At 44.5% G+C, this 287,079-nt stretch overlaps 9 protein-coding genes across 15 annotated transcripts; 4 read left to right on the top strand and 5 right to left on the bottom strand.

Annotated features, from left to right (window-relative positions):
- Positions 1-44,760: 44,760 nt before the first annotated feature.
- On the top strand, positions 44,761-56,642 carry STC2 (stanniocalcin 2). Of its 2 annotated transcripts, none has more exons than XM_074915779.1 (4): positions 44,761-45,132; positions 47,306-47,448; positions 49,960-50,171; positions 53,825-56,642. In XM_074915779.1, exons 1-4 carry the CDS (start codon positions 44,982-44,984, stop codon positions 54,216-54,218), a joined length of 900 nt encoding a protein of 299 aa, XP_074771880.1. In that variant the 5' UTR covers positions 44,761-44,981; the 3' UTR covers positions 54,219-56,642. The 2 variants fall into 2 exon arrangements, with proteins under 2 accessions (XP_074771880.1, XP_074771881.1); XM_074915780.1 differs by lacking the exon at positions 44,761-45,132 and adding an exon at positions 45,851-46,114.
- Positions 56,643-80,709: 24,067 nt separating this feature from the next.
- Positions 80,710-82,998, top strand: LOC141965232 (uncharacterized). The gene is made up of 3 exons (XM_074916482.1): positions 80,710-80,939; positions 81,142-81,448; positions 81,783-82,998. The coding sequence occupies exons 1-3, from the start codon at positions 80,710-80,712 to the stop codon at positions 82,530-82,532; spliced, it is 1,287 nt and encodes a 428-aa protein (XP_074772583.1). The 3' UTR covers positions 82,533-82,998.
- A 4,589-nt stretch (positions 82,999-87,587) lies between these two features.
- On the top strand, positions 87,588-90,229 carry NKX2-5 (NK2 homeobox 5). 2 transcript variants are annotated; one of them, XM_074916019.1, is made up of 3 exons: positions 87,588-88,087; positions 88,672-88,674; positions 88,830-90,229. In XM_074916019.1, exons 1-3 carry the CDS (start codon positions 87,793-87,795, stop codon positions 89,435-89,437), a joined length of 906 nt encoding a protein of 301 aa, XP_074772120.1. In that variant the 5' UTR covers positions 87,588-87,792; the 3' UTR covers positions 89,438-90,229. The 2 variants fall into 2 exon arrangements, with proteins under 2 accessions (XP_074772120.1, XP_074772119.1); XM_074916018.1 differs by lacking the exon at positions 88,672-88,674 and having other exon boundaries at positions 87,598-88,087.
- Positions 90,230-111,647: 21,418 nt separating this feature from the next.
- Positions 111,648-116,832, bottom strand: BNIP1 (BCL2 interacting protein 1). Of its 2 annotated transcripts, XM_074916257.1 has the most exons (6): positions 116,730-116,832; positions 116,509-116,601; positions 116,176-116,267; positions 115,608-115,709; positions 114,758-114,876; positions 111,648-112,688 (listed from the first exon to the last, which is right to left on the bottom strand). In XM_074916257.1, the coding sequence occupies exons 1-6, from the start codon at positions 116,811-116,813 to the stop codon at positions 112,492-112,494; spliced, it is 687 nt and encodes a 228-aa protein (XP_074772358.1). In that variant the 5' UTR covers positions 116,814-116,832; the 3' UTR covers positions 111,648-112,491. The 2 variants fall into 2 exon arrangements, with proteins under 2 accessions (XP_074772358.1, XP_074772359.1); XM_074916258.1 differs by lacking the exon at positions 115,608-115,709.
- A 916-nt stretch (positions 116,833-117,748) lies between these two features.
- CREBRF (CREB3 regulatory factor) lies at positions 117,749-143,869 on the bottom strand. Of its 2 annotated transcripts, XM_074915814.1 has the most exons (11): positions 136,177-136,614; positions 134,562-134,739; positions 133,459-133,584; positions 131,509-132,592; positions 131,114-131,116; positions 130,884-130,982; positions 127,044-127,238; positions 124,930-125,119; positions 124,409-124,482; positions 123,905-124,027; positions 117,749-123,675 (listed from the first exon to the last, which is right to left on the bottom strand). In XM_074915814.1, exons 2-11 carry the CDS (start codon positions 134,568-134,570, stop codon positions 123,560-123,562), a joined length of 2,019 nt encoding a protein of 672 aa, XP_074771915.1. In that variant the 5' UTR covers positions 134,571-134,739; positions 136,177-136,614; the 3' UTR covers positions 117,749-123,559. The 2 variants fall into 2 exon arrangements, with proteins under 2 accessions (XP_074771915.1, XP_074771916.1); XM_074915815.1 differs by lacking the exons at positions 130,884-130,982; positions 131,114-131,116; positions 136,177-136,614 and adding an exon at positions 143,772-143,869.
- Positions 143,870-145,082: 1,213 nt separating this feature from the next.
- ATP6V0E1 (ATPase H+ transporting V0 subunit e1) lies at positions 145,083-157,653 on the bottom strand. Its single transcript, XM_074915838.1, has 4 exons — positions 157,466-157,653; positions 155,211-155,258; positions 149,824-149,951; positions 145,083-147,042 (listed from the first exon to the last, which is right to left on the bottom strand). The coding sequence occupies exons 1-3, from the start codon at positions 157,567-157,569 to the stop codon at positions 149,858-149,860; spliced, it is 246 nt and encodes an 81-aa protein (XP_074771939.1). The 5' UTR covers positions 157,570-157,653; the 3' UTR covers positions 145,083-147,042; positions 149,824-149,857.
- A 1,254-nt stretch (positions 157,654-158,907) lies between these two features.
- On the bottom strand, positions 158,908-163,184 carry RPL26L1 (ribosomal protein L26 like 1). The gene is made up of 4 exons (XM_074916421.1): positions 163,059-163,184; positions 161,845-162,017; positions 160,987-161,127; positions 158,908-159,079 (listed from the first exon to the last, which is right to left on the bottom strand). The coding sequence occupies exons 2-4, from the start codon at positions 162,010-162,012 to the stop codon at positions 158,951-158,953; spliced, it is 438 nt and encodes a 145-aa protein (XP_074772522.1). The 5' UTR covers positions 162,013-162,017; positions 163,059-163,184; the 3' UTR covers positions 158,908-158,950.
- A 1,133-nt stretch (positions 163,185-164,317) lies between these two features.
- ERGIC1 (endoplasmic reticulum-golgi intermediate compartment 1) lies at positions 164,318-224,284 on the bottom strand. Of its 3 annotated transcripts, none has more exons than XM_074916420.1 (10): positions 223,921-224,055; positions 202,717-202,778; positions 195,865-195,937; positions 186,009-186,103; positions 185,232-185,356; positions 182,623-182,727; positions 178,482-178,542; positions 177,196-177,296; positions 173,967-174,089; positions 164,318-168,175 (listed from the first exon to the last, which is right to left on the bottom strand). In XM_074916420.1, exons 1-10 carry the CDS (start codon positions 223,938-223,940, stop codon positions 168,068-168,070), a joined length of 873 nt encoding a protein of 290 aa, XP_074772521.1. In that variant the 5' UTR covers positions 223,941-224,055; the 3' UTR covers positions 164,318-168,067. The 3 variants fall into 3 exon arrangements, with proteins under 3 accessions (XP_074772521.1, XP_074772520.1, XP_074772519.1); XM_074916419.1 differs by lacking the exon at positions 223,921-224,055 and adding an exon at positions 204,056-204,132; XM_074916418.1 differs by lacking the exon at positions 202,717-202,778 and having other exon boundaries at positions 223,921-224,284.
- Positions 224,285-252,790: 28,506 nt separating this feature from the next.
- DUSP1 (dual specificity phosphatase 1) lies at positions 252,791-255,486 on the top strand. The gene is made up of 4 exons (XM_074916256.1): positions 252,791-253,269; positions 253,416-253,564; positions 253,717-253,936; positions 254,445-255,486. The coding sequence occupies exons 1-4, from the start codon at positions 252,900-252,902 to the stop codon at positions 254,813-254,815; spliced, it is 1,110 nt and encodes a 369-aa protein (XP_074772357.1). The 5' UTR covers positions 252,791-252,899; the 3' UTR covers positions 254,816-255,486.
- Positions 255,487-287,079: the final 31,593 nt, after the last annotated feature.

Raw genomic sequence — 287,079 nt, 5'->3', positions numbered from 1 at the left:
TTCATGAAAATTGGGTAAACAGTTCCCCAGGCTGCTACACACTACAAGGATTTTAGGTTGTTTCCAAAACTTTTACCTATCTGTACCTTTGCCTTAAGCTTTAATAAATAAAACTTCCCTTTGCTTTGCAATGAAACCTGTCTAGGGTCATGGGACCAGACTCTTCACAATGGAAAAGCTCATCTAGCTAATTAATTACAGCTCCTGTCTCCCTCAGCATCAGAGAACGAATCCAGGTCTTTGGCTCCAGCTACATGAACTAATAGGAAGGCACTTTTAATTACAGCTAGGGACTGCATCCTCTCTAGTTTGCAGTCATCAAGCTTGGTCCACAGCACAGAATTTTCCCTGTTGTAGCTTGTGGAAAATCAATGGGAGACACAAGCACGGGCCAGGCTGTGGGAAATCTGGACTCCAGAATCGATTCTGAATCTTGCCGAAGGTGGTAAACACACATACCTGCTGCCAGCTAAGTCTGCCTAACACCACGTTTGATACTGTCTGCTGCTGGATTTTTATTTGCTTGCCTATTTCAGGGGGAAAAGGGGTGAGAGAGGAAGGGGGAGGTGAGGGTGGTAGCAGGATTACCACATATAGTCATTATAATCATTAACCACAGCACACTAAATGAATCATTAGGCATCACAACAGATCCACACATGCTTTGCTTCTTAAAGCTTACTGACTTGAATCTCTGTTTTCTGTACAAATGCCCAGCGATTGTTTCAAGCAACCAAGCACATTTCCAATGTTACTGCTGCAACTCCTTCCAAAAAAATGACTAAACAGATGAAGCTCTGCTGAAGGAACAGATCTGTTTATAGAACATACTTTTCTTTCACTAGACCAAATATATTCAGCCCTCTCAAATAAATATGTACCTTAAAAACTTCATAACTGGCTAAATCAGAAAAAGAAAGAAATAGCAAATGGGAAATTATGTAATGAAGAGCAACTTCAAAAAGAATGTGAATTTTAAAATACTTTGTGCATGCTCTTTTGAGGCTAAATCTAAGTGTAATTTTTTAAAATTCAAATATCTAAGACTGAATAAATCATTCCATTAGAGACAGAGCAGAACAAAAATGTGAAGGAAAGGGATTATTTTTTTTTTAATAAATAAATCTTCAATCTACAGTATTGCAACCTAAATGTTGTCTTACCCTGGAATATAAGAATCTGAAAGTGAATCTAACTAGGCAAATAAAGCAATACTGACTTTTTTGGTTTTATTATCCAAGCTAAATTTTTTTTTAAAATAAATAATTTTTTTTTTTTTCAAATTCTATTGTTCTTATTACTCAAGCAGCTATTTCCACAGTCATATGCTTTCAACAGTACCTGGCAGCAGTTTCGATAAATTATCTGAGTATTATGAAACGGCTTTACAACAGCAGACAAAACCGCTCCATTCAACCCTCCTAAACTGATCCCCTTTTGGCTTCCATTCCAAACTAGCCCCTCTGGAACAGCCCTCCCCATATCACAAGGCTGCTGAGATCACACCAACTGAAACAAAACCCCAGGAAATCACAATAGGATTAAAAAATCCCGAGGACAGAAGCCAATCAGCAGTTTTTCCATTGGCATTAATAAAAGCAGGACTGGGCCATAAACACAACACTATAATCTCCCAACCTTTACTCAGGTGTAGAGCTCTGACTGTGGCTTCATGTATGTTTGCACAGTACTTAGGAGGTTGAAAGAAGCAAGTAATGATAATTATGCAAGTAACAGTAGGCTTCATTGATTCAGCTCCGTTGAATAAAGGTTGCAGGAGCAGACTCAAGACTATATCATATCTTTCTAATCCTTCAGTTTATCCTCATTTAATAGAGAGGATGTGTGCAACATTCATCAGCAGAGCCCTGAGTACACAGGTAAGCCAGCAATAATCACCACAGCAATATCTGTCCAGATAGTCTTATCTATCAGCTGTCTCCACAGTTTATATGAGCTGCTTATCTCAAAAAACTATTAGATCTGAACTTTAGTTCAGCCTTTTGTTTGATCTTGTTTTCTCCTGCATTCATTTGAAGATCCACATGTCATGCTTTTAATTTCACATTGAAACGCATCAGGGCCTTTAATTTTATTCCTGCTACTGATGCAATATGGCCTTAGCAACAATGAGAACAGTAAGCAAGTCATGAAAATAATAAACCATGCTAGGTCTGGAGGCTATGAAATCAGTTCAAACATACTGCGGGGAGCTGTACTGCCTGCACTGAGACACATGGCTTTCCATGGGCACCAGCCCATTTATGAGTCATGAAACATAATGGAGTATTGTTGAAAGCTTTGGGACCATGAGAAATTATCTACTGCCCGGCATGGGGAATGGTATAAACTGGCAAGGAACTGGAGTTACATTCTTTTACAGAAATGAAATCAGACAGCCTTGGCCTGCTTTCCAGTATACAAAACCACAAATCATGAGGACAACTCCTTAATTAGGACTAATTTTTTTTTTTTTTTTTTAAAGACTTGCCACTGTACTAACCAACCAGGGAAGCCAACATTTTGCCTGTCCCTAGCCTAGTTATAATAAGCAGAGAACACGGGGAAGACAAAAAGGAGGAGGGGTAAATAAGACTAGTGTCTCAGCATGAGCTACAAAAGCAAATGCACCTTTCTCTCTCCTGCACCAGGTGATGTTCCCTCATGCCAAGGATTTGGTACACATGGGCAAATAGAACAAAAGCTATTTGCTTAATATTATGGTGTGATATCAACACAGTGCAATGTGTGCGTATCTCCATGCAGAGGAGAGCTGTCAGTGTGGGAGGCAGTGCATTCTGCAGGGAAGAGCACAGAGAAATCCAGGAAACTCCATGTAAACACATTTAAAAAGTTGCTTTACTGTAAGGATGGTTTGAACAATGGAACAAGTTGCCCTGAGAAGTTGTGGAGTCCCCATCTTTGGAGACATTCAACATGGCCCTGAGGAACCTGCTTTAGCCATCCTTGCTTGCGGAGGTAGAACTGGACTAGATGATCTTCAGAGGTCCCTGCCAAACTTGCCAATGTTGTGACTGCAGGAGATACTCCTTCCATTCAGTGTTCCCAGGAAAGCATGCTATAACTGGAAATGCAGCACTTAGTGGGATGACCCACTGTGTCACTACGACTTGCCCAAGTCAGCTGTCTCCATGAAAGCATGTAAGGGTAAAGCCAGACTACAATGGGCATCTAAACCAGAGCTTTTGCACAGACTAAATGCCTTCCCAATCAAAAGAAATGCAGAAACCCAGGAGAGCTAAATGAAGAGTTAACAACATTAGTATTCATTTGAATATTTATATAGATTTGCTCCTTCTATGCTCGCACATCTTTTGTGCTAGCTTGCCATGAGCTTTGGAAAGATCAGATTTTACTGGCAGAAATGCTCATGGAAAGCACATTTGCATTTACTTTGGAAAAGCTTACATACGCATCCAGTCAAGGAGACAATATTATGTGTATTCTCTAACAAATTTCAGCTAACTGATGTAATCTGGATATTGAGTTTTTATTATGTATTCCGTGAGCCCAGAAAGGTGAATAAAATCCCAAAGATTAACAACAAATCAGTTGCTAACCTGGAATTAAAATATGCTAGAGGAAATTATGATCTGTGTACTGGTGACAAATGAGCAGGAAAGGACAAAACTGCATGGGTATTCAACCAGGAATCATTCAGTCTAAAAATGCAACCTCATTTTCCATTGTGTAGCAGTTGCATCATGTTACACACAGGCAATAATAAATCAGGACCCCACTTCCCTCCCTCTGCTATGGATTATCTGAGATGGGACCAGGAATGGATGGGCTCCATTTTCTTCCCTTCCCCAAGGAAATCTCAAATTGATCAAAGCATAAATGCTGCCTGAAGCATGTGATTACATTTGACATTGATGACATTTTTTCCAAGTTCAAGAAGGTATCAGAGACCACAGTTCGGCTTCAAATTTGTAAATCCCCATGAGCAGTATAGGCACAGTGTGTCTAATGGGCTTCAAAATAGAGCGTGTGGTTTGCAGAGGGAGTGGGTAGGTGCAACTCTGGAAGCTGAGGACAGACATCACTTCTGAAAGTGGCACTCCTTAATATGACAAAATATAAATGGATGCATCTCACTTCTGGTGCCCAGGTTTCAGCAGAATGTTGTTCTGGAAGATCATGAAGTCCTCTACCTTCCTCTAGCAGTGGGAAGGAAACAACAGCAAGCAGACCACTTCATTGGCATTCAGAAAACATGGACTCAACCCCAGCTCAACCCCCAGCTGCCTGAGCAAATTGTTTCAGCCACCCTGGTTTTCAGTTCACCCTGTAAAACAGAGACTGCAAGCTCTGTGCCAAAAAGTATCATAAAATAGATAAACAGAACAACCAAAAATAGTAAGGCATTCAGAGGTCATGGTCCCAGGTAAGTGGACAGGAGGTGAGATATGATCTAGTGCAACACCTGAAAAGAATCTAAAGATGGAAGGGAAAGCCCTATGAAAGGCTTCAGCTTAAAGCTGAGGCAGTGGCCTTTCACCTGAATCGACAAAAAATACCTCTCTGGGAGGACAAGTACAATCTTTGGGGAAGGGGCCATGCATTCTCCATACTTGCCTATTACTCGAAGCAGTATGGCTTTGATCCTAGCTGCAGGAACTTCTGAAGATGCATTTACAGTACAATTCAAAGTACTAGCACCAGTCTTTTAGACATCCCCAAGGTAGTGTTATTGATACCTGATCTAGTTAGCATAGAAGTATGGCTGACAGCAGTGGGAGTTTCAGCTCAGGCTCAGTATGCTTGCCTGAGACTTTGCAAATATATTTGGCAACTAAGCATCTGCCAGTGCCGTTACGCCACTATTGGTATGGGTAGATGAGGTGGAGCAATCACACCTTCAGTTGGATGGCAGACATACTCTGCGAGACAGAATAAATGCTGGAGACCCAGCGATCAGGCAGCTATGAAAGACATAAAGGGAGAGTGTGAGTTTGGGGAGGTCTTAGGCAACTCTTTGGACTGGTGAATGTCTGAGTTTCACTCCAAAAGTGAGATATCTTTCCTTTTATTGGAAACCATCACTACATAAAATTTTATATTCTCCCCATACACATACCTAATGAGAACTGAGAACTCTTGCACATTACTGTTGTTCCTGGATAACCAAAATGTCACCTTCATACCTACTTGTGGGTTGCAGTTCTACCTCATACTCTCTAAAAGTGCAGCTGGTCCATTAAAAAAATTAAAACCCTCAATGTTTGTGACAATCACATCTACCTTAATGTCTTCCAGGTTCTTGGCTGGGATGTTGCATCCCAATAACGCAGCAAAAGAAAATGCCCTCTTTCATACAAAGTAGACTTTTGTTTTCCACAAAGCTTTTCCAAGTCCTGGACACACGGTCATAGTAGATTCAACCTCTCTGACTTTACCTCTCTGATCCAGCAATAATTGGGAGGCTAGATTGTACCAGAGTTTAAAACCACGTCACCACCAACCATCTTTGGAGAAAGACTGAGGATCCAGAAAAGATCTGATCTCTAACCTACCAAGCAGGGTTACAGAAATAAAGTCTGTAGTCCTAGAACTTTGTGAATTTGAATAAGTAGTGAGCTTTAGCCAAGGAAAGCAACGAAGGTGAAAGCAGGACTTCAAAACAAATATTTTCCTGCATTCCTAAAAGGCCTTTAGTTTAAAAAAAGCATTTGTAATAAAACCTAAAACAAGTTTTAAAAACTTCAGAAGCCAAGGGCACAAACAAGTTCCAAGACAGTCAGAAGAGCTGTATCATTGCATAAATTGTGGGAAGAAAAAAACCCATTAACTTAATGACGTTGGTCAGAAAGTAAAGTATGAAATCAGAGTGGGGTTTGTTTGTTTATTTGTTTTTAAAGGGACACACACATTCTAAAGCGGTTTGGGGTTTTTTCTGAGGGGGGTCCTCTCTTTTTTAATGTCTGACTTCTTTTCCTCTAGCTATTTTGTGCCACTGATTATTCTGGAACAAAAATCTCACCTCACTGAATTATAGCACTTTCATAAGTTATGCAACATAGGAAGTAATAGCTCAGTAATTGTCAAATATTCAGCCCATCTTGTGGGAAACCAAAGAAAATTATAAAAATGAGAGGCAATTTATGAAAAGAATGTCCGTTGCATCAGCCAGTCCATCTGTGAAGTTTTGTTCATTATGTAGATTATACCACTGACATATGGAAGAGACATTTCACTGTTGTAGTCTAGATGAAAGAAGTTAAAAGTGTTGTATTTCTCAACTGGAAAATCATATGGAGAACCTCACAAGTTTACAGAGACTCCTAATATGTTTTGCTTTTGTCCTTTTGTATACCCTTCTTTTTTCCCTCAATATGTAGACTAATTGGAGTGATAAAACAACTCATATAAGATGTGACTCACACAGCCTTTAAGAGAACAATACAGTACTACTCTCAGACAGGGAAACAGCCCAGCTCACAACAGGCAATAACTTCAGACCTGGGGATTATTCCCACGAATGCTTAGATATCAAGCTTAATTGCAAGGTCAGGTTAAGTAAGTCTAATTTTAGACTGATTTCCTACCCACGTGTCCAGGTCCAAGCCTTTGTACTTGGAAAGTGCAAATAAAAATGGCTAGATTTGTGTTTTGCATTTGCATGTGCAGCATTGGAAAAAATCAACCCCTGGTGTTTTTGAGAAAATTCTGGCCTTGGGTGTGGCTACCCGATGCCTTCTGCATGAAATTTGTGCAGAGATATCAACCAGACAGATGCAATTCATTCAGTTCTTAGAAGAGGAACACGAACTATAAGTGCATTGCATACGATTAATAAGATACAGCAACCTGACCTTGTCGAAATGAAGATCAAAACCAGCTAACAACTTAATGAGTGATAAAATCCAACTGCAAGCATTAACAGCAATACTAAGAAGGTCTCGAGTCTGCTTATCCAAGCCATGCTCCTGTCATGTCATGGCAGGATGACTGTTCCAGTGCATTAAGCCATCTCCCACTTCAGGACCATGCTGGACCAGCCACTGCTGAGCCTTGTGATCATTTCCCATGACGACTGAGGAAGGGAGTGTACAAGTCCCTCAGACCTTGACATACTCCTTTTGTGTGCATCCAGCTTCCCACCTTTTGGCTGCTACTCCAGCACTAGTGTTGCAGCCCACTCATTTGTGTGTGATGTGCCAGGTGCACCTGCTGATTGATTTTCTTGATGATAAATCCATAGGGAAGTCTCTCTTTGTGTATGATTGTGAAAGGAAAAGCATGCAATTGTTCTGGGGAATAGAAGAACAAAAAGTGCGTTTACATAAGCTCAATATACTACAAAGCAAAGCATGCTAAATTACAGACAGTATTCCAAAGCCTCTCATTCCCTTTGCTATAACCATCAGATGACAGACAGCTCCCTGCCATTCCCTTCAATTCCCTTCCCAGCTGTTGAACCACCCACTTGCTGTCCTTATGTTCTGTGACATGCAGAGCAGATGCCAATGGCCCCACATCATAAAAGACTTCAACCTATGCAGGGCCTGAGCCTTCCCTGCTCAGCTGTCACAGCCATAGTTCATTGTGAGACAAACTATAGATTTCTTTTCAGAAATGCTGTATTTCACCCAGTTTCTGAAAGAGCATTCATCACTCTCACAGGAAGAAGCAACTGGGTTAAGATGACAAACGCAACTTCTCTGCGCATGTGTTTACCTAACTAATGAGAAATGAAAAATGAGGAATGTCTGACTGTATGCAAAGTCAAATTCCTCCAGAGATCAAGTATGCTTAGATCTGGCCATGAGAGTAACTAATAATATGCAAGTGTTATGAACTATTTACAGGCTTAACCCAGCTGCAGCGAAGTCAATGGTTTAACTCTCCCTGCCTTCAAAGGGAAAGGGATCTGGGCCTCAGCACATACTTGCAGCACAGCTCACTGCTAGGCTGGCTCACCTCCCTGCAATGAGTTTAGTAGCTGTAGCCTGTACAGGATAAATCCTCAAATTATACCTACTTCCTGCTACAGCAAATTCTGATGATTCTATGCCTTCCCCCTCTTTAAATGCCTTTATTTGAACGAGAGGTACTAAATTATATAACCAGATACACATACACACTTCAGGATGAACAGAAGGACTGAAAATCATGAATCCTTTCTGGACCAACAGATGGAGGTTCTGTCTCAATCATATTGCTAACCAAGCAGAAGTCATCTAAAGCACCCTGTGAGCTCCTGCTCTCTCGAGATGTTTCTGTAAAGAACAGCAAGCAAGAAATACCACTGCAGCACTGTACTCTGAGAAGACGCAATTAAAATGCCTTTGCACCTCTACTGCGTGCTTACCAGCATGAGCTCTTTCTATACGAGAACGAATTCAATTCAGCGGTCGGAAGACAGGAATGGCATCCAGAGCTCCTGAGCCTTGCCAGCCATTTGTCCCATTTGTTCAACCATCTTGCACAAGCCACTTAATCCAATTTTATTTTTTTCAAGCTGGTTACCTGAAATAGGGCCTGATCCAATCCCCAAAAAGGCAAATGGGAAATTTCCAGTCCACTTCAATGGTACCCATGGGCTCATAGGACTCTACATCTATATTTAGACACTTAAAAATAGTAGTCTGGGCTTCAGAGATTACTGAGTGCCCACAGCTGCCACTGATCTCAGAGAGGGGAAAGGAAGAACAAATCTCAGTTCAAAAAGTTTCTCAGTTGCAGACTACTGCAGGCTAGGAAGGTCTCATCAAGGGAAGTATCATTGTATTCTTGCTGTTATAGATTTCTCCTTACACAGCTGCTATGATCCAAATCAGATGCAAGCTAGAGGACTACCTGGGATGACACAGTACAGCTCTTTCTCTGTTCCTTCCCACAGACTCAAGTACTAAAGACTGCAAGTCATTGCAAAAACACTTCTTAAATTCTCTAATCTATGGTCACACTGTCATTGTGAAGGTTTAGAAAACTTCACATAGACAAGCCAAGCAAATTCTCAGAGAAATTAAAGAAACCCCATTCTCCAAAGATCATCCAGTCCAGTTCTGTCCAGTTAGCCTGATATTCTGCACAATGTTCCCATTTTTGCAAAGCTGCAGAAATCCCCTGAACTGATACTCCACAATAGCCAAAGCACATCCCCAGCGTCAGGACCTTAAGCAGGCAGAGTTAGAGGGAAAAGTGATGGGCACATGGCTGGAATCACTCCATTGCCAACAGAACCAGCACAACAGAACAGAAATAGGCAGATGTAAGGCAAGTTGATTTATTTGTCCTATTCTTTAAGGCAGAAATAACATGACTCCTTTGCATGTGTCCTTTCATTTATGACATTGGTAATTTCACTATAAATGGTTTCAGTTATGGAAATATAACTTACCCTAGCTTCCATATGGGTTGGAATTCACCTACTGTTTCTGCCTTGGATGGGGTCTAAACATTAAAAAGAAAAAAAAAAAAATCATCAGAGAAAGCTTGTGTTGCTTCTTACTATCTTCCTATGAAGTTTCCATTTGGGTTCATCACAGTCTTCAAGTTCACATTCAGACTTCTTCCTCATTTCTGAACCTACTACCCAACTTCAGCAGCAAAGGTGAATCCTGAATGTCTGGTAGCCTTCAAAAGCTACTTGTCAGACAGTTTAACTACCATGAATCTCTCCTTGAATCCTCATGCTTATATTTTCAGATATACATTTACAAGAGTTTACAGGCATCATACCTGAAGGGGACCATCGAATTGTGATTATGGCAGGTAAAAATCACTAGTAAGATATGCAAGTTCTCACAGAGCATACAATCACAAAACTTGACACAGAATCAGATGCACAAATAATGCTGGAATAAATCTACAAAACCCCGGTTACAATTTACTCCTGTATTTAGTCTCCTTCAGCTGCGTGCCTCAAGTTTAGTCAAAGGACACTCTGGTTTCAGTACACTACAAATGAGGCACCAACAACACAGAACACATATCAACTGAAATCTATTTCAAATAGGAATAGGCCGCATTTTGCAAATAATACATGAAATACAAATATGGTGTAGTAGTAATAATGATGTCAATTTGTAAAACTGTATTTGTCCTATGTACAGTGTAATTCTGTAGACACTTCTATGTGTCTAGGTATGTCTCTCTTCAGGAGGACTGTGGACACAGCAAATTCTCTTTCCAACTGTGTAACATAACACATTTTACTTCTGCCATTTTGAAGACAACAAAAATCTTAGAAAGAAAATAGCAACACATTCCCTCCTGAAAGGGAATTTGGAACTTGACAGACCTGGAAATCTGAAATTTGATAGTTTTTTTATAAACTGTCTCTGTTCTACCATGTCCATGGCCATTGCATGTACAACAGCTAAATCACAGCAGTCCATGGGATATCACATGACTTCTGGAGAGAGCTTCAAGGGGCTGAGAAACCTAAAGCAGCTCCTGTCTGTGTCTAATGGAAACTGGCAGAGCATGACAGTAGGTGCCTTTGACTGACCACATTAAAAAGGCAGGAGGCAAACTGCCTCCTGACTGGGTTCACAACATAACCGAGCCATCCCATTTTCTGCTAGTAGGGGCAAAGCCTGCAAATCTGCTCCCTGGCTCGAGAGCAGAGGATGCTGCCACAGGGAAGGGAGGGCAGGGAGGCAAATCAAACCACATGCCCATCTGGAACATGACCTCTGGGTAGTGGTGGATAGACTTCAGCAATTTCACCTTGTCTGATGTAACCCTGCCTCACAGCAGTGATGAAAGGAGTGGCCTTGTGATAGGATTGCCTTTGATGGGCAAATTAGGTTTCATGCCAACACAGTTCTACTGGGGCAGGGGAAAAAAATAATCATGAATGAACAGTGATTGATGTTCCCTCTTTATTATACAAGAACCTTTATTGTCAGCTGATCTGTCCTTTGGTTAAACATACCTTGGACATTAGGCCAAGGTGAGCATCTGATTTTTTCATTCACAAATAATGACAAATTATCCTATGTATCAAGAACCTTCAGCTCTTCTTGTGCATTTCTCCCTCCCACAAAAGCCAGGCTAGGGAGAGACATACATAAACAAAATCCTGAGAAAAAATCCTAGCAGCTCTCAAGGGCAGAGTGAAAGTCTGGACTTGTAAAAATACTTGGGCAACAGTCCAAGCAAAAGGCCCAATCTTTAGAACAACTAAACCAAGGAGAACAGGATCTTGTCCCACATCAGTCTTTAGAGGACAGTGAGAATATGCGGAACTGTGGTCCCAAAGCATTCAACATCAGAGTGTGTGAAGAATGGCCGCCTCCAAGAAATTCAGGAGTACTGCCCAGGAACCCACTGCCAACTTAAAGGAGATGGAAGAAGAAAGGTAACCCAGATACAGACCCATGAATATCGACTTATTTTTAAACCTGCTCTGCAATAACTGAAAGCTGAAACACACCAAGCAGGAATGGGTGGAACTGGGGCTTGTGTCACTTGGCTGTGATGGTCTTAGTGCATTGTTTCATTCCCTCAGACAAGCTACAAGATACTTTCTCAGCAAAAAGGCTGAGATTAAGTCAGGCATAATCAGTACAACCCACCAAATCCAACCTAAACTCAACCACTTTTTAGTGAAGGGATAAAGGCATATTGTATCACTCCACAAAAACCCCACTGGCCATGACTGACAGATGTTCTAAACCCTGAACTGCACAACAGAGAAAAGGGTCATACACAGCCACCTCTGTTAAATCCTCATTTGCTGGTAACCTGTGTGCTCAAAATACTGAGCCATTCACTTCCTTAGGAGTTTATTTTTCCCTCAGGAGAATTATTTGTTTCTGTGAATTCTATTGATTTTCCATTCAGGTTCCAGATTGTGCAACTTCCCTTACACACCTCCTTTTATAAACTAGAAAGGACCAAAATTACTAGCAAAAGTACAGACATGGGTTTCCTCAACTGCCCCTCTGTGATCTCTTCAGTTGTTGCTGATGTCAAGCTCTTATGACTGATTTAATTGATGCTCTTTCCCAATTGTTTTTATACAACCAAATCAAGATAGATCTGTAAAATGTTCGTAAGCAGATGACAGGACTGTTAGTGCTGCAGAGCCAGCTGCAGCCAAGCACTAGAGAATGTCTGAACTTAACCACCACCTCGAATCTTTCTTCACTTCTTCACCTCCTCTCTAATCCCTCTGGTACTACCAATGGGTGCAGAGGTCTCAGTGGCCATTCTAAATGGCATGTCAATGCAAAGACTCAGTTTGAAAGGATTTGGTGTTCTTGAAGCATAGGCAGCGCTCAGTTGCCCTGCACCATAAGCTCTCAGGATCCTGGCCAGTCTCAAGGTTTTTCCCACCCACCCACCTTCAGCAGCAGGCAATTTTCTCCCCCAGGAGAAGTATGTAGAGTTAAGTTGTCCCTTGCAGTGTGTCTAACACCTTGGGTGAAGGTCCTGGGAAGGTCCTTTTCACCCACTCTGACCTACATCCAGCCAATTGACACACAGTCTTTCCTGACAAAAAGGGGGGGGTGGGGGGGGGTGTTGGGGAATTACAATAAAAAAAAAAAAAAAAAAGAGCGGAGAACTTCTTCAGGGAAGAGTGGGTTTTGTGAGCAGAGGGTCTCCATGAGGCAAGCAGAAAGTTACTGGGAGCCTTTTCTGTCCCAACATTATGCCACAGTGCAGGACTGCAATGTCCCAAGAAGATTTAGATCTGACCCTACACTGGTGCCACTGATGTCAGAACTGGGCTGACATGTACAAATAAATACGAAGTATTTTGTTGCTATGTCACAATGGCAGCAGCCTCTTTTCCGTATTTATGCCTGCAAAATGTTGCTCCACAGGATCAGAGAGGACTTCTGTGCAATCCAGGCACCAGTGACAAGCCTCCTTTAATTGCACTCAGAAATATATTTTTAGGAATAAGACCAAGAAGTCAACGCAGCTTCTTCCTTGTTAAAAACTAAAATAAAAATGTAAAAAAGTCTGATGGACTGGGAGTGAAGAAAAATGAAAGTGTTGATCAGCTCAACAGCTGGAAAAATGACTACTGGTACAAATAAAATTTTAAAAACCCTGTTAATATTTTAAAGACTGTGTGGCTGGAAAAAAAAGTAATTTTTTTTTTTGTTACTGTTAGGGATTTACAGCTGCTGGAGAATCAGGTTTCCAGAAAAACCTATCTACTGTTTAGTGCCATTAAAAGCCTGGAAAATTAACTTCTTAAATATTTAACATTTATAGATACGTACTCACTGCAAACCCAACAAACCTATAAAGGAGATGTGATAGGTACAGTGGGGATTTTATTAATTTCAACATCAAGGGGAATGTGAGGCAGGTTGAAGGGAACAACTTGTTCTCTTTTTAAAGAGAAAACCACTCTTGTCCTTGACCTTAGATAACCTTCTGTTCCTATCATCTACCAACAGGGAAGAGCAGGCAACAAAATAATGTATAGGAGACCTGGGTAAACTGGGTTATTGCAGTTCTTTCAGCTCTGACTGCCCTTATAACATGAGCAAGCATGTCAGACAGGGTGCTTAAATGTGTCTCCTTGTTCTGAATGTCCAACCTAAGGGACAAAGCAGGCCTGGTTTTCGCAGGCAGCCACCTTTCTTTTCCAGCTAAAACCAAGGGAAGGTGCAGATGCTCTCAGTCTCAGCTCAAGTACTTCATTCAGGTCAAGCATGTAAGAGGGGAGGTCCACAAAATCAGAGGCCACTTCTGAAAAGGACTTCTATTCCCCTGCAGGTTCACACAGAAGCATATAAGATTTCCAGAGCATTTGTTTATAGAATTTTAAGTCAATATAAGCAAAGCTAAATGTCAGTTTTAATAATTACAAAACCTCCTCTTGATTCCAGTGCCAGCAGTCAGAAAAACTGTGAAGCAAAACTGCTATTGCCAGCACAACTCATCCTTCATTTCTTCAGATCAATGCAGCAAATTTCGAACTTTACTATTAAAAACAGTTTTGTCTGCTTGCTTTAGAAATGATAAACAGCTAATCCATTTGTCTCAAAGTCAATAATAGTAAAAAAAAAAAAAAATCATAAACACAGCCTAGTGATGTTGAAGTCACACTTTCTTCATTTCTTGAAGAAACTAGAGAGAATTATCACAGGCAAATAACACATTCTCTCTCAAATACCTCAACATCCAACTGAGTGCTATCTACTACTTTTCCTGGCTAGCATTTTACTCCAGTCAGAGAATCCAAGCATGAGCCATCAGAAGATAACACAGGCATTTTTTTCTGTGCCATTTGTGCATGATTTATATTGATGATGATCATGCTAAAGCGAGAAACAAGGCAGACTGACTTTCAGATGCCACAAATGGTTGCAGCAATGGTGTTTATAAAAATCACTTTTCTTCACTTTTGAACTGAGCAAATTTACTCTAGGCACCACATTGCAAAAATGAATGAAAAAAGATGGAAGGATGATGCCAACTTCACATGGATCATTTCCAGATTCCAGCCTCCATTTAACATTGCTTTGTCTTTGATCCTCACGTAAGTTCAAAAGTACACGTTTACATCAAGGTCATTACAGCTGACTCAATAATCCAGCAAGACAAAATGTTTGAAATAAAATAAGTGGTTAAAGTAACTACTGAGGGGGTTTTTATCAGTATACATCATGCCATAAAGCAGAAAATGACCTTAAATATTGAAGAAAAAGACATGCATGAGAGATAAACCATAGGCAGCCAAAAGCACTGGGATTGTGGATAACAATTTACAGCAGCAAATACTCTTGAACTATTTAACTTTTACATGGTTTCAGAGCAGGAGAAAGTCTAACTCTGCAGCAGGCAGATGTTAACCCTAGAAAAAACTGTTCAAAACCAAGAGGCTCTTTCATCATCCCTCACTTGATTTTTTTTTTCCCCTAGTTCTTTTCTGTGTGAATTATGAAAAGTTTGAGGCTTGCTTTTTCCACTCCCCTTCACTTGAACTTTACAGGCTCTCTCATGAGCATAGATCTTCCAGTTTTGCTTGAAAATGAGTTAACAGGTAAAAATGGCAAATGTTCTGTAACAGCTTCCTTTCCACAGTGTTATTACACTCCATGAGCTACAATAGACACATGTAAATTGTCTCCACTCCCACTGAGGTTTAAGTGACCTGCACTTGAAGGCATTAAACCCTAACAAGGAACAGTGACTGTTTCTAACTCATATTTGGTGACAGATCTTCTCTGTATCCCTTGCATGAAAACGACAGGGATAGCAATAGCAAGGGTAATTAAGCGTACATTGTCCTGGAGGAGGGAAACAGGCTAACACACCCTCTGCACAAGCACTGTAGGGCTGCAGGGTGTTGATAGCTTGATACGCCATGGCCAGAAACATAAAGCAACCAGAGCTCAGATTGCCACAGCTCCATCATCCCTGCAGCTCAGACATCAAGGTCCTGGTAGGAAGGACCTTAGAGGCATCTTGTCCCCTTGTGACATCAGGTGCACAGTCTTCAGGCAAGAGCAAATGGATGCATGATGGTAGCAGTCCTTTTGCCAGGTAACTTCAATGGAACATCACAAACAGGAATGAAGATCTGCATTTATCCAGTTTCAAAGTATTTTACAGTTCTGAAGGCTAAAGAGATGAGGTCTCTTCTGTAACAGGGGTCCCCTGTGGGACACTTGCTTCTTCAGCTATGTGGGGAAAATGACTCTCATTTCAGTAAAATGCAGCCCTGTGCTTGCATCGCACTGGCAGTCTGTGTGGTGTGACCAGTGTGCACGTATGCTTCTCTGTCATTGGAAGAAAAGAATGCAAAATCCCTCTGTTTCAAATCTGATCAGATTTCCAAAAGCTGGGGAAAAGGAAAATAGGGTGCAGGTTTGAGACCTGACAGAACAGTGATTCGTCAGAAATGACACAGGTGCCACAAGAAAGTTTTCTCCAGTTGGAATGTTTTCCCAAAAACCCAGATGTGTACTAGAAAATCTCTCCAGTCCTAGGTTTAACCCAGGCTTATCAACCCACCATGGTGCCATCTAACCTTCTCCCCATCCTCCAAGGCATATCCCTTCCACAGTCCCCATCTCTCCACTGGTTTTAACATTACCCTGAGCCAGAGATTTTAACATTTCCCTACAGCCAGACTTAGCCCCATGCTCCATACCTGGATCTAGCCCCAAATGTCTCCCCAGTACAGTGGATGACTTGGTCCTACTAATGCTCTGAGCTGAGTCTCACAGCCTTGGATGAGATCCTTCCTCCTGCTATAGCCCCTGATTGAACCAGCTTTAACCTCTAGAGATCCACCACGCAGATGTCCTCCCTCTTTCACCATGTAGTTGTCACCAAAAGAATGGCATTTTCATGGTGAAATTACCCCTCTGGCTTTGGAGCTTTCTAGAATTGATAAAATGACTCATTGACTGCATCAAACTCCTAATGAACTCCTGTTTTGTATATCACAGTACTTAAATACAACAGGGAACCAGCAACTACAACTACCAAAACCCCTTTATATCAAGTCTTGAAAAGCTGCTGAGAAAAGCTACACTACCTTAAAAAGGTAAAAGTTGTATTACCTTAGGTCACGCTCACCTCCCATCTCAATTAGAGTCACATTTAGCCACCTGTTTACTGTCAACTCCCCCCTGCTGATACCTATTCATCTGTTCGATAGACAGGTTCCAACATACATAATTGTATATAAAACAAAATATTACCTCCATCTAGTTCTATTAAACCCACTGACTGGCACACTCCATTGGACAGGGGTTTATCTCCTCAAGTGACTTTGTAGGTCAGACTCCTGAGGTTCACCCCCATCTCTGCATCCAGGCAAAAGCCAGTGCTCTGACAGGGAACAGCAATTACCAGAATATGTGAGATGTGCCACAAGGTAGGGGAGCTGCTTGCAAAGAGAGTGGCCACCCTGACAGCACCTACAGAAACTCCTATTAGGTGGAGATTTAAAGTCAGCCAGGTCTTGTGTCATCTTTCACCAGTCTTCTTGGCTTTCCCTCTCTGTGAGCAAATGATGAATATGACCTTCTTTGTTTGAGTTCTTGCGATGAAGCACTGTTTGCATAAGACTCTTTTTTTTTAAATTTTTTTTTTTTCCTGCGGCTTGTTGACTTTTATAAGACATTCATAAATTTGTTCTGAGTGCCAGTGAGATGCTTAATGGTGCTAGAGGGAAGGTATTAAGGATAGTCGACTCATGTTAGAACAAGCCACTTGAAAGTAGCTATAAATATTTGTCTGGATTTCATTTTGCTAACAAACAGCTTCTTTTCTTTTTCTCCTCCATCACCCCCCTTAAAGAGTTGATTTCATAAACAACAGACGAATTTTCACATTAATATAAAAGTGCATGTCTGGGTTTGGTTTTTTTAATAGAAACTTTCCTATTGGGGACATTCGAATCCTTGTATTCTGTCTGCATGAAATCGGCTCCCTTTTCAGGAAAACCTTGGCAGCTTAAGACCTCCAGGGTGAGCTCATGTTCTTTTGCGCTCCCTCAAACTCATCTCTGCTCTTTCATTGCTCTGGCAATGAGTTTAGACTAGACTTAGGGACTGCAGCGTCCTAGAACGAAGCCAGTAGCTACACATTCCTCCTCATTTTGCTCATAGGTACACTGGAGGTTTTTTGATTCCTTCAAGACTGTAGCCACTGGCCACACAATCTGGAAACTCCACCCTCTGGTCCTACTGCTCTAAGGTCACGTTGACACAGACAGAAGCAGAATATTATGATCTTATTGTCTTTGGTACCAAAGCCCCTTGCAGATCCCAATCAGCCCCAGGGCAGCAGAGACAGCTTTCTGCACAAGAACAGTCGAAAGCTACTTCTTGGAATCAGCAGGCGTCAACGAGGAGGACTTGTCTCTGCCTCTGGCTTTGGATAGACAGAGCCCCTTCCTTCCCAGAATAGTCTCTGCATGCATTTCAGCCCTGAAAGACCCAAAATTGTGTTGGGATGCAGTGTTCTGAGAACCTCCAAATAGCTACTGCTGGGACAGATGAGCAGATAGCTCAGTGCTCAGCCAACAGGAGAGGAAAGGACAAGGGGGTGCCCAGAGGAGCCAGGTGGGGAAAGGCAGAAACCCCCCTCTTAGAACAGGAATTAGGGGACAAAAACTAATGAGAGAGCACAGTTTAGGAGGGTCTCTTTCTTTTTTTTTTTTTTTTTTAAACTATGTGGCAAGAATGAGTTGTCAATGGTTGGGTGTTTTTTTGATTCATTTTCTTGGTGCTTTCACCAACCATAGCTCATTCCAGCTGTTCAGAAAGTACCAGCAAGGAAATCTTGAATACTCATCTCAGATAACTCTTACGAGAGTTTTACCCCAGGAAGGACTGTCAGCTTTGGTCCAAGCTAGCAAACTGACTAACACTTTCAGCTTAAAGTCACTTCTAAAAATACTCAAAACTAACATCCCTCAGAGAGCTTCCCCAGACAGCAGTGGAAACATAGAGGAAAATAAACTTTCTAATACAGATCTCTAAACTGTCTCCATTGTTTTTTCTGGATACTTTGGGATTTTCTGGATATGTGCACAGCTACATCCCAGTACTCTCTGTTACAACGCACCATTATGACACAAGCAAACCCCATGCCTCCAGCACAGTAAAGGCAAAGACCTGGCAGATGGTCCAGATCAGCCGAGATAAGAGTAAACTACCACACAGCTAAGGTACCTGCCCGGGGGAGGGATGCAGTTACCTGCCAACACGCAGCTCACTGCTTCTGTTGTTCTCCCTCCTCCCTTTTTTTGAAAATGCACGTATATCTTTCAACCAGGTTTTCCAGTCCATGCAAATGCTAATTGCCATGGTTTGAAACATTTTGTACCCCACTAGAATTAAATGGCAAACCAGCAGTTCTGATGATATCATGGTGAATGATTTATCCAGTGGTATACTACATTCCTGCAGTGTGCTTAAGCAATAAGGCACGCTGGGGAGAACATTTGAGTGATTAGTTTGCTTCTAGTGTGGGCTACAGCCAAAGGTTAATGACCTTGAGCACCCAAGAAGTTCAATTAATGCCTTGAAATGGACTGCCTAGAAGGCCTGACAGCTATTATTAAATGGAACATTAACACAAGGAACACTATTTCATGCCCTTGCAAGGCTTTGTAAACATGGGTAGAGCACTTCTCACATCCAAAGCACTCTACCCATGTTTCTAAATTAGCAATCACCTGAAGAACTATTTGTTGAGAGATGGGCCCCAACTGCATTATGGACGCACACTTCCATCACCACTACAAGTCTGGGCTGTTTAGAGAGCAGTTTGTGGGTCAAAAGACTTAGAAGAAGCTGTGGTTTCTGGTGCTATCATGATGCAGGCAATGTGCAGTTTTATACCACATCCTCTATTTCTTCAGCCTCCACTCCCACCAAAATGCCCAAAAGCCTGAAGCAAGCAGAGTAAAGAGGAGCATATCCTTCAGAGTCTTCCTAGGGAAGGCACAGGAGTGTTGGCACTCCTTGAAGTAACTTGCCAATTTCAGCATTACTAATGACTACAGCGACAGACCCGTCCCACCCACCACAAAGATTCTGCCACATGGACTCACTGCTCTGCTGCATCCTTGTCACACTGTTTGTGAGGGGAAGAGATGTACACTGGCAAGAACCAAGAACTAGTTCAGCAGATGATTTATTAAAACAGTCCCTAGAAAGGCTCTCCTATAAATCCATCCAAGCAACCCATCAATACTTCCAACTGATGCCACCAACAGTCATTCTCCTCCACGCCCTCAGTGCAGAGAGAAGTAGCCAGCTTATTCGGGAGCCAGAAGAAGCCCTCTTAGAGACAGCACCAGTAAGAGTGGAGCTACGAAGAAACCTGGAAGGACAATGACTTGCACAGGAACCACCCACTCCTTCAGTGTCCTTGAACACATGTTGCTCTGCCTCTAATTGCCCAGTCCTAGCTTCTTCCTCTGCTGAAGACTGATCCAAGACCCTTTCTCTACAGGCTATACATCCATTTTTAGTCCATTTAAAGACCTTAACCTACACCACCTTTTCAGCCAGGGCCAAACCAGTTGTGATGAAACAAGACAGGAGTGTGATACAGTATAGCCAGCCCAGGTTTGCTTTTCTGAGGCTACCCATCCCAGCTATAAAATCTCCTGCCAAAACAAATTGGATTAAGCTCAGGTCAGATTATGTGAGAGATGGGCTACAGGGACTTTTCACTCTAGCCTTTCCTCAGTAAAAAGAACTCCACAGGCTCAGCACGACAACAAGAGACAAAAGAAAGGAGAGAGACTGAAGCAGAGAAGAGAGAACTGGACTCCTGGGGAGAGGAGAACAAAGAGAGATAAGATGCGAGGTAAATAAAAAGGCACAAGGCCTTAGTCGTGATTCCAGAGAGAGAAAGTGGGGGGCATGGGGTCAAACTTTACACTAATTAACCTTTCATCAGCAAACCCTGAAAGTCTGCAACCGCCCCAATGACTGTGGAACGGGCAGTCAAGTCTGGCCCATCTTCATCTTTTAAACTAAGGATGAAGAAAGTGACAAAAAAGTGACAGTTCCACCTTCAGATCCCAGGCAGTTTGCAATGCTACAGGTCTGACCTGGAAATGGGAGTTTGCTCTGGAATCTCCCTACAGCGACATTTTAACTTTGTAAGAAACAGCATTGTGAAAATGTGCACCTGCTCCCTGACCCACCAAAGCACAGAATGAGCTAGCCTTTAAATACAGGAGCCTCTGTTAACCAAGTGTGACTATTCAAAATATGAAATTATTAAGCATTTACTTAAATACTTTCCTGGATCAGGAAAAGTACTGTCATGGGTGTCCTCTAGCTGCACAATTAATTGAAGCAATACCGGATTCTGTCAGTGCTATTGACAGAATAGTAAAAACCATGCAGCAAATAACACAAATATAGAAACTATGAAGACTAATACATAAAATAAATTGAAGGTCCATGTCTTATATAGTGTATATATAGCATACAGAAAGAGTCATTTATATCTCTGTCCTCAATGGCTAGTAGAAAAATAGTAATCCTGGTTTGGGTGTTCTGGCAAGTATAAAGATAGCATGATTGCCATTTAATGCATTTACTTGTTGGCTTGGAAAGATAATTCAAACTCTTGGTGTATTAACACTGAAAAAGCATCAAAGAAAAAGGTGTTTTATTCAAACACCGAACAACCAGTTTATTCTGATAAAGAAAACTGATTTCCACAGCACAAGTCTCTCTTCCTTACTGCATCCCTCTAGGGCAGGGGAACCCCAAAACCACCGAGAGATCCACTCAGAGCTCCTGCATGCAGCCTACAGAGATTTTTTTTAATTATTGGTGTAGTACTGCATTACAATCACATATACCTAGAGTTACTGCAATACAAATTACCTTCGTTATACAGTTACCAGAAAGATCTGCTGCACTGAACAATCCCATGAACAAAACTGTGGGGACCTGTCCTTTTCAAGCTTCTGTCTAGAAATTTGTACACCTTTTTCCTCCTGCTAAAGAATTTAAATACACATTTTACAGGATTTGGGGAAGGCAAGGTCAGCTCTGCCCAGCCCCTAGCACACAACAAATTAATCAATAATCACAGCAGAAAAAAGAACACAGCTTCATTCCCGTTCTCTCAGTATGAGAGATCAGTGATTGAGAACTCCTGCCTCCCAAAAAGTCTCTTTTGCTTCCCAGTCCAGTTTGTATTTGTTTAAGCCTGAGGCAGACAAACACGACACAAGCCCCCAGGAATCCATAACCACCCTGATGCTTCTGGGTTGCAAAGCATCTCCACCACCATCTGTTTTCAGTCACTCCAAAATGAGTTCTGAAGAGTCAATTGTTTTCTTCTAGGAAAAATAAACATGCAAGCTGCTATTCTCCCGATTTCCAGCAATTTTCTGCTGTGGGTAAACGTAGCTTCAGATTTTAGAACTAAGTCTCATTCTCATCCAAAGAATTTTGCAATATAATTACCTCATTTTTACTGACTTGGATAACTGCTGCCCTTTAAAAAAAAAAAGTGTGTAAAGTCTGCAAGACTAATTCCTCCTCCTGCCCCTTTGTTATAAAATCTTGGAACAATTGATAGTGATTAATCTCACTTGATATTTCTTTGGTTCTCTATTTGTTAATTTAAAGGCATTTTATGACTGATTGTTTTCAGTTGCTTGGACAGCTGTCAGATCTGTACTGTGGTTTGATTTGGCTTCCAGGGAGTAAAATTATTATTTTTCTTATTTTTACAGCTCTAACGCATAGTGGATGACGGAGGTAGCCCTTCTAAAACCATGTATATGAAACCAAAACTACCTCCAGATTGGGAGAAGATTGCCTAGAGATTCTGTGGGCAAATTACACAAGCAAGATGTAGAAGTCTTTTTTTAATTTATTTTATTACTAGTTTTTAAGATGCCCCATTTGCACACTGAATGCACACACACTCAAGCACAGTGGCAAAATCCATCCCTAGGTGTAACATCAGCAGCTTTACAGCAGTGACTTTGGCCTTTGGAGTAGTACTGGCAGAGCTGGGCGGGGGGGCCTGCACTTTTTGCTTGTTTGGGGGCTGGAGTGCTCCAGCCCAAGCAGCATCCCCATCCCTGCATGCCTGGGAAAGTCTGGGCTCAGTGAAAGGGGGTCCAAGACTTCAGACCACAAAATGAGGACAAAATGAGACATAACAGAGTTAGCAGAACTCAAGAAATAAGCGTGTGAATGCTTAACTGCCCAATATCCATCAGCTTCACCTCCCATCTTCAACCTCCTGACTGTCTCTAACAGTGACCTACACTCTTTGACTCTGAACCTTACTTAGCCTCAATTTTAGCCTATTTTCATCTCTGCATCCTCCTTTTACCTGCATCTCACAGCTGTGTCCCCCATATGTCCACCCTCTCCTTCCTGGCTCTTCACTTTACTCATAGTCCATCTACAAACATGACCAACACCACTTCTATGTCATCCCTGGCTCACCTTCATGTCTCCTTCTGATTCCATCCTAAAATCTCACCAGCCACTATCTCAAACAAACTATGGAGGAAAACCAATCATCTGTCAAAGTTCCTCCTCCAAAATATGTAAAATAAAGTTTCACTAAAGAGAAATCTTTGATATTAGACAGTGCTTTCATTGCTTTTACATACAATACTCACAAGTTTTACTCATTTTCAGAAAGTATATAAAAATCAGGTTTTGTTCTGGCACTTCAGGGCTCTGCATGATCACAACTGCTTTTCTCTATGGCCTGCTGTGCTCATTTACCCACAATATCAGTGTTAACAACTTGCCCTGAAGCAGAACTTACGTGTGAGCTTAAGTGTATTGAGAGAGTAACTGACTGCTATTGACTACAGTTTTCTAAAAATTAAGCACTTTTGCACAAAAGAAAGAATGCTCTTACTATGGTGTCTTACTGGACAGATTATATGATCTGCCTAACATATCTTCATGTTTGTCCCTGTCCAGTTAATAAACACTAGGAGGAGACAACTTTAAGCCAAGCACTAGATGATGGTGGCTTAGGGACACAGTCACAACACAGGGGCTACACTTAATTCCTCCTCTTTTGTAATTTGTTGCTTCCACTGCCTGAAGGTAGCAGCACGTAAAAACAGAACAAGTGCTCAGAAATATGGTGAAATGAGAGAGGGAGTCATTATTTCACATGCCCCCACTGCCTACAAAGGAAGGTGCTTCCAGTTCTCTAGACCACTCTGAGACATCCTCCTTCTAGTGCCCACTTCCTAGTCTGCCTCCACTACCATTCCTATTGGCTGCATTACTCCCAGCTCTCAAGAAAACAAAAAAAACAAAACAAAACAAACAAAAAAAAAAAAACACAAAAAAAAAACCCACCACCAAAACCCCCCACAACTCTTCTTCAGTTGCCATATCATTATTCATTCACCCTTTCAGCCCATTCTGAAGCAGCTTAAATTATTTAGATGAGATGCCTCTTTGGTTCTCTTCTTGAGCCTACAGCCCTGCTACTCTTTTCAAGCCTCACAGTTATATTTTTCTTGGATTTTTACTTTTCCTCTCCTAGTCCCCTCCTCCACAACACACTGCAAGCAAGCCCCATATTATGCTCTGACAGACCATTTATAACAATAGAGTTGAGCTTGGTTTTACTAAATCACTCATACTGACATCTTCGCATCTTTGCTTTCTAAACCATGGCCATAAATTGTCGGGAAAACAGCACAACAGTTTTATCTTCACGTCTATGCCCTCATCAACTTCTCTAATATACTGCAAATATAAAATCCACCAGGCCACATTCAATCATTCACAACACAGAGGTCTAGCACTACAGACTGTGGGTGAAGCTCCCCCCACCCTTGCTCACGTTGAAAGATCTGGGAATTCCTTCCCCAGCTCCACAAATCCCAGTGTGGTCCTTTCCCCTCCATCCTGGGTCATCTTCTTAGGGCACCATTTTCTGCAGACTTGTGTGTCACTGCAGCAGCAGTGCTGTCTTCTTCCAAGCCACTTGGATGCAGGATGGAGTGAGACCATCCTTGAACAAATCACCGTAGTGTTCCCATCTCTTTTGCTTTCCACCACTCTGGTCTCATTTCTATCATTTGATTCCTCTTTATCCACATTGCCTGTTCTCATACCCATTCACGTCACACATTTAAGAAGGTGACAAAGAATGTCAAATGTTTTTATAATCCAGCTGAACCACATTTGCTGCTTCAACCACCAGCTTAGTTCACTGTTCTCCTTTTAAACAAACACAAACAACTCCAGAAGATCTAGTAACAACGGAAACAGGCGGGCAGCAGAACAGTACACGCTGAAACTCAGCATGGTCCCCCATTAGGGGGAAAATTTCAAGCGCTTTAATCATGACAAACGGCACCACAATGAGTCAGTGGATATGACGGGTCAGCCTCTTGGCTGGTGCAGTGCCAACAGCTTCCACAGGGGTTCATCAGGCATGAATTGGCCCCATATGTGAAAACCCGCTACAATTTGTCCAGTTTCTCCCATCCCCGTGAAGCAAAGTCTCCATATGCAAGATCCCACAGAGCTGTCAGCCAATGTCACATTTCAATAACAGCAAAAACAACCAGGGCTGCATAAACCAGCAAAGCAATCCCATTGCTCATAAACTGGCAAGTGACCTAGGTTGGCAATGTTTTTGTTGATCACAACCCTTTCTATGGAACAAAACATAGGAACTATCACGCCAGAACAGACTCAGTGATCCATCTTCTCCTCGTCTCCTGTCTCCAGCAGAGGCCAACACTGATGCTTCAACAGAAGATTAAAAATGGATATATAAAAAGCCTGCAAGGCACCTGGGTCAGTTGTGCAATATTTTGCCCTTCACCCAGGGCAAAACTCCACTACTCTTATATACAACTGTGCAATATTATACTATGCTATCCCAGATATGAAAGACTGTCAGGTGCTGTCATAAAGCAATATATGTCAAAGAGGATTTCTTCTTCTCTCTTCCTTTTCATTTTAGCATGATTAATATAACTGCAAATCCTCTTCTTAAGATCAAATCTTTGACTTCTCAATAAACTGGACCTTACAAATTAATTCAACTTTGTGTCAAAAAGCTATATTACCATTCTTACTTATGTTAATGTCTTCTCTTACTGAAGAAGTAGTTTAATAAGATTCTTTCTTGAACCTCTCCCTGTTTCCCAGAGTTCTAATCCCTTTCCTTGCCTTATTTAACACCAAATTAATGTTGGTCTATTTGATCTCTTTTTAGATTCTCTCACCCCAAATTTTATAAACTTTTATTCTTTTCTACCTTTGTACACCTTGTCTTGAACAAGCTTTATATAGTTCAGCTACAAAAATATTTAGCTCTACCCTAAGCAAAGATTGCATTTTCAGTTCCCACCACACAAACCAATAGATCAGGTGAAAAATAAAACATAAAAAACCTGAAACAATATCTTCTGGCCTGTTGTATCTGAAATAGAGCTTAGGGAAGTTGGCTGCGATGATACATGCAATGATGGCTATACAATGAATAATATTCTTTCTAAACCGCTGATATTTATTTTAAGCACAAACTGTGCTTCACCTCCAAAATGGAGATTGTGATCAGGGGATTGCTTTATTTGTGTGTCTTTTTGTCACAAAATGAATGATCTTGCAAATATTAAATCAAAAGAAAATACCATTTTTCTGTCTCTGAAACAAGTACTTTTAAAATGCTGTGGCTGTAAGCTTGGTAGAGCATGGCAACATGTAGAACTTCTAAATCTTTTTTTTTTTTTTAAAGTATAGGCACTTTTGCTTTAAGCTGCTAAAAATAAAATATTAATAATATATAAATTAAGTGAGCCAAATATTTTATAGCATCTTCTGATTATGAAGCCTGAATTGTAGAGGGAAAACACTTGCATCCATCCCCAAGTTAAATATTTTCTGAAGTACCAACTGCCAATTCTGGCAGCCTTGCCACCCTTGTTAGCTGATAAATTAATGCTTGCACTCCCATTGTGTGCCTTGCCAAGCCAGGCAGAGCTCAGCCTGCCAAAGCCTCGCTTTGTCCAAACTGCACCCACCCTCTAGTGGGATGAGGAAAAAGTGCTGCTCCGGGCTGCTTTTACAGCCCCACTCCCACAGGCTGCAATTCTCTCCTATATGTGCTTTACCCTGCAGCACAGGGCAGTTTGCTGTAATATTGAAAGAACATTAATACAAAATAAGCATGCTAAGGTTTTTCTTTCTTTGCTTCTCTCTACCCTCCACACATCTGCTAGATACACATTAATAAGGCATGTAGCTCTAAAAGATCATTACAGCCCTGATGAGTTTCACCAAGAAACTTTAAGGGCAATTTCTTCTTTCCAGCTTTGCCTTGCACTCTTCAGGTGCCATTTTAACTACAGTTTTATAGGTGACTAAGCAGTAATTAGTCAAGTGAATTAGTGGCTGTAACTTTTATACCCTTCTGTTGCTACACAGAAAAAACAAACATGCAAACAAAAATGCTTAGGAAAAAAAAAATCTAGCCCATTTTCCTCTATGTATTAGATAGACCAAAACAACTGAGTAAAAAGTAGAACAGTGGAATATTGTTGCTAAACGATGAGCACTGCAGTTGTAGTACAATCTGTGAAAAAGCCGCAGAGCCGTAAACAGGTTTCGAACCCCGACCTAGGTCAGCTGTACAAAATATAACAAGCGAGCAATCCTTAGGGCAAACCATTCTTGAAAGTGTTTGCAACAACTGAAGGCCAGATCATGCTTCCCACAGCCAGGGAAGAGACAGAGCAGGATACTTTGCAAGGGACGGGCAAGCAGGACCAAGGATGAGAACCATCACCAGATAGAAATACAGCCCCCCCCAGTACCTGGGCAAGAGCTGAGTGGGTCCAGTGGCCATAACCAGGGTCAGCCACATCCAGAGTCCCAGGCAAGTCCAAACCAAGCCAGAAGGTCAATGCACAAGGTTAAGCACAACAGCCCCACAATACCAGGAGCTGAGTCTAAATGCAGCTCAGGACCAGCAGGCACAGGGTGCATGGGTGGGGGCACAGGTAGAGCTAGCTGCTCAGGGCAGGCAGCGCCTGCTGACACCCTCTGAGCTCTGGCAAACCTCTTTATAAACCCAGACTAACATTCCCCAGTGAATGCAGGTGAGTCAAATTAGGTCCAAAAAAAAGAAAATTAAAGATTTACAACAAAGATGCAAAGTGAAAAACTACTAAGAAGTAAATTCTGTTCTCAAATATGAAGATGGAGCTTGCAAATAAATCCACTGTCTTTAGCAGTAAACCTTGGTGAAAGCTGGAGATAAAGAATTTACAAACAGTGATGCCTTTTACTAGCCTGATTATTTTGTTCACTGCATTCATGACAGCAAGGTGAAAGACAGAAATAAAGCAGCAAAGGCCATTAAAAGCAAAATGAGACCTGAAACAATTGAACAGGACTGAAGAATGTATGATCCCTTCCTCGACATGATGCAATCAGCAGTGTCCAGCAGCCTGCTAGGCAGACTCAGGTCTAGAATGAAAACAGTGTGAAGTGAAGGAGGGGGGGGGGGTGTTTATAAAAATAAAGCTATCTTTCATAGATCACATGGTCCCATCAGGAAATACGGAAACCTCTGACTTGTCTGGCACTCTGTCTCTCCCTCCCTATGGGTCTTCTGCAGAAAGCATAGCCTCCGTGCCCAGGAGGTGATGAAATCCCTAATGCTGTATGGCACATGGGGAATTTGGGGGATTGCAAAACAGGATGTTTCTTGGAGGAAATACAGTCTCAGCAAGCAAAAGGTTCAAGTACGGTACATCTCACAATGATGTAAGAGCTTGATTATGCATCTCGCTTAAAGCCCAGCTTAGGGTTTTAGTTCTAGTAGAACTAATGGGCAACACCTGCTGCGATGAAAACAATTTCCGTCCCTGAACTCTAGCAGAAGTGTTTATCTTTTGAGTTAGAAAATGTTTCTCTAATGTCTGAACAAGACTCCAGGGACAGGAACATATGCCCAGAACTGACGTTTCTGCACATTAGATAGCTTATAAAAATGAGAATTAGAAAAACCTGGTATCATCAGACATCTCGTCCAATAAAGTCATTAAATGGAAAGTACAGAAAGGTTCCTCTAACGTTTCCTCTCCCTGCCACTGTAGTCCTAGTTGCTCTTTCTAAAACAGAAACAAAGGCTACTGAAAAAGCTTGCTGGGGTAAATTCTGAGTTCAAAATTCAGGGCTTTTCCAGACCTGTTCCTGGCAAAACTACCATTGGTTTCAATGGAAACTTTACCCAAATATGGGCCTCAGGACTTGGGCCTCTTGGTTTTAGTTACTAATTTTATTATTAAAGGTTAAACAGAGCTGTTGACAGTACAAACGATTTTCTTACGTAAGCAGTGAAAGGGAGAGTGTCAGATATACAAGATAAAACAATACTGCCAAGTCAAGGCAATATAGGTTATGGGTGAATGTCCTTTCACAGAACATACTGCACCAAATCCCAAGTTTCACCCTCTTCCTCGAGCACAACTGCCATTTAAATCAACTGAAGCTCAGTGTGATCAAGAGGCAAAGTCAAGCCTAAGAAAGGACCTCATTGTTCAGTCAAGGTCGCTATAAGGGCTTTAAGAGACTGTAGCTGTTGAAAACACAAAAGCTCTAACTTTACAGAATAAAACCCGTCAGCAGGTTCATCAAAAAACACATGCTTTAATTTGCACAGGTCCCAGGCTTGATCAACAAAGCCGAAGGATGGAGCATTGCTTCATTTTGAACTTAGGGGGACTGTTTGTCCTAATAACATCCTAGAATAAGACAGACCTGACCTGCTGATGTAACTGCTGTACAGATTCATTATTTAACACCCATTAAATACTACAACTGCAAATTAAGTGCTTCAGCTATTCAGTTATACACATGCAACCCTTAACAATAAACCCCTTGATGACAGGAATGTGAAGGAGGGCATGTAGGTCTTGCCTCCCATAGTTTCTGCTATGATATTCTTTATCTAAAGCTTGGACACAAATCAGAGACTTGTTTTTAATTCCTGACCAAAAATAACAACAGCAAATGATGTGATGCTTAAAAATAATAACTATTCAGTCAAAGACAAACTGTTTTCAGTTCAGTCTAACAACACTTCATTGGTTTGGTGATTAAGCGGCAATCCAAAAGTTAACTTCCTGGAAAATCTACTGTTGTTATAATGAAATTGCACTGTCAGAGCCATATGATAGTTCTGTCTTTAATAATGCAACAGACACTGAGGGAAATTCCTGTGGTCGTCTGTCCTATTCAGATACAGTTATCATCCAGTAGATCATTAGCTGTACAATAGTCAATGGTGTCGCAAAGTTTTTGACACAGTTAACACATTAACACGTTAGACAAATGTGGGATTTGAGCCAATTCTCACCAAAGCCAATGGAAAAACTCCAAAAAGAGCTGTACTGGGCACAGGGATGGTGTCACACATATTGTCAATCACGTAGGAAACAAGACAATCCACAGCAGCTCTCTTCTGACATCACTGTCTGCCTCTACTTGAGGCTTTGGCAGAGCCTCATGAAGGACTGGCTCTCTTTCTCCTGCTTCTTTTAAACAGCCTGAGAATCACTGGAGTTTGTTTTTTTGGCATAGGGCACTCTAAAGGATATTGTCAAGGTTCACAGAATTGAAATCTAAATAATTTTTGTCTTTTCTTCTTAAATATCATATACTTTTTAGTGTGATTTGATTTTTACCCTTATGCTTTACCCAATGCTTTTTCAAATAAAGAAGCAACAAATCCTTGCTTTACAATCAAACCCACTATCATAAATCACAGGCCAGCTCTGACTGTGTGGTCATATCAGTAAACATGCCAGTATATCTAACCACGGAATGTATTTTCTGAGCAAATGTTTAGTAAAACTCACATCATTTGCTGAGTAAGAGTTCATTGGGATTGATCTGCTCAGGAAAGGAACATCATGGATGAAAACATACTGTTCCTTTACAGTCACAATACTAACACAGCAATAAACACTATCTCAACTGACAAATCAAGCTTAAACCAACAAAATCCTTGTGCAAATGCTGCACAGAAATACCAAAATTCCCCTTTCAAAATAAAAAGCTAAAATATCATTAAAGAGAGAGAATGACTGTATATTAATCATTATGTCACTGATTCCTGATGGGTTGAAGATCCAAATGAATGACTGGGCAAGAGAACCTGATCCTGGAAGTATGCTCACAGAGACATAAGTAGGAGTCTAAGTCCAAAATAATTTTCCCTTTTTGTAAAATCAGGGCTTCAATAGCAGAAGGAAACCTGTATATTTTCCTATTAATATGAACAAATATTAGCCCAAGGCTGAAGAGGTAAAGACAGCACAGCTAATGGGTGCCAATAAGGTCTGAATGAAGTCTCTCCCTCCCTTGTCTCTATTCTTCCCCATCCCTAACCCCATCCAAATATGCTGCTGTACATGATTTCATATTTCAGCACATCTGCAGCAGCCTCTGCTGCAGGGACGAGGCTGCTACGTGGGCACCCCAGCAGAGAGCCTCCCGCTCTCCATCCCCACACCCGAGAGCTGGGCAGAGGCAGGAGCTGTGCAGGTGGAGCAGCAGGTCAGCAGCTGAGTTTGTGTTTCCCACTGCTGTGCTGCTCTCGCAGATGCTGCACCAGAACCAGCTCCGCTCCCAGGGAGGCTGTGGCACGTCCTCTTTCCTCTGGTTGGACATGAGGGAACCGTCCTAGCAGCAGGTGTAGTAAGCAGGACCATGCTTCCTCTCTCCAGTACTTTTCTCAGCAGATGCTTGCTGTGTTGCATCTGTTTCTGAGGGAGACCTTAGCTTAAGGCAGGACTTCAACAGCACTTGATTAAACTGCCCGGAGAACACAGCCTGTGGAAGTGCTAACTAAAGGAGGCTTCCGGTCTCCTGTCTCAGAGCCTTCAAAGGAAAATGGTTGAAAAAGATGATAAGCAGGTAAACGGCTACTTAGCTGGTGATGACCCATCAGGATCAGCCACATAATACCAGCCCAACATAATACCCTTATACCCAAATTTAACTACAGAAACAATATCTTTTAATAAGGTGGAAATGTGTTGTGAGGGACTTCTCCTTTCACTGCAAAGAACACAACATATTTTTTTAGCTGAAATTCACAGAAGACTGCCTGGTTTACATGGAGAAATGGGGAATCAACATTTACTGCAGTGTGCCTGCAGAGGGAAAGAAATTACTCCTCAGAAAGGGCCAAGTTCAGGATTTCAGCCTGCACTTTAAGCAGGGGCTAAGAGTAAAGTCCTGCCTGCTGGAATTGTGAAATCTCTGTAAGCAAGTTTATAAGCAAGTATTAGCACAGCTGGCAAAGGCTTTCAGCTAGGAAAAAGCTATTGTACTGGTGAAGACGTGCAGGAGGGTGCAGATGAACTGAAGTCTGCAAAAGCATATCAGATGGGGGGGCTGTGTGGACTGGAGGGCTGCTGAGAAGCCACTTCAGTATTCATGATGGATTTTAGGTCCTTATACCAAAATGCTTTAGCAATAGCTTTTAGTAAAATATTTTTTTTCTCTGTTCCCTGCATGGACTCTAGTTTTGCAGACAGGTGTGATAAAAACCTTTTGAAATGCCAGACGGAGGGAGGAGATGGACCCGGCACATAACATGCAATAAGGGGACTGGTTTGGTAGGTCCTGATGGAGCACTTCAGACCAGTGATGGATTTGGGAAGCAGCTTTGTACTGAGCTGAACACAAAACTCATAATGGGAAAAGATGCCTATTCTTTCAAGAGCGCCATTAAAAAGCTTTTGTGAAAATTCAGGTCATAAACAACTGAATGAAGGAACTTCAGAATCTACATTGGTGAAGAAAAAGAAGGTACGGAATGAACCTAAGTTAGACAGATTCCCCCAGGGAAGCAGTAACAGGGGTCGTCTTAAATCACCAGCTGTTAATTCCCATCTGTATGTAATTTCCATTCCTATCATCTGTGTAGAATAAAGCCCTTCCAAAAAGGATTGTTAGTGAACTGGTTAAAAGCTGGACGAGGCCCAAGTACAACCTTGTGGTAGGTGTCCCACAGCTCGGAGGAGTCCATCTGGTTCCCACGTGGGTTTGAGGCCAGATGACATTTCTAGGCAGTATAGAGGCAAAGGTTGCCAGTGACAGAATTGCCCAAGTGTAGGGAAACCACATCAGGGAAAACTAGAAGTTGCTGAAGCAGCAGAGTCACCATCAGCAACTCTTCCCAAGGCACAGGCAAAACACTCGCCACTCAACTGCCATTGAAGGTATGGCACTGACAGCCTGACAGCCAAATTGCTAATCAGAAATAACTCAGACCCATGGAAAAGGTACATGCCTGAAGTACATGAGAACTGCAAGAAGTAAATAAACTATAATTAACAGCTACATCAGGAGAAATCCAGCTTTTAGGGAAGATATGTTTATGTAAGTGGTAGACTTTTAATAAAATGATCACTATCTCTAGTGCTGTGGTGTTTTGAGTGACCTCCACTCAGCTACCTGTTGTTTTACCACTGTGAACTGTAGCTAAATTAACTAAGTAGGGTGCTGTTTTGGAGTGAGTTCATCTGTCTGTTAACTGTGCTAACATTTTCTTCTGGACGTTTTCAGACATTTCCGGTGGATGGGAATAAGAGCAAGTGCTGACTCTGCGAGCAGCTCGTGGTTTCCCCACCATTCCTCCAGGGTAACAGATCTGCTCCCCATGTGGACTCTGAGTAAAATTGTGGTGAGGCCTCTTCATGAAACCCATTCATGACACAAATGATTCTCCATGCGCTGATGCCATTTCTACCGACTGGTGAGAATCAGCTGTTCACTGCTGGACCAGTTCATGCTGGACCAAAGACCATATTCTGCAGGAGAATGACATGACCAAGTAGCAGATGCATCTGGTGGAAAGTCACGTCACAGGGACAGAGTTCAGTGTACCTAGTATCACAAGAAAAGAGATTGGCTCTGAAATAGCTCTGAGTTAAAGGCTGGCAGACGTGACAGCAGAAGAGAAAGCATGTAATGAGAAGAGCAGCTCTCATGAAACGCTAGTCTCTTTTTCCAGAAATGAAGAATTTAGGACCTAGCCCTCATCCAAAATCAGACTGTGGTTAAACCAGAGAGAGCTCTCCAGAAGCTCTGTCATCATCGAACTGGTCAGATGGCAATGAAAGAGAAACAAAATCACATCGTGGAGCACAGCCAGAAGCAACTACCTAAATTGCCATCAGCAGACCAACTGCAGCAGTAAGAAATGCCAAGAGATACTTAGACATATGCATTGACTATTGAAACCTTCATTTACAAACAAATCTACTGTTATTCCCATGAGCAGACACCCAGGATAAAACAACAAGAGTGAAATGTGTTCGTAGTTTAGTTATGGAGCTGTCAGACTAAAACAGTACCCAAATACCAAGGCAAAACTGTGAACCCTAGTCTACTGAATGTCATTCAAACCCATAAATGTTCAAGAGAGACATCAGAGAATGACACAAAATCCAACCTGAGATTTGAGAAGTGAAAATATCTTCGTTTAGATTATGTAGTTTGTGTCCTTAAAACACAGAGGGTAATTTTGGTAGGAGAATAACAGACTCCAAATCATTTTAATAAGATAAAGTTTAAATTTGCAAGGACTAGACATCAATTTGAGAGAAATCGCATTCGCCTGGTGGGATGTTTAATCATCTGATTATTTCAGAAGACATGCTTTGGCACACTAAGGTGATGGAGCTGTTTGTAGGCTCCAGGAAGTTGTACAGGTTTGCTCAAAATTTCACAGTAGAAGCACAGAACTATTATGTCAGCCAGTTAATAGATATTTTTGACTGGGAAAAGGAATACTCAATGCATTTTAGACAGTTAAAATTGCCTAAAATCAATCTCTTTTCATTTATCTGAATTCAGAGGACTTCAAAACCAAGCTGATTTCAAATCACCATCTCATCTCCCCCCAAATACCCTCAAGATGCTGTTGAGCTGCATTTGAACCAGTTGAGATGATTGATAGGCAGTGATTGTATCACCTGAGGAATCTATGACGGTTTTGAGAGCAAAATCAGTATTCCACTGTTAAACTGCAAGATGTTACATGTGAAGACCAGGAGTAAGTTTGGAGTTCCCTTGGATGTGCTATATTCCTTCTATTCCCCCAGTTTTTTGGAGGGTGGATCACACGCACAAACTCAGCTGCATTGAGCCTCCCGAGTCTTGGCTCTCTTTTGTTAGGTCTGTTGATGCACAAAATACAACTCCCTGACTTGTTCTTGCATAACACTGTCACAAGACCAGTTTGAATCTATTCTCCCTGCTCTTTAGCCAGCTGAGGACATCTGCACTGAACGCTGCTTTCCAGGCACATGGTGAGGAATGTGTACACACACGGTACATATAGACATGTATACCCAAACACCTCCAAGGGTGCCCTGGATTGTACTATGTATGGAGTGCTGTGGCGAGGGTACACTGTGGTTTCCATACCTAACAAATTTTACCTAACAATGAAGGAACTGAACAGCCTATTTTTTGCAATGCAAACCCAAAGATTTTGGCCTGGTTAGTACATCAAGACTGCCACACACATTCATTGAAAGAAAGGCAAATGCTGAGGGAACTCCATAACCCTACCACACAGATGCAGAAAAGAATTTGGAAATACCCCAGTGTTTTCCGGCAGCCTATAATGGGGGACTGGCTATGGAAGAAGAATTGCTGGTATGATCTCAGGACTCAACCCACTGTAGTCAGACAGTCTGCCCACAATGACGGGCCCGGCCAAGACAATACAAGCTCTATACTCACTGATAATCTAGACCCAAATACAAACATTTGCATCCCCGTGCCTGACTACACTACTCAAGTGGGCAGATGAACCTGGAAATGCGATGTAGATAGCAGGCTACCTGGTCTCCTAGTTTCAATACCAGTGAAATTTCTTTGTTGCTTTCAAATACTCCTGATGGAGCCAGTTGAAATGATGAATGTAAACAGCTCCTCTGGCCACAGGCAGTGCTGAATATTCCTAAGTGCTAAGCTCCTGTGTGTATTACACGGCTGCTTCTATTCAGGAGGCTAAAAAGAAGTTCAGTCCTGCTTGTATATGCTGGAATCATTACATACAGTGTTCCCATAAATCATATAAATGAGTATTACTATGTCACTAGTTAGGACGGTTGCTGTTATTATTGAAAAACCTTCTGGCAATCCAATCCTAGTGCCATCCAAGCTGAGGTTGGCCTCAGTGTAATTCACACCAGTCTCAAGTCTGTTGCCCTGCAGTTTCCCAAAAAGACTCTGGCAGCTAGACAGTCAGTGTTAAGGCTGCTGTGTCCATTCTCCATCATATTTCCCAATCCAAGGGTGAGACAGGTTGACACAGAGCCGTGTTACCAGGCACACAGTGCTCTGCACCCCCAGAGCAGGGTCATGGCCACTACACGTCCAAGCCAGAGACAGCCTCTTTTCCACTTGGGATGAAACTATGTCACAGGAGACTGGGGACCACCAACCCCAACCTTCTTCCTGGGAACATACACACAGATGAATCTCAGCAGACACTCTCAGAGCACCCAGCAAGGCCGCTGGTGAAAGAAGCCACAACAGCATAGGCAGCATTTACCTCAGCCAGTATGCCATCAATCATCAGAATAGCAACTTGACTAAACACAGAGATTGGAAAAGGCAGAGAGGAGAGGAGTCCCGCGAGGCAGCAGAAGACCATGGACGCCCTGCCTGTGGTCTCATTCTGCACATTCCACCCTCCAGTCAGCTCTGTCTGAACTGCTTACCCAGAGTCCAATTTATTCCTGTGGATTTTCAAGAAATATGAATCCTAAAACAAGATGTACTGAAAGTTCAGTACATAATATTGAAGCTAGTATCTGTCATGTCAATTCTGTCTCTCCAATTTATTCATTCTGCTTGTTATTATCATCTGACTATAATCTACTCATAAACAATACCATTAGGATTTTTTTCCATGCCTATTTATTTCTTCAGTCACTGACTTGGCTTCCTGAGGCTATCAAAAAACAATATATAAATATTTATATAAACACATCTCTATTTTGAAATGGTCCCTAACTACTTATAAATGCAATATGACATCAACCAAAAATCAAAGCATATTTGGCACATGGGACCCACTATTGGCTATGAAAATGCATGTAGCTGAAATAGCCCCAGGAAAGGACCCACCCAACCCTACACAGAATGCATTTAAATAAATATAGGGTCCAGTCTTGGCCCATAGATGGGCAAAATTCTTCAGCAGGTGGGAGAGGAGCCACCTGAGTAACAGCACAGGGGAAACATCTGTGCACCAGCCAGACTTGCAGATACAGTTGTATGGTACTGCAGCACCACATCTTATTTACAGTTGAACAGGTGAGAGTGTCCATTCCATCCATGGACACATTTCCAGAATAAAATCTGATTACACTTGAACAGAGAAGACAGCAAATATTACCTCTGAGGGTTTTTCTCACAGAAAACAGCCTCCAACAATTCTTCCATTTTGGGTTATAGATTTAAAGTAATTTAGAATAAGGAGAAAAAAAACCTTCTGAAATAATCCCTTTGCAGACATGAGAAACTACCATGTACAGTCCCATGTTGATGAGCCCAGCTATAATCCAGTCTTTGCTTTCTGCTGACTAGCTGAGCTCTCGTGGTTTATTATGTCAGTGGAACCCCTCAAAAGAATTATAGCCTTTTATTCAGCTCTGAACCATGTATTATTATGAATACAAAACTGGTTCAAATAGTCTATTGGTCCTGCTGTAACATTAGACAAAGTCTTAAGTAATTACCTATCTCTTCAAAGAATGTGTTTTCATTGGCGTCAGATCCTACTGAAAGCAGGGGTGCATGCTTGTGGATACGCTGTGCACGACGTCCCCAGAGCAAGCACATGGCAATATATAAACAACAGGACAGAGCTCCTGCCACCACAGCACTGCAAAATAAAAGGCTTCCACAGCAAACAAAAATCTAATCTTAATTAATCGACTAAAAAGACATTAAATAATGCTCAGAAGAAATACAGACACGAGTAATTCAGGCAACACGCACATCATAGTAGCAAACCTCAAGTTAGTGATAAATAATAATTAAAGGTATTAATAAAGTTAATTTGAAAATAGATGTTAGCATCAGCCCTGCAAAAGAGGTGCTCGGACAGGTTCCTGCATCCAAGTGGTCCCAGTGGAATCAGCAGATGCCGTGACAGCAGCAGGACTTTAATCTGTATTTTAAAAATTGCCTGTTCCAGCATTGGTGACGGCTCATTTAACACCTGCAAAGCAGCAGGACTGCAGCTCCCTAACTCCACTCACTACATTGAGCCTTGGTTTTTCTACCCACTCTCTGCAAGTCTTGCTCATAACTGATAAGATTTGGGGAATCTTTTTAGTCTCAACTGTCTGGGCTTGACAATTACTATTCACTGAAAAGCTTTTTTTAAAATGTGAATTTCAATTCACAGTACTCATCATTCCACAGGAATAATACAAACCCATAAACTGTGTCATGTAAGTCATAAATACAAGTATCTCTAAGCCAACATGGTTTACAGGCTATGCTGTGTGTCAGAGCATCTGCCTAGATCCCGTACGAGTGAAATGAGAGGCCCCACCAAGCAACTGTAGTTAGGCCATGGGAACTGTTAGACCTATGGATTAGTTCTTGTTTGATCTGCCCTGAGAAGTCCCAAAGAACTGGGAAGACCATCTACAGGTACAAAGTGAAATGTGGTTGTGAAAAGTCAATGAGAGCCCAAGACGGGACCATCTTGGGCTTTTCACCTCATTACTCTTGCCCACTTTGCAGAATTGCATCAAATTTGTTGGGTCCAACATGAAAACAAAAACTGACCCTTAATTTCAGCATCAGCTGTTGGCTGAACTGAATGAGTGGAAAAAAGCATAGGAGAGGGAAGCAACCCATCCATTCACTTTGTGTTTGCTGGCATCTACATGGCCATTCACGGGAGAGGCAGATTCACTTTCAATCTGAGGTCAATCCAACTGAGAGCCAGCACCGGCAGGTAGGGAAATTTATGAGCATTATATTGTTTGGACTCTGATTCTGAAATCATTGTACTGTGCAGCAAGTCGTACTTTGTGGGTGGTGACTACGGTGCTATAATTACCACTATAATTACATTGGCATGTTTCCTTCTTGGCGAGTCCCATGGAATTACAGTCCCGTTACCTGACCTGGGTTTCTGATAGTCCTAGCACAAGAGGCAAGAGCATTTTTTTTTTGGCCTGCAAAAAAGCTGGTAGGGTTAGTATGAATTGGAAGGCCAAAAAAGCCAAGATGATTGTTTCTTCCAGAGCAAAAAAAACCATTGGCAATGTCTGCTTTGACTGCAACTACCACTTGTGGCTCCTTCAGGAGGTGAGGTAGAGAGGGAACCAAGGAACCAGAACATCCAGAGAATCTGGCACTGCAAAGGAGGACTGCCTGGGACTCACCCATCTCACCCATCTTTAACTTCTGCCTCACATAACTGCATCATAAATACACATAAGCTGGGTGTGTCCAATAAATATGTCAACCGTGACAATTAAATTATTTGCATTGGGCTTTGGCGTTAATATCGTAGTGGTAATTCTCATCTCTCCTACAGCTATTGCTCAGGATTTGGTGGGTTCAAAACCACAAAACCATCTTGTGTTGCAGGTGCAACCCAGTTCCTCTCTCAGTTTTGATGCTGCCTATAACAAAGTATGTGTTAACCTTGAATCACATAAAACAAAGAGGACATTTTATATACCCGGTGGTCTTCTGATGAGGGACCCAGATAATCTTTTTTGCTTTATATGAAAGCGTGTTTTTCCCAAAATCAAATAGGATTTCTGCAGAAGAACTGTGATGAGTTTCCATGCTCCTCCGAGCAGGATCTGACGCTGCAGCCCTTGGTCAGGAGATGGAGCTCACTGTGCCCCAGCAGGCCTTTGTCTGGATGAAACCAGAGACTCCACTGCAAATTTTTAGCAGATTCTTCTTTTCTTTATAACACTCAGGGGGATTCGGTTTTGGTGACTTCGCTGAACAATTCTCTGAATCAAAGCTTCTTCTCGAAACTCTCTTCTCCAGTTTCTGATGTATTTTTCTCCCTGCTGATTTGGAGTCCGACCTGGGAATATGGGTTTTACAGGATGTTCAACACTTCTCTGCGTCAAGCCACAGCTGACTGAGGTAGCTACTTCACTCAAGGAAATTATTTGAGGTTTTCTAAGAGCCTCTTGACAGTAGGTAAAGATTGTTTCAGCTTGTGAGAGTGCCAGCTAGAACCCTTTATAACCTGAATGACATGTAATGTCATAAAAACTCCTGCTAAAACTCACTCTGTCCTTTCAGGATGACAATTTTGATGTCAGTGTCTGTCTTTTCAACCATCAGATAGCAGCTCATCTGGATAAGAACCAGCAAGTTGAAGACTGCCTACAAGTACCTCCTAACAAGAGTCCCTTCCATGTATTATTTTAGTTAAGAATGTAACTCAGCATGTCTTGCAGATCTATTCCCCATTCTCTCAGGGGGAAAAAAAAAAGAAAAAAAAAAAAAAAGTACCACTGTGAGAAAAGGGGAGAAATAGATGGTTTTGGCCAATGCTCTTATCTGGTGACTAAGCAGACTACAGTCTGATATGTCTCAATCTAAACACCCATATTTTGATGACCCTTTTGCACATAATTACCAACAGAGCTTCCATTTTTCTTTAGCTAGTGCAGTAGTCACAGAAATCATGACTGTTTGGCATTATCTGCCTTATATTAGTTGTAATCACATCACATTTTTGTTTATATCCACAAATAATAAAAACCATGCATATCTTTAGTTTGACTTAAAGAATAAAGTAAATACATAATTCTGGCAAATTGTTTGGAATTATAGTTTAACGGCATCTGGTTCAGATATTCTGTAGTAAATTGTTGGCACTGACATTGCCACTTCTTTTTTTTTGAACCAAAATGTTCTCAGAAACATGTGTTTTTCGTCCAACTTCCATGTAATCCATTTTATGAAGGCCGCAAAACTTACGAAGTTTGAAACTTAAACTACCTGGGCAGAAGGGATTGTTTCTGGACACTCATTACACAGCTGATTAACTGAGGAATAAACAATTCTGGCATGCAACCTAGCGTGTCTGTTGTTTTGGCTTTTTGTCTCAAGGAGTTGTCTTTCTCGAAATACCTCCCCAGGTACAATGTGTACATTCCACCCTGTTTTGCTCACAAATTACATACCTCTCTTTTATGTCAAGTCCAATATAGCTGCACCGGGTTTTCTTATTCCACATAAAAAGTAACCAATTACTTGAGTAAATACCTGTTTTAAAAATATCACAGAGTGGTTTCCTGCTGCTCTAAATACTAAAACGTTCAGCAGGATTTGTGACGCTTATAAATCTTTCAAATAGTTCATATTTTATCAAAGCCAGACCATCTTTAAACCTGATGTATAACTCATTGAGACCATTTCTCAAATACCTGATTTTTATACAAGCAATCAGGAAAAAAATGGCTGTATAATTTTTAATATAATTAGCTCTGACTTTTCTTGCATTTCATTCTCTGTGGCTTTATCATCAACTTCTGCTCATTCATCATGAGAACTACAGTTACCAGAGATTCAAAAATACTAAATCGATGATGATGGGGGAAAAGTGGCTTAAAATACAACCCTTTGAAGCTTCCCAACAGACCTACATTTACTGAACCTAACAGGTTCTCCAGTGTCAAATCCCATTTCAGTCACTGTCAGCAGCTTTATTCGCACCATCTGAGAACCAGCTTGTGGGAATTAAATCAACACGTTTCCAGAGCAGGTCCCACACCAGGTGGAACCAAGTCCAAGAGGCAGCTTCCTCTGCTCTCCCGACCGCTTTCCCAGCAATGCTTTGCAGCTCTGGGCTGGCTTCGTAATGATGTGTCATTTGCAAGTCAGCACCTTGCACTAAGCCCCGAGGTGGGGAAATTACCCAGGAGAAGAGGCAACAATAAATTCCCCTGTCTTGCTTATTTTCTCAAGTCTGATGAAATGCCATCAGCTGCTGGGGCCGCACAGCACAGCTTACTCTAACTTTACTGTGAAATGTGTTTAGTCACAGATAAAAAACCCAGAATCCAGACCTCGGCACACCTTCCCCACAGCATCCTCTTCCGTTTTGAAGTCATCGGCCTTTCCATCCTTCATAACTGGGTGTGCTTGCTCTCTCCCTGTGCGCTGGAGCCTCCTGCACAGCATTCCTCAGCCTTCACCTGCTTGCAATGGCCTTGCAGAGACACAGCCCTGTTAATCATCTCCCTTAAAACCCCAAACAAATTAAATGCTTCCCGTTTAAAGGTAGTTGCAATATGCTCGTGCTACTGCTTGATCATATAAAGTTTTAATCAAATTATGAAGCACTCTGAAAAAGTTAAAACCTATGTATGTTAGCCAAAGGGAACTCAAAAGCACGTTCCTAAAAGCCAACAGTCGTTCAAAACTGCTGGAAGTAGTTGTGATCCTCTCCAAAGTGTTACTCCTCAAACACGTCATCAAACGCCTCGCAACCGGACGCCATCCTGCAAGCAGGCGCCTGCGTCCACGCAAGCTCCTGCCGCTGGAGCAAAGCTGCAGGCTCCGTGCCTCAGTGCCTCGGGATTCAGGCATCCCAAGCCTCCTGGAAACCAGCCTCTAAATCACTGGAATTGGTAACTATTCTATAAAATTACATGGCACTCAAACTGGCAGTCGATCGTGCTGCCAGGGAGGGAGTTACACTGCACTCCAGAAGATGCCAAATTTGCTAGAGCATGACTTCTGTCTCGTGTTTTCCTGACAGCGCTCACCTTTAAAATGCAGGCACAGCTTCCTGCCCTGCTAAGGGCGGGCTGAGCGGGGCCAGACCCTCTAATCCCAGGAGCACCCCGAGGAGTGAGTGACCTCGAGAGAGAAAAGCAGGGAAAAATCCTCCAGCTCTGAGTGCCACCCGCCGCCCAGCAATGTCTGCTGAGCAGGAAGAGATGGGAAATGCTCAACGTGCTGACAGCCGGCAGATTTCTTCACCAAATAGTGACACGAGGGGGTGCTATTTTAGGCACGGTTTTGGTAAGGAAAAGCTGTGAAAATAACCTTGGATGGAGCAATTAGTGCAAGATGGGCTGAAGGGGAGGATAAGCCGTACTAGAGCAGCCAGGGCTGCGTGGTTCAAAGGACATGCTCTGAGAAATGATGAGACCTGACTAGAGAAGTCAACCAGAGGGTCTGGCGTGTGGAGGATGCACGGAATTCCTTTAAGTCAAAAGGGCAAAACCCATCCAAAAATTCTAACTGTAAAAAGAGGCAGAAAGATTGATGAGGAATAGCTGCAGGAGGGCAACCAGACCTACAGCAGCAGGGAAAAGGCTTTAGGAGGAAGCACAATTTGTGAAGCGCAAGAAAAAAAAAAAATCTGTCATACGTATAATACAAACTTGCTGTTTAGGAGCAGTACATTGGTTGTTACCTCCTCCTTCAGAGAAAAACTGCTGTCCCTTAAATTCTCCTGCCTGTACTCCCTCTGTGCTGCTCCAGAGTTCATTCAGCCCCTGGTCTTCTTTGAACGCTGGAGATGAGAATTGTTAAAGTCAAGCTATCTAGACCTAGCAAAGGCAATTAAGTAGCAAAACTCCTCAGCAGTATAAATAGTAAGAGAACAAGGACAAAAGAAGGGCCACCAGGCCTTCAGGGTGAGGTAAAAATGAAGAAGGAAAACCTATTCCTTTAATAGCCCTGTTGTCAAAAAGGGCAGAGCCCATCCCAGGGGCACAGGGGCTTTGCAGACATCCGCACTGGCACAGCCAGTTCCTTGGAGGAAAGCTGCAAGTTGCAGTTTACGAGGCAGCAGCGTATTGATAAAAGGGAATTTCCACATGAGCTTGGCACCGCAGTTAAGAATGTCAATCTCAGAAAGATGTTTCGAAGTCAAACCCTAAAGAATGATAAACAAACCGCATCGCCCAGACCCAGCAAACGAACCGCCTGGCCTGGGACAAAACCAGGGAAGGAAGGAAGGCCCAGGCGAGGGGAGCCGGGGGGGCGGGAGGACGGACGTCGCGGGGGCTGCAAGGGGGGTGTCAAAACGTGCCTGCTGGTGCATAGCCATGGAGCCATGGTTCTGCGGCGCGGTGTCACGTCCCGCCGAGGAGACCCTTGCTCGGGGAGGTGTGAGTGGATTTCCTCAAGTGCATTTTGACAGCTGTGAGGAAGCGGGCGGCAGCAGCAGCTGGAGACATTCCTGGCTGCGCCCCCCCCCCCCCCGGCGGGACCCCCGCCCCCCGCACGGCGCAGCGCGGTGCCGGGGGCTGGGGGGCTGCTGGGGGAGGCAGGAGCCGCGTGGGGCCTGCGGGGTCTGATGAAACATCTGATGTGCATTACGGCAGGGCAAAGGGAAGCACACCCGCCCCCTCCCCGGCCAGCGCCGCACTTCTCATCACCTGCTAAGGATTTTCCTGCGCCCCCCGCCCCCCCTCCAGCTACCGTAGAAAAGGGAGCAGCCAGAGCTGGCTACGGGGTGTTCCGGGGGGAGTGGGGGGGTGCGGGCGGCGGCTTGTAAGGGTGATGCTTCCCCCACCCCCGGTGTCGGGGGGGGGGGGGGCCGGGGGTGTCAGGGAAGGCAGCGCCCGGCCCTGCTCACCCGGCCGGGTCCACATGAAGGTACCGCGTTCCCCCCTCCCGCCCCCCCTAGGTGAGGAGGGATTTAGCCCAAATCCCCTCGGAGCTCGCAGGGTACAAAATCCCACGGAATACAAAAAAGGAGAAGGGAGTGGAGAATTTCCAAGAAAGTCGGTGCGATAGCTGCTTCGGAGAGAGATTTTTTTTTTTTTTTTTTTCTTTTCAATCAAGTCTCCCAACGAGGCGTCATGCCGCAGGACGGCCGGCGCGGGCAGCCGGCTCCGGGCCCGGGCACCCCCGCTGCTCCCCCGCGCAAGGGCAGCGGCGGCTGGAGGAGCGGCCCGAAGTTGCCTTCCTGGCCCCGGCGCCGCGGCTGCGGGGGGAACCGGCCGCTCGGTGCTGCCTCCCTCCCTCCAAAGCAGCGCGCTTGTCAAAATCCCGCTTTTTCACCTTTTTTTTTTTTTTTTCTCTTCCCCCGCCCATACCGCCGCGGGAGGGGGGGGGGCACCTTCACACCCCCCTCGCCTCCGGGGGAAGGGGATGGGGGGGTGCAGTCGCTGCCCCCCACACGCCCATCCCCCGCGGCACGGGGAGGGGGGGCCGGGGGAGGCGGGAGGCTGCAACCTGCCGGCGGGGCAGGGCCGGCCCCCGGCGGGCGGTCGGAGCGGGGCGGCGGCTGCCATTGGCCGCGGCGCGGAGCGACACCTGCTCGGCTCCCTCATGCGAGTGACACCGGGGCTCGGCGGGGATATTTGAGGCACCCTCCGGCGCCGCCGCCGCCACTCCGCGCTCGCCGCCGCGCCGGGCACATGCGGTTCGCGGGGCCGCGGCGAGGAGCGCGCTGGGCCCGGGTGCGGCACCCCGCGGGGGAGGACGCGGCGGCGGCGGCGGGGGGAAGGCGCGACCATGTGCGCGGAGCTCCGCGGCAAGCTGCTGGCCCTGGCCCTGCTGCTCGCCAGCGCCCGGGCGGCGGCGGGCACTGAGGCCACCCACCCGCCGGAGGGGCCACCGGACAGGACCCCGCAGCAGAAGGGGCGCCTGTCCCTGCAGAACACAGGTACGACGGGGCGGGGGGGGGCGCGGTGCCTCCCTTGCTGTTTCTGGAGCGCCGGGGAAATAGCCGCGCTGAGTTCTGACAGGCGTTTTATTTCGGTGTCCGACTGTCAGGCATAAATCACCAGAGGAAATAAGAGCTCGCTCCTCATTACCTTTAAAGCCCGGCTTTGCCAAGCACGTGTTGCCCTTGCAACAGCCGCGGCAGCGCTCCGGGCGCAGCGGCTCCGCCGGTGCGGAGCGGGGCCGGGGGGGGCCCGGCGGAGATGCTGGGCTCGGGAGGAGAAAGTTTCTCGGCGCAGCGTTTGAAACCGGGTCGAGGAGTGGGGGGACGGACGCGGGAGGGAAGGGGAAGCGGCTGGAAATGACTGGTGCTTTGCCTCCTCCGTAGGGAGTCGTGCAATGATGCAACGGACCGGGGGTTTCTCTCCTCCTCTCCCGCCCCCTGCGCTCCCTCCCCCGGGTATTATCTGCCTAGAAAGAGAGAGCTGAGGCGTGCACTTCGCTGGATCGCTTCCCAGCCGTGCAAAGAGAGAGCGCGGGATCCAGACGCTTCCCTTCCCCCCCCCCCCAACTCCTATCCCCCCCTTTCTTCTCCCCCCCCCCTTTTTTTTTTTTTTAACACTCTCAGTGCTGCGAGACGTGTTTAAACACACACGAGCAGGAATGCACGAATGCCCATTAGGGACTGCCACATGTGAATCACGGCACTGTGCAGTTCTCAGCACGCTGGAGCCAGGACATGTGATCCGGCAAAGGGTTTGCATCCGGATGCCAACACAAGCACTACAGCTGAGCTCCCGGCCCCAAAAAAGCCCAGCTCCGCGCTCTGCAGCGCTCCACAAAGAGCTCCATTTTTCCACACCCCACACCCACCCCACCCCCCCCCGGTGCGTGTTTGCGCAGCTTTTCGCGTGTGGCCGAGACAATCCCAGGAGCTGGCCCCGGGGCTCCCGTGTCCCACCCCCAGATGCACTTCGGGGCAGGTAGAAGGCGGGGAGGGGGGGGGGGGGGGCGGGGAGAAGCGGGGAAAAAAAAAAAGGGGGGGGGGGAAGTGGCGGCAGTGATTTGGTTTTGAGCTGGGGGGGGGGGGGGGGGTGTTGGTGCGTGTGAACTCCGTATCCGCGGCTCCTCTCGTTGCCTTGCAGCGGGTTGAAATTAGACCGAAAGTTGCTGTAAAGACTTGCAAATGGACCGCATGGCAAAGGGGGAGGCTGGGGATGTCTGAAACATGCTGCGGTTCAGAGGGGGATTAGGCTGGCTCCCAAGGGCGAGCTTTAATTAAAGGTACCACTAGGGCACAGAGTACAGGAATTCTTAGCATCCTCAGTTCTGGTCTAAAAGCTGCCCCTGTTTAACTTTATCCTCAGGCTTTTTCAGCAACCACCTTCCCTCTGGCAGTATTACTACATCCTTTTTTTTTTTTTTTTTTTAAAGGACCAGAAGCTGTCTTGTTAAGAATTAGATTTTGGGGGGGTTTTTTGGTGAGTATTAGACAGCATTTTTTCACAGTATTACATAACCTCTGAAAGGGAAGAATAAACATAGATGTAATGGCTAGCTCAGGTAGATCTATTTTATGTACTACATCTATAAATACATATATATTCAGTTGATTTCTGCATAGGTGAGGACATAGTTGCAGCTTTATGCAACACTCAGTGCGAAGGACTCTATCAGTGGGAGCTCTGCCATTAACTTTGTAGGCATCATGACAGAGGAAACCCAGCGGACTGTAAAAAACATTGTGCTAATAGCCAGAAACTAGCTCAAAGTACCAGAAATGAGAAATTTTAGCTGCCAGGGTCCTGCACTTCTCATTTTGGCACCTCAGTTTGATTGCGAGCTTTGTACAAGTCGGACAGCAAAAATCATGCCTGTCCTTTGCTCCTGAGGAATGCAAAAGCGTTAGACAGTTCTCAAGTGAAATAGCTTGACGTAAGCATAGTGGATTTGGCATTTACTTCTTGGATATCACTTTCATAACATAATACACCCAAGCTTTGGCCTAATTTCTGCAAAAAGTGGGCATGCTGTGGGTACAATAACCGTCGTCATGTGTTTTTTCTTTCGAACTGATGATGATAGCAAAATAACTCTTTCCCTCCCCCCCCCCAACCCACCACCAGATTCTATGAACAGTTCTTCAAATTAACTGTAATCAATGCTCATTTTAGCTGAAATCCAGCACTGCCTGGTTAATGCTGGCGATGTGGGATGTGGAGTGTTTGAATGCTTTGAAAACAATTCTTGCGAGATCCGAGGCTTACATGAGATCTGCATGACATTCCTGCACAACGCTGGAAAATTCGATGCCCAGGTAACATGGTGAAATGTCCCACGTATCTGCTTGCTTCTAATATACACTTGACATGTATTTTAGTTCCTTAACACATCTTTGCAAAAAGTTGCCGTTACAGACCAAATTTACTTTTGCACATGACCAGCTTTACTAAGAACTTTTCTGTTGAAGGGTCCAGAATTGGGACCCCAAAATAATAATCAAGCAGCAGTGTGCTGCGAGTCCCAGGAGACAGGCTGTCTCTAGCTACAGCTCCCTGTGATCACATCCTCCGCCTGTACTCGGGATAACTAAATCAGAACACTAACGTAATGTAACGGAACATGGCTTTCGGAAACACTAAGCAGCTTACGCTGCTACACCATGTTTGTTCAGAGCTGATTCTAAAATGCAGCTTGGGCACCCAGTTCATTTAGACGTATCAAAGTATTTCCCAATGTGTAGTTATTAAAAGTTTGTTCTCAAAACTTGCACACAACCAGTACAGGCAACCTCCTAAAGCTTATATGTTCAAATAAGTCTTTGGTTCAATCACTGACGTTAAAATGCATTACTTATATGGTATGCAGTATTAAGTTTGTCTCCTTCATTTTCTCCCCAGACCATTTATGCATCATTGAGACATCCTGTTATTATGTCTTGTAAACCTACTCTTCCATTTCAATGTGGAGGGAAGAGAACATTACGACGGGCCAGTGGCATTTGGCTGGACCATGCAGTTTACAGCATAACTACTAAAAGCACTAGCTACATGGCACTGTTAAAAGCATGGTATAAAGTAGAGCTGCCTTCAGGACTCAGCCTGTTCCATGAAGGATGGTGGGACCACCCAGTAGGAAATGCTTTTGAAATGCTGGAGTTTCAGGCTCTTAATTCTCAAGGATGTGCAAAGGGTCTGGCTAGCCATTAAAATGGAAATTATTTCTTCTGTGGGTATCTGAAAACCTTCAGCTTAATTTCCAAGTGGCTTCCAGAAAACGCTTGTTTATTTTTGCACAATATTCTGTCAGTGAACAAAATTGACCAAAGAAGTAAGTCCTGTTGGGAAGGGGGGGAAACATGCCTGCAAAGGTTGAGTGTAGCCATTGATGCATATTCCCCAGGATCCCCAGATATTGCTAATCAAATATAGCCTGTTTCACGTCCAAGCTGTCTCCATTGCAGTGCAGAAGTATTAAACCCCTGGAGCTTTATTTAATATGGAGGTGACTTTAGCCTCTATTATGACATGGCTTTTCATGGCTCATCTCTTATTATCTACAGTTATTTCAGGCTGCATTAAATGACAAGACTAACACTGGCCACTTTCTGCTTTATGCTCTCCTTCCCTCTGTCTGAAACCTGAGAATTGCAGTTAGGTTTGGTTTATATGAGAATTTTCTTTTTTATCCTTATTTGCCTACTGTGCTGCGTGTGTTTGTTACTGAAGGGAAGGGTAAGTAAGTGCCTTTGGTATGGGGAATAGAAATGGATGATGACTGAAGCAGTTCTTTGATCAGCAAGAAACATTTCTGGCTTAAAACAATTTGAGGACAACATCTGCTTGCAGGTCTGGGTGAATCTTAGTTAAAGCCAGTGGAACTGTGCCAGTGTACTCTTTGGATCAAGGATAACAAGAATTTGGTCTTGGATTTGTGTAAAATAGTCTGAAGCTAATGAAGAGATAGGGGCAGTGCATGAGATTTCCACACACCTATTGCTCAGCAATGTAAAGGGAGTCTGAGCAGAGCTTTCAGACTGCGACACATGCACCATGTATGGCAACTATAGTATCAGACAGTAAAGAGACAAGGAAGGGGTGGCTTTGAACCCAGTAAGCAACTGAATGAAGGAACTGCAAACAGGGGTTAAAGAGATGCTGCTAAAGCAGCTTCCCTGCAGCATTTTTTTACTTTCTCAATTTGATTTTCTTTTTTAGTCTCTCAATTTCTTGGAGCAAACAGATGTCAAGACCCTGTAGGATTATTATTAGTGTTGATTTGAGTCCCTTTTTCAAGAAGTGGTAGTAAAGACTGACAGCTGGGGAATGGGGCAGGTGCTTATCAGATCGTGCATACGTGTCTGAGTTTGCAAACTAATTTTAAAATTAAAAACTAAATTGCAGTTACTGAATGGGTATCTGCTCGTGGCCTTGGGGACCTCAGCCATGGCAGGACGCCCTTTCCTTCGTGTGAACCTGCTGTGCTGCCACCCCAGAAGCAAAGTCAGTAACTTGAGCACTGAATTACTTCAAGGTGCTTACTTTTGCCCTTTCCCTTGTTGGGCATTCAGCTGTTGCGGCAGAGAAAGCCTCAGAATACCAGTGAGGAAGCCCTGTGTGTTCAGCTCCACTGGGACAGCAAAGCTGGGTAACTTGGCATGGTCCTTAAGGGCAGAGAAACAAAGACAAGAGGGGGGGAAAGCCATTGATACCCTTAATCTAACAACCCTTGACATTCTTCCTACAGAGGAGCAGCTAGCTGGGCATAAATCAGCTTGCTGTGCTTAATGGACAAAAATACAGACCTACTCCGTTTCTTTTCTTCTCAGGGAAAATCCTTCATTAAAGACGCTCTGAAGTGTAAGGCTCATGCCTTGAGGCATAAATTCAGCTGCATCAGCCGTAAGTGCCCTGCCATTAAAGAGATGGTGTTCCAGTTACAGCGGGAGTGCTACCTGAAGCATGACCTCTGCTCCGCTGCCAAGGAGAACGTCCAGGTCATTGTGGAGATGATTCACTTCAAAGACCTGCTGCAGCATGAGTAAGTGCCTCCGCACTAGTGCAGTCAGGGGCGTGGGAGCTCCTTCCAGGAGCACGGTGATGCCAATGGGCTGTGCATCTGCCCAAGAGCTGTTTCACCTCCTCCTGGCCTTAAGCATGTCTTGTTTTCCCATCTACCAGACCAAGGCAATACCTCTTCACAGGGGCCCTTGAAGACTAGTTTGTATACAAAGGGTTAGATGTGACTGTGGAAGGAGGTGAAATGGGTTGAAGTTGGATCTGGCTGTCTCTTTGGTCGTTTAGCAAATACAGTGTTGATCTCTGTTTCGAGAGGCATCTCACAATGTCTCTGTGCTTTCTGAGCTCAAAGGCACCATTCCTGACCTCAGTATCTTGTTAAAGATGACAGCTAGAGGAGAAGGGGGAAGAAGGTCTATGCAAAGTTGTCAGTAAGATGATAATTTCTTCTTTAAATACATACTTTCAATTGTCTTGTACTTAATTGTCCCTGAAAGAGCTGCAGTCCCCCAGGTAATCTCCCATTCATCTTATTCCTTATTAATCTCAGATGCTTTTTAATAAAACATGGAGGTATGCAAAATGAAGGCACAAGTCAGATTTTGAGGAGTTCATCCCTCTGACTGGGAACACAGCTGCCCTCCGAGGAATGGCAGTCACAAATCCTGTTTGGAATTGATCAAAGCTGCCCCATGACAGCAACAAACCAGGCTCAAGCTGTTTGTACCAACTCTTTGTGCACAGATGTAAAAATTGGAGCCTGTTTTTCTTGCAGGTGAGCATCTCACCTCCCAAACAAGAAGGCTGAGCAACAGCCTGGCAGCAGAATTAACCTTAAAGCATCTTCCCACCATGCCTCTATGCCTTCTTATCCCTAGTGGGTATTAGTACAGAAACCCCAAATCCCAGCAGTCATGACAGATACTTTTTTTTACAGAATCATTTCTTCTGGACTTTTAGCCTTGCATTTTTATTGGTCTCCAAAGGAGCTGTGCCCCGATTCTCTTACTTTCTGTTGAAAACCACCCCCTAATACTTAAGCTGTAGTTGCAGAGACACACTTTTCCAGTTTACTCTCAAATGCAGAGTCGTTTGCTGTGGTATGCATGAGCTGAACATGGTGGCCTGAAAGCAAGGCCCTTTCCATGAACATTCCTGAGGCTGGGATCAAAGGCATGGCTGGTGGCTGTGCCCAGGAGGAAGGGCAGCATCCCGCCGCCTGCAGGAGAGGCGCCTCGTCCTGCACAGCAGCACCTCTCTGTGGGCACTGCTCAGATGTGTTAGTAGGCTATAAATTGGGTTCTTGGTATCAGTTAACACACACACACCACCCCACCCCCACCCCCCCCAGTCATTTGGAGATGAGAAGAACTATGAAAGTCAAAGGCCTGTCCAAGGAGAAAGTTATCCTTGTTTTACAAACAGGCTAAAGCAGGAATGCTGAAATGCAGCCGCTTATTTCTGGGGAGCTTAACTGGGGGGTTCTCAGTTTGAGAAGAGACGGATCACTCCGCTGAACACCTAGAATTTGCATGATCTCATTTAGTGCTTCCTACACTTCATTTCCATCATCTTGGAGTCGGAGTTTAGCTTTCCTATGCAGGACTCCCCAAATAGAAGTCAGCCAACCTCCTCCCCTCCCCTAAATTTAGAGACCATCTCTGAAGTTTTTGAACTCAGGAACTTGTTCAAGATCAATAGGCAAGTGTGGCAGAGCTGGAAATAAAATCACGTCTGCTGACTTGCAGCCTTGTGCTCAGTTCAGGTACTATGGTCAGGCCAGCTGAAAGGCAGAAGTAAAACAGTGAAGGAGAAATGGGCCAGTATTAATCCGCAGGGCTCTGGCAGACTCTGAATACCTGAAATATTTGGCAGCTGAGCCACTTTTTAGTCATACCAGCAACCTTTTTCTTCCAAAGATTTTTGTAAAGGTTATGCCCAATTTCAACAACTGATTGCTCTCTTTATTTTTTCCTTCTTCTGGATCACTTTATATGTGATGTGCTCAGTTGTCTCTCATCTTTCATTTTATGTTAAAAACTAGGAGCAGAGAAGCAAGTGGCAGCTCTCAGACTTGTTCTCTGACTATTTATTCTGACTGTTTTCTCCCGATGAGTGTTGAGGAACGCGATTGGGGTGGTGAAGTCTCCTCCTGAGTCAGCTGTGGTGGGGTGGGGGTCAGGCCGATTTGCTATGGTGGAAGTGGTGACAGGCCCTGGCAGATTGGTCACTGCTGCATTCCAAGTAACTTTTTTTTAACGGCAGAAACAATCCAAACATGGGAAATATTTTGAGATAGGGGAATAGATGGCTCTCCAAGATTAGTCATTTAAAATGAGTTTAAGCAGTTGGGCAAAGTAAGATCAGGATAGTATCAGACACTGATCATAATCCATTGATTTTCTTCATCTCTTCTGACTTAGTTCATGGGAAGAGATTTAGTCTTGTCCACAGCCATCAGAGCTGGTGGAGGGTGTGCCCAGAAGGTGCACCCCCTCCATACAACCACAACTGCTGACCCCAGGCAGTTCTCCACTTGCACTGTGGATGGTTCCTGCTGTGGAAGACTTTTAAGCACGTCCTTCTGGGCCTGCTAGCAGCTGAGCGGTTGTGTCAATAGACAACATCAATATTGACCCACAAAACTTGTGACCGCAACTATTTTAAAATTGCTGCACTCGGTGACCTGTGGCTGAGGAAGCCAAAATGCCTGCGCTTGGGCTGCCTTGTGCCGTGGGGGCACAGAGGGACGGGTGGGAAGCAGAAACAGTATTTTAAGTACATGGCTCATTTGGAGTCCTTGTTTGGCTGGGAAAAGGTATGTACTGAAAGCTGTACTCTACTCTGTCAGGAAATGCAGAAAAAAAACCTGTGTGTGGGAAGAAACAGTGCCACCAGAGTGGATTTCCATGTGTCTGAGCTCTGTGCAGTCAGATCCTGAGTCCAGACAGGATCTTGCTTGTGGTGGAGATCAACACTTGGTGCTTCAAGAAAAGCTAAATATGATAAGAAAAGCTAGAGAACCTCTAGTTGAGTATCTTTTGCTCTTTGGGGAGGTGAGGAAATGACTCCTCTTGCACACTGGTGATTGGTGTATGCTCTGTACCAGCTGTTCACCTGCAAATAGCAAGCTGTTTGATAAAGCTGATGGGCTCTGGACATGAGAAGGTTTCTTTTGTCATGTATCCTGACTAATAAAGATGAAGGGGCATGGAGAGAGAAAGAGGCAGAAGGTGTGAGGTAGCTGTTCTTGCATTTGAGAGCCCCCTTTGCCAAGAGTGCAGATGTGATATATTCCTCTGGACATTACAGTTCTCCCAGAGCATCTTTGGTGGGGAAGCAATCAAAGGCAGATCCAGCACTTGAGTGAAGCTTCATTTGACAGGATGCCATCATCTGCATTTCTAACAGTGATATAGCTAATTTGAATATAATATATTGTATAATAAACATATAGAATCATAGAATCGTTTAGGTTGGAAAAGACCTTTAAGATCATCAAGTCCACATGGTTCACAATTGCTCTACGAGGCTGCCAAGTCAGTGGGTAGCAGCGGGCTAACACTACTCAACTGTGCTGTGAACAAGGAGGGTAAGGCAGAGAGGCCATTACGCTTGTTTACTGATAAATAACCCTTAAATTTTTTGACTCTGTTCTGCTTCCTTTACCTCTAGGCCGTATGTTGACCTAGTGAATATCCTGCTCACCTGTGGCGAGGAGGTGAAAAAGGCAATAACAAGAAGCGTCCAGGCCCAGTGTGAACAGAACTGGGGAAGTCTCTGCTCCATCCTGAGCTTCTGCACCTCGGCTGTGCATGGTGATGCCATCCTGGGTCCTGAGAAGAAGCCGAGTGAAGCCAGCAAAGCCGCCGCTGGCCGCGGGGACATGCTAGCCCATCCCGACTCCGACCACAGGGAGAGCTCACGAGCATCTAAGGGAGAGAGAGGTACTAAGGGCCACTTGAACGCCCATGCCCGGGTGAAAGCTGGGGGCCACGGTCCCAAAGGGGCACATGGGATCACGGACCGGGCAGATGAACTGTCCGACTTCTCTGACATCCGGAGGTGAAAAAAGGCACCAACTCCCCATCCCCCCCATCCTTCCCCTCCACTGGAAACCTCCTCCGTTGAGTCCCATCTTCCCGTCTATGGACATTCCAAAGCATTTCCCATTCAGAGGTCAAGCACAGGGCATTGCAAGTTATATATGGACCTCAGCAACAAGTGTATATAGTAGCAAAGGGAGAGCAGTGGCAATAGGTTATTGATCCAGCAAACTCGACACTTGAGCAGCCACCAAATGTGGCAAAATGTCTCCGACTAAATTCTTTTCCCCTTTTCTTTGAAATGGATGTGAGCTGAAATTTAGGATCTTGTTTGGGGGTTGTTGGGTTGTTCTGGGGGTTTGTTTTGTTTTTGTTTTTTTCTTGGTCCCCTTGGCTGGGGAGCAGGTTCCAAGAGGGCTCTGCCAGATTGCATGTGGCTGCTTGTGGCTTAGCACCTCCGAAGGTTTAGGGCGCAGCCTTACAGCAGATGGCTGAATTCCAGGGGGATTTGGTTTCTGCCTGTGGCTGAGAATGCAAGAGCTCAAGGCTCTCTATGTGACACTCTCTAATGAAATAGTTACCCCATCTCTTGCACAGGGACCATGCGGTCTGGAGCTCCACCGCTTTCTCTTAACTAACTTCTGAGCCATTGTTCCCATCCTGGTGATGCTGCCTGGTTTAAGTGCCCCCCTGTTTGTTTTTTAACCACTGCATAACTTGACACTTGCTAATCCAGTCACTCCAGCATATTGAAGGCAAGTAGTCAGCTTCCAGACAAGGCAATGTGACTGTTAAGACTTGCACAGTATGGAGGACCCCCAAGAGTGTGCTTGTGGACCTCTGAAAACCCTGTGCATATTCTTTACTTACACCTCCCCACTCAGTGATAAAGGTCCTCCACCCCTATGGACAGCCCAAGGTTGAAGGATGGGCGTAGGCTCAGACAGCGAAGGACCCCAATACTTAGTTCTTCTGTAGGGCTGTGTTGAAGGCCCAGCAGAAATCTGTCTCTCCTCAGCAGGAGCATGGTGTGCTTTGCTGGGGTGTGGAGCCCCACTCTAACCTGCCTATCAGCTGTGGTTTATCCAAATGCCAAAGATAAGGAGAGGGGGTTGACTTGGTATTTTTTTTAATTGCCATGCAGATAATGACCACCAATCTCTGCAGAGTGAGTTACTAAACATGAAGAGTGTCAAGAGCTTATTGTCTCTAAGCAGTTTTAAGTGTGAATGAGGTGTTTGGACACATCTCTCCTACCCCCTATGCAATTGTAATTCTCAGGTTGCAGATCTGCAATCCTATATCCCCAGATATTGTACTGGAAATGGAGGTTACAGCATCCACAGGGACAGAAGGGTGAAGTCCTCAGCTTCCTCTATAGAAAAAGTGAGTTTTCTTAGAAATTGGGAATTGCACCAGGGATTCGAGTCTTCTCATTTAGAAAGCTTGGGAGGAAAGCTGTGGGGGCAGGAAGGCAGTTCAGTAGAGACAGAACGTACCCACTGAACTAACGTACGTCTTGTCGCCTGGTGGGAAGGAGCTGTATAAACAGTAGAGGGTGTTGGGATTTGGCTACAATTTCCAACTCAGATTTTAGTTACTGCTAAATGAACACAGCTCCTAATAGCTATATTCAGGGTTTAATGCATGTATCCACCCGCAGAAGTTATAGGCATTGCTTTTAATAGAAGTCACGTAGGAAGGAAGAGGGGACCGTTAAGTTGAAAAGGTGTGGCTCTATGTGATTGCCAGGTATTTGTTTAAAGACGTGACCTTGATCTTGCCTGATTTTAGTTAAGTTCTGTGACAAAATTTTCATTCAACTTAACTGGGAAGAGGTGGGATCAGGCCAGGTACTGTAGTGGCAAAGACCATGCTGACCTGAGGAGCAGAGCTCCTGGCAGCGGGAGCGCCAGCTGCCCCGTTGGGTTGTAGTACAGCTGTCCCACAGATGGGGCACCCAGGCTGTCCCATGGAGGAGCTTGCCAAGGCTGGTCCGGGCCTGCCTCTGATGGCCAACTCCTCAGCTTCAAAAACGTAAGTAGCTGTTGGTGGTACCATAAGGTTTCTAGTGTGCCTCCATGGGTTTCCTGTGAGCGTCCTCTCCCCCCTTTGGTGGCATACAGTCACCATGAAGAACAAGCTCAAACCAAAAAGACAATCCAAGCGTTTTAACAAGAAGAACAACAAAAAACCCACACCAAAAAAAAAAAACAAAAAACACCAAAAAAAAAAGCAAAACAGAAACAACAATGTAATGTTCTTGCATTGAACTAAAATAAGATCCCTCTCTCATTAGAGGTCTGATTCATCAATGGGAACCAAACATATAGATCTACATCCTTGAATGTCTCAGTCAACATATCACCTCAGCATGCATACAGTTTTATTTGTATTCATTCGTTCTGTGGGGGAACTTGTATATTCCCCTTGTTTAGTCAATGACAGTTGGGGGGGGGGGGGGGGAACAAGCTGTGGGTGGGAAGAATTTTTGTATAAGGCATAACTTTTTTTTCCTCTGTGTGTGAAGATTTTATGTGTTCATCTACTGATTCCACATATACTATTATTGTAAATATTTAACATTTCTATTTATTATAATGTCTCCATTTAAAAAAGAACACTGCTGGCTATGATAATTTAAACGTACGTCATGACCTGTGTTGTATATATTCATGCCACTAGTATGTTTTTTTATGTTTAAAGCTGCGTAAATATAGTTTTATACAGTTCCATAATGTTATTGACAGCATAAATCATTTATTTATTGTTAAACCTTCTTTCATATCTAACAAATAGGGTGCGTTTTACCTGAGATTATTTTATTGTGACATCTACATAGCCTTAATTCTTTATAAAAAAAGAAAAAAAATTGTCCATTTAAATACTGTATGATGCTTTAATTAACATTCTTTATGAACTTGCTGTTCATGAAGGAGGTTTAGCTTAAAAGCCAAGGTATGAATGTTTCCTTTACGCTTTGCATCTGGAATGAGCCTTGTTCTGGAATGAAAATACTGGGAGAAGCAAAATGCCTACTGGAAAAAGATAGCAGTAAACCCTGGAAAATGCTGTCCTAACTTAAAGTACTGAACTAAAAGAAAAAAAAATACAAACTGTCCTTAATTCCAAATCTCTGGGAGAAAAACATACTAGTTTTATCTCATGTAGAATTTGCAGCCAAATAAGCTTGTAAAAGAAAAAAGAAAATGCATATGGCTTTAGACAAAGCTCTGTACCTTTCACACTATTATTTTCCTTAAACACTAATAAATGTTTTGAATAAGTCTGTGGCTTGGTTTTGTTTAGCTGGAATTTCAGATGCTGCAATAAGGCGTAAGAAAAGCCCTCTGAAGTTGGGCCAGCAGCTTCAGCCAAGGGGGGCAGAGGTAATCTGTCTGCTCGTCCCCCCAGAGCCTGGCCCTGGTCCCAGCCAGGCAGCGGCAGAAGTGCCCTGGCTGGGGCAGGACATGGGGACAGAACCAGCCCTTCCTCTCTGTATGCCAGGGAGAGCTGACACAGGGGCAGAGACCTCGTCACTGGTGTGTCATTCCCTCAGGGGAGGGAGACCTTGCTGGCCTCTGGGACCTGGTTTGAGGGCAGAAAGGGAGATGCTGAACAAACTAGAGGATGAAAAACACAGGGAGCAGAAACTCATGCTCTTCTTGGGCTTGGACAAAGCCCCTCCTTGTTTTGGGAGGTTTTTGCTGTAGCAGGAGCCATGGATTGGGTTCACTGCAGCCTATCAGAGCCACCACATCTGCTTTAAATTAGTCTGTATTCAGGTTAGGGAGGGCGTAGGGGGATGCAGGTGCTCATGGGTTTCTTCTCACTGCCCTGACGGTCTTGGAGTACAAAATCCCCTTGGGAGGTTGGCAGTGGCACCATGCTGTGCTCAGCCAGGTTGGCTATAGGTGCAACTAGCTGGGCAGGGGGTCTTGGCTGACCACAGCACCTGCCCACAGGCAAGGTGTTGGCAGTCCTCAGCATGGGACCAAAGCCCTGTGCACTGGATTTCAGCCAGACCCATTAAGAAACACAACGGCAATGTTTTCTAAAAGCTGTAATAGCTGATAAGATTTGTACTGCAATTATAAAAGACCCAGACAGTTCATGCAATGGTAAGGGTTACACCTTCAAGACTTTAATTAAAAATGGAGAACACTCATTTGGCTCTCCCCTGTCAGCTATTAATAATCTATCAATAAGTACCAGCCAGTGGCTTTGTACAGGGCTGTAACAGGCACGTACAGTAGCTGTAATTCCCTCTCAGATCACTCCATCACCATCCCAGCAATGATCAGATACCAAAATCTTAAATGCTTACTGGAGTTTCAGCAAAGGAGAAAAGCAAAATCCTAAGATTTACAAAAAGCAAGCTGCAGAAACAGCACTTTGTGTTGTCTCCAAAGTCATTTTCATACAGCGTCGGGGTGTAGGCAGCAAGGGGATGGGGAAATTATGAGAAAGCACCTCAGAACATAAAGCACGGATTTTTTTTTAAGGCTGCTTGCATGAAAAAGCACATTTTTAACACTCCTTCTGTGGGGTTTAAAAATAACTAATCCAGTTGAAGCCTTTGGATAAGATGGGCTTCACAAGCCTAAATGTGATTTGCAGCAATCTAGGACCTGTAGCATTTCTTTGCCTTTAGGTGCAACAGCTCTTTATAATCCTGCAATGGACTGCCATCAAACACCAACGGGAAAGTACATCTTGCCAGCAGAGGTGTGGCAGAGTTTGGTGGGATGTGATCAGCCAAGGAACAGCTTGTGCTGGTGTTGGACCACTCCATGGCATTAACCCATTGCATTTTTTTGCAGGAGCTGGTCCACACCGTGGCTGTGATGCAGCTAAGGTAATTGCATTCTGCCCTCTACTATCCTCCTTGCAATTTCAACTAGAAAAGTTATTTTTCATCTCCTGATGTGTAAAGTGGTGAGACTGCATTCTGCTCCAAAAAGTGGCTAGATGTAAGTGATGGAGAAGTGACCCTTACCTTCCCTTAGGGCATCACATCTCACAAAACAGCACAGTAAGTAACAAGAGTGCTGACATTAAAAAGTACAGAAGCACAGAGAGAAAAAGAAGCCCTAAAAGAGACTGCAGAGCAGGGACTCTGCATTGCACAACCCTGAGAAATGTATAACTTAAAATATGTTTAATACCAGCATACAAGTCTGCTTCAAGATTGGCGTGATCTTAGTTCGATTTGGTCTGAGTCACTTTACAAGTGAGGTAAGGAAAACCAAATCAAGGCAATTCAAATTGCAAATGCACGTCCATACACAGGTCTCATCCAACGGAACAAATCCCACCAAGATTCATACATGTGGTCCATTTGGATTTATTCTTCTACAGGCTCCCTGTCTAGCCTCCCAAAAGAACAAAATTATTTCCAGATATTGGCTTGCTTAGGCATACCAAAACATTTACAAATGTATATGGCAATTTACATATGTCAGCCCACATAGTGAGCTGAGTCAAACCTACTGCCAGTGCTTCTGCGTTCGTCTTTGCTGGCTCCTAGGTACTGCCCTTCGCTCTCCCCTGAGCCCACGCCTGGAGATGCCAGGAGAGCCGAGGCAGCTCTCTGCTGCGTCACGCCTGATGAATTCATCAGAGCGATCTTCCCAGGTGAGGGAATAGTTAAAGCTTGCTGGGAAGCCTCTCAGCAGTGCATTTTTAAAGCTATTTCCTGACACCTCACCAGAAACACAAATCCCACTCAGTTTTCGCTGCTAGTTATGTTCATGTTTCCATGCTCTCCTCGCAGACTCTCGCAGGAAAGGCTTCTCTCACACCTGCTGAAGTCAGAAATTGCTGCATGCTTCCCCAGTGACAAACACAGCAGATCTCGAGCCTTGGGCAACGCCAGGGCAGCCTGCATCACCCAGACTCATCACAGACACCAGCCCTGTGACCAACCAAAATTGAATCACGGAGGGGACATGCAAGGGGGTGCAGCTGGACCTTCCTGGAGGCAGAAGCTCCACCAGTGCCTCACAAGGTCCCTCACAGGTCTGTTCCTGTGGTCCCAGCACTAACAGGTCCTGGCACAGGGCTGGGGCTAAGCATAACCATATAATTAGTGAAATCCTAACAATTTTTGTTTCTGTACATTTTCTTTAGGGAAAATCATCCCAGCCAGTGGAGCATTTAATTTTGAAATCAAAACCTCATGTCTTTCTTGATTGGGAATGTAAAATGGGGACTTGAGGGTTTAAAAACATGACAAATTATGGGAAGCTGCAGGGGCTAAGAATTCCTATCTCCAAGGATGCCGACTGTTATAGCCTTGACCTTTTCTGTAAATACCATCCTCCCTTATAAAAATGTGGCTTGGAGTTTATTTAGAAATTCTTTTAAAATAAGAAGAAGTCATCTTTGGAGAGTCTGTGAGGTTCTCCACGTAGATGGGGGTATAGCTTTTTTTAAGGGTATTCCTCCACTGGTGGAAAGCAGTGCCCTAGGGGCAGTGCCACTGCAGTAAGTGTGCTGGATACACTGCCATGCACCTCAGTGGCTCTGATGACACCACAGAGGTCAGCTCTGACACATGGTTCTGCAAGAGGAACCTCAACAGGGTTGAAATCAAGCCTGGATCAGCTTACATGGTGCAAGAAGAAAATGCCCCCATGGCACAGACAGCATCAGCTTCCCCAGTGTCATTGGAAACAGCAGCTTATGGAAAGGCTAAAACCAGGCTGCATTTTAACACAGCACAGGATCAGCCCTCCGGTATCTAAGACATTATGGCACATAATCCCCTCTATAAGCCCCGCTTCCATTTCTCAAATTTTCTGCAGTTTGTATCTGCTTTTCTCTATCCCACAATCACACCGGGCTACATTTGTCACCCATGAATAATCCTACTTACATTGCAGAGTCTCTTCCTACCCTGGAGAAAAATGCAGTGGGAGGTGTGGGGAAGCTCAGTGAAAGCTGACAGCCAGGAGAGACTGGGAAAGGCCTACAGAGCGCCTTATTTAGATGTCCTATTTTAAGATAAAATGAAGAGGAACTATGCACATTCAGCATTTTGTTAAACTGACATGAAATCAAGCCACTACGAAATCAGTTTGCAGAGGGGTGCGGTGCACATGCTTGAAGCCTTCTTGAAAATATTATTATTATTTATAATTGTGGTAGCTCCTGGCTGTCAGCAAGTCCCAACCTTGGGGCTACTGATCCATATATCACAGAAGAGAGTCCTGGCCAAAAAGTGATGGAAAATTTCTGCAACTACTGATGATGATGGAAACACTGTTCTTCGCCTCCGCATGCTGGAAACAAAGTAGTGTCTACCTGGGCACTCAGCATTAACTCACTGTACAAGATCCTTCTGAACAGGAATCGCAGGAATTACGTGTTTTTCTCTCAGATCTACCACCTACACTTGCTGGTCCAAAAGCTAACACTAACTGATGATGAGTCTGCAGAAGCCCATTAAAAGCATTTTGACCTGTACAGAAAGAGGGAGTTAAAGCAGCCAGGCTGCCTTGGAGGGGGCAGAGGATGCCTGGGGAGGCTGAAACTGCTCTGCAGCGAGGAAGGGCTCCTGAGGGTCCGGGCAGCCCATGGCAGAGCTGGCTGACTCTGCAGATTCCTGGGAGAGATGTATTTTGTGGCTATCTGCATTACATGAACTAGTGAAAGCTGGCCACAGCTGACAATCCAGGACCGGGGAATGAATCTTGGATAATAATTAAAGGCCCAATCTTGGGTTCACCAAAGCCTCTGGTAAAACATCTTATTGATAATGGTAGGACATTAGGATTAGGCTCCTGCTGGAGCTGGGAATCATTGAAGCTTTCCTGACTACACAGGCTTATCAGGAATAGTCTTAACAAAATCAGAAAATAGATGAGGCTGAAAATAATATGTTCTCAAACATCCCACATTCAGAAATGGCTGGATCTGAGGCACAGGGTTTTTTTGCAGCACTCCCTAAGCATAGACCATTTGCAAACTGTGGAAGAGCAGGCAACCCATAATGTCTTTCAACAGCATCCAGGATGGTACAACACTTTAAATACGACAAAGATAAGACTTGAATGCTGCTTTTAAAAACCTGAAATAAATTTTACTAGGCGTTATGACATTATATATCATATTGCTTGAATCCTGGCCATCCTACACATAATGGCCTCTCCCTTCTGTTTCAGTACAGCCTGGAAAAAGTGGTCAGGCCCCCTCTTTAAAGGAGAAAAGACCAGCTATGCCCTCACAATGCAGATGGTAGCAGTATGACACCATTTATTTGGGAAAATACAGCAATTATTCTGAGCAATAGCACAGAAGTCAAAAACTTGAAAGGGTGGAGTAAAAAGGACCAGGAGATACTACTGAGAATGTGTGATGATGCCATTTAAGCACATAAACTCATTTAGGACCTTGCTTGGAACAAGCTGTTCTTACAGTATTGCCAGACTGACCAGAAACAAGAAGAGCATTAAGGTCCATCTGACAAATAAGTTGGTCAAACCCTCTCTCATGAGACTGCCAGCCAAATTAGTAAACACTGAAGGTCAGATAAACATACAAATGTTGCAACCTATTGGATTCACATTCCTCTGGCGATTCACCTATGTTTTCTTCTGTCAGGATTAAGGGTTTGAGTGGATGGTGGGCAGCTAACAGGAGGATCGTGTTCTCTACCAGGCACAGGCAGGACGGAGAGGGCAGAGGCTGCAATGGAAAGCCTAAGATTCATAGGAAAAAGAAACCCTGGTCCCCAGAGCAACACCCATCCTTATCTTTGAAAGAAAACCATGAATATTTTTCCATCTTTGCAATTCTCTCAAGGATGAGAAATTGAGTGAACTTATCCTTCAGCAGCCATAAAACCTGCCAAGCCGTTACAAAGCAGGTACTACCACTGAGGGGTTGCTTTAGAGCAACGACAGGAGGGAGGGAGGGAATGTGCTGATATGTGTCTCATCTGCAACAGGCAGGGCATGGGCCCAGCAGTCTGAAAGCAAGAGAGTGAGGCACGGTGTTGCTGGATGTACAGCTAGATAAAAGGCACACACTAGTTTAATTCAGCAGCCTCCCCCAAGCCCTCGTCCCCGCGTGCAGACCGCATGTGGCACGTTTGTTGCAGTGAGCACGCTCTGTCCTTAGGGCTGTGACCGGCAGAAGCCACATGTTCTCCAGCTGCTGCGGGATCCAAGGTTGTCCCCTGGCTGCGACTGCAGTGCCACAGGTGTAGCTGCACCATGGTACACTCGTAGTAACGCTTACACAACCCTGGCTCTAATACTCTGAATGACACACCCCCCTATAAACACAGCTTACTCCTCTGGCTTAAATAGAGCAGGGCTAGGCTTAGGGACCCTCCCAGGGGACTGGCAACTCTGCAGCTGTGTGACACAAGGGCTGGTGCCCCCAATATGGTATCTGGTATTGGATAAATCAAAAATAATTCTGACTGCAATCTCACAACCCATCAAAATTACTGCAGAAGCATAAAGCTATCTCCAAACTGTATGCTTCTACTGACCAAAATAAAAGTATGTTGATGTGGTTCATCTCAACTGGATGCATGTTACTGAGCAAGCTGGTTGCGCACAGAGTCAGCAGGGTCTGTGATATCTGTGGCATCAGCTCACAGGTTACAGTAACAGTGCAATAGGACCCTTGTCCTAAATTCATATGAAAATGGCAAAAAAGGATTTAGAGTCCGACAAGATCAGGGATAAAGGTGGAGAATAAAAAATAAAGACATAGAAACATCAGATGTTATCCATAGGACCATGCTGATTCCCACTCAGTACTGTCTGCAAATGGTGCAAATCTGGAAGCAAAACAAGAGAGAGAAGGAGAGAGAGAGAGAATACATCACTAGTTATCCCTGCACCTGCCCTGAAGGCTGGCTTTATTAAATGGTCAGTGAGGAACCAGTTCCCTGCAAGTCTAGTTTTTTTCTTCTGATTATGACCAATTGACATTATTTTCATTTCAGTATCTCTATACCTTATATCTGACTGCAACCTGACATATCTAACAATGGCAACTATGTCTCTAGGGTATTGAAAAGCAAGAGAGAAAGAAGATACGCAAGGAAGAAGGTCATCTCTGCTATGTGTGGCCCTGCTGCTAAGCTTGTCTTGCAATTCAGATGCTTTCAAGCTACAGAAAAGTAAGGAAATAGGATTTATTCCTGTTACAGAACTGTATTTATAAGGCAAATAGAAAGAAAGAAAGATACCAGAAAGGGGGGGCTGCCAAGCAGGGACTGGATTAGCTGCCTTTAACTGTTTTGGTCTGTTTTTATCAGATACATGGAACTGCCACCAAAATAAAGGCCAGGAAGAACAACCCCGCTGTCTCCAGACTCAAGAAACAGTTGCTAAAGCCCATCCATGGTGGGAAAAAAAAAAAGCTGTGGGAGCATTTGCCAACATCTTCACATCACTAGTCAGGAACTGCGCAATCAGCCAGGAGAAGGTGGGTGGATCAGCCCAACATTAACAAGCCCAGCTGGCTCTGCCTTGCACCCTTCTCAATAGTTTCCAAAGACAGGGCAACGTTTTACCATAAAGAGGCCCTGGGGTACTGACGCGTTATTTTATTTCTGGCTTTGAACTTCAGAAACATCCAGGATTCATGGACGTGAGCCGTTGCTCACACCAGGTGAATTTACCCAGGGTCTCTATTCCAGCCATACAACCGTTGGAAAGCTTCAGTGCCTGCTTTCCATCTGACAGCAGCACAGCTGAACAAGAGAGATGCAAAACTAATCGTATGGAGAAGGGAGCCAAAAAGGGATTCCAGCAACATGAAAACCAGAGGGAAATGCCAGAGTCATGCTATCTGGGATCAGTATCTGTGACCCTTCATTTTCCAAGAAGTAGCAACGATAAGGCAGCTCTGTCCAGGTGAAAGATATCAGCAGGGCTAATTGTAGCTGAGCAGACCGATTCTCATGGCAATGCTGTTATCTCCCTGGATTCCAGCTCCCAGCGGCTGCTGTCACTGCTCATAATATCCAGCAGCAAGAGAGAAAAGAGCAGCAAGAAAGGAAGAGAAAAGGGGAGAAAGGAGAGAGGAAAAATTAAGAAGAAAGAAACGGAGGGAAATAACAAACAGAAGGGAAAGAGTAAGAATAGTCAAAAAGAAAGGGAAGGAACAGAGAAGGTATGGAACAAAGCAAAGGCAAATGAGAACCCTTAGCTGCTCCACAATTTCCTCTTAAAGGAATTTCAAGAAAGTAGAGCTGATGGCAGAAATTGCTCACTGTGGGTGGATGGCGAGAGAAAAACTCAACTCGTCCCTTCCCTGAGGAGGTACATCTGCAAGGAGAAACCAGGCATATGTGGAAGACAGAGTAAAGAAATTACTTGAGACAGTACCCCTCTGCTGACTCTGCTGGCTGCCTGCTGCATATAGAAGGCTCAAGAAGTTTAAAAAAATGTTATAAAAAAGGGAAGAATACTACTAATGAGCTGCTAATGAGGCTTAGCCTGTGCATACAGCATAGAACAGAAGGGAGGCTGCTCTGGTCCCTCAAAACTCTGCCCAAGAGCAAAGGGATGTGCTTGTCCAGAAAGAAGGGATGGGAAGAGAAGGGAAGAGACAAGCCAAAATATTGATAACTTTGTGTCCACTGCCACCACATCCCCTGCTATTCCTGCACCCATACACCAATTTTCTGGTCTCCCCTGCCCATCCCTTATAGTGCCCTACTCAATTTCCAGAGTTTGGACAGCCCCAGCTTCAAACAGACATGAGTTCTGGGCAAGCTGCCCCCGCCTGGTCCCCAAGCTGTGCCCTGCGCACACCGGGAGTCTGCTGTGCCCATGCTCAGCCAGCTGGACCTGTCAAACCTGCTGAGGTTGCCAGGTGGGTCTGGGTCACATAATTACTACTCATCCTATTCCTCCTCAGATCCTGGTAAATACATGGTACAAGAGTCCATGGACCAAGGAGGTGACACTCAAAACAGCCACAGCAATGGATGAAAGGAGCAGTGAGGAGTCTTTCTCAAGAACATGCAGTAGAACAACAGCAATGTCTAGTGCAAGATGGAAGGGAGTTTTGCCAAAATATAGGTGTCAGGAGCCAGTGGAGATGTGCTAATTATCCAAGACATCCACCCAGGGCTGGCAGGTATGACCCAGGACCTCCTGGAGCAGCAGTTGGAGGCCAAGTAGGAAAACTAAGTTTGCAAAATTGACTACAGGCTTATTCTAAGAGCAGTGCCTGGTGCCCCAGGCCAGACTGCCTCTCCACACAAGGATTCAACTCTCTGCGCTGGGGAAACACCTCCAGCTGGTATTTGGAAGCAAAGTCATTTGGGTTCTGAGGAAAAAGGTTCAAACCCCTCACAACTCTCAGGGCCATGTGCTTTAGGAGTAAAGGTCATGAGGCTGAGAATACAAAATAAGACATTGTACCCAGTCAAGCCCAATGCCATCAACAAAACCAGTGTCAGCCTAAAAGCAACCTGCTGGGTTATATATAGTCAGCCAGTGAGTGCTCTCAATGTAGATAAACATTAACATTAAATTTTATTTTTTCATTTCACCTACATACATTTTAAATGACACTAGAAATAGAATCAAACTTAGACAATAATCTGTTGAAATCCTTTGCACTATAGAGAAAAATTGCACAAATCATACATGATGACAGTATTTTAAAGGAAAGTCAGACTGCTGAAATGGTGGAAGCCACAGACTGTGTCAAAAAGCTCAACAAGCTCTTCATGAAAATAACTTTTACTGCAAATATGGAAAAAACAATCAAAACTGTTCATTCCAATTTATTCAATCAGTTTGATTGAGGTACTTCATCATTCAGATGTTAATTCATGACTTGAAAAGCAGGAAAATTTATTTTCCTCTTCTAGTCATGAAAAAGTATTTCAGAATGCATTCTGCTAGTACGAAAACCTTGAAGACCCTGACCAAGAAACATACCTCATTTAACTCACTACTTAAAAATAACATTAATACATCAGCTTTACATGCAGAACAGGCCTCTATATACTTATTTGGGTTTTCATATGTATTTGATACATTAGACAGTTTCATTTAGATAATAATTCTTTTTCATTATTTCTTTTCTGCATTCCCATTTCAATCCTGATTAATTTTAACATAAATCACAAAAGAAAACCAAGTCTGGCCAAAAAAAAAGAGAAAGAAAAAAAAAGAAATCCCCCCCAAAAGATGATATGCATCATTTTCCTACATAATAAAGTCTCCTCCTGAGAATCTGAAAATGTATGATAAGCTGTATAGCTGTGTAAGTAAATGTGTACAGGTATGGCAGACACCAGAACAAACGTAATGCAAGGCTGTATTTAGGGCTCTGACCTACATCCTCTGGTCAACCACAGCAGACCAGTTTAAGATGCCCAGAGGATTTTGCTGTGGGTTGCGGATGGTCACCACTCCTGAAGCAAAACTGGCATCATGGGACACACACCTCCATTTCAGGAATTCCAGAAAGGAGTTTGTCACATCAGTTTAAGCCATCAACAAAGGTCAGTTTGCTCCCCAAAAAAAAGCTATTGGGCTGGAGAACTGGAAGGGCAGTTCGTCCTGTCTAAGAACACAAGATGGGGAACTGGGGGCAGTAATATCTTAAACTGCTGCCACTAGATTCATCGGAACAGATTAGTCAGAAAGTCTAACTGCAAACAGTCCCAACAGTGTGAACCAGGATCTCTGCAAGGAAATAACTGCAGCCTACATCAGTCTGGGACAGGACTGGGCTTCACGACGTGAACACCTTGATTTAAAGCATGACAATGTGAGTGATCTTAATCACTCAGGTATATACCAACCCACTATGCTCAAGCCAAAGCCGCCCTTCTCCTCCTGTGCGTGAAGCAGAAAAAGGCACAACAGTACAGCATAGGCAGGCAAGGAATTTCCACCCGTATTGCCCTGACAGCCCCGTATCTGTGGAGCAGGCAGGACATAGAGGGGTCACCAGTCAGTCGGTTTTCCCTGGGCAGGAAGGATCGGTGCAGGTTAGCTGCAACCCACAGCCCAGGCCAGCGGTGTGGGGGCTCACCAGCCCTCCTTCACTCTGCCCCACCAGGTCCCCCCATGCTGCCACCAGCTCCTGCGCTCGCTCACAGCTGTAAGCACAGACTTTGCAGGGAAGACCCTGTTCTCCAGCAGCAATGCCTACTGCACACTGGCGCTGAGACCCAGCAGCTCTTGCAGAGCCACATTTCCCTATTCTGCAGCACCATCTTGCAGCAAGAGGGAGGAAAGCACCTTCGCAGACAACAGCACATGGAGGTGGACCTGAAGGACACCAGCAGTCTGGCCTGCAGTTGTAACCAGGAGCAAACCAGACAATAGGTGAAAGATTTTGATTAGGGATGGAGAGTTATGGCCTCTAGCAGCCCAGACAAACCCCAGCATCAGTGCTGGGGTTCAGCTGAACTTTGGAATAGTTTGCAGGATTCACTATTTTATCGTTAAACGCTTCTGCCCTCACAGCCCCTTTTCTGCCTACCTCCCTTGCTGGCTGCTTTTCACCAAACTAAACCAAGGTATATGCTAAATTCTCTGCTTGAACCTCCCAGTGAGCATTGCTCCCAGCACAGTCCTCCAGCAGCCACCAACCTCCCCCGTACTGCCACAGCCACAGCCATGACAGAAAGGCAACAAGTGTGATTTGTTCACAGAAAGGCAGCAGCAAGAATCTAAAAGTGTAATATGTCCCCATAACCCCTAAAATATTGTGTCCCAGTCCCAGATTTTCCACACTGTCTCCCACGCAGTTTTAGAGCATTGGGGAGAGCAAAAGATGTGACTGAAACCGTAGCAGCAACAGCAAAAAGACCCTTTATACTCTTTTGCCTCCCACTGCTTCAGCAATATCAGACGTGACGAAAATGGGAGAGGACACAGAGCGTGTGGAGGTGTTTGCTTTAGATTTTCAATTTGTTTGATAACACTCTTAGTTAGGTCTCCTCACTTCTGGAGACAAACTCAGCTTTCTCCTGTCAGTATCTAGATTTCTCAGATAACTCTGAGAATAAGAGCAGAGGAAGTGCAAGTACTTAAAATAGGAAAAATATTAATTTAGAACCATCAAAAAATGGCCAATGGGCTCTGAAACAGTGGAAACTTGATATTAACTTTAACTAAGATTTAAGTGATTATTTCAAGAGTCTTTTTAGTAAAAGAAATTAAAATTTAAGAAGGCTATTTCCAGGAAAGTTACATTTAGACCATTTGTGACATTACTTCTGAAGCTAGTTGCATTTTTTAATGAGAAAAATAATCCAAATGGACCAAAATTACTTATCACCAAGACATCAGATTTTTCAATTCTGCAGTAAAAAAAGAGTGGAGTGGCATGCAGCTGGCTCATCCTCCTGCACACTGCAGGGTGCATTTTTCCCTTTGTGTCAGTCAGTGTGAGTGTACATGAAAACTTAATTCTATTGCAGAAAAAAACTGAGATCTTAACCAGAGGAGGGCTGAGAACAGCCACCACGTTGTGAGTTGACTCTGGACGGCGAAGCTTCCCCTGCTTTTGGCAGCACCAACTTTTCCCACAAAGCCACGGCTTGGATTTGTACACAGCAGTGGGAAAGGAGTATAAACTGCTTCTAAACTCAGTGGGTTGTACAGGCCACAGATTATGGTCAGGATTACCAAAATTATGTACATTTTCTCAAATTATTGGGTTTTAGGGTTTTTTTGTTCCTGTGTCTTTTTTATTCGCAGAGTCTCTTGTGCTCTGAACTCTGCCTGTCCCGGCTCTCGCTGGGAGCGCGGCTCCCAAATCTGCTTCAGTCTTTCCCGATATCCACAGTCCTCATCCTCCCCTCCCTGCAGTACCTTTCTGTTCTCACTTGAAGGCAACCTTGCGCCGCACACGTCCACAAAATCCACCGGCCTGGGAGAGCACCGGAGCTGCCTCACCGAACAGACACCCCCCCTCGCAGGTGGAAAGAGGCTGAGCTCCAGCCGCAGAGAAACAGCTTAATTGTTCTTAAAAGGTTTGTTTCATCAACATTTGCACACTGCTGACTTTTTATTTAAGATTCTCTAAATATGATTTCACCACTCTCCGGTCACAGTCTTGTAGAGTGCAGGGAAGAGACGAGCTGCAGCTGCGCGGGGTGCACGCACGTCCCTGGGTGATGCCTCAGCGCTCGCGGCCTGGTTTGGCTCTTCTCTTCACCAAAAGCATCAACGGTGGTCACAGTTAATAACAGGGACAGAGTGGGAGTTCAGTTTTAAGCAGGGACAGAACAAGATGGAAAGTATGTAGATAAGAGTGATATTTCCTAATCGGTTGTCCCCGAGGAATTTTATCCTCGGATTCTCGGGCAGCCAGTTATCTCAGCCATTAGTGAACTTGTGAGGGACAGGTGAGATACCAGCAGACGGGCAAAGGGCAAAGGTAGCGTCTCTCTTCAAAAGCAGGGGATGGGAGGAACCAGCCAGTTACAGACCTGTCTGCCTAACTGTGATGCAGGAAGAATACTGGGAGAAATAAGTACCTGAAAAAACCCAAGATGAATAGCAGGACTTACAGACTGGTCAGTAATGAGTGGTACAACATGGGAATGTGTTTTATGCAGAGAAAAAGAATGCAAGGAGATGCAATATAGAAAAAAATTAAGAGTCTGGGGCTTTAAACATGTCTTTTTCATTCATTTCAGGGAACAGACACATTGATAAATGATATATATCCATCTCTTGACACTACTTTGGAAAGAAGCACCAATAACATTGCTGTGCATTAAGCTGCATTTATGAAACCACTCTTCAAAGCAGAGCAGTATTTAACATTTTCTTCTTTTCCTTCTGCTCAAAATGACCATCTGGCAACAGATTTTCTGGAACGGAGCCTTCTCTCTGGTTTCTGTTTGGGGACAAATCTGTGCCAACTTCCAGCAGTTCATGTGATTTAGGGATGCAGAATATAGTTCTCCTCTGAAACGTACGTGGGCTTGAAGTCAAAATCAGATACTGAAAAGATCTGGTGTGAAGCAAGCTGTGGGTTACAATAAAGTTTTCTCTATGTGCATGCAATATGTCAAACTAGAAAGATTTGCATCCCTTTCCACACAGTCTCAGGCTAAGTGGTAAATTCTGTATATTATCCACAGTTACTTTACTTGCCCTAAACTTACCCCATCAAACCTGTCTGAATTTTCATTGAAAACTTCTAGGAACTTTCATTTGAAACCATAGGATGCAAGATCCTCCTCAGATATAGCGGGCACAATTATGGTCAATTAACTTTTCTTTAAAAAACAAAACAAACAAATCCAAATTCAAACTGCAAGAAGCTGAGAGGTCTCAGGGGCAAAACTTCCTATTTCAGGGAGTCTGGGAAGACAGTGTAGACTATCTCTAAAGGAAAAACAATTCTCCCTGTGCATCAGACTCTGCTGGTTTTAGAAGTGACATCTGAAACTTTTAAGAACTTGAGTGTAGTGCACATGCTCAGCCATCACTGCATACACAGGGTCTTGGAGACACTGACAGAAAAAAAAAAAAATGGTCTCATCTAATGACCTGCACTCTAATGACCTGCACTGCCTCTGTAACTATCTGGTCCCAATTCCGCCTGGTCTATGGGCAGAAAATAGTAGGAAATGAAATCTAAGACCCTGCTTGGAAACTTCAGGCCAGGGTTCTGATCTTTTTTCCAAATGTCCCAGCACACTGGTGACAGAGCTCTGAAACCTGGCCGTGTCCATCTGGGGCACGGGAGCAGGCAAGGAGCTGTACAGCCAACGCTGGGAGAGAGCATCAGCACAAGGAGGGAGCTGGGCTCTCCAGGGTGAGGGTCATCAAAGGATTAAGCAGAGGATGGGCATGTGGCTCCCTGGGGCATCAGCCTCCCCTTATTTCTCAGGAAAGTCTCCAGGAAACTCTCACTGAATAAACCTTTCTTTCTTAAAGGTCTAGTCTTTCTGGGTCTAAAATCTGGGAGGACCTATGTTAGAGTATGTTATAAATGGATTAAAAAGACGACCTTTACTTTTACTTCTTGGAGATAAAATGTGGTTAAACAGTATTTTCAAGGAAAGAGGTTAGTGTCTAAGTAGAGGAATAGAGAGAGGCAGTCTCTTTGCAAACAGAATGAAATATAAAACTAAACATCAAAACCCAGGAGAAATTAATTACTTTAAAAAATTCCTTTCAGCTATAACAGTCCCAGATTTTATTTCCATTTATTAGATCTACTAAAGTAGGAGGCCCAAGGAAAAATTTTAAAATAATCAGATCATGTTGCTTCTTTTCCAACAGCCCAGAAAGCAGCCCACAATTTTCACTGAAGTTTTTACCTGTGTTTCATCTTTCTTTTTAGGAAATGAGCACCTCATAGGCCAGCCTAAAATAAAAAATAAATGTCTGCCAATAAGCTTGAAAATAATGTTGCAAAGTATTTCCACTGGTATTTTGTGGGAGTTTTTTAATAAAAGCTGTTGCAGTGGGTTACAGCTCAGTCCAGATCATGCTGGTGTGCAAGTGCTGCACAAACATATGCTAAAAGACAGATCATGCTCCAGAGACCTCCCCATCAACAGCAAGGAGATTGACGGGTCTTATCACCGTTTTGCAGGTGAAGTGCTTATCTGGTACAATTAGGAAGGCTCTAAGTTCAGGAGAGGCACTGGGAGCACCGCCCCAGAGCTGTGCCATGGAAAACCAGCCCCATTGCCTAAATCAGACCCCTCGATGGGCTGTCGGTAGAGAGCCTGGGCCAAGCCTGCAGAAGACCAAGGACCAGAACTAAATATTCTGAGAGCTGTTCCAGGGTTTAAAATATTAAGGTGCGATTTCCTTGTAATGACAGAGGGGAAAACTTCTTGTAATTTTTAGTAACTCTGTAGGATTTTTTGCAATGGCTCTTGATATGTGGTAAGGCAACACTTACACCTTGCATATCCTCCCGTTTGTGGTAGGTCTGTCAGGGCTTTGTATTTTTAGCAGCCAACTGTGCAAGCTGCATCCAGCGGATAGGTGTGTTTCCCAGTGTAGGAGTGTTATACTATGAGAATAGAGTATCTCTACTGAGATAACAGCAGCATCGGCAGCACATGGCTCTCAAATATGGGACAGCCACTCAATCTACTCTGACCAGCTGATGTTACCAGCAAAGTGGAACAAGTATACAGTCTCCTGACCAACTCACCTTCAAAGGATTGTATATTTTCATGGTGAATCTTTCTCCCCGATTTCCATTTTTCCTTCTGGGAAAGTCGTTAAAGTTTTAAATATCTCCATTCACAGAAGACCCACCTAAATTCCTGCATACGTATGTGTGCGTGGCTCCTAGACCATGGAGGAAATAAGGTGCTGAGTTGGCTTTTTGACCACTTCTCAAATGCCTGCTGCTGCCTATGCTTGCAGACATGACTGCCTTCTACCAAATAGTTAATAAAGGTTACTCCCCACTCTGAAATTAGTAGCAGCTTGTTTTGCCTCCCTGCCAGACAGGCTGTAATCTAATTGCACACCCTGGGGCTTTACCCAGGAATCGCTCTTTCTGTTCTACCATCGCATCGCATCGGGGATTCCTCAGCACCCACCACAGGTACATCGGGCTGGGACTTGCTCTGCAGCACATCCTGAGGCAGCCTTCCTTATGCACATCTACAGAGGCCAAAATAAGAGGAGGATGTGTGCTAGGGGTGCTGGGTCACAAACATTAACACAGGGTTACCCAACTGCGAAGCCAAGGGATGCTATTTGTCAGGAAACCTTGATACGCGGTTTTCGTTCCTCCCAAGACAGCAATGGCTCTAGCCCAGCGGCAGCTGTTGAACAGGAGCACGTGGGTATTTGGCTGTTCACAGTCTACAGATGTCTCCACTGTGGGCGCACACTGCTTATAGGAACTTCTGCTGATAAAACTCACAGCTATTTTTAACATATACAAAAGCTAAATGGTAGAGGTGAGAAACTACAGCAAGGCATTCATATCAAACAGATAGGGAAAGACTGACTGAATAGGAAGGTTCAAGCTGAAAAGAAAGGAAATAAGACAAAAGAGAGCAGCAGAGAAGAGATGGACCTGGAGCTTGTGGAAAGGTCAGCTAGCTGTGCTATTTTGGTTCAATTTGTTTGGAAGAAGACAACAACTAATACAATTAGCTTATCCAGCTGACAAGGTGGAAGGGAGTCCAGGACAAACATCCAGGTGTAGGCCAGCGCATGTTTGTAGGTGTCCCTGATGTCACATGAGCTGCATCACTTCTCCAGGAGATGTAGAAGCAGCCAGCCTGGCATTGCTAAGTATCCAGATCAGGATCTCAGATAAGCAGGCACACTCCTAGACTTGGACATGTGGGCACACGGGCATGAGGGACTTAACCAGTGCCAAGGTCGGCTCCTTAAAGTGCTGTGACAGAGGAATGGGGCAGGCACAGTTGGAGGTTACTCCTCTCAGGACCTTCACAGTCTTACCATTTCCTCAAAAGCAGTACCTGTTCCTCTGACTCCCCCTAAACCAGGCTGCTGGGAATATTCTCCAAGCACTGGTGCCCTCCACAGAAACCAGTTCACCAACCTTTCCTCTGACATCCTGACCCCAAAAGTCATTGCATCCCCATCTCCCTGTGGATCTTACCCAGCACTAACATTTTGCCCTTCTGCTCAGACCACCTGTCTAATCAGCTCTGTTCTGACATCACTGTTAACATTTCAGATCCACTAAATCCAAAGCAATGTGTTGGAGAAGCCAAAAAGAGAAATTAATGAATCTCACTTCCTTGGAGAAAACCCTGCCCAAGACTATGTCTCACCTGATTAAAACAGGGTAAGTCCCACTTCCATGTACACAGACACAGAAAACAGAGCACATTACCTGCTGAAATTAGGAAGCAACACAAGATGCTGCTTTGCATTAAAAGAGGAAATAAGCTCTGAGTTTGCCCTACAGACAGCTGTCAGCTCCTTGGACTTGCCAGCTGTGCTCTGGCCACAGCCAGACTACAGTCTAGTGGCCATGTCAAATGTCCCATTTCCCCAGGTCTGCAGAGCTCAGAGAAAAGAGGATCCAGACAGTGCTTTATCTTGGTGACAACTTTCTTTTCTGAAATCAGCTGGGAAAAACTTGTTCAGCTATTGCCAAAAAAGATCACCAACAGCTATTGGCATCATCAGCCCTCGGTTACGTAGTTTCCTAAGTGGCACAAGGGATGACAGATTCATATTAATTCCAGTCAGCAAATGGATTATAAATACTCTCCCAGCCAGTTGCCACCTGATAGGACTGTCTTTAAGTCCTCCAACTGTGGAAGGGAGTTGTCAACTCTAAATTTACCCACCAGCATGTATTGTATAAAACATACTACTCTGTGATCCTTGGTAGACACTTGTGCTGTAGCCCAGCATGGATTAGACCAGAAACTGCTAGTTCCATCAACCAGACAGACATCTCACTGTTGCTTATCTCAAGACTTCAGTGGCAGAAAGGAGAGAGGGATGGGTTTGACAGGATGCGTTGGTGTATTGGTCATGCAATTGCCACAGCAGTCCCATCAAGTCTGAGTTAATAAAGTGATCAAAAGCTAGGCCCACTTTCTGATGAGGCAACAGCTTCTGTTCCTAAGGATAGCCTTTCCCATCAGAAAAATGTACCACCTCGACAGATATAAGTAAACCCACTCCAAGGATGGGGTGTCCAAAACCAGATAGAGCTAATAGAAAGCAGACCGAGATAGTACTCCCTGTAAAAAGCAGTAGGCAGGATGCTAAAATTTTGTACAAATGGACACTTGAAGAACCATAATTAGACAGATTTAACTTTTACAAAATGTAAAGTAAACAAAAAGAAAATAAGCAAGGAGCTCCACTTTTTTTCTAGCTTTAAAACAGTCCTAATGTCTGCAAGTTGGGCAGATGCACATGCTAGCAGCACCCGTCAGCAGTAGACTTTCTCACTCAAAAAAAAAAAAAAAAGTTCTGAGTGGGAGGACAGTTTGTAAATTATCAGTTCAGGGCACTTACCTAAAGTAAGCCCATTTTTTTGGCTGTTGCTTCTTCACACACAAAAGCTTTCTAAGTTCATCAGCTGGAGGCAGCATCTCATCCCTCTCCCTCATGGCCACAGATAAAATCTGTCCTCAGTTAGAAAAAGACATGGATGGGAGTTACATGGCTGTTGGGGGCCACATGACATTTTGTCCCATTGTGGGCTTTTTCTGATTTCATGCCCCAGGTTATTCTCTAGTGGTGCTGCTCCTCAGCGCTCCTGAGGACACCCAGCCTCTCAGGCAGCAGCAAGAGCCTTCTGCTCGCCATCAGCCCACACAGCCTGGGTACCCCCCTGCAGGCCCTGGGGGCTCCCAGGCAGGGCTGCAGGTCCCACAAGATGGCACTCGGCCACAGAGTGAGGGACAGCAGCCCAGCAACCCAGTATCTGCTTCTGGACAGAGCAAGCTCTCACACCTAACGGAGACTTGACTCGTATTTCCAGTATTTTCACCTGCTGAGCACTTTTTAGCAGTTGAGTCAAAATGGTACCTGTCCACTTTCTGGAAAACCTCAGGGAGAGCACAGCTGGAAAACCAGGCATCACAGAAATCCTGGGGATCGTTGCTCTGAGGAACTGTAGGACATGTCTGCATTTAGGAAAAAACCTGACCTTGTGCCTTTGTACCAGGAACAAGCATTTTTGTCACCTACATGAGAATCACCCTGAATGTAACCAGATTATACACCCTGTTAAACAGCAGTCTCTCTGTGCTTTCTGCATTTTTTTTGAAGACTGTAGCATCTTTTAACATCAAAAATACTTTTAACTCACACTGCACCTATCTCACACGGGGTACCCCAAATCAATGGATTCTTTTAACTTAAATTCTTTAGGGAATAGGGATAAAGCTCCTCGATTATTTCCCCACATGTGAGATAGACAAAGGTGGAATGACTTGTACCTTCAAAGCACTTGGACAGCCCTGAAATGAAAGAGAAACTAAAAAGCTCCATCTCTGTGGTTTAGCAGCTTGCTGTGGAATGAGGCCTGGACCTCAACGGGAGGGATAAAACTAAACATTGAATGGCTGCTTGTTACATAAGCACTGTGTGTCCTGTGCACTTTGTGAGACAGAGGCTTTAGGAAAAAAGCAAAGCTGAGATAAAACCAAAAGCACGATGGGGAATGTACACAACAGAGAGTCACAGCCTGAGTGCCAAGCGCCTGACTTTGCAGCTTGCACAGTGTCCCTTTTGCCTCGTTTTTCTCACGTGTGATACATATAAAAAGTAGTTCAGAGTGACTCCAGTCATACAACAGGCTTTTTCAAAAATGTGTATTTCCTCCAGGGCTGCTGAAGCTTATCATAAAAAAGTACACAGGGCCAACATCATTTACTCACATCAAAACAGAGTAGAAATCTGTATTGCAGGACACTTTATCCTACTGGAACTTTAATCCAGCTAATGCTAACAAGTCGTTCAGAATAACTTGGGGGGGAATGAGAACAGGAGAGGGAGTCAACTAACCAAATGGATCTACTCTATTTCCATGAGATCTCCACCATGGAATCACATCAGCAGTGATGAGTCCATTGCCTTCTCCTGCACAACACCTAAAGTCTCAGCATTAACACAGCCAAGGACCAGGCTAGCAGAGGTTTCACATCTCTGATGAAATTTAAGTTCCCAAGACAGGAGATACATGATCATTTTCCACTCCATTTTGCCACAACTTCCATCACCTTAAGTGCAGAGCGCTGCCTGATCATGAACTACTGGATCGGGTTCATATTTTGTAAATATTATTGTTATTTTATGAACTTTGGCACCAATGAAAGCAAAGCTAGAGAGGCTGGAATATGACACAATGGTTTTTTGCTTGGCTGTTATTTGTCCATTTTTTAAAAAGTGGGAAGGGAGAAGTAAAAGGATAGTTTAGAATTGTGGTTAAACACATTTTTTTCTCTAGAGGCATTTAGGTTTTTGCCTTTGCTTTGTTTATTCTTCTTCGGGACTAAGTAAAGTCATATTTTTAAACATCGAACATCACCCCCTTTCTTTTTTAAATACTGAAATTCTAGGAGTTTCCCTAGACAGGGCTCAGGCTGCTCTGACTGCTTGGAGCCAAATGCATCCTTCAGAGTGTTTTCTTGTGGCCTAAGAAAGTATTTATTTTTTCAGTCATTCCACTCAGATGTACCTTTCTTCACTTTCCAGGAGCAGTTCAGTTTCATGACTTTTTTATTTTGAATCATGGTACGTAATAGAGTTCCTAGTTTGGGCCTCAGTTCTGTTATGATACTTCAAGCACATGAGTGATCATTGTAATTCAGATATTTAAAATTTGACCAGCACTTTAGGATCTTACTGAATCAGTGCTTACATATCTGCTTGTTTCTCTTTTGGGAGTTTACTATCGTTTTACTTTTCTTAAAAGTGGATGCACAATCCAGCTCTGGTACAGACAAAACCAAGGGCACATTTTTGCCAAAGCATGTTTTGACAGCATGAGTGGTGAAGATTCAGGGCCCTGGCTGAAAGCATGGGTGTACCCCTCCTCTCTGGGATGGACTCTGCCAAACAGGAAGGCTGGAAGCCATAAAGCAGTTAATCCTGAACTACACATATAGGGGTAGAACAACTTCTGCTGGGCACAAATGAAGAGAAAAAGCCTTAGAAAATACTTTGGCATAGAGATTTTCACCTCCCCAGGCTGGCTGTGCCTAAAATGTTTCCACCCTCAGCGAGGACCCTGGAGGTTTCAGTCCCCCTGTGCAGACACAGTGTCGAGTATCTCTCAGCTGGAGCTGGAGGTCGGGAGTGCATCGCCCAAGCGAGTGCCCTGGGCACAGAGGGGCTGCACTGGGGCGGACGGAGGGTTGGATTGGAGAAGGCATCTGGGAAGAAGCAGTGTGGAGCCTGACAGCTCAGAGATGGCCAGATGTTTTCATCATTATGGAAAAAATCTGTTGGTGCCTCTTTGCCTAGAGAAACAGCGGAGGAGGAAATATCCTCTTAAGCTCTGATCAGGGCTGGATATTAAAACTGCAATGGGCCAGGGTCAAAAAAACAAAAACCAAACCAACAAACCACAACCAAACCCAGAAATGGGAGGAAGGGATCTTTTCTGACTGCGGCTCTAATATTCTCTGTGAAGGTGCCCAAAAAGCTGCACTGCCTCCCCAGGGATCTTTTCCCACATCACTGCCTCAGAGAGCCAGAGAGACAGGGCCTCAAAGATGGGCCCAAGTGATGTTTCTCCAGCACCCCCAGTGCTCCCTCGTCCCCCCGGCTGCAGCAGGTGCTGCCCCAGGGATGTGCAGCCCCGGGGACGGTAACCCTGGAGCTGTGCAGCTCTGGAGAGACGCAGCCCTGGGGTTGCAGGGAGTCTGAGCACAGCAGTAATGCAACCAGGGGCTGGGCATCCCTGTCCTGCCTTACATCAGCACTGAAGGAAGCCCGCTGCCCTCCTGGCCCCAGACACCCCTGTCCACCCCAAGCTCCTGGCTTAGTCCTATAACCAAGACCAGGAGACACCCGAGAGCGAGAGCCAGGGCCGGGTTTTTCAGCCGCACGGGATACCAGCTTCCACGTTTTCCTTTCTCTCCCGTGCAGGCTCCGGTGCCCAAGCATCCCAACGGGCTGCAGGACGCCGGGATCCGGCCAGCCCCTTCTCTCGGGCTGCCCCGGGGGTCCCCCCGGGCAGCTTCTCGGGATTCATCCCTCCCCCCGGATCCTCCCTTGCCGAAAGCAGCGCGCCCCCGTCCCCCGCCGACTCCTGTCACTAATTTTAGCTTTCAGGCACGAAAGATACGGTGCAATTAAAACCCAAAAGTAACTCCCGAGGACTGCCCGGGAGAAAGGCGTGCAAAACCGTAAGAAAACGCCAACAGCCAAACCCAAATCCCTCCAATTTCTATAAGAAATAAACCCTATCCGCGAAATAAAAGGGCGTTTAACGTTTCATGCATTTCACTTGGAATTTTTTTGTTCTTTAATTGACAAACAGAAAAGGCGGGCGGCGTCTGGGCTTGGGAACGGACGGCAAATCGCGCAGACCTGGCAGGGAGGAAGGCAGACACCGCGGGGAACTCTCCCTCCTTCCCTCCTTTCTTCTTTTAACAGTACTACTGAACCTCCCAGAATAAAAAGGCTGCCGTTCAAATGCTGCTTTTCCCTCTACCGCTGAAAATCGGGCTGATAATTAATGCAGGAATTGGGGGGGGGGGGGGGGGGGAATGCAGATCTGGCTTTATTTATGTGACCTTCTTTTGAAACTTAAGAAGAGACTTGAGAAGACAACCGAAGCTTGGAAATTTTACCCCGAGAGGGGGTAAAAAAAAAGAACAACTTTTACAAGGTTTTCGTTTCTTTCCACCCTTTTCTTCTTGACACACATGTGAAATACATCGTATTTTGTGTTCGGTGAATTGTATATTCATCAGGCTGATGAAAACACTTTCACGAGCGTGTATTTGACAGTTTGTCTCTCTCGTACGTTTTAATTTTGCACGGATTTCTTCCAAACCGTTTGGGGTTTTTGTTGTTGTTGTTTTGTTTTGTTTTGTTTTTTCCTCTACAAAACATGCCGCGGGAGCACTCGGAGTGTTACTTTTGTGGAGAGGCTGCAGAAATGGGACCCTTCGGAGAAACCGACCCCATTCCCCGTCAGACCGCCAGAAAACCGAACAACAAATCATTTCTTCGCTTCGAGAACAAGAACGACTCAAAGGCCGGAGCCCCGTGGGGGCGGGCAGCACCCCGGCCGCCACCCAGAGACCGTATTTCCGACGCCTCCGATTGTAGAATTCAAGGGTGGGAAAGAAGGGACCGGCTCCACCAAACCCGCGCGTCTTGGGGAAAAATTAAAGTGGGTCCAAGCGTTGCCGGATAGAGAGGGTTATTTCCTTTTTTTTTGTTTTTTTTTTTTTTTTTTGTTTTTTTGGTTGGTTGATTTTTTTTTCTGGTTCGTTGGTTTTTGTTGAGTTTGGGTTTTTTTTGGTTGTTGAGGGTTTAGAATTTATTTATTATTACCTGAAAGCCTCTCGGCAGTCCCGCCAGGACTGCCGCCACCCCGGGGGCGGGTGGGGATTTTGGAGGACAGGGGTGAGACCCGGCCCGGGGCAGCCCAGCCGCACCGCGGCAAGTGCGAGAAAAGAAACGGGGCCGTCTCGGGGAGCCGCCACCCCCGTGCGGGGGGACAAGGAGGAAAGGCAGAGCCACCCACCCCCCAAAGGCCCCGCGGGGGCGCCAGGGGCAGCTCGGCGGGGCTGGGAACCCCCGCGGCTTGCCCTTGGGGCAGCCGATTTCATGCCTCTCTGGTGGTGAGTCACAGGCGGGGGGACATCGCCGGGAGAGGCGGGGGCAAAACGGGGGGTCGGGGCTGTGTAACTCTACTCGACCGGGTTTATCCTCCGGCCCGTCTCGGGAAGGGGCTCTCCCAGAGGGTCCCGGCTGGGTCCTGCTCCAGGGGAGCCCCGGGGCGAAACCTCCGGCAGCCCGGCAGGGCCCAGACCCCCGGGTAGCGTGGTGGCTGGCAACGCTGCCGGTCCCTCATCTCCGCGGGGTGGGGGGTCACTTTTATGACAAATAAAACCCACAGTCTCATGTTAAATACAGCTTCTCCCGACCTGTGCCCCCCTTCTCTGCGCTACGCAGCCAAGGGCAGACCCGGATCCTGGAGCAGGGGGTGTCGGAGGAGAACCCCGCTGCCCCAGCCCTGCCCGCTGCCCTGCCCGCTGCCCCAGCCCTGCCTGCTGCCCTGCCCGCTGCCCCAGCCCTGCCCGCTGCCCCAGCCCTGCCTGCTGCCCTGCCCGCTGCCCCAGCCCTGCCCGCTGCCCCAGCCCTGCCCGCTGCCCCAGCCCTGCCCGCTGCCCTGCCCGCTGCCCCAGCCCTGCCCGCTGCCCCAGCCCTGCCCGCTGCCCCAGCCCTGCCTGCTGCCCTGCCCACTGCCCCAGCCCTGCCCGCTGCCCCAGCCCTGCCTGCTGCCCCAGCCCTGCCCGCTGCCCCAGCCCTGCCCGCTGCCCTGCCCACTGCCCCAGCCCTGCCCGCTGCCCCAGCCCTGCCTGCTGCCCCAGCCCTGCCCGCTGCCCCAGCCCTGCCCGCTGCCCCAGCCCTGCCGCCCCGGGCTCCCAGGAAGCGCAAAGCGCTCATGGTGACATCGCAAGACGGATCGGATTTGCACGGCCAGCAGGAAGTATCCGAGAAGTCAGACCTTTATCTCCTCTGGAAAACATCCTGCGGACAGACAAGCTGCAAACGCCCCGAAATCCCCGCGGCGGTTCCGGGCTCCCCGGCCGAGCGCTGCTCCCACTCCCGCTGGACCCGGTGGGACCCTGCTCGCCCAGGGGAGGTCAGACCGGGCCAAAGCTCCGAGGGAGAGGGCAAGGTAGCCCCGCCGCAGTTTAGAGCTTTGTCCTTCGAAACAGCCCACGCCTCACAGTGCCTGGAAGGTATTCCGTTTTAAAAACAGCTTTCTTGGCCATCGCTAGACACCGGTGCGTGCCGGCTACTGGACGTGTTTCAAACCGTTGTCGCATTTACTAAACGTGAAAGTCTCTTCGGTCGTTTAATTTTCCCGTCCCTAAAATAGCCATATTGCTTCTGCCCTTTGTGCGTTCCCCTTAGAAACGTAACGAACAAGCGCTTTTGTCATTAACTGGCTGCGTTAAAAAGCTTTTACCCGAGCACACAAAAACTGAGGGTCCGGAGCCGCGTTCATACCGCGATCGCGGAGCCATCCGGGTGCTGGGAGAGGGACAGTGAGAAAGACGACGAAATCCCCGATCGTGCTCTCTTCCTCAGCGAACCCAGCACAGTTACAGGCAGAAAAAAAGTTACAGGCAGGGTAAAATTAAATTTTTGATTTATCTGACCGGCTCCCAGCTTTCACTTCAGCCGGAAAGGGGGGGGAGGGAACACCTCCAGCACCGGAGGTGCAAGAGCCAGTTTAATTGTCAGATTCCAGGCACGGAGCCCAGGGCAGACGGGGAAAATCCACGGTGGCATTTGCCATCCAAGGCCCCCTTGCCCAGGTCACCCCGCCTGAGCCACCTCCGGGGCGCGCCTCCGTGCTGCCCGCGGCCTGCCCGAAAAGTGGCGCTGGGGGCTGTACCAAAACCGAAACAACACGGGACAGTTTTATCCCGGGCTTTGCATAAATCGTTCCGAAATGAAGACACTTCGGCTCTTTCTGACAGCTGCATTCGCCTGCTGTGCTCTGGCATCCGCCTGCCCGGCTGCATCGGCTCTCTCCGGCCGGTTGGGGGGGGCGGGGGGGGGGGGCGATGCTCTCCCAAGGGTCGGGGGAGATGAGCCGGGGTCCGACAGCAGCGGGCAGGAGCCCCGGAGCCCGAGCGGCGGCGGCGGGGATGGCGGCGGAGCAGCCGGCGGGTAGCGGGGCTGTCCCGGAGGAGCCCCCCGGCTCCGGGCGCAGCGGTCCCGACCCGCGGGCAGAGGCGAGGCCCCTCGCCCAGGCCGCCTTCACGTCAAGGGCAAAACTCGCTTTTTCTTGCGCGATGCCCGAGGCCGGGGCTGTTCACCCCACCAGCAGCCCCGGCGCTGGGAGCAGAGCGGGACGGCGGGGAAAGGCGGATTTCGTTAGAGCTTGAAAGGACCGAGGCGGGGAAGAAAATAATAAAATAAACAAATAAAAATAAATAAAAAGGGACGGGGAGGGGGAAGAAAAAATAAAGGTAGGAAGAAAAGGAGAAGGTTTTAGCCGCAGCAGAGTGGAGCGCCTGGACAGCTCCAAAGCCGATTTCCTCTGCAGAAATCCGGAGGGGTGAAAGCAAATTCTTTCCCGGCCGCAGCCTCCTCCAGCAGCCGGGGCACTACGTCCCCCCCCACCAGCGCCCAGGCCCCCTCCGTGACCCCCGGTGGGACCCCGTCACGGCGGACACGCACAGCAGACGAGCTATCACGCCGGAAGGATTTATTCAACCGGGGCTCGCCGTTTGTGTAGCATCCCTTTCCAGTCTTTTAACCGGCCAAAAGCCCTTGGGGAGACCTCGGGCACCCGCAGAGATGCCCAGTGCCAGCGGCTCCCGCCGCCCACGATGGGAACCGGGAGATTGGCACAAGTCCTCGCAAGGAAACCCTAATAGGCTATTTCTGGACTACTAGCTCTTAACAAATCTATAGCACCTGAAGTGTTAGCACTCAATTAGTGACAAGGTTTCAAACCCTGGCGTTTACTGGTGAGGTATAAACAGAGTCCTCGGGAGATAGCCGGGAATTAGAGCGGGAGGGGGCCCTGGACATCTTAACCGACTGGGATTAAGAGGAAAACTTTTTTAAAAGGCCCCATCTCTCTCTCTCTAAACAGTCCGAGGTGTCGAAAGCTGAGGAGGAGAGAGGATGTGCTCTCCGGAGCTAATTGCGGGGTTGGGTTATTTTTTTTTGTTTGTTTTCAGCAAGAAGATTTAAAAAAAAAAAAAAAAAAAAAAAAGGCAAACGAGTCACATTTAGTAATCCGGGAGAGAAGCAACGAGCGGCTGTGGAAGAGAATCTTCACCTGCGAGGGACTTTTTTTGGGCGTGGGGGTCCAGGCTCAGTCCCGAGGGAGCAGCGAGAGCAACGGGCAAACGGCGTGAAGGAGGCGGGAGGGAGCAGGGCACCCCCAGCGCTCCCCTTGCAACCAGGAAAACAGCAACGGCTTTGCTGACCCCGTCTCCCCCACACGCACACCCACGGGGCCTGGATCCCGGCTGGAGAAGGTGTTTCAGGGTGCTCCTCCGGGGTCCTGTCTCCCTTTATTCCTTTTTGCGTGTTATTTAAAAGCCATTCTAACTTCTCACCCACTGCCCTGCAATCAAAAGCGGCCCCACAGAAGATAAAATCAGCGTGGGAGAGCTCGAGGTGCGGGGGATGCCTCCCCCCTCCCCGGGGGCTCCGCCGGGGCACCCAGGCAGGTCACCCTGGGCTTGGCAGGACGGGGACCGAGCCTGGGGGCTGCGAGGAGGGTCCGGAGCTGGGCGAACCGGCCACCTTTGTGCCCTTTGCTCGGCTGCCCCTCGGCCGAGGCGCCGTTTGCAGTCGGAGCCTGGCTTCGGGGGACTGCTGGAGAGCACCGGCAAAGGGAGAGAGCGTTGGGGGCGAGGGGGGGCGGGGGAGCGGAATGGGTGCTGAGCCCCGACCCGGAAAGTCCGTGAGCTGCTGTATGTCAGTAACTTATTCATCAATCAGCCGGACACAGAGCAGACCTGGCCTCTCTTTGCGGAGTGTTTGCTTTTTCACCAATTATTGCGGCCCTGCAGCTCTTTTTGTTGATACAGTAGTTCTAAAAAGTGCTAATGTTCATTTATCAGGGGGCCGAGCCCGGGACTCCCACTAGTTGCGATTCTTCCAAAAATATAAACACGAAGAGAAGGGCTAAGGCTAAAGCCCCCATTTGTTTCTAAACTGCAGTATTAAAAGTGATGCATTGTTGAAGATAAAGCGGAGATAACGCTGTCTGTCTCCAATGAATGTCTCCCCGACGCATTAATGACATTCCAAATGATAGCTCCGGCTTATCGTTCAATTAATCACTTCCACCCTCTGCAGCCGGGCCCACATCGATCGGGAGCCGCCGTGTGATCGGGGCTCCGGGGGAAGCCGCTCCGTCCTCCCTTCCCAGCTCTGCTCCCCCGGAGCCCCACCGGCTCGGGGCCTCTTTCCCCTCCGTTTTCACCGGGCGAAGGGAGACCTCCGCGATGGACCCGGGAGGGGCGGAGGGGCCCAGGCTGGAGGAGGGGAGTGCCGGACCCTGTTTCTCCCGTCCCGAGGGAGGTGGGTGCCACCCGGGAGGAGAACCTGCGGCCGCGGGGCTGGATTGGGAGCGGGGGGGAGGATCGGGGTCACTCCATTGTTTTAGGATTTATCTAACCTCTCCCGATTAGCTTGTAATAAAATGGAGGCAACGAGGTTAGAAAGACCGCCGGGCGGGGCAGGGGCCAAGTCCGGCCGTAGGCCCCTCTCCTGAGCCCGGCTGCCACCACCTTCCCCGGGCACTTCACCCCCTCTCCTGCAACCGAGGGAAATCCCCCCCCGAGCCGCTTCCCAGGGAAGGCCGCAGGAAGCGCAGCTGCGAAGAGCGAGATGGCTGCTTGCCTCCTCCCCGGTAAATATCAGTATTTCAGCCTCCCCGCGCACACGAACCGCTCCAACCGTCATCGCAAGATCCGGGTCTGGTTCGCGAACAAACCGCTCCCGGGACATCAGAGGCTGCGAGAGACGGGGCTGCTGCTGCACCGGCCACGTCCCCGGAGAGTGGGACGAAAGTCACAGCATCGCCCGCAAAAAATTCCCCAGAAGGGAGCCCGAGGGTGCCGAGACGCAGAATCCCGGGGGGGTTGGGAGGGGGGACAGCAGCAGGTACGTTCAGGAAGGAGCAGCCCGGAGAGGGCAGGTGCCCGCGGTTCCACTCGCCCCGGAGGGTTTCCTCCGTCTGCGGGAGGAGGAAGGGTTTACGAAATTCACCCTGAGACCCCGCGGCTTCCCCCGGCCGAGGGACCCCCCCAACTCACCTCACCCCCCGGCCTGCCTCATCTCCCGCCGCGCCGGGGCTCCGAGGGGGCGGCCGAGCCCCGCGCCTCCCGGAGCCGGCCGGGCCGCACCCAGGAAGGCGCTAGAGGAGATCCTTTTTATTTATTTTTTTTTTTCCCCTCGCCCCCCGAAGCCAGAAAACGCCGTAACGCCCCTCCTCAACCTACGACTTTCCCGCCAAGTTTTATTTTAGCGACTCCAAGCGCGTTAAATTCATGAGCTCCCACTTCTGCCCCGTGTCCGGGGGTCTGTGGGGACCCGCCGGCACCGGGGGTCGCCCCCGGCTCCCAGTCGCAGCCCTGCGGCCGGTTGCTTTGACTTGCTCCTCTCTGGCCCCAGGACCCCCGTATATTTTGCAGCCCGCGGGGTTGGTTTGGTTTTGTTTTCAGACAGTGCTGGGTTTTTGCCTGAAAACTTTACAAACAGGCTGGGGGAAAGCCCAACCGGCAGATTTCCCCCTCCAAAGCCAAGCAGGGGAGAGTCCCGAAAGAGTTCCTATCAGCTGGATTTTGCGGGCGTTGTGCTGCTTCAGAATAGCCGAATAAATATTGAGAGCGCTTCACACAACACTGAAATCCCGTTTTCTAGTTCCCGTGATCGGATATTGCAGAATATTAAAAACGAAACCTCCGTTCCCTTGCTTAAAAAAAAAAAAAAAAAATTAAAAAATCAGCACATATTTGGTTGATGGTTTCCTCACGGCCTGTTTATTTAATCTGACCGTATGATAGATGGCATCAGATAGTGGCTTTGTACACATTAGGCCATTCTGGATTTTTTTTTTTTTTTAATGGATCAACAAACTCAGCGGCGAAAAGCTGGATAAATACAGTGCCGCCCCTTTAAATGAGTGGGGATGTTTTTGAGATGTATTACTATATTAGGTGACATGGAACTTTGCATCTCTCATACCATCACTGCAATGTTGGCCAATAGAAAGCTAAAGTCACCCAAAAACTGTCTAGTCCCTCCTTCCCTTCCCTTATGGTCTGGTCCTACCTGCCTCCAGTGCACAAGTCAAGGCTACCCGCGGGAATGCTATGTGCCCCCTCCGTGAGCTCCACCACTGCTCCGCGTTGGCTGCTCCTCACCCACTTTTCCATGACCCTGGGCTCCGGCCGCTGCCCCGCTCTCCTCCGCAATGTTTCCTAGCCCTGTGACAACGACACCCTTCTCGGTCAAGGATATTTTGAACCTGGAACAGCATCAGGGCGGCCTGGCCTCCATGGAGCTCTCCTCGCTGTCCTCCCCCTCCTGCATGCTGGCCACCTTCAAGCAGGAGGTGTACAGCGCCGAGCCCCCGGCGCTGCCCGACCTGCGGCAGGAGCTGCCCGAGGCGCACCCGCCCAAACCCGCCGCCGCCTTCCCCGGCTCCTACTACGTTAAAAGCTACGTGGAGATGGACTCGGCCAAGGAGGCCAAGGCCGACAAGAAAGGTAAAGGCAGAGAGTGACGAGGGTGCCGGCCGGGGCTCGCCGGTGGCCTCCTAGCCGAGAAGACGGGAGGGCAGGGGGAAGGTGACCCCCAGCCTCGGGCTGGGCGCTCGGCCGAGGGCGCTTTGGGCTCCCGCGGGGCGGCGGGCGGGAGGCACCGCGCCCGACCTCGGGGCCCGGGGACGGGGGGAAGAGCATCTTCATCCTCTGCCAGGCCCCGGTGCGGTGCGGGCGCGGGACAGACCCACGCGGGGAGCGTCCCACTGAGCCCGGCCCCAAACCCCCGCGGCTCCCCCGCACGGGGCCGGGGCCGCCCCAGCGGGACGGTACACGAGGTCTCGAGCTCGTCCAGAAATGAGGCGACAAATCTAATTTCTAATTCGCTCGACTGAGTGTGAGCCCATGGGGTGGGGGTGGGATTCAGTACAAGAGCTACACGCGAGAAATCCAGGCTGCGGCACAGGCCGTCGCTGCTCAAATCAGTGCACGGAGCATCGTCGTTTTCAAACAAACAAAAAGAGACCGACGCAAAATTGCTAAAGCCGCACTTAAAGAGCGGGGCAGGGCCAGTCCCGCAGCCGCAGGAGCGGGTCGCCGCGGCAGCCTGCGGGGCCGAGGCACAGCGAGGCCGGGGAAGGGCCGGGACTCTCTCACAGTGCACGCGGTTCATTGAAGAATCCTTTATGGGTTTTTTGCACATATGTTTTCCTCCCCCTTTTTCCTTTGCCCGTTTATTTTGCTGCAGAACTGTGTTCCCTGCACAAGAGCCTGGAGCAGGAGAAAAGAGACCTGGAAGATCCCGAGCGCCCTAGACAGAGGAAAAGGAGGAAACCTCGCGTCCTCTTTTCTCAAGCCCAAGTCTACGAACTCGAAAGAAGGTTCAAGCAGCAGAAATACCTCTCCGCTCCCGAGAGAGATCATCTAGCCAACGTCCTAAAGCTCACCTCCACCCAGGTGAAAATTTGGTTCCAGAATCGAAGGTATAAATGCAAAAGGCAGAGACAGGATCAGACCCTGGAAATGGTGGGCATCCCTCCCCCCCGGCGGATAGCGGTGCCGGTGCTGGTGCGCGATGGGAAGCCCTGCCTGGGGGAGTCTTCTCCCTACAGTTCGCCGTACAATGTCAGCATTAACCCCTATAGCTACAACGCCTACCCCGCGTACACTAACTACAACAGCCCCGCCTGCAACGCCAACTACAACTGCAACTACCCGTCCATGCAGACGGTGCAGCCCTCGGCGGCCGGCAACAACTTCATGAACTTCAGCGTGGGGGACTTAAATTCAGTGCAGACGCCCATCCCGCAGGGGAACGCGGGGATCTCCACCTTGCACGGGATCCGAGCCTGGTAGAGCAGCCCTCGGCCCCCAGCCTGTTCCCCGCCATGGACCGCGGCCACCGGCGAGACCCCGGGGCCGGAGGGGCTGCGGCCGCACCTGCGAGCCGGTCTCGGGACATTTCCAGACTGCGGGGAGAGGAGGGGGGGATGAGGACAGTTCAGTGTAGCATCCCGAAGGAGTTCTCACTAGCGTGGCGGCCACTTCCAGCGGGGAGGTCTTCGGTATTGCGTGCGGGGCCAGGCGGGCACCGCGCAGGGAGGCTCGGCGCTGCCCGCAGCTCCCGGCCCCTCCCGCTCCCTCTTCCAGCGGGGTCTTTGCCCCGGTAATTCCGCTCCTTCCTTCCTACGAAGCAGCCGGTCATTTTGCTTGACTCGTTTCCAACAACAGCTAGCCAAACCCTGTAACTCTCGTTTCGGTTTGGTGAGGGTTTGGTTTGTTTTCTTTTTGTTTTGATTTTTTACTCTATAGTAATTATTATTGAGATCCACAATTAATTTTTGCACTTCCCGTACGGTCTCCGCTGTCCGGCCAGTTCAGCATCTGGCCAGCCCCCACGCCTCCCCCATTCCGAGGCTGCTAACGGCGGCCTCGGCTGCGGCGCTCAGCAGCGCACGGATGAGGACAGACCCCCGACCCCGGCCGAGGAATACCGACACTCCGACCTGCCAGGTCCCCGTAGGGTTATGCACTAAAACGTGAGTTAGTATTGAAATGCACTGCCCGCCCCTCGCCCCGCCGTACGTGTTTCCCTTTGCTGTACAGCTGATGGAGGTCAGCGAGTTGTCATTAAAGAGAGTGGCTTCACCCTGCGCGTCCTTGGCGTTCCTTGCGCGGCCCGGGCCCCCCGGCAAGCCCCGGCCACGGCAGCCCACGCCGCTCCGGGAGCTTTTCCCTGCCGGTCCCCGTCCCCCCTGTCCCCCCACCCCGGCTTTGTGTACCCCTCCCGTGATTTCAGCAATTCCCGTGCGGACGCCTGCAAAACGGGGGCTTGTATTTGTCACGTCCTGCTCAGATAAGAGAGACAAGTGACTCAAAAATAATTTAAAAGCCGCTTTTTGAGCCCACAGCCCGGGCAGACCGCTATGCACCGGCCGTGGCCTGTCCGTCCCCCCGGGGCTGGGGTCGGGGCCGGCCCCGTTGCTCCGAGTCTCCGGGAGCGGGGGGTGAGCGGCTGGGGTCATCCCTGCACGGGGGGTTACCAACACCCCAAGCCATGAACCAAGGGGGAGTGGGCTTTGCCGGAGGGGAACTGCCCCCAGCGCATTCGCGGGAGGTTTCCGCAGCCCCTCCGCACCCTGTCCCCACGGGGAAGAGGGGCAAAGGACCCTCCGCCTGACCCCAAACTGCCCAAGAGCAGCGAGCGGGGCTCCCCACGGCCCGGCTCCCTCCTCTCCTCTGCCTCAGCCCCAGCTTCTCGGCCGCTTTTACAGTAGTCACTATCAAATGTCAATTATTGGGAGTGAGAAACAACAAACATTGTAATTCAGTGCAGTCAAAACATCCTCCGAGTGTCTGAGATTGTCCGGCCGGTGACAAGGCGATTAGGAGAACCTGCAACCTCTCCTGCCTCGGCCGTATCGGCCCCATCAGTAAACAGGGATGGAGACAGGGTGGCTGTGGCCCTGGGACAGAGGATGAAAGGCTGCCCGTGAATGGAAGCTGCCTGCAGCCTCTCTCCCTCCTTCCCAAGGGGACCAACCTCACACCACCCCCGAGGTAGGATTGCAGAGATAAGGAGCTCCGACCTCCTTCCTATCTCTGCAAATGGAAGAGGAGCCCTGGGTGCTGCTCACAAAGCCTCTAATGCAGCATGGGGAGCAGACACCTGTCTGGGGCGCAGGGCTGGGCAGAGGGTGGCCTTCTGCCACTCCCCAGGACAGTCTGTCTGCCTCGGGGGCACTTACCCCAGAGAGGCAGAGGGACACTGGTTCTGTTCCAGCAAAGGGCACCAGAGCCTGCCAGCCTGAAGCTGCCTGCCCCTAAGTGCACAGGAGATGGGGCCAGCCCCACGGATGTGCAGCCCAGAAAGAAGCAAAGGCTACTTCTCCTCATTTGAAACCTCTACAATTCTGGCATCACTGGCTGCATGATGACTTTTGCCTTCTTCCCACACAGGCTTTGCACTGGAAGGACACACAGACTGCAGCAGATGGCAGAGAGGCGGCAAGTTTGCCAGAAAATACTCTGCTCTAAGAGGGCCAAGGGTGTCTACCTTCCTGAGAGCCCCCGGCAAAGAGCATGGGAGGGGGCAGGAGAAAGCTAGGTTTAAACTCTGCCACTGTTGGATACTGTGGGGAAGTTGTAGTTTGGTGCCTCAGTTTGCCTGATCAGTAAAATGGGCACAATGCTGCCATCCCACTCTGTGACTCTGGTATCACTGGCAGTTGGATCCTGCCACTGCAGAGCCTGGCCAGGATTAAAGCTCACAGGGAACCCTCAGGAGACAGGACAAGATCTAACATGAGGGAAAGCAGTGAGAGTTAGCTAAAACTTGAACCCCTGCCTTCAGAAGCCGGACCTGAGTAGGGCCCTTTATTAAGTGGTCTGCCAAGATGGATTGCACTGAGAGTCCAGGAAAAGCCACAGGAAAAAGTAACTCCACACATCAACACAGCACCACTCTCCACATACTCCGAACATCCTTTCCCTTCCTCAGGTCCCTTAATTTCTTCAAATCTGTTTATTTTCCTCCCATAATATCTCAGAGCTACAGCCATCAGGGAATCTGACTGCCCAGTGGGACTTAGCCTGCTGTTGCTCTGCAGAGGCTGTTCAGGGCACCAGCTTTGGGTCTGATTTCCAGGACTGCACTGTGCTCATTCTCAGTAGGGATGGATGTACTACAGCCCCTGCCCACACCGCTGCTCACACGCTCCCCCACTCCTGCGGGAATTGCATCACGAGCAGATGCATGGCAGGATAAGACAGGAGCCTGGAACAGCAGCCGGAGCCTTGGAGCCAGTTCAGAAAGTGATTTAGGCAGAGGCCACAGCCACAGCTGGCCAAGGCCGAGCACAGTGCGGCAGCCCGGCTCTGGCAGAGGCACCAGCAGCCGCAGAGTGAGGCACGGTTAGAGACCTTTCATTAGCTGGATTAAGAGGAAGTGCAAGAGAGATATACAGTAGGAATTAACCCCCAGCACACTGATTTTGGCCAAGGGGGGCTTCACTGTCTTCAAATGCACAGACACCCCACAGCTACCAGTCCTGCACTTCCAGGTCTGCCTCACCTCTGGCTGCAGCTCCACACAGGAACAGCCTCCGCAGCCAGTACAGCCACAGGGTCAGGTGGCAGTAAAAGGTCTCCCCAGGACTTCCAAAGGCACCCAGGCTGTCGGCACACACTACAGCAAGGTGATGTGCTCTCTCCAGTCCAGTCTTCTCAAAGACTTAGAAAAACAGAATGCATCAAACCTGGCTTATTTCTCTGCCTAAGTCTGCAGTGTTTCACATCTAGAGAGCAATATGAAAAGCCTGTGTTTAGAAAACGTTCCGGAGGAAAGTGAAGGATACTGGCGTTTCCACAGGGAACCTGAAATCAGACAGTTTGGGGACATGCTAAAGGGTGTAGGAAAGAGGGTTTTATAAGATTTACACTTGGATTTGATCTCACTGTCTTTTCCTCAGCCTTTTTTTTTTTTTTTTTTTTTTTTTTATTACGCAGTCTGGCACTGGCATTGATTTCTCCTTTTTAGAAAGAATTCTGTGCCCCAGCTCCACCTGAAGGTAACAGGGCAAGTGCAGCTCAGCACCACTTGTCTTCTTGAGACAAACTGCATATGGTAGGTTTATACAAACTGTTTGGAATTCACACAATTTGTACAGGAAAAAGTTGTCAGCTGTAAGGGACTGATACCAAATCCCTCGCCTTTAGCAGTTTTGTAGGAACTTAAGTAATTGTTTTTCTCAAACAATACCCCTGCAGTTCCTAAATTGTATCTGTGGCCAGAATTTATTCCTTAAGTTCAAGGAGTTTTCACATAGAAAGTTATTCTCTGGAGTCAGAAAACAAGGAGATACTGTCTTGGCAGGAATTAGCTAAATGTTTCAATGTTCCTGAGAAGCCCAGCAGGAAAACAACAGATCAACAACCCTCTCTCCCAAGCCCCCTGCTCCTAATTCATCTCACTGACACCAGTTTAGATCCGTATCAGCAGTAAGTGATTTCTTGTTAGTGGGGATTATTAAGAAGAATCAACACCTTTAAAATGCTAGTCCACGTTGTCTCCAAAGTGAGGAAGGGATAGGCTTTCAGGCTGGAGTCTGAGTTTTCATTCCTGGCTGGTTAGTTATTGACTACAACACAAACTTAATGCTACATTTTGGTGCAGAAGGAGAGGGAAGTGGAGATTTCTCCTAATCGGAAATCAAGCACTGGCAATATATATTTTTGAAAGTTAATCAATCAAGGATTAGCAAAGTGACATGGAATAAGTTACTTGAAAATCATAACCTGTCTCCTGCAGTCATTTTAAACCCTGCTACTCCAGAGCATCATTCACTCAGAAAGCCTCATCCTCGGAGCAGTCAGTCAGCCACAGGCCTTTCCTAACCTCTCCCTAGTTCACTTCCGCACCCAAGGGAATTCCAGTGGGCTTTTCCCACCAGCTTTTCCTCTCTCAAAACATCTTGCTTGATTATTTTAGTACAAGCCCCAATCCAGCCTCAACAGAGGTGTCATCCTTCCTGCTTCCTCCATTTCATGGGTAGTGCACGGATCCACACAGATTTTTCCTTCTATGTACCAATATGGGATCTTAAAGGATCTCAAACTCCCAGCTTTTCACCTCTCACTGCAGTCCCCAGAAAACACTGAGCAAAAGCACCAGCTGAACTAGATTATTGCTGCTGCTTCTAGCTACAGTGAAGGTTGGTACTGCTGTGCCTTAGCTAATCGACCAGTTTTAAAGCATCTCTACCATTTCTATCATAATACTGCACAGACTTGCCCCAGACTGTTGCTTGGAATCGTTACCAGAGCCAATGGGCTTCCTGAGATGCATAAAAATAGGTGAGTTTCTCCATCTTTGCATAAAGGAGTTACTGGAACTGCAAATCACATACAAATCATGTTAATAGAGTCTGGATGAATACGCTAAGAGGCAGGATAAGACAGAAAATAAACTGTTTCCCAGAAACTGAGCAGGAGGAGAAGCTGACAGAAGCCCAGGAAGAGAGGCAAAAATTCAGAAAAGCAAAGCAGGGCATTTTTAAACCAGGTCTGTGTGCTGACCAATTGATGCACTGACTCCACCGAGACTATAACGTATCTGTTAAGTCACCCCTGCTTAAAATAACATTTTTTCCGTGTCAGCAAAGAAGCATGGGCAAATGGCTAAACCACAGGTCGAAGTCAGGACATGGGCACTGGGCACTTTTTCCAGCTCCATTAGGGAGGGGCATCATGTTTGCAACTGGGTCAGCATGGGCAGACCCTCATTCCTACACAACTGTAAGCAAGGGCCATGCAAGTGCAGGCGTTCACCAATACAATTTTCAGAGATCACTCAATACTTGCTTAGTTTGATGTGCTGGAAAAATTAGTCATCCAAAAGAAAAACTAACTTGCAAAGGGGCAGAATAACTTACTGGCCAAAATAATTTTATTTCTTAGGATTGGATAAAATCAATCGGTGTTTTTGGAGACATCCTGGAGCTAAATTACTATTTGTGGAGATGGGTAGACTGAAGGAGAAACAAGCATGAATGACTCTACTGTACAATGGGCAAGGTCAGGAGGAGTTAACACGCTCAAATAGGAGAAGAAAAGCAAGTTTGTCAGGGATTTCAAATTCTGTGAATTGCTCTAACTACTACTTAATAAGAAACATAACAAACGTAAGTTAGAAAGGCATTTTAAAGTTTTAGTCCTAGAACCAACAAATCTGGTTGTTATTAACTTCCACAGTAAAAAACACCTACCCTCAGAAACATTTTCTAGGTGTTCTGAGTATTTGGAATAGGATTTGTTTCATTCTGCTGCAGTAAGAATATACCATAGTTTATTTTAGCACAGCAGACATTTCCTAAATAGATTGCATTGTCCTCCAGCATAAGCTTTGAATAAGTCACAGTACTGACTCCTAGAAATTGCTCCCAAATCCCATCTTCCTGACCATGATTTTTTTTGTACTCTTTACTATCAGTGAAAAATAAAAGCTGCTTTCAGAGCAGTCGCCGCAGTCAGTGGAGGTGCAGCGTACAGACATGTGCACAGTACTGGCTGGCTGTCATCAAGAGAAGCCGTTAAAAAACAGGTCACAAAAAAAATATTCAAACTCATTTCAATCAAATAAGTAAGTTTCTTGTATTTTTAAGTACCAAAAAATTAGAATGAACTCCTACTGCCTGGCTTCAGAAAGCCAGTCCTAGTGATATCAAGGAGATGATTTATGCTATTTCAGGGAAGGAAAATATAAATCTTGGTTACTCAGTGTTTCATGTTCTGCTTTATGCATTGTGCATTGTCAGCTGCTGCTTTCCTCTCCGCTGCATACCCACAGAGACGGGTACAGATCCATCCTGCAATTACACACACTTCACTTTACGGACGTGGTTAATCCCACTGAAGATTCTCATACCGACACGGACAGTGTACGAGAGCTCAGAGTGGAAGTAGACAAACATGCTGACACCCAGCTACATTTCTGGCATCCTCCCATGCTGAGGCTCTAGTATCCTTCTGCCATTTATTTCTGGTTATGAGGGTTAGAGGAGTTTTTATACTTGTTCTTGGTTATGGGGTATATCCAAGTTTTTCTTTCCAATTACATGCCCAGAAAGCAACCCATACCCTGTACATCAGGGGTATTGTGAGAGTCCCATCCTACAGCCACTAAACATACAGAGTCGTCACACATAAAGCCACACTTAGAATGCAGGTTCCTCACTGGCATCTTTATAGACAGCCCTTTACAGCAATGCCAAAAAAATGGCTTTACTTAACCCTAGTTCTAAAGACATGAAAGTGGAATTGCTGCTATAAAAAGAGATGTTCTGCCATATCTCTCATCCAACACTCACAGGCATCCAAGTGTGCCCGTCTGGGACCTTGGGCTAATTTCTCCTTTTAGATGCACACAGAAAAACCCCCAAACAAACCAGTGAGAGCTGCTTGTCATCGGCACCTCTGAGAGCCAGGCCTGAGATGACTACATTTGTCTGGTTAGACACTAATTTAGGGCCCACCAGTATTTCACCTTGAGAACTTAAATTTAAATGATTTCTTGCACAATGAGGCATTAGAACTGGAAACCAAATTTCCCTATTCAGTCCTTGGCAGCAACATTATCTATAGCATTTCATTTTCATACACACAAGGATTATTTCCCATGTAACAAGATGAAAGTAAATAGTTGATATTTTACCCCACTAAAAAAAAAAAAAAAAAGAGCACAAAAGAGAATCACCCCTGGTGCAGCACACTGGAACGACAGGGACAGTTGTAGGTTAATTTCCAAATATCCTCTTTGCTTTTCTTTTTTTCCTAACCACATTTCTAGTCCTATTGGTCTCAATATTCTAGTTGTGAAAACACCGTGCTCTGCCCCTTTGATCAGCTAGTGACAAGCCCTTTCATGTCTTGCTGTCTTCATTACCTTACATTTTAATTGCTGGCCTTGCATGAGACAGACAGGTGGTACAAGGTCACAACAGGAGATGACGGATGGCTTTTGACAGAGCACATCCAGATTACACACACTGAAATCAACCTGTGCGGCAGTAACCCGTCCTGCGCTGGGGGATCAGCAGGGCATGCACAACACCTCATGACTACAGCCACCAAATACCTACTTTGGGTCCTATTAGAGAATAATAATGAACTACACTTCTTTGGTTCTTTCAGATTAGCATTTCAAAGCACCACAAGGTTACTTATCTGAGCACCACCATCCCATGCCCTAAAAACAGGGATTTTACTCAAGTTACTTAGAAGATCAGGGAGTGTTAGAGGTGAAACCCCAGAACTTCATGTCAAAGCTCCTGCACCAGTGACTGAGCCCTGGTGAAGACTTCTGAATAAAATAATCCATTTCAGATGCAATCTTATTTTAAATCCCATAAAAATCACTGGGCAAATGGAAATGGTTTTCTTTTTACACACACATTTTTCTCTAGAAGATGACAACTCAGTGCTTTGGACCCCCGGTGTACAGGAACTTCAGTTTTACCCTGACTCCATCTACTTACACTGTGCAAATGCATACACCCATCATCATTACCATGATACAGAAGGTTTCTTCTCCAGTGCATTTGACAGGCTAACTTCTTGGTCACAGCAAGAGTTACACAAGGTTTGTTGCAAGGATAGCTATATTGGATAGCAGGTACCATACTGCTATTTTATCAAACAGCGAAGAGGTAAGAAATCATAAGAAGGAAGACACATCATAGAAGATATCAGGCCAGACCATCTTATTTATCCATTTTGGCCTTAAAAACCTTTAAATGGAACAAGTGGGTTCCCAAAGCAAACGCTGGATACAAATATGCTTCTAAATATGTAATGTTATGTAATTCAGACCCAAACTTGAGTTCAAGGCCCTTCATAGCACAGAGAAGCCATGATCTCAGTTCTGGTGACATAGGATGCTTTTCTGGTGAAAGTCAATACCACTATGCTAAACTTGTCTTGTGTAGGAAGGTATTTTGGGGGTAGATCTATTCAAACCTCAGTGTATACCAAAACAGAATAGAGAGGGTATTTTGCCAAAGTCAGACATTTATTTGCTCCCAGTAGTAAACACTCTTCTCCAGGAAAGCCAAGTTGGCCCTCCAAGATTTGTCTTGAAAGACAGAGATTCTGATTAATTGCACAGCAGAAGGAAATGTCTCCCGACTATTTTCTCCTCCTCACTCTGCCTCCCAATGGCCATTCCTTTCATTTTCCAGGCAGGTTCCTTCCCTTCACACAGCTGTTTCCAACTGCAGCTGGAATTAAGACATTGGGACTCATTAGCTCTACTTGGTCCTTTCATCCAGAAGTAAATGTGACATGCTCAGGGATCATAAATGACAGAAGTCAAATTTAGACTGAGATACAGGTGTCTGGGACTGGAGAGGACATTCAAGCAATTAGTTCCCACTTGCACGCTCTTGGGTTTTGTTTTGTTTTTTTTTTTAGGTGAAATAACATCACACAAATTTTGCAGATTTTGATGTGTGCCAGTTGAAGAGTATCATCCTCTTCAAAATGCATTAGCGACATGCTTTCAAATCAAAAGTCTCCTTTGAGACCATTCCTGTTTTATCAGCAAGGATAGCAGCATCCCACCCACCTTCTGAGGGAAAATGAAAATATTTAGAGGAGGTTCAGAATCAGTTGAGAAAAACAGTGTGGGCCACAGGCCTTCATTCTGTATTTTATTTTTTCTTAAAAACAGAACTGATGACTTGGGAATTTTTGAGTCACTGACATTTCATGGAAAACTTTTAGGGGAAAAAAAATAACTCTGTGAAAATACAGCCTTGCTGTAATCACTGTTCTGCAGGCTGCTCTTCACCTATGCTTATTATTGCAGCAGCACACACGGCTTGTTGCTTTGCTTTGATCAGTAAGCTCAGAGTTGGTGAGATCTTGAAATTGGGAAGACCCTATTTTAATTGTAACTCTGACATTCATTTGATGCAGAATCTCGAGACTGTCATTTAAGCTCATGTGTTGCATTATAGAGGCAGAGAATTCAGGTGAGGAACAAGGGTCCTCCATCATCCACTGAAGGCAGGCAGGCTGCAAAGGCACAGATGGAAATCCCTGCTTCAGCGTGCTTGGATGGATAAATGGATGGGGCAGGGAGTGAGTGCAGGAAAGCCTTTGCACACAGAGGAACTGACTTTTCAAAAGAGAAAACGCTTTCTGATGACCTGAGCTAAAGATAGGATGAGCACGACCAGCAGCTTTTTAAAGCAGCAGATCTCGTCTTATCAGAAGTCCCCGAGGAGGGGAACAGCGCTTTCACCGAATACGGTGTTTTACAGAGCTCTTCCCCAGACATCGGGATCACCCACAGGGCCAGCATCTTGGCGAGTCAGCCGTCCTGCTGGGGACCTGGCTGTACCCCAAAAGCCTGGAGTGACCTTTGCCTGAACTGCTCCCCCATTATCCCAGCACTCCACCCGGGTACTGCAGGCTGGTGCTTCCTTTATCATTTTGACTTTTGACCTTGAGACGGATGGGGCTCTACCCTGCCACCATCACTGTTTCCGTCCAGCCCAAACCCCCTCTGCTCCCCACAAAAGGGTTGCTCTAAAAAAAAAGGCATTGTGGTGATAGATTTGTCAAGACCAAGGGTCAAGTTTATGTTGATCTACAGGTGTCAGAAGCGTATTGATCCAATGATTAAGGTCCCTGAGAGGTCACCATAAATCCTCAGAGGGATGAAAATACCACATAACTTGCTTGCAGATGTTGCAGAAGTAACCAGATAAGGTAAAGCAACCGCTCAGCAAGTGTTAACAGACGCCGTTAGAGCAACAGGTGATGCCACAATGTTATTTTGCTGTAAGCCAGGGTGGCCAAACCTATAAAAAGGTGAAAACATCAAGCAATTCAGGCCCTTGCCAGGGCAAAATAACGACATTTGTTTCAGTTTAAACTGGGGAGTCTTTGGCTTACATGAGACAAGACAGACTTTAGTATACTTTGTCCTTTTTGGTCAGCACTTTCCATGCATTTCCCTGATAGTTGTGAATTATAACCAACTCAAAAAATGTTTTCGTGAACATAATTATTTTAGAATAGAATAGTTCAGTTGGAAGGGACCTACACCAGTCAGCCCAATCAGTCCTATTGCCTGATTTCACAGGTAGAAAAACCATTACATTAGGTACAGCCATAGCAGATACGTAAAAGTAATCTCCTTGTCCTAATTTCCAGCTCCTCAGCTGACACTGATGCTGAAGTTCTCCAAGCCCTTTGACCATGACCAGCATGCACACGGTGATCCCTGAAGCCAGGGACCATGCAGACTTCTCTGGCAGCTCAAGGTTTCTGTAACTTGAGCGTTTAAGCCCAGCAGTTATTGCATAGTGTGATGCTCAATCCCTTTATCATGTCTCCTCTCCCTGCGGCAGCCAGAGCGAGGGCTAATTTTAAAAAGCAGTGATATGGTGCTGCTGTGGTCACACACGCTACAGTTAGCTGCTGGGTATTTAAATATAAACGTGCATAAGCTGCTCTACAGTTAGGCTAGTATACAGTTGACTACACGAAGTCAAGATAAAACGCAGAAAATTAACTTACTAACTTGTTGAAGCTTCAAAGTTAAAATAGAGGACTTGCCAATTTTATTTTTAGAGTAATTTTGGGATTAAAAATCCAAAGTATTTCTCTGATCTAACTAAAGTAATTTTAATAAAACCAAGTTAATAATCAAACCTCAATTTTTAGCTGACCATTCCTTTGGAAGAATAACCCTTAACATTAAATGAAAACACCACATTTTCCTTTGTGGTATATTTCAATGAAAATTAGAAATTGAACGGATCTCATAGGAATTAATAAATCCTATCAAGATAGAAGAAACTCAAGAGTTTAACCAAAAATAATTTTGAGTGTCAAACTGAAAATTAATATATTTGACTGTGTTCATAATTTCTCTATAAAAATTAGAAAATTATATTCCAATAAAGAGACTTTTCATAAGAGCAGAATGAGAATAACGTGCAATAAATCTGAGTACAGTACATCTTGGCTATCACATGCAGCTGTCGCCGTCAAAGCACAAAGATTCATTTTAGAAAAGTTTGTAGCATCTGTGTTGCAGAGTTTTGGTGCTAGCAGTCACTTGTAAGCAGAACAAAACATAACACTTATTTGTGCTTCCAAATGGGAGCTTTTATCTGTGTGAGTCTGGTCTGCTTCATCAGCACAAGCAGGCAGCTCACACACCGAGGGTAGGTACATGCTGGAGTATTTTGCTGAATAACGCTCAAAACATCTAAGAGCATGTATAGTGATATGTGTATCATGGCTGGTTTCTATCACGTGTGACTGTGGAACTGTACTGAAGAAAGTTTTAAAACCACCCTTGGATATCTTTACCCACACTGAGCCCATGTGCTGGAATTTGCATCGTCTTTGTTCTGCGGAGGCCAGCTGGGGAGGGAAGCGGTGCATGGTGCGGGGCTCGGCAGAACTTTATTTCACAGTGCTACCTAGTGGTTTCTGAAATAAACGATCGGTTTGTCAAAACGCATTCTTCATCCAGAACCTCAACTTGAAGTAAATACAAGAGTGTATAAAATCTAATCTTTCACCACTGCCTGAGATGGGTAGGAACTACATATTTATACTGCAGGGGGGGAAAAAAAAGAAGGAAAAAATGCAAAAGAACACGTGCAAACTAATCCCAAGCGTTTTCGGCTGGATATTCATCCACACATGCACATCAACAACCCCATCCCAACCTCCTGCAGCTGTATCGGATGCCAGGACAGGCAGCACCTTTATTCAACAACCAGGACTTTGCCTCCCTCACCTTTGCCAGTGATTAGCACAGAAACATGGAGCTAGTGGCATTCACAGCTCTTCAGAGACTGTCCCTCCCCTTTCATCCTCATGGCATCGAGGTATTAATGCCAGACTCAGTGATCAAGTTTTTCCAGATTTCCTGTCAGCACAAGGACACTCATCAGAAAGAGCTGTAAAGCCGCCTTCTCTCCAAAAACCTTTCCTCACTCCTCTCAAAACTTCCCTTTGCTCTGCAACAGTTCAGCAACTGCTGCCACTGTCTCCTGCACAGCCCAGTATCACCTCTTCCCTGCCTCGCATCTATCAGTCTATATTGATCTAAAAATCAATCTGCCCATTTTCCAGCATTGCAGGTACCTCAGCGAAGGAGCATCGCTGCTGCCCCGTGTGTGCCCACACAGAAGACAGCACGGCCAGGGTGCCAGGTTTATGTGCTATGGCAGCACAAATAAATGAAGTCCTGTTAAAAAACAAGAGGGCAGATCAAGAGCCAAGCCTGGCAGGGTTCAGAGGAAGATGTTAAACCCAAGTATGAGATGCAGCTGCTGGATGTGACAGTTTTCCCATATTTAGAAAGGGGAGAATGGTACTTGCTTCCCTGGGCAATGCCTTATGATCACCAGATGAAAGGACTCATGTAAGTATTAAGTAGTATTAATAGTCTCAGGCGTAATATATATATATATGAGAATAATATAGTCAAACAATACTTAACAGTTATTTCCAATAGCAACATTTGTATAATGCCATTGACACTCAGCTGCTGATAAGTTGGACACACTTAAGGAATTTTAATAAGCCTTTGAAAAGGTTTAACCGATGTGAATTAAGCCCTGAGATAATTTAGACACAGGGCTATCATTCTTCAGTTAAAAATAATTGATCTTGAATGTAAACGTCACATCTTACACCCTAGTGTACACAGGGAAAGAAAATGTCATTTGTCACCAGCAGCGTCTGGGGCTGATGAACACGTTTCTCGAGCAGCTGCAGCACCTCTGAGCTGTGCCTGGACCGCATGAGGGACCCGCCGCTCTGCTCACCCAGAGGAATTTTTTCTCCTATGGGGTCATGGACAAGGTACCTCACAGGAATAAGATTCAGATATGTTAATTAACAATACATGTGTGGTTATTATTACACCACCACTAAATCCAGTGACCTAGGCATTGAGGGTGAGTGCAGAAAGGACTGCCAATATCTTTTGGCTTTAATCCACAAAAATAGCTCTGCTGCCGCTCCCCTCTTGCAGAGGTAGAAGCAAAGTCTTCATCTAGAGTTTAGCACTGAACAGAAAGTGTTTTCTTTTGGAGAGGAGTATTCTATATTTAATGCTTGTTGTTCTAGGTGTTATGCTTTCCTAACTGTCACTTTCTCTCCCAAAGCTCGCTATCTTTTCTGGAGTCCTCTAACAGACACGTAATGTAATGCCTTTTTGACAAGATGATCAGATCAGAAGCTCTTGTTGAAATCTTCAAACCTAAACATCCATCCACTTATCCACATCTTTATAGAAATTAATTAACTTGCAGTAATGAGAATGTTCATTCCTACATGCTGTCTTTCAGTATGAATATTACCCATTGTCTACAAATTTATTTACTATTAAGTCTGTGAAAGATCAGGAACTAAGTTTGGGTCAAAGTCTGCAATTACCAAAGATGCTGGTGCAAAGACAAAACTATTTTAAACCAATCTGAAGATAAAGAGAATTATGTTGGAGGTTTTTTTTATTTTTTCCTCTCCTTTTTTTGGTTGGTTGGTTTTGAATAAGCAGAGAGATTACTGGCACAAACCCATCAGTGAAAGCTGGGAGTCGCTGGCATTAAGTGACTTGCATTTCTGCTTCAGCTATTTTCAAATATCATCTCTGACATTTAAACAAATGGGAATAACATTATGATCTTTAGCAGCATTTGCAATTTTATATCCAAATGAAAAGAAGCAAAAGCAGAATGCTCCTAAGAACACAGCTCAGAAAGGAATTCTTCATGGCTTATTCCAAAATGTACAGCATTGACATACATATAATAGATCATTTATATATATATATACACACAATATATAACAATATACAGAACAGGGGAAGGATTGCTTCTCTTGGAAACATCAAGTATTAGCTATTATCAGACACAGGACAGGAGGCCAACTGGATCAATAGACTTAATATAGAAAAATCTTATCTTAATTTTGGACTAGCTAGCCATAATGTCAGCACCTAGATGCCACTGACAGAGTTATCTCCCATCAGCAGCAGCAATAACTGTTTGGTAGTTGGGTGACATCTACATAAAGCCAGTAACTTAAACAGAAAAATTTTGTCCCACTGTCCATTTTGAAGATAAAGGGAAAGCAGCCCACCCTTCCCAGTCTTTGTGCGTTTATCAGGACTATGAAATAACGCTTTTCAGCCCGTGTGGGGTTCAGTTTCAAATCTCCATTCCTGTTGGGACGATGCAAACCAAAGAACTTGTGCATACAACGAGACCAGACCCCTGGAGGGGTCAGGTCCGAAAGCGTCCCTGGATGTGATACTTAGCCATCATGCTGTTGAAAAGAAGAAAGCAAAAAGCTTTCATGTTGTTCTATATATATGTGGTTCTATCTATAGGGCCTGGTGTGCGCTGATCCCCAAGGAGACGTTCTCCCTGCCTGCCCTTTGGGCGCTTATCGCGGGACCAGAGGGACACACGCAGCATTATCACCAGGCCAGGCTCAGAGCAGCCGAGTGGCATTTTCCTTTCATGCAGGCACCGACACCAAATGCAGGGCAAAGCGCTCCGCGGTGCTGCAGCACAACCCGCCACCCCGCCTGGCAGCCTCTAAAAGCGGGAGATAAGTGGGATACGCGAGTCAGCTCTGATGTTGCAGTAGGAGACAAAGGTCAGGAGTGATAACATCTGATCAGTCTCACATTGCGAGGTTAAAAATAAAAGAAAGCCCAATTGGAAGCTAGAGACTGTGGTGGTCTAAGGTATGGCGAGATGTCACAGATCTGTCTTCACCAGATTTGCTTCTCACAACTTCTACCAAATTATTTTTAATGACTTTGCATGGCTTCACGAGCCTCATGATTCATCCAGCATTTTAGCACCCAAGATATCACTTTGAGGCAGATGCACGACCATGATTTCCACTGCTCTCGCTTTAGAGCAGCACCCAAGGACCATGCTGGAACTGTGTCATTTTCCTCAACAGCACACAAGCCCAGGCTGGGCCCTTCCTGCTCACATGCACCAAGTGAGAATAGCCAGTGGGCGAGGAAGCAGCTAGGCAAAGAGAAATTGCAATTGCAAATGCTCCAAGGGTATGATTTAGGCACTCAACACTTACATGATAGGCTTAAAATTATGACATTAAAAGCAAACCCCAAACCAGAGGCAAATAAAATTAAGAACTGCTCTTTTTATTAAGTATTTCGTAGGGTTCATATTTAACATGTTTGTTCGCTACTGTGAAGATCTGCTTGTGTAGAATTTGATATATGATCACATAGTGGCAGAAGCTGGGAGTCACACATACTGCTCATGCTGGTGGGACATGCAGCCCCAGCCCATAGCACAGAGGAGGGACCTGACCATGGGAAATCACTGCTGGCTTCACTGCCCTTAACCAAGTGCATTTATATGGAGACATACAGACACAACTAGGTAACATTTTCCAGTGACTTTGCAGAAGTGTAAATAATTACAGACAGTAAAGGACTTAAATATTAACCACACATGCTGTGTCTCTGCTAACGTGAGTGGAGATCTCAGTGTACAGCTCGTGAAAGGTCAGGTCCAATTAAGTCAGTAAAGATTCCCAGTCCCTTCCTCAGACTGTAGCTTTATATGGAAGATCAGATTTTTAAGGCACAGTTACAGTGCAACGGCACATCCAGAGCATCTCTCTTGATGCATCACCTGACAAAATTGACACAAAACTCTTCCATGGCATGTTCCTGTGAGAAAACTAAAACCTCAGCTCAGTGGGACTGTCATTTGCCTTGTTACACAGAGCAGCTCAGACCCTGTTTGTACCATTTTATGTAAGCAAGCAGAAAATAATAAAGTTTAGTTTATTCAGTACAACAGTCTCAGCCTGAACAAGTCGACAGTCAGCTGCAGGGACAGACACCTGCATTAAGCCAGTCCACAAACAGCTTTAGATAGTGGCAGGATGATGCAAAAGCCCCTGGATGCATTTTATACAGCCGAAAACTCGACAGCACAATGGGACAGATGCAGAGATAGCAGACAGGGTAATAATTGGTTATGTGACTCCCAAGTTGCAACTAGTCCATGCGTCAAAGATCCCAGCACAACCTGCAACCAGAACACCAGTCTTCAGGAAATGGGTCATTCCCGCTGGCTGGCAGCTTGGGAAGTGTTTATTCAGCAAATATTTGATGCAAGCATGGACATTCACAGTACACTGGGCAACTGGAAAGACAAAGAGGATACTGCTCCAGATACCACTAGCTAGTTATACTACCTACACAATGTGAATTTAAATGGTGTGATTTGAGATTTGTTTTCAGGAGGCACCAGGATTGAAATTATTTTTTCCTACCAATCTTTGAGCAATACAGTATGCAGCAGAGGGAGATGAGGTCTGACTTCTCTACCTGTGAACATTTTAGGTTCAATTAACCTTATTTCTTTATAGATAAACGACAAATCCTGCAGCCATCAAACCCTGGAAAGATTACATCATCAGCAGCTGGTCCCATTATTCCCTAACAGGCATATATTAAGATGTACATGATTGAGAAATATTCAATGATATCATCAACTGCTGCATCAGTAGATAGAACCAAATGTTGTACTAAAATTTAAAGTAGGAATACAAGCTCTTTCCACTTCTTTTAAGCTGAAATTATTTCTCAACTAATGTAAAAGTACAAATAAGTACTGAATGGGGGCTAAGAGAGCTGGTGCTGTTCAGCCCAGAGAAGAGAAAGGAGATCTTATCCATCTATATAAATACCTGAGGGGAGGGAGCACAGAGGAGGGAGCCAGGTTCCTTCCAGTGGTGCCCAGTGACAGGACCAGAAGCCATGGACACAAACTGAACGAGGAGGTTCAGAGGTTCCTGTTCTCACCAACTGTCCTCAGAGAAAGAATTGCATTGCTCTTGTAGCAACTAGAAAAAATTCAGTGGGATACTTGGCGTTTATACTGCAGAGCATCAAGACTGGCCCATAGCATGGCTGCTGCTCTGCTCTGGCAGCACTGAGTGCATTTGGTTGTGGCACAGTGCACCTGCTGCCTATTTGGAGAACACTTATCTCACCTTTAAGGGACAGAAATGCGGCAAGCACTCAAGCACCAATTACATGAAGGGCTTGGTGCACTTTGCAGCAACACATAATCACAAAGACACCACATCTTGCTAAAATATTTGCTTAAGATTTCTCTTCTGGTGGAATCACACCATTACAAATAGGGAGGCGAAGCAATGGTAAGCTGATTTCCAACCCCATTTCCAAAGATGAGCTCCACATATTTGCAGACAAGTATGCACATGCTCCCTGGATATTCTCAGTCCCCAAAGATTCCAGCCCGACTTGCCTGGCTTGCTTTGGACCACTTGGCATGTGATAGCAGCCGTGCACATTTGGCAGAGACATTTTTAGAAACTTCCAAGCTATGAATTCACCCTTCCATTTTGGTAAAGCCAGTTATGTGGAAAGCATTTCAAAAGCAGAACTTCAAATACAGACTTAATTTTCCCTCAATTCTTATAAGAGGGGGAAAAAAATACTACATTCAATTTATTTTCCCACAGTTATCCCATAATATTTCTGTATTTGCTGACACTATAACCCATAATAATTACAAGTCATATCAAATCAGTCTTTTCAGCACAGCTATGCCATATGTTAAAACTATTCCCAGTTCTTTCCCTCGGATCCATTTGTTGTTGCAATTGCTAAAAGGTGACTTTCCTTGAAAACATACATTTAACTAAATACTTAGGAAGTGGATGCTGCACACTTCAGGGACGTACTGGGGAGATGCCCATGACCCCAGCTACAGTAACAGAGATACCCAGCAGGCACCTGCTCCTGCCCACGGCCTTTCCACTGTGGCTATGTAGGAATGGAGACTGGGATCACATCTACATCCAAAACCAGCTAACCACATGTTGGTAACACAGATAAATATCTGACAGCACTGTCGGGCTCCTGACACACCAAGGGTCAACTTCCAGACATTGTCCCCTTTTCTACAGGTGTTCAGAAGAAGCAAACTGATCTCAGCTGGGTGGACTCCATAGCCAGAACCTGACATGGACTCTCACAGACCAGCACACTAAGCCTCTAAATCCACCAAGGCAACAGAACTACCCCCTTCTCCTCCCCAAGTGGCTCCAGCTGCAGAGCAAAACATCCATCCTCTAAATGGCTTCAGCCCCCTTTGCCGGCAGGACACAGGTAGTTAACCACCACTCAGCTGATGAGCAGGAGTTCATTAACTCACAGCTGCTTGATTGCTACCAGCTGCCTGTCTCAGCCCCCGAACTACAAGGCAAGGACATTTCAGGCCCTTTTTAAGCTCACAGTAGTTCCTTGCTCCTTGTTTTAAAGGAGTGTTACTTTTCAAGGGAAAAAGATTTTCACTACAACTGTTTTGCAACAGTGAATCCCACTATCAGCTTGTAGTGACCACATCTGATACCTGCTGCCTGGGGGAGAGGGAGGAATGGTCCAGGTAGCAACAGGAGCACTCCTGGTTGCTTTCGCTTGTGTATGAACCCTCCTCCATAGCTTGCTTTCTTGCTCCTTGAGGCTCCCCAGACGCTGTCTGCAGTCCTGGAGCTTCTGGCCTCAGGAGGGCTCCAACCCTTGGTCCCCAAGTCACGCCCAAGCCCAAAAGTGCAGAGGGAACAGAGGCCATCCTCTTCTCACCATTCCTGATTCGTCTGCTGCACTTGCCGGGGCAAACTGGAGGTGTTAAGCACCTAAGAAAAGACTACTCCCTTTCAAATAAGTTGGTGTGATGCCAGTTTTTACCCTTCACAACAGAAGCTCAGGCATGCAGCAAAAGCAAGACCCTGAGACACACCATCCTGTGTGATTCAAACCCCATCTTCATATTCAGAGGTGGCCCAAAAGGCAGAAGATGCAAATGCAAATCCCTCTGTAGACACAGAACTGCACAGGCCCAACTTTTCACACTCCCTGGATAAACATTGTGAGTATCAGACAACAAACAGCCAGGCACAGCCGCCTCCTCTTCCCAGGGTACCAGTCCTGCTCACTTATTCAAAAGAACAGATCTAGAGACCTACCTTCATGGCAGGAACAAGGTCCGTAGGTGAGGAGCAAGCCAGATACCCTGCTGCAGCCTGGAGGGATAGCGTTTGAGCACACCCGCTCGGCTGCCCCCAGCTGTAGGCAGTATGTGCTGATTGAGGCATCCCTCCGTGCCTAGAAGGGACCCAGGGCACCTGCCACCAGCTCCGGCTCTGCCCCAGCACCCAACCACCGAGCCAGGGTGCCTGCTGCAGCACCACTTGGGGTGACTGGCCCCACGCGTTAGAGATGGTGCTTCACCAAATCACCCTTCTTGCTCCAAAGAGGAAATAACATTTATCTCGCTGTCTCCATAGGCACATCAGCAGCCTGGATGCTTTCTGGCTGCCTATGGAAAGGCATGGTTCAAGCACCAGGTGCTGCAGATCGACCAGTTGTGTCCTGGGGAGGATTTCTACTCTTCCTCTCTCCCAAAAGGTCCAGTCGTCCTTGATCTTTTTTCACTTATTTCCCTTGTCTCTAAGGACTGTAAATTGACAGTTTATACAGAGCAGGTACATATGTTTACAAAAGGACTACATGATTTTTAAAATGAAATCCAGATACAACAGAAAGCAAATGTCATAAGCAAGGTCCTTAAAAGTTAGTTTTTGCCTTTAGTGTTCCAGCAGGTCAAGGTCTGAAAATGAAATTTTCAGTAACAAGATGAGAACAGAGCAAAAACCAAGACATTCAGCAACAGGCCTTTTATTTTCTTCCAAACTGCTACTTTACAATCCTCATCCAAAAAGATCAACGCTTTAAAAAAAAACTTCACTGAAATTCTCAGCACTGTGAGAAAGCTGCTGCCTTTTTTAAGGCTGATCTATGTTCTGACAGGAGCATGTTGAAAAGATAAACCCAGTGAAACTTCCTGCAGACAGTCGCGCTGCATTACTGCTCACAGCAGAGCTCTCTCCTCTGCTTAGCATCCCAGTATCTGAGAGATTAGCAACAACCTATTTTTATATTGCATCCAGATGAAGGAGGAAATACTGAGGCAGCTGGTGTCTGACCACCTGCAGGTACTGTGTTTCAGAAAGACGAGAGTGTTTTCAAGCTGGTTGAAAAAAATAAAGGCGTACTGCTACATCTGGCCTAGGAGCTGTAAATAGTCCATAAAACGAGAATTTTATTGACTGCTCTGAAGTTGCATAAAAAGGCACTGCACTGCTGATTCGGAAAATAGGAACTGCTGCTTAGCAGTTAATTTGAAATGTATTTATAACCTAAATACACTTCATGTCTTAAGTATTACTTGTATTTAAAGCCCTACTTTCCAAGACTGGGAGACAGGTGGACACACTTTTATCACCCCCTGTGTTTGTACACGCCTGTGCAGAAGGTTACAGGGAGGAGCAGGCTCCAGAGAGGGCAGGAGCCTGAGGCTAGAGGTGATGCATGTGAAATGCAACAGCCAGCATCAGCCGTCTGGATGAAACCCGCTCCACCGCAGCCCCAACTTGCAGATTACACAGCGCTCTCCTTGGTTAGCAGCCTGCTCACCAGAAGACTTCTTCCAAAGCAAGGCTTTTATTATTATTAAAAAGCACATATGCACAGGCTTTGTACAATGTATCTTTAAGCTGCGTAATTTCTCTTATTCAAACCCACAACATGCACATTGTCAATTTATTTCAACCTTTGTGTAATTCTGTATCTCAGGAGAGGCTGTTAGGAAAGCTGCACTGAAATATGATGAGTAAATGATATGGAAAAAGCCACATCCATTCTGTCCAGTCCACGTATTGCTTCCAGGGCAAGAAAAGGCTCTCGCCTCCAGGCAGGGGTGCCCTCTGCGGGAGGTACCGAGCCTAGTGCAGGGCTTTCCAAAGCTACTCCCCCGGGGAGAAAGGCAGGCTCAGATACCAACTCTTCAGGCAGAGCCCTTGAGTTTGAACTCAAATGCAAATTCCAACTTTTCTTGTTTATGCACACAGCCACACAATCACCAATTCAACTGTCCCGCACTTCGGTTTGGATCACTATAACCTGCTGCCACTTCCAGATTTAACCAAGCTTGCAGCAGCTGCCAGCAAAAGGGTGAGCTGTCATTGCAAGATTCATTCACTAAACAGTAGGCACCAGATAATCGACTGGTCAGCTCTAAACATACTATTGAAAACTAACCTCAAAGGCAACCTAGCCTCAACTCTCATATAAACATACGCTGCAACTTGCTTGACACCCTGTTTCTTAGGATATATGTAGCACTGCCTTTTATAACTATTTAAATTAAGGCAGTATTTAACTGTTCTGTGTGAATTTCCTAAACAGAATGTCAACTTTACAAGCCAGCTCTGAAGAAGCAATGAAACAATTTCCAAAGGGGAAGGTAACATCAGTTTTAAGAACATTGCAGCGCAGTTTTTGGCACTTCAAGGTATGACATGGAGTATGGCTGGTTGTATTTATGCTGCGAAAGCAAATCAACTTCCATTACTAACATGCAAGAGATAGGGAAGGTAATCATTGTAAAAGATTTTACTGAGAAAAGATCAACTATACGAGCAAGAGAAAAACTTTCAAACATACAACTTGACAGTATTTCGCAAATATAAAGTGGCATTTTATAAAGAATCAACAGACTGGCAATGTAATTCTCAAATATATGGTGCAAATTAACAGTAACAAACGGGGCTCCCATTTTTGCTTTGGTCAGAGCACTCTGAAGGCCAGAGGAACAGAGCCAGACCACACGTGTGCTATGCTCCCAGAAAAAACAATCCATACGCAACCACTGCAACAGCGTGTTTGCATTGGTTTAAGCAGAGTATTAAGTATTAAACAGAATTTTCACACTGGAAATTATTCAGGCTCTTTCAATCCATTAGACTTCATTTTTAAACACAACTCAGTTTACACAGATACAATAAATAGTTTATTAACGGAACGTACGTGAGTTTCTCTCTTCCATCCTTCGTCTTACTCCCAGCACCTTACAGAGTCAAAGCAGCTTCCAGTCCAACCCAAGGACAAAAGTTAATTTCAAGGCAAAACGAAGAGAGGTTGAAAGTTAAGACTGGCATCTTTGAGTGCCTAGCTCTTCAAGTGTTTTTCTGGTTCCCCAAACCTACAGGCAAATTGGTGTTTCTCCTTTCCACGCCTTGATCTACCTGCTTCTTCCCGACTTGTGCTCGTTTGAGCTCTTCTTAGGCAGGTCACACGCTCCACAGGGACAGTATAAAGTCATGCCTGCTCTAACACTCTTTCAGCTATTGCAATATCCCTTTATTGTTTTATTTAAAAGCCCTACCATTATTATGTCATCTCTTTTTGATCTTTTGCAATAGTTCAGTTTAGTTTTGAAATTTTACAAAAATGGAAAGAGTCTTTTTTTCAAAATATAGAGCACTGTGGCCAGAAATAAGGCAAGAGCAAGAAAGATGAGCATTTTGTCCGTCAGCTCCCTGCGATTGTACTTTGTTATTAGCTTTCGCCCCAGCTGAATTGTCCCAGACATGGACTTAAATTCTTCATTTGCTTCCAGAATGGTTCGTGAAGAATTGGCTGAAATTAAGGGGGAAAAAAAAAAATCAGCTGATTGTGCTTCAAAAACACATGACAAAGGATAAAAGCATGTCATATTTGGCAATACAGAAAGTGCTTGTGAGATCCTTGTGGGTCAGACTGATTTATGGGCAAGACAAATGCAGACTCTGTTCTTGCAGAAGCTTTCACAACTCAGTAATCCTGATGTGCTAAGGAAAAATGCAAAGCAAAGTAAGAGTACTGAATGGCTTAAAGGCCCCTGCATTCTGTTCCTGAATTTTTAATTTTTAGGTTATCAGATCAAATCAAGTTCACATTTTTTATGAACCAAGTCAATGCTACCTGAGAGCTTGCTGGAAGCAGAGTGAAATAAGAATGGTGCTAGAACCACCAGTTTAAGAGAGAGAAATCACCATCACTATCAGCATCGGTTCTAGCAGCAACAGGACAGGTCAATATTTGAAAATATGAATTGCACAATGGAAACTGTTCCCCCAAGCCAGAGCAGTAAATCCGTATGATTCAGATGGGGTTGCAGAAAGTAAAAAAGCAGCTTGCAGCAGTAAGAGATCCTTAATTATTCAGCTCAAACAATTTAAATAATTTTTAACAGTAATTTCTGACAAACTTTTTTTTTTTTTTCTAATAAAAGAGAAAATCAACTAGAGGAAAAGTGTGTTGACTGATCTCAACTGAAGACAGAATTTGAGAATACGCCAAAACAGCAAGATCGAACACTGGTCCCTTTCAACTTCTCTTTCCCTGTAAGAAAACAAACAAGCAAACACCCCAAACTCCTCAGTCTTCCTCCTTTCAAATTGCTAAATGAAAGCAAAAGCTCAGGCGTCCCCCTTTTCTTATATTACAGAACACATACCCTGTACGACAGTGAATGCTGGTATAACATCCTATACTGAACTGATCGATTAAAGAAAGGTCAAACTCCAAGCATGTCGTCTGGTTCAGAAAACCAAGAATAATAGAAATACGTCTGTTATATTTTGCAAATCATTATGCCCCATCTTAAAGAGGCATTTTGATCCAAGTAAAAAGAGAAAAACTGTTTCGCATCATTAATGGCAAAGCAGAGCTTTCCTGCTTCACAGCCACATATATTCACTGCACAGTAGGAAAGGACTTGCTCAGAAAAAAGGAAATTCTAACTACTGATTTGGAATTTGCAGCTGGGTTTTGTTAATGACCTTTGATAGTTTTTCCCGTGATGAACTCCAAGAGCTGTTCAGTCAGAAATAGAGTGAAAAAGTGACTGCCAAACTGTCTTTTTAATGGGAGAAGAAACATGCTACTTTTGCTGAGCAAACTGTGCCCAGCTGCCATGTTCAGACAGAGGCAGAAAACAAGGAGGGCAAAAGTTGTGTTATTTATCCTTGTCTTTAAACTGTTCTCTCTTCTGCGCAAAAGCACAGCTAGTAAGAGGCCCAGGCAACACAGATCCAACTTCTAAATGCTTCATGAATCATCTGTTCTGACAGGTCACTTGATTTATTGTCTTAGGAGTCGAAGCCAAAGAACTGGGTGAAATCTTGGTTTCACAGTCCCTGATGCACTGCTGACAGAGCAAGTGACCTCGGGTTCAAGTCACTTGATCTCCTTGTCTCTTAGTCATCCCAGCTGGAGACTGGGTGAAAACAGTCTTCCGGCCATACTAAGTTTCCTCTGTGTATGGACTTGTTCCTACGCTTTTATTTGCTCTGCTATCACCAAATGCATGCTAGGACAGTAACACCAAACATGCTCTTAGCACCATGTGAACTTACATTGCTTTTACAATTGCTTTTACGTGAAACTAAAGCAAAAGCTCCTTATCTTGCCCCTTTTCCTTTTTGTAATCATGAGACAGAAACTTCAACAAACAGCTCCATGCAATGTATATTATTTTCTGTTTATGTCCAACTGTTAGAGGAGTTCTGCCGGACAGTTCTTTAATTATCATCGTAGTGGGTTTTCCTACAGCAATTCCACTGTGCTCCACATCACATCAGTTTGCCTCTTCCTATCCTAACTTAACTGGCAAAAGTTGCTTCAATAATCCAATCCATACCCAAACACCCAAATAACATCTGTACCTAGGGTTTGCACAGTCTCCTCGCTCTGCTGGACTTGCTGTGACATCATCCTGCTAATGCCCATCAGACTCTCTGTGATGTTACTTGCACTCTCTGCCAGACTTTCTTTTGTAGTCTTCCTGAAAGGGAAAAAGTAAAGCAGGAAAGGATAAAATTATGCCTTTGGGTACAGTGGGGAAAATGCTGCTGCCAGGGATCAGAACTGAGCTTGGCACCAAACACCTCTGCCAGTGTACAAAAGACACAACTAGTTTTTACTGCATAAAAAATACAGATTATCTTCACTAAACAATCAAAAAGCAAATCATAGAGTATTAAAGTCATGAGACAAAACTGCTAGTAGCTCAGAATCTCACAGGGGCCCACATTTCACCACTTACTCATCCATGACTGTACAACTTCATGAGCTGGTGTGGAAGTGCTGATACAAACCACCACTTTATTATCCTGGGTATCCCATTTGTCACTTCATGATACTAAATACAAATTTAATATTTAGATACAACTTTTCAATACAGAAATTATATAAGCTCACATCCCATTCTGCACATAAAACCAGCTTGTATAATGATCCATTACTTGTTTATAATCCTGACTGGGATTAACGTAAAAAATGGTCAGAAAAATATGAAGGCTAACTTATGCCCTTTTCCACTTAAGACATGCCACGCATGAAATTAAGTGAAATTATCACAGTCTTTAACAGTTTAAAACTCCGCAAAAGGTAAATGCACTCATAAAAGAAAAGCTGTATTCCAGATACAATTAAATAACTTATAAAAATTATATATAAAATTAAAACTAGTGAATATGGCATACACTGTTTAAATCTTAGATTGTAATCTAATACCTTTGCCTTAAGGAGTCTCTTCCCTGCAGCAGTTGATCCTTCTCAGAGTTGTCGATAGCAATTTTGCAAGCTAGATTTGCCTTTCTCCAAGCTGCTTGATTGCTGAAATCACAAGGGTACAATGTTGTAACACGATGGTAACACCTTGCAAGCAAAAACAATTTTCACAATTCAAACACCACTGTAGCTGAGCACCCCAGATACGTGCATGGCCTTTCTCTATATTACACCGCAGAATAACGATATATCGTCCTGTCACTTCTTCTCCTAAGTGTACTGTTTATGGAGCAAGGGAAGAAGAAAACTGTACCAGCTGTCAAATGACAGTCTCTCAAGTCATCTACTTACATGCTCAACCACTCAGAGGGACAGACCATGGTTAGGGACCCAGGACATGACAGAGAAAAGGAGAAAGGAGTCTTGCCCTTTCCATCCTCTCTTGGTCTTGGGCAAAACGGCATCATGTCGGCAACTGTATTTGCAAAACAGGATCCGAAAGACGCTGTACAGAAGTCAGATTATCTCTGGTTACAGGGGACGTGTGAACAGCACCAGCTGCCCGACCCACCTGAGCATTTGTTTCATATGGTTTTCCACTTCCCGCAGTAAGGCTTGTTTCTCTGACTCTTTATCTTGCTCCTTCGCCATCTGTTCGAGCTCCTTTGGCAGAAAGCAGAAACACAAAAATCTGATCCAACAACTGCTCCACCTGCAACTCGCACACCCCAACCCCAGGCAGGGGGGTGAGTTAACAGCAGATTGATCCGATAAATTAACACCCCACAGCCAGGACTTCCCACCACCCTCACCTCAGGCCGGCCGCCGCCCGGCAGCCCGAGGCCAGGCCGCGGGCCTGGAGCGAAGGCGGGTCACCGGAGCGGCCCCGGCCCGCGAGTCTCACCTGAATGCGGCCGCGGAGGTGGCGGAACTTCTCCTTCACGGCGGCGTTGAGCTCCGTGAGGGCGCTGAGCGGCCCCGGGCAGTCCCGGATGTCCTGGGAAGACAACGGCCCGGTCAGCGCGGCCCGAGGCGGGCACGGCCCTACCGGGGCTCCCCGCGCAAGGCGGCGGCCGCCCCGCAGCCTGCTCAGGGGGGACCCGCCGCGGGGGCGGGCGGCGGTACCTGCACGGCCGCCTTGATCTCCAGGTCGAACTTGACGATCTCCTGGTGACAGACGCGCACCGGCACGCAGGCACCCGCCGCCATCTTGGGAGGGGGAGGCCGAGCCCCGCCGCCGGCCCGCGGGCGCCCCCTGCGGGTCCCGGGCAGCGCTGAGGCGGCGGCCGCCGGCCCGGGCCTTCTCCCGCCCGCTGCGAGGGTCCGCGGGCGCCGAACCGCCGCGCCAGGGCGAGCGGCAGGCGGCCGATCCGCGCGGAACAACGCGCGGCGTGTGTCCCGAGTGCCGCCGGTATTACAGAATGGTTCCGTTCTTCGGGTAGGCGAACGCCCCTTGGTGCCGCGGGTGGAAGCACAGAGGCGGTTTGTCGGCTGAGGTGGGTCCCTCGCGAGCTGGCAAAGGCCGAAAGCAGCCCCTGCCACACCACCCGGGAGAAGCACCGGGGCTGCACGGGCTCGGAACCTGCACGGTTTTATACCCGGCAGACCTCCCACGGTTTCTGGGGAGACAGGCCTGGAGAGGCGAGGTCCCTGACCCTCAGCAGCAGGGAGGATGGCCCGTGTCCGTGCGAGGAAGCCGGGGAACACGAGGCACCTTCTGTACCCCTGAAAGGAGGAAAGGGGAGGCGATGCAACGGCCCTTTTGCTTTTTCCACTAACTCCTCCCCTGGTGCCGTATCTTCCCCGCCAGCTCTCAGACCGTGATGTGTGACAGACCAGCTCTGGACTAAGCTAGCAGGTGTTGAAGATGGAGACCACTTCCATGGCCACTGCAGAAACCAGTCAAGGACCTGCTGGGCTGCAGTCCAGGTCGTCCGGATGGTCCCACCATGCTGACCCAGCAGCCTCGCAAGGCTGCAGTTATTATGAGTGCTCACCCGGGGCAGGGCAAAACAAGTTCTTTCCTTACCTAGCTAGGATCCTTTCCAAGGGAATGTTGGCTGACAATACCAGGAGACCGAGAGCATTTACTTCAAGGTAGCACATGCCCTTTGCTATCATTCCACAAATACAATGATTCAAGATAATATTTCCTCCACAATTTTTATTTTAAATTACAAAGGATGTTGCATACATTGATGAATTTGTATCTGAATAGAAGTGCTAGGGATCAAGGGTGACAGAGTAAACAAAGTCAATAGTTCAATTGTGCCTCTTTTCAAAAAAATAAAAACTGCACAACTATTAACCAACATTAAACATTGCAACTCTTAACAGATCATGCTTTTAACAAGGTAAATTTATTTTCTAACAGAGACAAGACTTTCAGTAAGTTTTTCCGAGCTCCAGTTGGAAGTTGATTATAGAATATCAAGGACAGCATTACAATCATGACCCCAAGCATATGCAGAACAGGATGCCATGTTTTGTTTAAAATGCTTTTTTTTTTTGCCTGTCAACCACCCATGTCCGCATGTGCCATCAGCCTTGAGAGTTCACTCAACCACAAATACTGAGCAGTAAGTTTTACTTGGACATAATCTAGGAGGATAGATGATTCAAACCAGAATGTATGAATATCCATCATTATAAGAAAGATTAATAAAATTAAGTGCTACTACTATGTTCTGTTTCTTAATCGGAAGATTTTGATAGAGTGTGCTTTTGCCAATACCAAATCCAATCCAGAAGTTTTCTTTACAGTAGCTAGTTAACTCACCCAAATCTGACTTACACAGATACTTTACAAAATATTTTTTAACTCAAGAAAACCTCTGAATGCTGATATTAACTAAAAAGTTTGGAGTTTTATTTTTTTAATGGAAAAAAAAAAAAGTGTGGTTTAAAATAGCTCCATCTCCACTTTTAACTCCACAGCTCATTAGAAAGACAATAAGTGCATAGTCAGTATTTGCTCTTGTGGAAGTTCATGAATGTCTAAGAGGCTGAGGATTATAATTCAGTGCGCACACACACCTTCTTATCATGCTAGAAGCATTGGGGGAAAAAACATGGCATATTGTGAAATGTAAATTGTAGAAAGATACGAGACATTTTTGTATGCTGCAAAGAAGATATAACCTAAAAGTGCCATCTTTCATTAATGACATTTAAGAATCCCAATTTATATTGGGAGATATTCAAGAGTGGTGTTTTCTCAACATACTAATGCCCTTAATATAGTTACAAGAAGAATCAGTCACTGAAGCAGTAACTGTTTGAAATGTACTTCACACGATCCCTGGGGTAAACAAAATAAACCTCAGCTGTGTGCAAGGCTGTGTCAATAAGCCAAGACCACATCTAGCAGCACACTTAACTGGATAATTCCAACTGAAGCCTCCAACTTAAAGAGAAAATAAAATCATGATTAGGTGCATTCTTGAATTTCGGGTCTCAAGGCCAAATACAGATCCTAACATTCATGGTACATAATCGGGCTATGCCTCAACAGAATTTCAGGAAGACTAGCAAGCACGTTTGAGGAACAGAATTGCATTTGCTATTTCTGCTGAAGGCAACTTGTATACAACCCTTTGAAGTTCTGATAAAACCTTTTAGAGCTTTAAAAAACCTGCTACGTTTAAGTGATTTATGGAAAATAAAAGCACATCCAGTCTTCATATTTTGTGAATAAGCTAACTGTTTTATTAATGAAGGCAAATATCAGATAAATATTAGGGGGGGCATCTTTTTAAGATAAAATCAAAACTGACACCACAGTTTTTCAGAAGTGTCTGGTTGCTTTTAGGTTAGTTGAAAGACCCTTCATCCATTTTAGTTTTTAGTTTGCATTTTTTAAAAAGACCTTTTTCCTGGCCCTTTTAATATGGAAAAATGTCTATAAAGAAATAGGAACTGAACACAGCTGAGCCTGACTCTCACATCAGCTTTATAGCAATGCAACTTCATTAAATCGCAATGATTTCAACTGGTATGATAAGAAAATCCAGCCCATCCACACATAAACATAGCTTTAGTAGTAAGTCTCTCTCATCCAAAAAAAAAAAGTACTCACCAAGTATCAGTAAATGTGTTCAATAAACCATAAAAGGAAGCGTTAGCAAAAGGGGTTTAGGGCTAAAAAACACCCTTCATGAGCACCCCCACATTTTGCAAGGCCATTCAAAAACTGGTCTTCCATATTAAATACAAAAGGACTACTACTGAGAGAAACTAAAATCAGATCTATCCAGACTTTCTTTAGGATGCTTTTATCAGTTCTGATTCAATTTCAGAAGGATTAGGTTTGAAGAGTTCAGAGGGAATGAAAAACATTTAGTTCTAGATGTACAAGTAAGGCACAATATAAAGCCACATCATCATCTGTCATGAAGGAAGTAGGAAAGGACAAGAATCATACATGGTACAGTAGAACAAGCAGTCCATCAATTCAAAGTGTGGCACCTAAGTTCAGACTGACGAGATCTCAACAAGAGCAGTTATGACAGCATGCTTTTAATATGGAAACAAATTCTAGAGAATCCAGTGTATCAGAAAAAGGAAGAGCTTTTGTCTGTATTAAATCAAAAATGTGTAATTGTTTTTGGATATAGGATTAAAAGTGAATATTCACAATGCCTACACTCAAAAACAAACAAAAAAATCCAGGACTTCATTAAGATCCACATACCATGTATGAACACTGAAAATCTTTAGAAAATGGTCTTCTCTAAAGATCATCCAAAAATGCATGCCACAATTGCAAAAAACAGAACATGTACATTTGTTGGGTTTTATACCCTTATAAGATTTTTGTTTGTGATAAGTATACACTAAATGTATATATTTTAATGACACTAGAGGAAGCAGATTGTTACTGGCATTAAAGTACAACCATTTCTAGACGGTTTAAATGCCACAGAGTCCCCTGGTTAAAATGTAAAGCTGCACAGCTTGCCTATGTCACCTTTATGATAAAGTTAAACCAGCAAAAGGTCTTATCTTTACTCTACATTTTACTGCCAGGTTTTATTTATATCAAGTATCGCTGCAGCATTCTGACCAGCCCAGAGTTAGCAGCAAGTGGCAGGAATCATATAAAACGCAGTTTCTTTTTTTTTTTTTTAAACAAAGTGCTTTTCTAAGATATACATACATATAAATAGGTACAAAATAAAGTGTCAACATTAAAAAGCTCAACTATTTAAAAGCTTTAACTTAAAATAATACATAGAAAACACTGAAATGCAAGGGTATGGAATTCACTAAAGATTCAAAGTCTACTTTGAAATGCTAGACCAAAATCATATTCTGGTTTTCAGACAAAAATAAAAAGCTATAAAGTTGTATTTGCCCAGTATTTCTGAGCAGTAAAAAAGGGGCTTTTTAATACCTCGTCAGTTTAATTTGTCACAGAAGTTTTTATCCAATTGCAAAACTGCTCTCAATGTTAAGAAATGCTGCCTTGTCTACACAGTTCGGATATAGTGTAAGAACCTCTCGTATCTGAGCAGTGTGTTAACACCATTCATGAGAAAGGAACAACGGTATTCAAAAATCTCGGTACAGACATGGCCTTAACTTCACAAGAGACATTCTTTGTCGGGATTTTACGGGCCGTATGCATCTCCGGAATAACTGCAACACTGGCAATAATTACAATAGGAATACATCTGACCCACTGTGGAAAGCAGCAGCCAACCCTCACCTCACCCTAACAACAGCAACAAAAACACCTGAAACAAAAACACCCACATTCCACTCAGATTTTGCAAGTCTTAAGTGGATTTACAAAGTTTTGCCTAAATTGCCCTGGGTATTTGTTCAGTCTCTTGTAGGAAAGACTTTCTGTACAGCTCAGTAGTGGTATTTTGGCCTCTTCCTCCCTTTGAGTCTTCCAAAATATTAAGATAAAAAGTAAGTTGTGTGCACACTCACATGTATGTGGCAGGACTGCCACCTTCATCGGCCACTCTTACTGCACTATTACCAATTCACTTTTTTTTTTTTTTTTATAGTACAAGCTTGGATATAAAAATAATCTACTTATAAACAAAAAGGAATCACAGTACAAACAAACTTAGACAAACTAGAAATGAAGTGGAGAAATTCCCCAAAGGGAGTGGGGAGAAAGCCTTCATGGACTTTTGCATTTCTTTTCAGCAGCTACATTTGAAAATATTTGGTATTTCTATTTTCAGTAAACAGTGTTTTGTCATCTTTAAATAGGGAGAGAAAGAACAGGGAGGAAAAGGGGGGGTCCATGAAACCAGAGAATGATCTTGCCTTGAGATAAAGGACTTTCTCATCAAAGGCTAAAGCTTTTAATCTGTACGTTAACACTGACTACAAAGCCAACTCTTATTAGCAGAAGAGCAAATAAGAACTGTGTGTTAATATTCCTCAATCATAGAAACTACTGAATTAACAAGAATAAGTCACATATAAGTTTGAAGAAGCTAGTTTTGAAATACCTGTACAAAAATATAAAAGTCTATAAATTTTTTTTGTTTGTTTTGTTTGAAGCCTGTGTTGATCCTTGGAAACATCACATGCATAATAATACATCAACTGGAAAAGTGGCAACTAAGGAATTAGATATTTGTAGCTCTTTTTTCTCTTTACATATATACACATTACAATAAAAATAATTTTATTTTGGTTGTTTGGTGGAAGTATACTACAACAAGCTAAATATTTTTTTTTAAATTCTCAAAGTTGAAAACTATTTTACCAATAGCTTACTAAAATCCAAATATATTAAAATCTCCTACAGTAAGTGCAGAGAAAAAAGATTTAAAGACTCCGAGACGGCCACCAACTTATCTACCATGGAAGCGAACTACAAGAACAGCAAAATAATATTGTTATGTATGAATGCTCCTTCTGTAGATAATTGGACCCAAACAAAAAAATTCACAGTTCAGTAAGATCCCTAACCCTGACCTTTAATTTTTTTTCTTTTTTTTCATTTGTTTTTACATTCAGTACAGTATCATATAAGCTGTGCAAAACTTTACTTAGACTGGCAGTTCGCCATATCAGTTGCATTTGTCTTTGGTACAAAAATAAACAATCGCATTAATGTGCAAGTATTTGTTTTCTTCCGGCCAAAGTACCGAAATTGAGTTTTCTAGAGCCATCTTTTATACAATACATAGACTCTGTGGCATATATCTACATTTTCAACATATTCCTATATACATTCAAAAATTTTAAGAGCTGGAACAAATACATTAAAACCTATAATCTTACCATCTATACATCTTGGTTTTTCCCCTCAGGGTTTTCTTCATACAAAACTTTACCAGCTTATACTGATAGCTCTCCCCCCAAAATACAAGGCACAAAGAATATACTTTTTTTTTTTTCTCTTGCTTGCACAGACATTTAAATACTATATTAAGCTCAGAAAATTAAAGTCTTATATGGCACACTAGCTCTAATGCCACGTGTGCTATGTACAAGTTAATGGTTGCGAAGAAAGCTTACTAGTTTTTAAGAACAAAAGAAAATCCAATTACAAAAAACCAAAAAACTCCCTAAACTGACAACTTTACCAAAAAAACGCTTCCTCTTATTTTACTTGGAGCATAGACCTGTCACAATGTCTGGCATATGCTACAAATTTTTACCAGCAAAAACATAGTTTTGCTTCTAAAACAAAAGTGATATATTCTGGTCCTAGATAACTTAATTTTAAAAAGAATCCTCATTTCCATATTTAAGCTTAAAGCAGCTTTGAAACTATCTGGTTTATGGTCCAAAAATGCTATTAAGCATTTTATATCATGCTTTGATTTGTTTTACTACATTGTTATTTAAAAACAATGGAACCCAATTGTAAGTGTTTACATAATGCTAAATTGACATGCAGACCAGAATGTAATTTACAATGAAGTACTTGACAACACAGGTAAAATCTGACCAATGAGAACGGCTGAAGTCACGTCTTAAACTTTTGACATTGGTATTCGTAGCCCTACAAGGCCACCGGTGGGGTCTCCTTCTGCAGTCTTCTCTAAAACTTGATTCACAAATTCTGATGTCTGTCCAGCTACAGGTAGTCCTAAAAAGGGAGGGTAAGAAAACATGCTGTAAGGTTACTATTCACTGCACGTATCTGTACATTCTTATCAGTAATACAAAGCCAATGAACACTTTAGTTAGTATTCCACCAAAAGGCACAGACAACTGAAATTAGGAGGTGCTCCTTTCTCTTCTCTACTCCAGTAATTGTTTGCAATCTAACATATGTCTCTTTGCATAAATGCAAATAGGTTAAGTTTACTGCTTACCAAGAGTGTCTTTAATAAGCACGTTCAACTTCTGTTCCATGTTGACTCCTCTATCATCTTTAGGTACCTGCACCCGACTAACTATTTCTTGTTTAATGGAGTTGATCACAAACAGTAAGTTATCTGCAGAGAAAAAAAAATATTTACAGTACATTCCCCCAGAGCAAAAGAGATCCACAGCTGTCCACACACAGTTATCACAGGAGTCACATCACACTTACTGCAAAATTAAGATGTAATAGTTTATTACATGTAAAAATATTAAAAAAAAATAATTAAACTACATGCATACATTTATGTAATTTACATCTATAAAGTAGCTCAACACTGCAGATAACCTAATTTACATACACTTTATGGAGTGGACTGCTTTTGTACCACCAAAATTGTTGGGTTTGTACTAACCCTCTATAAACTGCCAGATGTGACCCAGGTTACATGATGGTGCAAAACACAGACTTGTCTGAACAAAAGGAAAATTAAGATGTGAAGAGTTGTATTTACCATATTCCGTGTTGAGACCCCAGAGTTTTACTTTATTGGCTTCATACTGGGCTTTCTTTTTTAGTCTACAAGCCCTATAGTAAGAAGAGGGGAAGAATTAGAACACTAACAAAAATTCCAAAATACTAAGAGCATCTGTTTGTTTGCCACACGAACTTATCAACCAATACTCCCAGAGCTGTGATGTAAAAAAAAATCATCTATCTAGTAACCCACCTTCACTGAAAGCACTCTGCTACTGATATTTGCTTACATTTCACACTTGCAGATTTTATCACTGTATCAATCATTTGCCCTGCAGCTAAGTAAGCCAGCTTCTGCTGCAAATACATCATTATCTAGGGAACAAACTACATCTCCAAAATGCCAGCTGCCCTGCTTTTTGATAAACTGGTAATTAGCCTATTGCAGGAACTGCCATGATGAAGCAGGATCTCTTGAAGCAAAAATCAGTTAGACCTTAATCATACAGTTGTAGCAATACAAATTTAGTCATCCATGTAGTGTTATCTAATATATACCTGGAAGCCAGCTTGTTCTTTTCTTTTCTTGACCTTGGTCTGGCAGTTAAGGGAAGTTCACTGACTGGCGTCAGGTCACTGATCACTTTATTCAGCTTCCTCAGCTCATTACCAATCTGTAGAAGTTTTCTGGGGTTGGGAGTCAGGTCTTCTACATCAGTCCTCCGTGACTTCTTTGCTGCATATTTTCCTGTTTTAAATATGCAGAAAACTGGGTTAGGAAGTGACAATACATACACAAACCCGCAAAAAATTTTCTTAAATATGTATTTTTTTGGGTGCAGTTTAAGTTCCTTTGTTCATTACAAGAGAATGGACTAGAATCATGTGATCCCTATGGCCTTTCACAATAGAAAGAGGATTTCCAGACAAACTGCTTTGTACAATTCATATTATATCCAGATCAGATAAGAGCAAATACTGCTGGCCAGGCTACTGGATGTGATAGACAGTATACACACAACCAACTGTGATGAAAAATGTATGTCAAGGTCAAACCCAGTTGTTTTGCCCCAACTGTAACTTGCTAACTCATGTGTTCAGCCAATATATCCTCTCACACACTCAAGTTGACTATACATTCCTAAATAATCCTGCTGCTGAAGTTCTGTATTAAGAAGGAGTGTTGAGGCCTGGTACTGAACAATCTTCAGTGATATGGAGCTTAAATAATGTACACAAAGGCTAGTTGACCCCTTGATATGTATTTGAAGCTAATTCAAGGCCTGGTTTTCCTGAGGAAATACACATACTCAAGACAATTTTATTCCTTAAAATTCTCTGCCACTCCCATGTCTTTTTCTAGATTTCTATTAAAAATTCTGGTTGTTACAGAGACTTGCATGAAAATGTTAATAAAACTAACAAGATCTGCTCCAGAAATATTTATTAGAAGAGTTAATAATTTAGCATGATTTATCTGAGGTAGTAGATGACCTTGGTACATGTCTGTATATGAAAATTATAAAATCCTACACGTGTTATATTCTGTAGCTTCTGGAAATTAAACAGTGTTTGAACTTACGAATCCCTTGCATATACACCTGACTTGTTCCTCCAAGTGTCTGGTGGGACTGAGTCCTCAAGACATGTTTGGTTATTTGGTGTTTAATAAGAAGTACAGATATAAGCCTTCACAAGAAGGAACTGGCAGGCACTTTAGGTATTGATTATTTCACTAAAAAATAAATAAGCATATAGAAACTAAGGAGATTTAAAAAAACAAGTTTTCTTCCCTGAATAAATTTACAAGTAACAACAATTAAAAAATTATTTTGGTTTAATAATGGAAGATAAACCACCATGATAAAGATAGTAATTTTCAACCGTAAAGGAATGTTAACATTATAACCAGGGAAGCTGCTTTCATTTTGTCCTTCAAAGCCAAAATCAAATGGAGCAGCCTACCAAAGAGGTCCTGTGACAAGAAAACAAACATTACTCCTAAGAGTGGTCTGTTCTGGGTGATGTTAGTCTATGTGCAGTACAGCAAATTGCTAATCAAAAAGTTACGGCAATAAAACACGGTTATTAAACCAATTGGTTTAAGTTTCTAAGAGGGTATTTTAAACAAAAAGTTTATTCACAGAAGAGTAACTGCTTGACTGTGCTGCATTCACATAGGTGGGAGAAACAAGTAGGGAGGAGCAAACAGAGACAGTTACGCCTTATTGCTTGACCTTTAGTTCATACTGCAGTTAATGTGAACTTTGCATCTCAGATCACTTCCAGATTACTTCTAACGCAAGCAAGACTGAAACTAACATCTACAAGGTGCAAATACCAGTTAAGAGACCCATCCAACATGTTTACAGTATTGCACTGAGAAAATTTTGAACTCTTGGGGTTTCCACTGGAAGCCCTTGGAGGTTACAATTCTCAATTCATCCACCTTCCTCTGGAAGAAACCACAGTGAAAGTTACTACTGTATGTTCACTGTGCCTTCATTGGACACTGTGCAGAACTCTGCTAACTAAGCAACAGACCTACAGTGTTTTAAGGATTTATTTTCATGGTCAAAACACAACTTCTCAGCACTTGCAAGGATGGAAGTTTGGCTACTGAAGGCGTCAGAACGACAGACATTCATTTGTAGCTAGGACTCTATTCTTACCATGATGGAGACCATTCTTCTGATACATGTTACTTGGTAACGTATCTCGATTCCACTCAGATGGCCTCAGCATTCTTTCTTGTTGCGACGGTGTTAGTTGCTCGCTGTACTCCCAGAAATATCTTCGCTTGCCTCTTTTCCGAGAGGATATTGCAGTCATTTCTTTTAAATCCTCCACAGAATCATTTTCATACCCTAAAAGGATGCATTGCGTTGTTTATATAATTTTGACAAAACTGTTTCTAGCCCTTTAATGGTGAACTGAGTATTTAAGTTAGGATCAAAACCACAGATGAGGCCTGTTTTACATGATCTAATAGACTTGGTTTTCAGCAATCAACTACCACTGGGTGCGTGCCTTAAATTCCGGGATAGACACTGAGCTGTTGATGGTGCTTCATTGGTTGAGAAGAGAGAAATTATTTATGCATTGAAAGCCCCTTTATGTTCTCTGACCCCTTAAGCTCTATTACTCTTCTCCCCCACAATCCTAGCACTGCAGAGTACAGATGACAGCTGTTGAAGAGTGTTCTTCCATCCTTACAATTTTCTCCAAGAATTTACAGGAACATAATCCTAACTCACCTCCACATTTTAACTAATCTCTAATCAAAAAGCACTGAAAGAAAAGCAGATAATAAAGACAGATTATCAAAAGACTAATAAGGAAATAAAAATTATTAAATCCTGGAATATTCTGAGTTGGAAGGGACCTACTATGATCAGAGTCCAACTTCTGCTCTTCCTTAAGTTTGAATACCTTTGGGAAGTAAGCCAAACCACCCATCTCTATTAGCCTAGAGGAAGGGGGGTCTGTTATGAAGACAATGACCATAAGAAAAGACCATCTAAATTGAGGGGATATGGATACAAGCTGTTCAATCTCTTCTTTACCTCTTTAGTGGGATGAAATGATCCACAGTAAAGGTACTCAGTATTTAGAGGTACATTATGATGGACTTGATATGATGAAGTTTGTGAAGTATTATACATGGAAGCTGCAATGCAACTATTCACATTGCATAAATATTTATACCATAATTATGTACAGTTTTAAAACCCCATGTATGCTTTAGAAAATAAAAACAACCTATACTAAGGTTAAAAAAAACCAAACCACTGCATCACCTTTTATACTAAAATGCTATACAATAGTTTACATTTACTAAAAAAGAATGCGTTTCAAAACATTGCATGTACAGATGAAGCTTAAAGAAAAGCCAACCACTGGACAGACTATATGTTTAAGAAGCCTTGACCCCATCTGCTTGAGCTCTGCTTCTATCTTTTAACAGTAGCACAAAGAACACTTTCTTCTTTTTAAAACAGTCCTTTCAATTAGTCTGTTTGCACTTGAAAAAACAGTTGAAAGAGGAAAAATAAACTCTTGCTTTGGTCTGACTCTCACCTCATAACCCAAAGTATGAATAAAAGTTAGGTGCATAGAAGGATGAAATTAGTTCTGAAATTCTGTTTCTAATAATTTCATAATTTACTTTAAAAAGTAAATTTACATGTACTTATTAAAAATACAGTATATTTTAAAGGCAAATCAAACAATGAAATGTGCTTTATAAAAAAAATTTCTTCTATACCCCAAAATTACAACAATTTACATTATAGTTTCAAATACCACATTTTTAACTGTACTTCCATTTTACCCAAATGCTGTTTGACATAAGTATCAAAATACTTTTAAAAAACCCACTTTCCACTTGAAAAAAACATGTCAAGCTACGTAACTCATTATACAGATATGTATAAATTTAGCCCATCTTCATGATAACACAGAATTAAGCCAACTGATGAAAACAAATCTCTTTAAGAGCTGATGTGTACAAATGTACAAGGTTAAAATCAAGACTTCCTGTTTGCTTATTTAAACTATAATTAAGTTAGCAACTTAAATTATGTTGACTTAATGCATCCTGCCTTGCAACTCTTGCATTGACCTGCTATCATTTTAAAGTTACATAGAATAATCTAGTGCACTATGTCCTAACCTCGTCCGTAACATACAGGAGTGCAACAAATCTGTTTAGCTTTTGTGCACTGTATTCATCTTCCTTGAATTTTCCTCTTAGGAAAGATCACAGAGCAGTCTCACTTTCTTTGGTGGGCTTCTAAGAAATCTGAAAAGGTTATTCTATTTACCTTTCAAGCCCTGCACAAGTTCCTCCTAAAAATCTTTGTTCACATCCCTTACTATGGTTTTAGGTTTAAATTCACCAGGGTTAAATTAAGTAAAACAGAGAACAGGATAGATGTGGCTTCTGCATCTTCCCAAATTAAAAGCCCCACCAAAACAAACACAGAAAACCCCTTTTCTTTACCATTTAATCATACTGACTCCTGTCAAACCATCTGTGAGTCTTTCCCCCCCCCAGCTGAGGGTCCAGGTGCTCAGAACAGATGCAATGCAACATCTTTAAACAATCTCCATGTCTCTACAAGCGCTTTCCCCTATCAGCTAGTTCTCCTGCGCTACTGAAAACTGAATCACATGCTGCATCTCCCATTTCTGAAATCTCTTCAATACTTGATAGGAGCAGCAGTCATTTGCAAATATTTCTATTAAATGAGATACATAAAATATACTAGTAATGCCAAAATAGTTTAAATGCTAAAAAAAGCCGGGACTGATAATTCCCATAATAAATTTCCTTTGGAGGTGATCGAAATGGCTAAATCTGTATCATGGTGATAATAACAACATTGTTGCCCAACAGCCAGTCACATTTTTTGTTAGTTCTCTTGAGTTCCCAAAGTTCACTATATCTAAGTATTTCCTCAGACAACACTAGTGCTTTAAGAAAGCATTTCATGCACTCCAAAAACATACACAGAGAAGAATAAACAAAAGCAAACTGTGTATAAAATACATCAGAGGGTTAGCAATAACTAAGTCTTTATCCTTTCCATAAATTACATCTTCACTCTAAATTTATCAACTGATTTTGGCTGTACTACGGAAGGTTAAATCTTCCCATGCCTTGCCTATTTTTAGAAACTTTATCCAGAGTATTTACTTTTACTCTAAAGGTAAAAAGTAACACAAAGTACAAGAGTGACATTACTAAAGTACACGGAGACATTACTTTCTAATATAAGCAAAACGTATGGTGAAACTCCTAGTATCACCATACTCAAGGTGAATGGCTTCATTCACTTAAAAGTTCTAGCAAGCTTGTATAAGCTTGTTCCTCAGATACTGTACTGCACGATGTATTTAGAAGGCAAAAACAATTGCTTGTCAGTAAAATTTGAACAAACAGCAAATAGTTAATGTAATTCCATCAACCAAAATCCCAGTATTTTAATACAACATCTCTTTTTCAAGGTTATCAGGCTTTCTGTGCAACATGCCTCCGTGGGCTGCAAAGCACCGTGCAGTACAGCAATCATTACAGAGCTGTAATAGCTACTCAAAAGCCCCAGAAAGTAGAGGGAGTTCAATTCAGAAGAAGGGAGGAAGAGGTTTTAAAATGCTAATAAAAATGTGTTATGTATATGTAAAAGTAACATAAAGGGCATAATGCTCGGTAAATTTAATGCCAACTCAGGAAATCGACTTAGAAAATAATTTAATCTGAGAGTTCATTATGACAAACTGACAAGCTTTATGGAAGCTGCTGTTTTTAAAAAGGCAAAATTTCAGCTGCTTTCCCCCCCGAAGTTACATTTTGCTAAATGTCTGAATACCTTAACTCTTGTACTCCACTACAAAGCATTTATAAAATGTGAATATTACAATACTTTCTACAATGAAACTAATACTTGTTTACAGTTCTGTCCCTTTCCCTTCAGATTTTATTTTTACATAAGTTATCGCTTTGTTACCTTCTAGGTGAAGGTTAGTTCTTATATCTGTTGTTAAGGCTCCATTTCTACATGCAGAAGAGAGGAATTCAGTATCCTTTGAAGACTCACTAAGTGTTACTGTTGAAAACCACCAAGAAATGATTCTATTAGTTTCAGTGCTAGGTATTCTTTGGATTCTGTGGAAAATTGTACCTACAGTAGGGCTTAGGTAATTATGAAACTATTTCACTCAGGCTATGGTTTCATACCAGCTATCAACAGATACAACTCTGGATAAATTCAAAGCAGCAACCTACTGAAGCACTAGAAAGCTCCACACATCCTATCAAGTCACAAAAAAATAAGACAACAATTGCAGGCAGTTGCTTTATAAGCTTAGGCTACAAGATAGGTTTCCTGTATTCTCTATGATTTTGTTGCATGACCACAGTTTATGCAGTTTTTCTCGAAACAGTGCAATAGAGACCTTGTATAGTTTTCATTAACTACATTTTGCAAAGCACTTAAATTATAAACTTTCATCCCATATTTTCTAAGACCAGTGTTGCTCATCTGTAACTATGAAGCATTCTAAAGTGTTCTTTCCCACTTGGCAGACAAATCCATTAACCTCTATGTTAACAAAGCCCAACTTTGCTGGTACCTGGTTCTGAGAAAGTATCGCTGATGTCATCATCTTTATCATCCTCATAATCTTCTTCCTCATCATCGTTTTCAGACAGCTCATGCTCACTGCCGAATCCTTCATCATGGTCTTCATCTTCAACATCATCCTCATCATCCTCATCTTCCTCAGGGTCTCCTTTGGCTGACTGTTCACCCAAACTGTCTGTTACAAAAAGAGAATAGTTGTGCTCTTCTTTCTTCTGTGAAGAATCTGATACTGATGTGCTGGCAGAAAGACTGCTCTCCCCCACAACTAGCCCTGGGGTTTCCTGGGGTGGACTGAGGAGCAGCTCTTGAGTCTCTTTGAAAGGCAAAATAGGAGGCGTACTGTGACTATGCGGGGACTCTATTCCTTTTCTTTCTTGTCTCTTTGCCACAGCACCACAATAGCAGGTGTTTTCTTTTGCTGCATCAGCATGTGTCTGGCTCAGCACTGGTCTGCTCTGTGGTAAAGGGTTGATCTTTACTTTTGCCTTTTTAACGTAGTCTTTACATTCAACATGAATGTTCACCTTCTCGTTATTGTACACATTGGTCTTCACCATGATTTGTGTACTGGAAGCAGGTTGCGTTGCAGGTTTGCTTGCCTTCTGAACACAGTCTGACAAAGGTGCCTCAGCCTGAACGTTCTTGGAGGAACAGACTGGGGCTGCTGCTCTGGTTGCAATTTTTTTGCCAGGTAACAAAGAATTTAAAGGGGTTTGTTTTACACTAAAGAGCAAATCAGGGTAATAGAGTGAATCAGAAACAGGTTGAGAGTCCTCACTGTTAAGCTGAGCCAGTGTTGGTGTTTTGCTTATCACCTCTTCATCTTGGTATGGGCTTGAAAAGTCATCAAGGCCCAAGTAATCTACCTCTTTTGTTCCCCAGATGTCACAGCTGGTTAATTTAGTGTATTTAGTTAAGTCTTCACAGTAGGTGTCCCACTGCTCCCACTTTGAGGTGAGAGCAGCTTCTTTGTCCAGGATATCCGTAAAAGACTCCAAATTCTCAAGGTCTTTGCAGTCCTCCATTGAAAGTAAGTTGTCTCTGGAACTTTGCTGATAGTCCATTTCTCTGTCCTGTGCATAAGACAAGTTAAAAATTAATACCAAGAAAAGTATCAATCATCTCTGTCCTCTACTTCAATCTAGTACGGGGAGCTTAATTCCAGTGAAGTGTAAGAGAGTGATAACATATGAAGATACCTCAACTTCCAACTAAAAGCTGCTTTTGAGGTTCAGAATGAAGTCCAGCTTCTTGTGCTTCAGCAGCAGATCCTTCTGAAGAGATTGCTAAAGATACAAGTCAAATGCTGCTGGATTCTTTTTCTGCTATTGCAAATTCATCTGGTCATCAGCAACTAGACTAGTATCAATATCCATGTATTTAAAATACGACAGACATCACAAGCAAGCTGTTCTAGTCTTTTTTAACCTAGATCAATCTTTGTTGTGTGCTTAACATAATATGCTTAAATTTACCAGTCCCTAGAAAACCTAATTCTAACATGATCAATTAATGACCATGAGCTGCCTTTCTTCCTTGATGCAGAGAAAAAAAAAAAAAAAAAAAGCTAGTATAAGTAGCTCATGAGTCAACTTTTATTTTGCTTCCCCTGCATTCACAGCTTGGGTGAAACAGCATATAGCTGCTCTTGCAGAAAAGACTGTAAGGAACAGTCTCAAGCACCATTACATAATGTCAACACAGCTCTATTTGAGACTTGTGTATCAAACCTCTCCTGATGGCCAGCTTTAGCAAGCGTCTATTGAGGAAGCATCACATTTGCTGGACAAGCAGTTAAGGCTCTTCCCTAATCAGTAGCTAGCAGTAATGAATAATCTTTTAGCATTCTTGAACAAATACCCCTTTATTACTACATGAACTCAGGGTATTAGTCTCTATTAGAGAGGAAGTTATGTACACATAGAGAAAGCTGACCTACCAGTTCATACATGAAGTCTGGATCTGAACTGCTTGCCAAGAGATCCGTGCTCATCAGAGTCTGCTCTGAAAACACATGGCTCCGAAAGGCGTCCCCAAAAGGAGGGTCCATTCCACTCACACTGGGCTACAACAAAATTGATACTGAGATTTGAAGCATACTATAAAAAGGCATATTCTTTTCTTCAACAAAACATAATGACTATTGCCATTTCATCCAAGTCTCTGAACTTGTGCTATAGTTGCATCTGGAAGGCATTTACCTCCACAGACAAGCATGTCATTTCTCAGAGAGAGAGAATGCTTTAAGAGCAGCTAACAACATGCAGCTCTTTAATCAAAGGACACATTTGTATTCATCATATAGCTGCAAGAGCATTGCTCATTCATTCTTTTTTGTTGGTTTGAAATTCTCATGCGTTTGCCAAGTTTAGGGATATGTTAGCATTTGTAGAAGAGAGCGAGTACTGGCAAGATCTGTGAGTATCAATAGGCACTACACACTTGCAGGGCCTTCACCCTAATACAAACCATTTTGTACTAAAGCAGTGTTGGCTGTTTTTAGAACCATTAGAACTCATAAAACTTCCACCTGAGATTGTAACAAAAGTAAGATTTATTACAATTAAATCAAGAGTGTTATATCTCTCGAGAACAATGTAGAACTTTCAAAAAAAAAAATATACAGTGTGACTGGGCATGCGGGGAATGGGCAGCAAGGCTTTCTGCTACATTTAATTCCAGACCTCTATTTCTCTTCTAGACACACTCGCCCTGAGGGTTGGGAAGGCAGAAACACTGTACTGCTAAAAGTCATTCAGTGTGCTGATGTGTGAATCACTGCAGTAATAAAAGGCTGCTCTCCATTGCATCCACCCTCATGAAGACAACTCTGCTGAATCTTGCTGTGTGAACAAATACCAAGAGCAGCAACAGATTCCTTCATAGACACTACTGGGACCCTAAAAAATATACACTGTTTATTCTCTTACAAATTCTCCCTGCTAATGTCAGTCAAATTTGCTTTTAAACCTTTTTTTTTTTTTTTTTTAACAAAGAAGCAGATTTGTTTACAGAAGCAAATAAAATCATTAACTGACTTACCTGAGGCATTTCCAAGCCCAGATTCCCTAAATCCAATTCCAAACTTCTTGTTTTATTCACTTGTAGATTCCTTTCCAGCTTTACTTCAGTCTCAGTGAGTTTACACAATCCATGCAATGAAATTTTTCTTTAGGATAACTTCAGTTCCCCCTGATGGAGCTCTTCTATTTGTTGACTTCTGTGTAGAATAAACACAGTAAACCCCCAAGGAGGTAAGTAATCCTTCACCAAAAAGGTATTGCTTAAAAAACAGCCAAAGTAAAGGAAAGACAAAAATTTTCCTCAAAAAGTGATTATTCCTCATGCTGGAATATGTAGCAATTTTCTTCCTCTGCCATCTTTCATCAAACAAAAAGCCACAGATGCTACAGAACAGAGTTCCTGCAAAAACCTTTTTTGGCTCAGTTACATTTTGTTGCCTTTTTTCCTCGCTACCAAGACCACAAGCTCTATAGACATATGAAAAGAAAAGCCTGCCTAATTGGAAATAATGACTAGCATACTGCTGTGTATACAAGAGAGAAACAATCTTTATGACTAATATAACAGAGCCAATAAATTCTAAAAATGTCTCAGGCAAGCATCTCTAAATACTAATTTCAGAATAGGCAGTAATACTTTTTCAGTGATACTTCCTCCTTTTCTTAAGAGATTAATCCATCCAGCATCAGATAAGATTATATCAATCACTCATATAGCAGCATCTAGTGGTAGAGGGATTACAGCAAGCATGCTCACCGTCCAGCAGCAGAGGAAGGGAACAGACAGGCTTCCCCAAATAAACAAAGTAAAAATTGTGCCAAATTCAGAGTTGCCTAATAAAAATATCTTCTCTATTAATTTCAAGTAAGGCACATGTTGAAATCGGTCCAATTTATCTACTGGTAATTTCATCAGTTTAGTAGTTTCTATAGACACATCGTTACTTCAGATGTATATTTAAAGGCTTTTCCAAGCCTCATATCCTGCTTAATCCTGCATTTTTTAACAACGTAAGGAAAAACTGAACTGTAGAAAAGCAAGCAGCTCAACACAAACATCAGTAACTATACACTGAAAGTATAACAAAAGATTCACAAAATAAGCAACAGGAAGTAAAAAAGAACAATGTTATATCAAAAATGATTAAAAAATAATCCATGGTATTGAACCTTAGTATCTAATGTAACTACATTGTCTTCAGGGATGCTGCTTTCTTACTGTCTTGCTTGCCTGCAAGCTCCCTACCCTTACATAAAAAGTCTAACAAAAAAGCAGCATTAGAGGAACATAATTTAAAAACTGAACCATCATACGTGTACAGTTTTTCAGCATTATTAGTTACAATATATTTGTTTCTTTGAGCAGAATTCTTCACTCAGCATCATTCCTAAATCAGACTTTGGCGCAATCTAGTCAGGCTATGTTTATTTTCTCATTTTGAAAAACAAATAGTGAAGTTAAAGTGTTCGTCTAGAGCGGAGCTAAGCTCAGAACCCTCCTCCCACCAGCACATGACAGCATCCCCGTGATTATTCCTACTTTCAGATAGTATCTCAGCTATTTTGTTATATTCAGCATATATACCATCAGACTGTGGTAAGAACAGACACTACGCAAAAAAGTCTTTACTTACCAGAACATACTGCTTTTTAAATAGCGGCTAGAATATAAAGACCAACAATTACAAGTCCAGCTACACGCAAGTTCTCAGTGAAACCATGCTACCACTGCCAAAGCAGGCCATTCCTTGTAGGGTCCTGTGTCGAATAAGAGCCAGTTCCTTCTGAGAAAATTTTCTTTCTGCTCCAAAACTTCCAGGGAACTCTTTTTCTTATCTTAAAGTGACAAAAGTTAAGTTTGTGTCCAGGGCAACATGCCTCAACAAACCCCATCTCCCTTCACCCAGTAAAGGCCACACTGCAGCAGAACTAGTCCTTCCGATGCTGTTAAACGTGTCATGAACAACTAGTTTGCTTTTCATCTTGGCCTGATCTAGGAGAAAGGGCCTGTTCTTTAAAACAAATAAGCCATATTCTCATATACAAAGAAAGAGGCGAGAAGGATATAATCTTTAATAGCAATCTACACCTGAATGTATCTTTATTTCTTTCCATACAGAGTGGCAGAGATTGATGCCTTTTTCCACGGAACATCAGATTAATACTTTGACGTCAACACCAGACCACCACCACCAGCAGCCGCATTCACATGGGAGATTGGCAAAGTTCTGCCACTGCATGATATAAATGGGAAAGAAAGGAGGTATTTGCTGATTCTTTCCAGTTTTTTCTGTTATGTTTTTGATAGAACAGGTACCTCAAGCCATCCCCTGTGTTTCATACACAACTAGAAAAGGGAGGGTGAAACTTAATCTGTACTGACGCTGACTTCAGTAACAACTGACCAACATTTCCAAGTGTGGGGACCAGGGAGCTTCTGGATCATTTAAAAATCCTCAAAACAAAGGATTAAACGTTCAAAATGCTTTTACCATCTCAAAGACTGGTGTGATCTTTCAGCTATAAACTTACAGCCCCATTTAAGCATGACAGTGTATGTCCTCCTAGGTCAAAGCAGTATATCAGCTAATCTGATTGTTCCTGTAATTATCTTTATATTTAATTTTTGACATTTTATAATACTAATATTTAAATGTGATTTGAATCCTATTAGGATCTAGTCAAGTATTCTACAATGTAAGATTTTTCTTGGTAGCTCTGTGGAGGGGGGGAAACATGATGAGACCATAAAAAGAAAGACACTGCCTCAAGGAGCTGCACAATCTAGACGTGCTTCACGCTCCCAACACAGCAGACCTACTTCCAACTGTTTTCTAAATTTCCCAGAATCGTCAAGATCCTCATTAAAAGATTCCCAGTGTTCACACTTAACTACCAGTATTTTTTCATAAACTGGTAAATAAAGACGTATAGTAGAAGTCAGCGACACATATGGAAGCACAGATGTAAAATCTGAACTCGCGGTGAAGCAAAGTAACTTTGTAGACTGCAGCTGAAGCCCCATTCTTACAGAATTTATCACTATTGGCACTCTCAGCCCAAGACTGAGTTAGAAGAGTACAGTTGTTATGTTACCTATAATGAATACAGATTTGAATGAACTGAAAGATCTATGGCAGAACTCAAGATCAGCAGTATAAGAATTACCGAATATAAATACAGCAGGAATTTCTACTTCAGGACAATTTTCACTAACGCCTTACATCAGCCCTTCTCAAACGCAGAGATACAGAGGTGAAATCCTGTAGTTGCTTCACAGCAACTGAATCACAGGTGGAATACACAGCCCGAGGCACCGGGCAGGGTGCCTCCACTCCTTTTGGCAGCAGCCTGCAGTTAGATCAGATTAAGGTGATTAAGGAGCCAGTCCCTGACTTGGTTCTGTGTCTGCAGATTCCTGAGTCACATCAGCACGGAGCTGCGCCCCTGCTCCTGGGAGAAGACTCACTCCCTCACTTGGTCATGAGGAAGGGCAAGACATCTCAGGAACTGCTGTGTCCATCTAACATTTAAGGATCTGGCGTACTGATGGAGGCATGCATATATACATTGGTTAAAATCCCCATCAGTCATCAATAAGTAACCAAAACCTGTTCTATAGAGTTAATAATTCATAAATCTAATTACAAAACCTAATAAAAATCCTCTGCATTTATATTTACTTCTTGAAAATGCACATTTATGATAGTTTAATAGTGGTCCCAAGACACCCGGGAAGACTGAACTTCAAACAAATGGCAGGCTCATTACATGACATTACTAATGCAGCAGCACATTTAAATTGGCAGACAGCTGGACCTAAACTCAAAACATGCAGCATTAAGGAGAGGCATGGCAGTTACCACGCACATGACACTTCCCTAGGCTAGTAAAAGACCCTTCTGCGACAATAGATTATCTCCAAAGAAGCTCCTATAAGAGAAAAACCTAAACTGCCAGCCTTCAGCTTGACAACTCTGAAAGTCTTCCTCAGTCACCTGTATGAATCATTTGTACTGTAGCTATAACTAAAGTTGCTATTTCTGTCTCAATTCAGATGTGTATTTTGTACAATTTGAAAAGCACACAGAGCGTCGCTATACCATTTTGTTGATTGTACAGTGCTTATTATCACAGCAGCTAAATGCCTGTTATAAATACATCACATGAACAATTACACTTTTCACGATGGCAACTGCATCATACAGCATGGTTTGTCAGTTACATTTTTGATGCAGATAGAAAACCAACATCTCACGAGAGCCTGTCAATACTAAACCTACAAACTCAGGCTAAAACATTCAAAATGCCAAACTAAATTTCAGAGAACGCACAAAAACTATACCACATATTTTAAATGAACCATTATGTACTATGCAGCGTTTGCTGTATCTGGACATTTTATGAAGTATTACAGTTAGAGACGCAAGAAGTTCTCCTACGCTTCCCTTAAAACTTTTTTCCTTTCACAGTTTGTGCCAATTTGTTTCCTATTAAAGAACATACTCTGCTCAGTGCGGTCTTCAATTAGAGAATGTATTTTTCTTAGTTTTGTTTCTGTGTGCAATGTTCTTCTTGTGTTTTGGTTGTTTGTTTTTGGTTTTAATTTTTTTCTTCTTTCTACATGATGCTTTAATTATTAGCCCATTTACTTGTTTATTTTTCTCTGCCACTACAAAGACACTAAGTTTTCTTTTGTGGGGTTTGGGGTTTTTTTTGGTAGCAGGTCAGCAAAGACACACTTGTAAAAGGTGTTCCTCTGCTTCCACCCACCATAGCCTCATTCACCTGCTCATCCAAAGAAGCCAAGTCCCTCTGCCTTCTCAGTGATGTATTTGTGTTAAAATGCCAGCATAAGCATCTAAGACATTATGCCCTTTGCTTTCTCTATCCCAGAGAGTAAACAACATCTGTTTAAAACACCCAGATCCTAAGTTTGATGGAGCACTGCCACGTAAAAGAACTGAAGATAGTAAGACTGTTTCACTTCTTTTAAGCCTCTGCCCTTCAGGAGAGGGAAACTACTACTTCACTGTCTTTGTTCCTTTTCCTCCGCTGACCTTCCCTCCCCATACCCCCCCACCTTATTTTTCTAATCCTTCTTGCCCACAGCAGGCAGACTTCAAGATCTGGAAGTGATACCACTAAACAGAAGCTCTGGTTTCCAATCACACACGCAACACCTCAGGTTAAAGAGCTGATGAATTACGAAAAAAAAAAATACAGCACTACATTCTTTGTTTGAATGAATATCCCTACACATCAATGCCAGCTACCCAGCTTTGGAGGGGTATTCCACTTCAGCACGACTGCAAAAGCAAACAGGCAGATGCCAGTAACTGATCGTCATGCAAGAGGCAGAAGTGATTTTTTTTTTAAACAAACAACGGTTTGCATCTGCATATTTTATAACTATACTCAGAATAATATATTCCTACTAGAAGTGCTAGCTTTTCTGTATATCCTGGAAAAAACCCTAAGATTTTATTATTATTTTAGTGCCAAGAGTGGGATGTGCAGCATGTTAAACTGTTTAGAACTCTACTAACACACTTCAATTAATTTAAAAAACTTTTTATAGTTAAAATATGAATTGCATAAACCTTTATTAAAATACCACAGTAGAGTATGAGAGTTGTTTGCACAAGAGAATTAGCAGTAAGACTAACATTCAGTTTTTTTTTCGAGCCGGAGATTTCCCCTGAAGCAGAGTGTGGCCAAAGCAAAGACAAGAAACAAAAGCAAAACCAGACAACAATTTAGCTTGCGATCTCCAGCAATATTCTACATTCCTACATGATGGTTGTTTCTAGACTTTCTGACGGTACAAAGTCTTTCAGGGTAAGAAAAAAAAATATTCTATAGTTCCCAGAAAAAAAAACTCTTATGATGAACGGAATAATACAATCTAGTCTGCTCTTCATATTGTAAAATTAAATCAGAAAAATGCATCAGTCAAGAGTAAAAAAAAAAAAAAGCTTGATTTTAAAAACAGAAGGAAGATTTTTTTTTTTTAATATAATAATATAACCAGGGAAATTATTATAGCAAGGTCTAAACCTTAAAATCTACGATTTTCAGAAAACTATTGGCTTGACTTTCAAGCCAATGGCAACTTTCAAACACGTCTTATGAAATACCAAATATCCTTATCAAACTTACTTTAAACCATCATTTAAATAGGCTTCACAACCACACTGCATGAGCATGCAAGTTATAAGAATCTAAAGCAGTGCGTTCCCTTATTTATACCACACTATCAGTCTATTAGTCGGACAGAAGCTTCTATTTATTCATTCCTAATTAATTCCCGCTAACACTGAAGAGACTTCAAACCTCTGTCCTTCAAAAAGCTCTTTTGCCACTCTCATTATTTAAAAAAAAACTCGGTAAGGACGTTCAATGGCTTGATGCCTCTGCTGCAGATTCCTCTGAACAGTTAACACTTCCATCAAACACCGAACAATTCTTTCTTTGCTCTGGTAAACTACTGGCTACAAAGCACTGTAGGAGGTCTCCGAGTTATTATTCACACCTCTAAAAAGTACTATCACTCAGCATTGATATTTCTACAAGGAACCTTTCCTGCTAAAACAATCACCCAGTATTTCCCACAGAAATTGTGACTTCACGTTTAAGTAAAAATCGACCAAGTTTCTAAAGCCCCTGGGTCTGCCCCTCTATAACTCTTACTATGAAAACATAAGTGTAATAATAGTTACCCCCCCCCCAGGATGCTTAGAAGCACTTGGTGAAGCGACCTTAGGCCAAAAGTCTTTAAATCATCATGTTTAAAGCATTTTAAAGTGTCTGAAAGACAGTATCAGAATCTGATCCTGTTTTGCAGGTCACGTATTGCATGATTTTAACAAGTTACCCTTAAGTGGCAACAACATAAAGACTACGCTTCTTCTAAACGCGAAGTTAACGCTTCAGCTGGCATAGCTGAATGACTGAAGCCGTTCAGCCTGTTGCACAGAGAAGCCTGAAAAAGAGCATGTGTTTTGTGCTGGAGCGTGACACAGTGAATTCTGGTCATTAAATTATCTTTGATATCTGATCAGTTACGTTAGATGATGCCCTGAGCAGCAGTGTGGGGGCTGGCCCTGCCATGCCGCGCCGTTGGTCAAACCGCTGCCAACTCCCAGGGATGAGATTAGGGCACAGCGGTAATACCGCGGGCATCGTTACGTAAAAACCGCCCAAGCTGTGGACCGTCAGGACGAAGGGGAAATAAAGTTCAGCCTTCGGACCTTGGTGCCACGAGGGTCTTTCTGCAAGCTGCCCCAGCCTCAAAGCCTGCGTGAACTTAATCCAGACCTGGAAAGGTGTCGAATGCCCGTGCCGGGGATACCGAAAGCCAGAGACACACCCGGGGGCAGCTCCTAAGGCGGCCCGGGGAAGTCATCGGTGTTTCCTAAGTGAAGTGTGGGGGGAATGGCTCACAGCAGGAGGCGGGAACGCTCCCAGTCCTCCTCTCGGAGCGGGACCACCTGTGTACGGGCACCGCCTACCCCCGCGGGCCGGGCACCGGCTGCTGATCGGTTTCAGCCGCGCCGGCGGACCCCGGTGGCCCGACCCCTAGAAGCGACGGACTCCCTAAGGCAAAGCGCTCCGGAAGGACGGGGCCGCGGGCACCCTCCGCAGCCAGCGGCACCGCTCCGGCCCCCGTCCCTCCCGCGGGCAGCTCTCGCCCGGCCCGGGCGGCCCCGGCCCACACCGCGCCCCCGCCCCTGACCCACTAACACACCTCCCAGCCAACATGGCCGCCCCGCCAGCCAGCGCGGAGCGCAGCCTAGCCCGGCCGCCGCCACCCCGCCCCGCCCTCCCCGCCCGCTCAGTGGCTCGCTCCTCAGCCACGCGCGCTACCATTCGTCGCCGCCCACGCCGCTCACCTGCCCAGCGGCCCTTTCAAGCTAGGGTGAGGCGACATGTAAACAAACCCCCTTCCGCCGCTCCGGAGGGGACCGGCCGCGGCCCCGGACCCCCCCGAGCAGCAGCAGCCGAGCCGCACCCACCCGCGGGGCATTGGCAGCCCGCGCCGGCCTTTCCCACCCCCGTCCCGGCGTGGCGGGAAGGGCGCGGAGGGTTCCCCGGGCCCGCGGGAGGCAGCCCCCGCCCTGCGGCCCCCGCGGCCTCCCCCGGGTGCACCCCCCGCTGCCCGGGGGAAGCTTCTTCGCAAGTGGCCGGGGCTGCCGCTCACCGTTCGCCGGTGAATCTCCATACCCCCCCGCCCCGGCCCAGTCAGTTACATAAAACCCCGTGCCTGAGCAGGGACGGTCCCTCCCGCCGCCTGCCCCACCACTCGCGCACCGTCCGTCGGCCCGGGACCCCTCCTCGCCTCCTCTGGCCCCTCCATGGACTGGAGGCGCCCCGCTGCACGCCCCAGGCAGAGAACCCCCCCACACCCAGGGGTCATCCCCTGGCCGTCCTGAGCATTCAAACAGGTCGAAAGCAGAGGAAACGACTACGAGCCTGCAAAGCAACAGAGCGCTGGGACCGGCCCCAAGCGCGGCAGCGCCGACGGCACCGGCGCCTCGTAGCAGGGCAGGCGAGCAGCCCCTTCACCCGCACAACCAGCACGACCGGTCTCCCCCAGCAGGACGGCGCTTTCGTTTCCCTGGCGCTAGCTGTGAGACTCGCTTTCCTTGTAAAGGCACGGGCCGCGCCTGTCGGATGGAAGGGACGCCGACAACTCCCCGCTAAGCTCGCGCTCCGTCCCCTGCCCAGCCTGCCGCGTCCCTCCGCAGCCCCTCTCGCCGCGCCCTCAAGCCCCGTGGGTGCTGCCCCCAGCCATCGGGCCCGAAACCTCAGCTCTGGGAGCCAGACACCCCCCGCACAGCTGCTCTCCCGCAGCACCGGCAGCCACACCCCCCAGCGGAGCGAGGGGAGCGGAGGGCTACCGCCACTTCGCTCCCCTCCTGCCCGCTGGGTACCATTCCCGTCCTCTGCGCCTCGGCGTCCGGGAGCCGGGCAGACACACCCCTTCCCGCGCCCCGCAGCCCCCTGCACGGCACACACACACGAACATCGCCTCCTCCCCGCCGGGACGTCCTCCGCCCGCCACCGCCCCTCCAGCGGGGCGGCGGGCCGGCAGCCACGGCCCCGCGGGCGGCCCCGGGGCGCCCCCGCAGCCCCCCGCGCTGCCCTCCCGCCTCCCCGGGGCGCAGCCGCCGGCCGGGGCCACTGCCAGGCTCTGCCGCCGCCGCCCCCCGCGGCCCGCACTCACCGGGCGGCCGGGGCTCAGCAGGGGGCGCCGCCCCGCGCGCTCCGGCCCGGACCCTCCATGCGGCTTCGGGGTTTGTTTTGTTTATGTCCCTTCCTGACGGGTTCCCGGAAATCGCGTGACTCGCCCCCCTCACGTGGGGAGGGCGGGCGGCGGGAAAGGGAGGGGGGTGGGGGGGAAGGGCCGCGCCAGCCAATCGCCGGCCACCGCCCCGCCGGCCAATGGAGCGCCGCCCCGGCGGGCCTCCCCCGTCACGTGACGGCGGAGGCGAGCGCGGGCGATATTTAAGGCCGGCCGGCGGCCCCGCCCTGCCGAGGGCGGCCCTCGTCCCCTCTCCGAGCCGCGGCTCCACTGTCGCTCCGCCCACGGCCACCCTCCAGCGACGGGGGCTGGCCTCCATCGCTTAAGACAACTGGAGAAATTACTTAAGAAAATTAAAAAAACACCCAGCCGTTCTTATCTTACTATTTGTAAAGATGATTATTTCTTCTATCGTTTAGATGACTTTTCGCATTTCACTCCTCCGTGGTAACAAAACTTCTTTCCATTGGACCTAAACCCTATCATGCCCCACAATACAAACAAAAAACCTTTTTTTTTGTCCCAGAGACTTTGTAACATATGATTCCGGAAACAAGGGACCAGCCACCCACCTCCAACAACTAACTTAAAGCCCTTCACATGAGGAAAATGCTTCCATGATTTCCAGGGGAGGAGAAGTAAACTTCCATAAACTCTTCAGAACAATTTCCTTGGAGGGGCATAGATGCAGATATTTGAATTTCCTAAACAATGCGAACAGAAGAAGTTAGAAGCATCTGAAACAACCCCGACCCAAACACTTGCTCTACATGCCGCCATGTTTATGACTTAAAAATCTTCAAGACCTGACTATGGAGTCAGTTTCCTTAATCTTCTTCACTTGTTACTTTACCCCAAAACATCCATACACAGAGAGCAGACCCAGGCCACCTCTCTATTTCAAGGACCAGCAAACCTCCTTCATATAGACTTCAACATTTTGTGTCCTCTTCTGTTGTTACAAAACAAAAGAGGAAACTAAGGCTTTGATACCTGCATTGTTTGTTAAAGACCAGGGGCTGAAACTGTCTGCTCTAATTTCCTGCAGTCATGCAAAAAAATAAATTATCTGAAGCAGTGTTAATTCCTGGCACACATGGAGCAGGCCATTCCATAATCACGATGCAGACAGTAGGTCACACAACATTCAGCAGAACAGAACCAAAACATTTTTTCAACTTCTTCAATCATGCTACCTGGCATCTGTTTCAGAGAAAATACTAACCATTTGGATAGGAGAAAAATTTCTTTATCTGTAAAGCACCTAAATAAAAATTGAACTATGGCTTGTTTGCCCAGGCTTTGAATAGCTCTTTACATTCAATTCACCAACAGTGAAACACGTCACGTGAACTCTGTTTTACTTCTCTGCTACAATGAGTGATAGCTTAGAATCTAAAATAGAAAGCTTGTTAAAGAAAGTGGTAATACCAATATACCGGTATTGCTGTTTGTCACTGGGTGTCTTCTTTTTTGATGTCTCACTTTAGGGTAAATATGTCAGGCAGATCAATGTATTTTAAAAACTGCTACATATTCAGAATTGCCAATGATGTCTTGAAGCATTCCTTCTTGTCTTGACATCTTCTCAATGTCAACATATATTATCCTCCACACACTTTAAAAAAAACCCAATCAAACAACAACCTAAGCTTTTATAAGATTATTTGGTTTCTCACTTTCTTAAGAATTATTTGCCACAAATTATATGGTGTACAGCTTCTTGCATGTTAAAATACAGCTCCCAGTAGTAGGTGAAAAAAATCCACTATTCCAGTCCCAACAGTCACCATGCTTATTTGTAATAATGGACATGTTATTTCTTTTGCAATTCATGCCGTCTGGTTTTTAATCACTGCAAGTTACACCATTTTGACAGGATCTCACAGTTCCTGTATAGCAATGAGTACTATCTGACTGAACAAGTTAACAGTGCTATCCAAAAGGAACAAGGAAGAAAATTAACCACTCCATTATGTCCTTGTGCATAAACACAATAAACAGTAACAATAAAACACAGTAAGGAATAATCACAATTTATCTGGACATGATGTAAGCAAGTAAGAAAGTATACAGGAAGACTCCTGTGCACCCAGCAGTATTTATATCCTCTGAAGTTACTCCTCAGCAAATGACTTACTAGATTCATTTCCAACCCCACAGACTCAGCTGACATTGAGAAGCCTCAGCAATCTTTCATCTCTGGCCTACACTGTTAAGTGTTTTATCAGCTCTGCAAGTATCAAAAGTCAGTATAAAACAACCACTACACTTCCTGTTGAATTCAAATTGATTGTTACTATATGTATCCTCCAAAAAGGCCACAGAGTAAACCCATCTCCTACCAAAATTACTATTTATGCTTAATTCAGACTAGCCATGTTATCTCAGCTACTGAGTCCCCCTAGTATCAGAGAACAGAGAGCTCACCAAGAAGAGGCTCTCAAGCTAAGCATTCACTTTTTTCTGCAGACCTTTCAGTAATTTCAGACTGCAAACTTACTCCTATTTTAGAACTACCTGAGAGGTCTTCACACACAATATGACTTTATTACAGTTTATCCACGTCATCTATGTTTCCTCAGCTCAACTCCTCTGGCCAACCGTTGTCCGATTAAAATTACAGAAAGGCATGTCATAACAGTTAAATATGGCATGAGAGCATTTTGTATAAAGCAGAGGATACGTTTTATTTCCAGGCATGAGAAATTTAAGACCAAATTTCCCTAGATTACAAGTAATCTTAAAAAATAAATGCCACCAACATGTGGCACCACGTTTTTTCATCTCCTCATACAGTTTCATTGCACACATTTTTCTTTCAAGTGCAGTCAAACAGAACAGGGGTGAACAGCACAGCAACAGACAACCTAAGACCTGTAATATATATACAGTGTTTCTACAGAGTGAGTAACATGAACAGGAAAACTGACTCTATGACCCATAAAAACTTCAGAAATTTTCATCACATCTGAAGTTAACAGACAAAAATTTACAGTACTGAAGAAGATTATAAACTGCATTAGGCACACTGTTGAATGGTGTAGTAGGAAAAAATACAGGGCTTCGAACAAGCCATTTGAAGCACAATAGAAAGGTTAAGGCATTAATGCAGGCTTGGTATCCAACCGACTACGTTAAGGGCATCTTTGGGTCAGTGGAGTTTTTCATCTGAAGGAAATCTCTTCTTTACCTGCAAAGCAAGAGGCAACTTAATTATTCCTTTAATTAAAAACAATTACTAATGGAAGACCTGGTTGTTAACCACAACTATTTCCATACCAGAAATGCATTGAGAAATGATCAGAAACTACAGATAATTAATCTATATGCAGCTTCAAGAATAAATCCTTGCTTTCTTAGCAGTTCAATTTCTGAAGTTACTGCAAGTAGTTTTAGTTACATTGTAAGCTGGTAGAAAAACTATTTTACTGGATAGTTTTCAATGATGTGACATCATCCAGTCATCTGGATTCTTGCACTTGCACGAAGATAAATTGACAAATTTAAAGAGGTGGCATTAGATCACATCGCTTAAAAGAAGCTACAGCCCATATTTACCACAGCTACAGAAGTCTGCATGTTCTTACATACCGTCATCCATGCCATTAACTTGATTATATAGACAAGTCATCTGATACATCATCATCATCACTTGAACTGGAGGGATACTGACCCAAAAGACAGACCAAACTTCTGTAATTTGCACAGATCAATCAAGTCAGCATCTGTAGAAGCTCCTCACTAGAATGCAATAACCTTTGGTGTGCATTTTCAGCCTGCTCCATTAATCAAGTAAAATGAGTTTGCTTAGACTATCCTCATTTTTAAATAATATCTCTCCACTCTGGGAATACATCATTCTCTTTGCTTTAACTCTGCGCTGTCTGTACTAATCCATCCAAACCTCAACTGAAAGAGGAATAGGAGAAAAAAAGTATAGTACATGCACCTTGAATGCTGAAAAAGCACAAAGAAGAAATGGTAGCTGTACCTATGGGATTCTGTGCAGTGTCAGAGATATATCCCAACTCTTTCACATGGAATCTAATTCACAGCTCCTGTCTAGTGAGAAACTCAACAGGAGGCTCTCAGTGCAGAGACACATGACAGCAAAAGCCAGGACACTGCAGCCAGATCAAGGTAGCCATTTCCTTGTCATTCACCTCACTCAACACTACAATTCAAACAAAATCATGGAGAATAGTAAGTCCTGTAATAGCACATTTCCAGCAAGAAAGAACATAATATTTAACTATGATATTCGAGATTATAGGCTTTCACTTTTTTAAAGCATTCTTTTTCAAAGACAAGAACCTTAATTCTATTCCAAAACTAAGTCAATGAAATCGAATATATCAAAGGTTAAAATAAACTGCTTCATATAACACAACAGCATACACTACATGGGTCTTAAATTCTCCATTAAGAAGTTTAAAATGACAGCTCATCATAAATTTTCTGGCCATCCTAGAACATACTAGTTCCCTCTCTTCCTTGGTACAAGGTTACCTCCAGTTCTCTAGAAAATCCTTTACTGAAAGGGAGGTGGAAAGCCCTCATTCTTTTAGCAAGTGCCTAGAGTCCAAGAGTTTTATCTCATCTCCGGTTTGTCCTCGCTGGTTGCAACAGAGACCATTTAGCAGTCAGAAGAAAGCCCCATTTTTATATCAAAGCCATCAACTTGTCCAGATAACTACATTTCAATTTCAGATCTCAGGCAAGTGAATCATCCTGTGGGATTCAGGGATCTGTATGGCCATTACCAGAACACACTGGTGTGTTTTAGCTAACTAATTATGTGTTAATGCATGAACAGTGAAAATGTGCGTAGAAAATTCAGCTTGACTGACTTAGCTAATTACAGGCTTCTACTTGAAGCAGGGCCAAATCTACCTTTCGCTTCTGCTTGCTGCTTAAAAAGAGAAGATACAGACACATACACACACCACAGTGACAACACCACAGTTCAGATGAAGCCTACTTTGAAGCAGTGGAGTTTTGCTTCAGGGTAAATGTTCAGGGTGCTTTACAGACAGCATTTAACTGAGCAATAACATCAACTGTCATCTGTCTGCTGCTATTGGACTTGTGTAAACACAAGTTAAAGGTAATAACAGCAAGGGGGTAGGCAGTTAAACCTAAAAGAACAAAGAACCCGGGTGAAAAAAATAAGCCGTGTCTAATTATTCAGTTACCAGCATAAAAACTAAAGTCATGGATACTTCTTTCCACAGCTATCCTTCACTTGAACCTTCAACTCCAGACGCTGCCATTCTAGAGAAACCTGAAGTCATTGTAAGTACAAAGTCTTGTACTGAAATTAAGTTGTATGTGGTTGTATCAGAAAGCACATCCTAGAACTGCAACAACAGCATTCCAATAGCACTACCCAGATAGTAACCACCAAGCTCATCTATGATTACAGCTGCACACAGGCTATCATTAAGAAAAAAATAAAACATTCACCTGTAAGCTCAGTGTTAGTGCTATACATTGACAGGAGATAAAGAACCATTTCAATTGCAGTTCTCACTCCAGATGAACAAGGGCAAATGTACATTGCCTTGGAAATCAGGACACGTCTTGGATAAATGGTAGCAGGCTTGAAGAGAGGTTTAACAATTGTTAAAGATTAGGAAATCCACTTATCCCAGCTATTAAAAGGCAGACCAGCCTGATTTTTTTTTTTTGTAGGAGGAAGAAATGTACTGTTCTCCTTACAAACCTCGGCTTACTGAACACAGCACCACATGACATGAAGCAGAGAAAAAGAACTGTACAAGAACTCAGTCCAAGCTTTTCATGGTATCCAGTCAAGATTAACATCCAAAATATGTTTTGTTGCAGCCTATAGAAAGATAGATTTCTCCTGCAGAACAGCTAGCAATTCTGAACACACTGCTTTACACTGTTTCAATTACTCCTGAAACTTTAACATAACAAATATATTAATAAATCTGATCATACTCACCTAGTCAATAAATTGCAGCAGAGGACAGATATCCTTAAGGCCAGTGATATTTAAGATACCAGATTGTTTCATTGCTTAACTGCGGCCCAAAGAGAGGGTTGAGTTGAGCCAGAATCGCAATCAGCCAACTGCAAGACAACCCCCCCAACCCAAAAGAGAGAACATCAGCCAAATTACAAAGCTTATGATAATGGAAAGTCTTGTCCAAAGGACTATCAGAGAAGAAAAGATGATTTTCAGGAAGGTCTAGTATCAAATCAAAATTTTACTCAAGATCATACACAAAGACCAGGTATCAGCAATGAAGATCTGGTACCGAATCATTCTGCAACTGAAACAATTAATTGTCCTGTTCAATTTAAAGCAACACAAAACCACCAAAACAGCCTTTCTTTCATACTTTTCCTTTGACAGGAAAGTGTTTTGAGACATATGAAACTCAGGCATTTGTGGGCTCAGAAGATAGAAACATGAGACAGACCTTTTCTTAGTGCCTTTGAAGCATCCTTTAAACAAAAGCCTCTGAGAAACATACCCTGTCACATTTGGTCTGATGTTCAGAGTATGACGACCTACCCTTGAAGACATGGTATATTTTTCATCAGAGATTGAACATAAGTGAATTTAAACCTGTCACAGAGATCAACAGGAACCTGAAGCACAAGGGTACCATGCTACAGGAACACACACACAAATTTAAAAACCCACAACAACAAAACCAGTATGACCACAAACTTCAGATCATCAGCAACAGCAGCCTTGTCATCAGAGCAGTTCACAAACTAACACTGCTGAAGCCATAGCCAGAACTAAGAACAAGAGGAATGTAGTTTGTGGAAAATATCCAGGAAAACTAAACAGAAATAAATATTCCGCTGTTAAAAAGATATATTTGCGTTACAAATATTACAAGATTCAGAAAAAGTGAGGGATGCTTCCATGGATTTAAGTCTATGTTAAATACTAACTATATAAACACATTTAGTGAACACACTGGCTCATCTGTCTGCTATTTCTAGAATGCTTTGTAAGGAGGAGAAAAAGCAGAGCAGCTTTGTAATGGGAGCTGCCACAAATGTATCAGAGTGCTTAGGCAGTCATGGAAAATTCCACACAAACCTTGATGCTTGGACCAGCGAACGAAGTGCAGGGCAGCTGTAAAATGGCTAGAACAGCCAGGGGCAAAAGATGTGGGCCAGACTTGAAGAAAACACATCAATCCTCTTAAAATTTACAAATATTTATTTTCAATGCCACTTTCAGTTTTGCACAAAATGGGACTCTAGCTAAAACGACATGCTGAGCCTGGAGCAGTCTATCAGTCATGCACGCCTTGAAATAGGTAGCAGGCTCTACAAAGCAATTAAAACATCAGCAAGACACCACTGAGAAGAGCCAATAACCTTCAGGCTGACATGTCTCTACTTTGCCATCCAAAGTGATGACAAGAATGTATTCTGAAACCATGTTAATTGTTACATTACATTTACTTAAGGGAAAAGCAAATTAGCCCTTAAAAATACCATGGAATTTTATTTTGCAAGGGTTAATTTTCAGATACAAAAGACAGATCGAAGGGGTGCCAGAGCACTGTACCATCTGCCTTCAGCATCCTGAACTAACAGAAGTGGGAGGAGGGTAGGAACACTAAAAGTCTGTTAAAGCACATAATTCTTTCTCACTGTACAGAAGGAAGGAACTCTATGCACAAATATCTCACCTCTCTGTGCTTCCTGAGTTCAGACCCAGCATGGCTGTGAATTAAATGAGCTGGAAGCACATTCAAAATATCGACGTGTCCCAGCTGTATAACCATGCTTTAGGTAAGCACTGTGCAGTTTTCAAAAGCTGTTTGTTGGGACCATGCTGGATATCCAAGCTCCAAGCCACAGTGGCACTGCAGGTCAATAGTATATTCCTCCTCCCTGCTCTGCTAGGGCCTAATAATTTAAAGCAGTAGTTAGGCACTGAACTCTGTGACTCCCTTGCATTCATCCTAAGTCATGCAAAAGCTTTCCCCATGTTGCTTAAGCGATGGTGCTTTATACAATAACCTATCATGACACCGCAAAACAAAACGCGGCATTTGAAGTAAAACAAAGCTTCTGTATCTAACATGTAATGTTCTAGAGTTGCTAAAATCAGGTATTGCATTCAAGCCACCCACAGGTCCTTAAATTCTACCAGATACCACTTACAACAGTTAGTGTTAATTACCCGGCTCAGACAAGGAAATTAAAGTCCCTTATGTTCTACTAGAAAGATTTTTTTAAAAGGTCCTTCTACCATAACTGCCATCTGTCTATGCTGCATATTACAAATTAAGGTCCTGCTATCTCTGTTTAAATGTCAATTTGGGCAACCATATTTTAATCCTTTTAGAATCCGTAGCAAATACTACCATTTTCCAAGCACCCTGTCCTCTGTTAGTAGAATATCAAGGTGCTGTTTTCAGGATCTGCTTTGTAAGCAGCAAAATACATTTAGATTTTGACAGTACATTACAAGATGGGGTAACCTATAATTTCTGCAGCACTAACTCCTTATACTTTGCCTTATATTTTATCAGGTTCCTGAGGCTCACGTGTTGTCCTTCAAAAGGCTGCTGGGTACATTACCTGTACACAAGTTATGCACTTACCCATGCAGAAATTTTCCATTGAACAACCAAATTAACACCATGTTATGAATATGGTTATTCAAAATGATCACTGTTAAATCTAAACAGCTTTAAATTGAAATGTGATCAACTTCAAATTTAGTTAGCACAAATTCAGTGTCATGCAAATCAATTTGTCAATCAAGTGGTGTTTAATGAAGTCAGGAAGTTGTTTTTTCCCCTATTTTCAGCTGGAAAAGTAACTCAGAGTGTGAAAGTAGGTCTAGCAGAGTTCTAAACAACTCTACAAAGAAGTAGGTAACTGCGCCAGCCACCTACTAAGGACACACAAATACAGAAGACCATACCTGGGACAACACGAGCTATTTTACTTCTAACATATCCAACAAAGAATCCTCTGAAACCATTCTTTCAGGCTTCCTTCAAGACTGGTATAAAAAATTAGTCTGTCTTTACACACTGAAATTAAGGTCTGAAATTTTTTCAGTGCTTCCCCCAAAAAGGAAAAGGATATGGAAAGAATGAACTTACGTATGTTTGAATAAAACAGAGGAAAGAAAATTTGGACTACATGATCTTTCAAGGTGCTTTCCAACCATCTGCTCTATGATTTTACACAGAATTCAAGGGGGGAAAAAACCAGAGACTGTGTGATGAGGCAAGTTCTATCTTGGAACATGAGAAGAAAATCTGCTTTTTGTTGTATTCTGGCAAACTGACACTATATATGTAATTTATGTGGTTGGGTAAAACTACTGATGGTTTATAGTGTAGAGAGATTTTGCTGCTTCTCTTTTTTTCAAGGCGTAATTGGAGAAAGCCAAAGGAAATACAGAAAACAAGTTAAAGCCCACAAGATTATGAAAGAGCCCCCTCACTGGACATGCAAGAACAGATTATAAATCATGTTAATGACACTGGATTTATAATAGGTCTGTTTTGGCACAAAAATCACTGAACGTACAAGTGAAATAGCACTGTACATTTGAAGAGTTCACAGCATTCAGTCAAAGTTAAGACATTCTACAACAAATACACTCCACATCATAATCTTGAGGATTCTGTAGATACCACACGGCCTCAACTTAAAGGAAACTGTCCTTCTTCAAACAATAAAGAAAACAAACCCTAAGCTTCAAGGATTTTAGAAGAGTAGGACATTATTTCTGTTAAAATACAGAATAGGAAGAAATTGAGAACTTTAAACTTAAACAAAACCAAAACAAAACCCAATCCCTCCCAAAGTTATTGTAACATAAACGCAGTAACCTAGTAAAAACGAGCATCCAGCTGCTCTTTCTTAGCCAAGCACTGGGGACTTATCACAAGATTGGGCTGCTACGTACTTTATGTGCAGGCAAGGAGGCCTTCATAGTACTGAGATTCCCAAATTTCAATCCCAAATTCAAGTTGCTGGCCCTACAAAGCTCTTCAAGTTTCTACATCTGCTCACCAAACTTTACAAAACTGTCACAGATACAAAACACAGAAGCAAGTTTGTAGAGTATAGCAAACAACTGTCCAGAAGAACGATTTCTTAAGACATTACGTGTCAAATACTCTGAATAAAAAAAAAAAAAAAAAAAAAAAAGAGGCTTCACTTGCATAAAATATGAATATCACATTATTAAACTAAATTAAACCTGCATAAGCCTGTGCCACAGGCCAACCCAGCGTGGAACCAAAGAGGCCTCTTCTGGGACATGCTGACACTGATAATCTGGCTTTTGGCTGCCCATTCTTAAGAACGAGTCTTAAGATTGGAGATACATGTCTCTATTCATATTAAGCTCCTTAGAGTAGCATAAATAATGCCTAAATACTTCAGAAAAGTATAAATACTGCTCAGATTCAGGTGGAACTCTGAGTAATTACTTTATTACAAGTTAACGCTAAAGATCTAACCAGACTTTTACCAACTTACACTCCATAAAAAATTATTTCAAAGTTATTTCTGCATAGCACTTTTTTTTACAAGATCAGCCTCTACAGTCTTAAAAAAACATAAAAAAGAGAGAACAAAGAAAACAATAAGCATGTTTTCTCTTGCAGACTCCAGCTACAGCTGGCTTACCTCTTGACAAAACACAAACATGAGGAGTTTCTCAACAAATCATTCTGTTATTTCTACTAATTCTCTTACAGAAAGGAGGTAGCCTCAAAATATACTGTGCATTTTAACAGAAAGCCTTAATATATCAAAGCATCACAAGTCTGTCACAAAAATTATCTGTCATATATAAACCCCCCCCACATATAAGTTTTTCAACCCACTCCTCTAACAGATTTCAGGAATATATTAAACCAAACTATGTAAAGCAAAATTCATCAGTAGGCTTAATTTAGTATCACATTAGAAATAAACGTAAAGAATGAGAAGGCAAAAAAGTCATTGCTCTACTGTGAATCAGAAAAATTCTAGAATTGACAGACTGCCATTATACTTCTGAGAGAGTAACACAGAGAACTGGAAAGGAGTAATGTCATGTCATCACAGAGCGCTATTTCACAGTTATGTGTCAGAGGACAACAAAAGGAATTCAGTTTTGTTTTAATTCAGTATCTTCCAAGTGGAAAAATATTTTCTTCAGCTTGTTGAAAGTCTTAAGAACTAAGAATTTTAAGAGCTGTCAAAAAGTACCGTGTGTCTAAACCCGTGACACACTTAAAAAGCTACTTCTTGAATGTTTCGAGGATATAAAAAAGGAACTTTTGGTTACATCAGAATTGTGCCTTGATTAAGAGGCAAGACATTATTTATACTTACAACAGGTAGCAGCAAACAGCACATGTCACCAGCATTGTGTTGATAACACTGCAAAAAAGGAGGAAACAGCTGATTAGGTGTCATGTTATGACTGACCACAAGGTACACTGGAAAAAAAAACCCAACAAAGAACAAGTTCAACTTTGATCATATGGAAGGTGACTCAACATGACTGTTCTAACTTCTTCCAGCTGAGTAAGTTGCAGAGGCACAGCTAACACTCTGCAAAAGAACTGACACAGATCTGGCAAACCAAAGTACACCAGCTGTATTTAACAAAAACCACTCAGAAGAGGAGCAAAATCTTATGCAGCCAGTGTCCTTGCTCCATTTCACAGTCACTTCTACCAGCAAGTTAGTAAACTACTGAAGTTAGATGATCTAATGCTAGCAGTAAACAAAACCCCTTTTCTCCATTTACAAAATTCTGCTTACAGAAAACTTCAGTATCAAAATATATAATTTTATATAATGAATGAGGGTTTTGCAAATTGAGTACAAAATAAAGTCTCAGAGCCACATGAAATTATCTGTAGGATAAGATTTTCCTTTCTTGCTGAAAGAGAACCGTGTCACAAACCACAGTTAAGCTGAAAAGAAGCAAGAACCAAGCAGCTCTTGAAATTGAAAATGCTAAAACTGCAGCTATACACCCATTTTTTTAACAGTAAGAGATCTATACAGCTCATGGAATTCAGTAGCAAAGTGGAGAATTTTTTTTCTTTTTAAATTATAAAAAGGGATTTCCCTCTATGTATCTCCCCCCCAAACCAAGTAACAAAAACTCACGCTAGGTCAGTAACTTCCATCCCTTTTGTGACACAATTAACATTCAGTATTTTTCATCTATCAATACACAGCCATCATCTCAACTTTCAAAGGAAAACTAACATAGCCTGGATTAAGCTTCAGGAACCCCTCCTTTCCAGGGAGTCCCAGAGTCATTGTTTGGGAGTTTTAACCTGTGCAACGTGAATTCTTAGGTCAGTTAAAGTTTGTGTTGACTTTTTGATAGAAAAATAACAATCCTATTGAGAAACAGGCTTTGGGTAGAGTTTTAAATTTTTTTTTTAAGAAGATGAGATATTAAGAGACTACACGCTGTTCTATAGACATGCTGTTGAATCAGAACAAAGTAGTGCTCTATTAATATTTGTTAAACAATCACATTTTGGAATAACAACAGAACATCGGTTGGTAACCCACATAATTTAAGAACAGGCCTGGAAGACGTATTTCCAAGGTGTTTCTTTGGACAGGCAAGTTTTCAGGCACAAAACATACTTTGGTTTGAAACTGAGGCAGTAAATACAAGAGCTAAATGGAACTTGAAGAAAGATAAACAACTAAGAGAAAAGACAATTGGTACCTGTTGGGTAGAGGGGATGTCAGAGAGAGGAAGAGAGATTAAGAAGTCATTATCTCCTAGGGAAAAGAGAAAGACAAAAACTTGTCTACTTTTTAATCTGAGCAGCTACGACCACTGCAGGAAAAAATACCATTGTTTAGATGCCGGCTTTGTCCTCTAGGCCACCACAGCTACAAGACCACTAGGATACACGTAAGCACAGATCTACTACAGCAACTTTTTCAGACTCATCCAGTGTGAAACTGAAGGATGGTGGAATAAATTAGAAGAGATCAAGTAAGAAAAGAAAGAGGAAGTTATTGCTCAAACACCATCTAACCTCACAATAGACCTCCCTGCCACAGGACGCCGCGTATGCATAAATTTACAGGGCTGGTGGGGAGAACTCAAACCCGTGACGGGTTATTAAGGCACGGAGACACCGCTCCTGGCTCCGGCCCCACGCTCGAGGTGCCGCACGGGCGCTGGCTCCGGCCTTCCGCCGCTGGCTGGATCTCGGCTGGCACAGGCGCCTGGGCCCGCCCGCCCTCCGCGCTGCGCCAGTACGGCGACGGGGAGCCCGCAGGGCTACTGCGGCAGGAGACGGCGGCTCCGGGCCTGGCGGAGCGGCGAGCTCGGCGGATACGGCGCTGCAGGGCCTCGATGGTGGGGGAAAGGGGAACTCGAGGGAGCCGGGGCCGCAAGGCCGCTGTTGCCCGGCAGGCCCGCAAGGGCACGGCGCGCCTCCGCCAGGCCGCCGCCGCCTCGGGGTACCGGTCCCGCTTCCGCCGGGGGCCTCCTCACAAACTACCCCCGCCCGCCCATGCCTGAGGGGGAAGGGAAGCGAAAGCGCCCGCCGCCCCCCTCAGAGCGGCCCCGGCCTCCGGCCACCCCCCCGGTCACTCACCCGCGGTTGGGCCCCTTGGGTACGAGCCACGGCAGGACGCCGCCGACCACCCCCCAGAAAACGCTCATGACGATGATGGGCACCGCCAGGCCACCGTACGCCATGGCCGGGGCGGCGGCGGAGGGAAGCGGCTCGGTCCGACCCGGCGCGGCGCCTCCCCTCCCCTTCCCAACGGCCGGCCGCAGCGCCCCGCCCCGCCCCGCCGCGTCCGCCAATCAGCGCCCGCACGTCCCCGGAGCCCGGCGGGCGGTGCCGGACCTGGCGGCGCGATCGCGCGGCCCCGGCGCCGCGGGGGGAGAAGCAGCAGGAGGGATGTGGCGGCAAGGGGGCGGCTCCCTCGGGACAGGGGCCGGCGTGGAGCGCACCGAGGAACCGGGAGGGTGGCGACGGCCCCCGCTGGACAGCGGCGCTGCTCACGGTCAGCTCAGCGGTGGGCCCCCGGGCAACGGTGGAAGCGAAGCCCAGGCCTTGCTCAGGGCGTCCACTCAAGGTGAAGGAAAATCTTATTAAGCAGCGTACGTGCAGGCACAGCGAGGGATAAAACCTCTGAACCTACATCAGTCATTCGAAACCTGCCTTCTAAAGGAGCAGTTGTATTAATGCCCGTAAACGCCACTTCCCTCGATTCTCACCCTCCGGTTTTTCAGACTGCAGTCTTGTTCGGGCAGGAGCAGAATTTCTTTCCTTCTGTATCAGCAATTAGAGGGCCATTCACCGAACCGGTAATTTCATTTAATTGCAGGGCTGCTTTCAACATGCAGCTGCTCTCAATTATATACATATAAAGCACTAAAGACCAAATTTCCTTTTACGGAAAAGTTCATCCAAAGTACTGTTACCAACAGCCCTGAGATGCCTGCACTCCTACCCTGTTCAACCTCAGGTCTCCCTCACCAGCACTGGTGGGGTAAGCACCCTGTCCTCAAGCTCCAGCATTCATGTAAGGCCCTAAGACATCACACAGCAAATTCAGTGCTGTGTTTGGCCACAACACACCTGGAGAACCTCTGAAATGTCATCCTTTACTGTCAAATACATAAAATAGTTGAAAAAGCCATCATTTAAGAGGATTACAGAGATTTGTGGCCAGAAATAGCTTATTTCAAATGTCTGATCAAATAAATATATACAGTTCACAGAATTAAGATGTTCATTTAAAACCAAGAACACATTTAAGTAAGTGTTAAAGATCAGTGGAAAAGACAGAAGTACAATGGTCATTAGCTGCATGTGTTCAGGACTGCACTACTCTAACATTGGTTGAAACATTTCTTTTATAGGGAAAAGCAGCCTTTAATTTTCTTAAAAGTAAAAAAAAAAAGTATAAAAAGCTTTTTAAATTAGTGTGTTTTTTACATAGTCAACATCAAAACACGAGAGTATTTAAATGCTAGCCAGACACACGGCATCAAGACTTTTTAAAGGAGAAGACACAACAAGGGTTTAATTTTAGCAGTTCTTTAATGGTGTCAGATGGGAAAACATCTATTCTTGCATCTTTTCGATTGTTTCTTCCTTGTATTTGCCCTTCTCCTTGCCAACCTGCCGAGATTTTGCTTTACGCTCCAAGATCTTTTTACGATCTTTGTCCAGTTTTAGCCTAGTGATCACCACCTAGAGAAAGGACAAAGAGTTTAGTGTCTCTTCAATGTTAAAATACATCAACCTGACAGAACTGTGGTAACACAGCACAGCCCAGGAAGATCACTGCTGACAGGCAGCACCAAATCACCCAAGTTTTATCTACACAGACTATCTAATTTGCTTTGAGTGGAACAGAGGTACTGAATTGCCTTCTGTATTTCAAAACACTGAGCTATATTAATTTTTCTGGGTACATTCAGGGATTAGAACATATGGACAGTTTTTTCAATGCACAGCCACAACATCTGGACAAAGTGAAGAGCAGCCCAATTTCTATCCTTCTACAGAATAATTACTTTGAAGTAAATCTAACTTCCATTATGCTGCTCAAACGTGATGGCTACTACAGCTACCTAAAACACAGCATATACAGCTGAGTCTTCTTCCCACCACCACAAAGGGAAGTAATGGATGATTATTTTAATTTTTCCACGCTATCCAATGCTTTTCCAATGCTACCCAAATTTCAGAACACTGGAAAAACCATGCTTGCCACTGGCCGTTATCACTGCTGTACTGTTTGGAACAGCTAATGCATCTGGCTAAACTATAGGCAACAATAAAAGTTCAGGCACCATAATGACTCATATAAAAACACTTTAAAGAACACACATGCTATTGGGCAGTTCTGTCAGGCAATTATCAAGTATTACTAACATGGACACATAAAAGGTAAATTACACTGGGCATTTGCTGCCATTTGCTTCTAACAAAGCAGCAGCAAACTGAAGCTCTGATTTTCAGCCCATAAGCAGCCTTCAGTGCTCTTTGTGCCCCCTCAAACTGGCAAAGAAATAAACGTGTCTGTATTACTGAAATGAGTACTTTAAAAATACAACTGACAATCAAATCCTAACTAGAAAAAACATAAGATTGCAGCAGGGCTGCACATTTCTCCTCAGTTTCACTGTGCATTGAGGTCTCTCTTATTTTTAATTAATTCCCACCTCTTTACCTAGGAGAGGTAGAAACTGTTCATCCACCCCCTGCCAGTTTGCAACAAGCAAAACATTCTTCTGTTCCTTTTGCATTAATAACCAGAAAGCTTTTATCAAGGTCCAATTCCCAATTGCAGAAAACTTCCACAGAAATAAAGGACCAGCACAAAATTCAATTTCCTTCACTGCTGTTTACCACACAAGTAGTATGTACACTGCCTCCGCCACAATGTCACCTTGTCCATCAAGTGTTATTACTGCACACAAGTCATTATGTTGTTTTGGAATAATTCTGCTCTCCCTCTGCTGAACATACCATTTAGACCAGAAAACCTGTTACAACTGGATTTCTTCCACCAACACTTCAATATGCATGCCCACATGGCAAAGCTGAAGCCGACTAATTTCATCTGCTTCAAACCAGGTTTTGGCTAGTTGTTCTGTTTAGTTTGAAATGTTTTCCTATTATTATCTAAACAGGCTTTGCCTGGTTTTCACGAAGTTTAAACATTGTTAATTATTTCAGGCTAAAACCAGATTCAGAAGCTCACAATAGCCCAAAAGAACAAATCCCAATTCTGAGCATCTAAATATTTCTAACACCTCCTTAACGAGTGCAAATGCCACAATAGCAAAGATAAAGGATTGTTGTGAACTATTTTGTGCTTCAAGTATTTTAGCAACACTGTAAAGTCTGTCTCTAGCAGCTTCTCTACCAAATAAGCCCTAGAAACAATGAGGAGTTGTTGGTTTCAATTGTCACTTCTCTACTATCATGACACCATAACATTTCCTTGCTTACGCCCCCCCGCCCCCCCCATGCTGTAGTATTTTGATCCATTATTCCATGTACCATAACAAGGTTCCACGCATGCCAGCAGCAAATGCCACTTGCCAGCAAGGTCTCATACATTTCAGATCTCACTTCATGCACTGTACCTTGCTGGGATGGATCCCCACGTGGACAGTTGTGCCATTAGCCTTCTCACGCTGAACACGTTCAATGTAGATGACATATTTTTTTCTGTACACCTGGACCACCTTGCCAATCTGCTGTCCTTTGTAGTGTCCCCGGACCACCTAAACACAAACATAAGGAGCACATTGTCCTATACTTCAAAACAACCCCTTAATTACCAGATCTTAAGAAACACTAATTATCCCAACAGAAAGCCAGAACTGCAGGGGTTGAAATCTCAACTCTGCTCTTTGTATACGCATGCCACAAAGACATCAATTACTGGACAATTTCAGCAATCACAAAAATGGAAAATGTAACAGATCAGAACTGTATTTGTCTTTAATTTCCCTTCATTGGAGTTTACTGCAGGAACTCTGTATCTTTTCAAGGATAATGGTCAACTGGAAGTTTTTCACCTATCACTGCATTTTAAATAAAAAAAGGCCACTTGGATTAATTTCTAAACTGATCTTTCAAGTATCACAGGTAGCAAAGAACCTATTAAAAAAGAAATAATCTTTTGTTTTGTGCTTCATTGTTAAAAGCCTTTAATGCAGCATGATAATCAACACACGTAACTAAAGAGCAGTAAAGCTGCCAGCAGGCTTTTGTTCCTTGTATTTTCCTTCTCACTAATGCAACCTCAAGAAACACTCAACGGACTGAGTCTGTGACTACATTACCCTCTGTTATTTCTGCAAGGCTCACAGCAAAGCTCCAGCATCAGTATGAATTTGTCTAGCCCTTCCCTTTTGCACAGATAGTACGTGAAAACCAAAACACACATGGAAGTTCTGGTGTGACAGTACAACTTAAACCACAGACAGTGCAGCTACCTGGACTTCATCATCCTTTCGAATGGGCATAGAGCGGACGTTGTATTTCTGCCGCAACTCCTTGGAGAGCGGGGAGGACATTATTTTTCTTCTAATGTGAGAAGGTGCATTGAAGTGTCGTTTGCGGTTCTTGCTGCGGTCTGAGGTCACAAACGGATTGAACTTCATTTTGGCTGCATAAAGAAAAAAAGTAGTTTGAGAGATGCTTGTAACTCACAATCACTACTCTTTATCATCTACGCACAAAAAGTATGCTATGACATAAAAAAGAAGTTTTAACTATTTTTAATTCCACTCTCAATTCATATACACTTACAAACTAGACTTTAAACAAGCCTTAAACTTCCTCCCTGATTGACAATGACCCTGTGATGGCCAGATCTGCTACAGACATGCACATCAGATCATTCTTCCTAATCCAAAGCTCGTAGTTCTCAGGCGTCAGGACACGTCACTGACTAGTCTTAATTCTGCACTGTAGAATACACCACCTTCATTTATAAAGCAAACGCGTATTTCGTACTCGCAGAGAGAAATTACACCACTTAGGTACCTCCAAAACCGCCAGACTGCCGCATATAACAGATCTGCAAACTTTCTGGCCTTCCCCAAAACCTAACAGCTGCACTCCAAGATTGCCGTCACGGCACAATCCATGCTGGTAAAGGCGTGCCCACTCAGTGGCGCTTCTGCTCAACTCCCAACTCTCAGGTACTACGCACCGCCACCTCCTGCGCACACAGGCCCGGGCACGCTGCGAACCACATGCGCTGCCTGAGGTCTATTAACCGAACAATCCCCTCTCTAAGAGCAGAGCAATGGAGCGGGAGCCCTCTCCGGAGTGCGAGCTCCCAGCTGCGAACGGCCGGCGGCTCCGGGGCAGGCCTGCCCCGCCAGGCCCCCCGCTGCCAGCCTGCCGGGCCCCCACACCAGCTGGCCCCCCGCCTCTGCGCGACACAGCCCGCCTCGGGGCCGGCGAGCCCGGGCCGACCCCGCTCCCCTCCCCAGGCAGCGAGCAGCCCCAGAGCTCCGGTTGCGGCGGCGCCAGCAGGGCCCGAGGCGACCGAGCCCCTTCCCGCCCCCCTCCCTCGCCCGCGGACAGGCCCCGCCGGGTGCGCCCGCGGGGTCCCGGCCCCGCCGCAGTCAGCGGAGGCCAGCGCGGGGCCGCCCCGCGCGGGATGGCGGCGGATGGGGCCGGGCCGCGCCGCCCTTACCCCGCTGCCGCCGCCGCCGCCGCCACGGGTCGCCCGGAAAGAGGAAAGGGCCGCGCTTCCGCCGGCACAAGCGGCCGCCGGGATCGCGCGAGACCGCGCGCGGAGCCGGGCCCGCCTGCGCCCCCTGGCGGGCGGGGGCACAGCCGCAGGGGCCGGGCCGCGCCGCGCCCGCCGCCCGTTACCGCCCGCGGCCGCTGCCCTCCAAATCCAGCCCCTCCCGCGGGAGGATGGAAGCAGAGGAACCTCCGACTCGCTGCCCCCGCTCCAGGCCGGCGCAGCCGCAGGTGGGAGCCGCTTCCTGGGGCTTCTGCCGCGGTGAAACCCCTCAGCCCCGCCCCTGGCGCGGGGGCTGCGGGCCCTGTCACTGCACCCTCGCAGCTGCAAACTTAACTTACCTGCACAGACTGCTTGGTTTCAGGTACACTGCGTGCTGTTACATCTTTTCTGGACAGAAGCTAATATATTCTCAAGGAAAATTATCTATGGCAGAAGGGGGGTTGCTGGTAGAAGTGAACCAGTCAGTCGGGTGAGCAGCACAGACACTTGGTTGGGTTTTGCTTTATAAAGATAGGATGGAAAAGTTTCTGGACTAGTGAGTTGCAGCAGGGTGAAAACTGGACAAACAGCTTTCCCAGTGCCTTTACTCATCTTTTACATAGAGTAAGGAACCTTCAGCACCATCCTGTCACTTCTAGAAATCTGTGTTCCAGTTTGTACTCGAGGTTCAGTGGAAGCAGTAGGATCTATTCCTGCCTGAAGATGATGTACAGCAGACACCAACGTTAAGTAAGCAATACCAGAACTTAAAACAAATTTGTTTCGTAATATAGTGCCTAGATTCACTGTGTGGTAACTCTTTACTATTTAATCTTTAATAATTGCCTCAGACACTTATTTTCAAATAGTTGGTGAAGCAAGGCTGAAAGGAAATTAAAGGAAGGGGAGAACAAAAATCGGATTATTTTATATACCAAGTGGCACAGTGACTAAAGCCAAACCCAGCAAGTTCCAAGCACAGTCCACTCACCTCTCATTAAAAAAGGGGAGGTTAGGACACTTCGTACTATTCAAACCCAAGCACTGAATGTCCAGACATGACTCAGTGCTGATTACAAAAGAACCTCGTGTTAACTTTCTACACAGTGACCTGGCTTACAGTGATTTCATTGTGTGATAACACTTAGTTCACCGAAATAATAATTAAAAACAAAAGAAAAACGCCCCTTTAGATTGATTTTGCAATAGTAGTGCAACAAGAAGCTAATCAAAACATGACTTTTATTTTTAATTATAGAACTAAAAAGGCTAATATTTTATTAACATAAGGTTGCAAATTTAAAAGAGAAATGTCAGAACTCTTTAAAAATCTCCACTGTAAAAATGCAGAAGACCAGTGCTTTAAACATCGCCATAACATACTACAGGATAGGTCCTCCCTCCCCTGCCCCTCCGTCCCTTCTTCCAAGGATTATCGAGAAACACCTCATTGACATATTTCATCTGAAACTTCAAATGACCATTCTAAAGCAGATACTTATCACAGTAATTTTCAGCCCAGTTTGTGTATCACACAAATAAAAAGCAACTTTAAATGAGAAATATTCAGAAATTAACTATGGATATTACCATCTACTCCGCAGATTTCATTTTTTGCAGAGCAGTAGCTGAATGCAAGTATCTGATAAATCAGATCATTCACAAATGCATGCCTTCCAGGTTTTCTTCTTACCCCATTTCATTTTTTTTCTTAAAAAATAATCTTCAGCAGTCCATCTAATGCCAAGAATATACCTAAGCACAGCTTTCCCTAGAACTAAAAATGTTAACTTTACCAAAGCAAAGCATCCTATGTCACAAGTTCTCACCATATGATGGAGCGTACCTTTAGTGACTTATTTAAACTGGAATATATACAAGTTCTAAATATTTGACTTCATACAGGGATGTCTTTCTTGGAAAACCACAAATATTTCTGTCAAAATGCTGACTTGAAGAGCAAAGTCAGGAATATGGATGAACACCTATGATCAATGATTTTCCTTCCACTATAGCTCGGAAGTATTTTTGTTTCCATTGATGTTTAAAAGAATAACTAAGCTCGTTTTGTCTCTAGAAAGTGTTTGAAAATAAAAGTGAAATCTAACAAGACATGTATGCATGGGGCAGAACTGCTGTAACAGTTAACTACCTCACTTTCACATTTGGAGAGATGAAGAGCAGATTCGTCTGTAAACACATGATGCAGCATCATTACATGACCCAAGCCAGCCATGTCTGAAGGACAAACTCACCACAACTTAGAAAAGACTCGGAAGGTAGCCTTAGCTCAGCAGTACTCAAAAGCTAAGACCTGGTTTAGAGAACTAAGGTGTGGACTGTTTCCTTAGCAGTTTTGCCAGAACTTGAGTACAATTTGGTTTCCACATCCAGTAAAAAAAAAAAAAAAAAAAGTGATTTATTAGGTTATTGCAGTGGACATTTTGGCACAGAAAGCAGGCATACTGAAGTATGCATCTGTTATTTCCAAAAAAAGACAAACAATTTCACTGGTCTGGTTTAGAGAACTGGCCTGGACTGCACAGAAGGCAGCATTTAATTCAGACAGAGGATGGGGAGAAGGAGAAGGGCAGAAATAATACACCAGGGACAAAAAGGAATCTGCAACCAGCTTTGCTTGTTTGTGTCGAAGGAACTGTACGAGAAAATAAACTTCAGAAAACTAACAGTACAATCCACTGCGCTACAAAGATCTCTTGCACAGCTTGGAAGAAGGACGCACTGCTAAGATATTAAAAATCACATCCTTGTAATCCACTGAGTTCACAAGCTGTGAGCTAAGACACAACAAATTCAAGAGAAAAAACTAGGACATTTTTTTGCTGTAAGCTTCAGCTGGTCACAGTGGATTAGAGGAAATCCTTCAGCCAGCAAGAGAAGCAATTGCAATGGAAAATCCCAGCTCCCACTGGGCAGCCGCTACCATCCTGCGGGTGCTGTTCAGGGGCACACGGACGCGCACACTGAAATGAAGACAAGCATCTCATTTTCAAGTTGATTTTTGTAAATGAAAAAAAAATTTGTATAAAATCTATCCATACATTAACAGATACAGGAAATTACACAATCCAGTTTACACCTAAAGTAATAGCAATCAATTCATAATAAGAACAGGGAAAAATTCCAATGCCGTAATTTGTCCAAAGTCACTACAGGGCAGAGGACGGCAGGGGGAGGGTGGTTGGCTTCTTTTTTTTGGTGTGGATAAAACTGGCTACCTTCCCTACTTCCAAAGCAATGAGACAATTTCAACAGACATGTATTTGGAATACTTTTGAAATGCATCTGACTCTAGCATTAACACTGAATATTCAAAGATTCATATTATTACAGCATGTTTGGATACTTTTGCCTCCAGGAAAGGGCAGTGGGCACTGCCCAAGAGAAAGAGAAAACCTGCCCAAATCCAAGAGAAAACCTGCACCTGTCTTAGAATTTACAGCATTGATTGAGTTAAAGATTTTATTTTACGATTTTTATCCATCCTGGAACACTTATAAATTTGTGTATCCTCATCTCAGACACTTACAAAGCATGCAGAGACTGTTACTACTCAAGGAACATTTAGGAGGCTATGGAAAATGCGCTGGTGGGTACTGGTCTAATTTTAGTGAACTCATGTCTACCATTACGTGCAAGACACACCTGGCAGTAGTTTTCCCCTCATGCCTCCATTTACTGGAGGCCCCAGAAGACAAGGCTTGAATGAACGGGCACGGAAGCTCAGGTACCATTTTAAAGAATAAAATGAAAAAACTACCAGCAGGGGCCAGCTTGTGGGAATGCCTGCCCTGCTACTGGTGTACCTGTGGGTGAACAGTGTCAGCCTAGGGCTCAGAAAAGATGCCTGACTGAATTTTAAAGGAAAAGGGAGGCACCTTAAACCCTGAAAAGACACACTTCCTGTGTTTGACAGGTGTATTCAATACACGCACACAAAGCAAGACAGTAAGCTGTGCTCATCCACCCAGAAGACTGCACCATTTTTCTGAACACATACAATATACAACCCCTTTTCAAAATAACAACAACAACAACAATAATAATAATAATAAAGCAGAAGTGCAGAATCTAGACTGTTGGGTGGTCTGTGTTTAAAAAACATAAGAAAGAATAAAAGCTAATGCTGTAAAGACAACTATTCCCTTTCAAAGCAAAGGCCACATAAAACTGTGTTGCTCAGTTTGGTTTTTACTTCATGCCACCTGTAAACACAAGACTGGATATTCAGTTTCTGGGAAGAAATGAAACCACTTTTACATCCAGAGTAAAAGAAGGGCCCTCCACTGCCTAGATCACAGATTACCCAGGAAAAAGTAGCTGGGGGAAGGCTGCTTCTTCTTGTTTGCTCATTTCATTAGAAAGGTCATATCTGAACAAAAGAGCTTTCAATAAAAGCACAAAACATTTCTTGATGTTATTTCTGCCCTCTGTCTCTAAAGTTTGCTACGGGGACTAACATTTTCCATTCCTCACCAACATATACATCACCTTTTTGGCACCATGGGTGGAATTTCTTCCTAATGTATAATTTTACCTTATACAAAAGTCGATTGTCTAATCATGCAAATCCAACAGAATTCCAAAAAGTGCCACAAGACAGCTCAACTCTTTGCAATCTACTACCTAGTTTGTACACTGCCATAGGAACCTCCCAGAGAACAGACTGTCATCCTTACTTAGATCTGACAGTGTATTTCATACATGGCATTTCAACCTCTCTTTCGGGGGGGAGAGAATCGAAATCCACGCCCTGATTCCATTGATTTTTCACTTTCAGAGCTCTGAAATGCATGGAGATTTCTTTGATTTGTTGAAGATGTCTTCACTGAACAGCCTGATTAGAGAAAAACTTACTGATTCAATCAAATAGAAAATAAAGACAAAAACAGGTAGTGGTAGATTTCTCAATCTTAGCTCCTGTCCTTGGAGACTAGGGTAGAGTTTCACCACTACTGCATTTTCCCCAGCTGGATCTTCTTCCAGGCCTCTGATGCTGTGAAAATGCAGGAGTCGAGGATTCCAGCTACAGTAAATGTTCCTCCAATGATGGCACATATCTGGAATGTACAGAGAAACAGGTTTGTCAGTGATGAGGGAAACTTTTACATAGCTTGAAACTGGGGGGGAGAAGATATTATTGCCTACTGCTAGTGTATTTTCTGGAATTATAGTAAGAACTGGGTAACAGTACTGGGGACATAATTACATGACAATAACTCAGGAAAACCATTCCCTACAGTGGAATAACTTACTGCTATCCTGAACTCATCATAGCTTGAGTCAATCATAAATCCCAGCTTCTAGGAACCTACAGCAGGAATGCTGTTCCTTTCTAGGCTAAACTCCACCTAACAAAGCTTTCTAGAACATCTATGTTGCTCATATATTCCTACTACTGTTTTCTATTATAAATACCACGGCTTTGTAGTCTTCCCTGTTTCACAAGATACAGCATTTGCAAACAGGCAAAAGACAAATAGCATGTGAAGGACAGTGACTAACAGAGAAACCTAGCTACCAGTGACACCTACAGCTAAGTCTGTCTAACACTTTCCATTACGAGGGCTGCTTACAAAGGCACTGCCAACTTAACTCTCTGTGGGCCAAAGTTTTCCATGCAAGATGTCTCAGATTGCGTTATTTAAACACCAGTAAAAACATATTTTCAAGAATAGTGTTAGGGAAAAAATTAATGTCCTGATTAGTGTAACAGTCTACTTCAGTTCTCAAGTGCTAGAAAAATGCAAAAGTATTCTGACATGTCAAACTGAAGGTACTTTGGCTTGAAACACCCAAAATCAGGGGGCACCTGTTACAGAGTCTGAATCATGTTGCTTCTATTCCCTTATCTATGAAGAGGGGACAATGCTAAACTTGCCTCCCAGGGAAACTGCAAAGGAGAACACATTTGAAGGGTTCAATACCAGGACAATAGCTGTCTCAGAGTCCTCGTGGAAACACAGGACTTGTACTCAGGACTGTGTTAATACAGACCTCCTGCTAGTAACAAGGCAGCAATCAAATACCATAGGGTGGGAAGAAATGCTGCTGAGAGGGTGTCACCCCAGCCGGGGCACTGCACAAGGCAGGGTTCACATGGGAAGTATGGTACACCATAAGGCAACCTAATAACATTTAACAACCAAGTTATAATTACACAGGACCTGGAATTTCCTAACTCCCACATTTTTTACCTCAAAACTGCGATGTTCTTTTTACATTGTGTAGGATTAGGTGGCTCTGAGAATAAGAGACACCAGGTCTGTGAGAAGGGGACAAGATACAGAGCTTATCTCCTGAGAAGGGCCTGCCTGGGAAAACGGGGATTTTGCTGTGAGCTAGAAGCCGAGAGAGAGAAGGGAACCTAAAATCACTAAGCCGATGTAGCAGGGTATCAGGAAAATGCAATACAACTGACACAGAGGGGAACCGGTGCAACACTAGACCTACTGTGCCATGTCTCTTCTCCCACACAGCACTACACCCCATGGGCAAAGTTACAGACAAAAGAGTAACAATAACAGCAGAGCGTTCAGCTTGGCAAGCAGTTAGCAGTGGCAACAGAACAAACAATTCATTAATGGTGAGCAAAGGCACCAAGAAGTAAAGGACTCATTTACATGTGTATTTATAACCAGGATATACATGCGTTTAGTGAGCTGGGTGAAATGAGGAGCTGCAGTAAATGTGGCTTTTGCAGGACAGTTGGCATTCCAGCAGATAAAGACGTCAAGAACCCAAGTACCTGCCTGAGGCAATGTTTGTATTTTTAGGGGTGGCCAAGTCTAGTTCCTTCCCCCTGTGCCCCCCTCTTCGTTATCCCTTGGAGCATGACGCAGGGTGACTTTTCAGGGAAAATGACCGCAATGGAGTTGGGTTATTTCAGTCCACAGCACCTCAGCTGACAGGAGATGTTACACCGCAAATAACAGAAAACCCATCCAACACTAAGATTTTGCATCATATGGTAGGAAAATCTGATTTCAGTGCAGCAGTGCAAGGGGGTGGGGAACAGAAAAAAATATAAATTCATCTGCACAGCTCTGTACTGCTGAGTGTTTATGAGTCACACACACCTGGCATTCGCTTGGAGCCTGCATCCCAGCACGCACACAGCCCTCTTGTTTCACTGTGACAAAAAAAGGGCAGCACCAGGGTTGGGCTCTGGGTCAGCACAGAAGCTGCACCACTGTGTTTCTTTATTATCACAGTTCTAATAGGTATGGAGCGTTGCTCCTTAGCAGCACAGGCATCATGCACTTTTTTGTATTTAATAGAGTTCTATACTGGGAATGATCTGCATTTGGCTCCATGAGGTTACAGTTTGACTCGGGAAAAAACACTGAAGGAGGAAGGAAAAGAAATACGGAAGTGTAGTAATTACAGCAGTGAGAGACCATGCAATGTGGGGTATGAACAAGGGGTTTGAACAGAATATGATTATAGGATAGCAGCTGGGATGCAGAATCACAGAATCATCTAGGTTGGAAAAGACCTTGAAAATCATCTAGTCCAACCATTAACCTAACTCTAACCATTCTCAACTGCACCATATCCCTAAGCACTAAAACAAGTGGATATGTAAGAGGAGGCAAAGCTACAAGCAAGATGACAGAAAGGGAAGTATCAGACACGTGACTGTGGACCTCTGGGATGTCTTAAAATCTGAAAATTACTTTTAAGGACAGAAGGGACCAGTAGGATCCTCGGGTAACTCCTAGTAAAGTAATCCCACCCAGAGATTTTTCTGACCTGAAGTACATCTTGTAGAACAACACTGCGTTGGTTCTAAAAATGCCACGGGACTGAGTCTATGATACTCATCAGTAACAGGTCCCATGGCTGAAATATTCCCTGCCCCCCCCAACTATTCTCAATTATTTCCAGTTCAATTTTTTTCACACCTAGAGGGCAGATTAATCCTCTCATATCAGGAAAAAAAATTCTTTTCTTTGGATTTTGAATGCTTCAGCAGAACTTTGGCTTGTTTTCTGCCTGCTCTCCCCTCCCAGCCACTAGACTGACCTCATGATAAAACCTTCTTTCAGTCTGGCCACTTAAAGGAACTCATAAATTTTCAGCAGTGAAACTCTACCCCTTGCTCCATAACCTCAAACATGAGGCCATGAATGGTTTCTCTTTATGGGGAGATGCCTTGATTTTAAGCAGTATAGTTTAACAGGTAAAACCTACTATTTTAACAGGCAAAAACACTATGCCAAGTGTCTGTGGTTAACCTCAGGATCCACGGCAAATTCACAGCACAATGACAGTGGCAGCACTGACCCACAAGCAATACAGAATCTTATTTAGTACTGAATTTTTTGAAGCGTGACATGTAAAAATCTATGCTAAACCAATTCCTGCACAGGAAGCACCTCTCGCATGATATAGAAAATTAGGATAATTCTTCAAATCACAAAAACCCAAGGAGCAGGCACGAGTTAGAGTGGGTCTGGTGGGAACATAGAAGACCTAGGGACTCTGCTACGGTGCTATAATGCTGCTCTTGGCAGTGCTGAAGTTTTTTGGGGGGCAAATTCATTACTAACAAAGAGCATCAGATAACCTCCTACCAGCAAAATGTGATTCCTCTGGCTCTCTACTAACAGCCAACACGCCTCTATCATCTGATCCCTCCACATTGGATTGCTCCTCCACAGTGTATCCTTCCCTCCAACATTGACACTGTTTCCCCCCTAAAGTCTCTTTCAAGCCCACAGGATCCTCCCACATCGCCAGAAAACATTCAAATTTACTGAAAGTCACATGGGTGCCCTAGTAAACAATCTGCTCACTGAAAAGTCACAGGTGATCCCTCCCTACCCCAGAGCCCCTCTTGCGGTTTTTTAATTAAGCAACTGCTGCTCAGAAAAAGCAGCTACTTTCAGGGCCAGCCCCATTCGGCAATGACTCCAGATGCCCCAGCACAATCTCTGTCTGGACTTCAGCCCAGTGCTAATCATCACTAACTGGTCTCCAGAGCAACTGTGATGCAAAAGGCCAAGCTGGAGATACAGGAAGGGCTAAAGCAGTGGAAAGGACAATGGAACAGATCATATAATCAAAACAGGGCAAGGAAACCTAGGACAAAAGCTGTTTTGATCCTCTGCAGCACTGCTCCCTCCCCCCAATCTTTTCAATGCCACCTTGAATGCTGTAAAGGTTTAAGTGTAGCACATGCACAGCCAAGGCTACCTTACTGTGAAACATTCCCAGCCTAAATGAGGGCAAGAGCAGGTCATCTGTACCAGGGCCAGATGGCCCAGACTGATAGCCACAAAATAGCATCTGTAACAAGGATCTGCCTCTAAGTCAGCCACGTCCGACAGGGGTCTGGCACACCTGTCTGACGTAGTGCAGAACAGCTACTGCAGATACCAGCGTCACCCACATCTCCCCATAGGAAGGACGTTCAATTGGAATGGCCCCAACTGAGCTGCTTGATACTATAGCCATTTATAAGACCAAACAAAGTAGACAAAATCAACTGTAAAATTCTTCTTCACCAGTCCAGCAGCCAGCACGTGCCTGGTTAACTTCACAGATAGGAAGGGACTGGGGCCATCTCAAATCATTGTGGCAACCAGTGAGGAAAGCCTCTCCTGTGGACTCCTTATGTAAACTCTGCAGCATGGTATCAAATTCAACAAAGATGCTATTTATATGCATACAACAGCATATCAGCAGTAAATCAATGCTAGCAACGGACGTGACAAAGAATAATGCCAGCTATCAATCGTTTCCAAACACCTCCACACCCTCACCCCCAACAAGATGCATAAGAAACCTATGAGAGCATATTGTTAGGGAAAGAAGTAGAGGCAGTATGAGATGCCAAGTCATAAAATATTGAAGTTTGACCTTTTTCAGAATTCTGTCTTGAAACCAAACAGACTTGTTAAGAAGGGAATGTCTTAAATCACAACATTTAGATTTTGCTTCAAATTCCTTTTTCTTGGTATTTGTGTGTCCTAGAGATCACACACATTTCTAAAGTTAAGTGAAGGGAACTTGGTGTTTATCAGAAGCTGCAAAATCATGATCTTTAAGTGCAACACAGCCACACTGTTTATGTTACTTCCAATTAAAATATCCAAACAGTTCAAAAATCGAAATCTGAGGTCTTCATTCCAGCCAATTTATCAATTACTTTACATTCTACCATGCCTCACTGGCACAGCAGACTGCAGCTTAAATTTTAAGCCAACTCACTCAGGACATGTTTTTTAAAGTTCTGGAAGATCTTTAAATAGCTCTTTGCCCAACTAGCAGTTTGGACGGTACAGCTTTGTTATAGATGCTGAGATCAGTACTGCAGGATGTTATCTGGATAAATCAAAACACAGCTCGTCAGGAAAACACCTCTGGAATTTGATAATGCAGCTCTTCTCCAATTCTACCCAGGAGTAAATGCCTGGGACTGGCAAACCCATATTAAGACAAGCAGCAGCACTGAGTAAAACAACTGCCCTGCATTCTCTGCAAGTTGGATCTCACCATTAGAGATGGTTTATTGCAGCATGCTTTACTGCATGTCACATTAGCTTTACTTCTAAGTTTCTGATATGCTGCAATAGTGCCCATCCTGCCTAGACAGAGTTTGGCATTTCTGGAATAGGATAATTTTTTTTCTTCGTGTGTTTAGCTGTTAAATCAAATTGTCAAGCATTGAGCTTACCAGCTACCTTACTTACACTTCAGCACAATTGCGGTGATGTACTGCTTTATCTCAATCATGTCACAATGCTCTGAAGCAGAAATTCAATTCTTCTAGACAGCAAAGGCTCAGAAGAGAAATGAAAGGCAGGCAGGAGAAGGGAGAATTATTGGTTTAGGGTAACTCACCGATGTGATAAACCTGTACAAAGGCTGTCGCCTCTCTGTGTATTTCACTGTGATGGGGCTCAAATCATAACGAAACCAGATAGCTGGGATAATGCGGCCAGTGTGACTGTAGGCTACGTACTCCTAGAAAAGAAAGTGGGAGGAAAATGGCAGAAAATGTGAGCAATCTCATTCCAGATAAAGTGTCTGCAATAAAACTGTTTCTGTGGATCTGGCCCTTACTTTACTGGTTTTTATAGTAATGATCATACTGAAAGAAGCAAACAGTTAATTCCTGTATGACTGCCCAGCCCAATCCTTATCAAATAGGAAAATAAGTTTCTTACAGTCTGATAATGATACAGCTGGGAACAGAGAGTGATGCTGCTTACTCTCACCTTCCTTCAAAGTTACAGAAGTGTTGTGACATATCTGAAATGCCACAAGGGGCTGGGATATTATAATGTAGCTTTTTACATGTATCCAATAGATTTGTGAGTAGTATGCATGCTTATTGTAGAGTGCTTATATAAGGTGTGATTTCTTTCAATAAAGTTGAAGCTTGCTCTATCATTCAGATTGAATCGGCTGCTTGCTTCCTCCGCCCGCCGCACAGAAGTAAATAAAAAGGCTGTCATTGATTTCTCTAGCTTAGATCTGCTCTATTTAAATACAAGCAGTCTCTAAGTGGTTGCAGGTGAAGTTTCTGTGCTGTCAGTATGTAAATTGTATACTGGGATATTCATCAAAGAAATGGAATTTAGTTCCTGAAAATTAGAACCTGAAAATCCCTTCTTGTCCATCCACTCAGAATAGCAAGCAGCAGCTTCCATCTGTAAGGCCCCCCCTTGCATTGGGAGCGACAATGCGAATGCTTTGCTCACTCAGTATGAATCACATAAAGCCATGTTTAAACCATGTTTAAAAATCACGCTGAAAACCAAAATGAAACTGTATACAGAAAATACTGGCAAAGATTCAGAAAATATTTCAAGCTGGAGAGACATCTTCAGACTGCCAGTGATAATCTCCTTTAACCCGTTTCTTTAGTAACAGGTACAGGGCAATCAATCAGCCACAACACCCCAACAAGACATACTGCACAGTACCAGTGTAGAACAGATACTAACTTAGTATCAAAAGTCACATCTTTTTAAGATAGTATTTTGTCTGTGCTCTCAGTGGAAATATATATCAATTTTCAAGGATCAGGACCTTTATCTTTGCAGATTGAAGAAAACTCAAAGAAAAGGAGGTCGAGGACTCCGCAGTCCAAAGAAAGCCATCAGCACTGACATGGCACATGCTGCCTCTTGACCCAGCTGCTCCTCCCTTCCTCAGCCCTATGACATGCCTGCCAGCTGAGATGACCTCTTCTGTTTTAATTCTCCTTCACACAGAGACAAAGATAACCCCAAATGCTTCAGAAAGAAAGGACATGCAATAGGGCAGCCATGAGCATGATATAAAAAATATAATTTTATTCTATGAGCTCAGAGGGAGCTAGTCAAACAGCATCTATCTCCTTCATTAATCTCATATAAATTCCAAATTTCCCTCTACTTAGGTTTTTTTCCATGGATGACAACAGAAGCAAAATGCAGCTGAAGTCCCTAGTCATAATATTTTCAGGGCTCTTACTGCAGAAGTTCTGCAGCATATCTCAGGACAGTAGCTATCTGGGGAAATGAGGAAACAGAGGGTCTAGGAGGTAAAAGGGGAAGGAGACAGACAGTCCACACTTAAGACTATCCATCTCTTCATACTAGTCAATCTGTGCCAGATTGTTCCAATGGCTTCCAGTTTCTGTTTCCCACTGATCAGTAAGACAGACAAGGACAAAAGTACCAATAAGAGAATTTTTATTTTTAATGAGGAGAAAGTGCAGAGGCAGCACTGTTTCCCTGCACTTCAGTTGTGATAGAACTGACCTCATTCTTTCCCTCCTCTCCCCTTCTCTCCACCAGCAATCCTGCCCTAATGAGTCAGTCTTGGCCAAACGCCCCAATCTGCAACCATGTTCACAGAAGTGTCAAAAGCTCCTGCTGTCTATTTTCCAAATTACTTTCAGAACTTGCGTCGCAAGAGTCTTATCAGAACAACAGTTGTGACATTAAGCAGAACAAATACATTGTAATCTGAATAGAGGGAGACATCCAAATCATTGAGACACACTGTGCAAGCAAGCCCAAAAGTCACTAGACAGGAACGTTAATCTGAGAACTAGTCCATGAAGAGTACATGCTTGATTCTCAGTTATGGCAAACTAGCAGTAATTAGATATTATAAACAGATTCTGGACTTGCATTTAGAACTTGACTGGCAAATAATTTTAAATTGAATGAGGCTTTTTACCTTAAAAAGTAAATAGGGTCTTTTTTAAAAAAAAGTTCAATATATTGTATTATTAAAATACAAATATATTCACATTTAATGTAAATTAATTTAATAATTATGAAGTTACAATAACTATCATAATCTATTATAATAAAGTAGGCATTGTGAAATAATCAAGTAGTACATATCTGCTGCTGCAGGTTCAGTGGTTTAATATCTGAAATTAACCTTTGTTAAAAAGCTAAAAACTCTGTGAACTTCCTTGTTTGATACATCCATCACACTTGAGACTGTTTTATTAATAAAACGACATGTAAGTGCTTTTTTGTATGTTCAGCTGGATTGCAGTTTCCATCCAGATGCATACTGACACAAATCACACACATCACACACATCAATCACACACATCACACACATCACACACATCACACACATCACACACATCACACACATCACACACATCACACATACTGACACATACTGACACATACTGACACATACTGACACATACATACAAATCACACATACACATACACACATACTGACACAAAGTTCCTACAGGTGGTAAAAACTTTCTATATAATTTGTAAAAATCTAGATCAGTTAAACTGACATATGAAAAAGTCAGGAGTAAGAACACCTTTCTTTAGCATTAAAACAATACCACTACCTGCTCTGACAAGCCCTCACAATCCCAACCCTGGTAAAACGCCACACCAGGAGCAACAGGAAGCCCCACACTGAAGAGCTTCAGTTCCTCCTTCTCCCAGCAGAGGCTACTGCTCGCCTACAAACAAATGTACGTGGCTGCAGAGCAGAGGAGCAAGAGGGAGGAGGGATGATGACTGAAGATCCTCCATGCATCCACTGGGCTGCAACGAGGAGCTTCTGTGAGAACTACCTGCTTCTTTACCTTATTTGCTACAGTATATTGGTATGAGTATCTCTGCTTGCCGCTCATGTCTTCGTACACCGTCGGGACTATCTTCAATATGTAATCGTGAGATGCAAGAGCTGTGGTCAGGAAAGGAAAGGGAAGTACACATTAACATTCAGAGAAAGGAATCACAGCCTACACAATGTTTCAAGGTAAATGTGCAAAATCAACTAAAAATACCCCAAGTAAGTCACAGAAAAGGTATCGCCCTCCTCCTTATCTCAGGATCTGTGACAAAGTGACACTTTCATAACCTACATTTATGTCCTTTGTACAAAACTTTGTAAGGTAGTTGGATGACATCAAACCTGCCCACCATTCTAAGACTTCTGTAATACCACAACTCACGGAGATGAGTTTAGGCCACTTGAACCTTCCTAACTGCTTGCAACTATAAATGTAAGATTTGTCAGTACCACAAAAAAGCTGTCCTGGTTAAATCAAGAACCAGCTCAGGTTAGAGCTACAGCTCATTGAGCTTCTTTTGACAAGCAGCTGAGGCATCACAACCTGTTTAGTCCCATTTCTTGTGCACCATCTTTCTTTCTCTTCTTTTTCCTACAGCTGCTTAACAATTATTAATTTTTTTGTCAATTATTTAAATGGCTTGTGCCATTTTTTGCATCTGTTGAAACAGTCCTAAAGCTGAGTTCTAAATTATTTCTCTGCAGGATCCTTTGGCCAACTGTAACACAATGACATTTGGCTCCTGGAGGAAAAAAAAAACAAAACCCACTATTGTCTTGCTTCAGGAACACTGATAGAAATTTTGTTCCAAGAAGTGGACAAGACTGATACCATGCAGGAGCCTGAATGCTTGAAGGAGAAAAACTACGCTGAATTGTAGCAAGCACTGGAAATTTGTTTTTGTATTGCTGATCACAAAGAAAGGCAATGAAAATGTCTATCCTTCCAGCCACAGGGTAAAACTCAAGGTAAGAGCTAACTTGCAACACAGAACAAGGAGAAGTTCTGGTGGTGGTTACAGCAACAAAGGGAAACTACAGGAATAGGATATGGATAAAAAACTCAGTAATTCTGAGTCAGCCATACAGAGCTGGAGACAAGGCTGCAAAGGACCAAAGGATCTTTTGGGCTAAGCCTTCTCTATGGAGAAAAGGGAAATGTCAGTCAGCAATGTCTGGATCATTTTGGTTAAAGAGGCAAACTAAAGACTTCTGGATACACCAGTGTTGCATGAATGGCCCTGTTTTCCCTCTTGCAGAGAGTGGCTAAGACCTGTAACCACCAAGAATACATACGATTTGAGCTGAGTTTGTCTGCTCCCTCCAAGGCATTGAATGCTCCATGAACGTTATGGACCTGGAAAGCAAAAAGTTATATGAAGAAACTATGCTCTGACTTGGTACTCTTGATCTTTGCTTTCCTATCCTATCCTGTAACAAGGAGATCAACCTGTTTCAACCTTTCCAAAAACAAAGCCTCAACCCAGTAAAAGATGAATTGAAACATCTTTCAGTGACCATCATCACAGAGGTTGGTTCCAAGTAAAAAAGTTGATTTCACAATGTCTTACAAGATGAAACTCCAAAACCACTCCAAAGTTTAAGGAACTGCAGTTGGAAGAGGCCTGTTAGGAAATATCTCACAATTAAATTTCACAAGAGCTTTGCATAGTTAACTGAAATTAATTTATCATGCTGAAAGGGAAATAAATGGGAGTCATATTCAGGTTAAAACTCAAGAGTTCTGTAAAGGTAGCTCATGTCAGAACAGTTGGGCTTGTACAGCTTTAACGTATTAGCCCAGCTTTCACGCCATGCACACTATGCCCTTGGAGATGGGAAGGACACATGCCAACACTGCCATCCATTCAACTTTTCCTGCAGCTGGTCCCAGGCATGCAAGTATCTGTTTGCCCAGAATAACAGGATTTCCATCCCATGCCTTCCACATACTATGATCTGGAGCCTGATGTCCACCAACAGAACCATCAATTTGTGAACTCTCTAGACAGGGAAAACCCCACAGCAACAGCTGTAGATTAGAGGTTGCATCATTCACATAATGTACAGTAAGCTATACAGAAAGGACAAATAACTCCACAACCTAGAAAATCCTGACCTTAAGCTAGACAACAGGAAGAAGAGTTTGGAAGAAGTATTTGGTCATGGGTGTGACAGTTTCACCTCACCAAGAGGGCAATGCAATCTCCTTCCCAGACCCTCTCAACAATTGATATGTATGTGGATGTATTTGTCACATCCTAATGGCTTTTTCCCTGTTCTGAATGCTACAGAGTGGATGATGCTTTGGAGGGAGCAGCAACTGAACCCGTTTCTCTCCCAAGAAAGGAAATTTTAGAGAGACAAAATCATCAGCAAGTTCAACTGGCAAGGTGCTGGTAACAAGCACAGAGCAAAAGCAACAGCTGAACCTGCTATAGTGCCTTTCAGTCTGCTGGCATTTGAAATATTTTACACAACACCAACCATTTCCGAACTACACATGCAGACTGTACATATTATTTACTCCTTGTAAAAAGCATATGAAGAAAGAGAAGCCCCTAGTCTGGGCTACAGTATTAAGTTGCATTCTTGATACAGCTGAGAAGTCTCTTAGAGCATATGTAGGCCAGAGACTTTAAGGTCTACTTCAAACACTAACAGTAAATATTTGAGTGGTTACTCAGCAAACAACTGTATCTCTCCTGTGAGTTGCCTGTATATTTGGATCTACATTCTTGTCCTTGGCTCCCCAGCATCCACACTTCTGTTTATACGTAAAAGTTGTCGGCTCTGCATGTCTATAGACAGTGAGTTTGCAAAGCTGTGAGTTACAGAGCTTCCACACAGACAAAGCAGAATCACAGAATCATTCAGGTTGGAAAAGACCCTTGGGATCATCGAGTCCAACCATCAGCCCTACTCTACAAGTTCTCCCCTATACCATATCCCCCACATCTCATCCAAGAAAAAATCCAGAGCCCCCAGACATCTCCACATCTGCCTGTTCCTGTGCCATCAGATCCTTTGGTGCATCTGCCTCTCTCATCTTTGCAACATGGATGGCATTTGCAACTACCAGTCTGTTTTACCATGAGTTTCCTTGTGGAATATTCTGGACTCCCATTACAATACTTGCTGTCCACAGATTGTTAATTAATCTGCTCTACAAAGTGCACAGGTGTGTTCCTTGGGGGAACATACTTGTTTGTACCTCATTAAGTACCTGGAGGGACTTCATCAAGGACTAAGCTTTTGGCCACAGTAACAAAATTGCTTTGCAACAGAGCACTTAAGCAAGCCTGTTTAGCCAGACATTCTCAGGACTGTCCTGTGGTACCAAGGCCAAATCTAGTGCTTGAAGTAGTAGCACAGGAGGCTAGTCAGTGGTTTAACAGTGCCAATACTTTATTCTCCTGCAACACGGACCTCAAAAAGATGCTTGCCAAGGCCTTGGAACACCCTAGGTTTTAACCTCTACAAACACATACAAAGACATATACCTGGACATGTAACTCAGGCAAACTCAAACAGCAAGCTAAAATAACTTCCAACCAACTATTAAGGGAAGACAAGACCTCTCACAAGGTTAAAACTAGCATTATTCAACACCATGATCTAGCACTCAAGAGAATTCTATGATTAAAGACGTATAGTCTCCGACTTTCCATATCTCTGCTGGATTACTGAACATGCAAGAACCTCACTGGTTTGAATTTTGGTCTTATCTACACGAGGGAAAAAAAAAATCTACAAAGAATCTGCCACTGTTGTGCATGAACTACCGTTGAAGAACTGAAGCTCATTCAGTGCCAGATGAGATTTAAATCTCTATTACAAACCAGACTGTTTTTTCTGGAGAACACAGCAGGTACCTTAGTAGATCACTCTGACAGAGCTGTTAACAACCTAAAAAGAACTAACCCCAGCACATGACAAATGAATGAGAAGCTCCTCACTCTCTTGAAGAAATGCGAGCATAAATTACATCAAAGCAGGTGGAGACAACCTAAAATATTCAAAGGTGTATCTTGATAGGTTTAAAGTTCTCCGTACTTGCTGTCTCTCTACACTGCTTGCTGAGTCTTGGTAGCACCTGTTTAGTGAACATATCCTTCTTTAATTTGTGCTGTTGAACTCATGTTTGACAACAGGATCAGCAGCACCTACATGCTCCATTCTTGTGTATGGAGATGATGATTAGTTATTTTGAACTTTGAAAACACTAATCAGAACTTGTCCAAATCAGGAGCCAACTACATGTTTGCTAGACAGGTTTCTCACCACCAGAACTGAAGACGCTTGCTCTTTTGCCCCCAACTGTCCAGGCTTCTCATCTCATTCATGCTGATTCGCACTTCAGTTCCATTACTCAAAGACTCCATGATAAAACAATGGGAACGCTACCTTAAAGCGCCGATTTCCCACGCAAACTGTAGAACTCCCTATTAGCACTTACCTAATATTTTTCATAATCTCAGTGTGCTTTACAGACATTAAGCCAAGCTTATTTATATGCTAATATTTCAGCGTTCCCACACAAGATATTTCCTAAAAGAAGCCGGGAGCAGAATCAGAAGACTACAAAGCAATGCTTAGACTTGTTAGCATGAAAAAGGGTTTTGGAAGTGGGTGTACAAGAAGCAGACTAATGAGACGTCTGTGCTGAGGAAAGAAGATTACAGAGAGACTGTGGGTAAGCAATGTTTAGGGTGAGTCGCAAACTGGGTGTGCACATATATAACTCCCACCTATGATGCTAGCTCCTTGGAAGTAGGCTAGAGAAGTGCTGTAATCTGTCCTTATTGAGAAATCAGGAATTATTACATAACTTGCAGCACCTGGTGAAACTCTATCCACTGGGCAAGTGCACACATTCAGCTTCTTCCCAGTAGGGAACTGGCAGTTCTAAGTCTAGTGTTTCATAGAACAAATTTGACTAATAGGTGTCTACTATACAAGTACAGTGAAGTGAATTAAAAAGAACTTGACTGGTGCCATGGTAAAGACAGTAGCGAGCACACATCTTCCCTTAGTACATCACTGCCCCTCTGCAAAGGCAGTCAAGATTCGTTTGCTGTATTAATACTGAAAATAGTACCGTACAGGATATTGCAAAGCCACAAATCCTCATTTCTACTCTCTGCAGAAAGACAGCCACATAGTTTTCCAAAAGTACTTTCAGTTTCAGATGAAAACAGCAAAGTTACTCTATGACTAAACACTGCTCCTTTTGAAGTGTTGGCATGTAAGCAGTCTGCAAAGTCTTCCTTGCATGAATGCAAGGGATGGACTTGCTTATCCAGGCAGTCCTTTTTTATGTCCTCCCCACACTGTACATGGCCCTTACATAAAACCAAAGTGTCTAATATTAAAGTCACTTTCATTGCATTCATTCCCCTAGAGCCAGGGAATTTTCAGGGAAGAGAAAACTCACCTGTAACTTGTCCCCAAATGAGAGCTTGTGGATGATGTGAGTCATGTCAGGATTCTGAGGCTGTGCAGTGGCACTGTGTGTTGACACGTGAAAGTTACCAGGGACCTAAAATTAGTCAAGACAAGGAAGACAGGATTTCACATTTTATCCCTCAAGGCATTGCTAGGCTCTGTGATACGAAACAGAAATGCCTGGATCCATCCAGCCTGACCGGCTGTATCTACTTAGCAGTGGACAACTTCTAGCATGTCAGGGAAACGCTCTAAGATACCTTTCTGCACTTGACCAACACCACCACACTGCACAGAGCAGAGATTGGTAACATCCCGCAGCCCCAGAGTCTGGCACTCTTACATTGCTACTGCTGCTGACTAGGAGGTGATGAGTGGATCACTCCCAACTTTAGGGATTCCTAACACTTAAGGCTATGTCTTTCATCCCTATTAAAATAAGATTCATGTCTCTTGACAGGCAACAAACTGTTGCTTAACATTTTACTCCCACATCTCGCATTTGTAAATGGGCCCACTGCTGCAGAACAATCCAAGAAAGCTGTGGATATATTCTTATTGTAGTACTGGTCATGAGCAACCTCACATTTGAGAAGTTTGTGTGTAATAGTGAGTTTTATATAAAAAGAGAAAAAAACCCACCAAAACCCATGGGGCTCTCCTTACAAACTGACCTAGATCTTTGGCTTCTAGCCCTGGCAAGAGCCCTCCCAAGTACAGGATTTTCTTTTTTTAAACAGAGGAAAATACAAAGTTCTGAAAAATACAGATGTCACCTAAGGACTCAGTTCCAAGACAGAAAATGAGCACTGGTGTCATTCTGATGGGATCACTCTAGCATGCACACACTTTTTAGGTCACTAGCTCTACTCTATGAAGTCTTTCAGCAGATTCAGCTCAATCACTGTTACAGAGGGTGCAAGATTTTTTTCCTATCGAGAAAAGGTTGGAAAATTAAGCAACACTGAGGAGCAATCTCAAATGGCCTAAGACAAGAGTGGGAGGATGGTTATACAACTGGTGCCCATTGTGCTCTCTGCAGCAACACCTCACCAGCAGGGCCATGGGAGGCCACATGCTGGTTCCATGTGCTTTCAGGAAAGCTAATTTAAATGACTTGAGGAACAGCAGTGCACTCCTGGGAACACTTTCAGGTGTGGACACAAGCTGTGTCATGCACCAGCTCAGTAAACAGGGTGGCAGACTGCAGTAAGTAGTACACACAATCATCTCACTGATACCTTGTCCTCCCTCTTCAGGTTTGAGAATAACACGCAAGTGCAACCCTTAGTCAAGTTTCAAAGCCTGGCCACGTCCCATTCCAGATATCAGCTCATACAGAAGCCCGTACAATTTCTGCCCAGGGACTGAAGACTTCCAGCTCATACATGAGAGGTTCAGGTTTTCAGAGCTCTAAGTCCTGGGTCTGCCTCTGACAGCAGTCCCCACCATTATATGAGACAATACAACTAGTGGCCTTTCATAGATTAAGCTGAAAAGGGAGATCCTCACTGCCACATACAGCAACCTCCTCTTGAGTTGCTTTGGTGAGCAGAACACACAACATCTGGCAGACAAAACCCCAAGTATTTCAGCTCTGTGCTTTGGGAATCAACAGAACAAGAACTACCTTTCAAGAAGCCCTTTCTCAGTTTTGTGGACTATCAGCTGCCAATAATCTTGGTGGCTTAGAGGCAAGGAAAGAAACAGCCTCTTTTTAAGTCCCTAATCCTTTCCATGCCATAGAATCAGTAAGAGGTTCTGTCTGTTATTTTTAGATGCGATTTAACATGACCTGGGAGGAAAAGAAGGAAGTAGGATTTTGTAGCCTGTGGTACATGAGGAGGCGTGAATAAAGGGTGTGCCCTTCTTAGGACATCAGTGGGCCCCACCACTGCCTCCCCCACCCCAGCTAGTCATCTCCAGCATTACATAGCAAGATTATTCAATTCTGAACACACCCATCCCAGAGAGGAGCCTCCTCCAGGCCTGGATTTTCATTCTTTGAGACAGAAGCGGAGCATCCCAACAAAGCATGCGCAGAGGCCGCGTGCATGTATTCCAAGCATCTCAGCACGGAGCCACTTCTGTTATGCTGGCAGCCTCTAGTAGGGAACATTCCTGTCATTCTGCGGCTCTCGGAACAAAAGAGCACTTGGATAGAGACATTGCCAAAGACCTCTGCACAGTGAGTCACATTTTGGAGGTGCAAAAGTCATGACAAGTAAACACAGAAGCCATTCAGCATTTGCAGGGAGTTCATACATCCCCTGAACATTAGGCTGCTGCACTGAAAGAGACAGCACTGGCCACAACAGAGCCACTCTCTGCTGTTAAGCAATGCTATCTCAATTACCTGTTTTGGAGAATGAAGAAAAAGCCTGATCTAACACATTCTCTGTGGGTCTAACTACACAGCCACCTCTGCCCACCCTGTTCTGCAGCACTGAGAGACTTAACCTTACCCCTGATTAGGGACATGAACGTACATGCTACAGAAGAGACACTGACACACAGATTTTCAGGAGCATTTTACAAATGGATCTTGCTAGCATTTCCCCAGCCAGCACACACTCACCCACTGTCATTCCTACTCACCTTATTGATGCTGAAATGGCCCTCAAACCTGCAGCCATCCCCATTATTGAGAGGTATCTTCATCGAGTTGTCAATATGACCCACTTCATGCCTTCCCATTTCATCTTGGATGTCTAGTCCAACTACTGCATGGGTGGGAGGGGAGGAAACAAAAGTCAAAACAAAAGAAGTGACAGGACGGCTGCATTGGAAAAGCATGCACTGCTTTTACTGGGAAAATAATCCACATCTTTTTGCCTGACATTTGACTAAACTGTACTAGTAACGTCATTTGTCAAATATTAATTGTTATACCAGCTCTTCAGAAAGAACCTCATAACCTAATTTTTCAGACTGCCTATCTGACATAAATATATCTCCCATACCCTGACAGATGACTGCAATCTCAGTTACAAAAATAGAAAAAATTCAGGTGGACAAGCCAGGTTATTTGTGAAAAGCCAACAACTAGCTGGTCTGTTCAGAGTTATGAGTGAAACTTGGGAAGCTTCTTGCTCCCAGAGACAAAAAGATCACTATGAAAAAAGAAAATGAGATTTAGAAAGAGGCCAGCAAGGGAGGTCCGTCACTAACACAGGCTGCAGAGAGAGCACAGGGTCCAAGAAAACAGGTGTCCTGGCCTGGAACAGAAAGCGACGGGGTACTGGCAAAGGCTACAGCTACTTGATCTCCATTAACCCTATTATAGAAGAAGAAAGGCCACTGTACCACTTTGGGCCCATTTCAAGTGTTACTTAAAATACAAAGGAAAATTGGTAAGTGAAAGGGAGTACTCACATTCACAATGCAGGTTTGGCAAACTGATGTTCAGATTCACTTCTATTTTACCTCCACTGTCTTTGTCTGGGTCATCCACGTAGAGTTCATTAACTCTGGAGGACAGAAGACACAGGTGGGTTCAGGCATGCAAATACTTACACAGAAAAAATAAAACAACTTACATGGGAAGGGAAAAAAGGAAACTTTGAAGCTGGGGGTTTGACTGTGCGACAGCTGCAACAGAGTTACAAGACAGAGAGCAGGAAAAGCCCCCCACAGCTGCATGGAGCAAATCACGATTTAATTTTACTTCTTGCTTGGCAAGTGCAGGAGCCTTTAAACAAGTCCCTTGCATCAGCAGAAAACAAAACTCCTGCTCCAATTTATGCTTCCTGCCCCCTTCCCTAACCTGAGTCTCCACAGGGGATACAAAACAAGAATCTAACGTTGAAGAAGTGGCAGGCTAGTGTGCTAGCACTCCACATACCTAGGCTGTTACACCTTTTAGGAAAGAGGAAAGCATGTGCTTTTTGATTTGTTTCGTAGTTTTAGAGAAAGGCCGCTCTCAACTATCCTACAGGAAAGCTTATTTGTGTAACTAATTGCCGTTATTGCCACCCAGTTGACAGAGCAGAGGCAAAAGGAGGCAGCATGGCATACTTGTATCTCCCTCCTTAGTATCTCATTTCAATCTATGAATGGTAACCAAAATCAACAACTAAAATCGAAGAGGATTTGAGCCAGGAACAGATGGAAAGAAACATCCTGGACAGCAGGATCTAACACACTATGCAACAGTCTCCCAAAGAGTAATGTTGTTTTGTAGCACCCACAGTGCTGGCATACATTTCACAAAGACAAAATACAGATATAGAGTTAAAGGAATACAAGAGTATAAATATTTATTGTTGGCACATGTAAAATATAAAGAAAAAAACCCCAGTGCAAGCACAGCTGAATTAGATGAACGGTCCTAGAGAAACCACTCCTGGGAAACCCACCACACTGAACTGAGAAGGTGGCGAGATTACCTAGCAGCTCTTTCTCCCTCGAAGTCCAACACTGTTCAGCATCATCAAATAAAAAGATTTGACAATTTATCTTCTAGCTGGACAGATTTAAAGCCATGAGACATTATGTTCAATCTACAGAAACTAAATTCCCTAGTAAGTGCTCTGTATTATTTTTATTTAATGCTCAAAGTGTATGAAACCCTTTGACAAGCCCTTACTGAAGAGTCTATATGCTAATAGACAAACCAGACTAAGGGCAGTTACAAGACAGATTCAAAGCAATTTTGCTCTGGTGATACATCTCTGGACCATAATGAACTGTTTGCCCTGTGGATTCAGAAGAAACAAGCCTTCACACTGAGAAACATACAGCTGCCAATTTTTTTGGAGGTAATTACTCACAGGTCAGTGGGGTTTACAGACACTCATTTAAAACCAGCACAGCATTTGTCTTCAGCTTCACAGCCCTACCTTTCTCTGTTTTTAATTGGCTTGACAAGTTGCTTGCAATCATTACTCAACGTATTTTTCAAGTGATTAATAAAAATGACACAGAGGGAGGGGAAAGATTGCTCATCAGTGACCTAGTTAGAAGCTTCTTGGCTGAGGCCTGTCCTCCCAGGTGGAATGCATTAAATCTACGTGTTTATTACTGGCAGATTGGGTAGCGATCGGGATTAAGTCATATGTCCAAATATGGTTGTGAGGAGCAGCTCCAGCCAGGGCAGGCATTAATCCCCCAAAGCAATGCACCTTTCTGCGCTTCCGAGTCCTTCCATCAAGATCCCAGTTGCCAGCCAACTTGTTTCGTAACAGCACCTGGCTTCTTCCCAGCTCTCTGCTGTCTGAGATGTGGGCCATGCCCAGCCAGTGCCGCAGGCAACTTGATGTTACTGGCAAGAAGGAGCATTCACACCAGGGCTGGCAGAGAAGCGCATCAGGTTCAGCAGCGCAGCTGAACATCCCGGCTCTTTAGAGGAAAACTCTGGGAAGGTCAGTATTTGTATTTGCTGATTTCCAGTTTTGAACCTGTCAGAAAACATGTGGTCAGCTGTGGTCCATAAGCAAAGGTGCATAAGCCTTTCGGTGATAAGTGAGTGAGAAGTAGTTGCTGGTAGAAGTCAAAAGGATGAACTGTGCCCAGGGAGCCTACGGAAGCTCTTACATAGGAAGGCAAGAGGTGAGGTCACTCAGTTGCAGACTGGATCACTGAGGCAAAGGGAAGCAGGCCAGTTTGTCCACGTCATACAGCCCATTAGTCTCAGATAAAGGAAACTGGTTTTCTGTCCTGCACTCCAGTCCTGGACCAATGGTTCCCAACTCGTCCTTTGGGCAAGGCTCACAGCCACTTCCTCCTCCTCCTCTCTACCTAGTAGCCCCCTGCCCCTCTCCTACTTATGTTCCCAATTTCATAACTCTATCTATCACTCCTTAGACATCTGACAGCTCGTGACTGTCCTTCCTTCCCCTTCACTGGGCCTGCAGTGCTGCCTTTCATGCAGCACCCCACCTGCTGAACCCTGCTTCTCCCTCCCAGCACCAGCCACTGTCTCCTCCTGGTAGCAGCAGCTCTTGCAGAGGGCCCAAACTAACAAACCCAGCAAGGTTTCTTATCAGGGGCTCCAAAAGGCACCCTTTGTGCTAACCTGCTTTGTCAATGAGGTTCCCTCTCACTATAGAGAACCAAGAGCACAATGACAACACAACACAGGCTACGCTTGCTGGGACAAACCTCAGAAGAAACATCATAATTTTCAACAAACTGGAAATTTCACTCCCAAAATACATTCTGGAAACCTTACAGATAAATCAAACTTCCATGGTCAAGGCTACTCCTTCCAGGATCTCCCTGTGAACCACTGCCACCTAAGTCTGGACGGAGCCAGCAGAGAACTGCCTCATGCCTCCATTGCTATCCTCTTCCCCAGGGCCAAGAAGACAAATTGCACACAGCCTTCCTATTATTTAATCGTACAATCCCGGGATGTTGGGAAAAGCACTATTTACCACCTCCAGCAACTGTCCCTGAAGGGATAACGTCTCCAGTGGAAGAAATGAAGTTGGCTCTAATTTATTGCTGTCCCTCTCGGTATGTGAAGTGTCACAGGAGTAACAGTGCTTAACAGTGAATCTAGGATTGTCACAAGGGAAATAAAACCCGAGGTCAGGCAGAAGGACACTATAAACACAGCTGCTTCTATGGCTGTTTAGAGAGGCAGCGTATAGAGTCATATTGTGACTCCAAAGATGAAACATACCTCCTCCGAAGACTCTAAGCACGCAGAATTTGGTATTTTACCAGTTGCTGTTAAAGACTATTTGAATAAAAGTGGCACAATAAAGCAGGGGTGAGGTACAGAGCTATGAAAGTACAGTGAGGTCAATAGGACAGGTGAGAGGTGGACCTCTTCCCCTGCGGGGCCTCCCACCACTGATTCAAGGAAAGGGAGGAAAGTTTCTCCGTGCAGCAAGAGCTGTGATCCACACAGAAAGAATCTGCTTCACTTCTAGAAAGAGCCACTTTGAAATACTTCACATTCCTGAACAGTGCTGCTGGTCTTCTCAGTGGCTTATCACGTTTGCTTACAAACTCGCAGCATTACACAAAAAAAGTCGGAGGGACTCTGGCTAAGACTGCAGATCATGCAAATGGCACGCGAGAGAGAATGGAAGGGGAAACAGCATCTTTGAGATTTTATCCAAAGAAAGCCAGATCCATTCCCCATGCTTTAGGACTCAGATTTGTAACACAACAGCTTTGTTTCCCCAGAAACAAAACTTCATCAGTAACTTATTTCAACCCAGCAGCCCTGGCCACTAACATTAGACACTTCAGCACTTCAACAGCTGAAGAGCCTGTTGCTCTTTAAATACAAGAAGAGACACACTGCATCAACCTTCCAGAGCTTCACATGCTGCCTAGGTGCATTCTGAATACATCTTCCTTGTCCTCTGTCCTCCTTGTCTCTGCCTCAGGTTTTAGCCTTTTTTCAACTTTCACAGTAAATAACCAAGCACCCTCCTCCCCAGTCATCAGCCATATGAAAACACAAGCACTTACTCCAGCAAGCTGCATTTTACCTTGTCCTCCAACTCCCAGGAGGCACTCTCTGGTCTCCAGGACCCTAAGCCTAAGAGGGAAAATAATTATTCTTTCTTGAGAGAGCCCAAAGCTTCTCAAAAGACTCTCAGGTGAGCTCTCTTGGCTCCACTTGCTATTTCAGCTCTAATCAACCACCTTTCAGAAACACAACCATCCGAAGCTGAGATTCCCACACTATCATCTTTTCAGTTGTGCCAGACCAGAGGACATTCAACATAGGACAAACAACCCATCTTCTTCTCAATTTGTGCGAAGAAACAACAAGCAGGACATTCTCTACTGTGAAATAAATTGCATGTATGTCTATTGCTCCGCCATTTGTAATCTTCATTATATGCCCTGAATCTCAATCAGTTCTTCATTGAGAAGGTCTTTGTCCCAGATTAGGTCCTGGCTCAGCTGTGAAGCACAGAAAACACACTGTCCTACAAAAGAAGGAATTACAGTTCTCCAGAAGGCAGGAAGAAGAAGGGTTTGAAAGACGTCAATGTAGATTTGAGTCAGAAATTGCAAATGACATCATGACACGACCTTCCGCTTCCTGCTAACCCACATATGTACCTTAGGACAAACGGCATAACAACACTTCACCAATATATAACATCTTTTATTAGGTAATCTCCAAGTTACTACACAAACATTAATTAAGCTTCTTAGCACCCCTGAGAGGTAGGCAGCTAAGTATTACATCCTTCAGCAGAAAAGTGTCTGTCTCAAGGTCAGTCCATGGCAAGATCAGGATTACAACTGTCATTCCCCTCTGACTGCCAGGCTGTATTCCCTATGCTGATCTAGTTTGCTCCAGCATTTTATCTGCCTCAACTGGATGAGCTGGTGGAGTTGGGAGTTGCATCCCCAGTGTAGTGTCAGAATGAATGAGTTGTAGCATTGTACTCCTGGTGCAGATGGCTTATGCTCTGAGATTATGGTTTCCAGCAGAAGGAACTCTTGTTGCACCAGGATCACACTCTGCTGCTTACAGCAGGTGCAGTTTAACCATGCAGGTTGTTAGGAGAAAGTTTCATGGGCTGAGAGCCACAAGACACATTCCACATACCTTCAAGAGCTAAGGGACAAAAAAACCACTGAAGGCAGGTATGACAGCAATTCTGCTTCACTGCAGGATCCGTCTTGGGCATGCAAACGAATCCAGTGTGAACAAGCAATGTTGGTCACAGAAGTTCCTGGCGTTTTGCTGCCTCCCACATTGGGGCACCTGACAGCCTGCATGAACAGTCAAGCTGTGCTGCATGTGATGTGGCCCTGGCACAGGAGCTGGGCTGTGTGATGTGATACAGACTGGCCAATATATCTTTCCTAAAGATTAAAGCAAGCAGGTGTCTCCAGTGAATGATCTCGTCACCTTAAATGAACAAATGATTTAGACATTGCTCATTACTTATGCTTTTATGCAAAGGTAGTATTTTTATTATAGATATTCTGCTTAAGTAATTAATTGCCTTGCAGGGGCAGCACAGCCTTCCAAGTGACAAACTTGTCACTTCAGACTGTTCTTTGCCTGTTACTACATTTTTTTTTAAAAAAAAAGCAAGAAAAAGAAAACACTGCCAGGAACAGTTTGTTGCTTTCTACAGTGTGCTGTGGCAGATGAATTATTGTTGTGCAGCTACATTCATATCACAAGTATCACATTCATACCCTCCTACCCCTTCCCTTGGCTGCCAATGCAAGGCAGACTAGATTAGTTAATTACATCTTTCCTCCTTAATGATGGAATACTTGGAAAACTCTTATTGATCCTACAGAACATAATGCATGACCTAATTACAGTGATAAAACTGCAAGATTATCATCTTGCCAGCTATTAACTTCTAGCACTGATCTGAGTTAATTAGAAAAGAGATAGGTGATTTCTACGTTCTTGATTTGCAACATAACAGCACAATGAACGAGGAAGGCTGCTAAAGGTATGCCAAACAATTTCTAGCCCTCAATCTGCTCTTAACTCTCAACCTACTATTGATCCTGCACAGGAAATACCAGACACATTTAACACTTTAGCTTCCTTTCTTCAGCCATTTGAGTCATTTGCTCAGTGGGACAATCATGTTTGATACTGTCAGTTTTGCAGAGGTTCAAATATGGAGCATGGACCTCCTTTTCTTTATCTGTCTTTTACAGAATTGAGGAGGTTACTCTAGGTTCTTGTTTTGGACTAAGTCTTCAGTCACCCTCAGTCTGGACAGAAAAAAAAAAAAAAGAAAATTAAAAAAGAAAACACGAAGGTCCTTGATTTCCAGAGTTAAACTCACCCTCCCCTTAACAGCAACGATGGCTTGTCGCTGAGCAAAGAAAGAAAAACCTCTTCCCTCACCAGCCTTTCACTGTGTTTTTCCTGAAAAGGATGTAGCCCCACCTAATAAGCAAGCTTTGATTTCCTTCATGGCTGCTCAGATGAGTGCCTGTTAGGGTCATGCAATAAATCTAGAAGATGAGAAACTAGGAGTTTTCTGCCCTACTCAGGGCTCATGTACACAGGAAGCTAGTCAGCAACAAAATAGGATGTGCATTTATAGTGCGTTACCTACGCCACATGAACTTCCTGCATGTCGGCTGTAATGCGCAGAGAGTCTTAGTTTGGCTTCTTAACTGAAGCAAGCTCCCGTGCACAGACGCAATCTTCATGCTCATTAGAAAAGCCCACACGAGTTATGACATAGCTACTGTGATGCACGCTGTCTTCCCCACATAGGTAATCTGTTTGGTTTTAGTGTTATGACTGTTATCCTCAAGACGAGGGTGTAATTTCTTGGCTTTCTGCCACCCAGACAAGTCTTTAGCAGTTGAGACTATAAATGCAAAGACAATGGGCTGGTCAAGGCAAAACAGCTTTGAAGTTGGGCAAGAGTGACCAAACAGAGATTTCTAGTAATACCAGGAATTTAAGTTCCTATAGTCATCCGAATGTAGAAGAAAGCCCAGCAGTGGGTAGAAGCTAGCAAGTATTAGGGGTTAGCGTGGTGAGGAGCAGAGCTTATTTTCTCCTGTTGCAGCATGAGTTCAACAAACCACACCAACCTCTCCCTTTAGATGCAGATACCAAAGAAACCTCCTGTTGGTGAGAGTTAGACAGTTAATCTTGTGGGTACCCCTGCTGTTGAGGTTGCTGCTGACTTGCCCTGAAGCAGGCTGTCAATGCACACACACAATTACTCGGTGTAATAGGGCTATGAGGTAAGCATGAGTCCACATCAGTGAACCTGGTACGTCTCCGATGTAAGGCACCAGGCCAAGTGCTCTCGATTTCACCTTGCCATCAAAAATGTGCAGCTATCCCCATGCAATCCAGCTCTGTCAAGCACATGACTGCTTTAAGGGAAATATGACACAAGAGGAGAAAGGCTGATGCAGTCTCATAGTTCAGCTGGCACTGTCAAAGCAGGAAAGCTCACCCCATGTAAGTGCACACTCCAGTTAATCAATCAGATCCTGGCTGACACTTGGAAACTTCAAGCTGGGAAAGATATCTGTTGTAGGAGACTCTTAATACAAAAGAAACTCAAAGCTTGCAATAAAAGTTGATGGGAGTTGAACGGTTTGCACATAAGGACTCTTCCATATCTTCAAAAGTATTTGATTCATGGGCAAACAAAGCTCAAAATATCTTTGTGAGATAGTATCTCCCCTGTTTTGCTACCACCCAGTTTAAATGGTGGCACAGAGTCCTCGCACTGTTTGTTCCAGAGCACAGAGCTCCACACTTCTGCAACCCTACTCCGAATGATGAGAATATACTGCCTTGCAACACACTGCCAGTAATACACACTTAAATGGGAAGCACAAGAGGTTTGCAACATTTTTGAACATCTTTAAGGTACTGGGTTTCCCAGAAGAGAAAGCAATGAGTAAGAAATGGAAAAAGAAGAGTTTACTTCTACTTTAGAAGTTGCTGAACTGGGAAGCACTTTGTTATGTGACTTTCTGAAGTATTTCCGCTGTTGTAGGGGGAGTCTATTCACAAATGTTGTGGGTGATCTGTTCCCAGCACGAGAGATTTTGATGACCTATAACTCATCAGAAGGAGGTTTTCTTATTCTGTGAGCTATTGTGTTGGATGGTCCATGACGAATCAGTTTCCTGCATTCATTTGTCTCAGTCTCTTCCATGACATCCTCTCTAAAATTTTACTGCTTTATTGCTTACAAACACCTCCTCCCCACACAGCTCCTGCTGGGAAAGGCAGTTTACCATCTCCCCGATGTTTGAATCAGAAACTTATCAGCTGAGCATGCAGGAACTTAGAGCACCTCTAATATATTTGTTGAAAATGCATCATCTTGTTAAGAAAAAAATACGAAGAGGCCTCAGAGAATTGTACAATTTTGCTGTTCAAAAAGAAATCTCTAGTCAGGAAACTACCACTACATAAAGGCATGTGCACACAAATAATTGGATCAAAAATAGGTAAATATTACTAGCTCCTCTGGTAAAGCATTAACTAAAAAAAAAGAAAAGCAGATGAGAGAATGAGACCTAAGAGGGGAGCAAGAAAAAGCACTATTTTACTTGAAGCAATTTGTCTAGCTTGTCTTGATTTTTTAGAACAAGAAAACCAAGAAAACTCAGCTCCTGAGAGAAGTGGATTGATAAGGTGACCCTAGTATTTTACAAGCAAATGCACAGAACTGAATTCAAAGAAACAGCGAGTATGAAACCTAAGATACCATCTCTAAAGTAAACGTGCAATGCGCATAAAAAATTAGCTAGAGCTAGATTACACTACTGTCTTACAGTTAAACATTATTCAAGGTTCAAATTATTCTTGAAATTATATTCTTGACCCAAGTCAGAGCTGAACAAAAACAATGAAAAACCCACATGGTTATCAGAAGCCATCTAAAGCATGGTCAATCTAAATGGAGCACACGAGCCCAACACGTTTCCGAGCTTTTTTGCTCAGCAGTGACATCTGTTGCTATCTGGACCATCACATAAGTCTGACAGAAGTTCCACCCTTCCTAACTATCCAGGAACTGTGCATCACAGTCTAGTGAGCTCACTGCCACATCAGCAGGATGATGGAGAATGTTTCCTAGAACCCAAAACAAACCTGTGTTAATAGTTACAAAGAAAAGTTTACTTCAAGGCAGGAGACCCGTGAGAACAGGAAAAAACCCCCAACTGATTAACTAAAATACTTGGTCTATGAGCAATCTTTTAAAGCAGATATTATTTCCATTTTCCTCAAAGTAAGGTTCCAAAAAAGTTACCTGGGACAAGTTGTCTTCAAGCACAAAACCTGTCAACTTAGTTTCCAAGTAAGGCTCAACAGGCGAAAGGAAAGAAGATAAAACTGATGGATGAGTAAAGCCATTGCATGTATCAGAGGTTCAGCTCTGACATTAAAAAAAAGGTATTATTAACATTAAACATTAATTATTTCAGAGAAGTGAAAAGGGTCAGAAGCTTTCAACGTGATCTGTGATCACATGAAAAATATCCACTGTGCTCAACAGAGAAATCCAGTATGCAGCTAATAAAGGATTGAGCAGGTCTGGGTACAGCTTTCTCTATCAGAAGTATTTTAGAACTCAGTTTGCCCAGCATACTTCAGTAAATTAGAAAGTTGAATGAATGACTGAGAATTTGGACTCAACCAAAAGGAATTCAAAAACCATTAGACAACTAACCAACCTAGTGAAACTACGCGCACATTTTCCCAAGATAACAGAGTAAAGTTGTAAAGAATTGTATATGCACATACATTCAAACAAAGGAAAACATGATTTTTACTTACATTTCAGTAGCTATGAATCCGGTCAGCTCAGACAGGAAGAGAAACAGTATGAAGAGACAGCAGCAGACAGAGACTGGAAAAGACGCAAGGAGAGGAAAAGGTTAGTTTCGTATCTCTAACAAAGGCAAAAACTGTCTTCACACAGGCATATTATTCCCCCCATGGATATGCCACCCAGATGCACTTGAGAACTAACACTTTTTAGAGACAATAACCCAGACGAGGCTAAGACAGCAGTGACCTCAATGGCGTGCCAATAGCCAACATCCTGCAGGGTATCTTAATTCTTGGGTCACCTTTTCCATCATGATTTCCATCTCCTCACGCGTCCTGCATTCTCCATCTCCAGCACACAATGTCGGTTTGCCAGCTCTCTCTCCTTCTTGACAAAGCTGCTTGACAATATGACTTCTTTGGAGTCCTTGCTCCAAATGTAATTTTATTTACTACCAAAACCTCCAAAAGGAAAAAGAATCAGCATCTGCTTTCTTCAAAAGCATACAGTCAGCTACACAGTGTTTTGTGGGTTAGGAGATATTCTGGTTCTTTTTCAAGTTCTAAGGCCATGTGTAAGTCATCTCACAGACTGCACTACCCAATAGAGCTGGTACAGCAGAACCATGGTGATAATGGACTAGTCTGGTCAACACCTGATACTTCTCTAATTTCTCCATTTGCTGATATATTGACTCTTCAGAGAGGGAGAATTCCCAGTGAAGGAATTGCAGAGTACCTGGCCAAAGTCCTATGTCTTTTCTAAGAATGCCAACCTAGAGCTAAAAGGAGAAAACCCAAAGCAACTGGCATATTATTGGTTATTCTTCAGGAAACTATTCAAAACACTGTACAGTGACATTCAAGCAGCAGTGACAGTCACTGACCCACACAGGAGGGGCTAGAGGGAAGGACAGCTGTAAATCATATTGAGCAGAAATAATTGGAGCAGACAAAGATGTGCCAACTCAAGGAAACAGGGCTGCAATGTGTATTTGTATCAAATAAAATACCCAAGTTCACCATGAATCACTGTACAAAAGGGTATACCAGGAAATGGCATGTGACAACAGGACAATCTCGCTCACCCCTCGATCCCAGCAGAGTTGCAATGACCAAGCACTCTTTGGAAATGACCCCTTTACCATAGTCACTAATTAGGATTGAGAAATACATAAGAAAAACCCTGTTCCTCAACTTTATTCCAGATGACCTACACAGTCTGAATACCCATTCCTTCAGGAAGTTCAAGCAACAACTGGCTGGGGAGCAATTTTATCATACAATTGTGCCTGTCCAAAATCCCTTGGTAAAGAATGTGAGAGGCAAGGGAAGGAAAGAGGAGGTACTTAAGGCAAATACCAAGACAGACCCTTGAGTGACCTAAAGTCTTGTGTCTCATTCTTCAGATTAGTCAGTTTATAGTTCTGAGGAAAGAGAAATGCGTTGCTTCCCCTTCCTCATCAGAATCATCTCAAGGGTGGATTAATTTACTGACCCTCTTAAAAGTGCAAGGGATTAAAAGAGATGCCAAAAAATCCATTAGCTAGGATGAAGAGAAAAAAGGGAAAAACAAAGTTAAAGACCAGTAGGAAAATGGGAAGCAAGAGAGGATATTAATTTCTAAAGAGAAACCTCAGACGGTTACACAGTTGCTTCCAAGTCTTGGCCGTCAAGACACAGAAGAACAACACTGCTGTAACCCAGCTAAGCCATTGGCACAGTGCACCCTGCAGCGTGGGGGAAGAAAAAGGTCTACTTAAAGCACAGCAGCAAATCCTTATGAGAATATATACACCTACATAAGAGCACAAAACCAGTAACCTAGGCACAAGACTAGTTGATCCAGTGTTTCTTACTGTTAATCACCGAACAGTAGAGACACAAGATCTCTGATCTTTGGCAGGATTCAGGGGAAAGCGTGTGACAGAGACAACCCTTTCTTCTTTAATTGCTTCCCATATTCCTCTCTGCTCATTATCATCCTGTAAAGGCTTGCCACAGCATCAGCTAGACCTCTCTGTTCTCCAGCATTTTTATGCAAGCAAGTAGTAGTACTAACTGTAAATTCTCTCTCGGAGCGTTCTCTCTCTTCCAATTTTTTTAACTTTCTTCTCTGCCATTTATATCATCAAACTATCTTGTCCTTTTCCAGTATACAAAGTATTTGCTCCCTCAAGTCCATCTTGCAATTCAGCTCTTGCAGTGACGGATTGTGACAATACTTATCAAATACGGTAAAATTCCACTAACCTATATCTAAAAACCCTGCAAGAATGCCCTGAAACACCTGGGAGGGACTGACTTTCAAAGCTCCTCAGTGCTTTTGACAGTCTTCAAACTGTGTTGTCAGTTTTGAATCTGTAAAAGAGATTACTAAGGGTGGACATGAGAGAGGTATATAACAACATGAGCAGCATGAAGGAGATGAATGGGGAACAACCATTCACTGTCTCTTCCAGTATAGGAATGAGAGGGAAGGGGGAAGTTAAAAGCAAGAGGTTTTCCTTTACACAACACTTAACTAAATTCTGAAAATTCTTGTCTATGGGTGTGGAGAATGCTTAAAAAAAAAATCCGTACGATTTCAAAAAGGAATCATACATGCCCTGCAGAAGAAATCATTGAGGGCTACCAAACTCAAAACAACCACCTCTAGCTCAGAAAGTTCCGAACTGCCTGACAAAGTGTTTAACCTGTCCTCATGCTCTATATCAGGCACCTGCTGCTGACCACTCCCGGCAAGAGGACACCAGACTATACGGACACTTGCGCTGACCTAGCTAGCATGTTAAACTCTTCTTGTATGCACACATTTTCAGAGCAGGGGGTTGTCTTTGGCATGAGACTTATGTGAAAGTCTTATGTGTTAAAACTGTCTCTAGAGACAACGTTTTTTCAGACGCAGAACGTGAGCTCCTTTCCTTAGCATAGAGCTGCAGGCGTATCTGATGTTCCCAGCATAAGAATTTATGCACACAGTGCTTCAGCTACTTGTTTCATAGTGAAGGCCTTTACTCGCTTCCATGCAAATGTGCAGTTCCTGCCACCCACATTTGACAACTGTATTATATTTGGAAAAGTAGATTAAAGGCTAGGATCAGACAGAATAAAACAATTCATACATAAAGCTGAGCTTAACTGCAAGCACTGCGATGTTCCCACAGAGCTCGAAGGACCATTCAAGACAGGTTTCTTAAAACTCTAATATAATAACATGATCAATATACGAAAGGTTGCTGGTGTTAGGCACAGTGAAACACACTGCTGTTGGCTAATCAGTAATCCCAAAAGGATGGGAAATTCTGCCAAGCTTTTTTCCTACGCTAGCTTTGACAACCTAACCTTTTTGTACATATGCCTTCTGATGCATACCCCATCTATGTACATTCCTGACTCTTCCTCCCCACCCCACAAGAAATGAAAGAAACGCAAAGTGTTTAACACATCATACAGACTGAGAAAGTGGGTCCATGTCTATATTAAGGCATAAAATTAATAGTATTTATTATTCAATGGAGCAAACTGCTATGAAGTGCAAGGAACGGGTCTTGTTACAGATGCCATGTGAATCATAACTTTGATATTTCCTGATGTGTATTTAAAACTCCAGCCTCCAAACAGCAGAGTATTTCTGGATAACATTACCATGTGTGCATACAACATGTGCATGCAAACTATGTATCCACACTGACTGTTAAATAGCAGAATTGCTACAGCAGCTGTCTGAGTTGCAAGCCCCTCTCTCAAGAAGTCAGACTGCTCCTGTCCAGCCAGATGCCAACTGTCAGCCAGCCAGGGCATGTGCTGCTGCTGCCTACATACCCAAACATGGCCAAGTTGTCACCACGTTAGTCAGGTCTGTTAGAATGGCCGTGTACTGGCAGCACAGACACACTACACAGGGGTGGGAAGGCCTGCAAAGACTGGCACAAGCATCTGGTGGAAAAGGGACAACAATGGCATGACTGGCTGAGTGGTATAGGGATTGCAATGCTGCCTGAAAGAAGAGATTTTTATTGAGAAGAAGGAATGACTAACTTTAGCACACTTTTCAGAGAAGTCCACAGCAGTGGGTATGTTGTTCTATACAAACGTCACTCTTGTAAACAGCAGTGGAATGGTTTTGGTTCCTTCATTCCTACTAACTTTTAGTAACCAGAAGAGTTGCTACACAGATGTGAAATATCTTGTATGTTGTGGTCACTGCAACTTTTGAATTTACAAAACCATACATAATAGAAAGTGTCAATAACCCTCCAGTTGGCTTCTGAACTTGCTTGCATTTGAGATCTCCTGCGCTTCTCTATCAAAACACCCTAACATTTACTCTCCCTGAGCTGCTTCTTTCCTAGAAGAGTTGGCCACTTTCGCCCTGGTGGTCAGAAGCAGATCTGATATTTTCCATCATTTCTGTAATCTGATCTCTGCCTTCTTCCCTAATAAACCTTAAACTTTTCCAAAAAATGCCTTTTCACAATCCAAAACCAACTGTAGGAATCCTGCAGCACATTCATTCAATTCCAGAAAGCCTTCAGTGCCAGAAGTGATACTGAAATAAAGTTTCAGCAGAAATCATGTGGAAAGGGCCTAAATGAATAGTTGGCTACTATGGGCTATTTTGTATCTGCTCTGTAAAAGTTGGAGAACTTAAAGAAATCTAAAATACAGTTGCATCCATAGTCATTTCACATATTTATTAGACACTAAAAGACTTAAGAGGCAGAACCTTCCCTTACCCTCAAGCCCCCCAGTGTTATTACAAGCTGACTTCCCTAAAGCATTCATCACAAAATCATGCAACCTTCCCAGGCTTCAAACTGGCATGGCAATGGGCTGGTCCTGTTCATGGCCTCCTACAACATGCAAGATGACTGGCCTTCAAATTACAAGTCACAGGCTTGGTCAGACAGAAAGCCCATTAGGAAAGCTGCACACAAGATCCTCAGAGGCAAAGCCACCACAGTTCACTGGCTGCTTGTGTGGTTCAAAAGCTTATATCAGCCCGTCTAAAACACCCTGACAAAAAGAAGCAGAACCAGTTAGAGAAGAAAATCAAAGCCTGAGAAGCTGCAAATAACAATAGAGAGAAATAAGTCAGCTAATAATTTTAAGTAAGAGTCACAGCCTTCAAGCCTTCCCACAACAGACTTATCACTTGAGCTGTTTACTGCAGATCAGAAAGCCTAACACTGGATGGCCTTTGATGTTTTTTTGTTTCTAAAACATACCCTTTTGCAGGTGATTCATAAGAAGACAAATTCTCAAAGGGAGCCCAGTTACAGTGTGGGAACTCTTAGTTTCCAAAACAGAGAGAAGGCAGGATCACTAACAAGTTCAAAGTGTTCTTTCAAAACACTAAATCTCATACACCTCTAAATTAGCCAACAGTTTTATTCAAGCCCTTTGTTCACAGTTTCAGCAAACCTAAAAGAGAGCCAACATACAAGTAATTCAGTGGTCAGGAGAACATGGAGGACAAGGACTCTCTGAAAGTAAATATTTAGATTAACGTGCTATCTTCACAGAAGCACAGAATAGTTGAGGCTGCCAGGGACCTCTCTAGAGCTCATCCCATCCAACTCCCCTGCTCAAAGCAGGGTCAGCTAAAGCAGGCTGCTCAGGGCCAGGTCTAGCTGCTTTGAGTATCTCCAAGGATGGAGACTCCACACCACCCTGGGTGACTGGTTCGTCTCTGACAATCCTCACAGTAAGGAGTGAGGAGTTTCTTTAGCTCACAAAGGGCTTTCCTTTGTGTCCATTGATTCATTGGTACTGACTCAGTTCTATTTGATGCCTGCTGTCACCACGGGATATGACATCACCCACGTCAGCAATGACATACAAGGCTACTGACCCATCTACAAGAATGGATGAATGGAGCACAGCTACACGATCAAAGGAAGTCACTGTTCAATGGAACAGGAAAGCTGCGTTAGGCACCTAATTACAGGCCTGGCAGGATCAACCTGATCAATGTTTACCCCTCTGCAAAGTGCGCTCACTGCACATAATTGTGTGAAACTGCATTACTCAGCCTACAACCTCCCTCAGGAGGAGGAAGGAAGGAAAAGAGGCCCAAGGCAAGAGATTTATATCAGCCAAGTCTATGTATTGATACATGGGAGTGAGAGTGGATCATTATCGGTGGTTTTTGACCAAGCAATTTTTCTTCTTTAAAAGCATAACAAATAACAACAAAAAAAGATCTCTGCTCATTAGACCCACCTACATCAGCAGATTAATCCCCTGAGTATGTTGCGAGAGAAATAAGTGTTTCCCAGATCATCTTCACCACTGGACACTGCACATTGCCACCCACACAGATTCTTACTGATCCAGAACCTGGATTCCCTGCTTGCAGTAGTTTGGTTCCTCAAGTCTCTTCAGCAAGTGAACACCTGGATACACTAACTGTGAATGCAACTGTTACCAGCTGCTTTTCACACGGACTGAGGGCATGCCTATCAGAGAGAGGTAAAAAATCTGCAGTCATTCCCCTTGCCAGTATTTGGAGAGGACTCACAGCTTCTGTTCATGGGCATATACTAGCAAAAAGCTCCTTAGCTACTTCAGTAGCTAGCAGAGTGGGTATTTCAGCACTAGCTTTTAGGAGCTCCCTTTCATGACAATATATCTTTACTACTTTTTGTTGTTGAGACTCTTGAATCCATGCAAACTACTCCACTGTCTAGTGCGACCTGACACACTGGGCAAAATGAGCTGTCTCAGCAACAAAGGATACACTTTCCAGTATTTAACACCCCTTTAAAAAAATTCCCTGAAGACAGAGAAGCCAAATGATCTTTAATTTTAGACCAGGGGTATGCAAGGACATCAAAAAGAAGTGTTACTTACTAATAGCCCCTGTGTAGGTTGGCTGTGTAAGGTCTTTTGGCACCTTCCTGTAGATGTCAAACCTGAAAGAGGAAAAGCAACAGCCATAAAACAGGTGGAACATTTTAATACATTTCATGTCCCCACATGGATGAATGATGCTGAAGTTTTTCCATTCAGCTTTCCAACAACATATTTTTTCAGTTTGCAGGATATGAGAAGGAAAAATAAAACAAAAAAATCCTTTTTCTTGTGTACAATTATGTAACTGTGCTCCTTCTTGGCTCCAATTTCCAAAGTACTTCTTTCCACCTCCCTCCGCCTTGCTGTCATGGATCTGTGCAATGTGAACTGAGAGAGATGCCAGGGAAGAAGTCATGCTGGACAAGTTTATAGACCACTGTAAAAGGAAAAGGATATCTACAGACTCCTGAATAAAGAGACCTGGCAAAAAAACAGTAAGACACAACCTATATTGTCCCTTGGAGTTTGCATCCTGCAATAGCCAGAAACCGACAATACCAAAGTCAGAAATCAAGGTGTTGAGACAAGAAACCTATCCTTGGACACTGGATATGCAAGAGAAATTAACCCCAGAAGCTTGCTACTCCCCCAGAAAAATTCAGTTTAATATTAGACTGTTGTTTTGATTCAGTCATATCTTTTAATATCCATATGGCTCAGCTTTGCTATTTTAAACTCTCCATGGTTAAACTTTCACTGCCCTTATGATGTTAGCTGTATTATTTCCTACAACCTTGTGTTCCTGCATGTCCAGCCGCAATGCAGCTCTGACATCAGTTTTTCCACCACTCAATAAAAATTAATTAATGCATTAAAAACACACACACACCCTAAAGAAGGAAGTGACTGGTTCTCCCCCAAATAGACTTTTTTTGGCTATACCACAAGTGGGTGATATCTGATGCTTTTTCTAGCCCTGGAGGAGCATGAGAGACACCGGCTTCCAAATTCCAACTCTATATTGCACCAAGATGAAACACCCCCTTGTTTATTCAGTAGTTCCTACTACAGCAAATATTATACTGGAATTTAAAAACTAGATCATCTTTCTTTTCTTCACTCTTCATCTGTTGAGATCACTTACAACTTGGAGGCACTCTGGCTAAACAAAACAGCATTTGCCTTGCATAAGATTAGGACATTGTTGATGTGTTTCATTCAAGAGCTGAAGCAAGAGAAAGGAAGGGTAAGAGAGGGAAGGAGAGCAGGTATAAAGATAGTTCACCTGCCCAGCTCAAGTCCTGAACAAGCTATGTAATCACTTAACCATTCCAACACTTGACAGAGCATGCTGCACAGGATGCACATGGAGCTTTATGCTTTTATGACTATTCACTGCCATCTTCTAAAGAGATTAGTAATATCCCTGAACCAAACAGTCCATTTATGGCTCTCCAGCTGCCCTGAGAACATCTGGAAAGTGCTGTTTACATTCTTTCCACATACACCAAAGCAACAGCAGCAGCGGATGGTAAAACAACCCAGAGTAGCTGATGACATCACGGTCTCACAGGCAGAGGAAGTAGCTGATCATTCCTGCTCACAGCCCATTAAATGCTGAAAGCTGGCGTTGACTCGTCAGTCACAATGATAGATCAACACAGCTAAAAAAACTGAGAGGGGAAAAAACGAGAGAGTGAGCGAGAGCACATGAACACACAAGAGCTGCTGAGTGTGAGTGAACAATTAGAAATAGGAAATAGCTCTATGCTGGATTCACTAAAAACAGCAGCACGTGGACACTATAAAAGGAAGTTTGTTCTTACAATGAGAAATATTTACTAGTATTAAAATTATGACCCATCACAGGATTAAAAAAAAAGAAATCTCGCTTTTTTTAATATCTCAGTGGAAAGCGGCATGGCAGGGTTCTCTCCCCTCAGTGCCATTTTAATCACAGAAATAACACCCAGACCCCATAAATTAAGGTTTACATGGTGTAGGTAAGCTAGCATTAGGCAAAGACAGACATTACAGAAAGCGATCAATGGCTCTCAGCCACATTTATTACCTAAGTGCTTAAAAGGCAGTCCACCTTCTCTGTGCTCTTCTGCTTCCCATCTCTTCCACCACAGCATTCCCCCTCTCTTCTACTACCATGAAACACAACTAAAATGGGTTTTAAGCAAGTCTCTGGATCTGATTTGCCGGGAGTTCTGAGAACTCTTGGGTCTATACTTACAGGCTCAAGCCTGCCTGCAAGCACAGTACAGCACACTCGCAACAGTTATCACATGAGGCCCTTAATGCACTTCAAGGGTCACTTAACGTACGAGCACAGTGAGCGTACATAGCTTGCTAGACAAAGAACATCAGGCAAACAGCAGCTCCACCTTGAACTTTCGTCTAGAGGGACCATACAAGAAGAGTACAGAACAACCCAGGAGAACTGACTAAAGCTTTAGTGCTTTGTTTTGTAAAATTAATATATTTTTAGATAAGGACAGACACTATGGAGTAACACAATCAAGACTCGACAACGTATGCAAAAGAGGCAATGAGAGCAAACTGGATGGTAGGGAGGAAGGAGGATGTTAGGGATGAACAAAGAAGCTTGAAGGATGACATCCAGAACCTCACTCAAGAAGCAGAAGTGAAGGCGAGCAGGGGAGGTGTATTTAAGCTTGCAGAAAGATGCTGAAATGATCACAACTAACATTAACAGCAAGCGAATGGAAAAAGGCAAGTTTGGAGTAAGAGATGAACACTGCTGGCTAGGTTTTGCTCACTGACACGATACCAGTAAGTCCAAGAGACTAGCAAACCAAAAGAAAAAGGACTGTCTCTGTGCAAGTATCCTGGAAGAACATTCATTTGCTTGGAAAACACATGCTCCAGACTGGGAGGGTTTATACTTTGGCAAAGGAACAATACACTTCAGGGTACCAGGGTACCAAGTATGTTTGTGAGACACCAGAGAGAAGAAATCCCTGCAATAAGTAGAGGATAGAACCCCAAAGAAGGCCTCATTAATTACATGTAATTATAATAAATAAATAAATAAATCCATGAACTTGACAAGAGTTACTGTAATAGGAGACCCTAAGCCCCAAGAAATCAGAGATTTGTGAAAGCCATAGCTCCTATCAGACCTAAGGTTTAAAAATATGATTTACATGTAGACTCAACTAGACAAACCCTTATCCTTTTGCCACTGGCTTCTTGCCCATGTCACAGAGCTCAAAGCAATTTCAAGGGATCACTTACACCATCCTTGGAGGAGAAAAGAATAAGGATTAGACATCACAGATGATTTGTAGCTATGAGGGAGGAGGCCATGGAGTTGTATGTATGGTAAAGGGGAACAGGTTTTACTTGCCCTCAGGTCAATGTTCCTGCAAGCACCTGCAGTAAAAATTCCAGTAAGCCTCCAGGTTCCTGAGGCATTGGGTCACTTAGAAGAGTATTTGTACCCTGGGAACAGAGAGGAACCTCGTGCTCTGTATATTGCAAAAGCTGCCTTACAAATTTCTGATACTGGCACATTCAAAGCAGTGGAAAATATTACTAACACTGGAGGAAGACTGGATGCTCAGAAAGGTTATACAGGCCAACTCATAACACAGTGAGACACACTGTACTACACTGTGAATACCCACTTTGATAGTCCTGTAGTCATCTCCTAAACAACCATGAGAAACCAGGGTGTATGTTTACAGCATATTCACTGCCTCACAGTAACTGCGCTAAGTGAACTCTCTTAACCTGCAGTACTGTGCAGCAGTTTACTTTGCTTTCACGCAAGGATACATTACTTTACACTTAGAAAGCATGCACACATACAGTTTCCACAGGACAGCCAGCACATCATTTATATATAGCTTTTGGCAACTTTCTTCCTTCGCTCAGAAAGGCAAGACTTGTAAGGTGAAGTAATATCTTTGAATTAATCAACTGACATAGATGCAGAGTGGAAACAACAAACTTTCTGCTAGGAAAGTTCTTCCTCCAGGTCATATGTATCCTCATAAAGGGAAGACTGGACCTTGCAACACCAGAGTATAAGGCTAAAGATAGAACCAGGCTGTCATCAGGATAACAAAATAATTTCCTGACACATCTAGTGTATCTATTGTAATTTTTTTCAATGAAGATCATGGTTGCAAACAAAGAAATAAAAAAAGGGTGTTTGGCAATGTCAGAGTTTTGCAGGAACCAAAATTCATAACTAGCATGAGGGAATGCTACAATACTTTTTTCTCAATCCAATGCTGAAAGGACATTAACAAAAAAAATTTTCTCACCTTCCTGACAGGAATGTCAACAAACTCGTAAAACATCACTGTAAAGAGCAGCAGCACAAGGATCGTTCCTAAATAGGTTCAAATAGGGAATTCACAAACCTTGGCAAGATCTGAGTCAGAATTCCAGCTGCCTGGTGGACAGGTGTGCAACAGTCCTCACAGAAATATAGAAATTGCATGTTTGGTCTCATCTTATTGCAGTTGGACAAGTGCACAGTGAGGTAAAATTGCAGATGGGTGGGTACACCTCTGTGGAACCAAACAAAAGGATGGCAGGTTTCAAGTGCCAGTAAGTATTCGGACTTCAAAAGCTGTATTTAGACTAATATGGGCTGTTGCTATTCAAAATTTTTTTCTTCAGACAGAAGTATATGCTCTTCATGTTCACTTTTCAGGATCTCCTAGAGCCACAGAAAGCAACAAAGTGTTTAACAAGCCAGAGCCAGGGGCAGTAGTGCTCATCTGAGTGGGATAGCCACAAACAATCACGTCCAAGGCTGGCTATGCAGAGGTAATGGTGGGTCAAACCCAACAGAAGAAACAAGTTGACATCATCAGCCCCAGGGTTATTCCTGATTTCCCAGGGTTATTCCTGACTTTCCTTTCAAATCTGTCTGATCGACAGGGCAAGATGGGTGACAGGGAGGGTAATAAATATCTACCCAAACGCTGCATTTTTTTCTAGAGTAGATACTTCAAATGCCTGCCCTGAGAATGGGGATGAGCTCACTCCCTCAGCAGGAGCTGCTACGGGCAGGGCTTCCTGCCAGGGCATGCTTTATACACACCTGAACAGTTTCAAGTCTGAATCTGAAATATTTCAGGAAATGAAGTAATAAATACATTATTTCACTGAAGATTATCACCCCTCCGAACAGAGAAATCCTCTCTGACATCTTTGGAGTCTGAAAAGAACTTAATAAAATACTACAGAAACGTCTCTGTAAAATGCTGTTAACTTTTTCATGAGCAAGAAGCAAAGAACTTGACGCAATTGAAAAAAAATACTTGGAAGCAGAACTAACCAGACAGTGCTTAAATCTGAATGTCTTGTAGCAAAGGGAAACTGATACCTAAAGGAGTTCATATCAGAGAAAGAAGAACACTAATTCCTCCTTCAGTTTACAGCATTTGTTGAATCCCTCAAGCATGCCCAGCCCTCCCTGGCACAACCAAAGGAGCAGTGCACTGGCCATGTCACCTGGGGAAGACATTCAGAGCACAGCTTATAAATCTTCCTACACTACTGACTCACTGCGTGGAGTCATTGTACAGAGAGCAGATGATTTAGTTCTGTCTGTGGAGCACTGAAACACAACTCTGGGGCAAGCAGCAGTGCCATGTTTTCACTTACCCTTCTGCAAGGTCTGGTTTTACTGATTCAACTAAGGGGCAAGGAAAAGATTGTTCTGCAGCTCTCAGACTGTATTTTGGATTCCAGTTAATCAGCCAAGCAAAAGTGCAACACATTCACATGTGGCACTTGGCTACAGAACAGAACTCGACCACCATAAATCAGCAGCCAACAGATTAATTTTCATGCCTTTTCACTCCTCAGATGATTCAGAAATTTAACTTTAATCTCACAGACAGGGGAAAAACATTTTTGTTCTTCAGATAGATTATGTTTTTCCCCAGAAGAACTGAATATTTAAACATTAGTCTTCTTTTTGAAGCATACTGGCTCTATCGTAGGTACTTCTACAGCACGTACTGAAAGGGGATGGTAGTTAGAGGACACAATCATTCATTACAGCAAATTACATTTCTGATGTCAAACGCGATTTAAAAAAAAATTTAAAAATCAATATCATGGCTGACATTCCACCTTTAGCAGGTCAATGGTGGTATAAATACATCATGTCATCTTGTCTTAGCAGCAAGGGTCCACATCTGTGATTCACACAGAAGAATGTGGGTGTTGAAACAACACTTGATTCTCCACCTCCTGTATTAACCAGCTTTTAGAAGTGGCATCTGTTTTTCAGTAGATACCACATTTGAAGTTGAGGTCACTAATTCCTGGTGACATTACTCACTCTCAATAATGAGTCCAGTGCACAGTGAACAACTACTTTAATTGTATTATACAGCAGTAGCTTTGAGATCTCTTTGAAAAAAGAGATGGCTTGGTGCTGCTGAACCAATTTGCTTCATTAACAACTAACTCGAAGTGACTTGCAAGAACAACACATTTAACAGCAGAAATGTAACTTCACTATTAAGTTAGCCAAACAACTGACAACTCTGCAGCAGATTTGACTAAACTATAGAAAGGGGGAGTTATCGAGTACAGATAGAAAAAGTTAACTTTGAAAATACTATAAAGATTATGTTGTTACCGCAACAAGAAATTTGAAGAACTGTGGAGCCAGTGTTTGTATTCCAACATACTGCATGCTGGAGACCCAGTGCTGGACAAGTGCTCATTCATTATGAGTGGGGGGCAGCATCTCCACCATAATCTACCAGATACCAGTCTATCAAAGAGAAAGAAAAGGGTGTGGGGGAGATGACCCTAGGGTTTCCAAGATATAAGGGAAAACCCAGATAAGAAAAAGCCAATTGGTGAAGCCTTGCAGCTCAAACTGTCCAAAAGGACTTTTAGGGTTGGCAAAAACTCCATCCCTGATTGCTTCCATCTCAGGAAGAAGCGCAACTGCTCTGAGAAATAGAGGGGCTACACATTGAAAAAGAGTAAGGCAAGGCATCTATGACACATAGAGAGGGACAGCTTGGCTGTCTGAAGAAATGCAGAATACGCCTTCCCAAGCTGAGATGGCCTCCTGGATCAACAAAAGCCCTGGTCATGGGCTCAAGTTTAAATCACAGCACAAAGGTACAAAGAAATAATAAATAACCCTGTCTTCAGCAGCAGCCAGCACTTCAGTGGGAGGCCATGGGGCATTGATATGGGCTGTATCACTCAGATTTGTTGAGATTCCCTCTTCTCACACAATATCTACATATCTGCCATACATGCTAATTCACTCCCAAGATAGCCACCTAAGTCAGAAAGAAGGAATAAATCAGTCTTTTCAGAACCTTTTCAAAAACACGACTGTGGCATACCAGCTAACACTGAATTTGTAGGCCAAGCACTCCACTCTAAAAAGTGAAACAAAATTAGGCTAGCCTCTTAGGTTAGAAAACATCTAGTGTCTTCTCTTTGTTGAGAGCGTCTACCATTTAGACATTCTAAATAAATTCATTTTTAGGCCACATCTGTCTAAATTACACCTGACTTTAATTACTTCATGCAGACATCAGTGAATCCAGCCAACTAACAATTTCTATTCAGCTGCCATTGAAGACACAAACCATCCTTAACTTTGAGAAGGATTAATTTTCCCTGGAGACAAGGACTTAACCTTGGGATTTGTCACTCTACACACTTCTGTTCTTCCTCTTACTGTTTCCTATCTGCCTCCTCGAACATTTCTGTTACATTGCTGTATTACAAATACATGATTCAGAGAGAACTTTTATTTGGCTCCCCACAGGAGCTATAGATCTGATGCAGAGACAGACAACCAGCTCTTCCCACAAGATTTGTATAACTGTATCTATTTTTAAGTTTGTCATTTCACAACAGAAGAGGTGCATTAGCAGTTCAGGAAACGAAGGCAGGTGTGAAGTGCGGAGAGGAGAATGAGCAACCTCAACCCCACTTCAGGAAAAATGTTTAAGTGCACCTGAAATGAGCTGGAACAATGGCTCTGAAGAGTTTTCAACCAGTCCATAGCATGGGCTACCACACAACTTTCTTTTCTTCTATTACTGCTGCTACCACCTCTGGGAGAAGTAACCCCAGAGACAGCAGAAGAGTTTATGAACTATGATTCATTCGATACCTGCTGCTATTAAGGCTCTTAGCAGAGATACCACATCCAGCAATTCACTTTGCATAGAATGCTTTATCATTTGTAAGAAGGACAAGGGAAGCAGGAAGAAAGTCAATCCTGATAAATATAAATTGGATTAAGTCCATCTGACATTCATAGATGACTGCACAAGTAATAGATTCCATTTTCTCTCTCCAGGAAAACTTTAGCGGCAATTGGTGTTACAAAGGGGAGATGAGAATTTAATCACCATCTGTGTCTCAGAAGCTGTTTTCTGCCCCCCAAAATCCAGCTCCAAGTGTAGCTCAGAGGCAGAAGAAAAAAAAGAAAAAAAGGAGAAAAAAGAGGCCATATTGGATATCTTCTGTGTGAATTCATGGAATCGAAAGGAAGCTATGGAGAGACTGTTGTCAGAGCAAGATCATTCAGGCTGGAGACTAATGGCAAAAGGGAAACGCCCTTCCTTAGTACCCAGTGGTATTTCTAGAGAAACCTTCCTACCAAAGGCATTCTGGTTTGTGTCAGGGAGTATTTATAGCTTTGTGCTCTGCTGACTGCTCAGGCAAAGAGGTGTCCATCATCTAACCAAAGCTTAAGAATCAGAAGTACAAAGCGCTTCTGATACAAAGAGAAAACCTGCCTCCCCAACAGCTTAAGGTACTGCAGGGTTTGTGTTCACCAACTTGTTTTAGAGGTTTCATGAAGCAATTCCAGCAAAACAGCTGGCTTACAGAGGGCACCCACTGGAACAGTGCACAGTAACTGGCACTCCCCATACTCCACAACACAAATATGAAGTAAAACAGATTCTAAGGCTGTAGCTACTAGACTAAGAAGGGAAGAAACTGCTGCCCCAGAAATTTATGTCTCAGTGCTTCTTTAATTGAGAAAGACATTTTAAAAAAAAAAAAAGAGATTACAAGGCGATAGAAAAAATTTTAAAAAAAAATCAAATCACTTAGCTAAGAGCTTGTTTAACAGGCAGCAACTGTTCCTCTGTTTCTTTGGGTCACTGCTCTCAAATAATGACTTTGGGACAATTCATCCCCGCTTTGTCAATAAAGCTGCTTTAACAGCCTTTGAAGGCTGGGCAGTAGGAGCAGGCCAACCACACCAACTGAGCAGCACAAGCCATCAGGCACTCAGCCATAAGTAGCTTTTAACCTTTTCAGAAGCCATTTAACTCCAAATAAAAACAAGCAAGCTTATACTAGCCCTCACTCCACTAAATGCAGACAGGTACCTCTAAAACCAAGTGTACCCTTCTGGCTTTGTTCCTTCCTATGAAGCCCATCAGATACTCACAGTAAGATCTTTAAAAGCAAAGCTGTTACTTTTGTATAATGGATAAATCTAAAACCACCAATTTAGTTTTCAAAGTGACTGTTCAAGCTGAGGGAAATGTAAAGGTAGAACAAACAGCACAACTGAGTCAGGTTTGCACACACAGTGCTTTTTTGATTAACAAAAGACCATCTACTTAAAAAAATAAAAATAAAGTTCCAGGCACCTGTTTGAAGTTGTTGAGGGGACTTTTATTGTTCACAGTTGTTAAAATCTTACCTACAACTACTGTGATGAAGACCAGAGAGAGAAAGATTAACCTCTTGTTGATTTCATTCAACAGTGTAACAGCGGGATGACTCCTAGGGTATGCAGAGATGGCCTGAAAGTCCAGTTACCCCATTCCATGTGCCTAACAACAGAATATTTGAAATAATTGAAACAGTAAAGATGATGGCCCTGGAGAACAGTTAGTATCTGGGACAACGATGATAAAGGAACAAGTGGGCCAAGACTCCCCTCTGCCTAGTGACCCTGAGAGGGGTTTGACATTATCAGACTCCCCTAGGAGAGAAGAGATGAATAAGCAGACAGCTGGGCAGGTGACACAGGAGACTACTCAGCAATTTTATGGGCTGGATTATGTACCCCAGGTGCTTGAAAGCTACTACAAAAAAACAAGTCAGACCTGGTCTAACTAGCAGTTTGGAGCAAGTCCCTAAACTAGGAAAGCATGGGCTTGAGAGAAGATGCAACCCCTAAGAGGGCTGGAGACCTCTAATTGACAGAGAGAGGGAAGGTATCTGAACCACCATGTTCCCTCCAATATAATGTCAAAATGCAAGAGGGTCTCTTTCTCTCAGGGACACGGGAAAGAGCATTAAAATCAAACGACAAGATTTAAAGAGTAGAAGTTCCGTCTTTTGTTTTGTGGGAAACATCAAGAAAAGCATGTCTTTTTAAGTACAATTTCTCTTACTTTACTCTAAAAAAGCAGTGACTTCCAACTCCCTATGCATTTTCAACTTCTTACAGTCCTTGCTGCGGCTGTGCTGGACAAAAATCCAGAATTTTATTCCACAGATCTATCAAAGAAGAATTTCTACACTCCAGTAAATTCACTCCAACAGTCCAAAGGAAGTAGATGTGCCTTATTCTAAACACCTTCCTCTATACATTTAGGAAGCACTGCTTCTTCTATTGTTATGGAGAAATATTAGTTCAAGATTTTATTCTGAAATCCTTTCTTTAGATCATGCTGCTTTTCTTCCCATCCTAAGGCAAGCATGTGCTCTGACAACTCTGCAAGAACACAGCTCCTAAACAATCCAGCACAGATAAAAAGTAGTAACTCTTCTTCCAACAGACTAGGTGAAATCTACCACCCTGTATTACAGAGTGGGAAAACAATGGCAGGAAGTCAGCAGCAGGTGAAGAAAATTTTGACTCTGAGTATTTCATTCTGTGATTGTTAATTCTTTGTTTAAATGAAATTTCTGTGTTTCCTATCTGCTGTCAGAGGAGAACATAATGTACAGAGCAGCTCAGGACAGCTTCTGGGACAGCCATGCTGCGATCCCGCAGATGGGATGTAGCATTAGGAGCCAGCAGACCTGAATTTTGTTCTGCTCCCAGTGCTGACTCACTATAATTCTTGTTCCAGTCAATTAAATCTTTCCTCTTTGGCTTCTTCATTTTGCAGAGCGGCACCTGGTAACATTTGCCCACCTTTCATCAAGCACATTTAAATCTACAGATTAAAAAGTGCAAATACATGAAATATTACTGACCGAAGTTCCAACTTGTTTGAATGTCTGTAGAAGGAAAGCTGCAGGAAGATGGGTTTATGAAAACAAACTGGATGCGCACCGCAAGAGCTAAACCTAGAGTGCATGTTTACAAACAATTGATCAGAAATGGTTTTGTGAATTGGGATACAAACTTTGAAGCATGTGGAAAGTAAAATAAGTGATTCTGGTAATCTCAGTTTCACATGGAAAGCAAACACTGAATATACAAATACCAAAGCTTGGCACTGAATGTGAGTTTGAGATGCAAATACAGATTCAATGCAGTACTAGTAAACTGATGCTTGTAAATACCAAGCAGTTATTAACACATTTTATAAGATTAACAACTGCGTAACAGCAGATAATATACAAACATCATTAAGTAATCAGCTAGTCCTCCTTTACACACAATAGGATACTAACACACATACTGCAGAAGTTGAGCTTCAATGGACAAACTCTCAAGGCTTCAAAACTGTTTAATCCTGAACTACTGTGAGCAAGCTGTGATATGTGCAGGACCGGACAAGGAGGTGGCGGGGCTAATGTAGTTTTAAACTAGTTTATCTGTAGTGCAAGCAGGTGAAAACCGCAATTTTTAAATTCGGTATGACTCACTTTTCACTCACAACATCACACCAGTTTTCAAAGCACGATCATCCAAATATTTTTTTTTGACCTGCTGACTCTCCACACTTTTAAACCCAGGAGTGAAATGTAGGAATAGGTTTCCTTGCCAGCCAGCTCCTCCCTCTTAATTCTAGTTCCAAGAACATAATGAAACTAACAGAGGAAGTTTCTGAAACAAGGAGGAGTACTGAGAACAAGAAAACAAGGTTAGCCAGGAGGACTGTCATTAATTATATAATCCAGCCTTTGGGTAACTGTACATTTAGGGAAAGGGGCTGAGAGAATGTCAGAAGCATCAGACCCTGCAGCATTATGTCATCTCGTCTGTCAGTTACTTAGCAGGTACAGGATTTGTATAGAAAAAAAAAAACCTATTTATTTCTAGGACAAAACACTATGAATCCCCACAACACTTGCAGAAAGAGGGCACAAAAAATTAATACATCCTGCTCCTGTTTAAATGGATTTCTTTCCAAGGAGCCAGTTCTCCTGTTTTCTTTCTTCTGCCAGCCTCCCTGACTCCATTGTGCTGTCCTGCCTAACACCTTTTCGTCAGCTATGTTCTAAGTTTTGTGCTCTTTCCGTGCGTAAGAAGATTGTTCTCTATTGCCCAGGAATACACAGCAACTGCTATTGTTGAAATACGCCAAAAGTGCAAATTATTTTAGGTGGCACTGAAGAATGGAAGAGAGGAAGCGGTCCATTACATTTTTTTCAAAATAAAATGTTAGGCTCAAACATATTTCAAAGGAGGAGAGAATTTATAATCTCAAATACTCAGTGGTGGAGTGTTGCCAGCAAGCATTTTATTTCCTTTTAGGCAGTGAAGCACGTGTGAAAATGAAGGATGGAAGAGAAAGGTATTTTTAATAAAGTGAGCAAACTACACTCTGCTTCATCAAAACAGGAGAAAAGCGTCATGAAGAAGAAAAAAATGTTCAAGTAAGGGTACTGGTATTTAAAGGCATCTAGCCCTTCACTGGACTGTAAGCAAGAGCAATTGTACTTCTGAGTGGTAGTACTGTATTCTGGAGATCAGAAAGAGGCAATGGAGGCAGAGAGAACGGGGAACACCATTAAACAGATATGGCTGCTCCCCAAACTAAGTAAATTGTTCAGATACTTGAAAGTCGTAAGTAGACTGTAACCCTTCCTGTCCCAAAGCTTTCACCCCCTCAGGCTCAGAGATCCTTTCTCTTGCAGCTCCCCAGCACATCCCAGTGCCTCCCACTATCACATCCCCCAGACACTCCAGTGCCATCCCTCACCCCATCCCTCCTTTGTGAGTCCCCCAGTCCTGAACATTTCTCACTTTCCTAATCAAGACCTACCAGCTCAGGGTTCCTCTAGCTCCTGCCATGTTCCTCCAGCTCCATCATGCTGCCCACAGCTGCTGGTTCCCACTACTGCCACTGCTACTGGCCTCAGTAGCCAGCTCCTCAGCCCGCCACACTGACTCAAAGATACTGAACAAAATTCAGAGCTGGACTCCGATCTCCAAGAAATTACCTACACACAACTCGGAGCATAACCACAACACAACTATGGAAAAAAAGAGTTGTACCATAGCCTTTCTCATAGCTTCTAGGAATCACATAACATTAAGATTCTGTCACTGCCTTGTACTGCTGAACACCTTGAAACAAGATCGAGTAAGATTAATTAAGCATCACAACCATGTAAATTTTATTTGTGGAGGGTGCTTTCTGAAAGGTTTAAGTCCCAGCTGCAGTAGAACAGTACACAAATCAAAGATTTGTACCAAACAGCATGAACAAAAGTAACATCTGGGGAAGAAAAAAAAAGGGGTGGGGGATGTGTGAAGAAAAAAGCTCCATCTTCCTATGGCTTCCCTCAAAAGCACACAGGCCAATCCATACCCTACTGCATAACAGATTTCTTCATATCAATAAGGGAAACTCCTAGACATCTGTTAGGCTCACTGTCTCATGCTAGACCACTCCAAGAAAACCATTTCAAGAAAAAACTGTTCAGCCACTGCTCTGTGAAGTGAGCAAGCAAAGTCCCCTTGAAACAGATCAGTAACTGAGGCTCAGAAAGGGGTTGTTACTTACCTGAAACGAGTTAATAGCAGAACCCTGACTTGACAGAGTAGACAATGGCAGTCACTGCTACACACACACACAACACCAAGCCTTCCTTCTCCTTCAAAGCAATTTCTATAGGACAAAAGCCATTCTTAATACACAAGATTTAGGGGGAAAAAAGCCATACCCTTTCCCAGAGCATCAAGCAGTGATTCAGATGTATTGTACTTTTTCAGTATGTAATCTTAAGAATAACCAGCTCAGGTTCTCCTATTTATATTCCAATCTAAGAAGACGAGAATTTATGTATGTGCTTCTACAACTCAGTCCTATTTTTTAGTTGCATATAACTGTATTACCTACAAGCAAGTACAACTCAATCATCTGGCTTCCAAGTTCATGGTTTTGACTCAGTTTCCAAGAAACATCTGTATTGATGCTACCACACCAGAAAAACATGACTGACACAGACCTAAGATAGAGCTGCAACCTGTAGCTGGGGATCAGGTTTACCACTGTTTGTAAATCCATATAACTTGTTACAATCCAGCAGCCAGATTCAGATTTCAGTTCAGTAGGGTCACATCTGATTTAGAGTGATGTGGAATCTGAGTAAGGCTCCAAGACTTTTCCTTTATCAGAAAATACAGTCATATGTACATTACTGGCTGCACTGGTGTTTTAGTGGGCTCTCCAACCCTGCTTCATTCACAGCACACAGTGGTCTACAGAGACGGACAGCAATTAGGAAGCCAAGTGATCTGCCTTAGGATATGACTGTTAAATAAATACTAAGCAACCATGACTGCCTGAAATCCTGTCAGCAGTAATACATTTCTGTCCATGTTAACATAGCATTTTGAAGGCTCTTCTATTAAATGCCCATCTTTCTGGCATCTCTGGATTAAACTAGATACATCTCATTTGGAAACATACTTAAAAAACAAAAAAGCAAACACCCAAACACACACAATTCAAATGCAGTGAATTGCACTGTCCAACCAACTGCAGTCTTTACTTGTGTGTGTCTGCCACAACTGTTACCAAAATAATCATTTCAGTATCAGGAAGATTTTGTAGATTGTGGCAAGACTGTGGTTAATTTTTTGGCAGAACAAGTTTTCCATTTTGGGGGCAGCTGGCTCCATGCAGAAATACCTAGACAATACTTCAAGGCTTGTGCTTGGATACAAGACAAAAAATCCCAAATGATTCCACTATTTCTTCCTTCATTGCAAGACCATTCTTGTCTCTCCACCTCCATCATTTGAATTGTGTGCCTAAAAAATACACATGCACACTTCAAAATACAAGCTCAACAACTTCCACAGCTTCTCAGTCCACGCTGGTGGTATTGCTTCAACTCTGTTTATAGTGTGATTCAGTCATTTTCACAGGATGAACTATGATGGCATGAAGAAAGCATCTGTGTCATCAACAAGTGAACAAAGGAGGACAGTTAAAGTTCAGAAGAAACAATATAAAACTTTCCTACAAAGCCAGACCCTAATACTTCTGTACTTACTCAGGACGTTTTCTACTCCAACTATATTTTAAGAGAAGTAATGCATTAGGGACACTTAGGAAGAAACATTTACACACATACATGCTATATATAATCAGTTATTTGTGGCATAAACACCAGTAGACTCTCTCTGTACAACTCTGCTTGCCCATCTGGCTGCTGTGACTGCAGAATAATTTCTCAGGTGCCCTCAAAGGGCTATTGTTGAAACTAAGTTAGTCATGGTACTGCCTGGCACCAAAATCAACTTTGGTAATTACGTAAGGTGGCAGCAATACCACTTGGAAGGCTTGTTTACCAGCGACGTTGCACAATGCGAAGTGGAACACGCTTGCCAGACGTGGCTGCTGTTCAAGATGAAAATACTCTCGCAGAGTTACCAGGGTCTATGAAGCGGTCAGGTATCGCTTCAGTAGCTAGAGAGAAAAAGTGCAGGTCCCTGCAAAGTGTAGAAAGGCAACTTTCTAACCAACACAGCTACTAGTTATAATGCAGCGTATAATGTTACAGCTACTAGTCATAAACATAGACATTAATTTAGGAAGCCATGTCTACCAGCTCAATCACATACACGATTGAAGATTCTGAACAAAGTCATTGTTCAAGTGGCAACATCATGGCTGTGGAAGTGAGCACGACCATGCACAGCTTAGTACAGAGCACATGCAAAGGGTTTTGATATGCCATTACCACGCACAAACCAGCAGGTACAACTCATCTAATCAGGAGAAGCCGTATCAGTAGGCCTTAGCTGCTTATTCTTCTCTCTTGTCCTCCCAGCACTGTTTCAGCCAAGAACACACCTACCTGCTGCTATCACCACCATGTATGTACCTTCTACAGGAGAGGCACCGTGAGTTCATTTGTTAAAATAATTTCAGCAAGTAGTTCTGCCAAATGAACTACTGTGTGTTAATGCAGCTAGTTAAACAATGTACTGGGAGAGAGCAAGCAGGTAGATGGAGTACAGAGCATCTTGATCCGATGAGAAACACAGAGCCGGCTGAGACTCCAAATTAAAACTCCTGAGAAACATGTACATTTCCACTAACATTTGATATTTGTTAGGCAGTGCCAAAACATCACGTAGTCACCATCTCTGCCTAACAACTGGCAAGTGTTCAAACACAGGCTGAACAAATCCCATACAAGTTTAAGTGAGATTTGAGGGGTTACAGAAAGATTTTATGTCGTGACCCTCAAAAACTTGTCAAAAGAAAAATGGTAGGATTATGAAAGACAGCTTTGCTTCTTCTTTTCTTAACCCTGAAGACTAAAATAAAGCTATTTTCCTTAGGTTCACAAGCGAATGAGAAATTGTTGTTCAAAGGGTTGCTTAGTTTGAGAAAGATTTTTCTCCTGAGACTCCAAATTGCCTACAACTACCAGTTCGCCCTCACTAATCTGGTCAGGAATTGAAGGTGGACAAATAGACCTCCCTGATGTTGCTGAAGCAGTCTGTATCACTCATTTCGCAACTGTGCCAGGTCAGACGTCTCGAGCATCAGTTTGCCTATTAGCCAACACAACTCTTAGGTCTAAATTAAAACCAAACATACTGCCTCTCCTGAAAGCATTACCACTGGAAGTATGTCAGCTTTGGTTGATTAGACAATCTGATTTCAAAAAGACATACGGGAACTGAAGCAAAGACCTGCCCATGTCCCAAAACAACAAAAATGTTGTTTATATCTGAATCAGAGTACCCATGTAAAAAGTATCATTTATCACTGATGTGCCAAAGAACAGATGAGTGTGGGGGCCCGTTGTACTGTGCAGATGGAATAAGAGTCTTTGCTGCAAAGAACTTCCACTCTAAATCAGCATTTAAATCTAAATCCCTTCCAAGCCTGGCTCCTTTCCCATGACCTCCAAAATCCGGGTATAACATCCTGTTACTTCATTCAGGTTATCAAGCTGTAAAAAAAATCAAAACCAACAAAAAAACAAAACCAAGCAAAAAAAACCCCACCCTAATGAAAACATCACGATAATTAATAATGGGAAATAAATTCTGAATTTCTCAGTTAAATGTAAAAATAAGGATTCACAGTTATTTGCCACTCTATGCGAACTACATGGCCAGGGCACAACTGAGAACTGCCCACGGAACAAAAACTTGATTTCAGAGTGGTGTATTTTAGTTTTTCTCAGTCTAATCAGCTAAAGCTACCAAAATAGTTCAGAAGTTTCAGTATCTGCTACAAACCCATCAGTAACTCTTTTACGCAAATAAGCAAATGTCAAGAAAAGCCAACAGATTTGAGAGAACTTGCAGCAACGTTTCTCTCTACCACGTCCACATCCAGTGCACAGGAGTCACTTCATTTTTACTTCTGTAATTCTCAACACCAGAGCAGTCTAACATCCAGCACTGGCGTCCACTGCTGAAGCTAAGCCTCCCTGCTAACTGGATCCACACCATGTGAGAAAGCTTCTGGCCCACAATCACCATTCAAGATGACCCAGGCTTACAGTTTAATCTAATTATGATTTTAACCATCCACAGATGCTGCAAGTATGCAGGTGACACTGGGTCTTAAAGGCTCAAGAGGGGAAATACCCTTTCAGCTCCAGCGATAGAACTCAAAATCCCCAATCAAATAGGTATGAAGCTGCTTTGCTGACACAAGTTCTAACAAGCCAGGGGGAGAAGCAACAAGGAAAAAAAATCTGTCTCTCTCTTGTAGCCAAATAGGTTTTAAAAGAAAGAACCAGGCCTTCCGGAAATACAAACTGATTTAGTAGTTCTGTAGGAGGGCTGGTGTCTTGTGACATGTATTGAACAGACCTGTACTGAAGGCTCCAATCTGGAAGCTGAAAACTTGGTTCCCTACCAACATCACAGCAGGACTGTAGAGATTAGTGCGAATGAAATGCTTTGAAAAATGAAGAGCATTAGGTAACTACTAAGCGTTATTAAAACCCTAAAGATACTTGGGACAGAATAATTATTATTCACTTGAAATTACTGTGAAAATATTATTTTATTTATAAATTAAATGCACTTTATATTAGCAGAGGGAACAGAAGTCCTACAGAAAAAAAAAAAAAAGAACAGTACAAGAAAGTACAAGTAACAAAACAAGCTACTTCCATATCTGATACTAAGCAATATGCCTCAGATTCTGACCCATGGAGACACCTTCCAAGAAACATGTTTGAGCACTTTGGGTTCTTCAGTCTGGGCAAATAGAAACCCATAAGTCTAGCAGACAGGGAAAAGATTTATTTACATGGATGGAAATGCTTTCTTTGGCTTGGTGAAGAACAGAGATGTTTCTGGTCATGGGCTGTTTTCATTACTTCTCATTTGTGTCTCTATCTTCTCCAAATGACACTGGGGTAACCTATTCCTCTTGGAGCTATTTTGTGTGGAAATAGAACTTGAGTCTCAAACTTCTAGCTGGTCTACTATGCCCCTCTCTGCAACTGATGTTAGCTGCCACTCTAAAACATCAAAAATTAAAGCTCTAAGTGAGGGGATGATACAACAAAAAAAGAACTTGCCTTCCCAAATGCCCTAGCAGAGCAGTTAAGGACGGTGATTTCTTCAGATGCATTAGCAACACAAACCTGTGAAATCTACATCCTCCAGAAGAACACTGTGCCTTTCCACTTGGAACCTCTGAATTTTGGACTCTAGAAGATATGTAGGGGCAATTTTAAAAGTTTCTTAACAATCCAACCCTCTAATCATACATAGGCATAACACCCACTTTAAAGTATGTGCTAAAGACAGGGCGCCAAACCGTACCTGCCAAAGAGAACACCCAGTTGAAATCTCTGAAAGAAAAAACTTGCATTTTACATGATGAAGAACATCACCTCTTCATTCAGAAACTTACTACAGGTGATAACCTTATTTCTCTAAAAGCACTGTATTGTATGTTCTACAGTTGTCAGGAAGTAACTGTGCATTTTTTTTAAATGTATGCATCATACTTTACCTATGACAGTAAGATTTTCCAACCTCGGCAGATTTTGTTCCACTGACTGCACAATGAACAAAAACCACAACAGCTAAAAAAGTCTCAAACCTTTGCAAAAATGTTCATCCTGAACTCTGTTCATGCTTCTAAAACAGGAAAGTGGTTTGCAGTGTGTAAGAATAGATTCCCTGTACCTTTAAATATAAAGTTCTTGTTATCAACTGCAGTCTTAAAAATTCATCCGTGCAGAAAAGCTGAACTTCAGTAAGCTTACATTATTTGAGAAGGTGCTTTAAAGTGTCTATTTCTAATCCTCCAATCCGAATCACAAAGAAATTATTTGCAATTGTGAATCTTTAAAATGCAGATCTGAACTGATGCCTCTATGTTTTTGTAACTCATTAACACAAACTGCAACTCAGCCTTTACTTAATGTCTGTTTCATTCCAAAGTGAAGTACCAGTGCTGTCCCTTAAGATGATTACCCTTGGTGAGCCAGTGTTTCCACATGCACATTCTGAGACCAAACAAAAATTACATTTTCAAAGACATCTGATAGAACATTTTCTTTATCTGCTATTACAAAGTGACAGCCACAACTCAGGATCCCTTACTGTTCATGTATTGTACAAGTCTGAAAATAGAAGGCAATAGGATTTGCAGCTGGCAGAATGTCTCCAAAGCTGAGAAGAATTTTTGTATCAAATTTTACACAAAAGCAGAAACAAGGCTCTGGGCCCCGGATCCCACATGATCCAGCAGATGCTGTTTCCAGTTTCAGCAAGTTTTCATTCAGAAGCAACTGCCTCCATGTTCAATAGTGCCCCATGGATCACAAACAAGATCCTGTTAGCCTGTATAAATGAGAGGCCTGATTTAGAATTACAGCAAAAATACAATACACAAGTTTTGTTTGGGAGAACTAAAAACCTGCAGTACCACCATTTTCCCCTGTCATCTCAAAGGGACGCAAATGTATGGTTCATGGTGGTCCTACACGAGAAGTGCCAAGCAACCACCGCATCTCTCAATTTCCAAAAACATCTGCATTTTTTATTGTAATGTAAATGTTCTAGTAAAATCTACATGACAAAACTCATTAATGTGTCTTCCCCATGGCATCTATGAATTTGGAAAGTTCTAAATCTTTGGTTCAGGAACGGCTCAAAAAGAAAATGAATCCACAGTTGATATTTCATCCCCCTTTGAGTCAAAGGGGTCTTTTTTGCTTCTGCTTTGGTATCTGAAACCGACTGCTGTGGCCTACGGGATGCAGGAACCCTGCAGAAAGGCCAAATCACACAACTCACACCTGCTCGAAATGCCCAAACCAAAGGTGGAGGCGAACATATTGTTTCCTAGCCATCAGATCCACGGCTCTGCTCACAGGTAGCCACACCGTAACGAGTGACCTCCTAAAGCCGCTCTGGGAGGGAGCCCTGGGGAAGGAGAAGGGGCCCAGCACCTTCACCCCGACACCCGCCACGGTCACACCACGAGGCCCCGCTGCTCCACCCGTCCTGCCTGGGGGAGCTCGAAACTCCACACACCTCCTCTTTGCTTTGCACAACAGCATTATACAATAACAGCGGCTCTCTGGGCAGAGCCGCCCAATTTCCCACGTCCCTTCCCTGCCCAGACCTACTTCTTCCATCCCTCCCTCTTTCCCTCCTCCCTCGGGTTTCACCTCGCCCGCAGCCGGGCACAGGCCCGGCCCTCGCCCGGCTGCTGCGGGGCGGCCTCGCACAGGCGGGTGCTCCCGGGCGGGAGGCGCCCACCGCCGCCCGCGCTGCCCTGCCCCGGCCGGGGGCGGCGGGGCCGGGGGAGGCCGAGCGGGGAGCGGCGGCTCCGCCGAGGGGCGGGCGAGGCCGGGGCCGTGGGCGGCTGCCCCGGCCGCACTCACCTCCTGAAGTCAAAGGGCATGTTGGTGGCGGGCGCCGGGCAGGCTGCGGGCCCCGCCGCCCCCGGCCCCGGCTCTCGCCTCGCTGCCGCCGGCTGCAGGGCCAGGAAGTGACGGGCCCCGCCGCCGCGCAGCACCAGCCCATTGGCGGCTGGAGCCGGCCGCCGCTTCCGCCGCCGGGTTACGGGCAGTGGCGGGAGCGGCGGCCGCTGGGGCGGTGGGGCCGAGGGCTGCGGCCGCTCCCCGGCGCTCCCCGCCTGGCCCGCCGCCCGGGCAGCGCCCCGGGGTCGGCGGAGCTCCCCGGGGGTCCCTTCCGCCCCGCAGCCGCCAGCGCCCCCCACAGCTCCGCGGGGCCCTCTCGATGCCCGCGGCGCCCCGCAGCTCTGAGGGCCCTGCCGGCACCCCGTGGCGGTCTCCCCAGCCGCCCCCCCCCGGCCCCTGCCAGCGCTCCCTCGCCCCGGTGGCCCCTCAGCAGAGCCGCTCCGTGCCCACGGCACCCCGCGGGCCCTGTCGCTGCCCCACGGGCCTTCTCGGCAGCTGTCCGGGCCCGGCAGCGCCCGCTGCCGCACAGCCCCAGGGCCCCTGGCCTCGGGGGCAGCCCGAGGTGATCCGGCCCGGCCCAGCAGGCTCGGCCCGGCGCGGCTGCCTGGCGCTGGAGGCGCCGGCTCTTCCGCGCCGCCCCAAGCTGCCTGCAGACACGGGCGGCCTCAGCGGCACTGCCCGGGCCCGCAGGCCGGAGCGTGGGGGCTCCCGTGGGAGCCGCGTTTCAGGCTTTGATGGGCATCTCTCGCACTGTCAGCGTCACAATAGCGACGGCTTATGTTTGTGAATGCAGCGAGGTCTTTTCTCTCTGGAGATGGAGTCGAGCCGCAGTGACAGTGGGGAAAGTCTCTTGCTTCAAAGTGCCCATAAAGGATGGAGGAGCAGCCCTGCACCACTGAGACGTGCCCCCCTCCCTGGTAGAGGATGAGCTCCTTTGGTGCCATCATGGCTCTTTCACTTGCTCTGGAAAATCTTCTGCAGTTTTACTGAAGGCCAAGGAACTAAAATAGGAAAAAGCTCCCCATTCTTTAGGCAAGACATTTCCCCAGTCTTCCCATTTTGCCTGAGTGCTTTTGACTGCATCCCTGCCAGGTTTAATGCAATGCACATGGCTAATCCCACACTGCTCCATACACCAGCAGGGTCCTTCCCTTAATAATGTCACCAGCTAATAGCATCAGTCAGGGACGTTTTGCTGCAGATAGCGTGACCGCTGCTGTCCCTGTCTGACTGCTGAAGGTACTGTGACCATTAAGAAGTGCTGTCACTCACATACATTAGATTACACTGCAGGAACAAAATACCACTACTCTTGCCTTTAAGCCTAAAAGCAGGGCAAGAGAAAGAGGGAAAGGGCAGCAGTCTATGCTGTGTGCAGCATACTGCTTTTCTAATTGATTCTGCAGCTTTCTTCCTCTTCTTCCTGCTGTCATCATCTCTGTACTTAAAGATCCATATCTTTCAATTTTTTCCTTTCACCCAGAAACTAGGCCCATACCTGGATAAAAAAAGACTCAGATTGGAACAAGCAGAGAAAAAACTACCGAAGAGTCAGAGCTGTTAATCAATGCCATAGTCTTTCAAAGGAAGAGGGAATAATTCAGGCTGGAAATATTCAAAACTAAACTGGAGGAATCCCAAGGATGAGATAACAGCACACAATCTCTCAGGAGCCCCCAGGGAATAGATAAAAATACTTAATTGTTTTTTTTTGATCTCAGATATCTAAATTATCCAATCGCATTGTGCAAGCACATTCAGCAGATTGCTAACTGATCAGCCACGAAATCCTGCTGTACTCTGCATTGTGCTCCAAAATTGAACAACCCACTGAAATTAATGAGACAATTCTCATCTCTCATGAGGTCAAGGCAATTACACCGGCATAGCCAGCGGGTACTATCTGTAGTGGAAAAACCCAAAACAAAACACCGCCTATCAAGTTAGAGTTACACAACCAAGTGTTCGTCTAGGCTCCTGGCAAGGCCCTGGTATCATTAGCTGTTATTAACTGTCTTGGGCACAGGCATCAACTCTCTCAGAAGCCAAGAGAGTGCCGAAGTGGTTACAAAAGCACTTCACTTGTACCATAGACAAATCTTGAGGTGGCCTTGAAGAGTCGTTTGTTTTGCAGGCTTGAGGCTCAAGAACACAATGAAGTGAGAGCTCACATTTTGGAGATTTTATTTGCAACTAAAAGGTCAAACTCTGAAGAAAGTAATGTGCTCAGAGGAGCGCCAGGACAGCTTTCCAATTGGGTCCAGCTCACTTACATCCTTGCCAAGGGAAGAAGAAGTTAATGCCCTGAGATAAGACCCTCGTCACAATATTGTTTAATTACATAAGGCTTCTAGTGAGCCTGAGATAAGAACAGGAATTTGTCCACAGTCCAGCTGGGTGCGGCTGCTTAGATCATGGTGTGTATTAGAATAAGAACTAAAAGCAAAGGGTTTATTCGAGGTGGTTGTCACATCATTAGGACTGGAATGAGTAAACTGATACTGACAACTGATTTAAAAGTTAACTCTTTTTCATGTGAGCAATAAACTACCATTTTCCTGACAACAGTAGCCCTAAAACTATCTATTGTTTCTCTTCAAATTGCATTAGGAACATTAATTGAGCCAAACTGTTACTCTGAAATGAGTAAGTAAATATTTTCAGAACTCTTTTATCAATGAAGAAACTGAAGCAGAGAGATGAATTGACTCACCTAAGACTACAAAATAAGATCAGCTTCAGCTCTAAAATTAGCAAATAAATCCCTTCATTCCTAATTCTGTGTTCATAATTCTTGCAAAAAATGAGTGTTTTCCTCATTCCAGTTCACTTTCTTACAGATAAATCAGATCATGGATGACTCTATCTGGATTCCTAACTAATGCCTCACAGCAACAAAACTGGTACCTTCTTCCTATTAAAAAAAAAAAAAAAAAAAGTGGCCAAAAAGTGCTTTATTTGAATCATCTTCCTGGATATTTATTTCATAAATTTGTTCATGCAGGTAAAATGTTTTGTCTCCAGGTTTCCTAGGTATTCCTAACTTTTAGATAATATGCTGCTCTTTAGTTTTATCTTCATGTTTAGAGAGTTTATATTAATCCTTGATAATTTTTATTATCTCTATTTTGTAATCTCAAAAATTCCTCTTTCCCAGAAAAGCGTAACCTTGATCCCTACCTGTTCATGTGTTTTGGGGTAATAGAACATCCTGTAACACTCATGTATGAGTTCCTATTTTGTTTTATTTTTGATTCCTCACACACAGCTGAGTTTTATGTTAGCCCCTGTCTTGTGCTACTGCTCTTGCATTGGGAATGTATTGTAAATGCTGTGGCTGGGTCATGAGCAGCATTGTTTGCTAAAGGCAAAGCTAGGTACATACAGTCATCGTTTAAGGTCCATTAGGTTTCATTCATCAATTGGGAATGTGCAGTGACTGTTAAGGAAGGTGCAGTGCTTATTCATTTTATGCCTCTTCTGCTACTGAGGTGTGTTTGCTCCCCGCTGAAGTGTAGCTTTTTGTTTGGGATGTCGTGCAGCAGAGTATGCACCATGACATTTTACCCTTGTGCATTTATTCACAAACTATGCTTGTAGCATTCGTGTCAGGGTGGGTTGGGTATTGAAGTGAGCGCATTTCTCTGCAGGGTGTGTTTACTTGATCATGTGTTGTATTCTACAGGGTGTGTCACTGACTGCATGAAGCATTAAACACAACTGCCGTTCAGGAAAAGGAAAAAACATTTTAGAGAATGAAAAGAAAATGTTATAAAGCATTTAAAAATATAAATAACAGCATGTGAGGAAATCTTTCTGAAGGAACAGGATGCGCATGTAGGTGAAGAATTCAAATACAAGTGCTGTGCTAAGTATAATCAGTCATGAAAGCTCAGCCCTTCCTCTTATGATTTTAGTAAGCTACATGTTGACGCTACTTTCCAAATGCCAGAGAACAAAAAAACAAGCTTTAAGTCTTGTTGCAGTGTAGTATGTATTTATCATTATCACATATCTTATGCTGTCCATCTATTATTGTGAGACTGAACTTTAAATGGACAGTAGAATAAATTAGTATCTACTCAACTTACTACATAAGATCCTTCTTTATTGAGTATCTGAGCTTTTTCCTTAAGAGGACATAATAACCACCTCTCTTCTTCCTGCTCAATAGGTGGAAGAAATAATCTGATTATTTGATAGATCACAGGGCTGGGTACAGGCTGCCGTTTGTATGTTTGAGTATGGAGAAGGGTGTCTGTGCAGCCACATGGCCTCTTCCTTGTCCTGTGACAGTGGGCAAGCACATCATTGGGCAATTGTAAGGGGAATCTACCACTCTTAAAGTCCCTAGAAAATTTACCCTGTTTTTAATATGGTTTCTCTTTGTTTGCTTGTTTGGTTTACTTTTGGGTGCCAGGAATTTACTATGGGAAGATCACAGTGAGTAGAGCATTTTTGTATTTGGTTTCTTTTTCCACTGTGGAAATGAACTCCACAAAAAAGTTTCAGCTCCTGTCACAGGCATACCTCATGCTTTCACAGCATCCCTATATTGATTAGTGTTTACTGTAGTTCAGGGAACTGCAAACATATGAAAGGTCATGCCCAAATGGGAGACGCAAATTAACAGTTAACTAGAGGGAAATCCTGTAATAGAGGACTTTGAACACTAAAACAGGGCCAAATCTCAAAGAGATTTGGGATTAGCAGCAAAGAAGTTGAGGATTAGCACCTAATTCTCTCAGGGGAAATGCTCTGTAGCGAGTTAAATGCCTAAATTCCCTGTGCACTGGAGAGGAATAGTTAGGAACTTGAAATTGCCCTTAGCTAGTACACCTAGTGGCGAGCTGCCTAAGAGAAGGAAACATCTGAATATCTCATTGTGAAAATAATACAGGACCAAAAAGTGTTCACTTATGGGTTTAAGTAACACATGTCGCATGGACACCTGAATTAATATTCTCAGTGAAAATATGCCTGGATGATGAGCCACCCCCTCTACTTTAAATACTCACCAAGTGCTGAAGAGCACTGCCCTGGAAGCTGGTTCTAGACCTTTGAACAAGGAGTGCTGTGAGAAACTTCAGGGCTTTCAGGGCAAGGAAAGAAAATGTGCTCTGCCCAGCCTCTGAAAGCTAAGCCATGGTGTAACCAGGAGCACAAAATTTCATATCGGAATAGGGTGCCTGGTTAGGGCTCTTAGCTGTGAAACAATAGTGATATGGGGACTGGAATACTGGTGAAGAGGTCCATGACCTACTAGTGTTAAACACCTATGAGCACATAAGCACTCCTGAGAGTCTCCTCCTGCTGTGTACTTTGAGTCCTACTCAGTCACAGCATGCCTAGGAAATTGATACCTTAAGACCTTACTGGCAAAAACACCCACCTGATTTCTGGATGGATTTAGGCAAAAAGTAGCTGACAGAATTCAACCCACCCCAAGCAGCTGGGCTCCAGACCTTTTGGCGCCTAAAGCAGCTTTCACCAGAAACTGTAGGCACTTACAGCATCTGACGTAGCTGAGGAGGGGAGGCAGAGCTTTCCTGGGTTGCTCTCATGAGCACAGGCGCCAGCAGTCTGCATAAGTTGCACTTTGGTGCCTGAGTGCTGTTTTGGATTTCTCCCAGAGACCTTGCACCAGCATGCTCTCAGTGGGGAGTCAGTGTGAAAGCTCAGCAGGGGCTGGGGATTCTAAGTGCCTGGCTTGCTGTGTCAAGAATGACCTTCTCAGAATGGGTGGCTTCTTCCTAGGTATGAGCTGTAGAAGCCAGCTCAGGTGTACAAATGCAAGGTCTGGCTGTGCTCAGGTCTGTGTCTAGCAGGAGGGAATGCTATCCTGTGGCCAGCAATACACAGAAACCAGCATTTTTCAACAGAATGAGTATGTGAGGATTCAACAGCACTGGATCATTGTAGAGGCCCTCAGGCAGTTAAACAAGCTAACCAAACCAAAACCTTGACAAGGAGGAATTTTTCAAAGAAGGCACTGGAACCTTTGTTGGAAGACTTGCCAAATCCTACTGCAGCACTCTGTGGGCAGCCAGTCATGCTACTGCATCTTAGCAGGTTCTCATCCATCGTTTGACCCACTGGAATCAGCCATGTGCATGAGATGTTGAATAGCACTTCACTGACTTATTTTTGGCATGCTCGTCTGTGCTGCCTTATCAGCTTTCTCAGTGGTTTCTTCTAGATATTGTGTAGTGTTCAGGGAGCTGAATAAGCCCAGTGGGACATTTCAGACAAGAGATACATACTCTTTTTTCATCTTTTTCATAGTAAGGATATGGACTTTTAATTGCTGCTTCTGTGATTTGCTAGCAGGCTGCCCCTTCTGCAAATGACACTTGTGTTTTCATCATTCTCGCGTGGCCGCTTGACAGTCCTATGATGGTCAGTGGATTAGGGAGGCTTTCTCAGTGCTAAAGAATCTGTTGCAGAAGTGAGGGTGTGGCTAGAGAAAATCTTTTATAAAGAGGTTTTATTAACCCTCTAACAAATGAAGCCAGAGGTCATTGTCTTTGGCCTTGTGTTGGTTTCACCTGGAGCCTGTGGGCTCAGCATTTCTGAAGGGTCATTGTTAGGGTATGATTTTTCAGTATCTGGCCTCTTATTTGGAGTGGGGTTAGTTTTGGGTGGTCAACTTCAGATGACTTGTGGTCTGACCTAGCATCTATCCTTGTTGTTGACTTCAGTGATCTGCCGTTTGGCCAAACAGAGACTCCAAACTGGTGATTATCTCTAAGTGTGGGCCTTAGCATATGCGAGATGGAGATGGAGAGAGAGAGTGCTGTAAATACACAGAGCTCGCAAAGAAGCATGGAAAGATAAGAAAGAATGAAGAGAGAAACTGCTTGAGAAGTGCCTGCCCAGCAGAAGGCAATTGGGAAGAAATGAGAGCAGATATGTAGGCAAACCTGTGCAGGAACTTAGAGGTGAGGATGAGAAGTTTAAGCCTATGGCAGAAGCTAAGAGGAGATGTATCTGGGGAGCTGATTTGTCAGAAGCAAAGCTCAAGCGAAAGGTCCCTTTCAAATGACAGTTTGCATAATCAGAAATCACTAAACCAAAGTGACTTGAACAAAGAAACAGATAAACACAGAAAACTCCCCTTGCCTTTAGAGAAGCCAAGCTTAGCAGTCTCCAGACTTCACCCTCACCAAAAACCCCTTTCACCCTGTCTCCTGTGAGGCCACTTCACATTTTCTTGCTCAAGCTTCTCACAGAAAAAAAGAACAAAATACTGCCCTCCCTGTGCTGTGACGATAAGCCTGCAGTGGAGTTAGCTGGGGTTTATTTTAATTGGACTTTTTCACTTTTTTCCTGGCACTTTAAAGTTTATGAACGGAAAGGATCAGTCTGACTCAGAGACTGGGCTACTTCCAAACATTAATCTTAGCTGCCATATGTTAATGTAGTTTGGCTCTGCTGCATCCTATGGTGTAAAGATGTCTGTACCCTTTCATCTCTGGTGTCAGAGGCTACTAAAGGGAATATGTCAGAGATATGGTCAGATTGTGGTTGCCTGATGTGCAATCTACAGGCATTTGATGAGATTCTGTGAGCGAAAAGGCCTAGAAAACATCCATAATGCTGTTCTCCTGAAATTCATATTTTATCATTCTGCAATATTGGTTGCCAAATGTTAATGTCCAGGGCAAATCTTTGTCCTGTGCTGACTCTGAAATCTATATACAGGCTTTGATTACCACAGTATTGAGCCCAAAGTAATAAACCTTGGCTTATTAGATTGGGTTAAGTGGTACAGTATTTAGCCCCTTCTCTTTTGGTTGGCTTCATAATATGGGTATAGCAAACACATAAACAAAGATGACTGTCCTGTTCATCATGGTTTTTCCAGCACTGAAACATGAATCTCTCATCATTTGTGTTTTACTTTCTTCCATTCTCTCTCCCAAATGTTTCCATTCTACGGTAACTATTTTCAAATTTCATCCAGTCTTTGAGGGTGTACACTCAAAGTATTTGGTGTTTCCCTGACCCTGCCTCATCTTCTTACTCATGCACTCGCTTCCCTGAAATCATCATGGGAGCAACCCTATGCAAAAAAAGAGAGAAGTTTCCAATTCTACTTATTTCAATGGAATTTCCCTGCTGCCCTTTTTCCATATCAGTGGATGTTTTTTGCTAGTGACAGTAGTGTGAACAGCGTCAGGAAGATGAAAACTTCATTACAACATTAGCCTAATGAATCTAATTTTCCTATATTCCCTCTCAAGCCTATGTTCAGGAAAAGGTTTCCTCCAGAGGCAATTCAGAGCAGTAACCTCATTCCATGGAGAACATAGGGTATCCAGAGAGATTAACTCCTTAAGTCAGAAACTTAAAAGCTTAAAAAGATTGAAATCCATTCTCATCTTCAGAGGAGTTACAGCAGACATACACCTAGCCCAGCTGTTGTAGATGCGTTGGCCTTTTGTGCTGACACAGAGAAGGATGTTCTGCATTGGATAACCACTGGTTTATTGTACAGGACAATATCCCTCATTCTCTTCCCAGTTCTGCAGCCAATTTTCTAAGCAGTTCTGAGATGGGAGCCCTCTGGCCTTAGTTTTCTGCAAGGGAAATTATGTAAGTCATTATGTTAATTAATATAAGACTTTCCTCCAGGAGAACAGAGATTTGATGGACAGCTGATGGACATTCAACTACAGCTAGCAAAGGCTTAAAGTTGAGATGTTGGCTTGTGGTAATGTGGGTTAACAATTAATGAAAAGATCCCTTCCGCTGCACGAGAAGTTAGACACATGACTTTCCCACACTGCAGGGAAATTTTATGTGCACATTTTACGTTTTTCTATTTCCCCACTGCAGGCGCTGAAACAGCCAGGCCGATGTTCGTGAGCATATGACTGACGAATCATACAGTACGTTCACTTGCTGTCCAGAGACTCGTCAGAGTGACAAGTTGGAGCTGAAGAAGATAGAGATGACTCATGACTGGAGCTTTATGTAAATGAGGAACCTCTTCTGTTACGTCCTGTTGTACCAATGAGGCCACGTAAAGTTCACGTCAGTGACGTTGCATTCCCGTGTCCCCTCTGTCTTTGAGGCAGGGCACCAAAATGGGGTAAGATAGATGTGGTTCCCCCAGAGAGGGCAATAGGTCAAAACCGGTAGTGAAACTAAATGTGAAACCCCTGGAACTGATGATTCTTTCCCAGCAGCAATGCCTGGAGACAGTTTGCTGTTGCCTTTTGCTGTCAATTCCAAAAGTGATTGAGCCTCTTGCCACTGACTGTAAATTCTGAGGGGGAGCCGGATAAGGGAGAAGCAGTGAAATTCAGCACAGCTGAATTCTCTCCCTGGGAATCAGTTTTTATTAAGATTTATGGGTCATCTGTGACATAGCTAATAACCTCATTTAGCTTATGCAAAGCATGAAAAAAAGTCCTGCTGCTAAGTGGCATAATACTGCATGCCCTCTCCTAATGGCCTCTGTACGCAGCGTATCCTAGGCAAGAGCAATGAGAAGGAGTGGAAGCATGAAAAAGCAGTGCAGTTGAATTGTGTCTATCCAAAGCCACAGATAATATTATTCTAGGTGGAGGACCAAATTCTTTGACTCACCCACACAAAAATCATACTGAAGTTTACTGAAGACAATGTAATTATTCTAGTATAAAACTAATATGAGAGAGAAGAATGCCAGCCTTCAAAATGTTGACCTCCTTAGCTGTCTTATTTCTAGTGTGCCATGACTCATGTGCATGTATACTGCTAGCAGATATAGCATAGTCCGACTGCTGCAGATGACTGCAGAGAGCCAAAAGGTTTTAAAAAGTTGACAAACTAGAAAGGATTTGTCTTGCATTAGATATGTTGTTTAAAATCAGAAGGAAGATTTAACTGAGTGGGAGATTTGCATGAGTAAGGCCTTAGAAGCTGAAATGAGAGATGAAAAAAATCTACTTTACTAGCTCAGAGCTCACAGAAGAGTGACTCTATTTACTCTATGTGATTTTGTTCAGACAGATGCAAGTAACTTCCCTCAAGTCAGCATTATCAAGTCAGAGCCCATAGTACTTTTTCTCAGCATTCAGCACATATCCTCTTATGTGGAAGGATTCTCTTCCTTTATCTATAGATATTATCTGACTGAAACACTATACAAAGTTTTTCTCATCCATTACAGTCATCCTAATTTGATAATGCTCAGTACATTTAGTTTATTTACCTTTGTCTCGCTTTTTCTTTTCCTAATTGTTTCAGACATCCATCTGTGGCAACCAGTCCTACCTACTTTAACCCTATTCTTGTTAGTATTGCAGCTACAGAATTAATGTGTGGTTTGACTTCCAGAGAAGTCTGCAGTAAAGTTCCCAGACAGGTGATCAATTGATTCAACTCTCATTTCTCACTGAGTTTAAAGGTCAGTCTTATGATGCTAAGAGTTCCTCCATGAGCTAAGTCCTTCATATATTTTTGCTCTTTTCATTGCCTGTTCTTCACTCTATCCCACAACGTAATGGCTGATAATTATGCTCGTTTCAATGCTGTATCTCCTGGTCCATTGAAGGTAGGACCTTTTTTCTCAGCAGAAATCTGACTCATAAAGTATGCTGCCTTCTATCCTTAGAAAAAGTGAGTCACTAATGGATTTTTCATTATACATTCAAGTACCATAGACTGAAATTTTGTCGTACCAGTCCAGTTCTGAGGTAGTGTATGGAAGTCTTTTTGATTTGTTATTTTAGTTATGTCTCAGTGAGGCTCTGTGAGATACAATAGATGCTGTACAAGGAGCTGTTTTCTATTATATGCTATGAGTATTCCCATTAACTTCAGTAGTGCCATGGTTTTACTCTTTCTGTGCTGTGTGCTTCCCTAGCTAAAAAAAAAATTCACAAAATTCCCTTTACCTGCATCCTGACATGTTCAGCATCTGTTTTCACCCAACACAAATAGTTTATAGTTGTTTTCCAGGGCTGAGGAGGCTGGGATATAAGTAAAAGCTGAGGAGGCTGATGTATAACTAAAATAATGTGAATCCCATTTGCACTATTGCATTAGTAGAAATAGTCCTTTTGTTCGGGCAACACTAATCTGGTGATCTTTCACCGGTTCTCATGATGGCCCATGACAGAAAGCTAAATGCTATTATTTCTATTTTATAAAAAAGGGAATTAAGATTGGGAGAGATTAAATTGTAATAGGGAGGCAATGGAATTATTGTGGATGGAACACAGGAGTCCTGTACTTTTTTTTTTTCTTCCAATGCAACAAAGACGTATCAAAGATGTATCCAATGTATCAAAGATTTTGCTCTGTTTGCAGCCACTGATGTTTAACTTTGAGTGATGTCAACATGAATGAGCATCTGGCAGAATCCATGTAGAGTTGCAACATAGTCTACAATTCACAGGAGGGCACCAGCTTTTGCCTATCCATGTTGTATTCTGTTAAACTAGCTTTGCAGGGTATTTTGAGGGGGGAGTTCTGAGTTCTGAATCTCTCTAATACTGACAGGAGCTGTTATTTAAAACCATATGATGAGGATGCAAAAGGGATGCTGTTAGAGTGGTTGCTTTGTTCTTCATTATGCAAAAGTGGATATGCTGCAATGACAAGTTTGTAAATCATAGTTAGTTCCGTTCTCACACCACCCAATAACCTTACAATCTCTCTGTCAACTTCCTGAAGACCTTGGGAAGCTATAATTTGTGATAAAAATGGGAGTTAAAATGTTACGTGTATATCAAAGCTGAAAATTTGTGGCTGGCTGACCTTTTCATTTTGAGCAAATGCACTCATTTCCTTTACGTTGCTTACTGTTTCCCTCTGAAGCTTGGCATAATAGGAAATCCTCCATGATTGTTCTCCTTAATCAGTGGCTCCATTGTGCCGGCTTCTGTTCCTTTCAGTGAGCAGTGCAGAGGAACTCGCCATGCTCCTTATGGGGCATTGCTCTCTGTGCTGTCAAGCATCAGTGCCCCAGAAACTCAGACATTTCAGCTCAGCTGCCATGGATGAGAGAATACCATGAGCAGTCTGTGCTAAATTCAGTATGCTGACAGAATAAGAAAACAGCCCCCTGATTTTCAGTTTAGAAAAAAAGAAAAAATAAGCACTCACTGGATTTTACAGTGATATTTCCCAGTGTTTGTGATTAGGCTTAGATGAATAATGAAGAGTTCATAAATTTAGATTTTGCTTCATTTCCATATGTGGGGTAATGTCATTTGTTGTCATATCACTGCTAATATTTGTATAGTCATCTGACAATTATAAAGAAGGCATACGAATCTTCAGGACAAATAGCTTCTCCAGAAATATATTCTGAAATGCCTTCTAATTATGACTAGCACATAATTTTTCATTTTCTGACTTATTTCTCTTTGTCATCCAGCCAAGGGACAGAAATTCTATGTTGTGACCGTACACCACAAGCTGCAGATGGTGTAGCATTTGTATACATGCCTCTTGCTAAAAATCAGGCAAGTATTTAGAAATAAAAGATGTATTGGCAATAGCTTAAACCAGTTTATGAAATCAAAGAAAGACTAAAGTTGCCAAAAAAGCGTATTTGTATTGGTAACCTCAACCTCGTAAAGCATAACATAAACAAAAACATAGTGACAGTCTGATGCTCAGGAAGAGCTGATGGTTCATCAAGTCTTATCTTCTGTTTCCTGTTGCAGCATGGTGGTGTTGACATCATGTTCCTGCACATGCAATATGCAAAAAGCTCCGGGTTCGTAGTTCAGTGTTGGTACAAATAAACAATTTTTACTTGTTGCTGTTGATTTTTTGTAGTTCTGCTTTTCTCCAATAAAGCTGATGTCTGCAGACAGCCAGGCAGTCAGTCAGTCTCTGCAGATATTTAGCAGTACATCCATTTTTTGCTTTCCTATCATATGGCTTTCAAACTCAGCTTGCAAAAAGAAAGATAGAGCAGTGTCCAGAGGACTTTAGTTGGTGTGTAACTCATTGCTTATGCAGAAAGTTCCTGGAGAAGACTGAGGGGGCTTGTATCACAGTATGGTTAACACAAATGGCAAAACAACCCCAGGATATGGCTTCATGCATTTATACTGGAGTCAAATCTCTAGGGAAATTAGGTTAGTGGCAACGATGATGATAATAATAAATAATGCACGCTCCCCTTGGATCTTGGCTGACTATTAAGACAGACTTCCTGGTGATGAGATGCATATGTCTGTCTCCAGTCTCTTCAAGGTATCTGCAAGGCACCATTTTTTGCAATTACAAAGGACTGCAGATGAGAACATGCACCATAAGAAGCAATCCAGGAGCATTTGTCCCAGACTTCTGTCTCTGATTTCCATAATCGTTCTCATCTCAACTTCTCAGACATTAGCAAGCCAAATCTCAGAACAGCTCTGTCAAGTGCTGACAGTGGTGGTAGTGGCTACCCAAAAGCCTGGAGGGTTTTAGTTTTGCCAGTCATGCTGTGCCTTGTTTGCATGAGGATGAGACAAGAGGGGGAGAGGTCCCTGTCACATCATACTAGTTGTAGATGGGATCACAGAATATATCTCCTTTGCTTCCAACAGGGACACCGAGACTCTGCAAGAGCATGTTACCAAGGGATTCTTCAAGAAGACTGCAGAAAGGGCCTGCCCCAAACTGTGCACAACTGTTGTCTGGGGAAGTGGCTTTCTGCCCATTGCCAAACATAACTGAAGTAAGGCTGCAGTGACTTTTGTGGCTTATCTGTTGGCCGCATTGCTGGCAATGCCACACTGCTACAGGTAGAAAAGAGGAAGGGCAGCCCTGCACGGGATCACTAGTTTGATTGCAAAAATGCTGGTCTCACCCCAGACCGCTGCTCTCCTCCACAGTCATTCAACTTCTGCTCTGTTTCTCCCCCAGTAAAATGGGACCAGCTGCACTCCCCTTCCTCCCAGGTCCTGTGCAGGCCATTCTCGTTTCTAATAGAAGAACAAAAAGCATCTCAGTTCGTTGGCATGTTTACAGGAACAGCTTCTTCGCTGTTGCAGGGGACACCAAGTTTAATTCCATTAAGTCATTAAACAAGATAAATATACTTTGGCAATAGCAGGACAGACCTTCCCCCAACACATGGACCTATAACACTGGTGTGTGAGAGCAAACAAAATTCAACACATTTCAGTGCACTCAGCTATCACTCAAAAATATTTCTTCATCTGCTAAAAAACAAACAGAAGTTGGTATTTGCCCTAATTTGGGTTTAGAATATACTGCACTCCTGTCTAATCATGTACTCACCTGAGATTGGGCTAAATGTTTGTTTTGGTTTATTCTTAGTATATTTGATAATGAAGAAATAAATGTTGCTTGGCCCACCTTCTCTTACTCTTGGGCTGTTTTTCTGTTGTGTATTTTCATAATTTTATCATTGGTCTCATGACATTGAGCTGTTCAGGTTTAGTTGTAAGTGCATTTATCATTCTACATGTTTAAATAATGTACAACTGAAAATAACCTTTGCCTAAGGCATTTGGTATTGATTCTTTTTTTCATAAGCTGCTGTTAGTCAGTGTTGTAAAATGGACGACTTTTCATTAAATCAGTGCTGGAGACCTATTCTAGATCCATTCCCCATTAATTGTTTTGTCCCAGCTACACTAAGAAATGAGCAGGACTTCGCCCTCCAGTCTCTCCTAGAAGGGAAGAAGGCTTCTCGAGCACACAGAGCACTAGCACAACAGCATGGATGAAGCCTGGATCAGTAGGTCAATTTGAAAAGAAATTTTAAAGAAGATTTGTTGCCTAATTCCTGTTGATAGCTCCAGAAAACCTTGACAATCTCATCCTTAGACTGCATTGACCTGCCAGATAGAAACAGTAAATGGTATCTTAGAAAGTCACCATGAAAGTGGCAGCTTCCTAAACCTGAGAGGCTTGGGGCTGTGACAGTGAGACCTGAGGCACAGCCCTCTGTTCTGCCTTCAGGAGCATTTGAAAGAGAAAGGGGTAAGGAGTGGTTGTGGGCACCAATGAGGTAGCCCTCTCACACAGTGGGAAATTGCCTGTCAGAGCTTTAGGACCCCACTGGATATGTCTGTCAGCTCATCTATCTACCTACGTATAATGCCCTGGTAATTGACACATAAACCATCAGGCATCACTTTTACCAGAGGATTTTTTTTTTTTTCAGCCTTTGAAAACAAAGTTAAATATAACTACCCTTCTCCTACAGACAGAGAAACCGAGGCACAGAGAATGTGAAAGCTTGTACAAAGCTAGGTAGCAAGTCAGGGGCAGTAAATCACCAGGTGTCCTGATTTCCTCTCACCCATATGAATCCCTAGAACTCACTATCTCCTGTAATAAAGCTTAGCTCAGAGTCTAATTTTGAGATTTAATTAATATGCAAAGTGCTTTGATCCCCTTTGGTGAAAGATTCTATGTAATTTGCTGTCATATTTTAAAGTAATACCTCTAATTGTTATGCAGCAGTAAAACGAAATACGGATAATTCATTTGCTATTTTTAGGGAAAGAACCAAATATTTTACTCCAGCAGTTTTAGATTACAGTCATTTTCAAGAGAAGAGCTGGGAGATTTCTGCTCCTGTTGAAACATTTAGAAAGTGAGGATTAACAAACATACAGTGTGTTCTGGGATACTGGCTTTGTAGGGGTGAGTTCCCCCAAGAGGATGACTAACAGCAGGATGTGGGACATAATTTGCATGTTCTCTGACTCTGCTGCAATCATTTGTGTATTGGATACTTGAATTATACATTACACAGAAGTTCGCCCACTTGCCAAGTTGACAACCCTGTTGAATGGTGCATAGCCCTGGATGGGGGCTGAGGGAGGAGGGCTGATGTTATTTCAAGAAATTGTCACTGTTGGGTTCAAAAAGAAATAGCTCTGTGTATGAGAAGACTTGGAATTTGACACTGAATACTTTTGGGGGTTATTTACTCATTCTGCACCGCTCTCCTGCTAGCTCTGACTTTCAGGGGTTTTGCATCTACTCTGTTCTTTTCCTGTGGTGAATTTGATGCTGTTGATAGGTGCCATAAATCATCTCTACATGCTCAAATGCTCTCTCTGTACAGGAGGTTCAGCGTGGGCAGTGGCAGATTTCCCCTGTTCTGCCTGCTAAGGCTGCCTCTGTTTTTTCTTAAGGAGACAAGAAAGTTTCCTGCTCTCATTGCAGCCTACTTGAACACTAGATTTCTTTACTGACAGAAAGACACCAGCAGGTGCTTTTTCTACTATCCTGCTCAGAAGAAAAAGACCCATAAAGACCCAGAAACGCATTTTTGTAGATCACCTGTTGGGGTGGAAAGATCTGAACAGCATCTCTCATAGCAGCTAGCCTCTCTGAGAAATTGTCTTCCACATATTAAAGTTTCAAAGAGAGAAATACTAATCATGTATTTCCCCTTTGAAACATTATTTTTTTCTGTCAATACTGACCTTAAAAAAACAAATTTAAAAAAGGTAATGATTAACTAACAGGCAGAGTGCACTTATCTAATCATCTGATTAGCTTTCTTGCTGTTTGTCACAGTACCTTGCTGTAACCTGCTTTAAAAGTCAAGCTCTTTGGGACAATGACTGTGTTTTACTGGCTTATGTGTTTGCATGGGTCTCTGGCAATACCCTGACTCAGACAAAAATGTCATTGGCAGGTAATACTTTGTGAGCAGCCCACAGTGTGCAGACTCTCAAAGTTGCTGGCTTATCGGAAAAGGTTTGTGAGCCATCAGGTCACAGTCGAGGTGTCTGCACTCCTGGTCTGCTGTCAGCTGTGTACAGGACACAATATAGCCAGCAAAGCCAGGGATGGTGGTCAGGCTCTGCTGGTGCTGTGTGCTCAAGTGCCCTCCTGAATTCTCTTTCCCAACTGAAAATGTTGGCTTTAGTAACAAGTTCCAGTAAGCTGAACTCATTCCAGTTGCTTTCTTCTGCTTAGGATTGGTTACCACTGGAAGACCAATGACAGTGGGGACCATTTTATCAAATGCATTCTTTCAAAACCTGGTTTTCAGTTGGGATCCATAGGAAAGACATGAACAATTTTCTTCAGTCTTTGCACTGAGAACTCAAATGTTTCAGTTAAGAATTGCTCATTAGACGACATTCACATTTTCCCTTCCCTTCCCTTCCCTTCCCTTCCCTTCCCTTCCCTTCCCTTCCCTTCCCTTCCCTTCCCTTCCCTTCCCTTCCCTTCCCTTCCCTTCCCTTCCCTTCCCTTCCCTTCCCTTCCCTTCCCTTCCCTTCCCTTCTTCCTTGCATTGGGCTAAACCCATGCTGAGAAAGCAAAGAAAAAAAAAACCCAACATATCACTGGAAAGACAATACATTGACAAGAAAAGACAAATGTGTAAAAGAAAATCAAAACCACCTATTCAGTGAGGTTTTCCTCTGTGCCAGTAAATACTGAAGTTTTCTTAAAAAAGTAACATGGCTGACTGGAAAGATTTTCCTTTCCAGCCCAGGGGGAAGTCAGCAGCTAGGAAACTCAGAGCAACTACTGTTATCCTGGATGTGTCCATTTTGAGCTTCTACAGAGAAAAGGAATTGTGATGAGGCCCCAAATCACGTATTACTGCTGTTCACAGTTTAGGGGGCTGCAGTGTTGGTGGGGCTTTTCCAGCTCCATTGCTTATAGATTCAGGCACCTCAATTCCACACACTAGCGGGTCATTCAGCACAGAGGTGTGAGGGGGAGAGAGGAGACCGAGGAGTGGACCTGGTGTCCACCTGGAGTCCACCTCTACTTGCTTTGCAGACCGTGGACATGATTTTTCAGTTAGCTGCATGCCCTCAATAGCAGAGCTAAGCCAGCAGTGAGGAACGTGCATAGGACCTTCAAACAGGTGCAGTAAAGGCAAAATTTCTCCACTTGCACTTCTTGTATTATTATTGTGGCTCATGGTGCCTCTGCCATCTATCCCTGAGTCACACTTCTCACCCTTCCGTGCATTAAGTTCAGAGATGACAGGTGCCATCTTTATCCTAACAAGGAGAAGACAGACTCGGTTTCAAAGTCTGAATTGAAGCTGCAAAACCCCAGGTGCCAATAAGAACCTTTGAACCTTTCCCAATGGAATGACATTTTTCTGTCCCTGTGCTCTGGACAGAGCTGGAGACTGTTGGTTGACCATCTGGGCCTTCAACATAAAATGTGTTATGATGGGTAATGCTAGATCTGCTTTTCTTATTTAATTCCCAAATGCCTCCAAGGCTGGTGTATTTCTGGGTAGATGACCATGTGCCTCGCAAGCAACGCCAGTAGAAATCAGAACCTCTCCACTTAGAGTTACAGAGGCAAGGATCTGTTCACGTGGTTGCCTGCTCTCCTTCTCACTGAGCCAGACTCCTGCCTGGTGTAAGTGTACATTTTTTCCATTGACTCTAATCCACTATTCCCAAATAGATTTACCAGGAAAACTACAAGCACTGCACTCCCACCCTTCCCCAGGTGAACTGCTTAGCACGGCACGTGCTGCTGGTCTGGTGCTGGGGAAGTGGCTCTGTGGTCCCCGCAGTCCCGTGGTGACTCTATACATTACTCCCATGGATTGCAGGGGAGCTGCACATGTTTATGCCAGCCAAGAGACTGGCCCAGAGCAGTAATTCAGATATTTTGTCACTGACACTTTATAAAAAAAAAGTCATTGGTTTCAGCGTAATGTGCCATCCTCCTGTTTCTAAGTAAAAGATACATCACAGTGTCCTCAGGGGGAAAGGTTGTGAGTAATAGCAATGGCACAGAGCCTGCAACCCGACCAGCATGCCAAACAATATTCCAAGAAAATATTTCTAAGTTACAGAAATTGCGTAAGAGTGATTATTATTTTTAAAGTACAGAAAACGAAGTCCAGTTTCTAAAAAAGCAAACACATATTTTTAGCCTTGCTGGTCTCTTGATCTTACACTAATGGGAACCATCTGCTCTGGGACTGGCTGACGTTCCTGGTAAATAACCTTTCACTGCAACATTCCAGATGTTTCAAGGGCTTCTTTGCGAAGAAGCATTTGTCTCCCTGCCTGTCACTCTCCCTTTCTGCCTTTCCTGTCCATGTTTACTTCAGGAATATACATTCCTTTGTTAAAAAGTTTTTGTTAAAAATAGCTTGTCAGAATTTTGGCTAATCCTCATGATTCTTGCTTGCTAGTAGAGAATGAAAGCTTTCATTCCTTAGTGCTGAAAGACTAAATTGGAGATTTGAGAAGGGAGCTGAAAGATTTAGACTGAAAAACACACCAAAAAATTAGTTGGGGGTGGATTTCTACCTCATTTTGACCCCTCTGAGGATTCCAGCTATTGAACAGACACATTTCTTTTGGTACTGAGAGTTTTAAATGTGACAAACTTGTACAGAATATACAGATGTACTTTGTAGGAACAGGATACTTCACTACAAAACCTTTGCAACTCATTATGTAAGAGTCTTGTGGTTTGCTTTACTGCCTCTGTTGTGCTATATCCTGGAGCTGACTGCCTTTCCTATGCACAGGAAAACATCCCCGGACTCATGGGTCACTTTTTTGTCCCAGCTGAGCTAAGCTGAGCCAGAATGGGGGAAGGAAAATAAGGGGATTTTAAACCATCTTTTCTGTTATCTCCACCTAGAGCCTGCCTGAAATCTGATGTGTTACAGCTTCATTAATGCTGTAACTTGGGCTGAGGTACAATTAGATAAGAAAATCTGTGCTTCCAGGATCAAACCTCCTACTCAGGTCTCCAACGTGATGTCTGTATCATCAGCTAATGGTATGCTACGCAGGAGTAACAAGCCCTTTGACATGTACACTCCAGTGGGTAATTCTTTTGTTTCAAAAACTTCATGTCATTGCTGAGGTGTAGAAGCTCTAGAAGATAAAGGAGCGTCTGTTTTTTGGTTTCTGAAGAGTCTGGGGTTGTAAGGCTCCACAGTGCTCTGCTGTGGCCAGGGCATTGCGATTGCAGCTGCAGCAGACTCCAGCTCTCCGAGGGTTCTGCAGGCTGGGACATGCAGCAGAGCTGAGCGAGTACTGGGTTTTTAGGAAGCTGTCCCTTTGTTCTTTTGTTACCCGTTATCAAATTTGTTTCATAATAAAGGCTTCCTGAGCTTGGGGGTTTTGTGTGTGTTAATACTGGTAATATGATTTAAATATTCTGATGATTCATTTTCAGTCCAGAGAGCTGAATCAGCCATGTAGAACATAGCTTTTTTCTCCCAAACCGCTACCTTTTCCATCCTTTCTCGTCATTTCTATAAGAGGATGATTCATGCTCCTCTTGTATTTACCATGTGAGAATGTGCCTAAATCCTTTAGCTAATTTCACTTCTTGTTCCTCTTTTTCAAGAAAAAGAAACAGAATGCTGAGGAAAGCAAATCGATTGCTGATTGATGTGACATATCCCACTGGTGAATCTGACATGTGAACTAAACCTGAATCAGACAGAGAGAAAAAAGAGAGGAAAAAATACCTTGAATTATTAAATTGATCAGAGCCCAAACTGTGAAATTCAGCCCCTGGCTCACACTTCATGTGTTTTTGAAAGTCTGGGTGTTCAAGTAGGGGTTGTGTTCAAATATAACTCCAGTATAATGATCTTTTTTCTACTACATTAAAATAAATCTCTTATTTTATTTTGTTATTCAATTCTAATTTGTTCCCTCTGAAGCCTGATTATGGTTGTGACTGGGTCAATCAATTAACTGGGAGGTGGGGTTAATTACTGTTTTACCTGATTACACGCGAGAGCTCTCTGTTCTAGAGATGACCATAAAATATATAAGAACATAAGAAATTCTTTATGGCAGGCCTTGGGAAAACACCTGGACTCTTATCCCCACTTTCCATCTGAGACACTGTGCTTCTCAGCATAAATTTGCGGTAATCAAAACAGTCTTAACATCAGAGAGCATCTCTGCCTTCCCTCTGTCGCTACCAGTGAAGCCCCTCACCAGACCCAGGGCTCACTGGTTGCTGCCCTGGGTCAGGGCTCAGCAGGGTCCCCGTCCACTCGAAGCTGTGGCCATCGTGGGGCTCTCTGGCTGCTTGTGCCATGCAGGAGCTGCCACACTTGAAGGAAAGTCTTCCTTGACTTTCAACCCCTTCCGTTTTAGGGCTCCCTGCAGTGTGCTGCTTTTATGGGATGCCTTCTCCTTTTATTTGGAAGGGAGTTTTTTAGACCACAGCAGCTGTAAAAAAATACTCTCTAAGAAGTGTATTCATGCGAGTGTCCCTTTGGCTGGGCCTCTATCTAAACAGCTCAGCATTTTGTGCAGCAGCCGAGGTGAAATCACAGCTTGCAACGGGCTCCAAAAGCCACAGGGCGTCTGGCCATACGTGTGGCCACCCCCCGGGAGAAACGTCCCATGTTTGGACAAATTAGTTTGAGCCAACACTGCTGTATGACTTCACTCCTCATTCATCCCCATCAAGAAACAGTTTGTCCAACCCTTGGGAGAAGGACAGCACGAACGCTTGCTAGACTCACCTGAAGGTTTCACAGCAAGGCAATGAGATCAGCTCAATGCTGAGTTTTATCAAGTGAAATGGGGCATGAGCAACGTGGGCAAGTCATGGGTGACCGTGACGAGGCATTTTATGGACAAAGAATGGGTCGTTAGATCCCTCTCTTGGATATCATGCCCTGTCCCACTTGAGGTGACACTCAGAGGACACTACACCGTGAGTCACTCTGCCCCGTATGTTCTCATGTAATTCTGAAAACAACACAGCGGCCTAAAGTTTGGATTTTTCCACAGCCTAAAGGTTTTCGTATTCAAAACAGTCAAGTGTTATTCTCTCCTATGACTAATACTGTGTTTTCACTAACCACTATTACACACAAACATCACCTCACTCTATCACATGAGAGAATCATGTCATATTGCAAATATTTTAACAAACTGCATAGCAGAAAATGAATAAGTAGTTCTCTATTTACTGATAGGGGGGTATTTTTTAACAGTTACAAATGAAATACAAAGATTGACTATAAACACCTTGGAAGCTCATTCTAAGAAAGCACCTAAAAAAGTGCATGAATAACACAGGGACTCAGACAGAGCACGTGCAATGTAATGTCCACTGGAATTTCTCTGTGCTTTGCTTCCCTTACAAGTCTCTTTATTTTTTTACATGCTCTTATGAAGTACCACTCTTGGGCCTCTACAATGAGTTACTCCATAGTCCAAGAATGTGGGAATCGTGCCTTTTGATAACAGAAACCTCACGTTATTTTGGACCGTTTACAGTTGGTTTTGCTGTTACATTGTCCCCTTCTGTCGCCTCAGCAAATAACCCCTTTCAACACCATTAGATAGTGACACCAGTTTAGACCTGGAGGATGGTAGAAACAGTGGAGATGAGCAGCATAAGCACACCAGGAGGGCCTGTCTTCTGGGTCCTGGATTCCTGCACTTAGCATGCAGGACTTCAGGAGGAGGCAGAGGTACCTTTCCATCCCCTCTGCAGCTTTCAGCCCTGACAGTCCTAGATTATTCCAAGCTGCCTACATCCACCCAAAGTTATTCTTGAGTTGGGAGCAGTTAGTATGCGCAGGGACTCTGAGCATGAAACTCTTTCCCACAGTAGCTGGTTGCACTGGCTTTACAGACCCTTGCACCCATGAGCTGGTGGGAAGCGATGTAGCTATAGCTAATGAAGAACAGGTTTGTGATCCCTCCAGGACAGGTAACAAGATGCCAGACTCCAGCTGTATCCCTTCTAGCTCTGATCCATCCTAATGGGCACAAGCCAGAGTAATCCCAGGCTCAAAATCAGCCCCTCTGCCCTTCTGTTGGTTACTATGTGCCATGCACATTTATGAAGCCTTCATCTCTCTATAAAGATAAGAACAGAAGAACAACCTACAAATGGCAGTGCCTCAGCAGCTCTTATCTCAATCTTTATGAGAGCAAATGGTTCTGGGAATGTGAAGCTCATACATAGTCACTGCGCCCACAAAACACTGACATCACATGACTAGCAATAAACCCAGCTCTCATGTTTCTGGGTAGGAGAGCACGCCTCTCCCTGCTTCTTAGTGCAAGGTACGTCATTTGTTTTCTATTCAAATTCACCCTCCTCCCACGGAAGCCTTGCCTTACCATGCTAGCCATTAGAGGATGTTATTGAGAAAATACACATTCAAGCAGTAGGAAGAATAATTTCCCATAAGTATATTTTATTATATATCTAATACCTTTCATGTTGAAATATGAGAACTTTACAAATACGGTGATTTTATTGAATAAATACCCTTATGCCTAGTGCACGGCATGATTCATAGCAGATTAATAGAGGCAATTAAATGTAATATTAAATTGCCTAAACCATTTGCCCTACTAAGCTGATCCCGGTGCTGTGAACTGTATCAGTGCCACTAATTCCCAGAGATTTTCCTTTGGAGGTAGGTATTTAATGATTTTGAATATCAAATCCATGGTATTCCAGACTGGCTGTCTAATGCCTGTAATCATGTTAAAACACAGCACTAAGCAACTTGCCTGAGGCAGCTCGGTGAGTCACTGGAAGAGAAAGCAGAACTCCTGACTTGCATTAGCTGCCCAAGCAGACATGGAGCCACCTGCAAAATTATGATGGGGGACTGTCCATGCTGCAGACTTCTCAAGTGTCTTGGGTTTCAGGCCATGAGATGTCGTATGTCGGGCCCTGTGACAGGCACACACACATGTATGGGGTCGTATGGTGCCAGGCGTGCTGTCTGGGCTCCTCGGGTCATGTAACCGAGCCGCAGATGCAGAGCTGATGGCAAGCCCCCAGCTGCAGCGTGGGGCTGGCTCCAGGGGCTGGCTCATTTTGGAGCTGGCAGCACGTGGTGTGCTGCCCACAGCATCACAGAGCGATGGATGGGGAGCTCATGGCTCTGCATCAAAAATACAGCAGAGAAAGGCTCATGGTGAGAAGCCTGGAGTCCAAGGAGTGATCATTATGGTCCGTAAGTGTGCAAGAAAGGCACCCAGTGCCTGCTGTCTCCCCATCTCTGCCCAAAGCCCGGGGAGCAGGAGGCAGCGAGCAGTCCGAGGCTGGCAGGCAAGCAGTAAGCTGAGGCAGGGCTGGGGGAAAGAGGCTTTCCTTATTCCTCCCTTCTGTACCGGGAGGTGTTCTCAGTCAAAATACCCAAGCCGCTCCACCAACTATTTTCCACTCAGCAAGAAATACTTACACATTGGACGTGGCAGAAATAAGGCCATACCAGCTTTTCCAGCCTGTCTCTTCAGAGGTCAGACCCCAGCCCAGAGCTGGTTTTCATGCTGTGGGGTCTGACCCTTCCGCCTTCCCATTCCCCCACCTCATCACCTCCAACATGAAGAATCTAAGGCAGTCTGAGCTCAGCCAAACCCTGGCAAAAAGGTTAAATCTCAGCATTTAAATGCATGAAAAATAATGTTTTAATTGTAGTATGTAATTCTATATTGAACAATATTCTGTTTATTGTAAACTTTCATTGCTGAATCTTTCCCTTCCCTTCCTTTCTCTCTTCTTCTTCTCTTCCTCTTCCCTAGCTTCCCACCCCCCCAAGTCTTTCCTTTCTTTTTCCTTCTGTTTCTTGTGAATCTGTGTCTATGTAAAATCTGTCCAAATATTTACAAAAGGAAATGCTGGGTTGTGAAACTGAATTCGGAGAAAATGTTACACATGCTAAAGAAATGCATCCAGCATGGTTTCCAAGTGTTCCCACATGCATTTTTGTTCTCTGTCTCAAGTGTTGAGGCTTGATCCTTCATATTCTTTATTCAGACAAAACTTGCACCAAGGGCAGCGAGACCCAGGCTCAGGTCAGGTCCAATGGTGCTGTAATTCTGGCTTTGCTGGAACCGTTCAGGACTGATTTTGGCCATGAGTGACTAGTTGAAAAGCCTGAATAACCAGTATTACTAGGTATCAGGTTTGTGCAATGGGCCAGTTCCCGGCCAGGGGTTATCTACACTTGTCACCAAGTTCTAACTAATTGGCATCAGTGTCAGTCAATGCAGAAGCTGTCTGCAGCCCTTTATTACCCCAGAGATAAACATCAACCAGGTTGCACTGGGAGACCCGTGGCCTCTGGGGAAAGCCAGCCACGTCTCCAGTCCTGCTGAGACAAAGACATCATGCTCAGCTGTGACATGATGAAATTGCCATGAAGTAATCTTCCCAAGAAGTCCCTAATGTCAGGAGTGAGGGCTCTCATGTTGTTATGGGCTTTTACATGTTTTGGCAGAGAAACGTGGGAACTATTAAAGCCCAGGGGATACAGGGGGCTGAATGCCGACAGCGGGTCTCATCTGCTCAAATCAAAGCATCACCTCCTACCCCCACACTTCATGCTCTTGTTTCTATTATTACCCTTACAATGACATTGTGGCCTGAGTGCAAATACGGATTGTTTTGGAGGAAGGGGTTAATTTTGTATTTCCTGGCTTTTGTTAAGACAGGAAATCTAACCCTTAAGAAAGTTATTCAGGTCAGAGTGAGCTCCTAAAAGTCACTTCAGCCCTGTTTTGTATTTTCCTTTCTTTCATTCTTATGGTAGGTTTATTTAAGAAAAGAAAACAAAAATAGAGTAAAGCAAGGAAATAGCTAGTCCAGGATTATAAGTGATTAAGTACACACTGCCACATGTGATGAATTTTTTTCTTCCTGATTTGCACTGGGTGTAAACAAGATCAGATTCAAAAGTCTCACAATTATATAAGTCCATCGAAGAGCAATTATCATTGTTGCGGATGCAAATTCCCTTTACGCAAAGGCCTTAGCTGGATGTCTTCCCTGCCCTGTCTCATAACACCCAAGGTTCTGGTGTCTGGCCCATATTTAATATTTGTATGGTGCTGGTTAACATCACGACTGGAAGGTGGTTATCATTGAGAGCACACTCTCACTTAGCCGTGCAGGTGTCAGACATGGCAATTTCTTTAAACCTGGCAAAAACTGAGGTTGTCAAACTGGAGGAAGAAAATCTGCCTTTTAGTTGTTTTCCTTGTGGGACACTGAGAAGAGTCTGGGACAACGAGAGAAAAGACGGTCAGTGGCACAGGGATCCCTGCATCTGTGCGTCAGGGATGGCTGCTCCCACTAACGAGGCACTGGTGGCACAGCACCATTACAAATACCGCTTTCCATTAAAGCGTTCAAGTGAAGCCTCCCAACCCGTGCTTCTGCTCCTGGAACACACAAGGCTTTGGGCTGGTTGGGGGAGATCAACATCCAGATCAAGTCCCCTGGGAGAAGGACATTCCCAGCTCCTAACCCTGCAGGGATTCAACACTTAGGCTAAGCAGAATCGTTTCCTCTCCTGTGCTCCTGCCCCACAGTGCCTTAAATTGCTCCTGCATCCCACTCCAAAGGAGTAAAGTGAAGTGATTTTTGGGTATAAACTTACAGAAAGGTCAATATCTGAGGTCCATATCAAAAGATGACATTTTCTCTAGGAAAAGGTGATGAATCAAGTCCTGTCCTGTGGCCATCTGCTATACTGGTTTCTGCTGCAAGACGCTGGCAAGCAATCGATCACTGGTAATTCCTGCTGTTCAGCTCCTTAGAAAAATCTGGGCAGGTTGGTGTTTGCCAGATGACGTGCAAGGTCACTAGAGCTTGGCCATGGCATGGTGTTGCAGCAGCATCACGTCTGTCTCGGAGCACATCAGAGGAGGGCAGGTGGGTCCGCCGCGGCCAGTGGCATGGCCCCCGCTCCTGCCCGCCTCCCACGTGCTCGTGTGCGGGGGAATGGTGTCGCCTGCCCAGCTGGTGGGCTCCGTCACTCACACCCAGCGTTCCGCTGTGGACAGCTGCGGGGTCCCAGTAAGAGAGTGGGGGACAGTGTGGTGGAGCAGAGTCATTTCCCAGCACGAAGTGTGTGAGCGTTTCTCTCACAATCTGTTTCCAACCCGCTGTTAAAAGAACAACAATAAATAAATGGAATGAAAAGTGCAAACCCATGTTTATTTTTAAGGAACATGTTGAAAAAACAGATTCGCTTTGAGGCTGAAGTTCTGGCAAAAACTCCACTGCTCAGCAGAGCAGAGACAATCCTGTGATAAGCAGGTGAGCCGGAGCTGGCACTCGCCTGCCCGTGCCTGTCCCCATGCCCACTCCTCCCGGCCACCCATGGGAGCCCGGAAGGCCCTGGAGATCTCGGCCAGACACAGAGCCCGGCTGGTTTGAGAAGAGGGTTTGAGGTGGTTAAAGACTGAGGGACATTGGTAGGGGAGAAGATGGAAAATTTGAGGAGTGATGGTTGGTAGCACATGGGACTCGTGGGGCAGGATGGTGGGAGAGGAGCCCTGGGGTAGATGAGGAGGTCTCCTCTGAAAGAAGCAGTTGAAGAAGGGAAATGAAAAGAGAAAACTACTGAAAGAGGCAGGGAAGGAGCAGCACAGCTGGGGCCAGCAGCATGGAGGGAAGAGACCTCACTGGGAAAGGGCTGGAGGAAAAGAGCCGAGGTGGGAGGAGGTGCGAGGGGCGCAGAGGTGGCTGGGGGCAGTGAGCAGCTGGGAGCCAGTGGGGCCAGGGAGGCAGTGTGGGGCGGCAGGGGAAGTGGAAGCATCGCTGACTGGAAGCCCTGAGTAAGAAACACCCGAGTGTCTTGCTGGATGCCAGACACCCACGGGGAAAAGAAAACTTTTGGGAAGTGCTGATGCACTACCAAGGGGGAAAAAAAGAGAGCTCCCACCACTCCACTGCTGGTTACTGGGCAGCACCAACTCCTGGGGGTGTTCTCGGTAGGGAAAATGAACTTTGCGTGGGCCGCAGGTCTACTACATTTTGTCCTTACACATAAAACATGATGGGAACGGCTCTCAGATATGTGGTTACGTAATAAACACATATACAAATAGATGTATACACATATATATTTATGTGTAGATATGTCTGTACATGTACATATGTCTATGCATGAATACAAATGTATGTGTGCATATGCTTGTGTCGTTATAGTTTAGGAGAATAAGCATGCCCACACCCAAGGCTCCACATCCGCCTGCATTGCTGCTTCAGCAGCTTCCTTCCCCCCACAACGCTCCGATTTCTGTGGGAAAGGGGGAGCAGCCAGTGCTGGGGGGGTGGGTGAAGGCTGCCCCAGCCCCAGCCAGGCCTGAGCCATGGGGCAGAGGATGGTGGGGGGACAGCTGGCAGCAGGGTGGCCCAGCCCCATGACACCTGTGCTGGGGGTGCGGGCGCAGGGCTGGGGGGTGCAAGCGGTGAGGTGGATGCGTGTGTGAGTGGGTGGGCGCATGCGTGGCTGTAGGTGTGCGCACGTCTGTGCGTAGGTGTATGTCTGCGTCTGTATGTGCACATACGTTTGTACATGTGTGTATATGTGTATGTGCATGTCTGCATGTGCATAGGCATGTTTGTGCGTGTGTTTATGTATGTTCGTATCTGCATGTCTGTAGGCAAGTGTGTGTGTCTGTCAGCACCCGTATGTATCTGTGTATGCTTACATGTGTGTGTAGGTAAGTGCCTCTGTGTGTGTGTGTGTATGTATGTACATGCGCATACATGTGTATGTGTGTGTGTTGGCGTGTGCAGCACCCGAGCGCATGTGACCGTACAGGTGTCCCTGTGCGCGCCTGTGTGTGTCTGGGTGTCCACAGTGTCCGTGGAGGCACATGTGTGGGGGGTGTATCCACGCGGAGCTGACCGTCCCCGTCCCCGTCCCCGTCGCTCTCCCTCTCCCCGTCCCCGTCCCCGTCCCCGTCCCCGCGCGGGCGCGCCGGCGCGCTCGGGCGGCCCCGCGGCACATGACGTCACGCCGGCGGGGCTGGGCGCGCCCGTGCTGGCGCGCTGCCAGGTGACGTCTTCGCGCGCGCCCACGTGACGCGGCCCCATTGAGAAAACGCCGGCCCGGCGGCGCGGCCCTATATAAGGCGGGCGCGGGCGTGCGGGGCCGGACTGGGTCGTGCGGTGCTGCGCTTCCGCGGGACACCGGCACCTCCGACACCGGCCGCGCCTTCCTCCTCGCCGCTGTTACTCCTCCTCCCCCCCTCGCCATGGTGAACCTGCGGGTGTGCGCGCTGGAGTGCGAGGCGCTGCGGGGGCTGCTGCAGGAGCGCGCCGCGCAGTGCCTCGTCCTCGACTGCCGCTCCTTCTTCTCCTTCAACGCCGCGCACATCCGCGGCTCCTGCAACGTGCGCCTCAGCACCATCGTCCGCCGCCGCGCCAAGGGCGCCCTGGCCCTGGAGCACGTCGTCCCCAACGAGGAGCTGCGCGCCCGCCTGCGCCAGGGGCTGCTGCACACCGTGGTGCTGCTGGACGAGCGCAGCGCCGACCTGGAGCTGCCCAAGCGCGACAGCACGCTGCTGCTGGCCCTCGGCACCCTCTGCAGGGAGGCCCGCGGCGCCCGCATCTGCTTCCTCAAGGGTGAGTGGCGCCGGGGCCACCCCCGCCGGGGAGGGGGGGACGGGACGGGACACGCGGGCGGGGAGCGCAGCCGGCTCGGCAGCGCCGCTCGCCACCCGCCTCTCCCGGCCGCGCGGCGCTCACCCGGCGCCTCTCTGTCCCCGCAGGAGGTTACGAAGCTTTCTCGTCCGCCTGCTCTGAGCTCTGCACCAAGCCGGCCGCCCCCACCGGCCTCAGCCTGCCCCTCAGCGCCAGCAGCGCGCCCGGCAGCGCCGACTCGGGGTGCAGCTCCTGCGGCACCCCACTCTACGACCAGGTGAGCGGGGACGGGGGGGCAGCTCCGGCGGCTCCGTGCGAGGCCCGAGGGCGAGCAGGCAGCCAGCGGCTGTCGTGCGACAGCAGGAGGGGAGGAGGCTGGCTGAGAACTGCCGGGCGAAGTTAACCGGTTGCCCGCCCTTTCTGTTCCAGGGTGGGCCCGTGGAAATCCTGCCGTTCCTCTACTTGGGCAGCGCTTACCATGCCTCCCGAAAAGACATGCTGGACGCTTTGGGGATCACGGCGTTAATCAACGTCTCGGCAAACTGCCCCAACCACTTTGAAGGGCACTACCAATACAAAAGTATCCCTGTGGAGGACAACCACAAGGCAGATATCAGCTCCTGGTTTAACGAGGCGATTGATTTCATAGGTAAATGAGCTCTCTTTACAGTCTGTTCTTTTTCTGGGGTAATGTACCCTGAGAAGTGATTTTGGGGCATTGTTTTCCCCAGTAAAACCTAAATTTGCGTTTGGGGAGTTTTGTTCTATTGGGGAGATATAATCGGGGAACATTTCCATTAATTTTATTCTACTCTGAGGACTAAGCTTCACAAAGCTGTTTGAAATCTTGAATCAAGAGGCATTGGTCTTACAGAAAAGAGCTAGTGAACTTAAGCAGATCAGCATTAAAGTAATCTTGCAAGACTGCTAAAGTGACCTGGAGGAGCTGTTAGTATAATTGGAATTGGAGCCTAGAATGAAAATAGCTTGACTGCTGGTTCCCTCGGGACAAAGGCTCTCTTTGTCTCAAAAGCACGGGGTGCACCTATTAGGCTAAGGAAGGGATGGATGAAAGAAATGTAAAACAGCAGCCTGTGCTTTCCCACCTCTGGAAGCAGTGGGACTTGTTTGCTAACTGTGTATTTTAATTCTTTCAGACTCAGTTAAAAATGATGGAGGAAGGGTATTTGTGCACTGCCAGGCCGGCATTTCCCGGTCAGCAACCATCTGCCTTGCTTATCTCATGAGGACCAACAGAGTCAAACTGGATGAAGCCTTTGAGTTTGTGAAGCAGAGAAGAAGCATCATTTCCCCAAACTTCAGCTTCATGGGGCAGCTGCTTCAGTTTGAGTCACAGGTCCTTGCCCCCAACTGCTCAGCAGAAGCTGGGAGCCCTGCTATGTCAGTATTGGACAGAGGAGCCTCGACCACCACTGTCTTTAACTTTCCAGTCTCCATCCCTGTTCACACCTCATCCAGTCCTTTAAGCTATCTTCAGAGCCCCATCACCACTTCCCCGAGCTGTTGAAAAACAGGTGAAAATATGGTCAGAACTCAGACTTACTGTCTCAGAAGTGCAATAACTACAGGGACAGTGTCATCAGCCACTTGTGTTTTGTGGGAACCATCCATGCATCCCAGAACAGTGTCATAAACGGAGGGAGCTCACCTGATGCCAGAGAACTAGGTGTTACCAATTCTGCTGACTTTTAAAGCCAGTATCTGGATGTCGACACAGAGATCAATGGACACTGTCTCTTCCTGAGCTATTCCTCTTTGTCTTTTGTCTGTCCTAAGCCTGTTCCATGTTTAGTAGCATGCTCACCAGTATTCCCATTCCTGGACACTTTGAGCAACACTGATGCTGTCCCCTTTTATATGACAGTCCTATTTATTTATTTTTACATTACTGCATTGGGGGTTTTTTGCCTTTACAAACCTAAAGTTTAATTTCTAGAGAAACCAAATACCTCAGTATTTTTTGGTACTGTAATCCTGTGTGTGTATATGTCAGCTCTTCTTGTTTCCCAAGCACTGACGTGAAAGCACCAGGCGAGTGCTTTTTTGAGTTGCCAAGGGTTGTATGTTTGCTGATTTATTTATGATGTGAAATAATATATTTCTTCTTATGAAGACATAGTTTTGTTACATGATTATAACTTTTTATACCAACAGAATAAATTAAGATATTTCTATTGAGCTGGATGATGCATTCTTTAAGGTCTTGCATTCTATTGTCCTAAAACTTGTGTGGAAACTCCCAGGTGAAGAGCTGTAAGAGAAATCTGAATTTCCAAATCTGATCTCATATCTTCACTGAATTAGATGGAAAAATGGGTTCAAACAGCATAATTGACTAGAAACTACTGCTGCTTCTTATCCTGAGCTTTTCTTTGTCCCATATAATTATATGCAGTGGCAGAGAGCCAAGACTGGCTTCTGAACTGTAAGGTGGATTTGGTTGCAGTGGTGGACACTGCTGTAACAGTTTGAATCAGCTGAGACTTGGGCACGAGGCTACAGTGATTTTAAAATAGCTCTTTTCCTAGGAAGGAGGAAGAAAGTTCATTATTGCTTGTTTACTTTTAACCTTTGAAGCATTAAGTATAAAAATTAGCCTGTTGATAACAGATTCCCAGTGCTTGTGAGTTTGTGCCAAGGTGTTTTCTTTTTCTGGCCCACCTCCTTGATTCCTTTTTGCAACTCAAGCTGCCTCTGATGCCTGGACTGAAGTATTTGGTTTGCTGGGCTATCTTTGTAAACAAAATGGGGGCATAACATGAGATCAGGTAACCAACAAGTCACTGTCTTACCCAGACCCAAATAAGTTCTCTCCTCCTGCAGATTCTCACTCTAGTGACTTTTATCTGGTGTTTCAGTTGAGGCAATGAAGAGTTACGTAGCATATCAAAAGCCAAGCAGGGAAGCTCTAGGGGACCAGTGCTTATGGGCAGGAGCTGTGGCGTGTGGGTGATGGGCAGCAAATAGTGTGGGGTTAGTGCTGTGTGGTGTGACAGAAATGTGCATCTCCACGGGGTGTGTGGGGTAGGATGCATAGTGGGGAGCAGGGTTGCTGTGATGTACCCTTCCAAGGGAAGCTGATGTGGAAGAGATGCAGCTGGAAGCTTGCTTTCTTGGGCACGGTTGTAATTCTGGTAACAGTGAGACAGATGCTGGGGGAAGCACTAGGTCATCAGGTGTCCTACATCCACTCTAGAAGGGAGCCACCAGTCCTTGCACCTCTGATATTCAGAGTCAAATCAAAAATGGTTTTGCTTGGGCAGTATAGCAGCTTATGACTCTCTGTGTAAAATCGAGGTGTTTCAGGAGCTTTTTAAGCCTAAAGCAGCTGTGCTTTTGTCACATAACTGAAGGCAAACAAAGCACCACAAACTTCTGATGAAATCCTGCAAGTTACCTGGAATATTAATGGTGCTAAAATCCAGGACTCTTCTCCTGGGAGAAGGTGCCCTTGAAGGATGGGATGATGCACTGCTGCGTCTGAAATTCTTCCATGTGAGCTACCCCTCCAACGCAGCTCTGTCGTCAGCACTACACGTCAGCCATCGCCAAGCTTCAACCTGACACCAAGGGATAAAAAAAATGGAGCAGCTAAAAGGAGGAGAGGTCCCTGGGCACTAAGAAGCAAAGTTAGAAACCCTTATTTTCCTAAAGCGTACATGAACCTCAAAGTGAATATTCTTCCCCAAAGTCTGTCCCATGTTGCAAATCCTGCAAAACCCCTTTGTCCATGGAAAGTCCCTTGGCAGGTTGTGCTGCTCTGTGGGATTGCACCTACCTGTCAAGCGTGCAAGGCTCTTCCTGAATACATGAGCCTCTTTACACCTGCAGTAAACAGTGGAACAAACTTTCACCTTCAAAGCAAAGCAGAGCTCGTTCAGTGGAAAAATACAACCTTGGCAGCCCCAGCCATGCAACTGATAAAAAAAAATCCTGCCTGTTAATCGCAATTCAAACAGAAATCCGCTCCCCGTCAGCCGGGAGAGCTTGTTTATGTGTTTCTTGGAACAATAAAACTCATTACCTGGCAGCCGATCAGCTTTTATAACCTAAGCAGGCACCTGACAGAGGGGTGCAAAAGAGAGCTGCTTCAGCACAAAGCCCATGGCAGAAAAGCCAGCCAGCAACCACAGGGCTTCGGTCCCAGCGAGGCACTGACATGCACTTCCAGCTCTGTGGAAATGCAATGTCCTTTTCCAAGTCTTTATTGCTATCCCTCTGCTGTCTCCCATAATCAGAGTCCCATGGTGCCCAGAGTCCATAGACTTCTGCAAACTCTCTGTGGACAGGATTGATCCCAGACTGCTCCCGGTCCAAAGAAGAGGAGGGAGGATAAGGGCACGAGAACAACAGCGAAAAGAAGAGAGATCCGAGTGAGACCTGCAAACTTCACCTCAGTGCCACAGTTTTGGGGAGACAGGTGTGCTCAGCTGGGAGGGTTGCTGGGAGCAGGGGAGGAAGGACTGGAGTAGCTGGCAAGGCAGGGGCAGAGGAGGAGGTATGAGGCAGACAAGGAGACACAAAGGGCTGAGATGGGCAGTGGCAGAGCCTGTGCATGGCAGAGCTGGAGGACACCTTGATGGCACAGTTGAGCTGAACTTTACCTTCTGTAAAAGTGTTAGGGAGGCATTTTCCCTTATTACCCCTCATTTTATTCTCCCTGCCTTACTGTTTTGTTTGTCTGGGATATCTAGGTACATGGTTCACTCTGGTTTACAGCTTTGAACTCCTGTTTCCCCTGGCTTCCCCAGGAGCCGGGTGTCCCCCTGTGGGGCTTGGCCGAGACCCTGCTGCCCCTTGTACCTGAGAAGACCCTTAGAAACCTGGCACACAGCGGGTATGCATAGGGCTTTCAGCTTATATAAACCTGTAGTTCTACAGCTGCACAGATCCCCATGGAAACCACGAGGAGTTTCCCCTTGGTGAGGATGGCAGTAACATCACTTCCTGCTGCTGACAAACCAATTTGTCACGAAGTGACAAAAAGGCATGTTTTGTGTTGGCAGGAACCAGCTCCGGGCTTTGTTCCTCCCAAGCCAGAGGCTGCTCACCCGCCCTGAAGGCAAACAATGGCCATTGTGTGCTGTGCAGAGCAGGGATGGGGAGATACAGACAAGCCCTTCAGGCCCTCGGAATCCCAGAGGATGGACCACCAACACCCCAAAGGTTACAAAGCGTATAGCGAAAAGGGAAGTCATGGCAGTGTGTATCCAACGCAGCACGTGGGGCTTCATACAGCACCCACGGATGGGTCCCCACAGCCGAGGGGTGTATGTGGCCAGCCCACATGGGGACACAGCACAAGCCACACGTAATATCCCCAGCAAGATGCAGTACCCATGGGATACAGTATACCCGGTTATCACATGACAAACAGACACAGAGCTCCAGATTAGATGCACGTCGGGTAATCCCCTTGTCTCAAAGCTTTTGCCTTTCTTTTGTAATCAGCGCTTCGAAAGGCACCGGGTGTACTCAAGCTTAGGGACTATCCTGCATTAGTCACCCCGGTATCAGACTAGCAGAGCCACAAGGATGCGTTATACCATTATGTTGAAAAAAGAACATTACATCCAAATCATACACAGGCAGATCTAGTTTGCCTGGTTACCACCTGGGTTTTTTCCTCTGTCTGGCTCCAGGGCAGCAGAAAGGGCACTGAGAGTCATCTGGAAATGGCGTTTAAGTGCAGCCCCAGAGAGCCCACTCCCCAGCTCCACAGACGAGTCACAGTGCGATAAGGAGGCAGAAAAGGTCATGGTGCGCGACTGTCCACTGTGGTTAAAAGTCACTACACCTCAAACCTCATCTAAACCTGTTTCTTATCCTTTCCCTTGTCTAGCAACGATGTCCATGACAGACACCTACACCCAGTGTAGCCAATGAGACTCCACCCAGGGCTTTGGCTTCCTCAGATCTGCTCCTATCCAAAGCTGTAGGAGGTTGGGAAAACAGCTAAAACTCAGGCTCAAACCCACTCATGCTTAAAGAAGAAATTAGCCCTGAGATTTGTGCTGCGTGTGGCCTTCCCAGTACATGCTGTTAACTACAGTGCAGAGCCAGTGGCCGCAGCTGATGGGGGACTGGCAGCCCAGCCAAGAGGCACAGCCAAGGTGCCTGGGCAAGTGGGTCCTGTTAGCATCAAGGGCATAAAAATGGGACCAAGATATTAAAAGAGGGAGAGCAGGCCTGAAGGGAGAGATCTGAGAGCTTGAGGAAAAGCAGGACCTGTTGATGCTCTGCTGCTTTACTTAGCATTGCTGTGAGGAGTTCAGCCTGTCCAGCTGGGGACCCGGCTCAGGGTCTGGCTCAGGTCTGTGTGTCCTGCTCTTGCTCAGTCTGTGGCCATGGAACTCCAAGGGCACCCTCCAAGGGATGAACCCAGGAACCTGAGAGAAAACAACTGAGTTGCTCTGTTGCTGGGGTGGGTAAAGGATTCCTGGTTTTGAGAGCTATTTCCCATTTTGGAAGTGCGGTTGTACAAACCTGTGCCTGTCTGGAGAGCAGTGCCAAGGTCCTACGTGGGCCTCACACTGTTAGTCTGGCACAGAGCACATTGGCTCCATCGTTGTAAGACTGGTGGCCAAAACCAGGGGAAAAGGCAGGTTTGTTCTTTGTCCTTACACGGTGTGGGACAGCCTGTTCTCCAGGTGTGGGTTTGTTTGTTTTTTTCCTCCCCTTGGGAGTTTCCATTTCCAGTGTTTTCCAGCTGCTGCATGTGGCTGTGCACCCCTCCTGCAGTGCCAGGCTGTGCGTGCCCTCAGTGCTGAGCCTTGCCAGCACCTGTGGCACAGCTGAGGGGCTGAGATCCCTGGGAGGCTGCTGAGCTGGGGGTTTTCCTAAACGGTGCTCTCAAGCTCTTGCATTTGCATGCGTTTCCTGCTAGACACAGAAATGACTCGGTCTGGGCTTCCCCGCCTTGGCGCCGCTGGCAGGCAGGGGAGTGGGTGAGATGAGACACCCGGCACAGCCGTGGGCAGCTTCCAGTTCACCTTTCAGCGCCGGGGCTGGCAGGGTGGACATGTCCTCTGGGGCTGGCCATGGCCCCTGGGCGCTCAGCAGTGATGTGCTGCTGGCTCAGAGTCGGGAGGGTTGAAGGTGTGCAGAGAGCCAAAAGAAAAGACGCTCGTGAACAAACTTGGTGTACAGGAAGGGGGATGAAGCACAGCTAGTAACAGTGGACATTAGTAACCCCGTTACATCTTACCTAGGCCTTGTTTGCTGTTCAGGATGAGTGAGTCAGGGCTGCGGGAACAGTAATTTCGTCAGCCAATTCATTCCAAAATCCATATTGTATAGGCCATGTTGGGGCTATCATGAGTGCCACTGAAAATGCTTCATTTCTCATAAAAGTGTTATGTATGACACCAGTCCCTCTCATTTCAATACCTTTTGGTTCCCAAACTATAGGCCATGTTTAAAAATAGTCTCCCAGAGGACTCTCATATGACGTAGTTGCCTTCTAGCTCGGTAACCAGTTGGTTACAAATTAACAGGTTCTCACTACACAGGGTTTTTTTTTTTTTTGAATTATAGTCTTTGTCTCAGAGCCAAAAGCAGGTCCCACCTGCACTAAAATAATAAACTGCAGTGTGATTTTTAGGCTTCTAATTTCTGAGATAATTTAATTTTATTTGAAAGGTTGGATTTTTTTGTTCCCCAGCAATTGTGGTGGAGATGTCTAAAAATGGCTTTTTCAGGTCTTTTACATACTGGTTTCTCTTCAGTGTCTTCCCTAAATTCTTGTCAAAATACCATCTATGGTAAAATTGTTTCCACATCACTATCTTGTTCTTTGAAATCTTGTTAAGGTTTTGTTAATTGGCAACTGGGTCATAGCACTATGTATTTTTGATGGCAGTTTTTTTCTAATTTATGGAGGATATAAACTCAGATGTTCATTAATAGTCTTTGCTGATACCCTGTGAGACTTGCAGACCAACTAGTAACTTCTTTCCTTTCTGTCTTCTGCAGTGAAATCTTGGTGACTGCATATACACATTTCAGGAGCTTTTGCATCATGAGTATTTTAAAAATTACATCTATGTGATTGTTTTCAATCCTGTATGCATGTACAATTGTTCTACCATATAAAATACACAACAGAAAGGTGTGAACTTTGCTGTTTGTCCCTGGTTTAAAGTGCCCAGTGCTTGTTCCCATTAGCTAGGCAATGGAGACACCACTGATATAAACAAGTGGTATAAACTACGTAACCATGTCTGGTGGGTCTTTCTTTTTTAATCGTGTAAATGCTGGTTTAAATGTTACATTACAGGATGTTTTCTTGGTCTTTGTTGTTAAAACAAAGTCAGCAGTCCTACACGTGTCAGCTGTGATAGCATCGGTTGTGAACTCGGTCTGTGTCTGGGCACACATGGCATTTCCCCTGCCTTGCTGGGCTTTGCTGGGAGATCAAAGCTCCTGGATGAAGGTCCGGGTGCCAGTCTGGCTCTTCTGCAGCCTGGTGGGATCCTATAACCACCTCTGTGTGATGGCTGCTTCTCCCATTCCCAGGTCTAGGTGGATCACACCTGGCATCTCAGGGAGGAGATGACCTCTGGAAACATCTTTAGGCTTGTTGGCAGCTGAGTATGAGGAATCCAACTGCTCAGGGCTTTTCAAGATGCACTAATGCAAACTGCAGCATCTGCAATGGTCAAAGCCAGTCAAATGTTGAAACCCTGTCGGCTGGTGTAGCTTGTCTGGAACTGTTGTTGCATCACCAGGGTGCTTTGAGCTGAAGGATTTCTGGCTGCCCTGGGAGCTGTGCGAGAAGCCAACTGAACAGCGGATTGCACAGTATCGAGCAATAGTTCCCACCCTTTCCTACTGACTGGGAGGAACAGAAAGGGACAAAGCCATTTGCAAGGAGAAAAAAAACCCCTTTCGATCTTTGTCTTTTGCTCTTCCTACTCCCTTAGGACAGTTTCCTCCCTCCTGGAGCCAGCAGACATCTTAGTACTGAGCAACTCCCAAATTTCAGTGCCTTCCTCTTTATTCTTTAAAGGCTTGTCCATGGGCGCCAATGAAGATGGTCGTTTATAGCTGCCTTTTGTTCCTCTGTTTACAGCTTCCCTTCCAGACTCTGGGGATGGCTGACGTCAGGGTGCTACTTTTGGTCTCGTCTTACTTTTATCTGGTGTTAATGTCTTCCATGAGCTGCAGGAATGTGGACTGCAAGGCGAGGTGCCGGGGTGGTGCGGGCAGAGGGGGCCTGGGGAGGGCAGAAGGGAGGCAGGCAGGCAGCGCTGCGTCGGGGCATGGCACGATGCTGCCCACCCTGCTCTCCTTGTCAGGCACTAATTGGTTTGCTGGGGAGCACCATGGTCATTTATGGCCTTGTGCAGGGAGGGCCTGCCCACTGGCACCCCGTCCGTCTGTCCAGGCAGCTGGCAGAGCCCTGTGTGGCACCACGAGCTACGCACTGAGCTATTTTTAAGACGCCTGGGCTGCATCCCAAGTATAGCGTGCTCTATTTCTGGTGCAAAATGATCTTCCTGGGTGGGGGATGCAGAGATTTTTAATTTTTTTTTGTATGAAACACATGGGTTTGGGTTCAGAGGCTGTGAGAGAAAGAAACAGCTGGGCACGACTGGAAGAGAGGCAAAAAAAAGGTGGAGATTGCTGGTGGCTGTGAAGGTCTCATCCAGAGGGAGAACTCTGCTCACTACTGCTGTTGAACACTCATTGCCAATGGTTTGCTCACGGATCAGGAATCAAAAAGGCTTGGGTTTGGTTTACAGCTGGGGTTTATTGAGGACACTGGAGGGCTTCGCATTTGTTTGAAATACGCTGCTGGGGGAGTTTGAGATGCCAAAACATTTAACAAGGCTGAAAGGGATGAAGAGGGATGCTAAATCCAGAGCTATAAACTTGCTGGTTGCTTTCACCAATTTTGGACCCGCCTCTCACTCCAGATCAGCTAGATTTCAAGGGCAGCAGAATGCCCTTTGTTCACCAGGGCTCAAAGAAATTACTAAAAAGAATTAATCAAAAGGAGCTGTTTGTTTACTACATGCCTTGTAGTGATACCAAGAGGCCCTGAATAGTGCTGCAGGCTCCATTACAGCGAGGGTGTCACATTCATGGGGCAGCGAAAGGAAAGCTCTGCTCCTGCCTCCAGGTGCTGGAGCAGAGACACCAGGCCATTGCCCATGCACTGTCAGGCTGTAGGAACCTATTTCACAGGTAGAAAGTGATGTGCAAGGCCATGGACTGACTCTCTGTGGCTGTGGGTTTAGCCAGTGCGAGCTTCAGACCTCCAAATTCAGATGTAGGTATGAAGTGTTTCATCTTCTCACACACAGATGGGCTGGTGATGACAAAGGCTTCTGAGAAGACAGAAAAGGAAGTAAAAGAGTTTTATTTAAAGCTTAAGAAGAATTTGCCATTCTTAGTTTTTCAGCTACCTTCTAAGGACCCACTCCTCAACTGAAAGTGGTATAAAAAAAAGCCATGACTGTGACACTAATGGTGCTAATCAAAGTTCTGTTTTCTGAAAGCTACTATTTCATTACCTCAACTCATCTGTGAACCAGGAAGAGCTTTTCATCAATCATAAATTCAAAGCAGAAATATTTAATATTTCCAAAGCCCAGCACGAGACTGACAGCTTTTCCTTTGAGATGTTCTTTTGGAGGAATATTTAGGGTTTTTTAAGGCTGGATGAAAATTTTCTGATTTCCAATTAGGCCTGACTTAATACTATCTCTGAATTTAAAAAAAAAAAAAAAAAAAGAATACGACACAAAATACTTCTGCCTACTACAAAAACACAAAAGAAAGGAGTGCATAATAACATTCAGAATGAGAGCTAGGTCTGTTGGCAGGTAGAGGCAATCAGATCCAGCAGACTGGACTTGAGGTGATGTTTCTCATCAACTTTTTCTTGTTACCAAGAGTAACAGATATAAACATACAAACCAATTTTTAAGGCCAGAACAGACTATTTTGATTATGCAGTTGAAGTCCTGTATAATGTAAACCAAACTTCTGGTTGAAAAAAAGCCTATACTTTGGAAGGACACTGTCCTGACAAGTGATTTCAAATGATGGAGATGTAATTTTTGTAGAATTTTTGGGTAGTGTTTTAGTGGGAAGAGCAGGCAACAGTGTCAGGAATCATGGATTCTCAAAATGGTTGTATCTTACTTTCACCAAGCCACCTCCTGTTTTTCTACCTCGGTTTACTTTTCTCTAGAATGAAGACTGTGATGCTTTGCCTTGATATTATCAGATTTAATGAGACTATTCACAGCTGGTGACAGACAGAAGCAGCTCATTGGTAAGAGCACACATCTGTCAGGCTTTTTCTGGTGGAGTACGCTGAACATTTTTAGGGTGCGACAGTCATAAGATCTCACCATTGTCTTAATGTTGACATGTGTTTTGCCAAACTTTTGTGCTTAGAGGAGTTGTTCTCTCTCTCCAGGGAAGCTGGGATGATGGGCTTGCAGGGAGGGTGCGGGTGGCTGTGCTAAAGGCCTGGCCAGCTTGGGGATGTGGCTCCTGTGCTTGGTTTGCAGGCGGTCTTGGCAAGAGTGGGTCTAGCTGAGCACAAGGGTGGAAGCAGGATGGGAAAATGTCTGGGGTGGATCTGGAGCAGGAAAACCCTGAATAGAGATTGCAATGGGTGTAGAGTGATGGTGGTTTTTAGGTTGAGGGAGAAGGAAAATGTGTTTGCTTTGGGGGGGGTGGGAGTGGCTAAGAATCAGAAATGGGGATCAGTAAGGTGAGGATGTGGATGGGGACAAAGGAAGTTGGAGGGACATGTGAGATCTCCGGGAAGTGGGGGAGGCAAAGGAGTCAGTGGCTTCTGTGATTGTGGAAAGAGAAGAAACAGAGGGAGTTATTGGAGAAGAAGCAAAGGCAAACCAAAGAGGAAGAAAAGTTGCTTCATATTTGTAGTGGTTTTCTGTTGTGGAATGAGGTAAGGTCCTGGGTGGAGGGAGATACAGAGGATATGGAGGCTGGCAGCAGAAAGGGAGACTTCATGGGTGAACAAGGATGGTTTGTAAAGCAAGATGGTGAAAAGGCAGATGCTGGAGGCCATCAAACCATTTGGTGAGGAAGAAAGTAGAGCTGATACAGGAAAGACCCAATCTGCAATGGGGGAAGTAGTTCCTGGATGCCAGAGAGGCTCCACAACATGAAGAAGGAAATGGATGCTGAGGGTGAGCTAAACCTGGAGATTATCAGACAAAGCTCCATGATGGGAGAGAGGACAAAAAATTTGAGGGAGAAGAAAATTAAGTAGGAAAGAATCAAATATATTTGTAATAAAGACAAGGAAAATGAAGCAGGATGGGGCTGAGGGCAAGAAGATAGCTGGGAAGTCGCTGAGTGATCAAGTGTCATGGATGGAGCTCCCTCCACCCTGTTCAGAGCAGGCTGGAGAGGGGACACTGACAGGAGAAAGTCAGGCTATTAGCCCATGTTTTAAAGAAATGTCATCCTCATTGTACAGAAGGAAGAAAACTGATTCTTCAAATTCTAAGGAGGAATTGTAGCTTACCTAAATCAGGACAGAAAGGGTCTTAACAAGGTGAGAGATGGGGAACTTGTGTTCTCACTTAGAGCTGAGCACTCAGGTCATGATGGGACCCTTCAGGGAGAGACCTCTCTGTTTCTAAGGACTATTTCTCAACAAACTGGTCCATGCTGAGCTGTGCACTGCTACAGCTGGATTTCTCTCTTGCACTTCTCCTCCATGGGCAGGTGCTGCATGCGGTCCCACAGCACTTTCAGCCTTTGAGACCTTGTTTATTCCTTATGCAAGTGGGAGGCACAGAAACACAGAGGGACGATGCAGTTTTGTGCAGGTGAAGCTGCAGAGCTGTATGCCTTAAGTTGGTAAGTTAAGGATCCTATTGACTGTTTGTGCTGGAGGGCCTGAAATGGGCCACAGTGCTTGCCCAAGCCTCTTGCCCACTGTTGCAGCTTTGGCTAGCTTGTTGCTCCATTTCCCCCTTCCACTGCACAACCAGTTTCCCTTCTGAAAGACAGTTTAACCCCAAGAGAACAGGGGCTGATTCTCCCTTGTTTTGCCCTTCCCACCATGACATAAGTGGGTATAAGATATCACCATGTCAGAAGTGGGACCAGTTCTTCCAGGCTGTTCCCCTTACAGTCTGTCTTTCCACCAAATCCCCAGTCCTGGATCTGGACAGAGATTTCCATTTTCCCACCCTTCTCTTCCCCTAAAGACAGCTAAAGGAATGACAAATGGCTTTTCAAGAAGGAGGCTGCTTGTGGGAGCGTGGTGGGCGGCTGAGCAGCCACCTGTCATGGCTGAAGGAGCCGAGCCATGTTTGCAGATGCATCTCACTGTTTGCCCCGTTGCCTGGTGGCTGCTGTGATATGTTTATCCTCTTCCTGAGCTGTGTGAACTGCCGTTCCCTTGTGCTGCAAAGTTCAGATGAGGTGCTGGAGCTCACTGGCTATAAAAAGTGATAGCCCAGTGGATTGTGCCAACCGCTCTGCGGGAGCGGCTTGTGCAATGGGGGCTGCAGAGCCCGTGTGGGGAGCAAGGGGTGTGTGGGCGCTGCAGGGTCAGCTCTCCAGATGAGCAGCAAGCTCCTCTTGTGCGGTGTCCATGCCAGTGTCACTGCCTGCACAGGAGCACGTTGCTGGCACACTCCTTGCTGAGTCGCCCCTGCACATGGGTGATGTGTGTGCGTGGGGTGTGCGGTGACCCCAGAACTGTGCGCACTTTGTCACAGGTTTTGGCACACTTTGCTGAGCACGTAGTGGAGGTGGCCTTGCTGGACCAGTGGCCACCCAGCCCCTCTCTGAGGATGCAGAGGGTGGGAGAGGAATCAGCCAAGTGAGCTGGATTGCTCCTCTCACATGAAGGTGGAGCAACTACTCACCAACAGCCATGCCCACCCTTGGAGGGGCTGGCTGTGCTGGGAACCCCCTGCATGGCCCTCAGGGGGTCTCACGTGAGAGAGGGCTTTGTGAGACCACTGGATTTTTTCTGCGACACCAAGAAGCACACATTCCTCCATCCCTCTTTAGCTCATCATCAGCCATGGGGAGCAGCCCGTCGCATAGGTCCATCCATTCGTTTCCCTCTTCTTTCCCTGGCCCCCCTGAGAGAGAGGCTGTTTGTGCGGGGCTGAGCACACAGGACCGTTCCGGAGGCGGCCGGGAGCGGAGGGACTGTGTGAGCCTTCCTGCCTGGCTCCTGCATTGCACAGTGACGTTGGTGCCGCAGGAAGGAACAGCGAGTTCCTGAGGGGACATTCCTCCCATAGCTGTGTGGGGCCACCATGGCCCCCTCCCAGCCACAGCCCCCCCAGCACATGAGCCCATCTCCAGCGGCTATTATTGAAACCCATTGCCATGGCACCTTTCCAGACGAGTATTTCTTTTCACACGCCAGAGTGGAAGCAAACCCCCCCTCCCTGCCCCGAAGCCTTCATCCAGAGACTTCTCGCGGCAGCTGTACTTTTCCAGTGCACACAGAGCATCACTGTGTCTTCTGGGCAGGAGGGAGCCCTGTGGCTTCCTTGAGGACTCCTGGAAAGCGGGCAGGAGGATTGCACAGGCTAGTGCTTGAATTCAGGTTTCCTGCGAGTAAAAGCATCCTTGTCCTTGTGCCCTTCACCCCTCTTTCTGCTCCTTATTTGCTGATTAAGGTCTAACCAGTGTCCAGAGACTGCTTTTAGGATAGAAATTACTTAAAATCTCCATTGCTCACTGCATTTTCTTACTTTTCTGCTTGCAAATATACTCCTTTTTTGCAGTATTTCTTTCATTTGACTTAGAAGAGTGCAAATGATTTTTTGGCCAGCAGTACTTCAGCAGCTGTAGGAAAATTACAGAGAGGGGAGTGTGTGCTTGTCCCTGCCCCATCTGCCTTCTGGGGCCAGGCTCAGTCCTGCCAGCTCAGTGCAGGGCTGGTGGTGATGAAGCCGATCTCTGTATATGGATATTTCTGCCCTAGATAGCCGCAGCACTGAGCTGTCTCAGGGCTTTTTAGCCACACAACAGACACCAGGTCCCTCTGAAATGTAGTGCTTGAGGCTGAAACTGAAAGTTCGGAGAGAATTAGTCACTCCTGTACCCTAGTAACGTTGGCGAAAACCAGTCTCAAACACAGCACAGGCGAGTGTTTTGCAATCCCAGCAGCAGCCCTGCGCTTCTCCTGACGCAGAGGGAGCTGGCGGGGGGAGCGCTGGGCTGAAATGCACCCCAACCCCTTCCTCCACCCTGTGCACCCCACAGGGGGCTGAGCCCCAGAGGTGGGAGTGGGGTGATGAGGGACTTATCGGGATGGCACAGCACCGTCCTTTGCATCATTCCCGACTGGTACAGGGGCTCCTATTGTGTGTCTGCCTTGTGAACACAGCCCTGAACTCTCTGAGTCACACCCTGCAGGGACCCATCCTGGGAACTCTTTCCACCCTCCGTGCTGCCAGCATCCTCATCCCAACCTCAGTTTGGAGGGTCTGAACATTTGCCACCCTCGGGAATGTTTTGAGCTGAGCTCCAGCTCTTGTGGGCCCGTCATCAGCCACAGCCTTCCCTGAAAAGTTTGAAGCTCTTGGCAATGTGGAACTGCTGCTGTGCTGCTCGTCTCCCAGCCTCTCTGTGGGGGTGCTGGGGGTGCGAGAAGGGGGCCGTGGGGCCAGGGGGGCTGCCACGCTCTCCCTGCAGTGCTGTGGGGCCGGTTTAACTCGTTCCAGATTCGCAGGGTTCACGTCAGCGCCTGAAATGAGAACCTCGCCGTGCTTAACCACCACAAAACATAGCAACGGCACAGCAGCACTGGCATCCGCTCAAAGAGAAAAAAATAATAAAAAAATCAACGTGAAACAAAACCAAACTGGTTTTTCAGGCTTGTCTGGGCTTCTCAGCACAGAAAAAGGCAAAGCTTCCAGGAAATGGATGTGGGCCTGTGGAGGGACTGTTATGGATGCTCTGAAAACTCCCACCCCTTTCAACAGGGAGCATTTTAGGTAGTGCTGCTCTGGTTCTAGCAGTCAGAGAACCTCCCTGGCCCTGCTGTCCCCTGAAACTGGCTGTGCAGGCAGGCCCAGGCAGGGCAGGCAGTGGGCAGGAGCCTTAGTGCTGCCTGTTGTGCTCTGCTTCCTGCACTGCCTGCTCAGTGACCTCCTGTTCACTGCCGTTCGGGCATGGCTTGGAGCCTCTGGTCACAGGGTTGCTGCATGTGCAAGGCATCTGCTGCCCCCCTTAAGCCATCAGAGGATCAGGGGGAGTATTAAGGGAGTTAGTTCCTGCCCCAGGAGGAGGCCCTGCTTGGACCTCAGATCCAGAGGGTTCCTGAGTCCTGGGATCCACTTCAGGCAGAGGGGGGCAAAGATGCAGGGAGCTCCAGGGAAATGTGAACTGTGTCACAGCTGTTGCCTCTCTCCATGTGGGCCCAACCAGTCTTTTGTGTCTGACTATCCTGAACTGAGGGAGCTCAGAAGGGGGGCTCCAGACCCGTGTAGATGACCTCCTTCCCAACCCCTCAACCCCTCAGCCTTCCTAGGTAGGACATTGCCTTGTGCCTCATGCTGGTCCCTGCCACTCCAGAGATATCAGTGCTCCTTCCAGTGCATGGAAACTGGGATCAGAGGTGCAGGAGAGGTCCCTGACTCCATAAAGACTGGGCACAGGGAAGCCAGTCGTCCTCTGTACAATGTGCTTCTTGGGAGGAACCTGGGCAGCATTTCGGGCAGCAGAAAAAACTGGGAGATGAGAGAGTGGATGCAGATGGGCATGTCAGGGAAGGCAGCCCTCACATTGGATAAGTCTTCTGCTTAGATCAGTGTCTTGCCTCTGATGTGGATGGAAACAACATGGCCAGCTCTGATGGTGCTGGGTAGGAAGGGAGGTAGAGGGACTCCTGATGGACCCACTGAAGCCCTGCAGCAGGAGCTGAGGTTAGCGCCATCATAACTTCAAATGCTGTCAGTAGTTAGAAAAAAATAGACAGTTCTTTAAAAATCTGCTTGCACAATTTGGCTCTCTTAACCCTTCTGGCCATACATTCTCAGGCTTGCTAAGTGCTGTGGGACACAGTGTGTCCTTTTATTGGTCCTCATTTGAGCAGCCATTTATAGCCTCCACCTCTGACTGCTGGGTCTCCTATTTTGAAGCAGTGCAAAGGAGTAGGATGGATCAGGTTCCCTTCTCTGCCTCCTCCCACATACCTTGGTCATGCTACCTCCAGCACTTCCCCTTCCCACACTAAATAAGCTCTCTTGGCAGAGTAAGTGCAGCCCACAGTGCTAATTTTATTTGCTCCTTGATATTTTTTCTGGAATTTACTGGCATTTTCTGGGTAAAACGAGGCCCCTCCCTGCATATGCTCTCAGCCCTGGGAGAGGCTTGTCCCAGCTGTGCTGTTGCTGTGTCACTTGTGTCACTGAAGATTCGCTCTGCTCTGTGTGGTATTAGAGCTGCCTGTTCCCAGGACACCAGGAAATGTACGCTCGGACAACTCAAGGCTTTCACAGTGGAAACCTAGAAGTGAATCCAGATTGAAGAGGGAACTAGGGAGGAGAAAAGCAGGTTGTGGCTCACTGACATGCACCTCCAGAGTTGTGATGGGACATTAACAGGCCACCTGGAGCCTGTTAATGAAGGAAAAAAACCCCAGGTTCCTCTCAGCCAAAATTCTTGCAACCTAGGGAGGAAACCTCTGCTCTGCCCGTGTGAACAGCCTTTCTCTGGGAGGCAGGTCCCCAGAGCGACACCGTCAGCCCAGAAGGGCGCTGCTGAGCGACCAGCAGTTGCGTCTAGTTTATCAGCAAACACTTCGCCAGTCTGTTAGGCATTGCATCAGCACAGTGACCACCACAGAGGTATGACGAGTTTTAGTGATCTCAAGCTCTTATTCAGACAGTAGTCACATCAACTGTAGAACCTGACGTGCTTTATCAAGCAGGTGAGTCTCCATCATCTCTACGCAGAAGAAAGAGCTGACTGAGTCATGAAGTACCTTGTTAAAAATCATCCAGAAAGTCAATGAAGGAGAGAGAGGGAGATAGAGAGGAATGGGGCTCAGGTCTCTTGGGTGCCTCTGCCAGGTTCCAGGCACCAACTGCCAGTGCTTTTATCAACTTCCACTCACTTTGAAAAACCCCTTAGCACATTTTCCACAATTTCTTTCATTTTGAAAGGAGAAGCCATTAAATCCTATGACTTACAGGAGCGATGGGGTGACTCATGTTATGCCAAAACAGAAGTTGCTGTCAGACACCTCACACATCTGGACTTCCAGCCCTATGCCAAGCTGTTGCTGACACTTCTTGGGGTTGCTCTGAAACCTGCAACAGTACCCCACTATTACATGGCATTGATAGCTGTATGAGCAGTAGTAAACAATGTATCTTCAAGGTGTGATGAGAAAACGTCATACCCTGATTTTCAGTCTGGCAGAAAGGTATGTGAGAACCCTAATAAATGTGATCTGACTTGTGGTTTTTCATCTCCTGCCTTACACTGTCGTACGGTACTGCTGTCACTGTCAAACTGCTGTTCATCTCAGAGAGGTGGGCGTAAGACAGCACACCTACAGAAGACACAGTCCCACCTTCAGAGAGATTCATCTTGTCCAGCTTTGCTGTCACATTAGCTGAGAGGGGTTTTTTTAGCTTGCTTCTCATATGACAACCTCTAAAATAGCTACAGCAAAATGGATAAATAAATAACTGCCAGGAGTTTAAATAAGGCTGCCTTGCTCATCGTGTTCTCTAGAAGTATCTTGTTTCCTACATAGAAATCTTTTTCCAGGCTGAATTTAAGAAGCTGGGACACTCATCTGCAATTCCTGGATACAGTGAGGCCAGGACAGTGTTTACCTGAGCAGGCTGTGGGCAGCTGGGAGCTGCCAAAGAGGGATTTGCTGTGGATGAGGGGACAGGACAAATGGGTCCAAGGAGTGTCTCTCACTGTAGACAGGCTGCACAGAATGCCCATGAGTCCTCAGGGCAGTGCATGTATGCTTGTCTGCGTCCGATGAACATAAAAAGCATTTATTTTGCAGTGTATATACCTCAGGCCAGAAATGGGCATGTCCAGCCTTGAAATCTCTAGGGTGAAAAGTACCATAGAAATATCATCCTATCATGGTCAGCCCAATAAAACTTGGAGCTGTGATTGGGATGTATCAGGTACCACTCTACAAGTAATAACTGTAATTAATGTTCTCTGTCGCTGTATGTCTTTCTGCCCTCTGCTGGGCTTTGAGGCAGAAGATAGGATGGCTCCCTGTGGCTGGCAGGCACTGGCTTCACTGGGCTCTTCTGGGAAGGACAAAGCCTTGGGACCAGGGGTGGGGAACTGCCAGTGACTTCATTTCATGTGGCCTGCAGCCACGTGTTGTTTGGTTTTGGTTTTTTTTTGGTTTTTTTTTTTTTAAATTTTGTTTTCTATGATCTTATCAGATGACATTTAGGTGTGTGTTGATGTATGACCTGACAGAGATGTCTGAAAAGTCTGCTATGGCCTCAGCAAGGACATCTCCTTCCTTCCTGCCCACTCCTGTCCTAGGGAAGATTGCTTGCAGAAGGCAGCAGTGGAAGGTGAAGAGATGTCTGTGTGATATCATCTCCCTTCCCTCCTCCTCCAGGGTCTGTGGTTACTCCAGAGAGCTGCCCCATACTGAAATCTTTCTCAGAGTTTTTGACATCTTGCAAAACACTGTCAGAACATGAAAGTGTTTGGCTTTGTCTGGGGAGGACCCTGGACTAGCTCACTGGGAGGATGTCATCCTTCTTTGGCTGTTGCTGGCTGTCTTGACATCATTTTTGTGCATCCAGAGTGCCAATGTTTACTTCCAGAGGTGAACTGCAAAGTACTAGCAGAGCTGTGGGTGTGCGTGAGTCCCCCAGCAGACGCAACAAGCGTTCCTGAGTGACACAAGCTAAACTGAGAGAGAAACTCTTCCACTCCATCGAGAGTGCTGGCCGGGAGCCTTTTAAGCGCAAATCTCTCTATAGCTTAGACCTGGAAAAGTTTTTTCTGCTGCTCTAGCTGCTCTAGCTGGACGAGTGGTTTGTAGGGAAAAGCTCCCCTCTAGTGGGTGATCCGAGCAGTGCCCGGCGCCGAGCACAGCCCGGGTACCCCTCACCGGGGGCTGTGAAAGCTTCAGATAAGGGGCATTTACTGCATATCTATACATGACCAGCACAAGAGGGTCCATAACTGATTATACTGTCTGTAATGAGAACAAGATAATGATGTAATTGATCTATCCAGTTCTTACGACTGTGTTTTCAGGGTATTTTTATTCTTCTCTTTATTTTCTTAACAGTAAGTGGCTGTTTAATTCCCACAACATCCTGAGGGGAGAATTCCATATTGTTGTTATCTGCTTTTTACAGAGAGAGAGAATATGCTAGAAAAATAGGGGAAGGACTTTGTCTGGTGAAGTCATGTGAGGTCAGGATTCAGGTGATGTTGGAGGGAGCATCACGTGAATCAGTTGTGCTGATCTGTCACACCATTCAGCTGTTCTTCACAGAAAGAATGAAGTTTTGTCATTTTGCAAGTGGCCCTTAACAGAGTTGTATGCTGAAAAATGTGAAGTGACTAAATGTAAACTCTTTGTTCTTCAGCATCATCTTCAATGTGGGGTGGGGGAAAATGGACTCAGAAGTGCCTGAGTTTTGAGCAACAGCTTGCCTTAGCACTGCAGGGTACAAAACCAGTCTGAGAACTGGGAAATGTGGGGGTTTGTACCAGGACTGCCATTGAGTGACCACAATGAAAACATTATTCCTCCTGTGCCCTGGGGATTGGGTTCTCTCCAGTTTGGGGACCAAGGTTTGTGGAGTGCTTTGAGATCTGCTGATAAAATTGTTACAAAAGCAGCTAAGCATTATTACTATTACTGCAGTCATCAGAATTTCAGAAAGGAAAATATGTTTTTTCCAGTATCACACTGTGACAGAACCAAAAATATCACTATGTTAGTGAGGGCCTGATCGTTGCTACTACACACTGCTCAAGCCAGGGTGTCTTCTGCACCCATGTGTCTGTGCCTTTCCCAGCTGCTGTGCAAGCATCTCTCTGGCAATGCAAGGGGACGGGGAATCTTGAGGGCTTCTTCATAACCACCTGCCAGTGCCTGGGCACCTGAGGACTGGCAACGCAACGGCACTTATGCAACTGCAGGGACTGGGCTGAGCCCAGATATGCCCTGGGCAATAGCTTCAGCTTGTGTAAGGGTTGCTCTCGTGTCTGTTTGTTCAGCATATTGAGTTATTCTTCCAGTGCTTCCAGAGCAAAGGCTTATGAGGAAAGGAAAGGAATGCAAAGGGCATGTTTTGTTACTTACTGAAGTAATTGACTGTCCTGTTGCTGAGAGGATGTGGCCTCATGTAACCTCTCTGATGTCTGTGCTTAGCATTTGAGTTAAGGATGACATCCTCCTATAAGCTTCTGCAGCAGTCAAGCCAAGGCTGACCCAGTCCCGTCTGGACCTACCCCTGCAGTAAAGATTAAGGGTGTGTGCATGGGGCTGGACTCCAAAGCAGAGTCTCCCTCCTCACTTCTTGCTGGGAAAGATGTGGGCTGCACCATACAGCTGTGCTGGCTGGCGGACTCAGAGTGCAGATGCTGTGTCCCTAGAGCTGAGGTGTGAGAGTTTAAGGGAGCTAAAGCTTTCTTCGGTGAAGGTCTTTGGTTCCAGTCCAATAACACATGTTGAGGGTTAGCACTGCCTGACAGCTGCTTGGTGGTCTCGACATAAAATGAACTGGTGAACCTCAGCTTGGTTCCCAGAGGAGACAGATGTTCGTGTTTTAAAAAAATCATTACCACAGTCATTGCTAGCCAGACTGCTTATTGGCCACAGGAGAAGATTAATAGCTTGAAGAAGCATGGAAGAATAAAAAAGCCAAAGCCTTTCTTTGGGTCAGGATCGATGCATTTTGGCTCCAAATCCGCTTGGGAAATCTGTGCTCTTCATGATATTGCAAATGTGGAAAAAAACATGAAAATTTAGCTTAATCAGGTCTTTGTGCAGAGCACAACCCTGACACAGAAGCAGTACAGGATTATGCAGGGGCTATTTTGGGCAGTGTGATGCTAGATAGGCCTTTGCCTGCTTGAGACACTATCAAACATTACAGGCCAGTTTTAAACACCAACATGCAACCCCCCCGCAAGCAACATTATCCTCCTTTGTGGGGGGAAGCTGTATGGAGGGATTAAAGCAATTTGACAATAGCTGCCTAAGAAAACAGACAATCTCTGTCAGAACATCATCTTCTGAACCTCAGCTCTGTGCTGTGACCTGCAGGCAAGGCAGTGCCTCCCGAGAGCCCTGTCCCAGACGGGCCACGCAGCGACTGGTGGGAGCTAAATGGGAAGAAGCCACAAAACTCCCCTGTATCCTCCTCTCACGGTTTCTACCTCTGCCCCTCAGAGCAGAGGTGTCAGGCTGCCTTCAGCCCCCTCTGAGTGCCAGTGAGTGTCTGGCTGAGTGACACAGTGTGACCTGCCTGGCGTTGTTCCTCCTCCTGGGGACAGCCCGGCGGCTGCTGGAGCAGGGATGGGAGAAGATTTAGATAAAAGGAGGCTGGTCTTATCAGTTGGGAAATTCTTGCTGGGGTGGCAGGGGCTGTGATCCTGGCCCAGCTGCACAAAATGAGGTGGTTGAGTACTGCTGTGTGCTGAGTGTGCCAGGTGCCTGGCTCCAGGGCCCCATGCCCTGGTGCTGGGGTGATTACCTGGCAGTGGGCAATTCTGCACATGCTGCCTCCGCAGTCAGGTTCCCATTGCACCTGCTCAGGTGGAAGCAACTTCCCTGTTATTAGAGGGCTGGGAAAGCTGCTCTGTGTGCTACTTGCCCTCCTCAGGAATGAGAGTATGTCTAAGTGTTTTCTGGGAACAAACAGAGCAAGACGTCTCCTCCCTTCTGCTTTGAGAAAGGCTGAGAAATCAGGGCCCTTTTGTTGTAACAGCTGGTGTTCCTGAGGGCTGCAGCTCGCGTCCTGCTGCCAGTCCTGACTTGCTCAGGATCTACTGTGAACACTCAGCAGTTCTGCATTGTGTGTGCTGCAGTTATTATTGTTGTTACAAGGGTTATTATTAGAAACCAAAGCCACACTAATGACCCCAAACGTGGTGATGAGGTGAGTATAAACTGCTGTGTGTGAGGATGGCACCATTGGCTCAGGAGGCCACTTTGAAGGTTGCCCAAGTATTACAGACCTTGCCATATTGCTCTCACCTAACGGAGAAGATAAAAAGTGCATTAGCAGCTAGATAAGGAGTATCCGCATGTCACAGTCACTCCTCTGCTCACACTCAAGCAAGACATCCCTTCCTCAGCCAGGCTCTCAGCACATAACCATGGTGTCTGATAAGGGACATTGGGATGGTGGGGAGGAGGGAAAGCAGCAGCACTCCTGCAAAGGCATTGCTATTGCTTTTCTGCCAGACTCTGCCCATTCCTAGGCTCGAAGCAGCAACGCGCTTGTCTGCACATCATGTTCCCATTACTTTGTCTATGGTTTTCAGGGCAGGATGTGTCTTAATCTGCATCTAAGCAATTCAAAGCTGCTGACACCCAGTAATGATGTTCTGGATGCAGCCATGGAAGAGAAAATCGGCACTGGGATAAATGGTGGCCTCCTTACTGTAATTTTCCTTCATTCTCTCCATTATTCCCAGGGATGGCTTGACTGCTATGACAGTAGAAACACTCAGGAATCTCAAGCTTTCTGTTTTGCTCCTTAACTTCTTCTGAAATCTACATCAATCCTGTGCAAAATGTAAGAGAAAACTAGATAATGGCAGAGTGTCCCAGAGGCAGTGGGACTCATATCTATTAAAAATCTCCCAGCTTTGTGGCACAAGAGGGCTCCACGCTGCCTGAGAGGGGGAAGAAAATCTTCATCCTCTTATGTGATAGTGGCCTTTTCCTGCTCTTGGCCCTTTCCTAGAAGCAGCCGAGCCTCAGCACAGCTGTGCACTGGTGAAGATTACTGTAAGTGGCCCAATACCAGCCACTAGACTGTGGGTTTGTTTTGGGTTTTGTTTTTTTGGTCGTTTTGTTGTTGTTGTTGTTGTTTTGTGGGTTTTTTTCCCCAAGTCTTTTCAGAAAAGGACGCAACTCTAGTATATTACTTTTATCAGCATTGTGCAGGGACCATGGAGGAGCCCCTCCTGTCACCTCGTGCCTGTGGTCTGTTAACTCACAATGTCAAGGATGGGAGACTGCCACTGGGCTGACGTGGGCGCAGACTCGTCCGTGTAAGGTGCGAGTAGGTACGGAAACAGCCGCCGTTACAGGCTGGCGGGGGGACACGGCCACTGACGCCTGGGCTTTACCGGCGGGCAGGGGTGCAGGGGCAAAGCACCTCCCCCTGCGGGCTGCCGTGGGTGCGGGCACTCCCTCTGCCGCTGAGGTGGGCGCTTGGGTGCGGACACCTCCCCCGCGGGCTGGCACCGACGCAGACCCCGCTCTGTGCAGGAGGACGGGGGTGCGGACACCGCCCCTCCTTCGGGAGAGGAGCGGGGACCCCGCCGCCGGGCCGGGCCGAGCCGAGCCGCGCCGGGCCGGGCCGAGCCGAGCCGCGCCGGGCCGAGCCGAGCCGAGCCGAGCCGAGCCGAGCCGCCCCAGCCGAGCCGCCCCGCCCGCGGTCGGCGGTTGGCGGTGGCGGCGCTGGGCGGGGCGAGCGGCAGCTTCGAATCGGCGGCGCGGCGGGAGCGCGGTGCCCCCGGCTGCTCTCCGTCCCGCTCCGCGCTCCGCTCCGCCCGGCCATGGGGAACGCTGAGTCCGCCCTGCGCGGCGCCGCGGGCACCGGTAAGTGCGGGACGGCGCGTCCCGTTCCGCGTCCCCCCCCCTTCCGCCCCGGGAAGGGAGGGACCCGGCCCCGGCGCTGGAGCTGCCGCAGGGGTTTGACAGCAAAACCAAAGGGGCCGCCCTGCCGTGTCCCTCAGGGTGGGGAGGGGGTGACAGTGGCATCGGCGACACGCGGAGTGACGCGCAGGCAGCTGGCAGGTAAGTTGCCAATGTTTGGACCGGGCGAGCCGCGGTCGTGCTGCGGAGGGGACACGTACCCGGTGCCCCTGCCTTCGTCTGTGCTCCTTACCGAGCTACAGAGATCGCCGTACGGCGGTTTTCTTTTTTCCCCTCCCCTCCCAGGCAAGAGCTGTGGCAATAAATGCGTTTTCCTCCTTTGCAGCTCCTGCCCGGGCAGCAGTCCTGCCAAATCCACCCGCTGTAATTCAAAGTCCTTCGCTCCAAAATTGCCTGCCAATCCCAGCTCGCGGGCTGGGGAAACAGACCTGGGAAAACAAATGGGTTGGCGCTGGCCGTGCAGCCGGGTGTCAGGTTCTTGTTGCCTTTTATGCGTCTTGTGTGTGTCCAAAAAGTCCAACAGTCATCAGCCTGGTTGGCTGGATTTGAAGGGCGCTGATATCTGAACTCAGCCAACCGGTATGAGGTGCCAGCACTCCAGAATACAAATAATTCTGGGTGAGAACAAGAAAAGTCTTTGGGTAGCACACAGGCTAACGTGAAGCATCATGATCGTTACTAGTGTTACTGTATAGTAGTAAGTTTCAACAAGACTGAACTTGTTTCTTGGTAACCTCTCCTTGGCTTCAGGCCTTTGGGATCTGCTTGCTGTTCTTCAGATACATGTGACCTGCTACAGTTTCATTTTAAAATAAAACATTGTCATTCTTCTCATCTGATTCTTAATAGCCGTGTCAGAAACCTGATCAAATTTCCAGGCATTTACAGCTTCATCTGATTTAATGACTTCTTTTGAAAAGCTTTAAGTACTTAGTTTTGTTTTTACTTCCATGGGGGAAAACCAAAATATTTTGTTGCTGGAAGTAGGAGAGTGTTGTCATTTACTTAATGTGTCAGTTCAGTAGTGTGATGTGCAGCAGGGTAATCTGTGAAGCTGCGCTGCCGAGTGCTCTTGCCTGAGCCTCTGTACAGGCGTGCGGTATGGAGGGGAGGGAAAGGTCCCTCTGGGGCTGGGCCAGGAACCTTTGGAGCATGCAGTTGCATTGCCCTCCTCTCTCCTGAATGGCGAATGCATTTGCAGAGGTCCAGTTGTCCCATGTTGAGCAGGCTCATACTGATGCCCAGTGCTACCTACTGCAGAAGAGAGGGGGATATAGAGCAATGCAAAGTATGACTTAGGTGCCTGAATCTGCAGTAAGTGCTCCTCACTTCAGGCAATGAACAGAGCAAAAAAAACCCGAAAACAAAGGACTTCTGAGCCTTGCTTCCTACTGGCTATCAGTCTTAGGTGTGTGTAGCAATACTGAGTTCAGGAGTGTATGTACATTAAGGGAGGGCTTCTGCTATTCTGCAGAGTGTTGCTGGCCCCAGGGGAGTGTGAACTGTGTTCCTAATGAATGAATGCTTTGGGTGCAAGTAATGTCCTGCTGTAGTAGGTTCTCAAGTTTCTCGTATTTCTTTCTCCTGGAGATGCTAATGCTGTTGCTTGGTTTTGGGGTCACCCAAAAGTTAATGCACTATCAGGCAAGTCAGACCTCAATAATACATTATGTCAACAGCCACTGCTGCACTCCCATTTGCTTAACAGGGAAGATAAATAAATGCATTTGGTGATACCTCTGTTACTGGATACAAGGGTTTGAACCAACATGGAATTAATTGTCAAGAACTGAGAAAGAATGAACGTATATAAATCTCAGCCTGGTCTCAATTTGAAGTAATTTTTCCACTTGCACAGTATAGTCATCAGAAGTCAGAGAAATCACTTTCCAAAGCCCAATCTGTATTCCAATTAAAAAAACCTCAAGCTGATTTCTATATCTTTCCTGTTGTTTCAGCTGTGCCACCTTCACATGCTCAAGCCACCCACCTTCCCCAGTACACCTTCCATGGGGCTGCGTGCTGCAGCCTCTGCAGCCTGATCTCTGTTAGGAATAGGGAAATTCCAGGGGTTAACAAATGTGAACAAATCCAAGCGGCTGAGCACCCCTTCTGCTGGGATCCTGTGCTGCTGGCACCATTCTTGTTCTATGCTAAAGCGTGCAAAGAGATGCTCTGGCCAACAACTTGTGTATACTGCACCTGTAGTAGGAGTCAGAGTTTGGTGGGCTGGTGCCAATACCTGATTTGTTATTATTTCTGATGTAGAGTAATCCACACTGGAAGAGTTAATGTTTCTGGGATGAGAAAGGAAATAAATAATCTCTCTAATAGCAAGGGTGTTACTGCAGTGGCTAGGAAGTCTGTTCCTCTGTAGCCTTCACTGAAGTGAATTGAGTAAAGTATTCTTGCTCCTGAGCCAAAGACCAAGATGGGTCCTAGAATATTTATAAAATACAGAAAATGTTGGGGAAACACTTAACTATTTGATTTCCTCCCATTGCTGCGAATTTCTGGCTCTACTGGAGTAGGGGACCAAGAGCTTTTTCTCCCCTCTTAGCTATGTCTGAGGTACCAGTGTTCAGGCAGAAAGCAGGAATCTGGGATTATAAAATCAGTAAATCCTTACGAGCTGGAGCTGTCACTGAGGTACGAGGGTTTTCAATTTAGAAATACTGCTTTTTATATCTTTTATACAGAGCAGCAGAGCTGCGGCTTGGGCTCAGGCTCTCCAGCAAGGTAATCTGTGCAGGACACGGCTGTGCCCGGGTCCCCTGGTCCGGCAAGGAGAGCCCCGGGTGGGCAGAAAGGCACCGTCGATGGGCATCTGTCACTAGAGGGCAGCCGGGATTGAAAAGTCAGCACTGCTACTCTGTAGCTGCAACAGGAAAAAAAAAAAAAAAAAAAAGCAGCAGCTGAATAAATGCCAGGAAAGGACACCGTGAAGTGGGTTGCTTAAGGGATTGAGCCTGGTCAAAGGAAGAGCAAATAACCATGAGGCAGGTGGTCCCCAGGAGAGCAAACCTCTGAGGAGGACACAGCAGAGTGAGTCCTTCCTCCTTGAATGTCCCCATGTGCATGTGCCCCTGCAGAGGATGGAAGGGGAGTGCCTTTCCCTTAGAGAGCTGGTACAAGTTACAGAGGCTGATGGCTTGTGAGGGTTTAACTGCGCTCATAGTGTGAGCGCTGGTTATATCCAGATGGATGTTTAATTCTTCCTGCGCTCAGAGTGTGGGTGCCTTTCTTTACATCGCAATGGCGTGACACTTGCCTGGGACTGTTTCAGGTGGACAGGGCTGGGGGCTGATGCCCAAATGCAACTCTTCAGTTGAGAGTTCACCCGAGATGGATAAGCAAGCCTCCAAGGAGTAATTATCTCTTGATCCAAAGAAGAACTCCTTTCAGTGAGAGTCCAAGGAGACCTTCTGGCTCCACAATGTCACCTTTTTTCCTTCCTTTTCCCCTTTTTTCCTTCCTTTTCCCCTTTTTTCCTTCCTTTTCCCCTTTTTTCCTTCCTTTTCCCCTTTTTTCCTTCCTTTTCCCCTTTTTTCCTTCCTTTTCCCCTTTTTTCCTTCCTTTTCCCCTTTTTTCCTTCCTTTTCCCCTTTTTTCCTTCCTTTTCCCCTTTTTTCCTTCCTTTTCCCCTTTTTTCCTTCCTTTTCCCCTTTTTTCCTTCCTTTTCCCCTTTTTTCCTTCCTTTTCCCCTTTTTTCCTTCCTTTTCCCCTTTTTTCCTTCCTTTTCCCCTTTTTTCCTTCCTTTTCCCCTTTTTTCCTTCCTTTTCCCCTTTTTTCCTTCCTTTTCCCCTTTTTTCCTTCCTTTTCCCCTTTTTTCCTTCCTTTTCCCCTTTTTTCCTTCCTTTTCCCCTTTTTTCCTTCCTTTTCCCCTTTTTTCCTTCCTTTTCCCCTTTTTTCCTTCCTTTTCCCCTTTTTTCCTTCCTTTTCCCCTTTTTTCCTTCCTTTTCCCCTTTTTTCCTTCCTTTTCCCCTTTTTTCCTTCCTTTTCCCCTTTTTTCCTTCCTTTTCCCCTTTTTTCCTTCCTTTTCCCCTTTTTTCCTTCCTTTTCCCCTTTTTTCCTTCCTTTTCCCCTTTTTTCCTTCCTTTTCCCCTTTTTTCCTTCCTTTTCCCCTTTTTTCCTTCCTTTTCCCCTTTTTTCCTTCCTTTTCCCCTTTTTTCCTTCCTTTTCCCCTTTTTTCCTTCCTTTTCCCCTTTTTTCCTTCCTTTTCCCCTTTTTTCCTTCCTTTTCCCCTTTTTTCCTTCCTTTTCCCCTTTTTTCCTTCCTTTTCCCCTTTTTTCCTTCCTTTTCCCCTTTTTTCCTTCCTGTCCAGCCTTATGAAGAGCAAAGTCACTGTGTTGGAGAAACTTTGATTTATTTGCATCTTGTGCAGCTCAACAAGGTCAAAAGTCACTGAAAGTTTTCTTTGTATAATACAAGTTCACTTATGTTTGTATTAGACAATCATTCCCTGATTGAACTCTGTTAATGGTCTTGAAGTGCAAAACCCAATTGCAATGCTAGGGAGTGTTACAGGTCAGCACAGAGTACAGAGGCCTCTCTGCTGAGTTACTTTTTGGCTGTTGGTATGAATACTGGTTAGGCATCAGCTGGGCTGGAGTGTGGGATGTGTTGCTTGTATTAATGGATTTATGGGCAGATCACTAAAAAGATTACAAACATTGGCAGACATGTCCATCTTTCTTGTCATGCTTAGTGTTTCTCCACTTGATCAGCAGCTGTTCCATGTCTGCTGAATGCAGTTTCTGCCCTTCCTTTCCCATCCTTTGATTAGGAACCCCCACTAACGCTGCATGCTCCTGTATCCATGCTTCTGTCTCTCCAACTTGCAAGTGTTGTCCTGCCTACTGGAGTATTTGTTGTCAGTGCATGTGGTCTGCTAGTAACTGCCAAGCACGTGCCTCTCTGAACCTTTACCTTGTGGCTCATCTGGTCTTTGAGATTTGTTTTTGAGCCTCATAACAACTTTGCAATCTCGGGAGCACCAGCTGCCCATTCTGAGTTTGTCTGCCTGCAACTTTGACAGCTGATTTGTGAATATCTTTTCTGGACTCAGTATTCAACTAGATAGTGGTGAATAGTCAAGAATTCCTTAAAATATGGCAAGCGAGTTCTTGGGATCTGGGCAGTTAGAAGCCTCTACAGCCTTTCTGAAGTCCCCTGGCTCTTTGGTGGGTTTGACTTTACTTCGGTGTTTGGGTTTCTCCAAAAGTGTATTTCCTGGTCTTCTGTTGGTTCTTAGCTCTCAGATTTCTTCCGTAGAAGGTTCCCCTGAAAGACCAAGTGCTGTAGAAGCAAGAGGATTTTGTTATCAGAAAAGTATTTTGTTATCCAGTGTAAGAAAGACATGGATCTGCTTGAGCAGGTCCAGAGGAGGCCATGAAGATGATCATAGGGGAGGTGCTCCAGCCTCTGAGGACAGGCTGGGAGACCTGGGGTTGTTCAGCCTGGAGAAGAGAAGGCTCTTGGGAGACCATATAGCAGCCTTCCAGTACTTAAAGGGGCTACAGGAAGGACAGGGAGAGACTCTATCAGGGAGTGTCGGGGTCGGATGAGGGGTAATGGTTTTAAACTGAAAGAGGGCAGATTTGGGTTAGATATAAAGAGGAAATTCTTTACCATCAGGTGGTGAGGCCCTGGCACAGGCTGCCCAGAGAAGCTGTGGCTGCCCCCTCCCTGGCAGGGTTCAAGGCCAGGTTGGACGGGGCTGTGAGTGACCTGGGCTGGTGGGAGGTGTCCCTGCCCATGGCAGGGGGGTGGGACTGGGTGATCTTTCAGGTCCCTTCCAACCCAAACCACTCCATGATTATGTGGTTTTGTTTTCCTTCTGCTCTGAAATGAAGCGGGAAGGGTGAATGGGACCGTTCCTGAGCTTAGGTGGCGCCAAACCCCCAAGAAAGCTCCTCCTGGGCTTTGCCCTGCCCGGGGCTGCTGCTCCACCCTGGACCTGGGCTTAGCGCTGGCCCGCTGCCTGTGGAGCCACAGGTCTGGGCTCAGCCCGTCTCTTACCGCTGTGGCTGGTGCAGGTGGTGGGTGAGCAGAGGCGAAGCTGGCTCTGTTTTGTGGATTTAAGTATAATGTTTGGCTGGTATCTTGTGATTCACACGGCTGGAACTGCTCACGCACGTTTTGTCCTTACTGCTGTGCTGCTTACTCCGAGTCACTGTACCCAGCTGCAAAAATATTTTGTACCACAGTAAATTCCTACACGAACTGTTTGCTTGCATTGCCTGTCATGCATGGATTAACAGTAGTTACTTTTCTGAGTTAACCTGCACACGTTAAGCTCTAGGCGGGCTCGGTTAGCTGTGGGGAAAATAGCGTGTTCTCTTGATGTTAAGCATGGTTTGCTCAACACTTTAATTTTGCACCGTAGAGTGTTTTCTCATTAACAAATTGCTTCTGCAGAACTGCAGTTTGGCACTGTACAAAACACTGCAGACTGTGCCAAGTGCAGCGCGCTTAGTGCCTTGGGACTGTACTGTACACGATAGCCTTAGGTGGATTTTTTTACGGATAAATGAACAACGTTTATGTGGATTTATCACAAAGGTAATGATAGAGAGTACATGTCATATTTTCTCTCCAATGCACAGTGCTGCTTTATAGCAGCTCAGAAGTTTGATCATGTGGGATTTCCCTGCACCCTGTCTCCTGTAGCTGCACTGAGCTGTGAGGCTCAGGAAAAGTTGAATGCTTTGTAGTGATGCTTTTTTGCAGATCTGGGTTAATTGTGGCTCAGATGTTTGCTGGCAGGTGCCTTTGCACTGCTCTGGGAAAAACACAAAGTGCCCTGTGGGCTGGTTCCCACTGTAACAGACCCTCATGGGGCAGGGAACTGCCCTGGGGAGTGGGACACACAGCACAGTGGCACACCTTGTTGTAGCTCACCCGTGGCTTAGCAGCCTAGTGAACAAAGGCGAGTGAGAGGTTTTTCCCTTTAGAGTGGAAAAACTTGAGAGACTGATGTGCTTGTTATTTCTGCAAGGCTCAAAAATGTGGGTTACCGGGCTCGTTCATAAGGTTTTTCCCTCTTGCTTGCTTTTTCTCCTTGCACACTGTAATATGGTTCAGCCTGTGTAACAGCCTTTCTCCTCCCAGAATCGCTCTCGCTGCAAACCCACCACTGTAGGCCATATCCTGGGGTAAATACCTGCACAGTTCTTGCTCTGACTTCTCCTGCAGCTGCTTCACTGGAAACTAGAAAATCAAAGTAACCTAAAATCTATTTGCTGTACAAACCATGGACAAGTGTGTTTAGAACCCAGGTGAAGTGACTAATGACAGCCCTGAGGGGAGACAGGAATGCCCTTGTGGGTGTGTTCCCATTATGTCGCCCTGTTACACCCCTATTTGGGGCTCTTCACTGGGGGCAAGCATCTTACCTTCTCTGCAGGCTGCTACACATACCTAAAAAGGAGCATCCGTATGCCCTGACTAAAAAGGGCTCCAGTTTTCATAGTTCGTCATTCAAATAGCACAGTTATAAATGCCTGGTCCTGCCTTGAACTGGAACATAAATGTTTATAATTTCTGTTACTCTCTTGACAGTTTTTCCATTAATTTAGTGCTGAGAAATCCATTCATTTCTGACTTCATCTGGGTACCGGCCAGATGAAAAGTTGCAGACATTTTCCCTATCAAGGACAGAAGCTTTGATTTCAGAATCCTGCCCTCAATTCATGGAGGTGAAGTTTCTCACTCATGTAACACCTTCTCCATGCACCTCTTCCCTTTCTGGCTGGGATCATGCCTGTGGGTCTGAGAGCCCCTGAAGGGGTGTGTACTGCTGGTTCCTGGGATGCAGGTACAAATCCTGCAGTAGAGGGCAAGATGAGGCAAGGGTAGAAAGGAATGAGAAACCTTACGTCCTAAAATGATGCTAAAATTCGCCCAGCCCTCTATTGTCTCTATTTCTGGGTCTCTGATAAAACTAAATCTCACTTCTAAATAATGTGCAATATTTCAGCAAGGAAAGGCAAGACAAAGAGGCTATTTAAAGCTACCGTCTTTCCAGGGCTTGGCTCGCAGGCTCTGCTTCTTGTGTGTCATTGTGTCTATGGAAAACACATACAAGAGGCTAGTGAAATACAATGTGCACTTCTAAGTACAAATTTAGAATTCACATAAAGGTCAGATGTGGTGCACGCTTGGGTTTGGGGAGATGGAGGCTTTGGTCTGATGCAAGTTAACCTGGATTTTTGTAATTCAAGGAAGAATATTATAAATGGGCAGTGAAAGAGTGCTTAGACTCAGTTTGAACAAAATACTACAGCCTATACAATTGAATAACCTGTGTGGCCTGTTTCTGGGTGCTCTTTTTTTGATCTGAAGTTGAGGCATTATCTTCTAGTCATAGCTCTGCTCTGTCTTGCTATTCGAAACCTGGATGAGTTTTTTTATATTGGTGCTACCCTTCAGTGTCCTTGGTTGTATAATGAGGCTCGGAGTATGTACGTAAAACACTTTAAGATCTGTAAATATAAACGCAAAGTGTCACAACGTGTGCCCGTCTTGAAAGCAGCTGTAGAACTATCACAGAGGCCGCTAACCTGGGATGTCTTTGTTCTCACAATAGGATGAATACAATAAAAGGACTTGCTAAAGGCTGTGCTGAAGGGAACTGGTTGTTGAAGGCTGTTTGAGAGGATGGGGCATGGGAGGGGGGGAGGCTGGAAATTCCCCAGGAGGAAAGGAGAGCACAGAGGGATGTGTTGAAGATTACAGCTAGCAGGGTTGTGCTGCACTGGTCGGAGAATGAGAACCTGTCTGAATACTGGACCTACACAAGCTGGAGAGAGCCTGAAAATTGAGCAGGATTTTGGAATCCTGAAAGAGTCCATATAAAAAAATTCTGAAGAGTTTTGCTGAGGAGATGGGGCAGAGTATTTTTTGTTGCTGTTTTGGGGGTGTCTTTTTGGGGGG

Source organism: Athene noctua, chromosome 12 (assembly GCF_965140245.1).
Source record: "Athene noctua chromosome 12, bAthNoc1.hap1.1, whole genome shotgun sequence".
In the NCBI taxonomy this organism is placed as follows: domain Eukaryota; kingdom Metazoa; phylum Chordata; class Aves; order Strigiformes; family Strigidae; genus Athene; species Athene noctua.
The sequence above is the reverse complement of the archived record's forward strand: the minus strand, read 5'-3'. Positions and strand labels throughout refer to the sequence as shown.

Excerpts from the sequence above, each read along its gene's own strand:
- STC2 (XM_074915779.1), top strand. The coding sequence starts at position 44,982 with ATGTGCGCGGAGCTCCGCGGCAAGCTGCTGGCCCTGGCCCTGCTGCTC. Across the intron at positions 47,449-49,959 it reads CTGGAAAATTCGATGCCCAG|GGAAAATCCTTCATTAAAGA; the intron begins GTAACATGGTGA and ends TTTTCTTCTCAG. Across the intron at positions 50,172-53,824 it reads AAAGACCTGCTGCAGCATGA|GCCGTATGTTGACCTAGTGA; the intron begins GTAAGTGCCTCC and ends CTTTACCTCTAG.
- LOC141965232 (XM_074916482.1), top strand. The coding sequence starts at position 80,710 with ATGCCGCGGGAGCACTCGGAGTGTTACTTTTGTGGAGAGGCTGCAGAA. Across the intron at positions 80,940-81,141 it reads TCCGATTGTAGAATTCAAGG|AATTTATTTATTATTACCTG; the intron begins GTGGGAAAGAAG and ends TTGAGGGTTTAG. Across the intron at positions 81,449-81,782 it reads GATTTCATGCCTCTCTGGTG|CCAAGGGCAGACCCGGATCC; the intron begins GTGAGTCACAGG and ends TGCGCTACGCAG.
- NKX2-5 (XM_074916019.1), top strand. The coding sequence starts at position 87,793 with ATGTTTCCTAGCCCTGTGACAACGACACCCTTCTCGGTCAAGGATATT.
- BNIP1 (XM_074916257.1), bottom strand. The coding sequence starts at position 116,813 with ATGGCGGCGGGTGCCTGCGTGCCGGTGCGCGTCTGTCACCAGGAGATC. Across the intron at positions 115,710-116,175 it reads CATATGAAACAAATGCTCAG|CAATCAAGCAGCTTGGAGAA; the intron begins GTGGGTCGGGCA and ends TTGTGATTTCAG. Across the intron at positions 112,689-114,757 it reads GGAGACTGTGCAAACCCTAG|CCAATTCTTCACGAACCATT; the intron begins GTACAGATGTTA and ends CCTTAATTTCAG.
- CREBRF (XM_074915814.1), bottom strand. Across the intron at positions 124,483-124,929 it reads AAGAACAAGCTGGCTTCCAG|GGCTTGTAGACTAAAAAAGA; the intron begins GTATATATTAGA and ends TTCTTACTATAG. Across the intron at positions 123,676-123,904 it reads GCTTATTAAAGACACTCTTG|GACTACCTGTAGCTGGACAG; the intron begins GTAAGCAGTAAA and ends CTCCCTTTTTAG.
- ATP6V0E1 (XM_074915838.1), bottom strand. The coding sequence starts at position 157,569 with ATGGCGTACGGTGGCCTGGCGGTGCCCATCATCGTCATGAGCGTTTTC. Across the intron at positions 155,259-157,465 it reads CCCAAGGGGCCCAACCGCGG|TGTTATCAACACAATGCTGG; the intron begins GTGAGTGACCGG and ends CCTTTTTTGCAG. Across the intron at positions 149,952-155,210 it reads GCTGTTTGCTGCTACCTGTT|TTGGCTGATTGCGATTCTGG; the intron begins GTAAGTATAAAT and ends GTTGTCTTGCAG.
- RPL26L1 (XM_074916421.1), bottom strand. The coding sequence starts at position 162,012 with ATGAAGTTCAATCCGTTTGTGACCTCAGACCGCAGCAAGAACCGCAAA. Across the intron at positions 161,128-161,844 it reads GAAAGGATGATGAAGTCCAG|GTGGTCCGGGGACACTACAA; the intron begins GTAGCTGCACTG and ends GTTTGTGTTTAG. Across the intron at positions 159,080-160,986 it reads TGGGGATCCATCCCAGCAAG|GTGGTGATCACTAGGCTAAA; the intron begins GTACAGTGCATG and ends TCCTTTCTCTAG.
- ERGIC1 (XM_074916418.1), bottom strand. The coding sequence starts at position 224,062 with ATGGGCTGGTGCTGCGCGGCGGCGGGGCCCGTCACTTCCTGGCCCTGC. Across the intron at positions 182,728-185,231 it reads GCCATTTCAGCATCAATAAG|GTCCCTGGTAACTTTCACGT; the intron begins GTGAGTAGGAAT and ends GACTAATTTTAG. Across the intron at positions 168,176-173,966 it reads TGTACAGGTTTATCACATCG|ATATGTGCCATCATTGGAGG; the intron begins GTGAGTTACCCT and ends TGTACATTCCAG.
- DUSP1 (XM_074916256.1), top strand. The coding sequence starts at position 252,900 with ATGGTGAACCTGCGGGTGTGCGCGCTGGAGTGCGAGGCGCTGCGGGGG. Across the intron at positions 253,565-253,716 it reads GCACCCCACTCTACGACCAG|GGTGGGCCCGTGGAAATCCT; the intron begins GTGAGCGGGGAC and ends TTTCTGTTCCAG. Across the intron at positions 253,937-254,444 it reads CGAGGCGATTGATTTCATAG|ACTCAGTTAAAAATGATGGA; the intron begins GTAAATGAGCTC and ends TAATTCTTTCAG.